At 36.4% G+C, this 288,358-nt stretch overlaps 2 protein-coding genes and 1 pseudogene across 4 annotated transcripts; 2 read left to right on the top strand and 1 right to left on the bottom strand.

Annotated features, from left to right (window-relative positions):
* Window positions 1-50,022: 50,022 nt before the first annotated feature.
* Window positions 50,023-50,173, bottom strand: LOC115930392 (uncharacterized; annotated as a pseudogene).
* Window positions 50,174-58,546: 8,373 nt separating this feature from the next.
* Window positions 58,547-250,128, top strand: SLC16A7 (solute carrier family 16 member 7). 3 transcript variants are annotated; one of them, XM_055359221.2, is made up of 7 exons: window positions 58,583-58,835; window positions 117,293-117,391; window positions 166,505-166,751; window positions 221,148-221,225; window positions 231,189-231,332; window positions 234,613-235,431; window positions 239,708-250,128. In XM_055359221.2, exons 3-7 carry the CDS (start codon window positions 166,535-166,537, stop codon window positions 239,962-239,964), a joined length of 1,515 nt encoding a protein of 504 aa, XP_055215196.1. In that variant the 5' UTR covers window positions 58,583-58,835; window positions 117,293-117,391; window positions 166,505-166,534; the 3' UTR covers window positions 239,965-250,128. The 3 variants fall into 3 exon arrangements, with proteins under 3 accessions (XP_030872401.2, XP_055215196.1, XP_055215197.1); XM_031016541.3 differs by lacking the exon at window positions 221,148-221,225 and having other exon boundaries at window positions 58,547-58,835; XM_055359222.2 differs by lacking the exons at window positions 58,583-58,835; window positions 117,293-117,391 and adding an exon at window positions 151,046-151,192.
* A 14,062-nt stretch (window positions 250,129-264,190) lies between these two features.
* Window positions 264,191-272,897, top strand: LOC101127580 (polyadenylate-binding protein 4). The gene is given in 3 exon segments (XM_055358886.2): window positions 264,191-264,256; window positions 272,319-272,390; window positions 272,392-272,897. Coding segments are annotated over 3 exon segments (555 nt in total). The 3' UTR covers window positions 272,809-272,897.
* The last annotated feature ends 15,461 nt before the right edge of the window (window positions 272,898-288,358 follow it).

Genomic DNA, 288,358 nt, shown 5'->3' with positions numbered 1-288,358 from the left:
CTTAGTAATATCCTAGTGGGATGTTACTTTTAACATCACAAGGAGTGTACGCCCTATGTGTACACCTTCTATGATGTTATTCATAATATCCTAAGGGGATGTCACTCCTAATATCATGGGGGTGTACACCATGTGTGTACACACGCTGTGATATTATTTGTAATATCCTAAGTGGATGTTACTTATAATGTCACTAGGGGTGTCACCATGTTTGTACACCCCCTGTGATATCATGCTTAATAACGTGTGGGGATTATACCTTTAATGTCACAGTGATTGTATACCATGACTGTACAACCCCTGTTGTATTGTTCCTATTATGCTAGGAGGATATTATCCCTAACATTTTAGTGGATGTTACTCCTATAAAACAGGGGTTGTACACCATGTGTGTTCTTCCCCTGTCATATTATTTGTAACACCCTAGGGGGATGTTATTCCTAATATCACAGGGAATGTCCACGACATGTGCACACCTCCTGAGATATTATTTGTAATATCCTAAAGTGACATTACTGCTAATGTCACAGGAGGTGTACTCCATGTGTGTACCACCAGTGATATTATTTGTAATATCCTAGGGAAATGTTACTGTTAATTTCACAGTGGGTTACACAATGTGTGTACACACTGTGATATAATTCATAATATCCTAGGGGGATATTACTTCTAATGTCACCGTGAGTGTATAACATGTGTATACACCCTGTAATATTATTGTAATATTCTATGGAAATGTTAGTTCTAATGTGAAAATGGGTGTACACTGTGTGTCTACAGCCTGTGATATTATTCGTATTATAATAGGGGGATGTTACTTCTAATGTCACAGTGGGTTTACACCCTGTGATATTATTTGTAATATTCTAGGGAGATATTACTCCTAATGTCACAGTGGGTGTACATGCTGTGTATACACTCTGAAATATTATTCACAATATCTTGGCAGATATTACTCCTAATATCACAGTGGATGTCAACTGTGGGATATTATTTGTAATATTCTGGGGAGGCATTACTCTTAATATTACAGTGAATGTACATCTTGGGATATTATTTGTAACATCTTGCAGAGATATTAATACTGATATCAGGATGAATGGACACCCTGAAATATTATTTGTAATATCTTGGGGAGATATTACTCCTAATATCACAGTGGGTGTACACTCTGAGATGTTATTTGTAATATCCTGGGGAGATATTACTCGTAATTTCACAGTGAGTGTATACCCAAATATATTATTGATAATATCCTGGGGAGATATTACTCCTAATACCACAGCAGGTGTACACCCTGGGATATTGTTCATAATATCCTGGGGAGTTATTACTGCTTATATCACAGTGGGTGTACACCCTGGGATATTATTAGTAATATTTTGAGGAGATATTAGTCTCCTAATATCACAATAAGTGTACATCATATGTGTACACACTGGGAAGTCGTTCATAATATCTAGGGGAGATATTATTCTCGTAATATTACATTGGGTGTACAGCATGTGCGTACACCCTGGATATTATTTGTAATATCCTGGGGAGATATTACTTTCCTAATACCACAGTGGGGGTACAACATTTGTGTACAATCTGGGATATTACTGGTAATATCTTGAAGAAATATTACTCTTCTGATATCACAGAGGATGTACACACATGGTGTGAATAATATCTGGAATATTATTCATAATATTTTGGGGACATCTTGCTCTCCTAATGTCACAGTGCATGTAAAACTTGTTTCTACATCCTGGGATATTATTCGTAATATCCTGGGGAGATATTGCTCTCCTAATATCAAAGTAGGTGTTCACCATGTTTGTACACCCTGGAATATTATTCATAATATCCTGGGGAGATATTACTTTCCTAATATCACAGCAGGCTTACATGTGTGTACACTCAGGGATATTATTCTTAAGATCATGGGAAGATATTACTCTCCTAATATAAAAGTGAGTGAACACCATTTGTGTACAACCGGGGATATTATTCAAAATATCTTGGGGAGATATTAGTCTCCTAATATCACAGTGTATGCATACCATGTGTGTACACCCTGGGATATTATTCGTAATATTCTGAAGACATATTACCCTCTTAATATCACAGTGTGCGATATTACACCCAATATCCAGAGGGTGTACACTCTTTCTTTGATATTGTCCCTGATATCCAGGGGGGAAGAAAATAATATTAATCCTAATATTGCAGGGGTTGTACACTCCCCTTGTAATATTGTTTCTAATATCTAGGGGAAGAGAGAATGATATTACACAAGATACCTCAGGGGGTGTACATCTCCCAGTGATATTGTTCCTAATATCCAGGGGCAGAGGATGACATTATTCCCAATATCACAGGTGGTGTGCACCCTTTCTGTGATATTGTTCCTAATGTCCGGGGTGGGGGGAGTGGATGATATTATTTCCTATATCGCAGAGGATATACACCCCTCTTGTGATATGGTTCCAAATATCCAGGGGGTGAGAGGATGATATTACTCCCAATATCGCAGTTGGTGTACACCCCTTCTGTGATATTGTTCCTAATATCTATGAGAGGTTAGGATAAGATTACTTTCAGTATTGCAGTGGGTTTACACCTTTCTTGTGATATTGTTTCTAATATCCAGGAGAGGAGACAATGATATTACTGTCAATATCATAGAAAATGTACACTCCCCCTGTGATATTGTTTCTAATATTTAGAGGGAGAGATAATAATATTTCTCCGAAGATCACAGAGGGTGTACAACCCTTGTGATATTGTATCTAATATCCAGGTGGGGAGAAAATGATATTACTCAAAGCATCACAGGGCGAGTACACCCCTCCTGTGATATTGTTCCTAATATCCAGGTGGAGAGATGATATTACTACCAATATCTCAGGGGGTAGACCCCCCCGTGATATTGTTTCTAAGATACAGGGGGTGAAAGTATAATATTACTCCCAATATATCAGGTAGTGTACACACACCCTTTGATATTGTTCCTAATACCCTGTAGGAAAGAAAATGATATTACTCCCAAAGTTGCATGGGGTATACCCAACCCCTGTGATATTCTTCCTAATATCCAGGTGGGGAGAAAATATTACACTCAATTTCGCAGGGGGTGTACACACCCACAGTGATATTGTTTATAATCTCCAGGGGGTAGAGCATGATCTTACTCTTAGTATCACAGGGGCTGTACACCACTCCTGTGATATTGTTCCTAATATCCTGGGTGGGAGAGGATGTTATTACTCCCAATATCACAGGGGGTGTACACCCACCCTGTGATATTGTTCCTAATATCCAGTGGAGGAGAGGAGGATGTTACTTCCAACATTACAGAAGGTACACACACGCACCCGTGATATAGTTCTTAATATCCAGTGGGGCAGAGGATGATATTACTCCCAATATTGCAGGGGGTTTACATCCCCACTGTGATATTGTCCCTAATATCCGTTGGGGAAGAAAATAATATTAGTACCAATATCGCAGGGGGTGTACACCCTTCCTTTGATATTGTTCCTAATATACAGGGAAGAACAGAATGATATTACTCCCAATATCCTATGGGGTGTACACACCCCCTGTGCTATTGTTCCTAATAGCCATGGAGAAAGTGGATGGTATTACTTCCTATATCACGGGAAGTGTACACCACCCCTATAATATTGTTCAAAATATCCAGGGAAGGAGAGTATGATGTTACTCAGAATATCGCAGGGTGTGTGCATGCCCCCTGTGATATTGCTCCTAATATTTAGGGGGAAAGAGAATGATCCCAATATCGCAGTGGGTGTACACCCCCCCGTGATATGGTTCCTAATTTCCAGGGGGAAACGCGATGATATTATTCCCAATATTGCAGAGTGTGTATACCCCCTGTGATTTTTTTTCTAATATCCAAAGGAAAAGAGAATGATATTACTTTCAATATTGCAGTGGGTGTACACCCTCTGTGATATTGTTTCTAATATCTAAGGGAGGAGAGGATAACATTATTCCCTATATCACAGGGAGTGTACACCCCCCTGTGATATAGTTCCTAGTATCCGAAGTGGGAGAGGATGATATTACTGCCACTATCACAGCGTGTGTACACCCACCCTGTGATATTGTTCCTAACATCTGGGTGGGGGGGGGGCAGAAAATGATATTACTTTCAATATCACAGGGTGTGTACAATCCCGCCCTCCAAGTGATATTGTTCCTAATATCCAGAGGGTGAGAGAATGACATTACTTCCAATATAGCAGTGAATGTACGCCTTTTCTGGGATATTGTTCCTAATATCCTGGGGTAGAGGATGATATTACTCCCAATATTGCAGGGGTTGTACACCTCCCCTGTGATATTGTTCCTAATATCTAGCGGGGGAGAGGACGATATTACATTCAATATCGCAGGCGGTGTATACCGCCCCCTCCCCATGATATTCTTCCTAATATCTATGGTAAGAGAGGATGATGTTACTTTCAATATCGCCGGTGCTGTACACTCTTTCTGTGATATTATTCCTAATATCGAAGGGGGAGACCATGACCTTATTCCCAATATCACAGGAGGTGTACACCTTCCAGTGATATTGTTCCTAATATCCACGGGGGGAGAAAATGATATTATTCAAAATATGGTAGGGGTTGTACAGCCCCCATTTCATATTGTTCCTAATATCCAGGGGTGGAAAGGATTATATTTCTGCCAATATCGCAGGGGTTGTACATCCACCTTGTGATATTGTTACTAACATCACGGGGAAAGAAAATATTACTTCCAATATAACATGAAGTGTACGACCACCCTGTTATGTGCCTCCTAATATCCAGTGGGGGAGAGGATAATATTACATCCAATATCGCCGAGGGTGTACACCCCTTCTGTGATATTGTTCCTAATATCCGGGGTGGGGGTGAGGATGATATTACCCCCAATATTACAGGGGGTGTGCAACCCCTCTGTGATATTTTTTCCTAATATCCAAGGGGAAGATTATAATATTACTTACAATATCACAGGGGGTGTACACTCCCCACTGAAATAATTCCTAATATCCGGGGGGTAAGAGAATGATATTATTCCCAATATCGCATCAAGTGTAAATCCTCCTGTTTTTTTTAATGAAACCAGGGAGAGGATGATGTTGTTCCCAATATCACTAACGATGTACACCCTCTCTTTTATATTGTTCCTAATATCCTGAATGCAAGACAGTGACATTACTCCCAATATCGCAGAAGGTGTACACCTACCCCTGTCATATTGTTTCTAATATCCAGGGGTGGATACTCCCTGGATTAGATACTCCCAAAATCGCAGGGGGTGTACTCCTCCCTGAGATATTGTCTCTAATATGTGGGGGTGGGGGGAGAGGATTTTGTTACATCCAACATCGCTGGTGGTTGACAGCCCCCTACCCCTGCAGCGATATTGTTTCTAATATCCAGGGAGTGACAGGATGACATTACTCCCAATATCGCAGAGACTGTACACTTCACCTGTAATATTGTTCCTAATATCCAGGAAGGCAGAGAATGATATTACTTCCAATATTTCATACGCTGTACACCCCTCCTGTGATATCGTTCCGAATATCCATGAGGAAGAGGATGGTATTACTCCCAATATCGCAGAAGGTGTACACATTTTCTGTGATATTGTAGTGGGGGAGAGGATAATATTACTTCTAAAATCACAGGGGGTGTACAGCACCCCTGTAATATTGTTCGTATATCCAAGTGGGTCAGTTTGATATTACTCCCAATATCGCAGAAGGTGTACACCCACCAGGTGATATAGTTTCTAAAATCCAGGGAGGGAGAGGACGTTATTACTGCCAATATCTCAGATGGTGTACAACACCACCCCCCCCCCACCCAACCCCGGTGATATTGTTCTTAACATTCAAATGTGGAGAGGCTGATATTACTCCCAATATCTCAGGGGGTGTATACCACCCCTGTGATGTTGTTCCTAATGTTCAAGGGGAAAGAGGATAATATTACTCCCAATATTGCAGGGAGTGTACACTGGCCCTGTGATATGGTTTCTAATATCCAGGGGGGAGAGGATGATATTACTCCCAATATCACAGAGGGTTTACATCCCCATGTGATTTTTAAAAAATATTCAGGGACAAAAGGATGCTATTACTTTCAATATTGAACAGAGTATACATCCTTCGTGACATTGTTCCTAATATCCAGGGAGGGAGAAAATGATATTACTCCCAATATCGCAGAGGATGGACACCCCACTTGTGGTATCATTCCTAATATTCAGGGATAAGAGGATAATATTACTTCTAATATCACAGGGAGGGTACACCCCAGCTGTGATATGGTTTCTAATATCCAGGGAGAATGAAGGTGATATTACTCCCATTATCACAGAAAGTTTACACCCTCCTGTAATACTGTTTTTAATATTTAGAAGAAGAGATGATGATATGACTCCCGATATTTCAGATGGTGTACACCTTTTCCATGATATTGTTCTTAATTTCCAGTGGGGAAGAGGGTGATATTACTCCCACTATTGCACTATTGCAGGGGTTGCACACACTTCTGTAATATTTTTCTTAATATTCAAAGATGGAGAGGATGATATTACTCCCAATGTCACAGGGGGTGTACAACCCCTGCTGGGTATTGTTTCCAATATCCAGGTGGGGAGAGAATCATATTACTCAAAATATCACAGAGGGTGTACACCAATCCTGTAATATTGTTCCTAATATCCAGGTTGAGAGAAGATGATATTACTCCCAATATCGCACTGGGTAGACACCCCCCTGTGATATTGTTTCTAACATCCAGGGAGGAGAAGATATTACTCCCAATATATCAGGGAGTGTACACCCCCCCTTTGATATTGTTCCTAATATCCTGGAGGAAGAAAATTATATTACCACCAATATCTCATGGGGTGTACACCTCCCCTGTGATATTGTTCCTAACATGCGGGGGAGGAGGGGGGAAGATGATATTACACCCAATTTCACAGGAAATGTACACCCTCACAGTAATATTGTTCCTAATCTCCAGTGGAGAGAGGATGATATTACTTTCAATATTGCATGGAGTTTACACCCACCCTGCGATATTGTTCCTAATACTCATGGGGGGAGAGAATATTACTCCCAATATCGCAATGGGTGTACACCCACCCTGTGATATTATTTCTAATATCCAGAAATAAAGAGGATAATATCACACCCAATATCGCCGGGGGTGTACAACCTCCCTCCCATGGTATTGTTCTTAATATCCAGGTGGGTGCAGGATGATATCACTCCCAATATCGCAAGAGGTGTACACCCCTGCTGCGATTCTTTTTAATTTCAAAAGGGGGAGAGAATGATATCACTCTCAATATCTCAGGGGTGTACACCCCTCAGTGATACAGTTTTTACTATCCAGAGGCTCAGAGTATGATATTACTCCCAATATCGCAGCAGGTGTACAACCCCCTGTGAGTTTTTCCTAATATCCAAGGATGAAGAGGATGATATTACTCCCAATATCGCTCAAAGTGTATATCCCCTCTGTGACATTGTTCCTAATATTGAGAGCCTGAGAGGATGATATTACCCTTAATATCGCATGAGGTGTACACCCCTTGTGGTATTGTTCCTAATATCCAAGGTGAGAGGGGATGATATTACTCCTAATTTCGCAGGGGTTGTACCTGCCCTCTGAGCTATTGTTTCTAATATGCAGGAAGGGGGTGGATTTTGCTAAATTTAATATCGCCAGGGGTGAACACCCACCGTGTGATATTATTCCTAATATGCAGTGGGGTCAGGATGCATTATTCCCAATATCGCAGGGACTGTACACCCCACCTGTGATATTGTTTCTAATATCCAAGTGAGGAGAGAATGATATTACTCCCAATATCGCAGGGGGTGTACATCCCCCTTGTGATATTGTTTCTAATATCCAGTGGGGAGGGGATGATATTACTCCAAATATCTTTGGAGTGTACACGTCCTGCGTGATATTGTTTCAAATATCCAGAAGGGGAGAGGATGATATTACTCCTAATATTGCAGGGGGTGTACACCCACCCTGTAATATTGTTTTGATATCTAGGGGCTGAAAGAATGATGTTACTTCCAATGTCTTGGGGGAGACATCCCCCCTGAAATATTGTTCCTCATATCCAACTGGGGAGAGCATAATATTGATCCCAATATCAAAAGCGGTGTACACCTTCCCTGTGATATTGTTCCTAATATCCAGGTGGGGAAAATGCTGATATTACTCCCAAATTCTCAAGGGATGTACACCTTCCCATGATATTGCTCATAATATCCTCGTAGGTAGGTATAATATTATTCCAAATATCCCAGATAGTGTACACACCCCCTGTGATATTGTTCCTAATATACAGCGGGAAAGGGGATGATATTGCTTGCAATATCTCAGGAGGTGTAAAACCTGCCTGTGATATTGTTTCTTATTTCCAGGTGGGGAGAGAATATTACTGCCAATATCACAGGAAGTGTACACACCCCCTGTGATATTTTTCCTAATATTCAGGAGGGAAGAGAATGAGATTACTCCCAATATTCCGGGGGGTGAACACTTTTTCTGTGATATTGTTCCTAATATCCAGAATGGAGAGGATGACATTACTTTCAATATCACAGTGGTATATACCCCCTCTATGATATTGTTCCTAACATCCAGGGTTGGGGAAGATAATATTACTCCCAATGTCTAAAAGGGTGTACACCAATCCCCTTTGATATTGTGCCTAATATTCAGGGTGTGAGAGGTTGATATTACTCCCCAAATCGCAGGGAGTGTACACACCCTCTGTGATATTTTCCTAATATCCAGGAGGCAAGAGGATGATATTACTCCCAATATCTCAATAGGTGTAGACCTCCCCTCTAACAATATTTCTAATATCGAATAGGAGACAGAATGATATTACTCCCAATATCCCAGGGATTGTACACCCCTCTGTAATATTGTTTTCAATATCCAGGTGAAGAGAGGATACTACTCCAATTATCTCAGGTGGTGTACACCCCCCACGTATATTGTTCCTAATATCCATAGAGAAAAGGAAGCTGTTATTTCCAATATCACAGGGGGTGTTCACCTGCTCTGTGATATTGTTTCTAATATTCAGGAAGGGAAAGTATGATAATCCTTGCAATATCGCAGGGAGTGTACATCCACCTGTGATATTGTTCCTAATATTCAGTGTGGAAGAGGATGATATTACTCCCAATATCACAGGGGATGTAGGCTCCCACTGTGATATTGTTACTAATATGCAGGAAGGGAGAGGTTGATATTACTCCTCATCTCATCAAAAGTGTACAACCCCCTGTTATCTGGTTTGTAATATGCGGAAGGGGAGGGGGTGGCGGTATTCCCCTATCACCCGTATAGCGGAGTGTGAACAACCCCCTGTGATTTGCTTTGTTATATCATGGGGGAGGGAATGATATGACACCCAATATCGCAAGGGGTGCAGACCTCTTTTGTAATATTGTTCATAAAATCTAAAAAGGAAGAGGATATTATTCCCAATGACGCAGGAAATATACACCCCTTCTGTGATATTGTTCCTGATATCAAAGGGGGGGAAGTATAATATTACTCCCAATATCACAGGAGTTGTACAGCACTGTGATATATTATTCCTAATTATCCACGTTGGGAGTTGATAATATTACGTTCAATATCTCAGTGGGTGTACACCTCCCTTGTGATATTGTTCTTAATATCTAGTGAGAAAGAGGATGATATTACTCCCAATATCGCAGGTGCTGTACACCACCCACGTGATATTTTATCTAACATCAATGGGAAAGAGGATGATATTCCTTTCAATATCACAGGAAATGTACACCTTCTCTGTGATATTGTTCCTAATAATTGGAGAGGGGAGAGTATAATTCCCATTATCACAGGGGTGTTCACCTCGCATGTGATATTGTTTCTAATATCCAGGGGGCAGGTGGAATGATATTACTCCCAATACCGCAGGGGGTGTACACGTGCCCCGTGCTACTGTTCCTAATATCCAGGTAAGAAAAGTATGATGTTACTCCTGATATTGCAGGGGGTCTACACCACTTCTGTGATATTGTTTTTAATATCCAGGAAGGAGATTATAATATTACACCCAATATCGCAGGGGGCGAACACCTCCCTTGTGATATTGTTCCTAATATCAATGAAAGGAGAGGATATTATTCCCAATATCGCAGGAAGTGTCCACTGTTCTTGTGATATTGTTCCTAATATCCAGGGAGAGAGAGGATGACATTGCTCCCTATATCTGAGGGGGTGCACACCCCTTCTATAACATTGTTTTTAATATTGAGGCAGGTAGAAGATAATATTATTTTTAATATTGCACGGGTTGTACACACCCTTATGATATGGTTCCAAATATCCAGAGTGGGAGAGGATCATATCACCCCCAATATCGCAGTGGGGGTACACCCCTTCTGTGATATTGTTTCTAATATCCAAGCGGGGAAAAGGTGATATTACTCCCAATATTGCAGGGCGTGTACAACACCCTTGTGATATTATTCCTAATATCCGGGGGTGGGGGGGGGTGGGGAGAGGATGATATTACTCCTAATATCGCAGAAGGTGTTCACTTCCCCTGTGATATTGTTCCTAATATCCAGGGGTGAGGGGATGATATTACTCTCAATATCGCAGTGGATGTACACCACCCCCATGATATTATTTCTAACATTTTGAGGTGAAAAAGATATTACTGCCAATATCCTAGGGGCTGTATACCCCTCCTGTGATATTGTTTCTAATATCTAGTGCGGACCAGGATGATATTACTTCCAATATTGCAAGGGATGTACAGACTCGCTGTGATTTTTTTGTATTATCCAGGGTAATAGAGGATAATATTACTCCCAATATCGCTGGGGGTGTACACCACCCCTGTGATATTGTTTCTAATATCCAAAGGGGGAGAGCATGATATTACTCCCAATATCGTAGCAGCTGTACAACTCCCTGTGCTATTGTTTCCAAATCCGAGGGGTGAGAAGTAATATTACTACCAATATCGCAGGGGTTGTGATATTGTTCCTAATATTTAGTGAGGGAACATATAATATTACTACCAATATCGCAGGAGATGTACACACCCACTCCGATATTGGTCCTAATATCTAGGCAGGGAGAGATAGATATTACTCTCAATATCGCAGCGGGTTTACACCCCTTCTGTGATACTGTTTCTAATATCCAGGAGGGAGGGGATGATAGTACTTCCAATATCACGGGGTGTTTAGCTTAGTTTGACTGGATATGAAATTCTGGGTTGAAAATTTTTTTCAAGAATGTTGAATATTGGCCCCCACTCTCTTCTGGCTTGTAGGATTTCTGCAGAGAGATCCACTGTTAGTCTGATGGGCTTCTCTTTGTGGGTAACTGGACCTATCTCTCTGGCTGCCCTTAACATTTTTTCCTTCATTTCAACCTTGGTGAACCTGATGATTATGTGTCTTGGGGTTGCTCTTCTTGAGGAGTATCTTTGTGGTGTTCTCTGTATTTCCTGAATTTGAATGTTGGTCTGTCTTTCTAGGTTGGAGAAGTTCTCCTGCATAATATCCTGAAGAGTGTTTTCCAACTTGGTTCCATTCTCCCTGTCACTTTCAGGTACGCCAATCAAATGTAAGTTTGGTATTTTCACATAATCCTGTGTTTCTTGGAGGCTTTGTTCATTCCTTTTCATTCTTTTTTCTCTAATCTTGTCATCATGCTTTATTTTATTAAGTTGATAATCGATCTCTGATATCCTTTCTTCTGCTTGATTGATTCAGCTATTGATACTTGTGTATGCTTCACGAAGTTCTTGTGCCGTGTTTTTCAGCTCCATCAGGTCATTTATGTTCTTCTCTAAACTGGTTATTCTAATTAGCAATCCGTCTACCCTTTTTTCAAGGTTCTTAGCTTCCTTGCATTGTGTTAGAACACGCTCCTTTAGCTTGAAGCAGTTTGTTATTACCTGCGTTCTGAAGCCTACTTCTGTCAATTTGTTAAAATCTTTTTCTGTCCAGTTTTGTTCCCTTGCTGGCAAGGAATTGTGATCCTTTGGAGGAGAGGAGGAGTTCTCGTTTTTGGAATTTTAAGCCTTTTTTGTGCTTGTTTCTTCCCATCTCTGTGGCTTTACCTACCTTTGGTCTTTGATGTTGGTGACCTTCAGATGGGGTCTCTGAGTGGAGGTGCTATTCCTTTCTGTTTGTTGGTTTTTCTTCTAACGGTCAGGCCCCTCTGCTGCAGGTCTGCTGGAGTTTGCTGGAGGTCCACTCCAGACCCTGATTGACTGGGTATTACCAATGTAGGCTGCCAAACATCAAAGATTGCTGCCTGTTCTTTTCTCTGGAAGCTTCATCCCAGAGGGGCACCCGCCAGGTGCCAGCCAGAGCTCTGCTGTATGAGGTGTCTGTCAGCCTCTTCTGGGAGGTGTCTCCCAGTCAGGATATATGGGGGTCAGGGACCCACTTGAGGAGGCAGTCTGACCCTTAGCAGAGCTCGAACGCTGTGCTAGGAGTTCAGCTGCTCTCTTCAGAGCTATCAGGCAGGGACCTTTAAGTCTGCTGAAACTGTGCCCACAGCTGCCCCTTCCCCCAGGTACTCTGTCCCAGTGAGATGAGGGGGTTTTTTATCTGTAAGTTCCTGACTGTGGCTGCTGCCTTTTCTTCAGAAATGCCCTGCCCTGTGGTGGGCTCCACCCAGTTCAAACTTCCCAGGGCGGCTTTGTTTACACTGTGAGGGCAAAACTGCCTACTCAAGCCTCAGCAGTGGCAGATGCCCCTCCCCTCACCAAGCTCAAGCATCCCAGGTCGATCTCAGACTGCTGCTGTGCTGGCAGCAAGAATTTCAAGCCAGTGGATCTTGGTTTGCTGGGCTCCTTGGGGGTGGGACCCACCGAGCCAAACAACTTGGCTCCCTGGCTTCAGCCCCCTTTCCAGTGGAGTGAACGGTTCTGTTTCACTGGTGTTTCTGGCGCCACTGGGGTATGGAAAAAAGAAAAAGAAAAAAAAAAAAAACTCCTGCAGCTAATTCAATGTCTGCCCGAATGGCCACCTAGTTTTGTGCTTGGAACCCAGAGCCCTGGTGGCGTGGGCACTGGAGGAAATCTCCTGGTCTGTGGGTTGCGAAGACCATGGGAAAAGTGCAGTATCTGGGCTGGAGTGGATGACTCCTCAGGCTCAGTCCCTCACAGCTTCCTTTGGGTAGGGGAGAAAATCCCCCAACCCCTTGTGCTTCCCGGGTGAGGTGACGCCCCACACTGCTTCAGCTCGCCCTCCATGGGCTTGAACCCACTGTCCAACTAGTCTCAAGGAGATGAACCATGTACTTCAGTTGGAAATGCAAAAATCACCTGCCTTCTGCATCGATCTCACTGGGAGCTGCAGACTGGAGCTGTTCCTATTCGGCCATCTTGCTAGCCACTGTGATATTATTTCTCACATCCTAGGAGGATGTTATTCCTGAGGTCACAGGGAGTGTACACCCTGTGATGTTATTTGTAATATTTTAGAATGATGTTACTCCTAATGTCCCAGAAGGTGTACATTCTGTGATATTATTCGTAATATCCTATGGGGATGTTACTTCTAATGTCACAGTGAAGGTACACCGTGTGTACACCCTGTGATGTTATTTGTAATATCCTAGGGAGATATTACTCCTAATGTCACTGGGTTGTACACTCTGTGATATTACTAGTAATATCCTAGGGAGATGTTACTCTTAATGTCACTGTGTGTGTGCACCCTGTGAAATTATTTGTAATATCCTAGAAGGATGTTACTACTAATGTTACAGTGGGTGTACACTCTGTGCTATTATTCATAATATTTTAAGGAGACATTACTCCTAATGTCACAGTGAATGTACATCCTGATATCCTAGGTAGATGTTACTCCTAATATCACAGTGGTTATACATCTTGTGATATTATTCATAATATCATAGGAGGATAAGACTCCTAATAGCACAGTGGGTGAACTCACTGATATTATTTATAATATCCTAGAAAGATATAAGTCCTAATATCACAGTGGGTGTACACCCTGTGATTTTATTCATAGTATGCTAGGGAGAAAGTACTCCTAATACCACAGTGAGTGACCACCCCGCATGTGATATTTTTCCTAATGTCTGCGGGGAGAGAAAAAGATATTACTCCCAATATCACAGGGGGTGTACACACCCTCTGTAATATTGTTCCTTATATCCAGGGGGAAAGAGGACAATATTACTTCCAATATCACGAGGGTGGACACCACCATGTGATACATTTTGTAATATCTAATGGGGAAGAGAATGGTATTACTCCAAATACCTCATGGGGTGTACACACTTTCTGTGTTATTGTTTGTAATATACCTGGAGGGACAGGATGATATTACTCCCAATATCACAGGAGGTGTACATCCTTCTGTGATATTCTTCATAATATCCAGAGACGGAAAAGACGATATTACTCCAAACATCACAGGGGGTATACATGCCCCTTTGATATTGTTCGTAATATCCAAAGAAAGAGAGGATTATATTATTCCCAATATCACCTTATGGTATTTTTGGTAATATCCAGGGACCGAAAGGATGATATTACTCCTAACATCGAAGAGGATGTACACCCCCCTTTGATATTTTTTGTAATATCCAGGGGGAAAGAAGACAATATTATGAACAATATCACAGGGGGTGTACATTTCCATGTGATATTGTTCGTAATATCCAGGGGGAAAGAGGATGTAATTATTCCAAATATCAAAGGAGGTGTACACCCTTCCGTGGTATTGTTTGTAATATCCAGAAGGAGAAAAAGTAATATTATTCCCAATATCGTGGGGGGTGTACACTCCAAATATCACTGGGGGTGTACACCCTTCTGTGGTGTTGTTCGTAATATCCAGAAGGAGAGAGAGTAATATTATTCCCAATATCGTGGGGGGTGTACACTCCAAATATTGCTGGGGGTGTACACCCACCTGTGATATTATTCATAATATCCGGTGGGGGGTGTGGAGAGGGTGATATTACTCCCAGTATCACAGGGAATGTACACCCCCACCTGTGATAGCCCTAATATCCCGGGGGGGAGAGAATGACACTACTCCCAATATAGCAGCAAGTATACACCTCTTCTGTGATATTGTTCCTAATATCCAGAAGGGGAGAGGATAATATTACTCCTAATATCGTGGAGGGCATATAGCCCCTGTGATATTGCTGGTAATATCTAGGGGGAAAGAGAATGATATTACTCCCAATATCACAGGAGGTGTACACGACTCTGTGATATTGTTCGTAGTATTCAGCAGGGGAGAAGATGATATTACTTCCAATATCGCAAAAGGTGTAAATTATCCCTGTAATATTGTTCATAATATCCAAGAGGAAAGAGGATAATATTACTCCCAATATCACAGGGGCTGTACACCCCCCTGTGATATTGTCCGTGATACTAAGTGGGGGAGAGGATGATATTACTCCCAATATCGCAAGGGGTATACACTCTCCCTGTAATATTGTTCGTAATATCCAGGGGGGAGAGGATGATATCACTTCCAATATCACAGAGGGTATACACCCCACTTGTAATATTATTCAAAATATCCAAGTGGGGAGAGGTTGATATTACTCCCAATATCGCAGAGGATGTACATTTCCACTGTGATATTGTTCATAATATTCAAAGGCAAAAAGGATATTACATTCAATATCGCAGGGTGTGTACACCCCCCAGGTGATCTTGTTCATAATATCTAGTGGGAGAGAGGATGCTTTTACTCCCAATATCGCAGGGGGTGTACACTTCACCAGTGATATTGTTGGTTATATCCAGGAAACCAGAAGATAATACTACTCCCAAAATCCAGGGAGTGTACACCTTCCTGTGATATTGTTGCCAATATTCAGGGGGGGACAGGATATCACTATCCTGTCACTATCACAGGGGTGTACACCTCTTCGTTGATATTGTTCCTAATACCCAGTTGGGGGAGAAGATGATATTACTCCCAATATCACAGTGTCCCCCATTATATTGGGAGTAATATCTGGGGGGGAGAGAATGATTTTACTCCCAATGTCACAGCATGTGTACACCTATTCTGTGGTATTGTTCCTAATATCCAGAAAGGGAGAGAATAATATTACTCCTAATATCACAGAAGGTGTACAGCCCTCCTGTGATATTGTTCCTAATATCCAGGGGGGAAGAAGATATTACTCCCAATATTGCAGGGGGTGTATACTCCACTTGTGATATTGTTCCTAATATCCAGGTGGGGAGAGGATGATATTCCTTCCACTATCGCAAACGGTGTACCCCACCCCCCTGATATTGTTCCTAATATTCAGGCGGGGAGAGGGTTATATTACTCTCAATATCACCGGGGCTGTATACTCTCCCTGTGTTATTGTTCCTAATATCCAGGGAGGGAGAGGATGATATCACTCCCAATATCGCAGGGGTTCTACACTCCTTCTGAGATATTGTTCCTAATATCCACTGTGGGAGAGGATGATATTACTCCTAATGTCGGAAGGGGTGTACACCCCAATGCAATACTGTTCATAATATCCACTGGGAAAGACAATGATATTACTCCCAATATCGCAGGGGGTGTACAGTCCTCCTTTGATATTGTTCCTAATATCCAGTGGGGGAAAAGGATGATATTACTCCCAATATTGCAGAGGCTGTACACAAACCCCCCCCCCCCCCGTGATATTGTTCCTAATATCCAAGGGAGGAGAAGATATTACTCCCAGTATCACAGGGGGTGTACACCGACCTTGTGATATTGTTCCTAATATCCATGGGGGAAGAGGATAATATTACTCCCAATGTCGCTGCAGGTGTACATCCCCCTTGTGATATTGTTTCTAATATCCAAAGGGGGAGAAGGTGATATTACTCCCTATATCGCACGGGGTGTGCACCCCCCTTGTGAGAGTGTCCCTAATATTTAGAGGGAGAGAGGGTGATATTACTCCCAATATTGAAGTTGGGTGATATTTCAGACTTAAAAATTATGTACAAAGAATTATACAATATTCGTCTTATATTGTTCAAGGAATAAATGAGCAATATAGTTTATTTGTCCTGTATACTTTTTTTTGATTGTCATCTTTCTATTCCATTATTCTCAAACACTGGTAACTATTATTCTAAATTTGGTGAAGGTAATTTCCATTTCTTTATACTTTCAGAGCATATTAAATGTTTATGTATATGGCATTATACTGTAAATATTTTTTGCATCATATAATAATCATCCATGTTGATATGAGTGGCTTTGGGTCGTTGTTTTTTTGCTGCTACGTATTATCCCAAGCAAAACATTTGTGTTGTTTAAGTTGCTAAATTAGCACAAGTTTAGCAATATAAGCAACACAAATGTATTATCATACAGTTCTTTAGGACAGAAGTCTGACATGGACCTCACCAGGCTAAACTCAAGGGTAGATAGCACCATGTTCCTTCGTGGGGGCCTCGGTGAGAGAATTCATTTCCTTACCCCTTTAATCTTCTTAGAGGCTGCTTATATCCCTTAGCTCATAGTCCTACTTCCTTCATCTTCAAAGCCAGCAACATCAGGCCAAGTCCTTTCCATGCTGCCATCTCTCCAGTCATCTACTTCCTACCTCTTTCTTTCACTTCTAAGCACCCTTGTGATTACACTAGGTCCAGCTGGATAATCCAGGATAATCTTCCCACCCTCCAGAACTATGAGAAATAAATGTTCGTTTTTTATTCACTGCCCATATTATGGTACAGTTCTAGCAGCCCGAAGGGATCAAGACAAATAGTATATTGAAGTAAAAACAGTTCAGGTCAGGAGATAGAGACCATCCTGGCTAACACGGTGAAACTCTGTCTCTACTAAAAATACAAAAAAATTAGCTGGGCGTGGTGGCGGGCGCCTGTAGTCCCAGCTACTGGGAAGACGGAGGCAGGAGAATGGCGTGAACCCAGGAGGCGGAGCTTGCAGTGAGCCGAGATTGCGCCACTGCACTGCAGCCTGGGTGACAGAACGAGACTCTGTTTCAAAAAAAAAAAAAAAAAAAAAAAAAAAAATTCAAAGTTTTATTGTCATGTAACACAGATGATTTAAATGGATTTCTGTTTTAAAATTTTATAATTAAAATAGAAAACATTCAGACATGCTCCAAGTCCTGTTTTATTTGTCTTATAGATTACTACTCCTTTCTTCACAAAATAAAGATATCAGTTTCCTTAAAAAAGAAAATTGACTAATATCATGGGAACATCAACTTTCCTACCTGGATCATCCACTCCTTAATTATATGTCTTTAAGACTGGAATATAACGTGAAGCATTATCAAATAACGATAAGGTGGTTTTATTTAACCTTTTAGAAAAGCTTTTGAATAAAAATAAAGTTAAAAATATTTAATGGGTGGTAATGTATATATGCATCATAGTATGAAAGAATGTTCGGGGTATATTTTTAAGTTACAAAAGCAAGGCACAGAACAGTGTATGGTTTGATACATTTTGTAAAAGAACGAAGGGAAAATGAAAATATCTCAATAGAAACACTAACAGGATACACTATAAACTAATAAAAGTGATTTTAAAGAATGAAGACAGGAGTTGGAGCAAGAGTAACTGTATACCTTTTTATAGTGTTTTAATGTTCAAATCATATGAATGTACTACCTATTCCAAAATTAAATTAAATTAAATTAAATGTGAAAGAGATACAAATAGGCACCAATTTGCCATTTTATTGTTTTCAATATAAGAGTACAGCTGTTACAGAGATGCCTGATTTTAATCATAGCAGCAATTTAGGAAAGAAATTTGCTCAAAATGTTAGGTAACAAGATAACTGGTATTTAACGCAGTGATTCTCAAATTTTATGGTGCACAAAATAACCCAGGTGATTTGCTAAAAATCTATATTCTTAGGGTCTAACCCAGATTATGGATTAAAAGGTTTGAAATGGGGTTAAAAATATGCATTTTAACAAGAACCCTTGGTAATTTTCATTCAGAAGTTTACTGACTCTACTTTCAGTAATCTTGGCTTAATTTCTGGGAACCAAATATATTAAAATTTTTGTGCTGTTGCAATATTAACAGATTCTCAAAGATAGCAAACAAATCATTCCCTTAATGCCTGAAAACATCATTTCTAACGGGAATAGTTTTCCTTGTTTTCAAATTTGACATGAATTCATTGCATTGATTAATTTAGAAAGTTAATGTTTGCAAACCCAAATCTTTATATCTAACACCAATAGGTAATGTTATATAATAAACCATAAGAAGAGAGTAAAGAACATTGCAGGTTTAATATTTCAGTAAAAAGGAAAGGCTCTGTATTACTGAGCATTCCCCAGAGAAACAGAACCAATAGGACATAAGAGATGCATTATGGGAATTGGCTCAATTGATTTTGGAGTCCAAGAAGTCCCATGGTATGCCTTCTGCAAGCTAGAGAACCAAGAATCGACTGGTGTTATTTAGTCTGTGTCCGAAGGCCTGAGAACCAAGGCGGTGAGTGAGGAATGGGAGAGTGCCAATGATGCAAGCCTTGAGGTTGGAGAACCAGGAGCACCCATGTCTGAAGGCAAGAGAAGATGCATATCCCAGCTCAAGAAGAGGGAGAGAGAGAATTCACTCTTCCTCTGCCTTTAGTTCTATTCAGGCCCTCAATGGATTAGATAACATCCACCCACCCACATAGGTGGATGGATCTGTTATACTTAGTCTACTGATTCATATGCTAATCTCTTCCAGAAACATCCTCACAGAACACCAAGAAACAATGTTTTACCAGCCATCTGGGCATCCCATAGTCCAGTCAAGTTGACATGTAAAATTAACCATCACAAGCTTTATACCAGTTACAACATAAATTTCAAACTTTTAAAGTGGAGTAGTGAGCATTGTTAATTTTTGTGCTGGCCCATCTTCTGAACCTCATTTCTATGTTAGGAAAATTCCCCACTTTATGAGTTTTCTTTAGAGGTAGGAACTATCTTTTAATACAGGAGCGAGATACTCTCTTTTTAAAACATTATCTACAGTTGCAACAAGGCTTCACTCAAATCTGGGGACACAAATATGGGAAATTGCATTCCTGCCCACATGGCCTCCAAGCTCGGTTCTTTGGCCCCATGAGACCCTTTGAACCTCCCAATAGCTTTTTAGTATATTTCGGTTTTTGCTTAATAAAACAGAAATGAGTTGGTTTTGTTTTATAGATCTAAGAACCCTTACATGGGGATTTTGGGTTTAAAAAATCAACTGAAATATCAAATAGGGGAAATAAGGCTTTATAGCAGTTAATGCAAAGAAAAATCAAATAGGCATAGTTGATTCTGGCTTAATGTAAGTCAACAATACTATGTGTTTGCCCAAATCACTCATATGCACTTGGATAGATGAGTGGTATTGATAGGATAGAGTTCAGGACATGAAAAAAAAATGATATAACTGATTCTATAACTCTCCATTGGTCCATTGACACCTGGTGTAAAGTCTTCAGCTCTAGGCCCCACATTTTAAAGAAACCTTTATAAATGAGTATTTCCAGAAGAAACCTTGAAAGTTAGATCAGAAGAAATGTGAAATCAAACAGATATTTGCCAGCTTAAAGAGGTGATTTTTTGAAGGAAATATGGACACCATCTGTTAATAAACCAAACATTTTCCTATAGAAAAATATACGTGTAACACTGGACAGAATTTTCATGGGATATTTAATTTATTGTGAGATTTACTTAACAATTAAAGCTACATAAAGAAAGAAATAGGCTGGGTGGCGTGGCTCACACCTGTAATCCCAGCACTTTGGGAGGCCAAGGATTACCTGAGGTCAGGAGTTCGAGACCAGCCTGGCCAATATGGGGAAACCCCATCTCTACTAAAAATATTTAAAAAAATTATCTGGGTGTGGTGGCATGTGACTGTAGTCCCAGCTACTCAGGAGACTGAGGCACGAGAATCACTTGAACCCAGGAGGCGGAGGTTGCAGTAAGCCAAAATTGTGTCACTGCACTCCAGCTTGGCTGACAAAGAGAGAATCTGTCTCAAAATAAATAGATAAATAGATAAATAAACAAATAATGGCATTCAATAGAGGTTAACAACTTCTCAGTATGTTCAAAGGACATTTCTAGAGTATCGGATGGGAGATCCTTGGTATAACTTTATACATATAAAATATATATTATATATTATGTAATATATGTATATATATATGCTAGGATGATCTCACATCAATTTTAGTGCACAATTCATAATTTCCTACTCAGCTTTCTAGAAAACCTTAAAGACCAAGGAAAGAAACTGAGTGACATATTCATCTAGGCATTAAAATTTCCCCTCTCAACTCCCAGTATCAAGTCAAATTCTCTCCATCAGATAAAAGCTGGAGCTGATAAAATGAGTTCGGGAATATTTCACAGTGGAATTGGAATTTCTTAAACACAACACAATGAAAGAACACCTATGTGATTTACTGAAAACAGACAAATACTGTAGTGTAGTGTGATCCTTTTGAGATGGATTGCCTAAAGCTTTCCCGAGTTGGGTATGTGTTCTACTTAGTGATGAGAAATCAGAAGCAAAGAATGGAATAAACATGCTTTATTTCACTTAGAGACTAAAAATATGAAAAGCAAGTGCTGTTTTAGTTACAACACTAAGATTTAAAAATCAAAAGCACTATTTACTTTTGATTTTGAAAATTCAGTCTATGACTCTGAGAAAGATACCTAACAAGGAACATGATCGAAATCTGGTTATAACTTCTATGGCAGTCAAGCAGAGATCGGATTTTTTTTAAACAACTAAATGAGAGGAGAAATACTCGATTAGATTTTCTAGATAAGTTAGAATTTATCAACAATGTAAAGTAAGGCACACCTACACATAATTATTAATAGTTTCAGAATAGTGACAAATGGAATTAGATTGAATGGTCAAATTGAGAGGACTTGATTTCTCTTTTGCCTGGGATTTTCCTTGCTCTTTGTTTTGTTTTGTTTGTTTGTTTTGAGATTTCACTCAGGACTAGTCTGGCTGTGAAGCTCGTATTGTATTATTTTTTTTTCAAACAACCTAAAATATGGTATAACCCTAATGTCTCCACACCCTGAAGTTTGCAAAAGATCATTCATTCCTTTATAAGGCAGAGCGTGAGTCACTTTATCAGCGACATGGTAAGTCCGGTTTTTATTGTTTATCTTTTCCAACTCTGTCTGAGAAATCTTAGGTAAGTTGTATTTTTTTTTTCTTTTTTTTGAGACGGAGTCTCGCTCTGTCGCCCAGGCTGGAGTTGCAGTGGCACGATCTCGGCTCACTGCAAGCCCCGCCCCCCGGGTTCACGCCATTCTCCTGCCTCAGCCTCCCCAGTAGCTGGGACTACAGGCGCCCGCCACCATGCCCGGCTAATTTTTTGTATTTTTAGTAGAGATGGGGTTTCACCGTGTTAGCCAGGATGGTATCGATCTCCTGACCTCGTTATCCGCCCTTCTGGGCCTCCCAAAGTGCTGGGATTACAGGCGTGAGCCACAGTGCCCGGCCAGTGAGTTGTATATTTCTAACAGATACGTTTTGGTCACTCTCAGTGACCTGATATATCCAGGTTTCTTTCTGGTCATCTCTTCCTACCCCACTATTATGTTTCTTCTACTACTAATGTCTCCACATTTTTATATTTTGAAAGACCTTTTGGTCATTTCTTAATTGCCCCAAAGCACAGTTCCACCACGCTGCAATGTTTCACAACCTTTACTGAAAGTCTGAAGATTTAAATAGAGGGTAGTGTGGATAGGAATTACAAAACAGCAAAGGAAAACACTTCAAGGACAGGAATGAAGCCAGTTCATCCTTCTAACCCTCATGTAGCTCACAGACACTTAATTCAAATATTAAATAAGTTTTTATATGAATAGATGTATTAGTGGATTGAGTGTTGTGCCTTGCCCAAGAGAGCAATGCTCAAATAGTGCTATTAATATGGATATTCTATCAGATCCAGAATATTGAATCTCTAATGATATTTAAATATAATGTTTAATAGAGAAAATGAAACTCAAAACACAATAAAAACTCCAGAATATTGAACCTCTAATGATTTTAAATATAATATTTAATAGAGAAAGTAAAACTCAAATTTTTATTGTCATAGGATTTCTTGATCTACCATATAAACCCCAAATCTAATATTGTCTATGTATTTTGTCTACTTTGTCTATTTCATCAGAAAATATTATATCATATGTTTTATAGTTAGAGGTTCTTGCCACAACACTGGAAATAAAAAATAAGTTTGTAAATTATTCCCACCATAGTAGTGCTGAAAGTAGGAGAAATGTCTCATAATCAACCATTGTCCCTGCAAAATGACAAGTTCAGTCCACATAGACCATCCTGAGGTTTCAGGAAGAGATAAAGAGTGTCTGAAATACTTATATATAGTACATTTCTGAAAGCTGTAAGTGGATGATGCATGAGATTTCATCGGAGGAGGCAGTGTCATTGTATGTAAAGTGATGGGCAGAATTCAAGAGTAATAGGGCTCCAGCCAATGGAAACAGCACCTGCAAGGGTATGGCTCAGTGGCTTGCAAAACTGAAATCTAAGAGTGGAAAGTGGGAAAAATAATGAGGGCAGTATTTCAAGGGCTAAAATGGGACACCAGCAGCCCTTGAGATACCAAATGGTCAGATCTGCTTGTCAATTAAAGGGTAACATGGGACTTCAAATGTCATCATCAGAATTCTATCATCTGGGCATGTGAAAAATCCAAACTCATGATGCTATGGTTTGAATGCTTGTCCCCTCCCCAGCTCATGTTGAAATTTGATTGCCATTTTAACAGTATTAAACAGTGGTATCTTTAAGAGGTGATTAGGCCATGAGGGCTTTGCCCTTATGAAGGGATTAATGCCATTAACTTGGTAATTTTTTCTTTTTATTGTGGGGGTGTGTTTCTTATACAAGGATTCATTCAGGTTCACTCTTGTTCCCCCTCCCCATCTCACCTTCTGCCATGAGATGACAAGCAAGAAGGCCCTCTCCAAATGCTGGCACCTTGATCTTGAACTTTCCAGCCTTCAGAACTGTGAGCCAATAAATCTCTATCCTTTATAAATTACTCAGTATTAGGGATTCTGTTATAGCAGCACAAATGGTCTGAGATACATGGGAAAATCAGAGGTTTGAAACTACGTTTAATTATTATGAACTTAAGAAAAAACGAGTGGTGATGAGATAAACCTCCAGAGCCACAGGCATTGGTACTTTCAGCAATGAGTCCAAATTTCTTCTCTGTACTCATGCACTCCCTTGATGAACTCATTCAGTTCCACGATTTAAATATGAACTCATTCAGTTCCATGATTTAAATACCATTCCTGTGGTTATGGCTATGAATGTATCTTAAAAGCTTACATGTTTTTTGTTTGTTTGTTGTTGGTTTGTTTGCTTTTGTTTTCGTTTTTTGAGACAGTCTTGCTCTGCCACCCAGGCTGAAATGCAGTGGTGCCATCTCAGCTCAATGGAATCTTTGCCTCCTGGGTTCAAGTGATTCTCATGCCTCAGCCTCCCAAGTAGCTGGGATTACAAGTGTGCACCACTATGGCTGGCTAATTTTTGTGTGTTTAGTAGAGACAGGGTTTTGCCATGTTGGCCAAGCTGGTCCTAGCCTCAAGTGATCCATCTGCCTTGGCCTCCCAAAGTGCTGGGATTACAGACATGAGCCACTGGGATTACAGGCATAACTTACATGTTATCTTAGCTTCAGAATCCCCTTAAACTCTTTCTCTCTCTCCCTCTCTGTCTAAATATACCTAGACGAGAGATATAGATAGATAGATATGATATATATATATTTATATCTTAATATGTTGAAAACTTCTGATTTCCATTCTTCAACATTTGTCCCACAGCTGTTCTCATCTCAGCAAATGACATCACTACCCACTCTTTTTCTCAATCTGGAAATCATCCTTGGTTCTTTTCTTTTCCTCATTGCCAATATCTATTTATTTTAGAAATTTCTATTATCTCTATTGCAAAATATGTCACAAATCCATCTCCTTTTCTTGTTTCTGCATTATTGGTCTTAAAGCTTCCATTTGAGCATCATCGTAACCATTATCCACAATAGTCCCAGGAAATTTACATTAATTCAAATGACAGCAATGTTTTTCCCTATAAAATGCTTTCTATGGCTTTGTATTAGTGGTAGTTTTATAATTTCTCAAGTCAGTCTTTCTTTCTTTCTTTCTTTCTTTCTTTCTTTCTTTCTTTCTTTCTTTCTTTCTTTCTTTCTTTCTTTCATTTGAGATAGTGCCTGGCTCTGCCACCCTATAATTTCTATACAAGCATACCTTGGAGCAATAATCTGCTTGTCTAGAAGGTTTGGGAGATTTTACATACACTGGCATTGCAAGCACATATTTTCACTCAGATTGTATATTTATTTGAATGAGGAGAGAGATTTGTGCATGGTGTTTAACAGTTCCCAAACTGCAGCTGCCACTTGACATGCTTAAGTTCTACTTTATTTTTGTTGTTGTTTGTTTGTTTGTTTCGAGACAGGATCTAGCTTTGCTACCCAGGCTGGATTGCAGTGCCACGATTATGGCTCACTGCAGCCTTGACCTCCCTGGCTCAAGTGATCCTCCCACCTCAGCCTTCTAAGTAGCTGGGACCACAGGCATGCGCCATCACACCTGGCTATTTTTGTATTTTTTGTAGAGATGGGGGTCTCCCTATGCTTCCCAGGCTGGTTTTGAACTCCTGAGCTCAGGTGATCCTCCTGCTTCGGCCTCCCAAAGTACTGGTACTACAGGCATGAACCACTGTGCCTAGCCTCTGCCTTCTTTTTTAATGTCTTCTCAAACCATTTCCAATCCCCACCTGCTTTGTCAGCTACATTCCAGCCACAGTATATATATTTCTCACACTGGATCTGGGCTTTTTCCAGCCTTTTTATTACTGCAAACACATCCTTAACTTGTAACATTTCCTCAGTCTGTTCTAACTGCTGGAATTACTTTTCCTTCCACTCTGAATAGTTTTCTTTGCCTTGTTATTTAATTCTACATCATATGTTACTTCTTTCTCAGAAAATGCTCTCTAGTAATCTAATCTGAGCTATCTCCTCTCTCACATTTAATACTCACCCCCTCAATTTCTATTATATTGCCTTTTTCTCATCTTAACATTGTTTATTTCTGTGTTAACTAGTGAGCTTTTGAATTCCGCTTCTAGAATGCAGACCTCAGGGGCAAGGAGACCTTCTAAATCTTGTTCTACACTAGACCCCCAAAATCTAGATCATCGGTGGTAGGTGGTCAGTAAATGTATGTGGGAAGGCTAGAAAAGGCAAAGGTAGGTTTAAAAAATACAAACAAATTGACTAAATCTAATTTTGAACATTAAGAAAGACTTATTGCAATGTTAACATTTATTTTAAAAGAAGAAGTAAGGCATATTACTAAGTGAAAGAAGCCCATTGGAAAAAGCTACATACGATAGGATTCCACCTATATGACATCTGGAAAAGTCAAAACTACAGATATAGTAAAAATATCAGTAGTTTCCAGGGGAAGGTTGAGGGTGAGAGTTGGGAGGTGGAATGAATAGGTGGAACACTAAGGATTTTTAGGGCAGTGAAAATATTCTGTATGATACTATAATGCTGGATACATGTCATTATACTTTTGTCTAAACCCATAGAATGTACAACACTAAGAGGGAGCCCTAGTGTGACCTATGGACATTGCTTGATTATGATGTGTCAATGTAGGCTCAATAGTTGTAACAAATCTATCACTATGGTGGAAGCTGTTGATAATAGGGGAGGCTAACCATGCGCCGGGGCAGGAGTATCTTGGAAATCTCTATACCTTCTTCTTCTTTTGCTATGAACCTAAACCCTCTAAAAAATTAAGCCTTTAAAAAGAGGGTAAAGCAATAATTGTAACACTGTAGTAGCAGAAACGATCATTGTTAAAGGCAATTGGTAAGGCCTAATAGTAATTTACTGTGTGATATGGTATCCATTACTTGAACACCTTTTGAATATAACATTTCACCCTATATAAAACTAAGCTATTTTATGCAAATTATTTCAGCCAAATGTTTGAAAATTGGCTTAGTTTCTCATTTGTGTATGCTATAAATTAACTTTAAGATTTATATATGTTATAAATTTGACAGCAATTTCTGATAACTAACAGATAAGGATTTTCTCCACACTATGTTAAGAAGTTAATTACATAAAAATATTTAAATGTATAATTCTATTTTAACTTACTTTAATAATTTTGTTAAGTGGAAGAAGCAATAATTTCTCAGCAGAAACTATGGTAGTATGTTTCACAAATATTTACTTAAGATTGCTTTTATATATTAAGTTTTCTCAAAAGAAGGGCAATCAATACCATATATTGCATTTTAAGAAGTGGCTATACCCATATAATCACAGAAAACATGAATTGTTATATGTATTACTAATTTAAAATTGTCCCAGGCTGACAGAAATAGAAATATTATTTCACAAGGAATTCATTTTAATAGGTTTTCAGTGTAGGGCTATATTAATGTCTTCAAATGAACTTTTATTGAGGAATACTTACTGGGAAATAAGTAGACATTAACAGAGCCTAGGCTATAAAAGATCAATTTAGACCACTTTGAATATTATGCTAGGCATTATTAGACACTTATAAAGTGATTCATATTGACACTCAGGAGTTCAGAATTATTTATTTTATGTAATAAAAATATAACTTTCCATGAAAATTTGATGCAATGTGAGAAATTGCCTTGAAAATTCAGTTTCCCTAATTCAAAAAGTTCAAATTGAATTACACTTTTCAGTAGAAACATTCATAAAGTTGTCAGTTTGTGTCAGTTGCATGAGAAGAGATATAAATTTTCAGAGAAGGCTATTTATAGAATCTTTTAATACTATATTTTTAATGTTCTACTTCTCATATTCATGTTTCCTAAAATCCAATTCTGATGAGATATGGTTTAATAAAAATTATGGCTATATATGTTAAATAACTACTAACTTAATTAAATTTTGATAAAAGCAACTAAAGTTATTTTACAAAATTTAAATGCATAAGGGGTGTTTCTTTTGCCTCCTCATCAAACAATAAAATACTGATGACTATAGACAGATAGACAATGTATTTGGGGATGCCCTGGTTTGTTCACGTACCGGAAAATAGTGGTTCTTATCTTCTTAATTGTCATTAGGGGAAAATCTCAAAATTATATATTGAGTAAACAACTAACAAAATGTTTGTTTTCTATAGTTCATTCTCTTCAAAGTATAATAAAATTCACAGACTAGAAGTTTAGAAGGTTTGAACTCTGAATCCAGAATTATCTTTTAAGAGAATACTCTGAAAAAGTAACTGTAGCTGGGCATGGTGACTCACATCTTTAATCCCAGCTCTTTGGGAGGCTGAGGCAGCCAGATCTCTTGAGCTCAGGAATTCAAGACCAGCCTGGGCAACATGGCGAAACCCTGTCTCTACCAGAAATACAAAAACTAGTCAGGCGTGGTGGCATGCACCCGTATTCCCAGCTACTATGGAGGCTGAAGCAGGAAAATCACTTGAACCCAGGAGGCATAGGTTGCAGTGAGCTGAAATGGCACCACTGCACTCCAGCATGGGCAACAGAGCCAGACCCTGTCTCAAAAAAACAAAAAGGTAACTTTAGTTGTTTTCCTCTTCTTATCTATAAAATAGTGATAGCCATATCAGTCCTTCTTAACTCATAGACACTTTTAAAAGTGATAAAATTACTGTATGTACTATCGATTCAAAGAGGCATAGGCGTATTTCATGAGAATTTGTTGCTTGTTTCAATGATTTTAAAAAAACACAATCTTGGAGATATAGTTTCATATTTTACCTGTTTATATTAAAGGAGATAAAAATGATGGCTGTGTGTATTTTCACAAGTGTGTGTGTTTTATTGGAAAAGAATAGATAGATTCCAGTTCCATTTGATGGCATACTGTGTATTTTGGACCACAACCTCCACATAAAACAATTTTTAAAACTAGACAAAATATATCAAGTATGTTTTTTAAGAGCAAGAAAGAGCCAAGAATTTGGTAACACATATCAACAGACTGACAGCTGTCTCCTCAATAGCAAAAAGGAAGTCAAATGACTGTGATTTATCAGTGTGCTAGAATCAACCATTTGCTATCTAAAAGAATCTCCTTCAAAAATATAACTGCAACAAAGGCATTTTCAAGCAAACCAAAAATGAAACAATTCACCACAAGCAGACTGCTGGTAAAGGAATTTCTACTACATGATGTTAATAATACAGGGGAAAAAAACACAACAAAAAAGAATAGAAATTAGCAAATCTGTAAAAAATCCAGATGAACATCTATAAACTAATAATAAATATAATAATACTGCTTTATGTCATTTAACAGTATATAGTGTGGTATCGTCCTAGGAATACAGAAATAAATATAGATAGAAAACCCAATAACACAGTCAGTGATGTAGAGACACTTGGCGTAAGACAGAGATGGCTTTGCATAGCAGTGCAACAATAAATGGTCTTGGGGCAATTGAGTATTCATTCATGTGGGAAACTAAAATTGGACGCTACTTCACACTACTAATATTTATAGAATTAAATGTGAAAGGGAAAATAGTAGACAGTAGAGCTTTTAGAAGATAATAAAAAATATTTTTATGATCTCAGGGCAAGGAAATGTTTAGTAAACAAGACATAAAAATAAATATTTATAATAGAAATGTGTATTAATTGAGTTACATTAAAATTAAGATCTTCCTTTTATCAAAAGCACCATTTGGGGTATAAAAATGAAAATAACATAATAGGAGACTATTATTACAGTATATGAAATTAACAAAGGGCTTATATCCAGGACATATAAAGAGTACCAGAAATCAATAGGAAAAGTCAATGCAATGAAAAAATAGAAAAAATGAGGAGCTATAACTTCACAAAAGGGAATATGTAATTGGCCAATGTGCACATGAAAAGGAACAACCTCATTTATATCAGAAAAATTTAAATTAAATCTATAATGAAATAGCACTATGAAGGTAACAAAATATATTTTTTTAAATGTCTGATAATATCAGATATTAGAAAAAATATGGAGCAACAGGAATTACTCCAATACTCCTAGGAATGCAAACTTGTACAACTACATTGGAAAAAAACCCAGAAATTATCTAATAAAGCCATCAACGTGCAAAACTTCAAACAGCAAATTTATTCCTTGTGTTTAGCCACGGAAATTGTGGGCGTATAGTGTATATGTGCACTAGGAAATAAGCTCACAAATCTAATAACAATATTGTGGAAGCAAATTTAAAGTCCATCAAGAATACAATAAATTAACACATTTTGATTCATTCTAGAATGGTATAAAATAACTTGAGAAAACTAAATGGACCTGGACCATTATTGGAGAAATGGTTAAAGCAATGCTGGGCAAGAGAAATAGAACAGAGAAGAAATACAGACTGCATGATTTAATTTATATACAATTTTTAAATAGCAATAGTTAAATTATATTGCTTAGGTATACATTTTTGGGGTGTAGAAATATAAGGCAAAACAAGGGGAAAATTACATAAAAGTTGAAAAAGGTGGGTGAAGAACGGAAAGCGGCAAATAGGAAACTCCTGTGTAGTCACAATGTTCTCCTGACCTGGGTAGTTTAATTGCTGTTCACTTTCTAATAATGTGACATTGTATACATTTATGTTGTATGTACTTTTCTGAATATGCAACTTTATCACATTTAAAGAAGTAAAAATTTTAATGTAAATGGCTAAACTCTGGAAGTCATATGGTTAAACAAGCAGTTGAAGGCTGGTATAACAATTAAGAAAATAAGAAATCAAGATATCATATGCAAAATATTTCAAACAAGAGATTGATAGATTTGAAAAGATGAATTAATATTTTATCTAAATATAACATTTAAAATATTCTTAATGTAACATAAGAAAATTTTAAAAGTCCCAACAAGGCTGGAAAATGGATTCATTGTTTTGTTTTTCAAATCTCAATCTGATTTATGCCAATATTAACCTCCCTGTAATAAGAAGCATGTGAGAAGACCCTGCAACACCTGTTTCTGAATGTACCAAAGAAAATTAATTTGTCTTCCATTATGAAAAAGAATTACTGAGAAGCAGAATGAGAGGGGAAAATATAAACAATAACTAGAAAAAAGTTTATGACACTAATTTTTTTAAAGATGAATGCAATTGAGGAGTAAGAAAGAATCATGATTTTGTGATTAAATAGCATCTGGAAGGGAAATCCTTAGATCATAACTGTGAAAAAGCTAGTCATCCAAACTGACCAGAGAAGGCAAAACACATTGGCAAAAAGATGGTGCAATAAAAGAGCAATGAATATCTGCATGTCATATCTTCAAGAGATGGAAATATGGAATTAATACAGTGTGTGGAATCTTTGTCAGTTTCTTCAAAAATGAGAAATTAACTGTAAATGTACACAATATTAAATCTTATTTTACAATGAAAAATGTGAACACTGCATGAGAATGAAAGAGATGACATAGTGGAATGAACAGTAAAAGACTAAGTTAACATTTTTCTTATCTTCCAAGGCATCAATCTCTATTTCCTCCTACTTTCATGAGAGTTACTTATTTAAGGGGTCTCTGCTCCTCTGCTACCCTTAAATGTTAATCTATTCCGTGGTTCCGTCCTCGACTCTTCTATTTTCTCTGTTTCCCTTGGTAACTTCATCCTTTCTAGTGATTAAAACCACCTACATATCACAGGTTCCCATAAGCAGTTTTTACTTTTTTCTGTTGTTTCAGTTGCCTGCTGGACATTTCCATCTAACGTCTCAACTTTACGTTTACAAAAAACAAAAAAAAGAAAAAGTGCAACATTTTTTATTAAACCAAAATTTCTTGCAAGCCTGATTTTGACAAACAGCATCATTATCCATGAAGTAATCCAAGTAGAAATCTTGAAATATCATTACTTCCTTATTTTTTAGCAACACCTTCAACCTCCCTCTTCTATATATGCATACATTATCATCATCATCATCACCATTATGATTATCATGATACGTTTTCAAATAGTTTTGTTCTTTATACAATGCTGCCAAAAATCCTGTTTTAAAAGCAATCCTGGATGTATAATATAGATGGTTATTTAACATTCTCTACTACTCCATAATTTTTCCACTTCTCATTTACAGAATTTTTTTATAATTATAGCATATAACAACCTAGTTTGAATATCTAGTTTATACTTTGTTTACATGTCATATTAGTCAGGGTTCTCTAGAAGGGCAGAACTAATGGAATACATTCATACGTATATATAGAGAGAGTTTCTTAAGTGTTAACTCACATGATCACAAGGTCCCACAGTAGGCTGTCTAAAGACTGAGGAGCAAGGAGAGACAGTCCAGGTTCCAAAACAGAAGAACTTGAAGTTCCGTGTTCGAAGGCAGGAAGTATCCAGCATGGGAGAAAGATGTAGGCTGGGCGGCTAGGTCAGTCTCTCTTTTCACATTTTTCTGCCTGCTTATATTCTAGCTGAGCTAGAAGCTGATTAGATTGTGCCCAACCAGACTAAGGGTGGATCTGCCTTTCCCAGCCCATTGACTCAAATGTTAATCTCCTTTGGCAACACCCTCACAGACACACCCAGGATCAAAACTTTGTATCCTTCAATCCAATCAAGTTGACACTCAGTATTAACCATCACAAGTCCACGCCTTGTCAACTTGAGCCCATACACATCTGGGGAGATCATATACAATATTCAAATAAAGAAAATAATAAGGTAATAGTTACACCTAACAAAATACAATTATCCTTCATACAACCAGAAATTCACCAATCCCCAACCCAAATACTATTACATAAAGTTAACAATACTTAAATGCTGATGTGAAGTCAATAAATCTTATGTCACATGATAAAGGAGAAAGGAAATAAAATGAAGATATTTTCTTAGTACAAGTGTATACCTACACAGATATGTTTTTAACAAAAGAAGGAGGAAATACTCATAGCAATTATAGTCCTCGTTTCTGCAGCCAGTCACGTGGTCATAGCTGGTACTGATGACTACCTTCTTCTACTACTCATACTGTATTCCCTTTGCCTTCAGCAAGCACCTCAGCAGGTTGTGTTTTTTTTCCTCATGGAGTGACGCAAACCTTTATTCCTGAATGGTCTGAGTCATTTGTAGTCCTGCCTGGATTGGGCTGCTGTACTTTCCCATTGACCTTAATCACAGGGCATGGTAATAGTAAGAGACACCCTCATGGATCTCCTGTATTCTATGCATACTCTTCCTTATCTCCATTGTGGAGCAGTAGACTGATTTCATCTTGATAGTCCAGGTCAATCACGCCAGCCAACACTGTAATTCCCTTAATAGCAGGTTGACTTAAAGGCAGGAGAAGCCCAAAGTATCCAGGTGGCAATCTTAACTCCAAGTTTAATGGAACCATTGTTGTCTCCCAGTGGCAGCGTTCCTCCCTCTGGAACTAAGACCTCTAGGCCAGCAGAACATAATGTTGCAGTAATAGGAAGTAAAAATTTTGCTAGTGGATCATTAGGGTTGATGGTGAGTGGTGCCACTTCCACTTCCACCCCTTGATTCCTGGACCCGTGAATTCTGGCTATGGAAGAAACAGTACTGTATATTGGATGTTGAATCAGAGCACACACGGCCATCTGGAGAACTTTGCCCCAGCCCTAGCCAAGCATTGTCACCTAGTTGGCGTTGTAATTGTGACTTCAAAAGGCCATGCCACCATTCTATCAATCCAGCTGCTTCAGGATGATGGGAACATGGTAAGACCCATGAATTCCATGAGCATGAGCCCACTGCCGCACTTCTTTAGACATAAAGTGAGTGTCTTGGTTAGAGGCAATGCTGTGTGGAATACCATGACGGTGCATAAGGCATTCCGTGAGCCCACAGATGGTAGTGTTGGCAGAAGCATTGCATGCAGGATAGGCAAGCCCATATCCGGAGTAAGTGTTTATTCCAGTGAGGACAAACCTCTGCCCTTCCCATGATGGAAGAGGTTCAATATAATCAACCTGCCACCAGGTAGCTGGCTGATCACCCTGAGGAATGGTGCCATATCAAGGGTTCAGTGTTGGTCTCTGCAAAATTAGGCAGAGCAGCAGCTGTAGCCAGGTCGGCCTTGGTGAGTGGAAGCCCATGTTGCTAAGCCCATGCATAACTTCCACCCCCACCACCATGGCCGCTTTGTTCATGGGCCCACTGGGCAATGACAGGGGTGGCTGGGGAAAGAGGCTGAGTGGTGTCCACAGAACGGGTCATCCTGTCCACTTGATTATTAAACTACTTTTCTGCTGAGGTCACCCATTGGTGAGCACTCACATGGGATACAAATTCTTCAGTTTTTGACCACTCAGAGAGGTTCTTCCACATAGCTCTTCCTCAACTTTCTTTGTCACCAATTTTCCAATCGTACTTCTTGTAAGTCCCTGACCATCCAGCCAAACCCTTGGCTACAGTCCATGAATCAGTATATAATCACACATCTGGACATTTCTCCTTCCATGCAAAGTGCACAAACAGGTGCACTGCTTGAAATTCTGCCCACTGGGAAGGATTCCCTTCACCACTGTCCTCCAGGGATGTCCTAGAAAGGGGCTGTAGTGCTGCAGCTGTCCATGTTCAGGAGGTGCCTACATGTCGTGTAGAGCCATCTATAAACCAGACCCTTGTCTTCTGTTCCTCTGTCAACTGGTCATAGGGGACTCCCCATGAGGCCATCAGTGCAGGCTAGGGGAGTGTAGGAAGGGTGGCAGGAGTGGGGAGCATGGGCATTTGAGTCACTTCCTCATGTAACTTATATGTGCCTTCAGGACCTGCTTGAGCCCGATCACGTATACACCACTTCCACTTGATGATGGAATGCTGCTGTGCATTATCCACTTTATGGCTAGATGGGTCAGAAAGCACCCAGTTCATGACAGGCAGTTCAGGTCACATGGTGACTTGATGACCTATAGTCAAACATTCAGTTTCCACCAAAGCCCAGTAACAGGCCAAGAGCTGTCTCTCAAAAGGAGGGTAGTTATCTGCAGAAGATGGCAGGGCCTTGCTCAAAATCCTAGAGTGCCCCACTATGATTCACCTATGGGGGCCTGCCAAAGGCTCCAAACAGCATCCCTATCTGCCACTGACTCCTCAAGCACCATTGGATCTTCTAGGTCACATGGCCCAAGTGGCAGAGCAGCTTGCACAGCAGCCTGGACCTGTTGCAGAGCTTCTCCTGTTCTGGGTCCCACTCAAAACTGGCAGCCTTTCAGGTCACTTGATAAATGGGCCTAGACTCATCTGCGGCAATTTCCCGAGTGCCAGAATGCATAATTGGCATAGACATACCTAGCAGCTGGCATAACCCCCACATTGCCTCCCTGACTGGTAGGGGGAGGGCTACCATATAGGGGAATCTATATTTATATATCTCATATATGTATGAGTATGGGAGTTTATATATATATATATATTAGTATGTACTCATATATACTCATATATGTACTCATATATATACTCATACATGTATTCATATATATACTCATACATGTATTCATATATATACTCATACATGTATTCATATATATACTCATACATGTATTCATATATATACTCATACATGTATTCATATATATACTCATACATGTATTCATATATATACTCATACATGTATTCATATATATACTCATACATGTATTCATATATATACTCATACATGTATTCATATATATACTCATATATGTATTCATATATATACTCATATATGTATTCATATGTACTCATATATGTATTCATATATATACTCATATATACTCATGTATATTCATATATATACTCATATATATATTCATATATATACTCATATATATTCATATATATACTCATATATATTCATATATATACTCATATATATATTCATATATATACTCATATATATATTCATATATATACTCATATATATATTCATATATATACTCATATATATATTCATATATATACTCATATATATATTCATATATATACTCATATATATATTCATATATATACTCATATATATATTCATATATATACTCATATATATATTCATATATATACTCATATATATATTCATATATATACTCATATATATATTCATATATATACTCATATATATATTCATATATATACTCATATATATTCATATATATACACTCATATATATATATATGAGTATGGGAGTTTAAGTATTAACTTTACACGATCACAATGTCCCACAATAGACTGTCTGTAGGCTGGGGAGAAAGGAGAGCCAGTTTGAATTCCAAATCTGAAGAACTTGGAGTCCGAAGCCGAAGTTTGAGGGCAGGAAGCATCCAGCACGGGAGAAAGATGTAGGCTGGGAGGCTAGGCCAGTCTCTCTTTTCACATTTTTCTGCCTGATTATATTCTAGCCACACTGGCAGCTGATTAGATTGTGCCCACCCAAATTAGGTTGGATCTGCTTTTCCCAGCCCACTGACTCAAATGTTAATCTCCTTTGGCAACACACTGACAGACACACCCAGGATCAATACTTCGTATCCTTCAATTCAATCAAGTTGACAGTCAGTATTAGCCTTCACACATGTCTATCTCCACCAGAATATAAATTCCTCAAGGACAAATTGTAGGCTTCAATCCTTAGAACAGTATCAAGTACACTAAATTTTTTATGGAATGAATGCATTCTTTGCATGGCTGTTTGCTGTAGATTGATCATGTTTAAAAGTAGGAACTATTAACCTGGGATCCGTGGATAGAATTGATAGGTCAGTAATAAAAAGAAATTATCTTACTTTTCACTAACCTCTGACTAAAGTTAGCATTGTTTTTAAGCCAACAAACGACAATAGTACCTATAACTTTGTCACTAAGATAATCACAAATTTGCTCATATTAAGTTTGAGTTATTGTAGATATATGAAATATTTTTAAGCCCATAACTGTTTGGAATATGGTAATTATTAGATACACTGCTAGACCATTCTATGCAACATGTAATTAAAGACACATTTATGGCTGGGTGCAGTGGCTTATGCCTGCAATCCCAGCACTTTGGGAGGCTGAGTTGGGTGGATCGTTTGAGGTCAGGAATTTGAGATCAGCCTGGCCAAAATAGTGAAACCTCATCTCTACTACAAATACAAAATTAGCCAGGTGTGGTGGCACATGCCTGTAATCCCAGCTACTCGGGAGGCTGAGGCAGGACAATCACTTGAACCAGGGAGGCGGAGGTTGCAATGAGTCAAGATCATGCCACTGCACTCCAGCCTGGGCAACAGAGCAAGACTCTGTCTCGAAAAAAAAAAAAGTATAAATATACACACACACACACACACATATATATATACACATACATATATATATAATTGTTTTCCTTGATAATCCTATGCCTTTCATAGTATTCATTTAAATCTGAGAAGGAAGCTTCAACAGGTGGCTAAATGATCCAAGACAAACAAATTTTAGAAGCTCCTTTCCTATGAAATGAACACAACACACCATTAAGAGAATTACTGTGATTTTTGTGTTAGATAAGCAGATCTTCCTGCTTTGCAAGAAATCAGTGAAGAAGAATCAGCTAAGAGAATATGAAAGCTGTCAGTACAATTAGAAAGGGATTTAGTATCAGTGATTGAACAAGGAGATAAACAGAGGCATAAGTAGAAATAAAGGTCAAACATAGAAGTAAAGTTAAAATATAAGAATGTACAGCAAGGGCTGAAAACCCTTGTGTAGTAGAAATGAGATAACATTGAGCCATTTGATAAGAATCTCTTAGTCTCCTCGAAAATACATAGTGAAAGACAGAAGTATCACCAAAGATAATGACTTGCTCAGATGGATAAAGAAAATTTCTGGCACTTAAGAGTACAAGCAAAGACCAAAAAACAAACAAAATTAAAAAAATAAATAAACACCTATATAACTTATAATTTAGTAAACTATTATAAATTCCTCATGGAAGATAAATTAGCTGCCAAAAACAAGTCGTAATTATACATAGTTTCCTGAAATAAAACTGTTTTAAAAAGCCCACATTTTGAAGATCTACTTGGCTTTTATTAGCAATTCATGAAATATGAAATCATTCTGTCTAAAAATAGAAGGAGCTCCATTGGGTATCGCAAAACAGTTGGTTTTGACCAGGAACAAGGAAATAGAATAACACAAAAAGCAGATTGGTTAACATTAGGTTACTTCATTTTATTTTTCTTGTAAATGTTAAAATGAAGGGGACTTCCTTATTATGCCAGCTCAGGTGGACTGAGCCCTTTCTGATCGGTTGCTGTGAATCTCCTCTTTTTAGGAAAAACCTATCTATTTGTTCCGCTTCCTTACAGTTTCAGTTGGATTATATGCTATTTGGGGTGAGTGACTCCATTTTGGTTTGGTGTGTTGGGGCCTAGTGCAGGAGCTCAGTTTAAAACAATGGACTACAAAACTGTTACTAGTTTTATACGTTTAACCAATCTGCTTAGTAAACTCAACATCAACGTTATTGTATACATGCTATAGAGTTATTTACAAATTTCCTGTTTTAATCTTTATCAGGTTCTACTTACATTTAAATGTTAGATCAATTTCACTAAGTATTTGTTATCTACCTTGTTAATCAGTGTCCAATGCTGAGATGTTTCTTGAATATTTTTACCTGCACCTGTTACTACAAAGTAGAACAGAGAATGGAGAATGGAGAAGAAAGGGAAACATGAGGCTGGGTGCAGTGGCTCACGTCTGTAATCCCAGCACTTTGGGAAGCCGAGGCGGGCAGATCACAAGGTCAAGAGTTCGAGACCAGCCTGACCAACATGGTGAAACCTCATCTCTACTAAAAATACAAAAAGTAGCCTGGCGTGGTGGCACGTGCCTGTAATCCCAGCTACTCAGGAAGCTGAGGCAGCAGAATCACTTGAACCCACGAGGCAGAGGTTGCATTGAGCAGAGATTGCACCACTGCATTGCACTCCAGCCTGGGTGACAGATAGAGACTCAATCTCAAAAAAAAAAAAAAAAAAAGGAAACATGAACTTACATAATAAAACACAGGCTATTTTCAAAAACATTGAGAAAAATTTAAGAAACTGTGCAAAGTTATTATGCAAATAGAATGATGCCACATCCAATTCTTTAAATATCATTTATTCATGCATGCAAGCTGTAAGTATTACTGTGTCAGGCCCTGTGTTAGTTACTGATGATTTTTTTTAAAAAGCAGACACCATCAGCGCCTTCATGAATGTACCGTCTAGGTAGAAGGCAGATTTTAATCAAATCAACACAAAATTATAATTAAATATAGCAAGCGTCAAACACAAAAAAGCAAAGATACTTAGCATATAACAGAGATAACTAACTTAGTCTGGATTCCTAAGGAAATGATATTTAAGCTGAGATCCAAATGATGACTTGTATAGGGGATGAGGGAAGAAAACTAGAGGAAGGGGAAACACAGGCTCCAGAAGGGAGAGAACTTGATATGGTCTAGGAAATGAAAGGTAATCAATTATGTGTACTGAGCATGAGGGAGGAGGCAAGAGGTAAAGCAGGTAGATTGCATAGGGCTTTATAGGGAGGGTGACCACACATCCCAATTCCTTAGGGCAGTTAGGGTTTAAGATAAGTAATAATCAATAATAATTAATATTGCCATTTCCACTCTCAGAAGCTTCCCAGGTTGGTGACATATTATCATTCTAATTCTATAAATAGATAAGGGGAGATCATAGTATCAATTAGGAATTGCTCTTGGCTATTAATATCATATGTCAGAAGTAAGAAGAGCTTTAAAAAGATAGAAGGTTAATTTTCTCTCAGGGAAAAAAAAAAGTTACAGAGGTAGGAAGTCCTGGCCTGATCTGACAGCTCCATAGATATAGTCTAACTTGGTTTCTCAACATTCCCAGTGTAGGGGTAAAAAGGTAGTACCCTTTCCTCACCCATCACAAGGGTAATGGCTGATGTGCCTATACAAAAAGACAGGTTAGGGAGAAAGCATTAAAAATGTGTTTAACCAAAGTTTTACTTGGCATGGAAGCCTTCAGAAGTAATGACCTAAAGACCCAGGGAAAACTGTGTGTTTTTACATAAAGTCTGATAAGACACATGGATAGTTGTGGAGATATAAGATTAGACAAAAAGGGTGTCATCTAATGGTAATAAACTGAGGCGGGAATTCGGCAAAGTCTGTTTGTTCAGACTATTCTAGGCCTCTGTGTGTAGCATTCCTTCCCCCATATGTGGTAGGACACTCTGGAAGGGGGTCTTAATATTTACTTCCAGAGAAGGTAGGTCAGAGAATAAACTTTCTAGGTTTTATAGCTTGTTTTGACGGAGAGGAATTCTGGTTTCTATGACTCACTTTGGAGGAGAAAGAGGTATGAGAAAAAGGAGGGTGGGAGAATATCAGAGAGACCTTGTTTCTGAGGCTTTCCCAGTTGTCTCCAGTTCAAAGTACTCAGCCTGCCAAGGGCATACTTTGGTGTATAATTTTCTGAGGCCCAGCACTAGGTATGGCTTATCCTCGTGGTTATCTCATGGCTCCAGAAGATTTCTGAAGCCCCAGTCATCATGTCCGCATTCTAGGCAAGAACAAGGAAGAGTGAGGAAAGAACAAAAAAGGCCTATACCTATTAAGCATCCTTCACCTAAGACTCAGTCTAAAAACCTTCCATTTACATTTCACTGGCAGAAATTTAGGCATATAGTATCACTCAGTTGCAAAAAAGTTAGATATTATAGTTTTTAGACAAGTATATTGATATTGCACCAAATAAAATAGGGGTTCTATTAACAAGAAAAACAGAATAGATATTAGGTGGGAAATTAGCAATCTGTGCAAAAGGCATTAATATGTTCTTTATTCTAAGTGAAATAGAAGCCATGAAGAGATTTATGCAGGGTAGTGCCTAATCTGATTACAGTTTGGGTGAGTGTGTTTTTTTAATTTTTTGACTGCCATATAAACAATAGATTACAGAGGGCAAGTGTAAAAGCAGAGAGATCAGTCAGGGGGCTCAAGTTGCAATAGGGCAGGAGAAATATGAAGCAGGGCAAATTCTACTGGACATTAAGAAATCGTGTAGACAAAAGAGATATTTAAGAATAAACATCCACTGGATATGATGATTTAATAAATGTGGAGGTTGAAGGAGAGGCAAATGGCAGGGAAGGCTTAAATATTGTGACTTTTAGGACTAGATGAATAAATAGCATTGTTATTTGAAGAACTGTGGAATTTTGGAAGAAATCTAGATTAGAGGCTCAGAAGCTTAGGATCAGTTCAAGACATATTGAGTTGCAAATGCATTTAAGATATTTAATGGACGTATCAAGTAGGTTGTTAAATAGGTGGTCATAAAATAAATTGGGCAATCATTAGCATATAGAAGATAACTAAAGTTGCAGACATAAGTAAGATTACTGAAGAAAAGCATATAAAATAAGATGAAAAGATAGTCTAGAACCAAGCCACAAAAAACTTCAACATTTAGTTTCCTGTAGAAGAGGATGTGGTTGCAAGAAGATTGAAAATGCCTGAGTAAAAAAGTAGGAGGGAAAACAGAAGAATGCAGCATCATGGGAGCCAAGAAAAGAGAGAGTTTCAAGAAGAGAGAGTTTTTAAGTGTCACGTACTTGTGAGATATCAAGTAAAACATAACAGAACAGTATCCATTGGATTTAGAAAATGAAGAGTTGCTTCAGTAAAGGGAAGATTGGATAAGTCGGTATGCAATAAACTGAGAAACAATGGGCAGTAAGGTGATGGAGGTAGTGGAGATGGATTGTACAAATCCTACCACTTCAAAAACTTATGCTGTAAGCTGGCATGGTGGCTCACATCTGTAATCCCAACACTTCAGGAGCCCAAGGCAGGAGGATTGCTTGAGCTCAGGAGTTTGAGACCAACCTGGGCTACATAGGGAGACCCTACTAGTACAAAAAATTAAAAAAGTATTCAGGCATGATGGCTTGTGCCTGTAATCCCAGGTGCTCAGGGCACTGAAGCTGGAGGATGCTTGAGTCTAGGAGGTTGAGGCTGCAGTAAGCAATGATTGTGCTACTGCACTCTAGTCTGGGTGACAGAGGAAGACCTTGTCTCAACAATTAAAAAAAAAAGGTATATTGCAAAGAGATAATGAAGATAGTGAAGTATGTAGAGAAAAGTGCAGGCTCTAAGGAAAATTTTCTTTTTAATTGGTTCTTTTACTTATGCTTTTTTTAAATGGTAGAGATTTAATGAAGTTTAGATACTGCAAAGAAGGATTCTATATACAAATAGTTTCTTAAATGAGAAACTGTGATGAGACGAATAAGAAATTGTTATATATGTTTTTTATTTCTGCCTTCAAATATACCATTTCAGATCTACCTTCAAAATTAAGTACCTCTCAGGAAGATCCCACAACCTCAATATCAATCTTATGAATTAAGAAGTCTGGCTCTGTCTTACATTAAACATCCATCTCATACAAGTTAAAGTGTCTTCTCCTTTTCCAATTTAGGCCTTCTTTTGTTCCTAGAAATCTGCTCTGGCAAATAAGGAATTGGTTTGATCTTCCTTCGCTTATTCCTCTCTCTGCTGTTTGCACTGGTAGAAACAGAGTAGGGACTGGAGGAAAGTAGGCAAGGGTCTTATTTTTAGTGCTATTTAATCCAGTCCTGAGTTAACTTTCTTGGATTCCTGATATGAGCAAATGTACAGGCTGACTTCTTGCTACCTTTCTTCAGCTCTTGCCTCCTGGAGGTACATCATAGATTATCTTGAGTGGGTCTCTGCGAGACAGCTCAAGCCTAGGTACATTCCCTGGTATCTGATTGCCTTGTGGGGAAATTATGCAACTTTGCTTTGCCAAGCGGTTGATGTGTGGCTTCTGAAATTAACACTCTCTCTCTTCCCTTCTGTTTTAAGTATCTTAGCCAACTCCCCCCATCAGACTCCTGAAGACAAGAAGAATGCATGTATTTCTATGTTTCCATGGTAATATATATTCCCAAATATTTGAGAACTCATGTCAAGTCCTCCCAAGGGTACTTTCAAAAATTCTTACAGTGTTTGATTGAAAAGTTAGAAAGGGGCAAACAAAGGTGTCCTTTATTTTTACAAATTCCCTTGAAGAACCTTCCTATATTAACTTTCTAGTCTTCTTTTATCTAGGTTGTGGTCACTCTGTTCTTTTGGCAATTTTGTAGTAGGTGCTGCATGAATGTATCCAGTCTTTTTGCCAGAATTCTGAGACTACTGGAAAGATCCATTACATCATATTATAAAAATAGTCAAGAGAAGAGGTTGACCAGACAACAAAGAGAAAGCACAACGAATAAATTCGGGAAGCCAAGAATGTGCAAAGTGGAAAGATCTGCTTCAGAGAGCCAGTGTCATTCTGTGAGAAATTAGAAACAGGTGTTTTTTTGTTTTTGTTTCGTCTTTTATGTAAAGGATATTCTAGTATTGTGAGGCTTTCAAATATGTTATCTGTCAAGTGACAGACTCAAATCTGTCCTTTAAAGTAAAAACAAGAGGGGAAGGCAGACAGCAAGTATGTCGGAAGGTTATGGGAATAATTTAAAGGGAGTAGAGAGTAGCATTCCTTAATAAGGAAGAAGCAGCTGAAGTGGGAGGAGAAGATAGATTCAAGAAAGATTATGGAGGTACAAATGGCAGACTATAATGACTGGTCAGATATGAAGAAATAAATAGGCTCAATCAAAGATAATGCTAGGTATGGGAAACTTCAGAGTTAGTTATGCTGATCCTATGTTGTATTTTACAACTAATTTTGTTACATATGTGCTATACATTTTGGTGCAATTATTACTTCTCAGAGTCCTAGAATCTTTACTTTACAATTTATATCATAATAACAATTCCATAGTGACTTGGAGGATCTAATATATCCCCAAGAAATGCTAACCCCTCCCTCTTCTAATTTCGTTTTTCTCCATGTAAAAAGCAATTTTTACTCTTGTCTTGTAAGATCCTGTTTTATTTATTTATTTTTATTACACTTTAAGTTCTAGGGTACATGTGCACAATGTGCAGGTTTGTTACATATGTATACATGTGCCATGTTGGTGTGCTGCATGCATTAACTCGTCATTTACTTTTTTTTTAATGGATAGATAGTCTGTAGTATGTGCCAGGCTTGAGTCTACCTACTTTTTAAATATTGGATCTTTGAATTTTCACAATAGCCCTATTAAGCAATTACTATTATTATTATCATCATCCACATTTCACAGATAAAGAAATTGAGACTCTAAAAGAGGCCCAAGGTTATGTAGCTATTAAGTAGCAGAACAGGGGTTTAAATTCAAGTAGCCCAAGCTTTTAATCATTGCACTCTGCTAGCTTTCTGTCCTATAAAAAGCCGTTCATGATCCCTTCAACTACAAGAAATTGCTCCATTCACCCTAGCTTGATCTGAATTCATATGTTGGCTATTTCTTTCCATCTTGAGTTATCATTATTTTTATATATGTTTTAACTAGATTATCTACTAGCTGGTAAAGTTCTTTCAGGCAAGGAGCATTTCTCATTCATCTTTGTGCCTATAACTAAAAAGGCATAGCCCTAAAGTGTAGCTAATATAGCAAAAACCCTGGAATCAGAGAGGCTTGAGTAGACTGGATGTTTCTGACTTGCTGTGTGACATGAGCATAGAGCTTAAGATTTATGTGCTTCAGACTCCTCACCTGCAAAATGTACTAATCTTTCTTGTGCTTGTGATGAAGTTAAAGGACATAATGCACATCAAAATTTGGACATAGATCCTAATACATCGTGAGTACTCACGAAATACCTATTGTTTCCATTTTTGCTGCACAGAATAAAAAGTCCTCAATAAACATTTGCTAACTCATTGATTCCATTTTTGAGACTACATGTAGATGTGGCTGGTATCAAGCATGAAAGAGTCCATACATAAAGTTACAGGAGAAATGTCTTCTAATGTAATTGCAATCAAATATTTCTACTTTCAGGTATATTGACTATCCATTTCAAGTTTTAACTTGTAAGAAACAGCTAATTATTAACTAGTATTTTATTCTTGTGCATATAAAATTAATATTCATTAGATAATTTTCAAATAATATCAGATATGGAAAACATGAGGACAACTTAAGTGGAAAATTCTTCCAGAATATTGCAATGTTTTCAACTGTAAAATGAATAATAAATCAGAAGTCCAGATTAAGGCTAATTATATTTATAAGGAAATTGAAATAAGAAATATTAAGAATAATCATTTTAATTACAACAATTTGGAATGGGAACTAATGGGTTTGTGAGCTGTTTGTTGTTCTAAATAGTAATAAAAATGCCCAGATTTTTTTTGTAAGAAACAGGTAGCAGATTCATTCATTCAATGTTGAATTATAGATTTTATATAGATTTACCCTTCTTGGATTCTCATAAGGAAATGTTTAATAAAGGATTTTATGACTCAATAAGGCAAATAGTATTGCAAACTTGAATCTCTTCTCAGAATACGAAAAGGTACAAGAACATAGGACTCCCCTAATCTCCAAATCGCTTTCTCCTATTACAACATGAAATTCAGGCTTGGTCAAAAAATGTTATATGAACTACACAGTGTTGCTATAGCGGAAAAGCAAATATTATATATCTATATTTCTTTCTCGAAAGTGCTTTCTAGAAGAACAGTCATTGTATTACATTGGATAGGGAACAGAGGCATTATTTTAAATATATCTGCACATCACCTTTAATGTTACATCAGCTTCTCATGTGATTTCTTTTTAGTCTTCACTTTTTAATCTTTCACTTTCATTAGAAGGGTTAGTAGGGAGAAGGATAATACAGATGTCCTTACAAAGGATAAAATGCTGAAGGTGGAATAAAATTAGCGGCAGGGAAATCATTTAGAAGAACATTTTAATAATCTATTTGAACCTTAATGAGGGCTTGAATTAAGATTCGTTTCCATTATCCAAAATAAACTTTTTTATTCTTCATAATATTTTTCCTGCAACTTCTAATAGTAAAGGTGTTTCCCATTAAATGGGCTTACAACTTAATGAAGCAGTAAGTCATTTAAACCTAAGACTGATAGGGACAAAGTAGGTGATAGAATTATAGAGTTGAAGCATACATTCATTTCATTTCATGAGTCTTGGAGGCTGTGTGTGATTACTCAGTTCAAGCAGAGAATCTTTGAGAACCTTAAAGCAATGAACTCTCAGATAGAAGGAGCTAGCTTGACTGATTAGAAAAGGCAGAAGGTAAAGCCCCAGAGCTAGGCAATGTGGAAAGTGGATTAACACATCATGTCATGCAGCAGTGGTAACTCTCCCCAGGTGGATATAAGATGTTCCAGAACATGCAGGAAAAAAAAAAACAAAGAAAAAAAGAAGGAAATTCCTGAGGGCTGTCCTGATGTCACTAAATTGGAGTCATTCTAAAATACCAGGCATGATCGTGAAGGGCGATAAACTGTCAAAAAGAAACAACATTGCAGAATTTTTTTTAAAAAAGAAAGAAAAGCATTTACAAAGTATTTACAAACCAAAACCAAAAACCTCAATCAGTGGTTTCCATGGGCTGGTGGTAGAGTTAGTGAATTGACCACTTAATTATAGTAGTGGTTACACGGATGTATACTTTTGTCAAAATTCATAAGACTATATACCTACAAAATGTGAATTTTCCTTGGAGTAAATTATACTTCATAAAGCCTGAGTAAAAAGTATTAAAAGTAAATATGATTCACTTAGAAAGGTGAGCTTGCTAATAAAATAAAAAATAAAAATACAGTTATGTGTATGATTTAATCTACATACTCAAAATTAAATTACTGCATGTGATTACCAGAGATAACCAGAGTTTAGAAAGAAGGGGCTTAAAATTGCATATTTAACTCTTTTTAAACTACTGGCTTAATGGTGATACGTATTCTTTATGTGTAGGAATTTCACATAGTTCTGTGTCTTGAATGTGAATTTCAAAGGCAAAGATGAGAGAAATTGTGCCTGATCTGCAGTTCCTTACTCACTTCTAAACTGAGGAAATATTTGTAATGTCACAGATAGGTTTCTCAAGAAGCATACAATGACACTGAATTTAGTGGGCAAGGTGTTCATTAGAGAAGAGAAGGGGGAGTAAGCAAGGTTGTGCCATCAATTTAATGCATACACTGAACTCTGGAGAATGGTACTCCATTTTTGCAGACTGGTGGCTCTGGGCTGACACTCCAGCTGTGCCCTCAGAGTCAACTGTAATGCTCTATCAGGCCAGATACCTCTGAATCCAGTTGGTGTAATGACCAGTAGATAACATGGATAAGGTCCTCTCCAGCATCTCCTTTGCTGAAAAGTGCATCCCCTGATCTGACATGATGTTATGTGAGATAACAAGACAGTGGGTCAAATAAGCTCAGAGAATAGTGCTGGCTGAGGTCCTGTATGCAGAAAAGGCAAACTCATATGTGAAATATGTCTATTCCTATGAGAATGAAATGCTGGCTCTTTCACAATTGAAGGACCCCAATGTAGACAACTTGCTACAAAGTGGTCTATTGGCCTCCTGGAGGAATGGCCCCATATCTGGCCTCGACATTGGTCTCTATTGCAGCAGATTGAATACTTGGCAGAAGGAGTGCCTAGATAAGCCTTGGTAAAAGTCAGGGTCCATGCTTTTGGGTCTATGCATAGCCTCCATTTTTTTTCCTCATAGCTGCTTTATATGTGCCCATCATAACTGCGCTGGCATGGCCAATGAGAGAAGCTGGCTGACATCAACCTAGTGGTCACTTTGAGTGCTTGCTTGTTTAGCAACTATTCTGTGGCGAATGCTCTCTGGTGGGCACCAACATGTGATATAAACATCTTCACACTTTATGACCACTCACCTACGTTCATCCATATACCTATATTCCAGACATCTTTGTCCTCATTCTCCCTATCCTTTACACTCCAGGCCTCTGACCAGCAGCCAGATCATTTGTTACTGCCTATGAGTTTGTACATATCCTAACCTGAGACCACATCTTTTTTCACGCAATGTGCATTACAAGGTACACCATCTGAAGCTCTTCCCATTAGCAAGATCTTTCTTCACCTCTGTTTTTTAAGGCTACCCGTGGAAAAGGCTGCAGTGCAGTTGTCTATGCTGAACTGATCCATACATAAAACACATTTTGTCTTTTTATCTCCTCCTTGATGGCTGTATGGGATCCCTCATATAGCTGTATATGTGGCTAGGGGAGGTGTGCTGGTGCAGTAGTTGTGGGTGCCATGGGAGTCTGAGCTAAATGCTCATGTTACTTTCTTGTACCCGCTGGTGCTACTCATGCTTGATCCCACATGCACCATTGCCATTTTATAATGGATCATTGCTGGATCTGCCTGTGATTTGGTGGGGTTGACAGGATCCAGCTGATAACTGGCAATTCCCTGGCCATGCTCATTTGATATCAGACACTCATTCTTTCCCAGGGCCCAGCAGCCAGTAGTTTTTCAAAAGGTATGAGATACTATGTTGCAAATGGCATGGTCTTGAATCCCAGGGAGGTTTTAATGTGATTGTCTCACTAGTAATCACATTAATGCTCCCTCAGGTTCAGGAATATGCCATTTAAATAATTTCCATTATCTAAAAATAAGCTTTTTTATTCTTCAGAGTATTTTTAGTTCAAGTTCTGGTAGTAAAGGTGTTTCTCGTTAAATGGGCCTCTGACCAGCAGCCTGGTCATTTGCTACTGCCTATAAGTTAGTATATATCACTGAGTATTTCCACAAAGCCCACATGATACAATTTATATATATATATATATACACACACACACACACACACACACAATCCAACAGGCCCTATGTTGTTGGTGGTAATCAGTGGTATATAAGTATAATTACCACTGCAAAATGTACTAATTATCTAATAATAAACTCTCTCTCTATATATAGTTACCACTGATTACCACCAACAACATAGGGCCTGTTGGATAGTGTTTCTCAGCAGGCAAGGGTGCTTACATTATAAGGACTTTTCTTCCTCTGAACGCCACTGAAAGATGGCAGCTTTTCACCTAACTTAGTGTATGAGCTAGGGCAGTATTTGTAGGTTTGAAATATGCTACCAATAAATGCAAAGAGGTTAATAGACAATATACTTCCTTTTACAAGGTAGGAGGTGCAAAGTGTAATAATGTATCTTTACTTTGGAAGGGCTATTCTGACACACCCTGCACTATTGAATCCCTAAAAATTGTACAGAAGTGGAAGATTTCTAAGCTTCACTATGTTTACCTCCCACCCACAGGAGTGATGTGTCTTTCTAAGAACTCCAGTGTGTTAGGCACCTCTCTCTCAAAGGGTCTGGTAAATATCGTGCTACCAGTGTAATGGGTCAGTGTGATGTTCTGTGAGAGGTCCATATAGTCAGATCTCTTCATACTATATCATGTGAGAGAAAAGGAAAATTAGGAAATCCTTGAAGAAAAACTCTAAATGTATTGTTATTATTTTTGGTCGATTCCATATGAAAGCAAACTGGCTCTCATCTTTCCTTTCTCATTGGCATAGAAAGGAGTGCATTCACCCAATTAATGACTCCATGATATGTACTTGAGGGTATATTTATATTTATCTGCTTAAACAAAGATACCATTTCTGGCATGGCAGTGGCAATCAGAGCTACTACTTGGTTGAGTTCGTGGTAGTTCACAATTGTCTTTCAGAAATTATTTATTTTCTATAGAAGCCAGTTTGTGAATTAAAATATCATCAGACTACCACTCCTGCTTCCTTTAAGGGTGGCACTAATCTCCTGAGAGTCCCCCTTTTCCCTAATATGTGACATTGTTTTTTTGTTTTGTTTTGTTTTGTTTTTGTTCTGTCTCCATAAAGACTGTTAATAATTTCCAATACTTGAAATATATGACTATATTTCAAGTCATCATGGTAGGATATTGTGAAAAGACTTCAATTAGCAATAATTGTGCCTCGGATAAACCTCATTGACTATGATACTACTACTGTGCAGGGTGACTTAGGTTCAGAGGCTTGGCTTTCCTACTATAATATCTTTTACCACAGAGACCAAGACTTCTGTATGGGGGTTGCTCCAACTTTACAGTTGCCAACAACCGAATGTTTGTGTCCCCTGAAAATTCACATGTTGAAACTCTAACTTACAATGTGATGGTATTTTGAGGTGGGGCCTTTGGATGGTAATTAGGTTTAGATGAGGTCATGAGGGTGGAATCCTCCTGATGGAATTCCTGTTATAAAAGTAAATAAGAGAGCTAGAAAGCTATCTCCCTGACGTGTGAGGACACAGCAAGATGGTCACCTGTAAATCAGGCAGAGGCTGTTGCCAAGAACCTGCTCATGCTGGCACCTTGATCTTTGACTTCCAGTTTCCAGAACTGTGAAAAATAAATGTTGTTTAAGCCACCCAGTGTATCGTATTCTGTTATGGCAGAAGAAGAGATGCAGCTGAAGAAAAAGTCAGAGAAGTTTGAAATATGAGAAGATGCCAGGCTCTGTTGCTTTTTGAAGATGAAGGGGCAATGTGACAAGGAACTCCGGTGACCTTAAGGAGCTGAAAGTTTCCCAGCTGACATCTACCAAGGACATGGGGACCTCAGCCCTACAATTGCAAGGGCCTGAGTACTGCCGGCAACCTGAAAGAACTTGGAAGATTTTCCCCCAGATTGTGAGACCCAGAGCAAAGGAACCACCAAGTCATTCAGAATTTTGACTTACAAAACAGTGAATTCATACATTTGTGTTATTTTGAGCCTCAAGTAACTTCTGAGTCTAGGTTAACTTCTACCTCGTTCTTACAAGGCTGTCTTTCAGTATGCTACATTTTGGAACACAGCCATCATGCTCTAAGAATCCCAAGCCACATAGAGAAGCCATGCTTAGGTGCCCCAATCAGGAGGCTCAAGTGAACCTGGCCTTACAGTCATTCCTGCCCAAGTATCAGACATGTGATTGAAGAAGCCTCTAGGTGACATTAGAGGCTTGTGTTTTTGTGTTCCAGTCTTGCCAGCTGGGGCTTCAGACATTGTGGAGCAAAGACAAGCAACACCCGTTCAGGAAACAAAATCTATGAGCATAACATTATTGTTGATTTATACTCCTTTTTAAAACACACAAATAGCAAGCAGAGCAGAAAGGAAGGAAAAAAGATGTCTTTCAAATAAAAATAGGGATAATCTATTTATTTTTTTAGAGACAGTATTTCACTCTGTCATCCATGCTGGGGTGCAGTGGCATAATCATAGCTCACTGCAGCTTCTAACTCCTGGGTTCCAGTGATCATCCTCCCTCAGCCTTCCAAGTAGCTGGGACTACAGGTGCACACCACCACATGAAACTAATGTTTTTTATTTTTGTAGAGATGGGGTCTTGCTAGGTTGCCCAGGCTGATTCCAAACTGCTGGGTGCAAGGGATCCACCTGCTTTAGCCTCCCAAAATATGGGATTATAGGTGTGAGCCACCACACTCAGCCAAAAGAGGATAATTTTCAAAGATCCCATATCTAGATTGGAAATAAAGATAAAATTCTCTCTAGAATAGTTATGTGGAGGAATTTCAGTCTCAGAGTATAATTGGATTGAATTGCAGAGGAAAATAAATATTTTTTTAGTGCACTACTTTATAACTGGGTCTGTAGCTGCTATGTGATAAATGCTGCTTCACATAGTTAACCAAAGATAAACATCTAATATTAACGGAATAAGGAATTTATTTAGAGTAATATACCAGTGAAGTGATTAATTTTTCTATACAAAACTATTTCTGGATTTTGCAATTGTCCAATTTTTCTTTTAAAAAACTATTGAGATGAACTTTTACTATCTTATTTCTGAAGGACTATTTATTTTAGAAATATGTGTATATGTTATATATAATAATATCATCTTTATTTCTATTAAGCTTTACAATTTACAACTCCATTTACATGGAAAATTTAAATGGAAATGTGCCCACTGTTGGGACCTACTTCTCAGAAAAAAAAGATGCCTTTCAAAATATTACTGCTTATTTACAATGCATCTGGTCACCTGAGAGCTCTGATAGAGATGTAAAGGAGATGAATGTTGTTTTCATAATTGCTAACACACTGTCCATTCTACAGACCATGGATCAAGGAGTCATTTCAACTTTCAAGTCCTATCAATTAAGACATATATTTCATAGGGCTATAGCTGTCACAGATAGTGGCTTCTCTGATGAATATGGGCTAACTAAATTGAAAACCTGGAAATAATTCACCATTCTAGGTGCCATTAAGAACATTTATGATTCATAGGTAGAGGTCAAAATAGCAACATTAACAGTAGTTTTGAAGAAGTTGATTCTTACCCTCATGGATGACGTTGAGGGGTTCAAGACTTCAGTGGAGGAAGTAACTGCACATGTAGCGGAAACAGCAAGATAACTAGAATTAAAAGTGTAGACTGAAGTTGTGACTGAATTTGCTCATTTTATCATAAGAATCTCATGATAAAACTTGCCAACAGATGAAGAGTTGCTTCTTATGGATAAGTAAAGAAAGTGGTTTCCTGAAATAGAATCTACTCCTGGTGCAGATGCTGTCATCATTGGTGAAATGACAATAAAGGATTTAGAATATTACATAATCTTGGTTGACAAAGCTGCATTAGGGTTTGAGAGGGTTGACTCCAATTTTGAAAGAAGGTCTATTGATCAAATGCCATCAAACAACATCACATGCTATAGAGAAATCTTTCTTGAAAGGAAGACTCAATCAATGAGGCAAAATTCATTTTCAGAAATTGCCACAGCCACCCAAAACTTCAGCAACCACCACCCTGATCAGTCAGCAGCTATCAACCTCAAGCAAGACCTTCCACCAGCAAAAAGATGATGACTCTCTGAAGACTTATATGATGGTTAGCATTTTTTAGAAATACGATAGTTTTAATTAAGGTACATATACTGTTTTCTCAGACATAGGCTATTCCACACTGAATAGACTATGATATAGTGTAAACATAACTATTATATACACTGGAAAATCAAAAAATTCATGTGTTTCACTTTATGGCTATATTTGCTTTATTCAGGTAGTTTGGAAATGAAAATGCATTATCTCTGAGGTATGCCTGTTAGCAAAACAGCACAAAAATTCCTGCCGGATGGAAAGCAGAAGAAAAGTTCCTGAATGGAAAACAGAATGGGAACATGGCCTTAACTTTGAGCAATGAAACAAAGCAACAGCAGCTGAAAACCCAGTTTACTGAGAAACCTTCCTGCAGTTGAGAATGTTTTGTATGAAACTCTCTTGTGACCTATGAGGTATTATGTTGATGCAAACAATGACTAACCCTTCAAGGACATTCCAGGCACATGGCAAGTAATACAAATATTAAAAATTAAGCGGGTAAATTTATGGTCACATTTTATAAAGCATCCTGATTAACACTATTCTCCAAAATCTGAGAAGTAAACATTTATTTTTAGTTTAATAGAAAAACACTACATAAATATTTTCTTCATTAGTTATGATTATGCATAAATTCTGTGGATCTTTGCACCCTTGAAGTGCTCGCAAGTATCATTGAATTGTAGAAAATGAAGCTATTAATAATTATTAAGGTCTTAAAGTAAAAACCTATGACTCAGAGAGGTTAAGGAACCCAGCAAAGATCAACTGTACAGAAAAAGGCACTAAAGCCTTAGCTTCTTGATAACACATTCAGTCATCATTGATTCATTTCATAAAATATATTAAGTATTAATACTCATTAGCCACCGTTTACAAGATTTCTGCCTGAAAAGTTTACAGTCTATGATGATAACTTTTAATTTAAGTTTCCAGTCTTATATGCATTCAAAATAATCAGAATATTTACCTGGTAAAGCATCTATAAAACACCCAGAATCCATGAAGTTTAGTTTATAGATAATAATTGATAAAATGTAAATTTAGAAAAATACCCCAACAAACAAGTTTTTAAATACATAATCCGTTGAGAGATTTTTGGAGCCAAAAAACCCATTTTGTTTTAAACCAAAGATTCTTGTGTGCTATTATTTAAAGGCATACCACACAGCAACGCCAATGCAATTGATTCCCCTTTTATATGCTTTGTTGAATTGGACTAGATTGTCATTCCCCAAAATCCTATGGGAGTTTTTCATAGAAGATATTTCCAAAGTAGCCTATATAGATATATGCAAGATTTAAATCTAGAAGTAGTGGAGATATATTTCTATAGTTTGTATAATCTGTGAAACCAGGTCACAGCAATCATATTCACAGCTGCTAGCCAGCTACAATCTCAACCATAGTATGTTGCCACTTCAAGGCAGGTGTACATTTGTTTTCACCCAAGTTGAGGGGAGCATTGGGACATCTAGTCTTTTGTACTTAGCTATAACAAATCTATTGTGTGTAGTTTATAAACACACACACCCTTAATTTAATCTCACAGTCTTACTCTGAAAAGGCTATTATATGAATTTTGGGGTCATGAGACTATATTTTTAGTTTTGACTTAAGGACACATTAGTGCACTTTCAAAAGTTCAATGTTTCATTGGGGATTTTATGCCTTTATGATTTACAATTTCTTTTTTTGAGACGGAATTTTGCTCTTGCTGCCCAGGCTGGAGTGCAGTGTTGCGATCTTGGCTCACTGCAACCTCCGCCTCCCGGATTCAAGCGATTCTTCTGCCTCAGCCTCCCTAAGTACCTGGGATTACAGGTGCCCACCACACATGGCTAATTTTTTTTTTTTTGTATTTTTAGTTGAGATGGGGTTTCACCATGTTAGCTAGGCTAGTCTTGAACTTCTGACGTCAGGTGATCTACCTGCCTTGGCCTCCCAAAGTGCTGGGATTACAAGCATGAGCCACCGCACCTGGCTGATTTATTGACTTTTTCAGTAATATCTTATATTGGTCAGAATAGGCTAGGTTTTGTTCCCATGACAAATAGAGCCTGAAATTTCCAAGGCTTAAAACAATGGTCTCTTGCTCACACAAAGTACAGTGCAATTCAAGCAGTCTTTCTTTCTTTTTCAGAGATTCCATTTTGTAGCTAGTTCATCAGAAACATGGTACTATAGCAGGGAAAGGGAGTGATGAAGGAGGCACACTGGGTCTTAACTCCCTTTACCAGAAATTACACATGTCACTTCCACTCATACTGTTTTAGAACTACATAGTTGCATGGTCCCAATATAACTGTAAGGAAAGCCAGGAAGTGTGGAGCCAGGCAGATCATAGATATTGTGAGCACCAATAGCTTCTACCACATATCTGTTGCCTACAGCCACACTGTCATCTCTTTTCTTCATTTGGCAAACATTACTATTTTCTATCTGCAAGGATTTGTGCTGCATGATAGATGATTCTGTTACCAGAAAGGGGTACTGATTCAGACCCCAAGAGAGGGTTCTTGGATTTCATGCAAGAAATAATTTGGGGTGAGTCTATAAATGAAAGCAGGAGTACTAGGAAAGTAAAGGAACAAAAAAATGGCTACACCATAGGCAGAGTAGCAGCATGGGCTGCTCCGCTGCTTATACTTATTATTACCTCTTGATTATATGTTAACAAGAGATGGATTATTCATGAGTTTTCTGGGAAAGGGGTGGGAAATTCTGGGAACTGAGGGTTTCTCCCCGTTTTTGACGGTATGGGGTAACTTCCTGACCTTACCATGGCATTTGTAAACTGTCATGGCACTGGTGGGAGTGTCTTTTAGCATGCTAATGCATTGTAATTAGCACATAATGAGGAGTGAGGAGGACCAGAGGTCACTTTCGTCTCCATTTTGGTTTTGGTAGGTTTTAGCTGGCTTCTTTACTGCCGCCTGTTTTATCAGCATGGTCTTTATGACCCGTATCTTGTGCCAACCTCCTATCTTATTCTGTGACTAAGAATACCTTAATCTCCTGGGAATGCAGCCCAATAAGTCTCAGCCTCATTTTACCCAGGCCTTACTCAAGATGGAGTCGCTCTGGTTCAAATGCCTGTGACAATCCCAGAGATGAATAAAATGTCATCTCTACTTTCAAATAGCCTAATATATTGGGGCTACAGAAACAAAAATCATATTATAATATAGTCATATGTGAAGCAGAAACAAAATGCCCCAGATAGAGGCCTAAATCATTTTCTATGGGCAGGATCACAGAGAAAGATGAACTTAACCCTTATTTGTTAACAAAGAATCCTTAAAATGCTATAGAAGTGATGATATATTTGCTGGGCATTAAAGGAGGAAAAAAGGTTTAGACAAGTTTGATATGGAAAAGAGGGCAGTGAATGAGAAAAGACAGAAAAATGTGATAAGATTGTGCATGACTGAGGAATGAAGAAGGGAGAAAGAACCTAAACCACAAGGATGTGGGTATATAGTAAAAGACATGTGGACTTCATGAGTATATATGTGATGTACATATTCACACTTTGCTCATCTGTGGAATATGAGTTGCTAGAATGTTAAGTGTATTGCTATTTGTTTTTCCCACCGTTATTTCAGCTTATGAATAGAAATCAAGGCAAACATTTTACCAGAGCATTCCAAGTTCTAATCATATGGCTTGTTTTTCCCCTAAATTGTATTTTTTTCTCAATTTCTTAACAATATTAAACTGTAAGTCATAGGATAAATTGCTGAATTTATTCTTAGCTGATTCTCCCTCCTTTCAGATTCCTTTCTAGTCCAATCAAATTTTACATAACATAGCTAGCTATCACAACAAAGCAATTTAGAAATGAGTTCCCAAATACTACCTCTTTGACAGCAGGTAAATTAGATCCAGAGTTTTAATTGTTGAAAAAACAAGACTTAAAAAGAAGGTTACGATATCATGCTATAAGTAGTGATGCTTGGCATTCAGCAATAGGTTAAACAGGTCAAGAACATGGGACTATAAGAAAAAAACAACAAAAAAGAAAAATCAAAGAGAAGGAAAAGGGAGAATAGGATCAAAATTCAGAAAGCGTATGGTCTTTCTTCTTCCTCTTCTTTGACAGGAAATAAAAGTGATGAATGAGCAGGAAAAATATCAATAGCAAACACTCAAGACTATGACCTTGAAATGTGCCTTTATGTTGTTTCTTTTAAATGTTTAACTTTTTTGTAATTAAATGAAGTGTTTATAGTCACTGCTAGACATTTCATCATTATCAAAGGCCTATTATGTCTTATACAAATGTCTATTTAAACATTTTTAGCTTAAAAATATAAAATCCTTTCTGTAATTTTCTGCCTTTTTTCATTTTCAAATATCATTCCTTCAATAAAATTATCTTCCAATAATTTTGAAGTTATTAATCACGATTATTTATTCATCTTGTATTATGCCTACCAGCCACTTCATGTATATTATTTCACTTAAATCTTATGAAATCAACACAAGATTGATATTACTTTTATTTCATAGCTACAGAAATTGAAATTCAAATTTCGTCCATTACAACAGACTAGCTGTGGCAAAGACAATGTGAATTTACCCAAATGACTTAACTCTTTTTATAAATTCGTAAAATGTGAAGAATCATAGAACACACCTTAAAATGATTGTGAAATCAAGGAGGAGAAAGCTAGCTAAACTGGTAGACAAACTGCAATAGGACTTGTCAAGCCAAAACCTACAATTATTCTTTTGGATAGTTTCTTTTTCTCTAAAGTGGCAATTTAACTTAAAGATATTAAAGAAACCCAATCTATGGGGTTACTTAAATGTTCTCTTCCAGCCCTTCCTCTTTCCAGTTTTACCAAGAAGCACATTTTAGACAGGGGAAGAGACCAAACCAATGACAGCAGAATTACCATTATCTCTAGCACTATTCGTTGTCAAATAACTAAATGCTGGTTTGAAGAACTAAGTAATTTGAGAAATTAAAAATGAAAGGAATTATAAATGTTTTGAAAAAAAATCCTTCTTATTTTTAATGTTTTTTTGGTGCTGTTTTCTATGTCCTTTCTCCTATGGTGTCAATTATATTTTTTTCCGTGAAGTGATTTGGTTGGTGAGTCTAATCTCCAACAGTGCCCTACCTCTTTCTCCCAAAAAGGCCTCAGTTGAAAAATGGCTCAACACTTTCCCTGCAAGCTCACAATGAGGATCTCCTATTCTCCCTGCATTCGGCCAGACTCTTCCTTTTTTGCATGCTTTCCTCTCCCATGCATGGGTTGCACAACTCCCTGGGATATCTAGACAGAGCTACCGCACATCTGTCTTCTAGGTCAGGCTACAGAGTACTTCGGATACAGCAAGTTACGACCCATCTGGAAAGACAGATCTACCTGCCGTTTGGATTTCTTCCTTGGTCAAAACTAAAATCCGAAGTGGAGTGCCCCGAGCGATAGAGAAAGTGCCTATAGCTCTGACAGCCGCTTGGAGCATGCTCAGTCGGTCTCCAGGCACCGGGAGGCGGCTCCCCCCCACCACCCCCCCGGCCGGCCTCCACCGCAGCCTGTCCGGCCCCCACCCCTGGCGCGCGCTCCTCCGCACCCACAAGGGCGTTCAGCAGCCGCGCCTCCCCTTCCCGCCACCGCCTCCTTCTCCGCTGGCTGTGGCGGGCGAGGACACGTCAGGGGCCATAAATAAATAAATAATTCCATTCACCCGTTGACAGCGAGGCGAATCGGCTGCGGTTTGCTGGGAACGGAGGGCTGCAGCGCCCACCCTGCGCCAGAGACCAGATAAAGTAAGTACAGCTGGGGAGGGAGGGGAGAGGAGGAGGAGGAGGCGCCGGCTAAGAGGAGGGCGAGCCTGCGTCTGCGACCCGAGCTGCCCGCGGAGCCGCACGCGTGTGTGCAAATAATGGCCAGCCTGTGACAAACGTGCCAACGCAGAGTTGGCCAGCGAGCCCTTATATAGACAAAAAAACCCCGAAGCGGCCGCGGGAGCAGAGCTCGCGTCAGCCAGTGCGCGCCGACAGCTGCCCGGGAGCTGCGGGGGCTCGCGGGGTCCTGGGCAAGGAGCGCCTCGCGTGCTTTCGGCCAGGAGGTGCTCACGCTCTCGGCTTTTACACCGAGACTCAGCGTGGCGCGGTGCACCCCAGTCTCCCTGGCTCACGGAACTCCGAGGGCTGCTTCCAGTGCGGCGTGTCTCTAGTGCGCGCCCCGCCAGCATCCGGCCCCCGAGCCCCCTAGGGTGGCGTGGCTTCATTGCCGCAGAAGGTGGAGGCGGGGGTGGTGAGAGTGTGTGGAGAGAACGTCTTCTCTTTGAGCAGATGATCAGGACAGGAAGAGGCTGTGAGGGGAAGACGAAATACCGGGGGATGGGGGGGTTGTCTTTCTTCATTTTTGGTCCCCAGGAAGGATGGCAGGGGTGGAAGCAGATGGAAAAGTATATGCGGGCGAGGCCTGAGCCCAGGCAGAAAGGGACCTCTGACTTGGCAGGGGTTCAGGAGGGCATGAGCCTTCTGGTCTTCCTGGGCCACTGCACCACATTGGGGGCGCCAGGCCCGGTCAGGTGGCGCCACAGGCTGGGAGCCGGCTCACGTGCGAACTGCCTGTTTTCTCAGCGGATGCTGCATCGCGGCGCCCTTCTCCACCCCGTTTTCTCCTCTACTTCCGCGAAAAGGATTGCAGACTGCCTTGGAAAGGGCGGTCGTGCCCAATGCCACTTTCCCGGTAGGGCTGAGGAGGGACTTCTGTAGTTCCAATTCCAGGGAAATTAAAATTTTACACACACACACACACACACACACACGAGACATAGAAGAGGAAACGAGGAATGGTTTCTCTACAATTGTTTTTTGATTTCCTTTCCTGTATTATTTCGTGTCCTCCTTCCCTCTTGGGTCCCAAAGGAGATGCAGCAGAGGAATAAAATAGCGGACAATGATGAAAGTGATGGGAAAAAGACTGGACCCAGAGGAAAGAGTGACTACTGGATGCCATTTCCTGTCACCCCATGCTTCATGGCTAACCCCAGTCTGAACTCAGAGGGTTGCAAACTTTCCACAGACATGTTAGCTTGAATGTGTTGTGTTGCTGGAACCACAAGCACTAAGTATGCATTTGGTGGAGTGTGGCTGAAAAATGAGAGTTGGGTGAGGACAGCAGAGGGCAAATGAGGGTTGAGCAAAGTGACTAATATTTAGCTCTGGTGAAGCAATCCTAACTCCAGGTTCTACTTCTGACTGAGCACATTATATTTAAAGCAATCCAAGTGAGGGACTGAATGATCTCAGTGGAAAGGAAAGATTACAACCGTAAGAAACTCAGTGTATTGTGTAACAACTTACAAACTCAGAAACTATTTTTTGCAAATACAACAACAGTTTGCAGTTACATATTACTTTTTTCCCCCCAAGGTATGTTTGAATAATAAGTGATCTGAAATTTTAACATCTGTTTCCCGATGTTCAAATTAGTGTATCCTTCTATAAATGCTCAGTTTATTTCTAGACATTCATTTGCTCTTTGATAATGTCTGGCTTATATTTTTGGCTTTGAGCTCTTTTAAAGGGAAGGAGAGCAACATTACCTAAATAAACCTCCCTTGTCTAGAGTCATATTCCTGGATCACGGATCTGAAATAAAAGGCATCTCCAGAATTTGCTTTTAATTCTGTATTCATCCACCAAACATTTTTGAGACATTCACATGGAAAAAGGGAATTAACTTTAGAACAGATTGGTTCTGCACTTTTGTAAGATTGAGTAATTGTTTAACAATCTGGGCTTTACCTTTTTCTTGTCTATAAAATGAGATTGGTGGTACCCACTCTGAAGTGATATTGGGAAGAATGAAGTGTGTGGTAAGTACCTAGAATATAGACGGGCTATATTTGAGCCCCTATAATCAGTCTAGACACCCTACCAGGGTTGCCAAGATGAATGAGGCTGTAATTCTGTTTTCAAGAAGTTCTCATATAGTCAGTCAGTCATCCAGGTTAATCTTTCTTGTATCCCATTTGCCTTTTAGTCCATTTTTTTTCTCCTCTTGATGGAAGAAACATATATCCAAGTAACTTGAAAGGAACTCCACAGTTGTAAGAAATGTTGATAAGATCTGCTAAAAGGCAAATTTGAGAAGAGTGTCTTTTCTCAGGAACCTGTATTCAGCCTGTTTTTTGTCCATTAATAGTGATCCTTAATGAATAAAAACAGGTAATGAAGGATTTTTCTTCATGTTATGAGGGGAGGATGATCCTTCTCTGAAGATTATCTTTGTCAATGAATTGATTTCCATTGTTTGAGAGAAGAGTTTGAGTTGCAGTTTCTACTACACCTTGGGCAAACCAATCCACTCACTCCTAAGAGTGTAAAGTAACTGTAGTACATAATAACTATAATGACAACTCTGTAATGCTCACCATATTCCAGGCACTGTGCTACTACTGTCTGATAGCACGTAGCAACCCTTTGAGGTGGATCTGTCCATATCCATATTTACAGAAAAAAGAATTTATGCCCAGAAAGTTTCATAGCTTATTCAGCTGGTACAGCTAGTAAGTGGTTGAGCTGGGGCAAGCACCAGTGCGATCTGTTTGGCTTTAACCACTGTGTAATATAGCTTCTGCCTTGCATGAAGCTAAATAAGAGCAAAGACCTTACCTGTTGTTTTCTCCATAGCCCAGTACAGTGTCTGGCATGTCATGGTTCAGAACAACTGATTATAGAAAGAAGGAAAGAGGGAGGGAAGCAGAACTAGAGGGAAGGAGGAAGAGGAGGAAATAAAAATGAGCAAGTCCAAGTGTCTCCTGCCTTCAACACTGAATCTGGCAGGAAATCCAGCATGAACTCTGCCCTGAGAACACAATAGTTGAGGCTCTTTTGAGGATTCCTTTTCCTTGTCTTGCATCTAATCATCTAGTTTATGATGCTCATTTATGCAAAATAGGAAAATATTCTCTTTGGTTTGACAAATTAGCAAAAGGTGCCCATGAAGTGCAAACATCAAAGAGTGACCTACTCAAGGTGGACCAGGAAAAAAAAAGAAGGAAGAAATTAAAAGGGCAGACCATAATGCAGGGGCACTGGATTTAAATTTTAGTTAAGCCACTGGCTGGCTTTGTCTTATGCAATGTTGTGGTAGTACTTGTATGGTTGTTCTGAACACCAAAGACGATAACAAATATAAGCTGTTTTATACTGTGCCTGATAAATAGAATGGCATGCAGCAAAGAGTAATTACATTCTGTTATTGCCCTTTGTTCCCCTCCTCCCTTCAACTCATCCCAAATAAAAAGTACCCTCCTGGTTTCCACATCTTGAAGTAATCTGTGTTCATCTGAACTACTTTGTAACTTGATCTGGGCTTCTCTTAGGCTGATTCTTATATTTTACCTTGAATTACAATTATTTGGGAAGGCATCCTGTCTCTCTTCCTGGGCTACATGGTCTTTGAGAGTAGGTGGTATATCTGATTCATCTGGGAACCTCTGTGGAGCTGCTACTTGGGACAGGACAGGGCAGAGGAGGGGCTCTGAAGTCCAGCCTGTCTGGGTTTTGATTTTAGCTTTGCCACTTATCAACAAAGACAAGTTGCTAAAACTCTTTAAGTCTCGGTTTCTTCATGTGTAAAAATAGAATAGTAACCAATTTTGTATATTGGTTGTAAACATTAAATGAGGTAATATCTGTGAAATAGCACTGTGCTGAGCACATGCATAGAAATAACTCAATAACTACTGTTAGGTATTAAATATTTGGCTTTATGTTTTTTAGTTTATCATAAGCATCACTGGCTTATTTTTAACAGATTTTTGGGAACTCTGAAATGCCAAACTTGCCATTAGATGGCACAACAAAGTTGAATTGCATAATAAACCATTAAGTGGACTCCCTTTGAGAAGTCATCCTGGTTTGTCACAGGCTTTCTCAAAACTGTTTGGATCAAAGTGATTAAGAAATATCTTGGGAAACATCTGCACACTAGCTCTCAGTGAATAATGGAACTTTTTTTTTTTTAACTTGTGAAAAAGCTTCATTTTCTCAGTGGCTGCTATAAATGGTGAATCCAGGGGCTGAGTCTACCTATGTGAGAGATCCAGCTGTTTAAAATCATAATATGAGAGACTAGCCTAAAATGGACCATTGTCGAGAGGAGTAAATAACACTTACCACACGTATTTGGTAATTAGTAAATAAGTGGAGGGTCTTTATATATCAACTGTAATCATTAAAAATATGGGAGAAAATTAAACAAATTGGAGTTGACTATAATAAAACTAGTCCAGCTGGAGCTGGACTAACTGGGACTTGGGTGCACCATAGACAATTTCAACATATTCACAAATATCAGTGTTGATAAATGAAGCAAGTATTTTTGGAAATAATTTTTCTGACCTAATACTAAAACTCCTGTAAATGTTTTCATTAATACTCATTGAAGTCTCAAAGGACCTCATGAAAATCCTATGGGACAATTGAACGACAGCTACAAGATACTGGCCTAAAGGTACTTTCGTTAAGTTCCACAAAAATGTCTGTATGGTTCAATTATAGAGCCTGGTGATTAGTTTTATGTAATAGTTGGTATTAAAATAGCAACTTTCAATAGAAAATATTTTGTGTAAGTGGTGAACACAAATGAAATATTTGTTTAGATAAATAAAGATCCATATACAATGTTGGTATTTTGTAAAAAGCATTTTATTACAAGCATTTGCTGTTTCTCCACCTCATAATACAATATGTATCATTATTAATTAGTCAATACCTCTAATCAGATTTCTATTGAAGCTAATATGTAAAAGAATGGTACTTTTTACAAAGCAGCTGCCCTACTAAGTAATTAACTTGAATATCTATATCTTTTTTAACTAGATTAGATAAGAATAAAAAATAAAACTACAAAGCATGCATTTGATAAGTTTCTAAGGGATATTAACATTTATCTTATTTTAAAAACGATTTTCAAAATTTCTAGGATATGAAGTTCCATCAATTCTTCTCAAATATGTGAAAGGCAAATTCAGTGATAAATGGCAGTCGGTGACAGTATTTTTCAACAGGTGGGATTATTGGCATTTGGGGTGGGACACTTTTGCATTGTGTAGGACTGTCTCTTTCACTGCAGAGCATTGGGTGTCTGTGACCTTTCTGAGTAAATTTGGGCTGCGATAGCAAACTATAGACAGATTAGGTAGCTTATGAACAACAGAAATTTATTTCTCACAGTTCTAGAGGCTGGAAATCTGAGATCAGGGTGCTGGCATGGTCCAGGTGTTGGTGAAGGCCTCTTCTGGGTTGTAGACTGCTGGTTTCTTGTATCTTCACATGGTGGGATGAGAGTGAGAGCTCTCTTTTTTAAGGGTACTAATCCCATTCATGAGAGTTCCATCCTTATGACCTACTTAACTCCCAAAGTCCCCATGTCTTAATACCACTCCTTTGGGGATTGGGATTTCAACATGAATTTTGGAGGCACACATTAAGTCCGTAACAATGATCTATCTCTGTTTTCTATAAGTCAGTGGCTTTCCCTTAGTCATTGTAACAATCAAAAATGCCTCTCTACATTTTAATATACCTGTGGTGGAATGGTGATCCATATGGTTGAAAACTGTCAGCCAATAAGATCAAATTGAGATTGTTTAAACAATTTATTTGGGATCAGAGTACTTTCAAAATTATTTTGCCTTTCATTAAAGGATGGAAATAATACTCTTGTATAAAAATATTTTGTTTTGAAACAATGAGTTCTTTATTAGTAAGGCATAACAACTGTTAACTTTAATAATCAGAGCATCATTGACCTCCTAGACTCCAAATTATTTGCTTTGGACTGTCAATAACCTTTGGCAGTATTCATGCGTAATGCTTCTTGAACTCCTGTTTTGGCTTTCATGTGCTCTTTATTTTGTTACTTCTCTCACCGCTCATTTACTGCTTCTTCTCCAGCTCGCCTTTCACCTCGTATTCAATATAAGTATGTGTTCCCCAGTTTCTGTTTTGGGCTTTTTTTTTTTTTTTTTGAGACAGGGTTTCACTGCAACACCCAGGCTTGGGTGCAATGACATGAACTTGGCTCACTGCAACCACCACCTCCTGAGTTCAAGTGATTCTCCTGCCCCAGCCTCCTGAGTAGCTGGGACTACAGGCGCCTGCCATCACGTCTGGCTAATTTTTTGTATTTTTAGTAGAAATGGGGTTTTACCATATTGGCCAGGCTGGTCTCGAACTCCTGACCTCAAGCGATCTGCCCACCTTGGCCCCCCAAAGTGCTGGGATTACAGACATGAGCCACTGAGTCTGGCCAGACTTTTCTTTAGCCTGCATTCTGTTGATTGACAAAGCTCATCTGCTCTGGACCTCCGCTTTCACCTCAGTAGGAATAACTCCCAAGCCATTTGCTGCAGTCCTGACCTTCCCTCAACTTTTAGGCATTTCCAGACATTTCTAGATGTTTGCAGGACAGCTTCTCTTTACTGTGCTTTTGATACTTCCAGTATCCTGTGGTCTCTTCCTTCCTTTTTGTCTTCTTTCTTTCTGTCACCCCCATTCTTCGTATTGCTATCAGCAGTATTCTAGCCTCGAAGCTTTTGAGACCACCCTTTCTTTGGACTTGTGTACATCCAAAATAATTTTTTAATTATTTCCTTCTATTCTGTTGTTGCCAGAAGTTTCAGGTGCTTTTGACATACTACCTACAGTCATGTAATAGTCTCTTAGTGGGTATTCCCACCTCTGGTCTCTCACCCTACCAGTTAATTCTGTACATGGTATCAGATACTCTCATGGAAGCACACCTTCGTTAAGTAACACTCCCATCACCTAGGTCCAAGGACTGACATTTCAGTCCCTGCATGATGTAAGTCCAAACAGCTGTTCCATGTTCATCTCCCACTACCATCATACTCAACTCAAATGGAACTGTCCTCATGCCTCGTTCATTCTCATTCTACTTCCTACTGCCAAATCTTTGGCCATGCTGTTCTTTTATCTTGAAATGAATCTAACTTCCTACCATTTCTAGCTCTAACCTCACCTTCTAAGAAGCTGAGCTTAAACACCACATACAATTTTCCTCTGACACCTCTGGATAGGTAGAATAATTTTTCTAAAATTTCAGGAACATGATGTTTATAATGTCTTATTTGACATTGTATAATAGAATGTCTTAACATTCTATTATAGTTGATTTTATATAATTATTCAGTTTCTTAATATACTATAAAGTTGTAGATGTCAGGAATAATAATGTATTCATATTTACATCATCTTTAGCATTTTGGTGGATTATAGCGTTGCAAGAAACTTGGAGGACATCTGTTTCCACTTTTATGTGTTGTTTTCATTATGTTCAATAAACCACCATCTATTATTTAAGTGTACACACTGAGGCAGACTGTTCTTTTAAAGGCAGTTCTACTTGTGACTCAGATTTTCTTGTTTCTACCTAGGGTCTTTGTTCAGCTTCCTGGGGCCACGTGAAATGAATCCCTTTCTCGTTTGAATGACATACTGTACCAATGTGGTGACAGCTCACATGTCTTTTTTCTCTATCAATTTAACATATTCAGTTTTTCTTCCTGTTTTTTACATGTGACCTGGTTACATTCTTTATTTAAGGCTGCTGTATTGTGGAGTAATTCAACTTTAGGAAAGTCCACAAATGCATAGAATACTTCAAAGATAACAATGGCTTTGAGTGTAAATATTGGAACTGTTGTTCATGATGTAACTTGTCAATATCTCTTCAGGTGAAGTCAGGGTGGGAAATCAAGGTATATATAGCGATCTACCTCTGGGAGAATCCCATAGTTATCTCAGGGCTGAACTTTCCTTTCTGTGCCGACAGTTTAATAAATAAATAAATGAATAAACCACTGGAGGATGATAGGAAAGCTCACTTTAACTTTTGATTGTAATTGGAAATTAGCCACTCAGTAAAATTATACTCTTTTATAGATTAATGCCCTAAGTAGTAAAACAACAAACATGTCTTTTGTGTGTGTGTGTGTGTGTGTGTATAATAAGTGAATTTAAAGACATTGGACCAAATAAGTGGCTATTAAGTAAAGTTATAAAAATAAGCTTTAAGTAAGAATAGCTTACATTTGTTTAACACTTCTATATTTAATACCTTACATGTTTTAACTAATTTAATCCTCAAAACCTTATGAGGAAGCATTGTTGTTATCCTCATTTTACAGATGGGCAGAGTAGAGCACAGAGGTGAAGTATTTTGCCCAAGGTTACACATCTTGTCATTGGAAGGGTCTGGATTTTAATCTGTTGAACACAATGTACCTATTCAATAGTATTAATTTCAAGTATTTCATGGTGCAGTAAATTTTAAGACATTCTTGGGAAAAGTCCGATAATTTTTTTTTTCTTTTTTGAGACGGAGTCTCACTCTGTCACCCAGGCTGGAGTGCAGTGGCACAATCTTGGCTCACTGCAAGCTCTGCGTCCTAGGTTCATGCCATTCTCTCGCCTCAGCCTCCCGAGTAGCTGGGACTACAGGTGCCCGCCACCACGCCCGGCTAATTTTTGTTTTTGTATTCTTAGTAGAGATGGGGTTTCACCGTGTTAGCCAGGATGGTATTGATCTCCTGACCTTTTGATCCTCCCACCTCAGCCTCCCAAAGTGCTGGGATTACAGGCAAAGTCTGATAAATATTTTTTAAAACAGAGACTAGTAGTCAGGTATAATGAGTTTGGGTCTGTTACAACATAAAGTCAACAGGAATGATAAGGCTTCCTTACTATTTGAAGGAGTTACCTGGAACCAAGCTAGAAAGCTTAGAGAAAGTAACAACCCCTTGTGGATTCAAGGAGGCTGGAGAACCAGTAGGGACCGAAGGAACAGTAAGTCCAGGATGTCATTCCTATAACTCAGTTTGCAAGATGGTAGGGATAGAATACGTGGGAGGTGGCAAGACTCCCATGGAAGCCCTGTGCTGTGGGTATCAGTGAGTGCATGAACAGAGTAGGGTCTGGAGAATTCTCATAGATGGGTATATATCAAATTTACAGTGAAGAGGGATTTTGAATAAAGCCTCTGACATATTTGAAGGCATAGAATGCAGTACTTTAACAACTATTTATTCCCCTGCTGTGTTCCAGACACTGTTTTGGATGTTAGAGAGATGGCTGTAAATAGAACAGGTAAGTCCTTTTTAGTCTTGAGTTACACAGATATCAAATATATTCTCAAAGCAAGGTTAAGCAATTTATGTCCTTGAGCCAATTTTTTTGTAGACCTCTCATGTCATCTTCTCTATGTAGTCAGTCTTATTCTGTAGTTATCTCTTTATTCTCTTTTCCTTTTTTCTCAATCTGTGTCACATGTCAGATCAGAGACTTTGAAGACAGATAGATATAGCCCAGTGAAATTTCGACTAAGCTACTTCTAAGCTGTTTGACCACAGTCAAGGTATGTAACTTTTAGAGCCCCAGTTTTCTCATTTTGGAAATAATAAAATTTATTTTATGAGTTGTTGTTGGAGAAATAATGTAGGTAGTCAATAAATGATAATCATAATAATGTCATTTTTATCTCTACCTTTATTTTTGGCATATATTGAGGCAGAACTTCTTTACTCCTGAGGCATTCTATTCTGTACAAAAGTATTTATGAGTTATAATATTGGTACTCCCAGCATGACCCAAGTAGGAAGGTCAGAAAATAAACAAATATTAAAATAATGTGGATCTTTTCAAGAGGGATAAAATTCTAGTTTCTGGCACATATATGAGGAGATTCAAGTGCTGATACTGATGCTGCAAAAATGTTTAAGTGGTGAAATTTTCACTTAGTTATAAAGTTAGTAATACCAGTTGGGAATACAACCTAAGGGAATTTTAAGAGGGAAATTCCATTTAGATGTGATAGCGCACATAAACACATGTAAAAACTACCACAAAGAGCAAGACAATAATCATTCTGTTATAATGACTTAGAGATATTTGTTCCAATTAAAACACATGCCAACATAATTATTGATGTCATTTAAGTGTCTTCTGTGTGTTTGCTGTTTTATACATATTTTGAATCCTCATATTGTCATGTAAGATAGATTATATTCATTTACAGATAGGGAGAATAGGGACTCAGCAAGGTGAGGCTGGCCGTTATAGCACCCCAAGAGTCAGTGCCTCAGCCAATGTTTCAGTGCAGGTAAGATGCTAATGACAACTAGATCTTGGCTCCCATACCTTAAATCAATTCAAATCAGTAAATAATTAAGCATTGCTATATGAAGTACTCTGCAAAAATACCTGGACAAATATGTATAAGACATCTTTTCTGTCTGTCATCCTCCAAAGGAGACTGAAATTTTAGAGATATTGTGTGTGTGTGTACGTGTGTGTATGTGTGAATATATATATATATATGTGTGTGTGTGTGATTATATATATACACACACCCACTAATTAAAGGCACAACCCAGAGTAAGATTAGTGTCAAAATTAATGATAGAGAACATGATTTTCTAGAATAGAGGTTGACAAAGTATAGCCCCTTGGGCCAAATTCAGACCACTGCCTGATTTTGTAAATAAAGTGTTTTTGGAATATATCCACACCTGTTTGTTTTCCTGTTTTCTGTGGCTGCCTTCCTGCTGCAGGGCAAAGTTGAGTAGTTGTGACTTAGCCTGCAAAACCTAACAGTTTTACTATCTGGCACTTTAGAGAAAAAAAAATTATTAAATCCTGCTCTAGAATTTCAGAAGATACTTTGCTTTCTGATGGAGGAATCAAAGAAGACATTAATGAAACAAGTGAAATTTATTTTGGAGCTGAGAGATGGATAGTCTTTAGTTAAGAGAGGAGCTAGTCGTAGTAAGTGCCACAGAACTCAAAATCAAAAGTACACCAATAGATAAATTAAAAGTCTGCTGAAGAATAAGGATCATATTACTGTATATAATTTATATAATGCTATAACCATTTGTCTATGAATATTTTTTGTAAGTATCTGGAACGCTGATTCTTAAACTTGATGAAACATTTGAATCAACTAATTAACTACTTAAAAGTTATATTTTACTCAATAATCTGTGTGGCTAAAATATAATCCATGTGGAAAATCACTGATCTAGGATATTTATTCACTGGATAAAACTGAATATTTTGCATTGATGGCAGAGACTGTTTTCTCCCCCATGTCTCTATTTTCATAACATGAGGGAATGCTGGATATAACTCTAATATTTTTTCTAATCACTGTTTATAATAAATACTAGATACTGAACATACAACTAAGTACCAAGGGTGTCCCCAGAGCTTTTCATACCTTATCTCATTAAAAACTTGCAGTAGCCAAATGAAGTAGATGTTATTATTTCCATTTTTGTAACAGAGAGCATTAGGAAACAGATGTATCAAATAATTGACATAAGTCTACAAAACTTGTAAGTAGATCCTCTTTATCCAATAACATCCAGAAATGGACTCTTAAAATGAAAAACTTTTTGAGCTAGAACATAGATAGGAATATACTTTCAGAAGTTTATTAAAGTGAACATCCCAATTTGTTCTATCATGTGGCTTAATTCTTTTCTATTCAAAGCATTGTGCCATGTTTTTAAAAAAGTTGAGTTAGCTCTTAGTACAAATGGTTCTGCAAATTTTTATTGAATATACTGATATTTTATGGAACTATAACTTTCTGCATCCTCTCTCTGTTTCTTTGTCACTTTCTGCCCACAACTCTTTTTCTCTTTACCTTGCCTCTTAATATTCAGTCATTTGTAATTTTCTCTGTTTCCTGTAGTATCAGTTCTTAATATCCATATAGGTCCTCATTACCCATTACTTGTTGCAGTGTCTTTGATGTAACAATAAAGTGCTTGAAAGCATTTTCATAAAGCAGTGACAGCTTCCAGAAGAAAAAGAACGAATCAATGCAACTTCATACCAGCTTCTTGTTCTGAACTGAAAAAGGGGCAGAAACTGCAGAATTGTTTGAGTATCACTAAGGGATATGACAAACTAATAAGTAGATAGGAAAAGGTGAATGATTCAGAGGAAGCCACAGATAATCTAAGAAAATGTAAGTCTGTGTTCCCTGTAGGCTGCATTAGCATCTGTGTGAATGTAACCTGGCCTCTTGTGCCATGGGGAGAGCATTAATCAAACAGAGTAATGTCCTGGTACAGGAGGATTTATAGACATCAGATCTAAGGCTTATATAAAATTGTTTCCTTTTTACCATTAAATTTCTAAGTAATATATGCTGTTAATTTAAGAAAAAATACTTGTATGAGGAAATGTGTATTTTTATTTGTTTTCATTTTATTTTTGTTAATAACACAAATTTGTTACTCTACCTCATTAAGATACCTGAATCCGTTATCTACATTTATTTTCAAATGTTCCAAATAAAGGTGGGGAAGAAACACTTCTAAAAAAAGTGTCACCAACAAATATTTTAAATGCCTAGAAACCTAATTATGACTGTTCATTGGGATACTTCAGTATTTATGATCAAAATTATTATGCATATTTGGTCAGTTACTTTAAGTGTGAATATTATGTAGGGGCCAAGGGAAGTTTCCCCTTTACCCTCTGAAGGTTTGCTGAAAAATCAATTCACAAAAGACAGATTAGTTGGAGAAAAGGCATACAATTTATTGTCATGCCCAGGGAAGAATCACCGAGTGAGTTCCCGGTATCCCTATGTGGTACAGATGCTTATATAACCTACTTCCTAGGGAAATGGAAGATGGCAAAGGATGGATGCTTTTAGGGAGATACTAAATGATTTTTAGGGAATTCAATAGGCTTGAAGAACATACAGCGTCCTGGGACAAAGTCCATTTGTACCAAAGAACCGATAAGGGTTGCTGACAAAAATCTGTCCTGGTTTGTTGACAGACTTCAGTCTTCCTTTCTGCAATATGAGTTCAGTTAATGAAGACTCAGGGAAGGGACCTGCAGTAGTTGTTTTATTCTTTGGCATATCTGGACTTTAGGCAGATAAGCGACTTAGAGAACAACTGCATTCTGTGCTTTGGGAGACATAGAAGATTGAGAGATGTGGGTCGGGGGGCACAGGTAGATAGGGGGTTGGAGGGTTGAGGGTGGTGGAGGGTGGAGAAAGTGAGAGAGACCTTGTGGCTCCTTCTGAATGTCAAAGTGCCATATTTAGGGTGTTGGTTTCTGAGCCAATTTTGTAACATTTCCATCCAACTTTTAAAAATCTATGAGCTATTTTAAATTGTTCTACATTTTATTAGGCCTCTTATTCTATTAGCTCTTGTCTTGAAGCAGTAATACTTAATGCTTGCTCAGTTTTGCATTCAGATAACTGCTTGTGGTCTATAAAACCTAAATTTAAATATATGATTTTTTGGTACTCTTGGTGTCTGAAGGATTTGCAAAATCCAGTTTATACACTCAGATTTTTGGAATGAGAAAGGAGAGAAGGCAGGTAACAAACTTGGTGCTAAGTGTGTGCCAAACATACAGTTACAGAGTTTTTACAGCATCACCTCATGCAATCCTTAATCATTCCCTGACAACCTCAGCATCTCTATTACCTGGGCATTGCTATCTCCAATTTAGAATGGCTCTGGCTGGTTAGGAAACAAAGGTTTATTTCAAAAATCCATATTTTCCCTTATATTACGTGTTTTCTTCCGAGGTAGAGTGGAATCCTCCCTCTTTGCACACACAATTTATAGAAGAGGGAAATTACAGGGCAGCAAGAGAAATATTTAGGATTCTGTTCTTTTAAAATGTGGTAGCTAAAAATAAAAATCATCATATTTTTAAATGTCAGAATTACACCTGGAAATCTTTTTCAAAAAACAAAAGGCAAACTTAAAAGAATGAGAAAAATGTTGGCAATACTTTACTTTTTGACTCTTCCACATGTACAATTCCTCTTTCAAAAGTGTTAACCTTATAAATTGTATGTTGGGATTGATGCTAGTATCAAGAAATCAAATAGACACAGATAATGTTATTGAATTAGGGTTACGTTTAAATAATTGGGATTTGAATATTGTTTTCTTCTTTTTTGAGTGCTTGATTATACCTTATTAAACAGGTGTATTCAGCTCCAATTATACTTTAATGAGAATGACTACTCAAAAAAACCTTAATAATTTTTTCATTAGAATACCAGAACTTCATTATAATTTGAAATTCAATGTAAGGGTTCATCTTAAACCTATTCCAGAAGAGTTAGGAAGTCCCTCATTATAGACAGTTTAGCTCTTAACTCTAGCCCTCTGATAGGAAACATAAAGATAGTGCTGTAATGATGTTCCAGCATACATGTTTAAAAATGTGTTTCTTTAATAGTAATACACTGTTCTGAAATACATAATTGAGATAATATATGTTTCTAACTGTGACGCAGTTGAGCTGAATGACAGTATGTCTTGTTTATGTTTTGTCCTAGCTTGGGCTGCTATAACAGAGTACCATAGACTGAGTGCTTATAAACAACAGAATTTTTTTTTTTCACAGTTCTGGAGGCTAGCAAGTCCAAGATCAAGATGGTGGCAGATTCAGTGTCTGGTGGCCTGCTTTCTGATTCACAGATAGCAGTGTTATACCTGTGTGCTTACATAGCAGAAGTGGTGAGAGAGCTCTCTTAGGTCTCATTTATAAGGTCACTAATTCCATTCATGAGGTATCTACCATTAAGACTCAATCATCTCCTGTATTAATCTGTTCTCATGCTGCTATAAGGACATATTTGAGACTGGGTAATTTATAAAGGAAAGATGTTTAATTGACTCACAGTTCTGCATGGCTGGAGAGGACTCAGCAAACTTAACAGTCATGGTAGAAGGTGAAGCAAACATGTCCTTCTTCACATGGCAGCAGGAGAGAGAAATGAGTGCTGAGCGAAGGGGGAAGCCCGTTATGCAATCATCAGACCTTGTGAGAACTTGATCACTATCATGAGAACAGCATGAGGGTAACTGCTTCATGATTTAATTATTTATCACTGGGTCCCTAACATGACATGTGGGGGATTCTAGGAACTACAGTTCAAGAGAAGATTTGGATGGGGACACAGACAAACCATATCATTCTGCCTCTGGCCCATCTCAAAACTTATGTCCTCACATTTTATAACAAAATCATGCCCTTCTAACAGTCCCCCAAAGTGTTAAGTCATTTCAACCTTAACTCAAAAGTCCAAGTCCAAAGTTTCATCTGAGACAAGGCAATCCTTTCTGTCTATGAGCCTGTAAAATCAAAAGCAAGTTAGTTACTTTCTATTAATAGATACAATAGGGTAAACACACCCATTCCAAATGGGAGAAATTGGCTAAAACAGAGGGGCTCTGGGCCCCATGCAAGTCTGGAATCCAATAGGGCATTCATTTAACCTTAAAGTTCCAAAATGATTTCCTTTGACTCCATGTCTCACATAGAGGTCATGCTGATGCAAAACATGGTCACATATGGCCTTGGGCAGCTCCTCACCTGTGGCTTTGCAGGGTACAGCTCCTGTCACAGGTGCTTTCACTGGCTGGCATTAAGTGTCTGCATTAAGTGTCTGCAGCTTTTCCAGGCACATGGTGCAAGCTGTCAGTGGATCTACAATTCTAGGGTCTGGAGGATGGTGGCCTTCTCCTCACAGTTCCACCAGGCGGTGCCCCGATGGGGACTCTGTGTGGAGGTTCCATCCCCACATTTCCCTTTCTCACTGTCCTAAGCAGAGTTTCTCCATGAGGGCCTTGCCCCTGCAGCAAACTTCTGCCTTGACATCTCGGCATTTCCATACATCCTTTGAAATCTAGGCAGAGGTTCCCAAACTTCAATTCTTGACTTCTGTGCAGTTACAGGTGCAAAACCACGTGTAAGACGCCAGGGCTTGGGGCTTGCCCTATCTAAAGCAGTGGCTTGAGCTGTAACTTGACCCCTTTTAGCGATGGCTGGAGCTGAAGCAACTGACACACAGGGTACCACATTCTGAGGCTGCATAGAGTGGGGGACCCTGAGCCCAGACCACAGAACCATTTTTCCCTCCTGGACCTGGCCTGTGATAGGAGGGGCAGCCATGAAAGTCTGTGGCATGCTGTGGAGACATTTTCCCCATTGTCTTGGTGATTAACATTTGGCTTCGTTACTTATGCAAATTTCTACAGCCTGCCTGAATTTCTCCCCAGAAAATGGGATTTTCTTTTCTATCACATCATCAGGCTGCAAATTTTCCAAACTTTTATTCTCTGCTTCCTCTTGAATGCTTTGCTGCTTAGACATTTCTTCCACCAGATACCCTAAATCATCTCTCTCAAGTTCAAAGTTCCACAGATCTTTAGGGCAGGGGCAAATGCTACCAGTCTGTTTGCATAGCAAGAGTGACCTTTACTCCAGTTCCCAAAAAGTTCCTCATCTCCATCTGAGACCACATCAGCCCAGACTTCATTGTACATATTACTATCAGTATTTTGGTCAAGGCCATTCAACAAGTCTTTAGGAAGTTCCAAACTTTCCTACATCTCCCTGTCTTCTGCTGAGCCCTCCAAACTGTTCCAACCTCTGCCTATTACCCAGTTCCAAAGTCGCTTCCACGTATTTGGGAATCTTTACAGCAGCACCCCACTCCTGGTACCAATTTACTGTATTAATATGTTCTCGTGCTGCTATAAGGACATATTCCGGACTGGGTAATTTATAAAGGAAAGAGGTTTAATTGACTAACAGTTCCACGTGGCTGCGAGGCCGCAGAAAACTTACAACTATGGTGGAAGGGGAAGCAAACACATCCTTCTTCACATGATGGCAGGAAGGAGAAGTGCTGAGCAAAAGGGGGAAATGCCCCTTATAAAACCATCAGATCTTGTGAGAACTCACTCACTATCATGAGAAAAGCATGAGGGAAACCACCCCATGATTAAATTGCACCCACCAGGTCCCTTCCATACATGTGAGGATTATGGTAACTACAATTCAAGATGAGATTTGGGTGGGGACACAACCAAATTATATCACCTCCCAAGGGTTCCATCTCCAAATACCATCACTTTGGGAGTTAGGTTACAATATATTAGTTTTGGGGACATATATATTCAGTGTACAGCAAAGTTTTATAGTGTCTAATAGTATTACAGTATGAGTGGAACTTTTCTTTGCAGTTGACAAGAGAATCTGATCCATGCGTTGGCAACAAAATATCTCTTTCTTGACTCTGAAAAGATACACAATCAAGGAAGTGTGGGAAGATACAAGGAAGTATGTAGAAGATACATACTACCCACTCAATGGTATTTTATAGGAGAGAGATTATGAGGAAAAAATGAAACACTTCGTTGTTAATTGAGAACTTTTATGGTCTGGTCAAGAGCATGGAACATCTGTGTTTTAGACAATCAATATTTAAGTTGTAATTTACCAAAGCTAAGAGTCTATGACCAACAATTCAAACAAAAAGTTATGTAAATGAGGTATTTCTGTATGAATATGGTTTCTTTCATAAAAGCAGAACTAGAGATACAAGATGATGAAGAACATGCTAAGATTATGAACAGTAATACTGTTAAAACCCTTATTGAATGAAACAAATATGATATACAAATGACAGGTCCATTCTGATCCTGATGCAGCATGTGCTCCCAGATAGTCTATTGGAATGAGAGCCTTTTTTTTTTTTTTTTTTTTTGACATAGTCTCACTCTGTCACCCAAGCTGGAGTGCAGTGGTGCGATCTCGACTCACTGCAGCCTTCGCCTCCTGGGTTCAAGCTATTCGTGTGCCTCAGCCTCCTGAGTAACTGCGACTACACGTGCTACTAATTTTTGTATTTTTAGTAGAGATGGAGTTTCGCCATGTTGGCCAGGCTGGTCTCTAACTCCTGACCTCAGATGATCCACCTGCCTCAGCCACCCAAAGTGCTGGGATTACACAAAAAATTAGCCAGGCGTGGTGGTGGGCACCTGTAGTCCCAGCTACTTGGGAGGCTGAGGCAGGAGAATCACTTGAGCCCGGGAGGTGGAGCTTGCAGTGAGCCAAGATTGCACCACTGCACTCCAGTCTGGTCGACAGAGCAAGGATCCATCTCAAAAAAAAAATAAATAAATAAAAATAAATAAATAAATAAATAAATAAAAGAGGCTCCGTGCAGCATTTGGGCCTCTTGCTCTTGTCTTCAGCCATTTCAGGATGCAATGTTTCCTCTCAGTAGGACGCAGCAACAAAGTACCATCCTGGAAGGAGAGACAGGACCTCTCACCAGATTCTGAACCTGCCTGCACCTTGATCTTGGACTTCCCAGCCTCTATAAATATAAGAAATAAATTTGCATTCTTTATAAATTACTCATTCTGTGGTATTGTTTTTATAGCAGCACAAACAGACTAAGAGAACAGGTCTCTCCTTTTCACATCCGTGAGAAGTCTCTCAAATTCCTAGAATTTGAAAATGAAAAAAAATAAAACCACACATCGTTCACCAATTTTTCAGTATAATTTTGTTTCAGTTATGGCAGTGATTACTATTAAAAACTTGCTCTTACTTCATTTGACATTGACTTTTACCTTTTGTTTTTTTTACAATCTCTTGTAAGAGGAATTTTCTGATAAGATTAAAAAGAGGCACATGGAGAGGCCTATGTGTCAAGACTGGCAAACACTAAGTTGCTAAGTGTTTCCTGCATCTGTGAAACTATCACACTGTATAGCAACACACCAGCAAAGTTACCAGGCATTCTTCCCTTTGGTGACTGTTCATACTCTTGGAGTATTTGGATATTGTTGCCATTGCCTCAGAAATCTGTTATTGGCCTGTTGTTGAAATAGTGTCCTAAACAGCATAAAGATGCTTGTGTAGCTGACAGTGTTTTCTGGACTTCACTTTATTCATGAGAGATGTGAATTTATCCTTACTAACTCCAAAGTGCCAGGAAATCGAAAAGAGAGTCTGCTGGAACCTGTTTGTTACCTATCTTGCACCCTGGCCTGGTTCCTGCTCCATCACTTGACTCTGTTGGATCTTGGCATCAACTCTGGCCAGGACCTGGTGACTGTTCCCTGTAATGCCCTTCAATTTCACTGGAAGGGGAAACTACAGATAATAGTCATGGGAACCTAACAGTTCCCAGAAGCCAGCCTGACAAAGAAAAGCATAAAGCACACACAAACAGCATGATGCCTGAGGTAACTGGCTTGTTGCTTTACCACCTTGGGCCTGTAACCTTTAGTTATAAATACATGGAGTAGGTATTTTATTGTACAGCATTTTGCTTGGCATATAACATAAAAATTGAAGGCATTTATTAAAGTATTTACTGAAGGTGGGAAGCACCCTGACAGTACCTAAATAACATCATTTTGTGGAAACATTTTCTTTTACTTCTTACCCAAGCATTTTGTAATTGACTTTGAGCAAAAGTAAAGAGAATTAAGCAATGATAACAATTAAAAAATCATTTGTCATGCAATATTCTGGGTAGACCATTAAACATGCCTAAATTTGCATTTATTTTCTGTAAGTTCTTATGTTTTTCTGCACTTATTTTAAATTTGATAAATATTTTAGCTTTTTTAATAAAAAAATTAGTTTTTAAAATACAAAAAAGAACTATGTGCAGTTGATTTTTAAGTTATCTTATTTGCCTTCAGTTGTGCAAAAATAGGCCCATCGCCTTAGGATTTTGCTTAACTCAATTCCTTAGTTATTCAAGTGTCTCAAGTTAGCTGTTTGTGAGGGTAAAAATAGGGAATGTTCAACAGAATGACACAAGAGAACTGGGTAACTTTTATTCTGGAAAAAAGTATAGGTCATGGAAATTAAAGGAATTTTATTTCCAAAGTGAGCCTATTATATGAGGAGAACTATGATACATGTAATTTATTTTCACATTTTTCCCAACATTCATTATTTAAAAGGTTACCAGAACTTATTTCTACTATGGCAGTTAATAGCATATTTTTTAGCATCATTACCCAGTTAAAAATCATATTCTGCCTGAGAATTTACTTAAGATAAGTGAGGTTTTATAGGTTTTGTTATATGTTATAGCATAAATGCATTATTTGGATAGGTGGCTGGCTTAACAGTATAACATAATCTAGATTTTTCCAGTGAATAATATTTTGAGTTAATATTGTGGTGTATCAATAAAATCACTTCTGTATTTTAGTATTATTTTTAGCCTCATTTCTTTGCAAAATCGGGAATAAAAAATTTAATCTGCTTGTATTCCTGCTCTATTCTGTGAGTCTTTAGTCATGGGAATATATCACCTAAATTAGAGTACATTTGTAAAAATTATAAAGGCAAAATGATTCCTTCTTATTAAATATATGCACCCTTCTCATCCATTTTATTAATATACTCATAAAATCCTACTTGATATTGGACAGGCACTAGGCTCCAATCTATATTCAGACAATTGCTAGGTTTAGAAATTTTCAAGCTTATGTGATTATTGATGCCATTTTTATAGAAGATTTTAGGACATTGGTATTTTATGGAAGACTATTTAGGAAACATTGCCTTAAGGAAAGACCTTTGTCTTTATAGACAAACTAGAATTTTGAAAATATTATTTATAATGCCCTGTACATATCTGAAGAGTACTTAAACTTGGATTTTATTTTCACAGTTCTAAACATGTGACCTGATCTCAGGTGATTTACAATGCATGTCGAAGTAGGCTCTGTGCTTGTTTTCATAATAAAAATCACAAATATAAGAATTATATGGTTTATTAAAATTTTAATATGGATATAATAATAGCAAAATAATAACTGAAATTATTGAGGTCTGAATTAATTGTTGAGACCTAAGGTCTGGCCTAATCGACTCAAATAATTTAAATTGAACATCATTAGGCAGTAAATGTGAAATCACTATTGTTGTTTTATTATTGATAGAATCACTCTTTCTTCCCAAACTTTGGAGTTTTAATAATTATAAAAAGCATTTGTTTTACTGACATCTTGATTTTCCTTATTTCTGTGCATTGCCACATCATAGAGGCAATTTAAAATTTTGAACTCATTTCCTGGTAAAAGCTTTTAATTACTGAAATATAGCTATATTTTACTATTGTTAACTGTGACTCAATTTTTTTGTATCTTTGAGATTTTTTTTTCCTCATAAGGGGCAAAGACATTTAGATTATATTGCAGGAATAGTGAATATTGAAATCATTTCCTGATATCTTTATCCCAAATTATCTTTCTTTTTAGAGCCATAGTATTATAGCTTATATTGCTACACTGCTTATCAGCACCATTTATATGATTATCAGCTACACAACTCAGCATCCCTAAATTATTTTTCTCACCTCGTTCTAAAGCTTTATCCCACATACCACGTACTTAAACATTTGTTAAACCACATGGCTAGCATAAATTGCTATACTATTATAAATGTAATACTTTTTCTATCTATGTTTCCATATAGTCTCATTTCATTCTTTCTAGCATGAGAGACCTGTGAAATTACAAATAACGTTCTATTCAATAATGGGGCAAAAAAGATGAGTAAAAGTCACCTGTATTCAAGAAGCATAGGAGTAAGTTTCCTAAATTTTGGCTAATGTTTGCCAATCTGCTAAAATAGCTGGAATTTTCCTTCCACAGTTTTTGCACTCACCACTGTAATTAAAATAAATATTATGGGAAACTAATTCTTGTAAAGTAGAATGCTCCCTTCCAAGTCCAAAATACATCATAGTTTGTAGTCTTAATTGTTCGTTAATCACACTCTTAAGGTGTGTGATCTTCCGTTTCCAATAGTTGTTCTGGTAATAAAGTACACATAGATATTATGATCAAGAACTTTCAAAGAGAAATGGTATCACTAGCACTATCATCCTCTTCTCCCTGCCTGAAAATCACTTTTTTTCTGAATTTTGTGGAAATCACCTATTTTCCGTAAAATATTGGCATAATAAATGATATCTTTGATAATAGAAATTATGTTTTACTTGGCATTTGGCTGCGTTTTCTATATAAAGTTTAATGCTGATATAATTTTGTGATTTTTCTGCTCCTGTATTTTCCCATTTGCAACACCTGATTATAAAGAAAATTTCCATGACTCTATTTTATTTCTCAACTACTTTAATAGCCCTAAATGTTAAATGTATCTAATGTGAGCATTTAACCTTTTAGAGTGACTTCACACTTTAACATGAACATTTTACCAAATAGTTTTTATTTGAATGAACATTTAGCCTTTACCTAATCTGATTTACAAGATTCCTTTTTGGATTTGTAGGAGTCAAACAAAGGGAAATTTACATTCCTGATTTGCATTAAAAACTTCATTTCAATTTAATATCATGCATTGTATTACACAATCTCTGTGTAAAATTGAATCGTGCAATCAAAGAATCTTGGAGGTTATTTAGCCCATTATTTTACCCAGTGAATTAATCTTACTGAATCCATGAAAAGTGATTATCCGGTTTCAATTAAAAGGTTTGCAGGCATACAGTGACCTCATCACCTTAGAAGCAGAACATTTTTCCTCATCTGGCTTCATTTGTTCATAATGTTATTTTAATATTATCTTGAGAGGGAAAATACATGTAATGTGAATTCTTTGTGTCATTTACATGTTTATAAATCTATAAATTAGAAACATTCACACCAGAAAGGCAGGTCTTTGACTTCCTGCTGACAGATTTTAAGATAATCTGTTCCTACCCACAGACCAGGTGAAGGTGGCCATGTGTACCTCACGTGACATGGACTGAGTATGCCAGAGGTTATGGGCACTACAGTTGTGAGATACTGTTAACTCTGAACTGGTGGCTCTGTTGGCATGTGCAAGTGGAATAAATTGCTAGGCAAGGAGAAGAATGGAGCATATGTTCCAAATAAGCAATTATAATAATGATTTACATTGATTATCTACTGTCCCAGGCACTATCTTAAACACTTTACATGTGTCACCTTTTTTAATCCATACACCTGAGATAGGGACCATTATTAACTTCAGTTTTTACAGAAAACAATCCAAGACACTGAGGCTTTAAGTGACTCACTAAAATTCACAAAGTTAGTAAATAATAGAGATGGTATTTGAGACTAGACATTCTAACCCCAGATTCCACACGTTAGCACTTAGATGATGCTAATAGCAACTGAATTGTTCCTTATAGAGACAGAGAGGGCAGCTGCCTAACAACACTCTGCAGCTGAGTTCTGTGTTGATACTGTGTGGTTTTTTTTTTTCTCCTCTTTTTCTTAAAAACTGCACTGTGTGGATTTTGCTTTTTGCAACCATTGTTCCCTGCCTATGAAAAAGGTTTGGATATTCATGTTATTCTGTTTTGCCATAGTGAAGAACTCTGAGTATTATAGATTCATTGTTGAGATTCTAGATGCAAAGCAAAACTGATTGACTTGGGAATTACCTACTGCTTCATATAAAAACCCTTTCCTCTGAAAAAAAATTTACAGTGAGGTATGTTTACAAAAGAGGAAGACAGCAAAAAATGGTCTACATTAGAATTAATTTTAAGGAAGTAGGTATCAACCAATTGACCTTGCTTGTGTGTTCAGGGCATGCAGTGGTATCTGGAAGTCATAGTATTTATTTTTGCATTTCTGTCAGCCTGGCAAGTTGATGACTAAGGCCTTTCTAGTCACTCCTGTTCTTGGTTTCGTGAAAAGAATGGTGCCTGTATTTTCATCCTCGAGACAGCAGGATAGCATAGACATTGTGTGTCTCCACTGGAAGGACCAGAAAATAGGAAATTGGCAAAAGAAATGATTGAGAGCCTGTGTAGCAGAGGAGGAAGTAGGAGGCAAGCATTTGTGAGGAAGAGAAATCAAATGTACGATAAGAACATGGCTCAAAAGGGAAGCAAATGGGAGTATTAATCAGAAACCAATAAAATTAGGCACATAAGTTCACCCACTCCAAACTGGGAGAAATATTTATAGTTTTTATTAATCACAGTAGTACTTAAAAAAATTATCCTTCAAACCAATGTCCGAGCTTATGGCCTTCTATTTTCCTTAGCTATGCAAAGTTGGCCCATCAATTGTATTTTCAAGCCCAAATATAATCTTTTTTTGAGGCAGAATATATAATTAAACAGCCCACCGGACAGTTGCGTTTTTAGCAGTGTTTTTAAATAACAAGTCTGAGGCAAGACTTGGTGCACTATGGTTTATCCATGGGTCTCCACCACTGTTCTCTAGACTGCTATTTTTTTGGTAAGTTAAATGCCTGCATTCATGAGCTTGAATTTCATGTTCCTCTGTTATTAGGGTTAACTCATGACTGCTCCTCACACTGATTATTGATTGTAGAAATCTGTCTCCCAATCCGTGTGAGTATTGTAGCACTGCCATGTTGTTTATAGTCTTCTTTCCTGGATAGAGCAGTCCTTGAACCCCATCCGAAAGCTGAAGTCTGACTACTGTAAAGTGATCATGGCTGTGATGATTTCTGGATTCCCTGGACTATAGGCTACCACCCATCATTCACTCTCCATCCATTGAGCAGGAATCCTTGTTTATGGTGTGGATTCTTCCTAATTATTAGTAGTCATTGTCATATGTTTCCTAATATTTAATCTGATTTGAATGCCTTACTTCTCTGTGCACCATTTAATGCCCTTCAATTTGTACCAGAATTGCCAGGCTACTAATTGTTTTCCTGTCATTCTTAGATTACAAGGAACTTCAGAGGCAAAACACTTAGATTATGTGGTATGAACATAGTTTTGTTTTGAATTTTAAGGCATACAAACATTATTTTTTAACATTTAACAATTATTAAAATATAAAGTCTTTATAAACACTTCAAGGACTTCAAATTTTATATGCTAAGAAAGTATGATTTTAAAAAATCATGTCTATGGTTTTATTTAGGTGGGGGGGTTGGGGTGGGGATGTGGGATGGTGCTGAGTAATACTTATTCATGAATTCCAGTGATGGAAATCTATCTTTGTTTTGAGGAAATTATGCATTTTAGTTATATTTACAGTATTTCATCATATGTTTATAATTCTGTCTACTTTTTCCATTCCACCCTCCAATCATGCACACTTTTGTGGTCTCTGATTCTTCTAATTGAAATAAATATAAAATTAATGCCTTAGTTACTGTCAACTTCTACATTCAGAGTGAAACGTGGTGTGAATGCACTGTGGGCCTCCCAAGTATTCTGCTGTGTGCTCAAAATAAGGTAAAGGTAAATTATTAAGTGAGCTAGAAAAACTATCTTTTAATGAAGGATAAGCTAACATTAGAAGTATCTATTTAATAACATGTTCAAACATTATTCTCAACCTACTTATATGTTGCTGGGCTTCTGTGTAAGCCACTGTAGTCTTTCTTCCAGGCTGAAAAAACGTAGGTTGTTGTTCCCCGAGTACTCTTGGTAATTTAAAATAGAACACAGAACTTGGTCAAACATTTCAATCCTACATATATTGATAAAATGTTTGACTTCAATTATCTTTTATTTCATCAACGAGAATGAAGCACCTCATGAATCTTTTGTCTATTTTTCTGTGATTGTTTTATCTTCTAATTGTTTTATATGTGTTATATATTCTGTATATTCTGCATGTATTTCAGAAACATTTCAGATTAAAGCCTTCGTTTTCATTTTCTACACAGTCTTTTTTGATATGTGATTATGAATTAGCTAAACTTATAAGCTATATTTCCATTGTGATTTTTTGTTTGTTTACTTTGTGGTTTTTTGTTTAGTACATGCTTCCCAACATCAAGGTCATAAAGATTCTATCCTAAATATCTCCCAGCACTGTTTGAAACATTTTTCTGCACTGATAGAAATATTTTATATTTGACAATATCCAAAACAATAACTACTAGCTATATGTAGCCATTGAACACTGGAATTATGGATAGTGTGACTGAGTAGCTGAATTTTTAAATTTAATTTTAATTAATGTAGGTTTTAATTTGCATCATGTCGCTATGGACTACTGAATTGGATAATTCAGCTCCAGCTTTGTTTTTTCACCTATGGTGATCCATCTGGTGTTCTTTTTTTGTTTTTGTTTTTTCTGCATGGTGGGAGGGGAAAGGGTAGTGTCATATTTTCCCCTATGGATGATCAGTTAGCCTAGAGCAATAAATAGCATTTCCCTACTGAATGCTGTGTGTGTGTGTGTGTGTGTGTGTGTGTGTGTGTGTGTGTGTGTGTGTGTGTCTGTATGTGCGTATGTATATATTTTGGGACTTTTTATTCTGTTCCTTGTTAAATTCATCTGTCATGGCATTAGCACCTCTCATGGTCGAAATCACCAAAGCTTTTTAATCAGCTTTCATCATTGTGCAAATCCCCCATATCCTCACCTTTATTCTACTTTAGAAATGACTTTGTCATTCTTGGCCATTTTATCTTTCATATAAATTATAGATTAGGGCTTTCAAATAGAAAATCATAATAATAGGAGTTTTCTCTGCATTTAAATCAATATATCAATTTCAAATTTGGGGAGAATTGGCATTTTTATGATATTGAAGCTTTCAATTCATGAGAATGGCCTATCTCCCTATTCTGGTCTTTTATGTCTTATGTTTTTAAAAGTTATTTTATCTATATAAATTTGATATATTTTGTTATATTTTTAAGGAAAACCTATATATCGAGATACCATATATGTTGTCTTTTAAAAATTACATGTTCTGTATTTTGTGGCTAAATGCAATTTATTTTCATGTGATGATGTTTTATCTATCAAACTTGCTAGACTATCTAATTAATTCTATGTTTTATTTGTAGATTTTCCACCCTATTCTGATAGTTTATCTGTAATGTATGCAAAGAGAATTTTGTTTCTAACCTCTTAAATTCCATTTCTATTTTTTTGTCTTACTATTTTGCGAAGGATGTTTAAGAAAATAACAGTCTTGTTTTGATCTCTTAAAGGGATAGCACTAAGTATGATGTTACAGATTTTGGTTGTTTTTTGTTTTTATTTGTGATTTATTATAGATTTCATTCATCAGATTAAGGAATTTTTCTTCTATTTTTAGGTTGGTAGGGTTTTGAGATTATTTTATAGTTTTTTTCTGTATTATATAAATGTAGTAAATTACAGTAATAGAGTTTAAAATATTTATTTATTTATTGTTTTTTGACCCTCAAGTATTCAGAACTGGATTAGACTAATCATCATCTTTAGGTTGTGATATATTCCTGTCATAGATATCTCTGTCTTAATTAATTATTAATATAATGAAAATCATTGAACCTACCAGCCAACTCAATAATTAAAATATTAACAAAACTCTAAACTTACCTACATGAATCTCCATAGTCTCATTTTTTTACTCATATCTCTTTTTTTGAGATAATCACCATTGTTAATTTTGTATTTGTCATTCATTTGCTCTCGTTTTTTTCTTTTAATAATAACTTACATATGAGCAGTTTTTAAAATAATTCTCATACAATTCTTCATGTTCTCTAATTTATGTCTTCTTTTTGATAATCTTGCTACTTAATAGTGTTATGAGCCTGATTCTGCTATCTGTTTTCTCCTGGTTTGGTCATAGTGCTATATAAATGAGCATGACTTTGATCTTTATCATGTGGGAATTATTTGAAACTTGGATTAAGCTGAATTCCTAGTTGAGAAAGTTTGCTTTTCTCTTTGCTGGGGTCTGGGGCATCACACAACATTGTAAACTCCCAAACATTTTCAACATGTTTTGAATCACCTTTGTAATATAAAATTGGTAATATGAAATTGGAATAACTATTGGTCATTAATCTGCGGGTGATATTTTTTGTTCCCCACTATTAGCACCAAATTTAGAGGCAGACTTGTTTCTTTGCATTGTTAGTTGTGTGTGTGTGTGTGTGTGTGTGTGTGTGTATCTATATGTGTGTGTACTACTGCAAGCATATTTCTGATATAGTGACAATGCCGTTTTATTGAGTGACAGCAGGGCATATGGGCATATCACCTTTTACACTTTCTACCTCCGTCTGGCCCTGGGCTTTGTGGCTTGTTGCATGTACCCTTTTGGGTTGTAAAACCCCAAGTTCAAGTCCACCAGTGCATCAAATGTCCCAAGAGGATATCCGGAGCAAGTACTAGTCTTAGCCATCTGGTTTCCCCTTTCAGTTAGTTTTATTCTCTGGATATATTGTACTTTCTTGCTATTTGTTTTTCCTACTGTATGTATACTTTTTAGTTGCTTTCAATGGAAGGATTTTTATATTACAAAGGACAGAGACTTGCACAAATTAACTCCAATAATGAACTCAGAAATTTGAAATATGGAGGAGTTTTCTGAAGCCTGATTTTATGAGGCCTTACAGGAATGATAATGCAGTGCTGATTTTCTTCATGGACTACCAATTTTCCATTCTGTTGCAATGCAAAATGACCTCACACTTCTAGTGCCCAGCACAATTCAGCTGATGCAGTCTCTCTGTGTATTAGTTCACATTCTTAAGACAGAAAATAAAATTGGCTTAGCCTCAATTATGGATGGTAACAAGGGATACTATTTAAGAATAGTATATATTACAATGGTTAAAGCTCAAGCTCTATAGCCAGACTGGCTGGGTTTGAATCTCAGATTCAAATCTTCCTAGCTCTGTAATCTTGGGAAACTTCCTTAATGATTGTGTGACTCAATTTCTTCATCTGTGAATGAGAATGCTGGGTAATACTACCTACCTCATAGTTGTAGTGAGGAATAAATGAGTTACTACATGGGAAAAGTTGAAAATAAGAGTAACAATTTGGATATGGTAGCAACTCAAGAAATATTAGTTATTTTTCCCTTTCACTTTATGTGACCTGTGTCTGGTCTACTTAGCTGTGGCCTTGGGTAAGGATTGTGTGGTATAAGCATGCCTACCTAGGTATGTGCATTCAGTACCATTGAGAAGCAAATTGAGGGAAAGGAAGACAATATCAAATATGCCTAATACACACTGAGGAAATAAAAACAGAACAACTTGTCAGTTTGGGGAAAAAATTACCATATAATTCCCTTTATATAAAAATACTTAAATGATAGAATTGTTACTTAAAGGAGCAGATTTTTTCCAAAAAGTTACATTGACTGAGTTATATTGTGTGTAATATCTAAAATTTTTGCTCTTCCAATATGTTCTATAGTTATTGCAAATTCATTGTCTATGAAACGCCATATTATGTGGGCAGAGCATAAAGGCAAAAAAGAATATATCAGTAGGTACAATTACAGATTATAAAAGTAAAATCATCATATTATAGAAAATAATCTTAATTTTTTATGTAAATAATTCTAAGAAAATGTTAAGCATTTTAAGGGATAATTTTTTATGTCCTCCTTTTAAGTCCCTGAGGTTTTTTTGTTTGCTTTTGTTTTTTAAAGAGAAGAACTTATGACTTAAAAGCAGTTATCTGGACCCACCTTAATTCTCCACAAATGAGTATATCTAGTTATGTTCTGGGTTATTTCTAGGACTTTGATAACTCAAAAATGTATAAATAAAACGACTAATTATTTACAAATTTGTATGGTCCTTTACAATGAACCAGTGCTTTCATTGATTCATCTCATTAATCCAGTGAGGTGGACTAATGCTATAATTCTCTCCATTTGACAGATGAGTACAACTGAGCCTCAGGCACTTTAAGTGACTCACTTGAAGTCACATAGCAAATACAGTAGATCCTGACTCAAACACAGGAGTACGGATCTAAGCTCAAAATTCTTCCCACATTTGCCAGCCACCCATCCTGGCACAGAAATGAACATATGACTATCATCATATTAAAATACAGCCCTGAGCTCAGAGTAACTCTAAGATGCAGATTTCTACTCATTTTTCCTTTGATTATTTAGCTTTTGGACTGTCAGGCTCACAGCAGATGACAAATTGGTCACACTGTGTAACAGGGAAAGCAAGTCTGGTAAAAACATATAGATTGTGACCAGGACAGTTTTAATTTTTTTGCCACTGAGTAAAATAGATGTAAACTTTTCAACAGAATATATTGCATGTGGGAGTTCAAAATTTAGCAACAAGAGACATTTGTAAATATTTATGAATATTATTTGACATAGTTTTTTTCCTAGTCTCGAGAACATGGAGAGAGGTTGTTAAAAGTACTCGACCTTTAAATGCAGTGTGTTTAAATTAATTCTTGTTATTACTTCAGTTTCACAGTTGAGTTGTCTTGTAAATAAAACTTTTCCCTCATTAGAAATGAAGCCAATCTTGCAGTTCCCCACAGGACTCATATCACTTACAATGTGTTATGCTTTATACGTTGACCTGGAACCCAAGAGAGTTTATGCACAATTGGTGAATTAAGCGAGAAATAATTTCCTGTGGCATTATGTCACATCCTCAATGATGAAAAAAATCCATTAATTTTTTTGCACTTATTTAGAAAAATTAAATGAATTATTTCATAAGTACATAAAGTTTGATAGACCAGTATTTACATTTCTTGTGCTGTATAAAGTACATATCAATTTCTTATGTAAATAAGGTTATCGTACGGTTATCTATATATGTGTGTGTATGTACTTGTCTTTTGATTTTTATTTATTAGTCTTTTCATGTCTGCTATTTGTTATTAATTTTGCTAAAAACAGGCTTTAGCCTGCTGAGGAAAGATTTTTTTACTGTTAAATAATGACAACCTTTTGCCCACAAAGCTTCAGAGGAAGTCAAATGAAATGTGGAAATTTTCTCTGGATAAATCCATCATATTTACTCAGTTCCCATTCTTTTTTATACATTTGACTATCTATCTTTCTCCTTACCTTTGTCTCCTTCACAGATTCATGTTTTTCTTTCTATTACCCAACACTATTGTTGAAACCCCTTCTTTTTCCCTTTCTTACTCATTTTTTTCAGTGACAAGTCTCTTCAGTTTCAGCTCAGGCCTTCTAAGCTGATAATTTCTAGGCCTACAACTTGTTGCCCTAACTCATCTCTTTACCAGCAGTCCTGTGTGACCATTATCTATACTATACTATATATAGACTATATAAATATATATATAAATATATATAAATATATATATATAAATATATATATTTATATATATATTTTATTCAGTGTACCAGTTTTACCAACGTATTAATTAATATCCACCCAATCTTCCATGTTGGAAACACTAGGGTCATTCTTGACATTTCTTACTATCACATGTAAATTTTCACTAAACCGTTAAGACTCTGGGTATCTCCTTGAATCCAACATCTTTCCACTGTTGTTGCCACTACTTTAGGTGAGATCTTTAATATTGTCCACCTGAACTATTCCATAGCTCCTCTCTTTTCTTTTTTATAATTCTTCACATTGACCTCAAAGCAGTTTTACTAAAAGACAAATTTAATCTTATTCCTCCCATGCTTAAAACCCCATATTGACCTCTATTTGTTGTTTTCATCCTTAGCTCTTTTTAAGTCTTAAATTATCTTGCATCTTACACTATCATATATTTTTAGTGTAAATTTTTGTCCCTTCTGAACACTCACTCAGTTCCTTAGGGCAATCATGTACTAGCCTCCATCAAGAATTATGTCTTTGAATACTCTCTTCTTTATATCTGAAATGATCTATCCAATCTTCTTCTCTAAGTGCTTGCCTTTCATGACTCAATTCAATTGTCCCTTTCTGTAGGAAATTACGCTGGAGTCCCATAGGAATAATTCATTGCTTTCATAGAGCCATAAACAAACCCTCTGGTAGCTTTTAGCACATTTGAATACAATTATATGCTTATATGTCTGCCTCCCCTGCTATGTGGTGAGGGAAAAAACACATCATATTCTTTGCGTGTGTGTAAGTGTGCGTGTGTGTGTGTGCATGTGCGTGTGTGTGTGCGCATATTTTGTCCAGTACCTAGTTCAGGGCCTGGCATATGAAAGGTTCTTAATTACTGACTAAATAAGTGAATCAATTAATTAATGGCCCATCTGGCCTTTGAATTGAATTTTCCAATCTTTAGGATATAGCTAGAAATAATCCCTTAAGACTACGTTATATTCTCAAAAGACTTTTTAAAATCTTCATTTACATTGCTTGGAGGTCAGTTTGTCTGTCCATTTATCTGGTCGGCATGGGCTGCTATAATGAAATAATATAAACTGGGGAGCTTACGCAAGAGACAGTTACTGCTAACAATTCTGGGATTGGAAAGTTCAAGATCAAGGTGCTGGCCAATTCAGTTCCTGGTGAAGGCCCTTTTCTTCTGACGTAGAGATGGCCATCTTCTTGCTGTCCTCACATCATAGGCCTGGGAGAAGCCAGCAAGTTCTCTGATCTCTTCTTATAAGGACATTAATCTCATTATGAAGACCCCTCTCATCACAACCTCATCTAAACCTAATCCCCTTCCAAAGGCCCCACCTTCTAATACAATCACATTGGGAATTAGGCCTTAAAAATATGAATTTTGGGGGAACACACACATTCAGTCCATAAAATTATTCATCCAACTGTATCTATCTGTCTCAATTTCTGCCATATACAGTGGTAGAACAGTACTTGGAGAATCCAGGAATCATTCAATGTTTACTCAAATAATTATAATAAAATCTTCTATTCAGAAGCTATGTGCCTATTAAAATGATATTGTCTTCTCATATTTGTTTAGCTATTATGTTATAACCAGTATCCATATATACATGTTGTACATTAAACTATTAAAATTATCTACTAATAAGTAATAAAATGAACGAAAATAAATTCTTTTTACAAGCAGCATTTAAATGGAAGTGGTAGACTCTATTATAAGCCATTGCTATAAAAGCCTTCCACTATAAAGCACTTAAGAGGATGTGCCTAATAGGAATTCTTATCCTTCAGATTTTATTGTCATTGCCACATATGCTGTTTGACTTTCTGTGTCTAAACATTTGATTTCCCAATTTAGTATACTTTTTCTTTCACTGTGGGTACCTATTCATATTTAGCCTGTCCTTGAAGAAGGACAACTCAGAGTCCACCCTTTCTAATGATGCTATCATGATGACTCCAGCTGGAAGAATCTGTTTTCTCTTTTGAATTTTTTCTCACTGATAGAAACATGCTTCTGGAACTCATTGTGTATTATCTTGCCCTTTAAATTTTGTATTCATTGCATGTAAACTTTTTGAAGAAAGACAGCATTTTTAAATCTTTGTATTCTATGCAGTAGGTACAAATTGTCTTATACATAGTAGTCACAAATCAACAATTATTGAAACGAAGAACAAAGGAGTTTGAACTGGATTGGCATTGTGGTAATTGCGATACACCCTGACTCTCCTTCTTTCTTTCTGAATACACCACTGAAAATTCGGCAGAATGATGGCTCTCTGTTGTGATCACTTTCCTTGGTGTGGTATGTTTTCTCTTTGGGAAGTTTATAGTCTCATCTTGAGCATTATTACAGCTTAACATTAAGTTGCATATATTGGTTCACTTGTGGAATACTCTTAAAATATGAACAGATTTCCTGTCTTTCATGGGACAAAATGTAATCCAGTACATTTTGCAAATGGTAGTAGTTAGACACAGTTGAAAGATCATGCTTTAGAAGCACTGGCTATTTACCAGTGGTGTGAAAATTGACAGCTTAATAAACCTCTTTGAGGCTGTTTCCTCATCAGTAAAATGTGTCTGGTGAAATATCTTTCATCAGGGTTGTTACAAGTATTGAATGAAACACATACAGAAATTACTTGGCTCATCCTCAGAGTGCTCAAAACAAGTCAGCTTTCTTCTTCCAACTAATGGCTATGAACTAAACAAGATGATTCGTATTTAGCACAGAGTCAAATTGCACTATGAGAAAACCTATCGTAGTAGCTCTGAGACTTCAAATTTTGAAAATTATTATGTCAATGGAATATATATGCATCAAATTTCTAATAGAGTTTTTTTTACACAATAACTATTTCATAATAAGTTTGTAGAGTTTAATCTTTCCAGGTGCTAAAGTGTAAGCTAATTCCTTGATAAGATTAAATGATTAAAATCAGCGGTTTCATGGTATTCACAAGGAGAAGGCCTTCAATTTGCTTTATGTCAAATTGCATATTTAGAAACATAAAATACATTAGATTTGTTTAGATTTGTTTTAAGGACAAGTAACTGAAAAATTTGCTGCATATGTATTGTATTCTTTTTCAAAGGGGATATTTATAGCTACATATTAACCTCTTAGGTAGTCTTAGCTTATTTTTGGCTAAAATTCAAAATTAGAAATGTTTTAGAATAGTTACGGTGGCAAGGGTGAGGTAGAGATTGATGGAAATGTGCTTTCAAGCTGCATCAATTTGGTATCCTGAAGAGTTTTACATATACTACAAGGTTCTTTCTCCAACTGTTACTAACAATTGGATTTATTTTCTTTCTGAATTGGAGCTCATAGCCAGGCAAAGACATTGGGTCTTCTGCTGCTAGAACAGGCCTTTGGGAAGAAAATAGTTTCCCTTCTGTACTTTCGCTTGTAGCAGAATTCAAGTCAGTTATCTACAGAAAACAAACCTCAAACATTCTGGGACATCAAACTTGGAAGAGATGGAGATATCTGCTAGGAAAAGAGCATTGGTACTGGACTCAACAAGGCCTAGTAATGCGCTATTATGTTTATATAGCCTCCAGGAAATACTATGGTTCATGTTGTCTGTTAGCTATTATTATATATACTTGCCTTATCAGTCAATTTATAACGCATTGAGTATACTACTTGGTTTTGTAAATTTTTATTTCATTTTAAGTTCCAGGGTACATGTGCAGGATGTGCAAATTTGTTACGTAGGTAAACATGTGCCATGGTGGTTTGCTGCACAGATGAACCCATTACCAATAGTCCAGCATGTATTGGATATTTTTCCTGATGTTCTTTCCCACCCTGGCCCCAGTGTGTATTGTTCCCCTCCTTATGTCCATGTGTTCTCATTGTTCAGCTCCCACTTGTAAGTGAGAACATGCAGTGTTTGGTTTTCTGTTCCTGTGTTAGTTTGAGTGCCCTACTTTTTAAAGCACCGTTCCATGTAGAGATGGTTGGGAAAGTAAATATAAAAGCATGGTTCATGCCCATAATAGCTTAAATTAGTGTGTGTGTATTTGTGTGTATGTTTGTTTCTGTGTGGGAAGTGGGGTGGGGAGAAATAAATAAGCAAATAAATTACTATAAGACAGAGTATAAAAACCCTAAGACAGTAGAATCAAATATGATAATTTGTTTGTCCTGAGAAGTGAGAGGTCACATTTTTATGGGAAGATGTCAATTAGAAGACATCTTTACATCTATAGCTTAAAAGTAGATGGAATGAGTAAAAGACATGCTAGCAGAGGGAAGATGGAACAGAAAGGAAAGGGTAGAATTAATTTAACTTCATTGTATACAATGTAAATAGGAATAAAGAAGATTAAACTTAAATGCTAGAATTTCATCTGCTTTGACTTTTATGCACTTTTAACAAAGCATGATTTTAGATTTGTTACTTAAAGTGGTGGAAAAGAAAGGGAATTGAAAGTTTCTAACCTTGATTTTCTTTAGATTTTTAAAACTTGTCTGTGTTTCTCAACCTCAGCACTATTAATATTTCAGATGGGATAATTCCTTTTATGGGGGAGGTTTAGCCCCATCCCTGGCATCTACCCAGTTCTGGGACTAGGGTTGGGTAAGGGAGGCAGCTGGGGCACAATATTTAAGGAGGCATTCATTCTTTGGGGCTCATAAATTTTAATACTGTACTTGCACAACCCTGAATGCCTCCTTAAATCTTGAGCCCTAGGCACCTTCTATGCCTTGCCCTAGTCCTGACACTACCTCTGTCCTCTAGAAGCCAGTGGCACGCTCCCAGTTGTGAAAGCCACATGTTTCCAAGCATTGCCAAATATCCTCTGAGGAACAGTATCACCCCCGGTTAAGGTGAAACGCAACCCAACTGGAATAACTTAGCATATTTTTTTATTTGTAAAATGCCAAAAGGAGCAGCCAGCAGTGTGGCCTTTTTTGTATTCAAAGTAGCAATTAAATACAAGTGTACTTTGGGCAGTGTATGAGTGGCTGAGACACACTTGGGGAAGAAGGGATTGAAGAGAGCTGTGGAAAGAAACTGTTGTGAATTAATGGGCTGATGAGTGTTGCGTTAGGGAGAATTGAGGATTGTGTGAAAGTTACCAAAAGGTGAGGTATCTATCTATTCTGCTCTTAATAATATACCCGACTTCCAGGCCTTGGTTGCATTGAAGAATAATAATTCTGATGTCCATCTGGGGGTGGATATGACAAGATTTCGAGTTACATTTTTCTGATCCTTGTAAAAATTCTTCAAAAATCTGCCATGTGCTTGTACTTTATTTTCTTTACATTATACAAAGTTAGGCAGTCTTTTTGGTTAAGGTTCCTTTGTACTATTTGTATTTGCTAATATCAGTTCTACCCCACCCTACTCTATTCTATTTTCTTGGGTTTTGAGGGAAGCGATGATACTTCAGAAACTTCAATTTGTGCATTATGGGTGCCAAAGTGACAGATACATCAGACACTAATGGACTACTAATCATATCAGTTCATATGAGATCACAAAGCCACATTGTATTGTATGTAGTCTACAGTTTAAATATGAGAGATATTGTTACTTAACATTTAGCAGTAGAGTTCAATCCCTACAGTTCCAGGTGTTTCACATTCGGTGATGTGACACCTAGTGTGGTGCTTCATTTTTTTGCCACACTTACTACAAAAGTTGATAAATAATAATAACAACAAATTAAATCATTCAGCTTAATAGCTCACTGTATTAGTCCATTTTTACACTGCTATAAGTAACTACCAGAGACTGGGGTAATTTGTGAAAAAAAAAAAGAGATTTAATTGACTCACAGTTTTGCATGGATGGGGAGGCCCCAGGAAACTTACAGTCATGGTGGAAGGTGAAGGGGAAGCAAAGCACATATTCCATGTCAACAGGAGAGAGAATCAGGGGAGGTGCCACACTTTAAAACCATCAGATGTCCTGAAAAGTCACTTACTATCACGAGAATGGCATGGGGCCAACCACCCCATGATCCATCAAATCACCTCCCACCAGCTCCCTCCTTCAACACAAGGATTACAACTGGAGATGAGATTTGGGTGGGGACACAGAGCCAAACCATATCACTCACTAACTTCTGCCAGGCATTGTGCTGTATATTGTATTTGCATTTAATGCTTAGTAACCCTTAGTGATGATTACTAACATTATCCCTATTTTATGGATATGGAAACTAAAACAGCCGGGTTCATTATCTTGTCCGTAGTCACATGGTTAGGATCACTTGATTCCAAGTCTCCCAACTCTGGAATCCTTTCTTACATACTACATCAGGTCTGCCTGTAGATGGCCTTGTAGATTGTGCAGAGTACCTCCAGGTGGTAGCAGCATGCACACTGTGTGCATTATGAGCACACTGAGATTATACTGGGAGGTACATGATAAGTGCCAGATGAATTCCAGTGCTTTTAAGTGTTGTTTATTTTGTTAAAGAAAAAAAATTATTCAATATTACCTGTTAAAGCTTGGTAAGAAAGACTTTATTTAATATCATCACCATAGGTATGGGAAACCATTGCAACTGCATGTTATAGTTGGTGAGAGAGATTGGGCAAGTGAGAATTCATAGCCAAGGAGCAGGGTAGGGGTTAGTAGGTGGAAAATTATTAAGAGGAAACTTTGGGGATAAGGGGGATTCCAGCCAAACCAACCTTAACGAGATTCTTACTGAAGATAGGCCAGGGTGGTCAGATATCACCTGAGGGATGGTGGAGGATGAAGAGCCTGAGTAGATATCCAGGGCAATGCTATATCAAAGGTGTAAGGTTTTTGCGAAAGCGACTTAGCAGGGCTCTTTGCTAAAACTGGATTTTATAAGAAAGTGCACAGATGGGCCTTGGAGAAGGCTTAAGAGTCTGAATAAAGTTTGGCCAAGTAGAGAATTTTTGTAAATTAAAACAATTTTATCTTGAATGCTCTACGGTGGGTGATAGGAAAGAGGGAAATGATTTATTTCTTTTGTTTTCCCTGCAAGGATATTCCTAGATATAAATTATATTGAAAAAAGGATGGAAGGGTAGAATGCAAGGAAATGTTGTTTCTTGCCTATTATGGTTTCCGCATTCTAGTTCAGCTGATGCACTTGAGAATGCAACTACCCCTTTAGAACTATTCTTTCATCTAGTGTTAGTGAAAATTGTATAATGCCACCACAGTTCTTTTTCTGAGGCCTAAGGCTAGAATATTCTCTCCCCATTATTTATTATTGTCATGCAGCCATTAGCTTCTGCCATTAGAAACTATGCTTATACTAAAGGTGTTACAGCTGGATGTATGTGCTCCAAATTCTCATTACATGCTGCTAACCTCTCCCTATAAATCTCAGCTTGGAGTTATCAGCTTTCTACTTGTTGGCCCTAATTGGAAAGTTCTCTGCTATATACAGGTACAAAATGTACTATCGGAGCTTGAATTTCTGCCCCTTATTAACATTGATTGCCTTGTTGACTTATTTCCTCAATTCTCTTTCCATTGGAAATCTGGCTGAAACAAATTCCTCAGTTTTATATACAAAGTGAGCTTATGATAGAACACATTACAAATCATGCAATGCAATAAATGAGGACACAATCCAATGCTTTTGCCATTAAAGAATATTAAAATATCCTTTACTTTACTAATTAATTACTTGAACACCATTTCTTCCACTTAATAATCTAGAAAGAAATTCATGAATTTTCCAGCAGTTCGAAACTTATTTTTATCTGTTTGAAAATCCATGTATCAGTTATATAATAGTATTTTCCATGAAGGTTTTGTAAGGAGTTATGTTATAATTTCCTAAAACCTATCTATACTTCAGATGGATTCTATTTTGACAAGACTCCTGTGTAGCCCAGAGGTGGCAGAGGGGATATTTCTGACTTGATTTATCTGTCCATCAGAAAAAAATATTCCTTCTTCTTCAGAGGAAGGTAGACTGTATACTGCACTTAAAACTCTTAAACACTCAAAAATCCCTGTTCTCGGTTCTTTATGTATGTTAATAATGACATGCTAGAAATCAGTAGTATTCAGAAAGATTCATCTTAAGTGCATACTTAGAAGTATTAACGTTTTAGTACATATTTAAATATTTAAACAGCTATTTCACCCATTTCTATTAAATGCACTTCTGTAAAAAAAAAAAAAACTGTGTAGGGTATGCTGAATGTGAATTTTGTTTTCCTTGCATTTTTATTTACTTTTTTCTATTAGAAACTGACTAACCAATCTTCAAATAAAGCAAACTTAGGCTTCATGAACTCGTGAGATAAAATGATCAAAACTGTGTAGGTTCTAAATTAATACCTGTTTACACTTATGATATTTGAAGAAATTAAATAAGAACATTTTCTGTTTCCCTCAGATGAACTTATTTTTCCCAGCATTAATGTCAAGAAACAATCAAAGAGGAAAACATTAATGTAGAAAATTTTCATCATTGAAAATTGAAGTTAAATTATTATTCTCTTTTTTTCTAATGTATGGAACAAAAGTATTTTAGGCCTTTTCTGATTAAGTTATTCTACAGAATGCTCAGGCAACATAGTTTTTTTTACATCTGGTGACAAAAATAGATGCACAAAATAGGAATTTATTTATTTATTTATTTTGGGACAAATTCTCAGTGTGTTGCCCAGGTTGTAGTGCAATGGCACAATCACAGCTCACTGCAACCTTGACTATTCAGGCTTAAGCAGTCCTCTGCCTCTGTCTCCCAAGTAGCTGGGACTACAGGTGTGCACCACCACACCTAGCTAATATGTTTTAAAGTAGGAATTTATTATCAGATATTGCAATTTGCAGAATTATAAGGGTGGTGGACAAATTCAGCTGGAGAGACAATAAGTAGTACATACATTTGGAGATATATGATGAATTTGATTACATGAATTTAAGATTAGAAATTCCAATGTTATACTAGTTTTATGTAGTGCTGGGCACACTACGATAATCCAGATGCTAATCCTTAAGCACATCTACTTGATATGTTGTTACTTTTCATGTAGTAAGTAGATTATGAGAAAATAATTCCTGATTTCCCATAACTTAGAAAATTTTGTTTTTATTTCCATTATGGGCCTGTAGAAGTCAAGTACCTCTGACCTTTCAGCTCATTTCTTTGAACAGAAAATAGTTAAGAATAATCAGCTTCTACCCTTTGAGTATTAAAAAAGAAACTGTCACCATGTCACATGATTCAAATGTAAATCTAGCTTCCTGCTCTGGCTTAGTAGAAAGATTATCTTTGCTTTAGCCTCTGACTGCTTTTAGTAAAAGAAGCAGTCCCTTCACTGCTCCTTTTGTGTGCACATTGAAAGGGAAAGAAACAAACATGTCACACATATTTAAATTTTTAAAAAGTACCTAAATTTAAGATACCACAAAGTGTTATTCTCAAATCTGTCATGTGCTGCCTACATGCCCAGAGCTCAAAAGAAACTGGTAAAATGCATTTTGGGACAAAAGGATTTTTTCTGCTAAATATTTTAAATCTAATAATCTGATATTTTAGAGTGACTAGTTATTTTCACCTCGGTCTCGTTGAGGCTTTCCTGCTCTTTTATCATTCTCTTTCTGTTTTTTTTTTCTCTTCTTTCTGTTTTAGCATTCACCTTTGTAGGGTTAGAAAGGTGTGAGACCTTTTCTCATACATCAGTCAGAGGCTTTAGACTTACATAATAGGTTGACACTCCTATAGCAAAAGACAGGTTAATGAAAAAAGCATGGCAAATTTATTTAATCAAAGTTTTATGTGATATGGGAGCCTTCAGAAATGAAGACCCAAAGACCCAGGGAAAACCGTCTGTTTTATGTTTACGTTCTCCTGTGATTTGACTGTGTTCTCCAAAGTTCATGTGTTGGAAAGTTAGTTCCCAGTGCAACACTGTTAAGAGGTGGGGCCTAATGAGATGATTAGGTCATAAGGGCTCTGCCTTCATGAGTGGATTAATGCCCTTATCATGTGAATTGATAAGTTACTGTGAAAGTTGGCTTGCTATAAAAGCAAGTTTGGTTCCCTCTTGCTCTTTCATGCTCTTTTGCTTTTCTGCCTTCTGCCATGAAATGATGCAGCAGGAAGGCCTTGTCCAGATGCCAGCACCATGCTCTTGGGCTTCCCATTTCCAGAACTGTGAGCCAGATAAACTTCTATTGCTTAGAAATTACCCACCCTGTGGTTTTCTGTTATAGCAGTACAAAATGAGCTAAGATTCATTTTGTAAGCTGTCTATTCGATAAAGAATAGACAGCTGTGTTGAAATGTAACTGGATAAAAGTATGGGTAAAATGAAATGGTAATAGGCTGAAGGAGGAAAACCCAGCAAAACCTGTCTGTTCAGATGCTTCTTGGACTCTTTGTGTAGCATTCTTTTCTCCCAGGAAGGGGCAAGATCGTTCTGGAATGAGAATCTTCAAGAAAGAAGGAAGAGGGGAGGGAGTGACTTTCTAGATTTTATGGCTTGCTTTAGAGAAGAGGGGTTCTAGATTCTATGATTCACTTTGGGAAAGTAGTATATCATTTTCATTCTTTCACTGACCTATGAGATATTCCTATTTTAGAAATGAAGAAAATTTGATTTTTAGAGCTTAACTAAATTTTCCCAGTTCACTCAGTTCATTAGTGGTTGACCCAAGAAGACAGACCTGACTTTCAACATCTTAAATATTCTACAAGTAATTCTTATATCTCTGAACATTTAAACAGTTTCAAAATACTTTCTCCAGTCTATTTGGTGTAATTTTTAAAATGTCTTTCATGATAATTTTCTAGAAAAAGGTTTGTATAAGTTTCTATCAGAGGAGACTAGAATCTCTGTTAGCTGTTTTGGCCTACAATTAACACAGGAAACATGATACTAAGTACTTATATGAATATCAAATTATGAGAAGAGTTTATGTACTTTTATGTATCCTGATGGGTTATTACATCTTTACTATTAACATGTGAGTTGCATTGTATGTTGGTAGTTGAAACTGATTTGAGCCAGAATAGTTAATTCTTAAACATTAAGTTTTAATTTAATATCTTACAATCCTATTCAGTTTTAATCTTTCATTGGGAAATATAAACTGAGTAATACATACATGAGCAAACTGTATAATACTTTTGGGTGATGGACTTTAGACTTGAATAATTCTTTAAAACTGCATTGATTATATTTTTTCAAAGTTTTTTCAGCAATTTTCAACACCTGTTTCAGGAGTTGAGAGCTAATTTTTCATAACACTCTTGTAATTGTTACCATCATTCTTTGGCTTTATCCTTCTGTATTCTGAAAATCATTTTTTAGTTTACTCCATCAATTTTGTTTGAGACAAAACAGCGCATTGTTTGGCTCCTTTCTTATTTCTCTCCTTACAATGTTTTTACAGATATTACTGTTTATAAGCAATAAAACAAACACAAAAGCAACCTAAAACTACGATATAAAACTCTTTGTAACAGTGAGGGGGTTGAAGTCATGCTGTATAACCAAAGTGATTAAAAGGAAAAAAGAAAACTACTGCTTCTTTTTTGTCATTCTGGTTTTTGAGACCAGATCTCACTCAGTTGCCCAGGTTAGAGTAGAGTGGTACAATCAAAGCTCACTGCAGCCCCTGACTCCGGGCTCAAGCTATCCTCCTGCCTCAGCCTCCCAAGTAGCTGGGACAAGAGATGCAAGCCACCATGCCTGGCTAATTTTTTTGTATCTTTTGTAGGGACAGGGGTCTCCCGATATTGCCCAAGTTAGTCTCAACTCCTGGGCTCAAGAGATTCTCCCATCTTGGCCTCCCGAAGTGCCAGGATTATAGGCATGAGCCAGCATACCTGGCCAACTACTGTTTATCTACACATGCACACAACCCTTCCGACACCAAATATGTGATAATTTTTCCCTTGCCAACCATTCTCCAATTTTGTCTCATACTAAATGAGTGTCTTACAATTTAACTCAATTCTTACGCTAATGGCCCAGAGTTAGTGCAGACTCCACAGGTTAAGGGCTCAATCTCACAATATGTTTCCATACTTCAGATGCCAATCACATGTAGTATGTCCCCAGATCTCCCACAACTTCTGTCCAACATGGCCACAAATTGGGGATTCCAGCTCCTTACTCAGGTTCAATAATTTGTTAGAACAGCTCTCAGAACTCAAGGGAACATTTTCTTATAGTCACCAGTTTATTATAAAGGATATAACTCAGAAATAGTCACATGGAAGAGATGCACAGGACATGGTGTCGGTGGGGGTACACAACTTTCATGTTCCCTCTAGGCATGCCACCTTCCCAGTACTTGGAGCAGCATTAACAGTTGTAACTATTTCTCAGCCACATGCCAAATTTAAATGGTTGTAAGGAAACTCAGGAATGTTGCTAGAAACAAAGAAGACATTAGGCTCAACACAATTAGTAAGCAGAACAAAAGGGAATTTGCAATTTACTCTAATGTTTTTAATATTTGACTTTTGGGGGACATTTCATGATTAGAACTTATGTGTCCTATTTAAATTTTGGTGAATGTCCCTGTTTTATAATTTGAAATTAAATCTTGGGTTAACTTGAACTTTATGCCCCCCCAGAGAAAAAATAATTTAGAATTTCACTTTTCCAAGCATTAGGATTGTTATTTTTGCTTGTTACGAGAAATTAAATATGTGACATTCTGAAAAAAAAGTAGTGCTTTTCCTAAAATAGTCTCGAATTCTGTCTATCCAGATAACAAGAGGATCCATGCCACCGTTTACTACTAAAACTGTTTATCATCCCATGTGTTTGCAATTGTGTAGGATTTTTTTTCAATGATTTTTTCCTTTTTTACCATTTGATTGACAGATACAATGAAAGTTTTTCACAGCCCCTATCCAAAACAAGTGCTGCCATGTATTAAAAACTGAAAATACCCATCCTTCATCTTGGAAGCCTCATAAAGAGTCCGATATTCTAAATGTATTTTCTAAAACATTAAAAAAAGAAAATATTTTGGTGTTTTGCCAAAGTTCCCTTAAGAATTTTAAAACTAATATTGTATAGGTTTTTTAAAGAGGAACTGCATGTATGAAAAAATGACTTATGTGGTCAAATTGCATGCTTAAAAAGGTTTCTAGTTGAACAAAACACTGAAGGCAACATTTGTATAGAAAATTAAAAATATATATATTTATATGTCTATACATACATATTGTTTGAAAAATCTTATTTAACTCTTTAAGCTTTATCTATAAATTGGAGATGTGATAGCTGCCAGGAAATGATGTAGTGAGAAATGGATGAAATAGCACATACAAAGTAGTTACCTAGGTAAATCTCTATCTTATCACTAACTCTTCCATCCCAGAGGCCTCCTTTATCACACAAGCTAAAGAACCAATTTCTACCATGTCTTATTCTTATAATCCTTTTCAAATTTAATTGATACAAAGCAGTCTTTTTAATGTATTTGTATTCCCTACTAGGGCAGAGACATTGTGTGTTCATTTGCTGCCAAATTCTCCAGAGTGTATTCTTATACATGGTATGCATTCATTTATTCATTCATTCAAAAACAATTCTTACAGCCTACTTTGCTTTTGATGGGGTTACCGTGCTGAATGAAAAATGAAGTTTCTGCTTTGATAGGATATAAAAATAGTTTATTTATAAGCCAATACTTTTTTGATGAGTCCAAATATATATGATAATTGTGCAATAGTTTCTAGGGCTATTTTTTTTAGCATGTATCAGCATAGGAAACAAAATTAGTCCGTTGTACAAAATATTGCCTTTGTAACTTTTCTAATATTTACATTGAAGGGAGCCATTTTACATGGATATTTCTAATTTGAGGAGAGTTGCTTAACATTATTGGATGTCACTGTTTCTTACATTTTCCGTTAGTGAAAGAAGGGAGCCAATTCTGATGCTCTTCTACAATCCAGGGCTTAAAGAACCATTATTCATTGTACTTTTCAATGTATGTCACTTTCTTTTTGTAGAATGTCTTTGTGGCCCTTTCCTAGATGTCATTAATAAGGCAGTGTAGAGTTTGTCCTTGGTGGGAAGATGTATAATAGTGGTAATACTTCACCATTTTGGATTATCAAAACTGTATCTATGTGCCCTAAAACACTGAGTAGCATCTGGCAAACCATATGTTTTCTAATATTGCTTTATATAGTGTTACAAAAAAAGTATCAATTTAAAAAATTATAATGCTAATTCATTTCAATTTAAACACAATCTAAATTAAGTCCTTTCTTATACATTTACATTCTGGAGACAAAGTTTGTGAACTGCATAGATGATCTAACAAGTATTTCAAAATGAATTTGCTCTGTTAGCATTTCCTGTACAGATTCATTATCCTTTGTTTTCGTGCTTCATTTTGACCCTCAGGCTTGGAATTCCTTACCTATAGTCCTGTTAGCCCATTGATTCCTCCTTATCCTTTAAGAATTATTCTAACCATTCTTTTTTTCTGGAACCTATTTCTGCCCTTCATTCACCCCAGGGTGGTTAGATATCCGTTGTTAGTGTTCCCATAAAATCATGCACATATTTATTTCGCTTACCATATTTTTCATAATTATGTTTCTTCATTTGCATCTCCTACTAGATTGTGACCTTTTTGATACTCAGGATTTTATGTGTTAATCTTTGTAACTCTAAAGCTTAATGCAGTACCTGTCTTATAGATGGTGCACAGTAAATGTACATTGCATTAGTGGATGAATAAAAGTTAAGAATGAAGATGGATCTGATTCTTCATGCAGAAGATAGAGCCTCAAGGAACGTATAGTCCAGAAGAGAAAGCACAATTCAGTGATGATGACTTTTCCCACTGTGATAGTAGTCAAAGTTATAGAATGAATGGGCAATAATGAAATAAAAATTGATTGAGGAAGAACATGCAATCTAGACTGGAGAACTGACTAACCATCAATTAAGATTGTCTTTATAGAGTTCAGTTGAGATAGATTCCATAATTGTTGTGAAGAATTTGGAAATTGTGCACAGAGTAAAGAATTCTGAAACTTAGTTGAAAGTAACTTGTTGAAAAACCTTATAATAATTGGGAATACAGGCACAAAGGATGTTGGAAAGTTTATTGTAGAGCCATAGATTATTGATGAGTTATCACTGCCAGCATATCCTCAGAATACATTTATGTTGTCAATTTTTAAAAGCACTTGGATAATTAATTTAGATTAATATAATTCACTTAGATTCTGTATAAAATATTAATAAATGATGTTACTTCCTTGATTTAGACTTTACTTTCTGCCACAGACTATGCTGCATACTTTCATATGCATTAACTTTAATATTTACTCCAATGTAATTATTCACATTTTACAGATGAGGAAACAGAGGGTAAGAAAGCTCAATCCAGTTGTCTTTGGTCATAGAACTAATAACATTTCTGACATTAAATCCATTCCATTTGAATTGAAAGTCTGTACTTACACTACTCTGCACTATGACCCCAAGAGTCTCTAATATACATATAAGTTTTCGGCACAAGTTGAAAGTGGTAAGCATATATGTCTATAAATCTAGTTGTCTCTTACATAGTTATTCATTTGTTCATTTAGTCATCAAACATTTATTGGCCCTCTAGGCACTGCTAGGTACTGCATATGTAACATATCCATATATCTTCATGGAAGTTACAGTGGAAGAGACTGGCATTAGAAATATAAACAACTGTATAATGACAATTTTTGATAAATGCTATGAAGAAAACTGGAGTGCCTTTTATTAAGCAGATTACAGAGCAGGCTTCTTATGTACTTACTTCCCTGTGGGCAAATATAATTAGATTTACAATATAGCTTACTGTAATTCAAGAAGATGCTTAAAATAGCTTTAAATAAATGGGACCACACCAGTGTAATCAAGCTGAACAGTCTGAAAACGTTGGTCTTCTAGCAGTCTTTTCACAGCACAGAGGGAATTCTGGCAAACTATGTGGTATTCTTGAAGAAAATCGTGGTGTTGCACTTCAATAGGTTCTGAAAATTTACCAAATGTCACATCGGTATTTCAGTTTTGGAGAGTGACTTTGAAACTATTTCATCAATGACCTACATCAGTTCACAAAAGAACATAATTATCCATGGAGATAACTCTTAGGTTGCCCTTTAAAAAAGCAGTATCTGTCCTGCTGCAACTCTGAGCATATGGCAGATTTTGAATCGGAAATATGGATACAGCATTTGATAAGTTTGAATATTTGGCTTAAAATATTGATAATATTTGGCATAAAATCAAAATAGTAATATAACAGGAGAATTTATTTCATTTAGAACTTAGTAAACGTGGGTGGTCAAAATAAATAAAAAAAACAAAAAAATACAAACAAAGCAAAGCAAAACTATGTGAAACTTTGCCGGATGTTAACGACAACCTAGACCCTGGCTTTAGTGCGCATCAAAAGTTATAAAGTCTTGGCCGGGCACGGTAGCTCATGACTGTAATCCCAGCACTTTGGGAGGCTGAGGTGGGTGGATTACTTGATGTCAGGAGTTTGAGACCAGCCTTGTCAACATGATGAAATCCCATCTCTACTAAAAATACAAAAATGAGCCAAACATGTTGGTGCATGCCTGTAATCCCAGCTACTTGGGAGGCTGAGGCACGAGAATTGCTTGAGCCTGGGAGGTGGAAACTGCAGTAAGCCAAGAAAATGCACTCCAGCCTGGGCAACAGAGTGAGACTCTTTCTCAAAAACAAAAACAAAAATGAAAACAGTTATAAAGTCTTACATTTTAGTTTTAGAAGTTACCTTGGACCTGTAATATAATATCATAAATAACTGGTACTTAACTAATTTCTGATTGCAAAAAAATTTCTAAGTTAATGATCTGTTTATTTGATTTTTATTTTCTCATCAACAAATGTGTGTTGTAACTTTACTTCTCGTTCCTCCCTCCCCTTTCAAAATTTCTTTATAACGGATAGAAAACATAATTTCCTGACAGTTAGAGACATTTTTGTAATTATCTGCAAACCTGAGAGGTTTAAGACTCTTATTTGTTAATGCCATTAGAAAGTGGTTGAAATGATTTTCATGAAGTAAGTAAAAATGTATGTGAAAGATAGAAGTTAAGCATGAAATCCAATATCATAATTGAAACCCGTTATCATTTGTCAACTTTAAACATTATGAGCCTTCCCTATTATTGTTTTTCCTGGAGTTTCCTTATCCTGTTAGTACTCTTCATTATCTCTTATGTCTTTCTTGCGTACCACTCTCACAGGGGAGAAACCTTTAAATTGGGTCTTGAGGAATAAATAGGAGCTTGCTCAACAGAAAGGTGACTAAGAGGATTTCTTAATAGGCACTGACATCTATTCAGGCTAGAAAGTTAAATTAGTTCAGTTTTATTATTGGATGTAGTGCAAGAGAAGACATGATGCTAAAAGAGAATAAAGCAGTGGTATAGGGTCAGATCAGATAGCAAAACCATTTGATATGGTTGGGCTGTGTCCCCACCCAAATCTCATCTTGAATTGTAGTTCCCATAATCACCACATGCTGTGGGAGAGACCCACATGCTGCTCTTATGATAGTAAATGAGTTCTCGCAAGATTTGATGGTTTTATAAGGGGCTTTCCCCTTTGCTTGTGTCACATTATTCTTCTTCCTGCTGCCAAGTGAAGAAGGATGTGTTTGCTTCCCCTTCTACCATGATTGTAAGCTTCCTGAGGCCCTCACCTGTGCAATGGTGAGTCAATTAAGCCTCTTTCCTTTATATATTACCGAGTCTTGGGTGTGTCCTCATACCAGCATGAGAACAGATTAATACAGTAAATTAGAACCACAGAGAGTGGGGTGCTGCTATAAGGATACCCAAAAATGTGGAAGCAACTTTGGAACTGGGTAACAGGCTGAGGTTGGAACAGTTTGGTGGGCTCAGAAAAAGACAGGAAAATGTGGGGAAGTTTGGAACTTCATAGAGACTTGTTGAATGGCTTTGACCAAAATGCTGATAGTAATATGGACAATGAAGTCCAGGCTTAGGTGGTCTCAGATGGAGATGAGGAACTTGTTGGGAACTGCAGTAAAAGTCACTCTTGCTATGCAAAGAGACCAGCAGCATTTTGCCCCTGCTGTAGAGATTTGTGGAATTTGACCTTGAGGGAGAGGATTTAGGGTATCTGGTGGTAGTAATTTCTAAGCGGCAAAATGTTCAAAAGTAAGTAGAGCATAAAAGTTTGGAAAATTTGCAGGCTAACAATACGATAGAAAAGAAAAACCCATTTTCTGGGGAGAAATTCAAGCTTGCTACAGAAATTTGCATAGATAATGAGGAACCAAATGTTAATCACCAAGACTGTGGGGAAAATGTCTCCAGGGCATGTCAGAAACCTTCACAGCAGCCCCTTCCATCACAGGCTTGGAGGCCTAGGAGGGAAAAATCATTTCCTGGGCTGGGCCCAGGGCCCCCCTGCTGTGTGCAGCCTCAAGACTGGATGCTTTGTGTCTCAGCCACTCTAGCCATGGCTAAAACGGGCCAAGGTACAGCTCAAGCCATTGCTTCAGAGGGTGCAAGCCCTTAGGCTTGGAAGCTTCCACATGGTGTTGGTCCTGGAGGTGCATAGAAGATAAGATTTCAGGTTTGGAGACCTCCACCTAGATTTCAGAGGATGTATGGAAATGCCTTGATGTCCAGGCACAAGTCTGCTGCAGGATGGAGCTCTTATGGAGAATCTCCTAGGGCTAGGGCAGTGCAGAAGGTGAAAGTGTGGTTGGAAGCTCCACACAGAGACCCCACAGGGGCATTGCCTAGTGAAGTTGTAAGAGGAGGGCCACCATCCCCTGGAACCCAGAATGGTAGATCCACCAACAGCTTGCATTGTGCACCTGGAAAAGCTGCAGGCACTCAATTCCAGCCCATGAAAGCAGCCAGGAGGGGGGCTGTACCATGCAAAGTCACAGGGGCAGAGCTGTGTAAGGCCATGGGAGCTCACTTCTTGCATCATTGTGACCCAAATGTGAGACATGGAGTGAGTCAGCTTTTGGAACTTTAAAGTTTAATGACTGTCCCACTGGATTTCAGACTTGCATGGGCCTGTAGCCCCTTTGTTTTGGCCAATTTCTTCCATTTGGAATGGGTGTATATACCCAATGCCTGTACCCCCATTGTATCTAGGAAGTAATTAACATGATTTTGATTTTACAGGTTCATAGACAGAAGGGACTTGCCTTGTCTCAGATAAGACTATGGACTTGGACTTTTAGGTTAATGCTGAAATGAGTTAAGACTTTGGAGAATCGTTGGGAAGGGCATGATTGTATTTTGAAATGTGAGGACATAAGATTTGGGAGGGGCTGGGGGTGGAATGATATGGTTGGTTGTGTCCCTACCCAAATCTCACCTTGAATTTTAGTTCCCATAATCCCCACGTATCATGGGAGGGGACCTGATGGGAGGTAATGTAATCATGGAGGCTCTTACCCCTGTGCTGTTCCTGTGATAGTAAGTTCTTATGAGATCTGATGGTTTTATAAGGGACTTCCCTCTTCGTTCAGCTCTCATTCTTCTCCTTTCTGCTGCCATGTGAAGAAGGATGTGTTTGCTTCCCCTTCCACCATGATGGTAAGTTTCCCAAGGCCTCCCCAGCCCTGTGGAACTGTGAGTCAATTAAACCTCTTTCCTTTATAAATTATCCTGTCTCGGGTATGTCCTTATAGCAACTTGAGAATGTACTAATACACTGTAAGTTTCATGAAGAAATGATCACATCAGGTAAAGTTGTGTTTGGTGACCAGAAAGGGGCCCACCTTCACTGCAGAAGCAGAAGAAAATGAATGAAGGACTAATAGAGATACAGAAATGTGCACAGGTAACCAAGATGTTGTGGGAGTTCATGCCTGATCTGATGGCATTAATTTTTAATTTAAATAAGCGAGGTCAGTTGGGTGTGTGGCTCATTCCTGTAAGCCCAGCACTTGGGGAGGTCTAGTTGGGAGGATCGCTTGATGCCAGGAGTTTCAGATTAGCCTGGGCAACATGGTGACCACAAAACATGGTCACTACAAAAAAAAAATACAAAAATTAGCCAGATGTGGTGGAACATGCCTGTAGTACCTGCTATTTGGGAGGCTGAGGTGGGAGGATCACCTGAACTTGGCGAGGTAAAAGCTGCAGTGAGCCATTATTGTGCCACTGCACTCCAACCTGGGTGACAGAGTGAGACCTTGTCTCAACAACAACAAGAACAACAACAATAAGAAGCCAGGTCAACTGCAGGGGGTGATTGAGGATATTTAGGGAACTTAAGGTTAAGGGATGATGTTAGAACTGTAATGGAGGAGAGGAAGATACCAAGATATGTGTGAAGAGCTTACTGGACAGGCCTTGGGGTCCTGCTGAAATTGAAACATATAAATATGTAGTGGTATCAATCTGTGCAATTAATCCATATCCCTTAGCTCTATTTAATGCAATAATTGCATAGTCCATTCCAAGTGTGGAATTTTCAGACTTCTTGTTGCAAGAAGACATAGGCATGAGGGACTTGAGATTGTTAGTGATTGATTATAGATGATATTAATATTTATTGAGTACATATGATGTGTTAGTAATTGTACTTAGTACGTTATATACGTTGCCACATTTAGACCTTTTTTTTCTATGAGGAATAAATATTGTTCCCACTTTCTAAAAACCAACTGAAGATTCAGGTATGTAATTTTCTCAAGATAGATTTACCATGATGTAGTGTAACTGGGATTTGAGTGAAGAAACATTGCAGCTGAACAGAGAAAAAAAGTGAGGCTAAAAAAGGGCTCATAGTTTAGGAGAAGATGTATCAAGAGACTAACCAGTCTCAAGAGGATTCCAGGACAGGATTGATAGAAATAAAATATTTTAGATTGCGTGAAATACAGGGAACTAATTGGTAAGTAGAACATCAATGTTTAAGCCTCTAGTGATAGAGGCATTCAGAGTGGCCATGAGATCCAAGTTGGAAATGGTTTTCTGAAATGAGAGTTGAAGTAGAGATCATGAATTCTATGGATAGATTATTGATTGTAGTGCATAGGTATTGATTATCAATATTGATTTTGGTGGGATTTTGGAATCAGGAGAAATGGATTTTGAAGGAATAACCTAAAAGTTGATGAGTCCTAGTATTCAGAGTGATACAGATTGGTGAAGTGAATGTAAGTGAAAAAGAATTTTTTGCATGAAAGTGGAAAAGTAATGATACAAAAGCCACAAAATGGAAGTAGGATTATTCTGAGCCTCTATCTTGATCTGAATGCATGAAGACGATGACTTATATAAATCAGGCTTTCAAGGAGAAAACAATTTGGAGACAAACTAATGTCTTAGTTAGGAATAAGGAGGTTTACTTATTAAAAAATGGGAGTCATAGAGTGTACAATGGACAAGGTTGAGAAGGACATCAAAAGGAGTGTGGTAGGGTGGAGAGCATGAACCAAAAGGGAAAAAGGGCATAGCTGTGTAAGTGAGAGATTGCGAAAGAGGATTAGTGATTAGAGGAAACAGTTTATTTGGGGCTTGAGAGTGAGAGACAAGAGGCATCAGTGGAATTTAGTGGCTTTAAATTTGTAAACAGAGCTTTGGTTTAAAGGTGTTCTGCTATTTCATTTCCAAATACTGCCATGACCTGACTTTCAACCACATTATTATTTGAGCTAAGTGAGGATGACAATGTTCAAAGTTCAGTGGTGCTTGGGGCTGATACAGGAGTCTTGTTGGTCAGATCAGTGGAAGATTTGGATGGTATTAACTGGATCTATACCTCTGGTTTTGTGGCCTTACTTAATAGTATTTTACTTTAAAAGTTCTAGGCCAGACAAGGTGGCTCACACCTGTAATACCAGCACTTGGGGATGCTGAGGCAGGTGGATCACCTGAGGTGAGGAGTTCAAGACGAGCCTGGCCAACATGGCGAAACCTCGTCTCTACTAAAAATACAAAAATTAGCCAGGCGTGGTGGCGGGCACCTGTAATCCCAGCAACTTGGGAAGCTGAGACTGGAGAATCACTTGAACCTTGGAGGTGGAGGTTGCAGTGAGCCGAGATCGTGCCATTGCACTCCAGCCTGGGCTATAAGAGTGGAACTCCATCCCCCCTCCCCACCAAAAAAAAAGTTCTAAAAATATTAGTAAAAATTTTATAGATATTTGTCTGATATTTCACTTTTTCAAGGCATTGCATTGTATTAATTTAATATTTAGTGTTTAGGATTTATATATATCATCTTTTTTTTTGCTTATTAGAACAGATACCCCCTTGATGATATTAATTTCCATTGTTAAATTTTAAAAGGGCATAGTCTTACCTGAGCACTTAAATAACTGTAACGAAAATTTAAATTGGGTCTGTAGATTTACTTGTTTCACAAGACATGAAAAAGAGTGTGTGTCTTATTCAAAATAAAGGAGATATGGTATTATGAAGTGAATTCTAAGCATACAGTTCATCAAAGTTTAGCACTAGAAGTGTTTTTATACACCACATAGTCCAGCCACCTATTTATGGCTGATGCATATCCATTTGGTGTCTTTTCATGAAAGATATTTCTTCTAACTGGTATTGTGGAAACAGTGAGCAAGATCAAAGTTGGAATATTGTCTCTACCCTTAAAGCTGTATACACCTGAGAACTTGACTTCTCCAGGCCGAGTATTTCCTCTTTTGTAAAATGGAGATGTTACCATTATCAAAGAGTGATTGAGAGGACTAGAGTGCCCATTTTACTTTTAGATATCTTTGACTATGAGGTCATACTTATACTGAACAAAAATCTCTCTCTCTGTAGTTCAGTGAATATATCTATTCACATATAGTTATGTCCCAGGAATGGATCTGCTTTGGTATCCCTGCTGTGCTCAGGCGTGGGTTGGGAGGTGCCTGTGGGAAGGTGGACTCCATGCAAATTCAGCAATGGATTTCAGAGCTCAGCAGATTGAGACCTTGGTCAGTTATACTCCCTCTAGTTGTAGGTCTTTGAGGCACATGCTTAAAAGCACCACATCATATTTGTCCATCTTAATTGTATGTAAAAATAAAATTGCTAAAAGCTCTAGTGTACTATTTGCTTTATAGAGTGAAAGATAAATGTAAATTTTGCTATGGGGAGATGGTAGCTAAAAGAAACTACTATTTTTTGCTTCTTTCTTACTCCCATGCAGAGCCCTTCTCAAAACCACCCATGCTTCCCTCAAAGTAAGGTGATAAACTGAGCATGGCAACATTCCAAGACAAGCTCGGTACAATTTGCCTTTGTAGTGTGTCTTGGCTTTGCTCCTCTTCATGGTTAATTTTCAATACACCACTAAACAAATTATATTTTTTCAATGTTTATTGATTTTTCTTTCATCTTTGACTTCCTCAATTAGGAAAAGGGTAGGGTATGAATGTCTCTATAACAAAGAAGTGAGAACAAGATTAGTGAACTCAATAATTTTGTTAAAGTTTTGAGATCAAAGCTTATTGTCCTAGTGTTTTTCTTACTCATTTTCAGTATATGATGATGTAGGCCATTTCCTTAGATTCCATTCATGTAACTGTATTACCCTTGCTTAGAGATTTTAAGTTATGCTACTTATTAAGGAGTACCATAGAATTTCTTATGTCAACCATGAAAACAGCCATATACTGTAGCTGTAAATAGTGTTTACAGTTATATACATGTAGCTGTTTGTAACATGGCTTTTTAGAATCTGTCTCCAGTGACTTTCAAACATCACCTTTGCTGGTTATGTAAACTTAAAACAATGGATTTGCTTTTGGACATCTGAGAGTATGATGTGGTGTCTCATGCCTGTCATTTACCAGCAAAAGAAATGTTACTCTTCAGCTTTGCCACAATGCTCTCACATTCTTCAACCTTGAGTTAGTCAGCCACTTATCAGCTGATGTGATTTTACATTTTTGCCTTGATCATTAATCATTCACTCTAAGTTCTCCATTTATAGTGTTTGCCAGTTGCTTCCAAACAAACATGCTTTCTGGGCTTGAGGAAGGGAAAAGCAAAAAAGATTTAAAAGAAGATAGTAGATGGTTTCACAGTTATTTTGGCTTTATTACTAATGCTAACTACTGTCATAAGGTATAGAACTAAGCTTGAGGTATTAATAAATATTTTATTCAAGGAACTTTTTTTTCAGCCCTAATGAGAATTTATAAACATGATTGGATTGTGCTGTTGAGTTAAAGGGAGAAACTCTCTCTCCTTATAGAGTAGATTGTTTGCTGATTTTCTGAAAATTTGACCTTGGATTTACATAGTTTTAAATATTGCTTTTAGATTTACTGTGGTTTCTAAAACAGTCTCTTATTTTTGGAGGACATTTATTTATTTTGTGAAATAAGTTAATAAAATTACATATGTCAGCTGACATAATTTTTCACTTTCATTATTCTGTAGATAATAATCAACCAGGTGTAAACATGAGTAACATATTTCCCCTATTATATCATACATTCCTAGCCCTTTGAATGAGCACCTTTGCAAAAATATATTTCATTTCTCTCTTGATTAAAATTTGTTTCATGAGTTGAAAGAGATCATGAACCCTGGGTAATGCATTTCGTTGTAACTAAAATTCTTAAGTCAATTAATTATGAGTTACACCAGATGTGGAACTTTATGACACCCAGAGTATTCTATTAAAATAGCAGTATTGAAATAACTGCTGGCCCTTTCTAAAAAGTATGACCATTTAAATCACCTAAATAATGATCTCTGAAATTACAGAATTAAAAATACCATACTATTTCCTACCTGATAATTGGATGAGAAATTAGACATTAACCTAGCCTTCCAAAGGCCTAGAGATTCCTTTTTTTTTCTTTCCTGTTCCTTCTTATTTGTGTTAATTTTATTTTCAGTAAAACAGATCAAGGAATTTCTCTTAGTTTATGAACCTTTCTAGAAAAGTAAATATAGCATATACTTTTGCTGTTGGTTTTATATTAAAGAAATTATGAAAAAGTTGCTTTTTAATATAAATAAAAGTCTTTGTAGAACTTATCTGTGATTTACACATGCATGCTTCAGAAGGTCAGGTATTCTAACTTTTGTACAAGGTGAAGGTTACTTGGAAGATGAAAAGGCATGCTGAAACAAATAGAAAACATTTTACTTCATTTTAACTACTTTTCTTTTTAAAAAATCTTTATTTGGTAGACATGATTATGTAACTGTCAAATTACTCTTTATTGTTTTACATATCAGCCCACAAACATATAACTTTTAAGGTTTGCTCCTGTTTAAATGAAATAAAATCACTCTTAGACAAATGAAACTTTTACTGCCCTATTTTTGCAGAACAAAATACTGTAAACTAAAATTAACTGTAATATTCTAATGTTGTAGAGAAAAACCAGGGAATTTCTAAAGTCACGTTGTTAAAACAAATTTTTAGTTGAGGAATAAAAAAGAAAAGAGAAAACTTCCTTAACTAATGATTCTCAAATATTAGTAATATTATTTTATTTCACATGAGAATCAAAATGTGGGAGATCTCGCTTTTTAGGTATGAGGTAAGAAATATAATTATGCAGACAAAAATGGATTACAGCAAAAATACCAATTTGTCACCATACCTATACATGAAATAAATTCAAAGTTATATAATTTTAGTGGTAGCTACTGAATCAGAAAGTTAGAGTAAGATGTTATATTTTTAAAATATTTAGTATATAAATTTTAATTATTGTGGTATAATAATACCAGTAATTTTGTGAAGTATATCTTAATGTTAATTCTAAATTCAAGTGAATTTAATTATTGTTTTAAGGAGGTATTTTCATGTAAAATTCACAAGTTTTTGTGCAATTTTTACTAAATTACAATGTATATACATGGTCTACTTATTATAGTTTTGGAATTTACAAAGTAAACAATTGATTATCAACCTAAAATTCCTTCCATTTTAGATTACAATGTCAAGGTTCTCTGGTTAAATCACGTAACATTACAAGTGCTATCGAAATGACCTCAGACTATTTCTGTTCTGTTTTCTTTGGCCTTACTCATGTGATTTTTTTATACTTTAAAAACCTTTGCACTGCACTGTACTACTGTAGAACAATCTAATTTTTCTTGATTACATCTCAAAGTTGATTATATTGGTTTAATAATAAGATAAATATCAGAATTTGTATACTTAAACTTATTTTTTAAATAAAGAATCAGCAGGGATCTAATGTTTACTCATCTGTATATTCCGATTTTTTTTAACTGTCTTAAGTAGCAATATTAATGTTAATTAATGTTATTATTAATAATTAATTATATTTTAATCAACTATTATGTGGTGCCATAGTTATAACATAGGGTTAGTGGTGATGTGAACAAATTTAACTAAATAATCTGTATCTAAAGGAGTCTTTAAGTAGAACCTTGGAGCTTTAAGAGAAGAGTTAATAGTTAATAGTTATTAATAATTAATAATATTAACTATTAATAACAATTATTATAATCAATAACAATTATTCAGTCAACAATTTATTATTCATGTTGTTATCATTTCATTGCCAAACACTATATGTATTGATATTTTACAAATGTTAACTAGCTTAATTCAATAGTCACAATTTTGGGGTAAATACTAGTATATCCTTTGTTTTCAAGTAAAGAAGTTGGACAGAGAAATGAAAAACTTGTTTCAAGGTTCATATCGTCAAAGAACATACAAGAACTGAATATTAAACATTGGTTATATTTTTATAATATTTCTGATGTATTGTTAAACCTTATTTGTCTCACTGAAATGTTGCTTCAATTTTTAATTAAGACATTTAATGTAAATAGTTTTAATGTATTTATGTAAAAAATTTCAAGATATTACTTTATAAACACACACATAGGCATGCACACACACACACACACACATACACACTCACATATATTTTTGTACCAAAAATGGAGAGAAACATCACTCAAAAGTTAAAAACAAGCTATTGGTTTGAAATCCCAAAGATGGTGGACTGAAATGAGTTTCTCTGATGTTTTGGCAGGAAATCCTCTGCACCTTGAGAAATTGTACTTGGGACAGAAAATATAAAGGCAGGCACAAATAAAGGAAGGCAGGTGCCATAATTATAACATGCGGCTAGTGGTGATGTGAACACATTTAACTAAATGATCTGTTTATATCTAAATGGTCCTTTAAATAAAAGCTTGGAGCTTTAAGAGACGGTAAATAGCATTTTCAGCCAGCAATAGAAAGCTACATGTTATTAAGTCTTTCAGATATGGAGTTGGATATATTTTTCATTTTTCTAAACATGCATTGAAATATTTAGATGGTTACTATATTCTTTGATTCTTCTAGGAGTCAATCTTAAGATGTCATACTTTCCTGTGAAACCTGAAACAAGGTGATCTGGGGAACCAAAGACTCTAAGACTCTTGGTGCCAACAGAGTTACTCTGTGAGTATCCTTGGTGTGTAATGATGTTTTCTTCCATCTAGCTCTTGTAAGTCATGCTGTTTATGCAATTGGTAAATCTTAATGTGAATGGTAATATTGGCATGACTACTGTTTTAATCCATTTTCTAAAATAGGACATATCTTAAAGTTGGTACTTTTAGCTTCTAGTGTTTCCATGATCCAACATACTGTGTGATCTTGGTCAAGAGACTAAGTCTCAGTTTCTCTGTGTATAAAAAGAAGCTAAATATAAACTTCCTTCATTTAAATGATTATAAAGTAATAAATGATAAAGTTTCAATAATAATAATAGAATTATATTCTATTTTTATTACTAGCATGAATTCTGGTTTTAAAATAAACGAGAAAGCTAGAGGTATATACTTTTAGTTATTTACCTTTATCATTGGCACTTTTTTTAAAAAACTACATTTTGAACAAAAATGATCATATTGGGGTTTTTTTACGTTCATATTTTGTTTGCAAAGGGCTTTATCACTGTGTTTCCACACTCATGATTCAATCTGATTTAATCCTTCATACAATCTTGGTGTAAAGCAGGTCAGGGATTTTAATCCTCGCTGTGCAGATGAGAAAACTGATGCTCAGCATTGTGTCTTGCTGAAGACTGCATAACTTATAAGGGAGATAATTTAAAATCCAACGTTCTTATAAACAGTCTATACTCTTTTCTGTAGACTGTTCTTATAACTAGTCTATACTCTTTCAAATGAATGTAACCAACTGTATTCAATTGGTCAAATTTGTATTTTTGCATTAGATTGCTACATATTTTAACTAGTTTATAAGAGTAGTATGGTAAATTTACAAAGTTATATTACCTGTTTGTTGTGAACAATTCCTAGACCAACTGTATGGTTGTATTCTGTCTTCTACCTCTGTTGTATCATGTACTCTGTCTTCTACCTCAAGTTCATGAACAAATCTTGGTATATCTATGTAGTAAACAGAATAATGGACCCCCACATTTTAATCTCTGCCACTTCTGAATATGTTATGTTACATGGTAAGGGGAGAATTAAGGTTGCAGATGGAATTAAGGTTGCTAATGAGGTGACTTTGAAATTATCCTTGATTATGTGCATGGGCCCAGCGTAATCACTAGGATCCTTATAAATGAAAGAGAGAAGGCAGCAGGAAAGATGCTCAGTCCAACCTTCACAGTTTGTTGATGTAGGAATGCAGCCAGAAGCCAAAGAATGCCAGTGGTGGCTTTCAGAGTATGGAAAAGCAAGGAAACAGATTCTCTCCTAAACCTTCCACTCATACCTTGATTTTAGTTCAGTGAGACCCATTTCAGACTTCTGACCTCTGAAATTGTAAGATAATAAATTTGTGCTGCTTTAAGCCATTGTATTTGTGGTCGTTTGTTACAGCAGCAACAGAAAACAAATACAGCTCAACACTGTGAAATTACAGACAGCCTCAGAGTAGAAACAGTGGTTTATGCCAAGAGGTTATTAGGTCAGTCATAGGGTTATTTGCTGCTTTGATTGAATTTTTTGTTCCATGGTAAGTATGCTCGTAGGGCTAGGTTGTAATATGTCATATGGTTCCTTTTAGATACATAGTTTACTAAGGGAACCAGCTTAACCCTGCCTGTTCTTATTAAGAGTACAGAATAGGGATCTTGGAGTGTTAGGTTCAAATGCTGCCTCTGATGCTACTAATTATAATGTTTGAGCATCAGTTTTTTCATCTGTAAAATGAGGACAATACAAGCTCTTTATAGGGCTGTTGTGAGAATTAACTATTAATTTGTGTTAAGTACTTAGAATATTATTAATACTTGGCATATTGTAGGGACTAATTAAGTGGTAGCTATTATTATTACTAAATTATTCCTCAAATACTGGATTTTCTAGATTCATTTTCTTTATTCAGTTATAGATAGGAAAGTATCCAAAACTTTGGGATGAGCGCCTTTGTGGTAGAGGCATTTTAATATAATTACGTGAATTTTGTAATTTGTAATTTTACTTAATTTTTAAAAACCTTTCATGCTTTGAAATACCTCTTCTTTGTCCGTTTTCATCATCATATGTAGATGAAGCAATTTTGTATATTCTATAATAATTCATTTCATTGACTTTACTTATTGTTCTGTCTTAGCTGTTTTATATTGTGAGTCTTCAGGTTTGTTTTGATGTCACTACTTAAGCATGTGAATATCTTGCTAGTAGGGAAAGTATGCAGCACCCTGTAATAAGAGATCCTAGATTAAAGATACTTCACAAGTGAGAAAAACCTAGTCTGAATGGCGTTTTCAAAGACATTGTTGAGAGAGGAGTCTCTTAAATGGATACATAGAAATGACTACTTTGGTCAGTGCCCCATTCTCTGTGTTTGACAGTGGTGGTGGGTCTGCTTTAGACCTGGTGGTAGCATATATTTGATCAGTCTTTTAGGCCTTCACCACAGTGGCTATATCCCAAGGGACAATATATTAATTAATTCGACCAACATGTGTTACATACCTCCTAATGCCAATAAACAAATGATGTCTGTTCAAAATGTTCACAGCATAGAGGGGAAGAACCAATGATCCCTGAAGTAGCATAGATTCTAGCATTATAGTTAGGCAGGGAGGTAAGACATATTTACTCTTTCTAGCTACCCACACACAAAGGCCAGTTGCAGCATGCCATGATTTCTTATGCAGTTTTAAAATGTGCATAAGAGCAAACTGTTTTGCTCTTACAAAAGAGTTTGTCTGTGCCTGTCTTTTGACACCCTAGGTTTTCTCTAGTATGAGGAAAAACAAAACAAAATACATTCCTTACACAGACACCTGAAATACAAGGGATACCATCCCTTTAAATTGGATACTTAAAAACTATAATCACAGGCCTATTGAGTCTGTGGTTAAGAAACAGATATCAATAATCACATGGTGTGTTTTAGTAAAATGAGATTTCTCTTTTTCCTCAAATACGTGTGGTATCTTTGTGGTGCTTTTCAGTCAATTCCTTTGATTTTCATTTTACAGTCTTACTTCTCCCACACTTCACTAATTGGCATCTCATTTACCTGGACAAAGCTAAAAATCACAGAAAATGAGAAGGGGCTTCCCCAAGGCACTTAACTATGTGGAAATAGATGGATCTTTGGGTTGCCTTGGAGAACTGTTTGAACATGGAACCTACAAAGGATATCACTGTTTCTTGCCTATGTTTTCACTTGAATCCAGCAGTTAACAGAAGAGTAGCAGAGAAAAATAGGAACTATTTGACCAAAAAAATCACTGCTGTGAGTTAGTGGAAGGTTTCAAGTGAATTATGTACCAAATACCTTGCTGTGCCTTCTTTGCCTTTCCATGCCTTTCTACCTTGAAACTGCATCAAGAAATCAGTATAGAGGGAAGCTGAGCATGCCCAGCTGTTAATATATTCTCCCTAATATTCCACTAAGCCACTCACTGTGTCCTCATTTCTTTTACATAGACTATGGATTGTGTGGGTTGATATAAATGCTAACAATCAAATAATTAGGCTTTTTCTTTCATGTTGATAACTCCAGATTTACGTATTTTGGCAGTATATTAAACCTAGGAAAGTTTTTAAATGTTAAGTCTTGTCCATTTATAACATGGTTCAGAAATAATGAATTGAGAGTTTCTGATATGAAATAATCAGTCAAATTTGCTAATGTGTCTATAAAAATATGGTTAAAATGAGTATAATGATTTTAGATACAGGGGAACATTTCTGTGATACTGTCCTGATAATTAAAATCCTAACATTACTTAACAGCTTTATGATGTGACAGCAGATGCCTAGAGTAGGTAGTTTTATTATTTTAGCTCGTACCTTTAGCCTATGTGAATGTATGTGGCGATCAATTAAATTATGCAAGGTTCTATAATATATGACATTGCTAATACTACTTTATAACACTATTTTAGCTTTGACAATTCTGGTTTTAAAATGCACGTGCACGCACACACACACACACATATAGCCTCCCACCATGGGAAAGTGAATATTTAAAAATTTTTCTTAATCTATTTAGCAGGTATGAGTACATATTTCTTACATGCATATATTGTGCAGTGGTAAAATCTGGGCTTTTAATGTGCCCATAACTGAAGAGGTGAACATTGTATCCAAAAGGTAATTTCTCAACCCTCATCCTCCTCCTAGCTTCCCACCTTTGGTACGCTCCAATGTCTATTATTCCAGCGAGTGACTATTTGAGGAAAGAGAAGCTGCCTTATTTATCCCGGCATCCCTCCTGTACATAATATAATGGGTTTTGTAGCTAGCTACTCACTATATGTTGCTTAAATTAATTAATTAAAAACAAGGAAAAATATATTCAGCTAGCCCCTTTGATTCATCTATTTAATTCTTAAAATTGATGCTGAACTGGAGAATATTGCTTGGATATATGGTCAAATGGAGTTTCTCATTTGAACTTATCATCAGAACTTAGGCTTTCCCTTGTATGGGAAGAACCTGCTCTAGTAAAATTATCATACTGTGTAGACCAGCTCAGAATCTGTCTCCTCTGTAGGAAGGCATATCTGGAAAAGGGAGAGCCCAGAATATTTCTGCATCAAGCTTGCTTAATTTTTTTCTTGAAAATTCAGCAATCAGATGTGGAATGGATCGAAGTGTTATTTTAACAGCAGTGTCTGCATTAGGAAATACTAGGCCAATATATAGTTGAGAAGCCTGGGGGTAAGAGAGGTTAGATAATTTGTTCAAGATGAGAAGTAAAATATAGGTCTTACCCAACTCTTCTAATACTAAATCAAGGTGTTTTGTTGTCATTGTTGTTTTATTTTGTGGTTTTTGTTTTTGCTTTTGCTTCTTCTTCTTCTTTTAAAGAGCCCTTTAAATAATCCTTTTTTAAAAAGAATCCTTTAGATTTTTTTAAAAAAAGTCTTTTTTTAAAAGAATTTTATGCTACATCATAATAGTAATAACTGGTGCTCCCAGGGGAATGAAGCCTAGTGAACAGGCTGAGGCCTTTCACAGTGCCAGTCCAGGGCAAAAGAGGTCCACGTCTTCCATCTGCTGCTGAGGAGAACACCAAGAAAGTCTAGTCCCCATGGGGAACCCAGAGGGTAATAAAAGCATTGAAGCCATGGGACTTTAACTTCTAGGGCGTGGTTATGGCTTCTATAAACTGTCTTTGCCATATAATTTTACATTGCTTTTTAAATTGTTATATCCTGACATCATCATATGGAGGTTTTATACTTTTGTTTAAAATAACTTAAAATCCCAGCCTGGACAACATAGCCAGACCTTGTCTCTACAAAAAAAATTTAAAAATTATCCAGGGATAGTGGCATGTATCTGTAGTCCCACCTACTGAGGAGGCTGAAGCAGGATAGTTTGATCCCAGGAGTTCAAGGCTGCAGTGAGCTTTGATTGCCACTGCACTCCACCCTGGGTGAAAGAGTGAGACCCTGTCACAAAATTGAAAAATACAATAAAATAAACTATGATAAAAATCCTAAAATAACAACAAAAGGTTACCTTAAGTTTTATTTAAGATGTAAATTTGTTGTGAGGTGTGGAAGGATCTCATACCCTGTGAGATGTGACCGAGACAGTAGATTTAATGTTGCCTCAAACTTCATTTATTTATATCTGGTTAATGACTAATGCCTTTGTAGTGTTTTTAAAACCAGGAGAAATAATGACCTCTTATTTTACAAATGGCAGTAAAAAGCCAAAACACATTAAAATACCTATTCTACTATAATTGGCAATAGCAATAGATGGAAACTACATACCCGATCATATTATGTTTTATAACATATTCTCTGTTATTCCTATGTGGAGGAAAAGTGGTTGTGTGGTTGGGTGGGTGGAAGATGCTTGTGGTATGTGAATGTTGGGAAGGGGAGGGGATATTGACCAGTTTTGAGTAGGAGCATGCCATTGTCTGCATTTGTATTAGATGTACAATATAGGCAAAGATTTGGGATTTTGAGTAGAGAGACTGGAGGCTGGGATAACAATTGGAGGCTACTAAATTTATTGGTGCTTGTGGGAATTAGGGAAAGAAGATAGATTTAACTTCTTCTGCAAGTGGAATTTACAAGGATTGGCAACTTGGGTTTCATTTTAGAGAAGAGGAGACATTTTTGCTGACTCTGAGACTTTGAGCTGAGTGGCAGAATGTTAGTGCATTTAATAGAAAGCTGTGGGACCACAGTGCACGCTGAGAGTGATGGCGGGGAGCTAAGTGGAACCCAAGGTCTGGAGCTAGAAGGATATTTTTAAAGCACTCTCTCTCTGAACATGTTTCCTCTATTGGCTAAATACAGTAGTATCTTCTATTGAATGGATAATAGCTAAGAAGGTAAGGGTCTTAAATGTACCATGTACTCAAATCACCTTTCCAATAATTCTTTTCCATTAGTGAGCCACTGTTGTCAGCAAGAAGGGGGAATCCATTAAGATGGTAGAATACTTGCATATTTGTGTTTAGGACCACCCTCCTGCAATTAGGTTTTTCTAGGATGTATTAAAACTTTAAAGGAATTATTCTATGAAAGCAAATTTGACTGATGCCATCTTTCTCTTATGCTTATCAAGGTTAAAAGTGTTGCCTTTTTACATTATAACTCTAAGAGATAATTAACGTGGATTGTTTTCTTCTGCTGTAAGCTAAATTTTAGCTCCATTGTAATTCTAGATTTAGAAAATAGAATCACTGTTAGTACTACTCAGTGAATGTTAGGATTATGGTACTCTTTCCAGGAAAAGAATAGAAAAAAATATTGTATCCAGATGAGAAAAGAAATGTGTTATATTATTTCCATTATGTTGTGAGACCTTTGTTTTTTGTGTTTTCTGATTAATTTACTGCTGTTTTCCATTCAAAATATATACCTGAGCCTTCTGTTCTTTAGAATTTCTTGCACTTTTTATTCAGATGAAAAACTTGGATTTTGCACATTAATTCAGTTTTACTCCTTAGTTACAATGCGAAAAACATCATAATCTCACAAGGGAAATGTGTAAAATGCTTAGTGAAACTTGAAAATAATATTATAAATAAATCTGTTGCCAAGAACTTATTGTCATGTTTTAAACACAGAATTAATAACCTATTCCAAGGGCACACAGGCTATTTATGAAGGTTTTCTCCTAAGACTATCTGCATTTCCTCTCTCCTGTCCTCATATTATTGAAGAATTTTGGAAACCAGAAATTTAAAAAAAATCTCGCATGATCCTATTTTTGGAGTTACTTTTGAGAATTTATAACCTTGGCAAAAGTTAGTCACGTTTAGCCATTCTCTCCCCAGGGCTCCTGGTGAACAGGTCTGTTTTGCATTTGGCTTTTCTTTTTCTCAAAAGTGCATGTAGAAACCTCACTGTCTGTGTTTATCTCACATCTCACAGAACTTAGTTGCTCAACTTTAGTAACGTGATTTCTCTGTGCTTTAAGTTATATTCTTATAAAAAAAGATGAGTCAAATTGTTAAAGGTGTTACTGTGATTACAAAGGTGACTAAAGTTAATGTTAAAGTCAGTTCATTCTATTTGCTATGTGTTTTACACCAGCAAACATTAGTCCATAATTGGCTGCTTTGGGTGAATTTTAATTTTTTGTATATTTGCTTAAAATGTTTAAGATGTTAAAGTAATGTAGTAGAAGAAATATCTTATGTGAAGAAAGATGAATTCTACATTTAGAAAGAAAATATGTGATTTATAATTTGAACTCTTTAAACTTTTCGAACATGCACACTAGACTTAACAGACCATGGTTTCTGTCAGTGGATAGTATTTTTTGAGGATTTTATATGGTAATGACAGTAAGCAAAATAATACAAAATAAGTACAAAATACACTATTCAAATTCCTGTCAATTTTGTTCTTTATAGATCTTATCAAGCTATTTTCTTGATAATATAATTTTTACATATCAAATGTATGTCTTTGTATTTCTCTTCTTATTTAACTTTAGAATATTTTGTAATAATACTAACTAAATTAACTATACATATGGGAGCCTTTTAAAATTATTATTGTTGATGTAATAAATAACATTAACTGAATAAAGTTAATAATAATTTCTTTACATAAAATTGAGTCTTATTTTCATATTATCAATATAAAAAAGTAGTTGATAAAGCAAACAATATTGAAATTTTATTCTTTTACCCTTTTTAAAAAAGAAACTACTTTGAGGTATATGTACAGGGTACAAAATGAAGTTATTCATTGGTTAATCACTTATATTACATTTTAGTAATTTTACCCCAAATAAATGTATTGAACACTTACTAGCCACAAAGCACCTTGTTTCATTGGGACAAAGAAGCATTTGAAGAGTTCTCAGTAAATATATAGACTGCTTTGGTTGTCAGATGTACTATATAATTGTGAAATCCATAGTATAATTTTTTCACTGTATTAAAACCTCAGTTTATGTCTAATTTTGTACTAGGTAAAATTTCTTTATGCTTTTATTTCATTTTAGTTTTTAAGCTTAAGTTTTCAGTAGAAATGAAAGAAACATACCACATATTTTGTAAAAGCATTTGGTTTATTTGGTTAAGTAAATTAGATAAAATTTCTAGAGGTTATTTATGTTATTACCTGGTTGTTATTATTTCATTATTATACACATTTAGAAATGCAGCCTTCCCAAATCTTTGGGAAGCATATTTTACAAGTGGCTACTGCTTAGTGCTTAGATCTAAATAATTGTATCTTTCACATAGGAAATCAGATATTTCTCATCCACTGATAGAGGAGTCTGGCATGCTGTTTGATAGAGAGGAACATGGGCCTCGAATCTAGACAATCTAGAGTTGGAATCCAGGACCCCATATTTCACAGCTATATGGCCTTACATAAGTAATCAAAACTCTGAGCTTCAGTGTCCCCATACGAAAATATTTATCATAATGTCTATCATGTATCATTTAGAGAATGGGGTAATGGGTATAAATTATTTGGCAAAATGCTTACCTAGAACATGAGAAGCATTTAATAAATTACACCACTGCATTTTTCCAAAGGTTATAGTAATTTCTTCTAAAACGAAGATGGTACTAATGATCTATCACCAGATTCACCCTCACACAGGGTTGGGGACTCTTTGGGACAGAGAGCATGCATTTACAGAATGGCTGACCATGTAGGGAGTGTTATGTGTGATCAGGAAATAGATTAAACTGGCCCACAAGAGATTCAACACTTTGACCCTGGCCTCTTTGTTATTGTTCATAACTTACAAATTACCTAGTCTCAGACTCAGTGAAGAGTCACTAAACTATTCATGTATATAGTACAGTATTTTTGCAATATGTTTTATGCATATTAAATCACGCAATGGAAAATGTGCTTGAAAATGTGGCTACATCAACACAACACATGAGAAGGTTAAATTTAGCAGTTCAGATTGCCAGACTTGGCCACCTTCTTTGACCCATGATATAATTTAAGCCAAGCTTACTTTAGACTCTGAAAAGTATGAACTAATAGTGCATGTCAAAGCAGGTTCTTGAAAAAGAGAAATAACTAACTTTGCCCTATTTGAGAGAAGAGAGAGGGAAGGGCAAAGCAGAGTCTCTGGAGATATGTATGTAAGTTTGCTTGTGGCTAAAAGTTAATGTTCAGTTGCCTCTGTTCTTAGCCCTGAGCCTGGAGAAAAGTGTCAAACGCAGGTTCTCTCTCTATTCAGGTAACTTTAAAAATTATACAAACCGTATTCGTGTTCATTGTAGTTTAGATTATAGAGATATGATTTTTTTTCCCTTAGTGTCATGTGATTTCATACTCTAAGCATATTGGAATAACAATGAGAAACTTTATATATGCTGGCTAATGTAAAAATATTTTACTTTTGAAGTATACCAAGTTAAGGCTACGGAGAGATTCTGTATTGTATTAGATGGGAAGAGAATTTTTACATGTTTTTATGAAACTATCAATTGTAGTTCTTAATCCTACCAGCTGAAAGATGTATTAATCATAATTATTTAAAATAATGTACATTATATAGTGTGCCAAGTCTTGTCTAGTAAGGAAAATTAAAAACTTTTTTAACATTGACATTCTGAAAATAAGACTAAATCTTTAATCACTAAAATTATTTGTATTTCGTATTATAATGCCAAAAGTAACCTATTTTTCCTATTCTAAATCATTATATTTATAACTATGTATGTGTACTTTGTTGAAAAAAATAGTAAAAATTAATTGATTTTTATTATAGGACTTAGGTAATTTCATTCCAAAACATTTAGGATAGTATAATATTATGGTATGATATGAAGTTATTGTACAGTTATATTTCAGGGATGCTATATGTATAATTATATGTAATTAAAGACGTTGCTCACTAAGTTTTAAAGTCTTCACAGCTGCTGTCTAAAAATAAAAATATTGTATACATTTACAGAGTAATCATTTTTCATTGAGCTCTCAACATAAAGAGATGCATTGCTTGAGTTACTGGCATCATGAATTACAGGAATTTATATATATACACACACACATATATGTAACTTTTATATACATATAACTTTTATATATATAACATGTGTGTGTGTGTGTGTCTATGTGTGTGTGTCTTGGTTCTTTCTAAAGTGTCTGACCTTTGTTATCTTTGTTCAGCAAGTATCCAAAGCCAAAAAGCTTGCTTTGGCTGGATTTAGATTCAAGTAAACATCAAAAGCTAAATGTTCTTATGGTACTACATATGCAGTTTTCCATTTGTATTCTTTTCAAACTGAAATTAAATGTCAGGCAATGATTGATGATTTTACAATTGGAGTTTGGAGTTGGTAGGAATTTGGAAGAACATAACATTTCATGTATGAGGAACTAGGTCTAGAGAGGGAAATAACAGTTATTGGGAGTGCTAAGACTAAAATCAAACTCTCTGTTTACTTGCTGAAAAGTCGAGTTGATGGTTATTAGTCAATATTCATGTTGTTTTTGAGAGAAATCATATTTTATTCCTTAATTCATTTCCATTTTGAAGTATATCTAGATAAGGGCTGGCAGTTAAGGTATAGTTGTTTAGTGATATTTTCCCAATTTATGCTCGGCATTGCTAAATTTATATATCAGTTCAGTTTACATAATCCCATTAGGATTTCCTTAGGTATTTAAGTTCTGTTTACAAAAGGAGATTCTCAAGGTTAGAGAAGAGAGAGTAATATGGTTTAGTTGTGTTCCCACCCAAATCTCATCTTGAATTTTCATTTCCATAATCTCCACGTGTTGTGGGAGGGACCTGGTGGGAGGTAATTGAATCATGAGGGTGAGTTTTTCCCATGCCATTCTTGTGATAGTGAATAAGTCCTGAGATCTGATCGTCTTATAAAGGGCAGTTCCCCTGCACATACTCTCTTGCCTGCCACCATGTATGATGTGCCTTTACTTCTCCTTTGCCTTCCACCATGATTGTGAGGTCTCTCCGGCCATGTGGAACAGTGAGTCCATTAAACCTTTTTCCTTTATAAGTTACCCAGTCTTGGATATGTCTTCATTAGCAGCATAAGAACAGACTAATATAGCAAATTGGTGCTGAAAGAGTGGGGTGCTGCTCTAAAGATAACTGAAAATGTGGAAGTGACATTAGAACTGGGTAACAGGCAGAGGTTGAAAGAGTTTGGAGGTGTATTCGTCTGTTTCCCACTGCTGATAAAGACATTCCGGAGACTGGGAAGAAAAAGAGGTTTAATTGGACTTATAGTTCCACGTGGCTGGGGAGGCCTCAGAATCATGGTGGAAGGTGAAAGGCACTTCTTACATGGTGGAGGCAAGAGAAGATGAGAAAGAAGCAAAAGTGGAATCCCCTGATAAACCCATCAGATCTTGTGGAAGTTATTAACTATCATGAGAATAGCATGGGACAGAACAGCCTCCATGATTCCATTACCTTCCCCTTAGTCCCTCCCACAACACGTGGGAATTCTGGGAGATGTAATTCAAGTTGAGATTTGGGTGGGGACACAGGCAACCCATATCAGGAGGGCTTGGAAAAAGATAGGAAAATGCAGGAAAATTTGGAACTTCCTAGAGACTTGGAGGGCTCAGAAGACAGTAAGATGTGGAAAAGTTTGGAACTTCCTAGACACTTGTTGAATGGCTTTGTCCAAAATGCTGACAGTGATACAGATAATAAAGTCCAGGCTGAGGTGGTCTCAGATGGAGATGAGGAACTTGTTGGGAATTGGAGTAAAGATTACTCTTGTTATGCAAAGAGTTTGGCAGCATTTTTCCTCTGCCTTAGAGACCTGTGGAACTTTGATCTTGAGAGAGATTAGGATATCTGGTGGGAGAAAGTTCTAAGTGCCAAAGTGTTCAAGAGGAAGCAGAGCATAAAAGTTTGAAAAATCTGCAGCCTGATGATGCAGTAGAAAAGAAAAACCCATTTTCTGGGGAGAAGTTCAAGCTAGCAGCAGACATTTGCCTAAGTAACAAGGAGCCAAATGCTAATCACCAAGACAATGAAGAAAACGTCTCCAGGGTATATCAGAGGCCTTCGTGGCAGCCCCTCCCATCACAGGCCTGGAGGCCTAGGAGGGAAAAATGGTTTCCTGGACTGGGTCCATGCCCCCTCCTGCTGTGTACAGCCTAGGGACTTGGTGCCCTGCATCCCAGCCATGGCTAAAACGGGCCAAGGTATAGCTATATAGCTAGGGTCATGGCTTCAGAGAGGACAAGCCCCAAGCCTTGGCAGCTTCCACGTGGTGTTGAGCCTGTGGATACACAGAAGTCAAGAATTGAGGTTTGAAAACCTCCACCTAGATTTCAGAGGATGTATGGAAATGCCTAGATGCACAGGCACAAGTTTGCTGCAGGGGAGGGGCCCTCATGGAGAATCTCTGCTAGGGCAGTGCAGCAGGGAAATGTGGGGTCAGAGCTCCACACAGAGTCCCCACTGGGGCACCATCTAGTGGAGCTATGAGAAGAGGGCCACCATCCTTCAGACTGCAGAATGGTAGATCCACCAACAGCTTGCACTGTGAACCTGGAAAAGCCACAGGCACTCACCTCCAGCCTGTGAAAGCAGCTGGGAGGAGGTTTGTACCCTGTAAAGCCACAGGGATAGAGCTGCCCAAGGCCACAGGAACCCACCTCTTGCATCAGCATGTCCTGGATTTGGGACACGGAATCAAAGGAGATCATTTTGGAACTTTAAGATTTAATGACTGCCCTATTGGATTTAGGATGTGTGTGGAGCCTGTAGTCCCTTTATTTTTTGCCAATTTCTACATTTAGAATGGGCATATTTACCCAATTTCTGCACCCCAGTTGTATCTAGGAAGGAACTAACTTGCTTTTGATTTTACAGGCTTATAGCTGGAAGAGATTTGCCTTGTCTCAGATGAGACTTTGGATGTAGACTTTTGGGTTAATGCTGGAATGAATTAAGACTTTGAGGGATTGTTGGGAAGGCATGATGGGTTTTAAAATGTGAAAAGGACATGAAATTTGGAAGGGGCTAGGAGTGAAATGATATAGTTAGCCTTTGGTCCCCATTCAAATCTCAAATTGTAGTTCCCATAACATGTGTCGTGGGAGGGAACTGGTGGGAGGTAATTGAATCATGGCGGGTATTCTTGTGATAGTGAATAAGTCTCACAAGGTCTGATGGTTTTATAAAGGGGAGTTCCCCTTCACATGCTCTCTTGCCTGTTACCATGTTAGACATGCCTTTGGTCCTCCTTTGCCTTCTGCCATGATTTTGAGGCCTCTCCAGCCATGTGGAACTGTGATTCCATTAAATCTCTTTCTTTTATAAATGACCCAGTCTTGAATGTGTCTTTATGTGAAGTGTGAGAATGGACTAATACAGAGAGTATTACCAGTTCTCATTTAGATACATGCCAAAGCCATGCTGACAGGTTCATAATTTATAAGTTAAACATTCAGATGGCTGAAGTTTTACTATTCAAGAAAATTTAAAGTATGAATAATATCAAAATATATAAATATATGTGAATCATATTCATTTCAAGGTTGAAACAATCCACATACAATTTAAAGATAAAACAATTATTTTCCATGATGTTAAAAAGTACAAGTTTGTTATTGGGTCTCTAACAATTAAGATTGTGGTTTTTTAAAGTGGAGTATATATAGATTTCTTTTGTTTTTAGTAGACTCTTCAATTTATCTTTTAGTATTAGATATTTATATTCAGAGCCTGGCTTTCACATATTAATAACTAAGTGCTGGTCTAATTCACTGTGGCCATTGAATATTCACATGCTTCTCAGTTTCCATTTCAGAGTACACAAATACATTTAACCATCAGAAAGTTTGTCTCTGTTCCTTTAGCCCAGTATTAGGTATGCCTCATGAATTCCTGAAGTTTACTGAGGCTCTTTAGCAGTTACCCATAGATAGTCACACACACGCGTGCATGCACACACACACACACACACACGATTTATCTAAACGGGAGAGAAACAAAGGCTATCAATACTTTCAATGCTGTAAAGGGTGAAGGTGTCAGAAAACCAAGCTTAAAGTCTCAGCAGCACAGTTAACTTGCTTTGCAAATCATGGATAAGTCACATAACCTGTAAGAACTTCTGTTAAGTGAACTATAATTGGGGGTTATAAGAATAATAATAATGCTTACCTTCCTTGTCTAGTGTGAGAATAATGTGAATTTATATAAAACTGTACCTGGTAGATTACAAGTTCTTATTAAGCACTTCCTAGGGCTGCCATAACAAAGTACCATAAACTGGGTAATTGAAAACAACAGAAATTTATTCTCTCTCCTTTGGAAACAAAATATCTGAAATCAAGGTGTCAGCTGGGCTGTGCTTTCTTGAAAGCTTCTAGGGGAATATCCTCCCTTGCCTCTTCCAGCTTCTGGTAAACCCAGGCTTTTCTTGATTGTGGCAGTAAAATTTCAATTTATGCCTGTATCTTCAAATGACATTTTCCCTGTGTTTGTGTCTTCACATGGCTGTCTTCTTATAAGATCATCTGTCATACAGGATAAAAGCTCACCCTACTCCATTGTGACCTCATCTTAACTAACTGCATCTGCATTGGCCTTATTTACAAATAAGGTCACATTCTGAGATACTGGAGGTTACAGCTTCAAGGGATCTTTTTTGAGGGACACAATTGAAGTAATCACAGCCTGCCTTCCAATCCACTCCCCCACCAACTTTAAGTCCTTCCCACATGTAAAATACATACATATGATTCCAACATTCCCAAATGTCTTAACCATTCCAACATCAATTCTTAAGTGCAAATTCTCTCTAAATCAATTATGGGTGAGATTTGGGGTACAGCCCATCCCAGAGCAAAATTCCTCTCCATCTGTGAATCTGTGAAACATAGAAAATAGGTCATCTATTCCCAAGATACAATGGTGGGCTGGATAGGGAATAGACATACTCATTCCGAAAAGGAGAAATTGGAAGGAAAAACAAATGGTGTCACTGGTCTAAATTCACTGGTCTAAAACAAGTTCAACCTAGTGGGACAAATTCCATTAGGTTGCAAGGCTTGGGAATCATGATCTGTGGCTCAGTACCTTGTCTTCTGGGCTCATCGTGGTGGTCCAGACAGTAACTCTGCCCCCTCCACCCTGGTTGGTAGCCCTGACTGCTGGAGCCCAGGAGGTGGGCCTGCCCTCTAGACATAAGAAATTCCCTTAACCAAGACCTCTGCATCCATGAGTCTCCTCTCTCTTCATGTCATCCTGTCTCTGTTTCTTTCTATGCATTTCTGCTGATAAAATAATTTCAAAAACACTTGTCAGCCTCTTGTGCAATTCATGAAGGTCCAAGCCATCAGACAAGAGGGTCCTCTATGGTCATTTCTGTAAATCTGAATCTCTATTCCTGAATTCGAGGTTCTTTATTCTTCTCTTATGGTTTATTACATATGTATGCTTCCCTATACAATATTTTATTGATATCATTTTACAAGTTACCAAATCTCACATATGGCATCTGAATTAGTCCTTTTAGAAAACCACATGCTTTATTTGTTTAATAATATGTTTGAAATGATATGGTTCAAACATAGAGCTTTAGCTCATTTATTTTAATTTCTGTGAATTCCATTCTATGAATATGTATACTTTAGTTACCGATTCCCCTATTGATATACATTCTTCTATTGATCTAATTTTTGACTCTTATGTACCATGCTGCTATAAACATTCCTTTGTATTCCTTCTCATGCACAACTGTGCACACCTAGGATTAAAATAGATGATTGTAAGATATGCACAATTTTCCCAAGCAGTTTTTGAAGCATAAATGCATTCTCACATCCTGTACTTGTTTGGAAGCTATTAGAATTTAGGCTTTAAGCCCATGGAGTAGCTTCAATCAGTTTTTGTTGTAAAGTTCTGCCTGTGTCCCTTCAACTACAGTGCTCTCTCTCTCTCTCTCTCTCTCTCTATATATATATATACACGTATATATATACGTATATATGTATATATATGTGTATATATGTATATATGTATATATGTGTATATATGTATATATGTGTATATATGTATATATGTATATATATGTACATATATATGTGTATATATGTGTGTATATGTATATATATATATTCTCAGGTGTTGATGAGCAACGGTTTTAGTTTTGAATAAGTTTTATATTTTGAATACAGTTTGAAGGTATGGAAAGCAGGCCGGACCAGCGCTAGGCCTGTATCAGTGAGACAGACTTTCTTATCTCCCATCTTGCGTGGAGTACTTAGAGCCCCCTCTACCATGTAGAGCATGAACTTCTGCTTCATTGACTACTTCCAGTCCCACATTCCAGCAGGCTCATTGTTTCACCATGCTGTGTTTTCCTTCTGTTTCTGGGCAATGGAGATGCTTCTTCTTCTTGTTGATATTGTTATTATTATTATCATCATTTAGGTTAGATATTGAATTTGTTTTTGCTTTTCAGATGTTTCTATCACCATGTGCTTGCAGAAGAGAGTTTACATTCACATGTAAATTTACAGCAACATGTTGATTCTTTGGCTGACTTTGGACTAAGGGTGGATAGCAAATAATCAAGTCTAAAGTGCATCGCAGTTCTGTATTGCCTATTGCAGTTAGATATGCATTGAATTCTAATTGTGTGGGTTGCAAGAATGACATTCTTATATAATAATCTAAGAGCTTTATTTGTATTCTTACCTGGATGGAAGGCTGTGCCATCTCTCTATCAAGATAGTTCTGCAAGTGTACTTTATAGTAGTCCAAGGACTTTACTTCAAATGCAGTTTTGGATCTAGTCAGCTATTTGACCCGAGCTTTAACAAAGCCGTAGAATTAATTCTGCACTCTAAAGCATAAAAGAGTTGACTTTGACTCAGGATATTTCGTAGGCTAATGTCTCATTTCCATCGCCTCTATAATAAAATAACTTACAAGGTTCTTATGAAATTTATAATTTTGAGCAGTATATTAAGCATGTCAGAACGATTTTGCTACATAATATTTCCACGTATAATGAAGCTAACCTCTTGAACAAAACTTTTAGCATTTTATATCTGAGTGTAGAACATTTGCTGAAACTGATGAATTGGTTTTGGCATAATAAATATTGAGCTGTTATTTTTGACAATAATTGGCAAATAGATTCAGTTATTTCTTGAAGTTGATTCTAAAATATACTAGTCAGAATGTGCCATAACATAGAATAAGTGCTGAAATTGAGACTCCCATGATGTTGAACAAAATTAAGCCCTAACTCAGTAAGGTAGGACCCTGTGTTACTTATAGACTAGACAAGTTGTCAGCAAACATGTTTTTTTTTTTTTTGGCCACAAGTAATCTCTAGTAATTTTTTGTTAGCAATAAAATATTTTACATGAGCACTTAATTAGTATATTTTCTTCTCTTTTGTGCAGCCTAACATCATAGGAGTGAAAAAAACTGTCTCGTATAACCCAAAAGGACATTAACAAAGATGAATAAAATATTGCAATATTCATTTCTTACCCATACACTGAACTTAATATTGGAACAGGTTTATAAAGATGACACTGCATGTTCAATTCTGTGTATCAGTTCTTCAAATGACTTAAGTCTCTATTGGTCTTTGCTGTGATACTCGTTGGGACATCATTGGTTATCTAACTGGAAGAGGGCATTTATTTATCTGTTAGTTCTCCAAGGATATCATCATCTCTCTTGAGAGGAATTTTTGCAAATATTCTTGTTGGATTTTTTTACTCTTTCCTTGTCACTTGATGAAATCATGCTCATCATTCAAGCCTCAACCAAAATATTTTTATGATCTCAGTCTGGTTTAGTTATACTGCCTTATACAATAGTTATTACTATAGAGCAGCTTTTCCCAACTAGATTTTGATGAGAAAATTATTCCCTAATAACCTAAACCTTACATCTGATTTATCTATTTTATGTTGAATTAACATTTCTCTTTTGCATTATGTTGCATAATATTTATGTAATATTAGAAGAACTAAGAAAATAGCCACTAAAACAATTTTCCATTTTTAGGGATTCAGGTAATTCTAGCAGGGAAAAGCTGCCATAGAGTGTTACGTTCTTTTTTCCTTGTTATTATCTCTAAAAGGATTATATACTCCATGAAGGCATAGACTATATCTTGTTTCATCTTTGTACCCCTAGTGCTAGCACACTGGACTTCTGCCACATAGGAGCCGTTTGATAAATATTTGTGAATTAAATGATAGAAAGAGGCTTTCTTCTTCTCACAAAACTTTGTTGATAGAACTATTTAAGGTGACAGGTAATCCATATCACTGGGTCCAAGGAGCTTAGATTACACATGAACTAGTGTTGATATTTGAAAGGGCCAGTCAGGTGGGGAAAGCAGAGAAAATCTGAACTGCGCTAATATTTTTTGTCAGCGCACCAATGTTATATGTGTAGGTAGTAGGTCTGTTTAGGTTAAGTCAAAAATCTCTACAGCGTTATCAGCTCTCTAAAGTAAGAGGTGCTGGGATGAAGGTGCAAAAAAGAGGAGCAGCATGGCAGAAATAAGGCAGGAGATCTATGTTCCAATAAAAAGGGCTAAAATTTAGGCAAGGATTTCAGTCCTTTGGGAACTGGAGTGAAAACCAACAGTCAAGATAGAAGTCATGCTACAGAGATAGGAGTACATTTGGGAAGGCTGTTACTCACATGATATTCTTGTATCCCAGATTACAGTGGATACAGTGGGACAGAAGATAGATCAAATTCAAACATGCTAGAGGGTTTAGGACTTCTAAAATACTAAGACTCAGTTACAGTTGTCTCATAAAGTGGTAGGTCTGATCCTCAGCTCTCAGGTCATCTTACCCATAACTAAGCGAGTCTGAGTCAGCAAGGGCAATGATAGAACAAGGCCGTATGCCTGTCATTATCCAGCAGGCTAGTTTGTTTCTTCATAGCATGTTGATGACAAGGGTCCCAAGACATCCTTAAGACCTGACAAGAGAGGACAGGCTCAAATGCACAAATGGTTTCAAATATCTACTTATTTCATATTTTCATATTTCTTATTGTCTTATTCACTGATCATAGTGTTATGGGCTGAATCTTTGTGTACCCCCAAAATACCCAGTGTGATGGAATTTGGAGATGGTGCCTTTGGGAGGTAATTAAGTCGTGATGGTAGCATCTTGTTCTGATGAAATCAGTGCCCTTATGAGACAACAGAGAACTTGATATCTCTCTCTCTTTTCTTGGACAGAGGAAGGCTAAGTGAACACACAGCAAAAGAGTCCTCAACCTCACCTGACCATGTGGCACTCAGATATCAGACTTGCAGCCTCCGGAACTGTGAAAAAACAAATTTCCATTGTTGAAGCCACCACTGTATTTTGTTATGGCAGCCAGTGCAGACTAGCATACACAGCAAATCACATGTTCAAGGCTCAAAGTAAAGGTAAAAGGAAAATGTTAAAAGAGGAAGATACAGAGAGGGGAACCATTTGTGGCCTATTTGTAATCAACCATAATTGTGCCACAGTCTGAATAAATATAATGCATGATGTAATAAAATCTGTGTAGGGATTATATATTAATGAACTATGCTTCTGATATAAAAAAATTTTTAAATGAACACTTTAGAAAAAAAATGACCTGGATCAGATGTCCTGATGTTATTTATCACTTCCACTTTCCACATCATGCACTTACATATTAAGTATACTTCAGGACTATTATGCGTTTACTAGTTTTGCAGCTATTGCAAATTCCCCAGATATATATATATATATATATATATATATATATATATATATATATATATGTAGCCAAATGACTAAATATTTCTTTAAATCTTCCTTCACATAATCTGTTCAAAAATTAAATTTTTTATTATTTCATTGCCAATTGACCTTCAGGCAAATTGTCAAGAAATTTATGAGGGTAACAGCTTGAATATGTCTACCCAAGTGTCTCTTGGGTAAAATATGACTTATAGCTTTCTTGCTCCTGAAATGATTAAGTCTCAAAACCTGAAGTTGACAGCAGAGTCATTGTACAGATTGATGTTCTCAATGACTAACATTTGACAGAATTTGCTTCTGATTTATTATGCTTCTAGGTAAAAACAATTTACTTCATTTTTTAGTATTTTTACTGTGTTCTTTCACTAATTGGATAAAAAATAAAATTTTATATTGAATATATGTGCATTTTGAGTAAACTAATATTTTAAATTGAACTTTTATTTTTTAAAGTACAATTATTTTTAGGATGCTGACATGGTTTCTGCTCTTTTCTCTTTTGATGTTAAGTAGCTCCTGATTTTTTTTTAATTGTAGCTAACAGCAAACTATTACTCATATAAAATCTATTCAGTAATAATGGATTTTTTTTTTACCATTTTTTCATTCAAGCATACCAAATGGATGTGAAGAACAATTATAAACAATTAGGTATAGCCCCCACTAACAAAGTTTAATTTCTGGAAAATAGAGAACAATAAATCGCTTTTCTTTACTCCTCAATTACTCAAAATTATTATAATGTTTAATTTTTTAAGAATTAAAGTATGCGACATTAAAGAAGGGAACAAAATGCAAAAAATGGAGGGAGTACAGATAATACATAATTCCTTCCTAGAGTATTTGTATCTACTAAGTAGGTAAAGGGACATATTTTTATTTTAAGTTTCCTATATAATTTATACTTTCTACCTATGCAAACGTTACTTAAAATCTTTCATTAAATGCAAAAGATTTTAAGTAACATTTGCATAAGGTAGAAAGCATATTAACATAATTAATATCCAGAGGACTACCATTCAACTGAAGAATTTACTAGAATGTCACTTGAAATGAGTTTATTCCTTTCCTGTTTCATCTGCACTCTATTCCATACAGAGACAGCTTATTTTAAACTTTATTATATGTTTTAGCCCATTGCTCGTGTGTGTGTGTGTGTGTTTTCTTATAATAGAAATATTTAATGAATCATGAATTTTTGATACTTTGAATTTATAATGGAATCTAGGATGAGATCTTGGGAGTGCAGTCTTTTTGTGAACTGCATTTTCCTTTCTAGCAAAAAGACAAAATCAGGGTTTGTGTGTGAAGAGGTTGGTCCAATGCATCATTATTGGGTAGGCCAGAGGCATATTGGAAGGGGTAACACTTAAACTGGAAAAATTTGAAAATTGAACATTAAAATATTAAAGAGATTTTTTTAAGGAGCTCTGAAACCTTGCATGCAAATGTTTATTAACAAAGCTAGTGGTATTTATAGCTTACTCCAAATTGGAACTTATTCCAAACTAAACATGTTATCTTCTTTTACCTAAAACTTGTCTCAATAAGTAAATGGTTTCAGTGAGTCTTTCAGGTCAAATATCTGTCTCATTCTCAATCCCTCTCTTTTCTTCCACTAGTTTTAGCATCCACCTTCCAAGTACAGCAAGGTTCTAGTTCCTTAATTGCTCTCAAATCTTCCCTCTTGTCTTTCCACAAGGCTACTGTTTTGTCATGGCTTTTCTAGATTACTTGCAGTAGAATCTAATAGTTTGTTGCTATAACTTCTGTCTTCAACTCTCTTCTTTACCCTATCTCTTAAATGCAAACTAGCCAAATCATTCCCTTACTCAAAAACCAGTAAGTAATTTTGAAAGGTTTAAGAAAAATGTGCTGTGTGCTTTTCTACCCTCATTTACGTCCAACTACATAGGTCATGGTGCCATGGTGTCTCTTACTTCCAGGACGTACAAATATTACAGGATCCTTGGGTGTCACTTCACAAGCCAGAAACCTCTGTGGCTGGTGGCGCCTTTGCCCAAGTTTTCCCTTGAGCCTGGTGGACTCGTTCCACCCACTTGCCCTGGCAGGCTGCACTTGGCTTGCTCTGCTGGCCTGAATATCACACCTGCCAAGGGTGAGCCAGGTGTGGAGCAGCGAGGGACATGTGAGTGAGCAAGTGTGGGGCTCAGCCACTGTGCAGAGCCAGGCATGCTGGCTGAGGTCACAGCCCTGGCTCAGGGAACTCCTAGGTCTGGGCTCCCTGAAGGGCCACAGCTCTTCTCTCCCTCTCTCTTCTCTCCTTATTGCCTGCAGCATGGCGAGGAAGGGGTGTGTTTTAGCCCTGTTTGTGTTACAGTTCTTTTAGCCCCACCATTCAGCAGGTCTGAGTTTTTGTCCTGTGTCCAGGAAGAATGAGGTATGTGGACAAATGGAAGGTGAGCAAGGTGAAGAGGAGTTTTATTGAGTGATAGAACAGCTCAGAGGAGACCTGCAGTAGGTAGCTCCTCTCTGCAGCCAGCTTGTCCCGATGAGTGTTCAGCTCTTAGCAGAGAGGATACCCTGAAATGGGTAACTTTTCTCTGCGGCTGGTAGTTCCGATGTCTGCTCAGCTCTTTTCAGAGAGGAGACTCTGGAGTGAGTAACTCTTCTACGCAGGCAGGTTGTCCCATCATCTCTTTGAGTCTAACTGAGTCCAGGGTTTTTATGGGCTTCAGATGGGAGGAAGTGCCTCCTGATTGGCTCATGGGCAGCCACGGGTAGGCATGGGAAAAGCACCATAATTTCCCATTCTGGTCCTTGGGGCTGGCAGCTTGGCCCCCAAGCTTTAGGCCTTCCCCAGCTTGAAGGTGGGGTTTCACCTGGAACCCATCCCTTTCTGCCCAGGAGTCTGTCTTCTGAAGCTGTTCATGATGCACAGGCTGCTTGTGCCAAGGGGCGACTGCAAGCCAGTGCTGAGCTGCCCTCAGCCCCCACTTTGCCTCGCTCCTGTGCTTGTTGATGCCCAAAGTCCAGAGGGGCTGAGGTGACAGGTGGCTGGCATGTCAGTGCTGCCCTGAGCGAACACACACCCAGCTGGGTTGCAACAGTGCCCAGCCTTGGCCTCGACTTTGCTCCAAGATCAGAACAGGCAGCAGGAGCAGAGAGAAGCCAGGCTGTGGGAGCAGGCATTTCTGAGCCTGAAGGGGCAGAGGGGCCTTCCTAGGCCCCCAAGAGTGCAGAGATGCCAGCGTCCACAGTGTGGCTTGGATGGTTGCAGCTGCACCCAGGAAGGCAGGGCTCCTGCCTGCCTCCAGCTCCCAAGAGCACAGGGATGGCCGGGTCCCCAGCCATGGCTCAGTGGCCACAGCTGCTCCCAGGGAGTGCAAGACTTCTGCCTTGCCAAGTCAGAAGGGAGTGGGACTTCCGCCTATTCCCGGCTATTTGGAGCCCCAGCCGTACCCCTCCCACTGCAGCTGGCATCATGTCAGTGGCCACTATAGAAGGGCCACCACTGCCATCATCAACTGGCATTTTTTGTTACCTATTACTACTCCCAATTTCACCCTACCTGAACTTATCCCAGGAGTTAATCTCATTCTTCAAGGCAGTTCAAACAGTTCAGTGCAACCTTAAATCTTCTTGTTATAATTTCTTGACTATCATTATCTAGGTTAGGTTATTCTCCTCTTAGCCCCTTAGAAATCTGAACTTACCTGTCTCATGAAGTTTATCATATGATGTAATTATCTACTTTATAATTACCTCCTACATTTTGTCCTTTTATAGATCAGAAACTATATCTTATGTCTTAGTCATCTTTGTATTTCCAATGTCTGGCACAGTCTTTGGCATAAAATGAAATACCAAATAAATATTTGATGAATGAATTAATGAATGCTGGAGACAACAAGACATTAAATGCAATGTTTTACCTTGATTTCATCATAAGGGCAAAATTAGAATTAAGAAAGAAGCATAGTAGGGGTTACTTCTAAGTGTAAAAACCCAAGGTAGAAAGTTATTGCCACTGAAATGATCATTTCAGAGACAGGCAGGATCTGTAATTGAAGACCAGCACAGTTAATATTCCATAACTCCAAGCTGTGGAACTTATTCATGTTAATCATTTTTACAATGCTCATGTGTTTTTCCACAGTAATGATTAGTAATAACCTGAAAAATAAAGGCGTTTTCTGCCTAACTTTACTGGCATCAAGGAAAAGCAAGTTAGGGAGGCTATCCCACTTTGCAGTCAAAACGTCCAAGAATAGAACTTTTACAGAGAATAGAGAGGCAAAGGACAGGAAAAGTGGAAACCAGTCCAAGTCTGTGGGATTCATAGCCAAGAAAGAATAAAACAGGGCATCAGTGAGGTGGTCCTGAGAGCTTCCAAGAGTCCTGGGGCCGAACATCACAGAAGATAGAGGACTTTTTCCAATGTAGAGTTTTCAAGATATTATTTAACCAGATTTGAAAAATAACCTTGGAATTTATAGGAATTATGTCTAGTCTTATTTCTTTTAGACTGAAAATGAGTTATCTTGATTGCTATTGTGTTCTGGATTGAGAAGGAGGCAGATAGGAGAGAAGGAGGTTCTTTAGCCTCTACTCTTCAGAATAACTAAAATGAAAATTTCTCCACCTCTTACAATCTTGGCCACTCTCTACTTGCAAACTTTTTTCTTTTTACCTCTATCCCTGAATGATTAATGTCTATTATAATACCGTATTTATTTTCTTTATATAGAATGCAATCTATAATTATCTTATTTACACTTTTAACTTTCTCATTGCCTCTCTCCTCTACTAAAATATGTATTCATGTTTTTTTTTAGCCTTGTAGCCACTGTGCTTGACAAATAGTAGGATTTCAATTGATATTTGTTGAACAAATGAATAGACGAACTGATGACTAAAAATGGAGTTAGGTTGATAGTAATAATTGTAGTTCTTCTGGCTGTTCACCCTTCATTTGCCTTTTCTATCACCCTGAATTCTCTGTAAATTCCTCCACCAAATATTTCTGGGAAGCACATGAGCTGAAAGAGAAGTCAAATGAGTTTTTGCACTACTGCTTTCTCACCATTGATAATGCCCTCAATGGAAAAAACTAGAGCAGCAACAAAAACACTGCCTATGTAAAGTTCTTGTCCTCTAGTGCTTCCAAAGTAACTGATTCCCAAAGACCCAAAGCTGAGGTACAGGCAGCAATGGAAAAAATGACCCCTGTTCAAATCCATGCCACACCTGACCATCCGAATCTTAAAACATCATTGTGTTTAGAGTCTCAAAGTATTTTGTGAAAACAGCTTCTGTAGCATCAGTTCTTAATCACCTATCCCCTGGAACCTCAAATTTTCCTGCAGGCGAGACAAGTGAATGTACCATGTCATCCATCTTGTTTATTGTTTTACTCCCTCCTGGGCATCCATGCACTGTCCTGTCTGTCTTTAGCCACATTGCAAAGCAAACAAAATTGTCATTTCATGCAAATAAGCTCCTAGGATGTTTGTCAGTACACTAGCTCTGTAAGCATACAGTTGGGAGTCCCAGCTTTACCTGTGCCAGCAAATTTTTTTTTTATCTAGATACTTCTGTGGCTCATTGCAAATATGTTTTTATAGAACTGCTTCAAAAAATTGTAGAACAATTGTTAATATTTTTTCCTAACCAAATTATTTCCTGTAATAATCTTCCTGTTCTTCAGGAGATCCCTACAAGTTAGAGAGATTTAAGCATGGGGAAGAGGATGGAAGGAAACGGAATGAAGAGTAGTTCTCACCTTGCAGCTCCTTTCAAGTTTAAATGTTACTGAACATAGCATTTCAAACAGTGATTCAATGTATACTATTTATTAATTTCTTATATTTGGATAGGGATCTCTCTGTCACTGGTTTCTTTGAGAGGGTCAGCTGTGGGCATATAGGGAATCAACAGCATTCAGGTCATTTTTTCTTAGGCCCCTGAGGAACATGGCTCAGTTCAGTCTGAACTCCTCTCAGAATAGGTCTATTTCTATCACCTATAGGGACCAGCTTAGAGCCAATTAGAGTCCTGAGACCCCGAGAATCTCATAACACAGCTTCATTCCCCAAGGTCTTTGAAAATGAATTTTACATGCTGATCCCAAAGGAACTGGGTTAAACTCACCCTAGAAATTCCAAGTAGAATTCTACTGGTCATTAGAAAAACTTTTGATAAGACTAAAATTTCTTTAACTAGCTGTACTTAGTACTTTGTGAATCCTGTACCTCATTTATGGAAACACATTCAGCTTTTAAACTAAATCCATTGAGTAGATCTAAACTTAATCATTATCTGCAGATAATGATTCTAGCAGCAATGTCTGTTTTAGGATTGCATGAATAACAAACTACATGTTAGGGTTGTCATTTTATTTTTAAGTGCTAGTTTATATAATTAAACGTACATAAATTTTAACATCTTAGGGGACAGAAGACTATTATAAAAATAATTTTATGAATAGTTATGAAAAAGTAAAGTTCAGCATATCCTGACATGAGGTTATTTCCTTTGGCTGAGGTCACTGTATTAGACGCTATAGTGAATATAAATGATTTATTCACTGTTCATGGTCTCAAGATGCTTACAGTTTAGATTTGGAAAGAGACATGAATAATTTCAAAAATGAAATGTAGTATGGTATAATCAAATATTAATTGAGAATTTAGAGAAGGGAGATTTTCCTTTCTTAGAAATGATTATAAATAATTCAGTTTTATTTTAAATGGTGCCACCTATTTGTGTGGAAGGATAGGTGTGATTTCATCATGTGACAATGCAAATAGGTCAGGTAAATGGAGGGAAAATGGATTTTCTTGAGAAAAAAAAAACTTTGTACATGAAAGCAAGTCTAGGAGTTCTATATTGTCTAAGTAAAACAAATTGCGGCCAGTCATGGTAGCTCACGCCTGTAATCCCACACTTTGGGAGGCCAAGGTGGGATCACCTGAGGTCGAGAGTTCGAGACCAGCCTAACCAACATGGAGAAATCCTGTCTCTACTAAAAATACAAAATTAGCCAGGCGTGGTGGTGGGCGCCTGTAATCCCAGCTACTCAGGAGGCTGAGGCAGGAGAATCACTTGAACCTGGGAGGCGGAGGATGCGGTGAGCTGAGATCATGACATTGCACTCTAGCCTGGGCAACAAGAGCGAAACTCTGTCTTGAAAAAATAATTGCATATTGACATAATGAAGATGTTGAGAAATTGTGAAATAAATATAACATTTAACAGAAAATTTCTCAAATCTACCAATCATTTCCATGTAATACCTGTCAACATCCTGTGAGACAGGTGTCTTCTGATAGAGTGTTATGCAATTTGAATAAAATGTATGAAATTATGAAAAATGGGCAAGAAAGATTTAAGGTAGTCAAATTTTGGTATGTCTTCTATTGACGATGGAGGAGTGACCCAATCTGAGAAGTACTGTTGAGAGATTAATCATGCTAGGATGTGTTGGAGAGAGGCCAGAAGTGTGGAGAGATATGGGAGGCAAGGTTGGGAAACTGAAAGTGAGACAGTCCTTTAGGGGACTATTACAGTTGTCCATGTGTGAGGTGAAAAGCACATGAACCATGATGATCAAGAGAGAAATGAAAAAAAGAAGATGCATTCAAGAGCTATTAAAGGGAATTACTTATTAAAGAAAGGACTTGGGGTTTTTCAGCTTAGGAACTGTTCCTACAATGTACAAACTCAAAAATGTAACATTTCAGTGGGGTGCCCATTTGAAAATATCTAGGAAGTAGCAATAAATGAAGAATTTAAATTTAGGAAAAAGATTACTGCAAGAGGTAGAGAATTGGAACACACCATGAATAAAAGTGGTAACTGAATCTATAGAGATAGATAATATAATGGGGGGTATGTAAAGAGAAAAGAGCCAACAATTTAACCTTTATGAGAACCCACATATGTTGGACCTAATGAGGAAAAGTAGCCATTGAAGAAAGAATAGTGATATAGTAAGAGAGAAGCCAAGGACTGCAAAATCTCAAGTACAAGGTACAACTGAATAGTATTACATACCATTAAAAATTGTAATTAGATGAGGTTCAGTGGCTTTGGAGATTAGAAAGCTATAGCTCATCTTTAGGAAAGAATTTATTCAGTCAGAATTTATTAAGAGAAAGGCCCAGTGCAAGAAATTCACAATGCCAATGTGGTGAGATAGTAGAGTTTACAAGGAAACGTGACTCTTGCATGAAACTTTGAAGTAAACAAGATGAAAGAAATTTAGTGGTGGCTCAAGATAAAGGCAACTCTAAAAGAGGACATTTTTCCTACTTTTTCTAGGCTCAGAGAAATATACACATTTTGTAGGCTAAGAAAATAACTAGAAAAGATTGATAAAAATAAAGTGTGAAAATTACTGACACCAAATCCTTTAGAAAGACAAAAGACTTCATTAAAAATCATAAGTAAATGGATTAGCATGAGAGGGACTCCTTTTCCCCTAGGACAGAAAAGAAAGGGAAGGTTTTCTGATAGAAGGTAGAAATCTCCTTCCTGCTGTTCCCAGGTTTGAAATGTTGTCCTTCTAGTGAGCAGGGTAGGAAGGACAGCAACCTGGTGCTCCCCACTCAGCTGCTGGTGGGCTGTCCCTCAGGCTGGAGTGAATGGGGTTGGTAAACCAAAGGTCAGAAAAACATAGTGTCTCTGGTGGAGAGTGAAGGTGTATCGAAGAAGTGTTAGGACAAGGAACACAGAGCTACTTTTCCACACTGCAGCAAAATCAGAGCAAACATGAGTGTGTAGACTGGGGCAGAGTGGAACCCAGTCAGGCAGGGAAATCTCTAGTCTAGGATGATGGGCAGATACCCAGATATAGGAGGAAAGGTCAAGGTGGAAACAAAATTAAACAATAAAATAATTTAAAATTTGAGAAATTAAATTAGTATCAAGTTGATGCCTGGCATTATTGATATATTTTATTCCCTATTGTCACCAAACCTGGAAGAGGCCAGCCTACAGGTCTTTAGGGGGAGGCAAAGGGGGAAGAAAAATGGACACAATGAGTAAAGACAAAATGTTCCTAATAATTTTGTTACTTCTAATTTGGTGTGGTACAGGTATGCCATCAATCCCCAGAGGACTGTGTGTGCTTGTTGATGTGTTTTAGGGAAGACTCACAATCTTGACTAGTACAGGAAGGTATGGGGAAAAGAAAAAGAGAAGTTTTTCTTTTCTCTGTATTTAGGATGATGGTTCTTTCCGGTCATCTTCCATAAGTGACAAGCAGGATCCAACAAACTGATTTTAGCAGCTCCTATAGCTTTCATTTAGGTTATATTTAACTATGGGATCATTTTTATTCCATTCAGCACCAACTTCATTATCAGTATTTAGTGTTTATTATGTAACAATAACAAATTCTAAATATAAGGACTTGAAGTTGTGAATTCTGTGATTTAATGTGACATTTCCTTGGAGAGGATTTTCATAGTGAATCTTGATGTTTAAAGAATGCGATGGAAATGATCTATTTCAGCTTTGCCTCTTACATTAATGGGTTTTTTTGATCCTTTATAGGAAATGCTGGTGGTGAATAGACCTCACTGATGCCAGTGTTATAAAATGTGTATAGAAGCTCAAAAAAGGAAATACATTTTGGACTGTCTGTAAATAGTCAACTATTATGCATTATTTATGACATATTTTGTGGCTATATAAATGCTATTGATCATGATATTTTTATCCAACAACATATGGTTGACATGATTCCCACCTGCTAGTCGTATAGTATAAATGTTTGCTTTAAGAGTATATGAACTGGGCAAATACAGGGAACTAAATAACATACATAGTTTATGAATTGAAATATTAGTTCTTTTATATTTGAATATACAATATACAAGGTTCTATTTTCATTCTGTCTGTGAAAAAAATCTTCATGTGATTTATTTGCAATATTGAGCTAAATTGTACCAGTTTTATAGGAACGTATTTTGTTAAATGGCATAAAAAATTTTAATAATTTAATCTTCATGAATGAAAAACTATTTAAACATATACCAGATTCTCTGAGGATCTCATATCATAACTTTTATGGAAACTAAGTTGTGATTTGAGAATATAATAAAATTCTAAGCAGTCTTAAGGAACTAAGACTTGGCCTTTGGGAGCCTCTACTATTTAATTGTTAAGCACAGGCCCTGTCTGCTTATATAATGTAATTTCTTCAAATGATTCTTTCAAAAAGAACTTTTCTTTTTTTTTTTTTTTTGCCGGGGAGGGTCCCTGTTCTGTCGCCATAGTTTTTAGGAGCTTGGAAAAGTTGTTAAAACACTGTCCATATGTTTTTACTTATTTTGAATGGCAGTAGCATTTTCTTAGAGCAGGGAAGAAATTTGTGTTTTACATGCTAAGACAGCCGATAAGAGAACTATTTTAGTGTCATAGAATCAAAGTATGGGAGCTCAGAGGGACTCAGAATACTAAGTTCTGCACTGTGTTTTTTACAAATAAAGAAACTAAGATCCAGTATTATTGTCACTTGGCCAAAACGTTACAACACTTTAGTGACATTTACTGTGATATATGTTTTTAAATACCACATAGGGTTATATTTTTGCACATCACATAAAGCAAGTTACTGGATATTGAGTCATCTTAATCACTTGGTCATTTTACATTTCCAACAGTCGCTTTTCCTTTCCATATCCAGGTTAGTAGCATGTTTTGCAATATAATACTCTTAAAAACATTAAAAAGATCATTTAGTTCCAGTTAATACAAATAATAGTACCATCGGTTCTTTATAAAAGACATGCCTCTCTCTGTATACTTCATTATAGAAAATTCAAGTTTATCAGACCTGCATGAGACCACACCATTGATCTCTTTTCCCTGCTACATTCCCAACTATTTTTTTAAACTGAAAAGACTTACTGGTGTCTGACTTAATCCTTTAAAAAGATTTTAAGAGATGCTAAGCAAAATTTCTGTTAGGAGGAATAAGTTCAAGAAATTTATTATACATCATGGTGACTGCAGTTAATAACAATATATTATATATTTGAAAATTGCTGAGAGTAGATTTTAAGTGTTCTCATCACAGAAAATAAGTATGTGAGGTGCTATGTATGTTAAATACCTTGATGTAGTCATTTCAGAATGTATACATATAGCAAAACATTTTACATCATAAATATATGTAATTTTTACTTGTTAATTTAAGAAATATATTAATAAAATGATATAAACTAAAAAAAAATGCTAAAGTCATACTCTTGGTTTGATCTTTTCCTTGGCTTAGTGACCTTGTTTTTACTTGTCCTGAGTGTCTTAACTTGAGAATCTTTTACCAGGCTAAAGCTAAGTAGGGGGTGGGGGCAGAAAATATCTTTCAATCCTGCAAGTCCTGTAACACCTACCCCTTTTCCTATTTTTGTCCCTGCTATCCTGCTATTATGGCCTTATTGCTTCCATAGTAACCTTCTAAATGTAGCTAATTACCACCAACTCATGCAAGCAGCAACATCTCCAAACCTCTTTTCCCAGAGCCCCAAATACATTGTGTACATTTTCTGCATTTGATGATATCAGGGAAAAGTTTTACCAAATATTTTGTTACTGTTTAACATAACTTGCCATTTTTCTAACTTCTTCTAACAGATTCCTCACTATTGGCTGCCCATCCTTGAAGCCAATGTGTTTCTCAGGATTTTGTTTTATGCACCCTAGCTCAGATTTTGCTATTCTGTCAAACAACTGCAATCTCTTAGGGCTTACAATAACAGATATTTATTTCTTGCCCATGCTGCTTAGGCACTATGGGTCAGCTGTGGCTCTGGTTGGTTCTGAGGGGCTCAGCTAACCGTCAAACATTTTCTTATTTTCTGGGATCCAGGCTAAAGGGACATGTTCTTATTTTGGAAAGCAAGGACTGCTGTAAAGGCAAAACATGCAAACACATTTTAAACATACTCTTGGACATGGCCTACACTGCATTGACTTACATTCCATTGGCAAAAGGAAGTCACATGTCCAAACCTAAAGTCAATGGATGGGGGCTATACTTTGCCTACAGAGAAATATGACAAGTATGAGTAGGGGACAAATAAGTATTAACAAAAATAAAATCTACCAATTCAATTCACTCATAAGTGTATGGTAGAAGAAAGACCTGGTAACTTTATTAAGTTCCTATGAATTCTACAGTCCTTTCCTTCAACATGGCTCTTCCATAATCCTGATTATTGGTATTATTTTCTGACTTCAGTGGATAGTTAATATTCTGTGGGTTCCAGCTTTCATTTCCTCTTCTTGTTTTGACAATTACCAACTAATTGAGTGTCTCCTGAAGTCATTGGGGAAGCACATAGCTGGAATGGTGGAGGCAGAAAACCCAGGCAAGTGACCACGAGGAAAGCCATTATTAGAACAAGCAAAATACAAGAGGGTGGAGAAGGAGTGGCAATATGACCACTTTAAGGAGTTCGTGAATGAAAGATAGTAAGTTGGTAGGAAGTGTGTGGCTTTTAATTCATTAAAAACATAGTTCTAGAGTAGGACGAATACTGCGGTAGACTTTAAGACTTTGAACAAGATATTTGACATCTTCGAACTTTATTTTCATTGCCTGCCAAATGAAGACAATAGCTAAAAGATAGTATTATGTGAAAATGCATATTAAATTGTTAAGTGTCTTGCTTATTGATACTTACCTGTACCATAACAGGTGGCAGCAATGTTCTATATATATATATATGCAATTGGTAATCAGCAAATGTTATTTATATCTAAATTTTTGTGTGGTGACTGTGAGTATCCTCTTTACAATTATGCAGGAGTCTCATAATTTCATTTAGGTATGACTAAAGACAAATCAATATAAAACAAAAAAGGAGAAACTTAAAACAATGTAGGTAAGATCTGTAAATAAAATACAGCTTCCAGTTTCATTGTATTTCCTTACAAAAACTATATTTGAATCAGTTGTGGACTAGTTAAAAGCAACCTATTTTTCAAAGCAGACATAAAAATCAAAATTAGGGCAAATAAGTAAATGTGTAATATTAATTTAAGTACTTTATATATTATGCCATTATAGTGGCATTATACCAACTTAATATAATTAAGGAATTATAATTTTTTCTGCAATCCTTATCCTAATTCTATAGCCTATGTTTATGTATTTTTGACATGTGTCTTTTATCACATATTTGGAATTATGCTATCATACAGGTTTATATCACTATTTTTAAACTAAAAATTATATAATAAATACTTCCCTTTGTATTATGTAGCTTTCCTAATCATTATTTAATGTATATATAATAGTTTATCAAGTGAATGACAGTAATATATGCAACCGCTTCTCAGAGTTGGCATTTAGATTAGCTTTCCCATATTATGATTACTCAAGTGAGCTAGGGGAAGGGGTCATAGAATCCTGAGACTATAGCTGACAAAGTGTTGAGTGACAAAGAGATATGTCATAGATGGAACTAAGTATGTTCAGGATTCTAAAAAGAGCAATGGTTCACAAGGAAACTTCTGCCTCAGGTGGGGAGAGGAGTCCATAGATCAGGGAAACTTATGTCTTGGTGAAATGGAAGACCATGTTTCTCAACACCTGTCGCCAGGTTGGTTCACCTTGCTGTGGTACTGTTCTTAATCCTGCCTCAGTGATACTGTATTTTTTAGAAACTTTAGGGATTCTAACATCTTTCTGAATCTCATCATTGATATCAGGAGATCCTGTGGGGTTTTTTTTATTTGATTTTTTAAAATGGGCATTTTAATATAAAAGTCAGAAAGGTATTCTTTGGCCATGTAATCTTCCTAGAAGTATCCAGGAATTTTTCTTTAACTCCTCTTCTGTAGTGCCAGTTAATGATCTAATGCTTTCAAATTGAGAAAATAACCAAAACACCAGAGAATCTTTGGAGACTAATGCAAAATGGAGGATCCAAAATCTCTTAAATATAATTCTGTTTTTTTCCCTAAGTTGAAAGGTGAGAAAAGTATTATAAGTGGCTTCCCAGCTATGCTCTAAGGAATTCTAAACTTTCTAGGAAGAACCAGGGACCATTTCAGGAGTCAGGGGATGCTGATAAGTGGAATTCCAGGCTCTCTATGACGCTTCCAACCCCATAAACCAGAGTAGCTGGTTTGCATAGCAGGATTCTGAGTAAGATTTCATTCCTAGAAAGGATTCTGTGGCTTTAAAACTTTAGAAGGAGAAAAACAAAAACAAAACGGGATATACACACAATGATTGTTATCATCCTCTTTCACTGTAGAGCCATATACGTAATTTCCCTAAGCCATGACTCTGAGAGAGAAGAAAAGACTGCATACATGGTAACATGTAAAACTCTCAGATAAATTTTTCCCTAAAGGACATGAAAATCATATTTAAAAGTTTGGGCTGACTCCCCTTTTCAGGAGGGGAGCACTGTTCAGCACTGTTCAGGCTTCCCATGTAAGGGAAGAAAAAAATAATTTTCTTTCTATATTTTCTGAGTTCTTAGCTGTGACCCCAGTAACTAAGTGCAGATTAACAAGAGGAAAACAAAAAGAAGTTTATTAAAGTATGTACATCATTATACTTGTGAGATACCCAGAAAAATGAGTAAATCTCAAGGAGGTGGATTTGAATTCAGGCTTTAATACCATTGTCCACTGATAAAAAGAAAGAAGAGTGTGGGAAGGGCCAGTTATGTGGAGATGCCTAGAAAAAGCAGATAAACAATGATAAGGTTTGTTACACAGATTAAGTCCATGCCTTCTCTTTTGGTAAGTCTCTAGTTATTTAGTTGTTCTTCTGTTCCTGGTGCAGAGAGGGAGACACCACTAAAAATAGAAATTTCCTTTATAGATATAAATTTCCCTTACAAAAAGGGTGACTTAACTTTCAGAGCTTCTTGTGTGTCTGCTGGTTCTCAAAATAATCAGCTCAAAGTAATCCTTACGCTAAAGAGGCATATTTTGGGGTGGCATATTCCGGTCTTCTGTAAACACTAGATAATATCTATAAGCACGGATCGATTTCTCTTTCCTCAAGTATGATAGAAATTTAGCTACAAGGAGAAAATCATTAGAAAAAAGGATAAGACAATTTTATATTTAATATGAACAGAAGTACAACTCACAACCAAGTAAACATGTAAGGAAATATATTTATATTTGCATACTAAAGTTCTGTATTTCAACATTTTTGTATTTGCAAGTTTTTAATAGAAACATAAGATTTACTCATTATATATAAAGATTTCAAAATATATAAATCATACATGGTCACTTTCCAAAGGCATAATTTGTATAGATATGTAAATATATGTACATTATCTCACTAAAGGAAAAAGCTGAGGAAAAATTAATATACATAGAAAGTTTATTTGGACCAAGCTTGCGGATTACAGCTCTGGAGCATCGATTCAGTTGCCCCGAATATACACTCCAATTAGTGGCAGTCTACAAGTGGATTTTTAAAAGAAGAGGGGGTTCTTGAGTTGTTTACAAAAAAATTTACATTAAAATAACATCAGCTATTGATTATATATTGTTTTTGTTTGTTTGTTTTGTGTGACAAACTCCAGAACATGAAGATAATGAATGAAGCAGCTAGTCAAGAACAAAATTACTTTGAACAATTGCCTCCACCATGGGTGGGGAAGAGGGGCTGGGCTGACTGAAGTCTCATACTCATGTCTCTCTGGGCCTGATAAATTTTGGATACCTCATGTTGCTCAGATTGCTCTGAGCTAGTTTTCTTTTCTCAACCTAAGTAGTCTTTCTGTGTATACAATTTAAAATAATTATATTCTGTTCTACATCTTACTTTTTTTCATTTATTACACTTTTAACAACATTTTAGCTGTATAAGTGCATGTAAATCTGCCTATTCATTTTATAGTTATATGATATTAACACTTTTTATGAATGTACAATTTATACATTTTCTAATGACTTTCAGTTTGCCACAGTGATAAATGATGTTGCCCTGGACATCATGTGTCTTTGCATACCTGTGCAATTGTGCCTACAAGAAAAACATCTTTGTAGTGCAGTTGCTTGGTTAATGGCTTTTATAAATGAGTCACCACTACTACTATACTAGTTTCCTGGGGCAGTCGTAGCAAACTACTACAAACTTGGTGGCTTAAAACAATAGAACTATATTCTTACATTTCTAGACATCAAGGTGAAGAAGCACATTCCTTAAAAAGGTTCTATGGGAGACTCTGTTCCATGCCTCTTCTAGCTTCTGGTGGCAGTTGGCATTCCTTGGCTTGTGGTCACATCACTTTCTGCTGGGCCTCCATCTTCACATCACATGTCTCTCTGCGTCTTCCTTTCTGTGTGTGTGTCTCTGAAATCCCTCTGGCTCTTTTTGTTATAAGGATACATGTGATTGCATTTAGGGCCCACCTGGGTAATCCAGGATAAGATTCTCTCTCAACAGCCTTAATTTATACACTCTTTTGCCATATAAGGTAATATTACAAGTTCTGGGGATCCAGACATGGACATAGCTGGCATTCACCCTGTTATAACTTTTTACACACAATTCTGCAGTTTGAGTATATCTTGTCTGAAATGCTTGAAACCAGGTCAGCTGTGGAATTTTTCACTTGTGATGTCAAATAGGCACTCAAAAAGTTTTGGATTTTGAAGCATAATTTTTCTGATTTTTGGATTTGGGGATGTTCAACCTGTATTAGAAATCAGGGGAATTGTTTTGTATGGGAGGTGCACTTCCAATTCTTCATAGATAATTACATACTGGTTTATATTATTTTTTTCTAACTTGCTCATTATAAAGCATTTTTAGTTAGTTTGACCCTTATTGCCAGTTAGCATTCTCAGAGTCATTTAACCACCGCAATAGTGTAGTCTAAAAACAGGTTTTGTGTTACTGACATTTTGTGGTCTATGAACTATTGATATCTCTCTTGTCTAGATGTCAAAGTAAATTAGTCAATAGGATTTAAGAGATGGTCCACTTTGAAGAATAACATAGCCTCTCGGGATTAGAGTCCAATTTTAATTTAATTACATGTTGGGAAAGAAAAGATTTGGTTCAATTTAATTTCTGTTGTAAAATTGGGTGAGTTGTCACCTAAACTTAAACACTGTACGTTAATTTGATGTTGCTATATCCTTTTGTATAAAAAAAGAAAATAGCTAAAAAACCAGACAATTATTCTTTGAGAACAAATTAATTCATTTAGGTGAAAACATAATATAACTTACTACTTATAAACATTTTATAAGTAGAATGTAGAGAAAAACTCATGCTTTAACTGTAGGGCTTCTAGAGGAATTTGTAGTGAAACCAGTAGTCTAAGAACTATTGATTATTTTGGGACTTAGTTTGCTGAGTACATTATTTCTAAACTGTATTTTGAAATATAAACTTCTGGATAGCATGGAATATTGGTAAGACTTCATAGAATGGAGGCATGCTTGTTTAGGTTTCAAAAGCTGAAGAAAGATTATTCACAAAATAAAGGAATATTCTAATATTTTATGTGACTGAAAGAGTCTTGAATAAAATATTATAGTCTAGCCATGGATCATCACTAATAGTTTCATTACTCCTATGTCTTACATATTTTTCTCCATAGTTTAATCAACCCGTATTGATTCTAAAAGAAAAGGCAAGGTTATTGGGCTTCAGTCCATCCCACCACATAAATTGTTGAAAAACACTTGCAGGTCACTCTTGTAAACAGTGATATTATACTGGAGCCTATACACTCAAAAACATTATGGACAGCACAGGTGTAGATAAGCTGGAAAGATGATGAATTTCAAAAGACTTTGAAGGATAGTTGTAGTTTTTGAATTCCAAAGATAAGAATATAAATTCTGATGAACAAGACCATGAGAATGGACATGCGCAAGAACTGAAATCTGGAAATTCCCAGAGGAATAAAATCGAAGGAGTATAATTTTATGCAGAAAAAGTTAGCTTTCATGTTGTGTTATAGTGGAATCAGCAACAAAGGCCCTAATGAAAAAAAATACTAGTTGTGGTAGCAATTTGGTCACCTACTAGACATTATACTTAAAAAAGTCACTTTGCAATTCTGATCCTTTATGCCCTCATCTATGAAACGTGATTCAAAATACCAGTTCCTTGGAGTTCATGGGATTATGAAAATAAATTATTTGTATTTTTAGAAAAATAAAAAGCTCTAAAACATTGTTTATTTTTATGCACCCTGTTACAGGTAAAGCCAATCATAAATCATATGGCATGTGTGTGATTACTAAGGATCAAAATTAGCAGATGACAAAGCCCAACTTCTGGCTATAATAATTAAAGCTACTTTTGTAGGGGGAATAAGCTTTATGCCTACTTGGACTTCAGGAAGCAGTCCTCTAAATAATGGTTTTTCCAAATTGAAGGAAAGCCTTCTCACTGGCTTAAGGATTGTTGGTTTTCTACAGGCTTTGTAGTCAGACACACAAACTCTAAAACACTACCTTTTTAAAAAAACTTTAAAACCACTTTAATGGGGTATGATTTACATACAAAAAGCTGTCTATAATGTGTACAGCCTGGTTAGTTTGGAGATAAGTGTACACCCATGAAACCATCACTGCAATATATGCCTTAAATATATCCACACCCAAAAGTTTGCTCCTGCCTTCTTTATTATTGTTACATTTTGAAAAGAACACAGCATAAGATCTACCCTCATACCACATGGTTTAAGTGTACAATAGAGTATTGTTAACTACAGGTACTATGCTGTACAGTAGATCTCTAAGATCTATTCATCTTGCATAATTTTATCTTTGTTTCTTTGACTAATTCCTCTCCATTTTCCTCTTCTAGTCACCTGGAAACAACTATACTATTCTCTGCTTCTATGTTTCCTCATCTTTAATGTTTCCACTAAAACACTACCTTTCATTTTTAAAACTAAAGATTAGTAAATGCATTGTATAAATATATCTGCATAAATATATATGAAATATATGATGATAGTTTAATATATGTAAAGAAAAGGATGTAACATAGATTAATATAGATATAACTGTCAAACAGAGTCTTCCTGGATTATTTACCCATTTGTTGAAAGGAACTCTGGATGTGAGTTAGTCTTTCTGGAAGAAAATGGGTCAATTATGTTAAGGTGCTGTGAAATTTCACAGAAATGTTGGTGAGCATATATAATTTGGACTTGTCAAGATCTCTTTTATCTGGTCCCTAAGCTGGCCTGTATAAATTATATTAATTTTTTTTTATTTTCTTGGAGGGCTGCCACATGGAGCCTGTATAAATTATGAGTGTAATTAAGCACATAGACTGAAAGATCAAAACCTAGTTTTTAGATATGCCTTAGGCTGTCTTCTGAGGCTTTGCCTTGAAGCCAGGGAAGTTCTCCCTGCCAGAGGAAATAGATAGAAAATACATTTCCTCAAAATATAAAGGTTTTCTACCTTTGGATGAGCTGGTTACTTGTGGTGGGATGGAGCTGCTGTTCTCGAATTACCCAGCTTTAAAAAGCCACCGATGGGTCCGAAGCCTCCTGGTAGGACCAGAACTGATGTATGAGCCTCTTCTCACTGCTCTAATCGCAGGCCCAGGAGACCCATTTAGTGTGAACTCTTCATTCCTACCACAAGTTAGACCTTTAGTTCCATCCTTATGAATTTCTCAGTGTTTATCCCTGACTTTTAAGCCTCTTTACTCATCGTCTTCCTAGTCCCCACCCTCCATTTCTCATGGACTTGGCGTGCAGATCACACTTTCTTCATCCTCTCATAGAAACGTCATTTGACCTGGTGGCTGTGTTGCCTTTGTTCAGCAGTTTAGAATAGGTGGCCCTGGATATAAGGCAGACACTGGTTATTTAATTGGAAGTATTGACATTTTCTTAGTTTTGATCTAGGCAAAGAAAGCCTTGGTCCAAACAAAACAAACTCTTAGGTACTAAATTTTATATATTCAGCACCATATTTAAATTGAAACAAAGATATTGGATGGATTAGAGATTTAGCATATTTTTCTGTCGCCCCGATTTGATTAGGAAGTGTGAATTCTAAATCAGAAGATCTCTAAAATAATTTTTGTTTCCTTCCTAAAACCCAGTCTGTCTTATTATAAGCCATGTATATTATTGACAGTATTTCTAATACTTATATTTTAATTTTTTATTTTCATTGTCAGTGGATATTTAATTTATTTAATTGAATTTTAGAGAAAATTATTTAAATGAGTATAGGTAATTATTTAAGTGACAGATAGTGAATGCCAATAAGAATTTTCTTTCTTATAATCATAGGCTTGTAATCTACTGTTTTTTTTAACAAAACCTAATTTTTTTAATCTTATACTTTTTATTTTAATTTTTTCTCATGCGCATGTTTGGTCATTTTAGTCATATCTTAGTTCTATTATTATATTGACAAAGATATATTCAATTTTGCTAATTATTAAAAGATGTTCAAAATTTATTGAGGTGATTTAAAGGCAGTGGCTCTAATTAGGCTTATTGAATTCAAATATGCATGTAACAATTTGTTTTCTGTTTCTTTAGATAATCCAAAATCTACTCTACCTCTTTTCCTTTGTATTGCCTTCAAATATCACTCTTCAAAGTATAGTGACTAGGCTTAAAGATTCCACATATAATACAAAGAAATCTGTTCAAGTGGACATCTATCAACACGTAAAACTATACTTTTAACTCTGTTTTTCTTGGCTGTGCTTACAAGCTGTGCTTATTAAAATAAATAAGACACAACAGATATAAATTGTATTAAAATATTACAGAATTGGGCATAGGAAAAAAAGGCATGAAGCCAGAGTGTGTATGACTTGAATCTTGACAATTGGTCAACTCAAGAGTCACTAATGAGGAAGAGATGACAGTGTTGGAATTGGAATTTTTGGAATTGATTGGTTCTGGGTCTGTTTTCTGATGGATCAGTTAAGAGATCATAAGATGTCATTTTATATGAAGAAAAACAAAATAAGTAGTAGATAAGAAAATGAAGAAGTATGTGAGTGGTGCCTTGCACCCTGGAACCCATAGTTATCATTCAAATCAAGGAAATATGCTGAAAACAGAGAGTAAAATATCATATAAATGAGAAATAAATTGATGAACTATGGAAAAAAAGTAATACAAAACAGAAAAGATTAAGGAGGAAAAACGCTTAATCATATATTTTCTATTTAAAGGCAAAGAAACTTTTGAAAGGAATGATTTGTGTAGCATCTGAGAAAATAGCTTCACTTTTATAACAAAGCAGGAACAATTTAAGTAGTTGACAATTCAGAAAATGAACATACAGTACATTAGAAAAACATGAATTTAATAGGGAATATAAATCAGAATTCCTAGGTGATATTCCTTCAGGCCAGAATGTAGAGAAATGTGAAACAGTTTATTATCTATGGAAGGCTGATGTGCAGGTCACCTATTGTCATTCAGAATCATTAACGAAAGAACATTTGTGCATTAAAATATGTCTGGGGATATGATTGATACTTAGAGGAGGATATGTAGTTGTGTGTATGCATGTGCACACGCACGTGGGTGCACATGTGTATGTGAGTTTGAGATAGAAAAATGGGAAGAGTTGAAGGAAAGGGCTGGTAGTATATGCTATTACTATCCATTTTTACTTCTTTCAGTTTTTCTGATGCTTCCTTTTTTTAGTCCTTTTCTGAATTTGGATGGTGGCCTCATCATTTACTTGTATATACTGTAGTCAAGATATATTTAGCAAATATTCCTTTCCTTTACTTTTCATTTAGGATGTTATCTAAAGCCAACCTCGTCTCAGGCACTTATACCATAATTGCTACCAGCATTTGCCTTGATATTGCTGCCCCTGTCTAGAAAAGACTGTTGAAAAAAAAAAAAAAGTCTGCCTCAAACAAACATATATGGGCCTAACATTTTATTTTGGTTTATTTCTCTTTATCTTTGTTGTAAAACAAAACCTGAAACTTCATACTTACAGAGATAAAATGACAGCGGATGGCATAATGGGTGAAATGTTTTCTTTTTCCAATTTCAAATATTTATAGCTATTTATTGATCAATTTATCTTTTATTTACCCTATTATATGCTAATAACTATACTGAGAACTTGGGATACAATAATTGACTTGTTATCTTAGACTCTGATGGGAAAGATGGGTAGTAAATAAATCAGTAGAAATGTTATTTGAAGGCAACAATATTGTAGATGTTTCCAAATTATTCATTGGGAGAATCAGGAATTTGGAGGAAAAATCTATGTTTTCCTACGATTCAAATTGAAATCAGAACTATAAGAAAAGTACTTATTACAATAGCTTATAATATTGAGATAAGAATCTAAACAGTCCTGAATTTTTATGAAATAATTTGTAGAATATTAACTAGGGAAATATTGTTAAAACTGATTATGCAACTATTTATGATTTTAAAGAAATCCAAATAAATGAGATATTCAAATCTTAGAACTGTACTTCTATATAGCACATTTTTATTAAATTTATATACATAAATATATACACACATTGAATATACATAGATACAGGTAAATATTTACTGCATTTGTTGTTTCTTCAATTCTAAGAAGCACGTATTTCACATTTTAACATCTTTGAAGTGAAGATGTCTTACACTGGATGGAATCTTATGATCATTGTTGCTAAGGTGGCAGGAATGGCAGAGTCATGGCCTAGGCCTATTAATTCTGATCATGATTGTACAGTTTCAGTCTTTTGATATTTCAGTCAATAAACCGTTTGTGGACCATTAGAGGAAGGAATATAAGTTCTGTTGTTCACTGAATATCTTCTGTTGATATTTTCTGGTAAGATGAAGAACATCAGTGTCAAAATTTAAAATGGCATAAGCAGCTTGAAAGAAATTCCTAGAGACGGTAATGGAGTACTCTGTAGAAATGCCAAACCATGGATGCTCTTTATAGGCCAGAGGAGGATATTGTGTAAGAAGACACAGCTATTGCAAACTGTGATTCAAAAAGTGATTCAGAAGAATCATAATCCGATTGTGAAAATATTTAGCAATACTTAATGAGTTAGAAGTTGTTTTCTTTTAGTATATATTTATACACATAATTTTGATATAACTTAAAATTGTTGTCATTTTCAATTGGATAAAATGTATTATGTAAACATGTATAACTGAAGCTATAGCAGAGTATTCACCAGTATGTTTACATAGTTTACTCTAGTGTTAGGATTGTGGGTGATTTGCATGTTTTTCTTTACGTATTTTTTTATTTTTTAATTTTAAATTACTAATTAGTATTTATATCTTTGGCAAATGATAAATAGTTACTGATTTTAATCTTTAAGTGAAAATTTATTTTAAATATGTAGGGTAATTACTGAAGTATAAATATGATGCCTAAACTTCCAAATTTTAGAAGGACAAGTTGGAAGCTTTTTTCCTTTGGTGTAAGCATAACTAGTAAAATAAAAGAACTGATATTTAAAGAACAGAATGGCTCTAACTACATGAAAAGATACTCAAAATTATTAGTAATCACAGAATGCAAATAAAACCACAATGAATTTTTTCATGTCTACTGCATTAGAAAAAATTTTAAAATTATGCATTGGTCAGGATATGTGACAAGGAGAACTCTTATGCACTGCTGGTTTCAGTGTAAATTTCTACAATAAATCTTCTGTAATTCCTGTCCAGTATCTCTGAAGAATTATTTGCACAAATGCCCCAAGAGAGGAAAGTACAGGAATGTTCATAGGAGTATAATGACATCTAACTGGAGACAGTCCAAATCTCTATACATAGTTATGGGTTACATATAGATATAGATACATACACATGTATATTCAGAAATGACATATGGTCAATCCTTATTATGAGTGGTTCCATATTTGTAAATTTGCATATCCACAGAAATTTGTGATTCACAGCACTTTTGAAGTCATTTGCTGACATGCACAGAACAGCAAAAAAATTTGTTATGCAACACTTACATTCCCAGCTGAAGTCAAACAAGGCAAGACCCTGCCTTCTGGTTTTAGTTTTCTCTCATACTGTAAACCAGTATTCTTTTTATAGTCTAATACCATGTTTTTCACATTTTGTGCTTTTTGCTGGTGATCTTGCTGTTTAAAATGGTCCCTAAGAGTAATGCTGAAGTGCTTTCTAGCATTCCTCAGTACAAGAAAACTGTGAAGTGTTTTATAGAAAAAATACTTGTGTTAGATAAGCTTCATCCAGACATGAGTTACAGCGCTATTCGCTGTAAGTTCAATGTCAGTGAATCAGCAATATGTATTAAGTAAGGTGTCTTTAAACAGAAACACACGTAAAACAAGGTTTTGTATTGATTGGTTGATGAAAATGTGATCAGAGTCTCACAGAAACCTATCCTTGTTTTTCTGCTATGTGCAGCGGTTCAGCATTTGGTAATTCAGTGTTCATGGTGACTTTACAGAACACAGCTTCCATGAATAATGAGAATCAACTGTACTCTGTGACATCAGATTTATAAGTCTATGTGCATCATGTCTGAATCTAAAATTATAATATTAAATTTAAAAACTGTTTCCAAGATTATATATGTCATATGCATATTATTACATGCATATAACATATACAATTTAATATATATTTGAAATATTAATAATTGTATTAAATAATTATTTAATTATTAATTATTAAGAATTTAATTTTGACTCTGATCTATATATATTTTAGGTAATACAAATTTTATATAAAATACAATATATTTAGTTTATGTATTACATATAAATTTAGGAACACATACACATATACATATACACACGTACATATATGGTAAAAGTATAAATAAAATTAAGTTAAAAGCCATCATACAATTCGGGATAGTTGTTGCCTTTTGGTAGAGAAAGAGTGATGTGGTCAGAGAGGAACACACAGAGGTGTTTAGATTAAAAATGGCTATTGCTATTTTCTGAAGATCCTAAAATTATTTCATATTTTTAGAGAAACTCTGGAGGATTTCACATTCAGCCCCAACTATGATTTATTGAACACTTAACTATGTACAGATGACTAATCTGAGGCAAGCATACATTATTTCATTTAATTCTTATATTACTCTTGTGAGGTAGGTACTCCATGCAATTTTTTTTGACACTCAAGATGAGATCGTCATGCAAATTTCACTTTAAGATTTGGCTTTTAAAAGTTATAGCTTCTACATTAAATGTAATAAAAGACATGTAATTTGGAAAGCCACATATATATTTTTCTCTTCCAAAATGTAATTTTAAGATCTTCACTCATCTTCATTTTATGTATAATTTTAAGAAAAATTAGGATAATGATAGGTAAATTTGTCTAGTACGTATTAGTCATGCCATTTACATGTAGTCTTCTGTCAATGCTCTTAATTACCTTGTAAACTAAATATAGTTATTATCCTGTTTTTACAGATGAAACCACAGACTCGGTTTTATTACTTTACTAAGTGTTACAGAGTAAATGATGGAGCCAGTATTCGTAGCATTTGAAGCTCTTATGCTTAATTTTCATGCCACAAGATGAAACCATGTAAAGGAAAATAGGCTTAAATTTACAATTTCATAATAAACTAGAACTTTAGAAAATAGAATTGTATATATGTGTGTGTGTGTGTGTGTGTGTGTGTATGTGTGTACATTCTGTCTTCTATTTTATTCTTTGTATAGGAGCAAACCAAGTAGAATGCTTTTAAAGGGTCTATAAGTTCAAATTATTTTAATATAAGAGTGATACATTTCTTAAGGGGGGCATATTTAAATGCTGGGAAAATTCTAATTCATAGAATTTATATTAGTGTTGACACCTATTTATTGTGTGAGTCTGCAGACACCTCTTTACTTTCCTATGGGCATAGTTTCCTGTCTGTAAAATGGAAATCCCATATTTATAACATGATTTGAATATTAACAAATTATAATATTTGTATTGATATTATTATTTTAAAATATGGGTTTAAGATTACTTAGAAATGTTATTTATGATCTTTGAAGTGAGTGAAAAATAAATCATCCAGTTGTATTTCTGAATGTTTACTATAGCAGATATGATAAAAACTACAATAGTTTAAACTCAAGAATTAGTAATAAAAGATGGTTTAGTTTTCTTTATGCAAGCAGGAAAACTGCAGAGTGAGGACTTTAAGCCCCATAACTGTTTTTACACGCTGATTATACAACAAAGAGTAGTTTACCACATAAATGTCCTTCAGTATTTCCTCAGTATTCTTCTAGGGTTTCTTTTTTTAATTTTCAAGCAATAAAATAGGTACTTTAAAATATAGTAATAAAATTTAGTAATATATAGATTCAGATTCTTTAGACAACTTTCAAAGATCATTTGCTATTTTCAACTGGTTTCACTAATACCTACAATATTTATTTCCTTTTCTTTTTTCCTTAAATATTATACATCTTCAAAGATACTATTTCCAATGCACATGTGCTGTAAACTCATCATGTTAGGTTAACTGATGACCAAGGAGAAATAAACCTATCTTCCAATTAATAGATGAATAGATAGATAGAAGACAGAAAACTTTTATGTTTCTAAGAAAGCAAAAATGATTACAGAAGCAAGCTGTACACATGCTGAAGACATACAAACCATCTCAAAATAATTGTTGAGAGGTGTGGTATTTGGTGTTGATTTTAGCAATTTTAGCATCTGCACAACATTAACTTATAGAAGTGGCTTTGCCCCAATTACTGTGATTGACTAGGATCTACATTATGTGCATTAATTGTTTGTGGTTAAAGCCTTTCATTTGACCTTGTCACTATAGTTTCCATGACATTTTTTGGTAGGCTTCTGACATACAAATGTATACCTATAAAAAAATCTTTCAAGTTATTTTATTCATTTTTTGAAAAGCAGATGCCTATGACCATTTTGATCAATAAAAAGAATGCTACGGATATGCAGAGAGGATGTAATAAAAATGCCGAGGATTTTTTTGCTTGCTTTTTTTTCTCCCTAAATTACATCACTCAGTAGTCTTATTTCTAATTCTATTTATATTATCTGTAGAGTCAGCAGTGATTAGTGAAATCGTCACTGCTATTCCTATTTTACTTAGGTCAGGCTTCTTAATATCTCTGAAATTTGTCACATTTAAAAAACAGAAAAAATACCTTAAAAGGCTTTTATTGAAACTAAACTGAATAAATACTTACTGAAAATAAAAAGCATTTATTTAGCATAATAAGTACACAGTATTTATTGAGTGAGATCCCCTTATCCATTTTTGTATACCTATAAGATTACATTATAGGTTACTTTGAGTATCGTGCATTAATTCAATAAGATAAGTAATTTGAACTCTTGAAACTATTCCATCAAATTAATGCCACTGTATCCAAAGCCATATTTTATATGTGTGTATTTAGTCAGGAATAACTTTAAATTTTACTTTATTGTAATTTCTTGGAAAAATCAAAAGGATTTGCCTTTTTCATACCATTTAACAATTTTTAAAATTTGTTTTACCTACGTTGTCTAATAGAATGGTAGGTGCATTTATCATTTATACCTCTACTTCCTATAAAAGAGTAATTTGAGACTGCTTTTTAAAAAATAAACATAAAACATCACATTGTACCCCATAAATATATAATAGATACAAGCAAATATATAAAAAAGCTAATTTTTTGATGTATGAGTATGTGAAGAAGACATGTAAAATATATTTATAAAAAAAGTTTAAAAAGGAGATATTTTCTGTACAAATCATTGTGGCAATTAAAAGTCTTATTTAGCTATTTTACTTTAATTAAAAAACATTTTAGGGATAGGGCCTGTCTCTGTCACCCAGGATGGAGTGCAGTGGCTCCATCAGAGCTCACTGCAGCCTTGAACTACTGGGTGAGTATAGTTAGTAATACTGTATAGTATACTGGTAATTTGCCAACAGAATAGATTTCAGGTGTTCTGAGCACAAAAAAGAAAAGTGGTAACTCTATGAGGCCAGTGTTATGTTAATTAGGTTGACTGTAGTAATCATTTTGCTATGAATATGTATAGCAAAACATGTTTCATACCTTAAATATGTAATTTTTATTTTTTAAAAATAGTAGGGGCTGGATGCGGTGGCTCACACCCATAATCCCAACACTTTGGGAGGCTGAGGTGGGTGGATCATCTGAGGTCAGGAGTTCGAGACCAGCTTGGCCAACATGACGAAACCCCATCTCTACTAAAAATACAAAAATTAGCCGGGCATGGTGGCGCCTGCCTGTAATCCCAGTTACTAGGGGCTGAGGCAAGAGGATCGCTTGAACCTGGGAGGCACAGGTTCCAGTGAGCCAATATCATGCCACTGCACTCCAACCTGGGCCACAGAGTGAGACTCTGTCTCAAAAAAAAAAAAAAAAAGAAAAAAGAAAAAAAAAAGAAAAAGAAAAAAGTGAGTTAGAATTATCTCTACAGTCATCAAAAAGCGTAGACAACAGAAAGCAATAAAAAAAGCCAGTAGATCATGTCAAAAGGCTTTGCATCCATCATTTCGTTCCTTGGCTTAGCCTTAAACAGGAAGGAAAAATGAGACCAAAAGTATCAATTAATGAGGTTAAAACAACTGGTGATTGAAGTAGAATATGTATGAGATCTATCTTAGAGCTATGACTGATGTATAATGTAAAATGGTACTTCAGTTCAGATCTAAATTCTTAACTTCACTTTGAGTAATTTTTGTTTCAATAATCAAATTAAATTATTTAAATATTTAGCCCACAATAATCAAAGGTATATAACTTGCATCGATTGTTTTTGTACATTTTCTGGTAATTTTCTGAGTACAAGAGTGTGAAAAATATTCATGAAAAATCATATTATAGTTTTAACTAGAAAGTACTATTTTAGTGACTATCAAGAGTGGTAAACAAAAGGGGAAATAAAATTTAAACTGTTATTTCATTTTTTTTAATATAGGTTACTTGAATTTCCATTAGAGGAGCAGAAATGCCACCAACGCCAAGTGCCCCACCTGTGCATCCACCTCCAGATGGAGGATGGGGTTGGATTGTGGTTGCAGCAGCTTTTATCTCCATTGGATTTTCCTATGCATTCCCCAAAGCTGTCACCGTATTCTTCAAAGAAATTCAGCAAATATTCCACACTACCTACAGTGAAATAGCATGGATTTCATCCATTATGCTGGCTGTTATGTACGCAGGAGGTAAGCTTCTTGCAATAAATAGAATCCTGAATTAAGAAAATAATTTCTCCATGTCACAATGTTTTACATGGAGTGTCTTGGTATATTAAAACCCTGTTTTTATGTTATAGTCACTTAAAACCAATCAAAAGTATAATTAGAACTGAAATTTCAATGATTTTAGTGATTCAGCATCTTAAGCTATTTGCTTTGAATTGGGTCTTAATGGAGGATTTGTTTGAATAAGAATTTGTAAGCACAAAGCAAGATTTACTAAATTATGGAATTTCTAAGTGAGGCTACTTCATTTAGTTTGAAATAAAGTCCACAACATATTGCTGATGTCATTTTTCACAATCGCTACCTCTGGTAGAAATGCTTTCTTCTGAATGAGAAGAAAATTTAAGTTGCTGACAGTTTATAAGCCCAGAAAGTACATCACTTTAAGCTGCAAAAATGAAGGGTTAACATGTACACTCTAGACCCATTCAAATTTGTGTGACTGAAATAATTATTTATCTCTATAAGGCTCATTAAATAGGACATCTTTTTAACTTAAATTGTTGCTTGGAAATTATCTTATTGCATTCTATGTTCAAATGAGGGTATTAGTCATGAAAGATAATGAATAAATCAAAGTACCATCCCACTTCTAAATGTTACAAATTTGGAATTATTGGTGCCTTATTATGTTACCTATTTTCTGTAAATCAATCTCAATAGCAGACCAGACTCTCTTGTAGAATTTTTTGAAAGTCATTACTTAAAATATGTCTTTTAGCGTTTTTATTTTTCAAGTGGATATTTGACTTTAAGGGATAGATATAGACTCAGACTATAGTCATTTAAAGAAATTATATCAATTATCTTCTGTGATTTCTTATTTTTCAAGTAAGGATAATATGGCTCTTAGTCATGAAGATATAACATTACTATAATATCCAGTATTTAGTAATATTTACTTTCACCCAAGGCCCAAGTACTTAATATGTGTGATATGACTTAATCCTCATAATGATCCGTGAAATAAGTATTATCTTCTCTTTATTCTATAGCTGAGAAATATATACAATAGCTCTCCCAAGTCAAACAACTTGTTAGTAGTAAACAGAGACTGTAACTCCTAGCATTTAACACCTGTGGTCTCTGACTTTCTCATAACTTTCTCTTTACATCTAGAGAGTGACAAAGCCAGATCTGGCCCAGGCCTTCTATAAACCTGATTCAATTCTTTCTACTTCAGCTCAGTGGCTTGTGTACCACCTCCACCAATGTCATTTGTTCAGTGACATAATAATTATTCTTTAGGACATTATCTTTTTGTTGTACTACGAAGGTAAACAATTGATCCTGAAATAATTCCCTGTGTGTGTGTGTGTGTTTATGTGTGTTGGTGTTGGAATGTGTTTTCTACTTTTTATATATAGTGACTTTATATTAATACAGCATATGTTTCCCTTATTCATTTGGTTAGGTTAAACATGCATTTTTCTTCCAGTATCAAAAGGTATCCTTTAAATACTATTTGGGCATGTCAATGGAAAATTCTACTTCTAACACACATTCTGTGAATCTCCTTTGGACAGTTGCTTTATAGATTGTAAGAATGTTATTTCTTGTGACCATAGAAACAGTAGGTATTGTAGAGTAGATATTCCTGTATCCTGTGGGACAGGTGTTGTTTAATAATGTTTTGCTAGAGCAGCACACAGTCGTCTTGATTTCAGCTCCAAAACGTGCTAATATTAAGATATGTAGAGGGTTTTCTTGCCTCTTAAATACAATTGAAACAGTCTCTTCTAGTGAATTAATATAAGTCCATTGAATTTGAACTTCAGGTCTTACATAGTCATAATTCCTTATTGAGCAGATAGTTGACTAACTCATCAGTAGGACAAAATTTTATATACTGTTTTAATTAAGCCAAATCTTAATTTACATTCTCTGTTAGTTTTCAGACCTCAGAGTCTCGATGACTTAAAACAATACAGGTTATTTCTTTCTGAAGCAATGTTTCAAAAGGTGGCTATTCCATCACCTAAGGCTTTGTATGTTGTTCCCTAAATCTGCTCCATCTGCTGGACAAATAGTAAAGGCAGACAGCATGGAAGATCATATGGACTATTTTAGGGGGTATGCCTGGGAGGAATAAACATTATTTCTGTACATATTCTATTGATCAGAACTCTTATACTGCCCTACCCAGAGTTAGGGGCCATGGATGCTGGGAAATACAGCCTTCCCAAAGGAAGAAACAGAACTACATAACATCTAGCCAGTCCTAGTCAGAGCCTGGTATCTCAATATTCTCCATTGAACAAAAGAAGCATGTGTTTATAGACTTGCCTATGACAGCCCTCCACCATCTGGCTGGATCTAAAAGGAACATTAGAATGAACAATGGCATAATTAACTTTCTCAAACCACTAAATCTCAATACGAAATTATAAAAAGTAAATATACTGTATTTACTACAATAAATGTTTTTATTTTATTCATACTTATTTTTCTATTTTAATATATATGGTATAATTTTTTAAAAGCACAAAAGAACTCTTCTGAAATTCATGAAGAAAATGGTAGTTTGTTAAAATAGTTATAAATTTGGAAAAAGCTGCCTCAAAATTTTTAGGGTGATAGATGAATAAAATATGTCTAAGTTAAATATTAACAGGGATTTTATAGATGCTTGTTTTGTGAAAGCAGTGCTAGATACATACAGATTCTTGGTATTTAGTAATTGATGAAGGCAATATCTAGGTGAGATCCAAGTAAGTACCTGGAATATTGCCTAAAGTCCTCCATTATCGGGGCTAAAACATGCAAATGTTTCATCTCTGGCCATAGAGAAAAGTCAGGAATTGCAGAAATTCTGCTCACCTTTGGTCCTTCTTTTAAAACTGGAAACACAATTCTAGGCACGTTGTCTAGTGGATGAAAATGCTTTTACCTGTCATGTTCACTGTTGAATATAGATCTTACACGTTTACATAGTTTGTTGGAAATAACATCTATGTCTTATCCTGATAATTAGTTTCTAATCTTTTAACCAAAAATAATTGGCACATTTAAAATTATAATCTAATGTGGAAATAATTTTCTTAATGTGGATGCAGATAATTTTTTTTCAGAAACATAGTAACTATTTAGAACAAAAAGTCTGATATAGTCAGTTAATCTAAGACACAGGTATTAGTCCTGTTACTCACATTGCAGTCTTTCTTCAAGTGTGGTCTACAGAATGCTTTGCTTCTGAGTCGTGAGTCTTGTTAAAAATGAAGTCCTAGGCCTTATCCCAAATCCCCTTTTATCAGGATTTCTGTTGTTAGAGTTCAGAAACTTGCATTTTAACAAGCATCTCTGAAAACAACTTCACTTTATATACAACACAGGGGTTCACTGTTGTAGAAGAAAATCACTATTTGATTTTAAAATACTTAAATTTTCTTACACTATGTGAAATATATTTATAGGAGCCTTTTAGGTTGATGATTATAAAAAAAATTTGGAGAGCAAAGGTGAAAAGACATAGTTTACTATGAAGTATAATGAGTCTCTCTAGCAAGTAGCTGAAATCTTCTGTTCAACACAATGCTAATTGCGTTAGCCTAGAGAACACCTAAGATCTGACACATTCGTTAGGGCTTAGCAGTCAACCTATTAATCACTACTGTGGGGTCACTGAGTAAGATGGAGCATGTTCAGAGGCCTGGCCTGTGATGTCAGGACTGGAGTCTCTTGTAGTAATTAGTTGGCATCTGGGCTTTGGTAGCAAGGTATTATCTTCCCTTCTGATGTCTGAATTAAAAATGAAACTAATGAAAGGTTCGCAGGAAGGATGGAAAAGAATGCAAATTGTGTTTATACCTTACTTCATCCTTAGAATAATGGCATCACATTACAGCAACCCATCTGGATGTCCATATGTTCTCCTGGAGGTCTAGCAAATTTTAGCAAATAGGTCAAACAGTGTGGTCACCCCATTAATAAAGCACTAAGTAGAGGTAGAAAACATAATTTAAACTTTCTACACTGTTTAGAAGGACATAGGGTTTTATTTTGTAAATAGTGATTACATAGGATTATCTTTTAGTGCAATATTTGTTTTTGTATTCTATTGAATGATAATCTATACATGGTTACCTCTACAGTTACTGGTGACAGATTTGGACTGCCAGTTTCTGTGAGTACTTTATATGACTTTTCTGGTAAAAATCTATTCTGACTTGGAAGAATCAGCCATTCTGGGGAGAAGAATTGGCTTTGTCTCCATGGTAACTTATTTTTCTGTTTTATGTGAATAGTGATGGCCAATTGTGCTAAAGGAAGGGTGATAGTTTTGTGATGAACTACTTTACATGGGGATTGAACATTAGAACACTGAGCTTATTTTACTGGAGGCCGAGAAGCAAAAGGCTTTAACATAGCAGGTTGGTGGTCATAATATACAATATGTATTTTTCTATTCTCTTAAAATTTTAAATAAGCTCATTATATTATTCTACATTGTGCCCTAATATTTTGCAGAATGAGGGAGGCTATTAAAATAATTCATACTGTGCAATATCTTAGCAGCAATAAAAAAAGAAAGTCATTCCATTCCTGTGTTTGAGATAGGTAGAGCTTTCATCTTAGATTTATAAAAAGCAAAAAGTACCAGGTACACTTTGACAGCCCTGTGCAAGTAGGCTGTGGACTTTTTATATCTATGCCATGTTAGACTCTTTTTTTCATCCGTAGGCATAAATATTACTAAAGCTTTCTATGAAATATGGCACAGTGTGGCAGAAACTATTATGCTCACCATGCATCCATGCACTCCTCTATATTTCCCAGCTTTCCTCCCCTTAGGCTGAGGCCAAGTGACTAGTTCTGACCAATTAAATATAAGCGGAAGGACATCTGTCCCTCTAGACACCTCCTGGACAAGGTGGTTTGATCAGGCATGCATCTTCCCTTTCTCTACAGTTATATAGACTATACTGATCATTACAAACATGAGGGCTTGGTTTATTGTGTAACAACAATATAAGTTATATAAATTATTACATGGGATGAGAACACACTATGAGATAGCCTTAGTCAATTTAGCTTATATTATATCATGAAATGTACAAGTGCTACTCTATCGGATCTCTGTTAGAGAAGAGGTATCCTTTGGTAGCCTAGAGAACACCTAAGATCTGACACATTCATTAGGGCTTAGCAGTCAACCTATTAATCACTACTGTGGGGTCACTGAGTAAGACGGAGCGTGTTCAGAGCATGTTCATTTTTCTCAAATGAAAAAGAAGTTGTGAGTGGATATTATCATTGCCAGTCTTCATGGAATAAAAGTGAGAGGCAAGGACTTCAAAACACAAAGTAGGAATGGAATCATGGCCCTGGAGCTTTCTATGATGAAATCTGTGTGTCTCTTCCAAAACAGGGATGAAAGGGGACAGGGGTCAACAACAGATTGGAAGTGTGCTTAGAGCCTTTGAAATTATTCCAGGACACACTTTCCCTACAGAGGGCTGATAATCTAGTACAAATAATATCAGATAGTTACTAAATGTTATTTTCAACAGAAATTCTAAGAACCTTTATTGAAATATTTTCTGACTGATATATGTGCCTCAGACAGTGAACCTTTCACTTACTGATGTATAAAAAGAACCTATTTATTAATTTATGACCTGACAAGAATAAGACTATCTTTCCTGATTTTTGGCTTAAAAAATTTCAAAAATATGTTATTATATCATTACTCACTTTATGCAGACGTGTTTTTGTTGCAAATGACAGAAACCTGATACAGATACCCTAAAGCCTAAAGAGAAATATTCATTATACAAATCAGAGGAGAAGCAGAGACACCAATGTCTTCCAGCTCAACTAGCACCAGTAATTCTGTTTGTCCAGCGTGTTACACTCTCTCTTCTCTCTTCTGTTTCTTCCAGAGGGCAGCTTTGTTTATTTATGTTGATATTCTTCCCCTGGCACAAGGAAGATGTCTACCAACACTTCAGCCTCATATTTCAGCTCAAATTTGACACTAGGAAGACTGCCACTATTCCCTAAGTTATACTTTGACAAATTCTAAGGAAGATTGCTAGGACATGGCCTACTTTGCATTTGCCCTGCAGGCAGTGGGTGAATGAGGGACTAACATTGGCAGCCTGAGTGGAACTATGTATCTGAGACAGGAAAGGAGCAGTTCCGTAATGGAAGGGCACTACTGTTCCTAGAAGAAGGAAGGATTCTGAAGAGACAAAGTATTAACAATAAGCACTTACTACTTTAGTCTTTTTAAAGAGATTAATATGTTATGTTTCAAGAATAAAAATGTGTTGGGTTTTACTAGTCACTCATGGGGAATTTTGCATGTAGATACTTTATAGCTAGCTAGCAAGCTGCATAGATAGGTTACATGTCAAAATGCATATATCATATTTGGAAACTATTGCCTAATGAAATATAATGCTTAGTAGCCATGAAATATAATGCTTAGTAGCCACCCAGAGGACTCAATTGCATTTTGTTAAGATTTGAAACAGGGTCACTCTGTTGCCCAAGCTGAGTGTAGTGGTGTGATCATGGCTCACTGCAGCCTTGACTTCCTGGGCTCAAGCAATTCTCCTGCCTCAGCCTCCTGAATATTCTGGGACTACAGAGGTGTACCACCATGCCCAGCTAATTTCTGGTTTTTTGTACAGACGAGGTTTTACTAGTCTCAAACATCTGGACTCAAGCCATACTCCCACCTTGGCTTCCAAAAGGGCTGGACTTACAGATGTGAGCCACCACACCCACCCAGCCCTAATTGCATCTTATGTGAGTTGGTGCCTAGAGTGGAACATAGATATGGAAGGTACTGGGATCTCAAAATGGATTATTAATTATGTAATTGTGCAATGAGAAGCAGAAGAGCATTATAGTTGGAGAGTGAGCTCCAAAATATTAATAGCAGATATGAAATTGAGACTTTGCTACTTGGTCATTCAGCCTATTTGCCATTTTACCTTGGACACAGCTTCCTTATCTGTAAAAATCACACAAGAATATATACATTTATGTGTGCATATGTGAGTGTGTGTGTATGTATAATGTACACTCTCCTGCTCAGAGTCATTATTAGTAATAAACACCAAATACGATACTTAGGAAATTGTAGTTTTTGATTCATTGCAGTTGTTGCTGCTGTTGTTCTTGATATTCTCCATTATGCAGTGAAACTGCAGATAAGGAACAAAGAAGATAGTAAGTCTGACTCAAGCAGTCTGTGCCAATAACGTTTAAAAATGACTGGGAATGCAAGAAATAAATAGGTCAATAATCATTTCTAAAAGAAATCTATGCCCTTTACCCATATTTTCCGTGGCATTTCTCTTGTGCCTCCTATGATTTGAATAGTGGACAAGACATTGGTCATTCTTTTTGGGCCATCCTATATTGAAAAATCCTTCTATGTTTAGGGAATTCCCAACATCACCATTTTCTGCCTCCCCAAGGGAAAAGACAGAAATATACTTTCTCAGAGTTTATTACACTTAAGGGCACAGGCATGTGACCCAGGCTCCGTCAACCCGGTGTAGAAAGGCCCGTTTTCATTCAGAAACTACTGATGTGAAGAAGCAGATTCCTCAAGAAAAACATTCAGATGAGGTGGTTATAGGTAATTAATAATCCATTCATGCAAAACTAGTGTCAGTGTTTAGGGTCAATGGGACTTGCAATGTAAACTATGTGGTCATTGGTGGCAGCTGTGATGTCCCCACTGGAGCAATCAGTTTTGTCATGTGATTTGGTCAGCATCATAGCTTGGTTTTTTTAATCCCCCCTCATATTCTCTGACATTCTTGCATGTCCTTATTGAATGCTTTCTTCTTTAACTAGGATATATGATAGATACATGTGGTGTTAAGTTCCCCAAAGGTCCTAGTGAGGTCTAGCATGAAATGCTCTCGTGAACTAACTGGTTATTCTGAAAACTTTCTATGGATGTTTTCTTTTCTTTTCTTTTCTTTTTTTTTCTTTTCTTTTCTTTTTTGAGATGTAGTCTCGCTCTGTTGCCCAGGTTGGAGTGCACTGGCACAGTATTGGCTCACTTCAACCTCTGCCTCCAGAGTTCAAGTAATTCTCCCTCCTCAGCCTCTTGAGTAGCTGGGATTACAGGCACCCACGACCACACCCAGCTAATTTTTGTATTTTTAATAGAGACAGGGTTTCACCATGTTGGCCAGTCTGGTCTCAAGCTCCCAACCTCAGGTGATCCACCCATCTAGGCCTCCCAAAGTGCTGAGATTACAGGCATGAGCCACCACACCCAGCTGAATGTTTCCTTTAAAAGAAGGACCTTTCCTACTCTTTCCCAGCTCTTCCTCAACAACATATTAGGATTGAAGAATTTACCGCAGTTCTTTTTAATTAACTATTTTAAAGGGCTCTGTAAAAATTGAAATTAAATTTTATATTTTCATATGCTGTGGGTGACTTAAGTTTGATGGATTATGTCACAAAATGCAAAGCAAATACACATTGAATACTTTTTCATTATAATAGTAGTGACTTTGGCAGAGTAAATGCATTGTTCCAAAGGGATTTTTAAATGGTTAATCTAGATGGCTCTCCTTGAGTTAGAATTTGCTCAGCTGGCTGGAAGTATATGCTTCAGGAGTGTAGTTCATAGATTTGACCCTAAGGGGACGCCCTGGCAATGGCAGACACTAGCCTTGCACAATCATTGCCTGAGGATTCATTTGTAGTCACCAGAGGTAGGGATGTCCAGGTAATCCAGCATCACAATTAAGAAGAAAACTATACGTAATTTCACTCATTCATTTATTCCATAGATACACACTGAGCATCTTAAATGTGCAAAACACTGGTGTGGCATTGGAAAAACCACAGCGAGCCAACAGACACAGGCTATGCTTTCAGAATATTAAATAGCCATTTACACTTTTCCTTATTTCATTACAGTTATGATAAATGTTAGTAAAGAGGCACAGTGGGTGCCATGCAACAGCAGAAAATGGAAATCGATCTCATAATTGAGTGATCAGGCAATATTTCTTGGAGCTGAATTTGAAGGATAAGGAGGCAGCGTTAGTCAAGGGAGAGGAAGTGTTTGAGGCAGAGGAAACAGTATTTGTGAAAGTTGTGGAAGAGTCATGGAGAGTTCTAGTAGCCCAGAGGAGGTGAATGTGATTGATCTATGGTGAAAAGATGGAGAAAGTTGTGTTTGACGGTCTAAAACCTACTGGAAATGATCCTGGGCCACATATTGTATCCACATAAACAAAAGAGAAGAGGATCAGAGGATAGGCATCTTAGTCTGCTCTAGCTGCCATAAAATAATATCACAGACTGAGTGGATTAAACAATGGAAATTTATTTCTCACAGCTGTGGAGGCAGGAAGTTCAAAATCAAGGTGCCAGTAGGGCTGGTTTCTGGTGGGGCCTCTCTCTTCGGCTTGTTAGATGGCTGCCTCCTAGTTGTGTCCTCACATGGTCTTTTCTTTGCATGTGCACCCACCCCTGGTGTCTTTCTCTCTCTCTCTCTCTTTTTTTTTTTCCTTTTGAGATGGAGTCTTGCTCTGCTGCCCAGGTTGGAGTGCAGTGGCATGATCTAGGCTCACTGCAACCTCCGCCTCCCAGGTCCAAGTGATTCTCCTGTCTCAGCCTCTCGAGTAGCTGGGATTACAGGTGCCCACCGCCATGCCCAGCAAATTTTTGTATTTTTAGTAGATATGGGGTTTCGCCACATTGGCAAGGCTGGTCTTGAACTCCTGACCTCAGGTGATCCACCCGCCTCGGCCTCCCAAAGTGCTGGGATTACAGGCATGAGCCAACATGCCCGGCCTCTCTCTCTTCTTATAAGGAAACTAGTCATAGTGGATTATGGCCCAACTTAATATTTCTTATGACCTTATTTAACCTTAATTACCTCCTCAATGGTCTTAACTCCACAGACAGATACATTAAGTGTTAGGGCTTCAACATGAATTTTGGAGGGATATAATTTAGTTCGTAACAGGTACTAGGATCATAACTCTAAGTACTCTTCTCCCTTTTAATCAATTTTAGGAGCAGATGCATAATCCAGAATGTGTTAAAATACAGGTGGTTGTCATTATTTGTGGCAGTTATGCTCTATAAAGTTGCCACAAACACTGAATGAAAAAATACCAAATTGCTGCTTCTAGGGGAGATTTAGAGTTACAGGCCCCTGAACCTCTGATCATAAAATTTTAATTCACCAAGCAATCCATGACTTTGTTTTCTATATGTTTCCATTTAAAGACATTGTATTCAATATATTTCACTGACTGGCATTGAATTTTGGCCAAAGGTGCTATAATTTATTCCTGAATTAAGCTTATTAAACACATACCTTTCCTCCATAAGTCATATCACAGCCGTCTTGTGCCTAGGAACACCAAACAGCACTTCAGCATTATGCTTTGAGGCCATTTTAAACAGAAGAATTACCAACTAAAAGCACAAAAATGCAGAAAATGTGGTATTATATAGACCCTGAAAAGGACAGTTGTTTACACTCTGGGAGCTGGACCAAGAAAGCAGTTCATCATCTTGTTTGACCTCCGCTGCGAAGGTGAGGTCACACAATGCATGTCAGGTGATCCAAATTTTTCACCACTCTGCACATAGCCACCAGGGACTGCGAAAGAACTGAGAGTATTGATTTTAAGGTTACAAATCAATTTTAGTAAGTAGATAAATATGTAAATATAGAATCTGCAAATAATGAAGGTTGAATATACCTATTCCCTTTCTCTGGTGAAATTACTGCATTTCTTATACTTTATAAAGGTGTTTGTAATTACCCAATGTTTTTATTACAGTTTGTTTATCTGTTGTTTATAAGAATTGGATAAGCCTGCACAACCACAAAGCTAATTTACATTAGCGTTTTTGTAGGTAGGCATTGGTTATCATCCTGGAGTTTACTGAAGTTCTTTTTAAAGGAACACAACTTTCTTAAGCTATAAAAGCAATAATAATTACACTTAGAATAGTACTAATCACTAGAAGGGTGTTAAGTGTAAAGCTTTGGAAAGCTTCTGTGGAAGCTTTGATGGATTTTTGAAAACTGATGAACAACTGATGATCCACAGCCTTGAATTATTCTGATTAGAATGTGCTGTGCATGACTGTAGCATTCTGTTGGGTGGTGGTTTCCTGCTTTGGCTTTGCATCTCATGCAATCAATGATTGGATTAGCGGCAGCCCGTGGAAGCAACCTGTATATATTCTCAGCACCCCAGGAAATGAGTGTGCATTCTTGGAAGGCTGAAATGGAATAAAACCGTTAAATAGAACTCCGATCTACTTCAGATTCATCTCTTCTCCTTATATGATGAGTAAAGAGCATCTGTAAATAGGACTATGAGAGAAATCTGGGTAGTGAACAAAGGGGAGCAAAAGGAGAAATATGATGTGTGTGCAGGCGATTTGGAATTTCTTTTAAATTTTCCAGTCTTCTCCCAGATAATCCTGAGTTCATGTATATGACTTACATTGATACAGAAATACAAGAATCAGCTGGGTGCAGTGGCTCATGCCTGTAATCCTAGAACTTTGAGAGGCCAAGGCAGGGGGATCACTTGAGTACAGGAGTTCAAGACCAGCCTGGACAACATGGTGAAACCCTGCCTCTACCCAAAATACAAAAAATTACTGGGGTATGGTGGTGTGTGCTGTGTCCCAGCTACTCAGGAGGCTGAAGTGGGAGGATAACTTGAGCCGAGGAGGGGAAGTTGCTGTGAGCTGAGATGGCACCACTTCACTCCAGCCTGGACAACAGAGCAAGACTCTGTCTCACAATAAATAAAAATAAATAAATAAAAGAATTATCTATAAATCAAAAGCATTTAAAGTATCTTTTTGGTTCTATTAGGAAAAAATCGTATAGTAAGTTCAAAACATTTAGGCTTTTATCTCAGCTGGTGTAAGCGGCTGTGATATTGGTGCAAAGATGAAATGATAGGTGTTTTGGCAATGGCAGTTGTAAAATCTATGTAGCAAACAACAGATGGTTGCTTATTTGACTTTTGGGCAAGAACTGGGATATAGAAATTGCTGTTGAAATAGGTCTTTCTCAATGTTTCAGATTTCTATCATCTTCCAAAGAGTGAGCACGGATCTAGAGACTGAGAAAATTTTTAAAGCCTCCCTTTGTATTCTTAGTCTCCTGTTATGTGGGACAAACTTTTCCCCACTTCCATCAGAAATATGCAAAGGGTTGAATTTTAATAACCTTTGTTACAATGTCCTTGAATACACAGAGGTTGTCATTAACTTTCCAAATGCCTCTTGGGCGCCAGGAGTATTTCATGATTAGTTTAAAGTGTATGTGAAATATCTACAGAGTTAGTTTGGCACTTGCAGATAAAGAAAAACAAGTTTAATCAGATGACTCTGATAAAATGAACTATAAGTCCTTCTCATGAACACTGCTTCTCACGAGAAATATGAAGTACCTCTGTTGTGGCAAAAATATTACTTAATGGTATTCCTTAAATCGAACATGATATGTTTTAGAAGCTAGATACAACTTTTCAAAGGCAACATAACCTCTGCCCCTTAGAGTTGGCTCCCAAATTAGATCAAACACAACTGAACTAGAAACCTGAGGCAATTCATGCATGCTTCTGAAACTGTTTCCCTAATAAAATAGTCTCACCTCTGTGCCCTGTAAACACTCCAAAATACAAATGTGGGAGAAAAAAAGGAAAGGTTTTTATTCACTTCATATTTTAAGTTTATATTTGTAATCTCTTGTTTATTTGAGTGATTTTATTCTCTTTGGCTTATTAAATGAAACAGCAGTGAATGTTGAACAATTATATTTAGATTTTTTTTCTACCTATTTGTGAAGAAACAAAATTGGACACAGAAATGCCTTTTAAAAGATATATTTTCTGCAGACATTCATGCTCCCTTAGGAGGGTCAGTAATAGTGTCAGAAAAATACGTCTCACAAAGTATCTAAATTTCTGTTTGGTTCCAGACAGTTCTCTTTTTATTGCTTTAGCTAAGTCATAAATATTTATTAACCATAGAATAAATTTAATAAGGTCCAAATTAAATTAGCTATATATACAAGTACTAGTTATAGCTTCAATGGTACTTATGTAATATTCCAAATATAACTCTTTATTTGTTGTGGTGATTTTTTTCTAAGAGGTCTTCCTTTTTCCACTGGCAATCTTGTTTATTTATTCCTTTGGAGTGCTTAGTCATTGATTTTAAGTAAAGAGCCTGCATACAATCTTGTTTCAAAGCATACCAAAAGCTTTCAGAGATGAATAACTCATCGTTTTTACTGAATACCTAAACAATTTTTTGCCTTTTTTGTTTTTAAGAGGCATTGACATAGTGGAATAGTGGTAGGGCATGGAGGATTTGGCTGTGTTCAGATTCCAGTGCTGCTTCCTACTAATTGGAATTTTGGGAAGATACTCGATACCTCTCTGCTTCAATTCCTTATGTATAAAATGCCCATGGTTTATTTGTATGAACTAATATTTCTGAACTCTACTGATTAGCTCATATCTTATAATTAAATACAATAAGAAAGAATAATGTGGCTATCTGGGTGAAGATGTCTTACCTTCTCAACATGTTTATGTTAAGGTTGTGTTCTAACATTGAGCTTATTTAAGCTGTTTTGAAAATTCAAAATTATCCAAAGATGTGGACAGCTTCTGCAGCATGGGAACTAGGGAAAATGGATAAGAAGGAAATAAGTATCACATGATAATGCCTGCTTTGCCTTATATTTCAACCTAAAAGAATTATAGACATAAGGAGAAAAAGTGATTCATCTTTCTGTTACTCTGGCCATCTTTAGCCTATGGTACTTCTAGACACTATCTAGATTAGATGTTTTAACATTTAGTCCAGGCTTTATGTTCTATCATCTAGGACCCGGTTCCCCCACTTTTTTTTGTCTTTTTCAATGCACTAGAGTAAGAAAACTTGTCACATGTGAGAATGTATAAATTGTAAAATCCATTTTAATTACAGAGGTCATTGTGCTTTCCCTTTGCTGTGAATAGCTGTGTATTGTGTTCAAACAGACTTTAACACAATAGGTGCACAAAATGAGCACCATTCTTCATAACATGGCATCCACAGAAAATTAAAAACAGAGAAGCTAAAATCATCAAAAGCACATATTTGTGAATTCATGTTTGTTTTTGAAACAGACAATACCTGTTCTAGTAAGAAAGACAAATCAGATTTCATCTTTACAAGGTAAAAATATCAAGTCTAAGAAGAGATATAATAAAACAATATGAAATCCTGAAGAGTATGCATTATATGAAGAGATGTGTTAATTAAATTCCACAATATTGGAATTGCAGTGGGAAATAAGACAGAAAAATGGGGCCCAAGAGAAGCTTGAAAAAGATCCATTTTATAACATAAGGGAAAAATATACAAAATGTATGATCCCAAAAAAACGAGTTAAACCAAATTTTATAACAGTTTGTAATAAATAAACTTTAGATAAATTCATTAGTGATAGCTGTAGGTTTAAAGGGAAACAAAAGTATTAAATATATATTTTATATCAATCTGCACTTATTGAGGATTGCTGTATTTTGAATTTACTAAGAATAAACATGTTAATCTTCTTTTTTTCTTGGCAGCATCATAAGCCTTTTATTTTTGTGATCTGATTTCAAATATTCATTGAGAGATTTTTTACCCCATCCCCACCTCCACCATCCAAAAACAGAGAACTGGTTGCAAATTGGAGCAAATGCTGCCCTAGATTTGCACTTTCCAGGATTCTTCACAGCATGAATAAAAGCTCCATGGCCTCCCACAGAGTGGCCCAAAATAGACAATTTTCCGTGGTCCACTGGAAAGTTGGCATTTATCAGTGGTGGAACCTTAGCTATTATAAACATGTTAATCTTCTAAGTAAATATTGGAAACAGGATGCATACCTGGGTCTACCTGACTTTGAATCTCATGTTTTTGTAAACTTTTCTGGAATAGGAATGCCTCATGACTATACCTTTCTTTTCTAATTCTTCAGGTTGGTGTCATATGCAATAGCTGTATATTCCATCAGTTGATTGACGTGTTATTATGGGATCGCTGTCTAAAGAACACAGAATTGGAAAGATAATAAATTTGTTCCAGTTTGGAATCTTCCTAAGTTATTGTTAATTGTTACTTATGTATTTATAGTTGACTAAAATTTATTAGGTCTTTTTCTTTTTTTAAGCACCCTTTCATAAATTTGGTCTATGTTTTCTTGAAATAGGTTTTTAGTCTTGTGAGACCATAATTAGTACCCATAACAACAGAAATGTATATCTTTTTGTTATTGAAAAGGACCAGTCATAGTAGGGTAAACTTCTTGTATCACTAAAATGAAATAGCGAACAAAAGCATATATTTGATGTCAGACCGAGGAATGTCCTGTTTCCAGTATCTCCTTAAGTGTGTTATCCATCCCTTCTAAATTTTAGTGATTTTTCTACAATATAGGGGAAAATTATATATCCAATCCAGACACTTTGTCGTAATTGAGAAAAGGGAATGAATTAAACAATAGCTATCATCACCATTATCATCATCCAATCTCCTCCCCACTCCTTGTCTTCCAGAAGCTCCCCAACTCCCACGTTCACACCCTTAAACTTGTCATTATCAATAGCTTTCAAATAATCTCAATTTTTAAATAACTTACTCCTCAATCACCATGTCGTATCTTCCACCGCATTGTTTTCTAGTACTGCAACTATAATAATCCTTTAACTCCATCAGTACTGTTAAGCTATTGATATACTACCTCATCCATCACTGCTTTCCATACCATTTTCACCTTCCTTACCTAGCTAAACTTCGGATTCAATTAATTTAAGTTTCTTGCATACATTCTTAACTCATCTACCTACCATTAATTTTTTTGTATCTCTTGATGAAACCAGAACTCTGGCTAAAGCCATCAGCTTAGTTCCTTTGAGTCTTCATAGCAGAATGTAAACCACACTCTAGGATTTACTAATCTCTTTAATTGATGATCGATAATCTTAGGTGGGCCCGAAATGCTGCTTGGTAACCATATTTTATATTCTATTACTCTAGTCCAGTCTCTCTCTCTCACTATATGAGATGATTATTTGTCATTTAATCCATATTCCCCAAAGCCACTGTCTTCCCTCCTTTCTTCATCCCAGAAGGTAACTTCAATTCCTACTTCATTCAGAAAGTTTACGTTATCAGTAGAACTTCCACATACTTCTACTACCACATTCTCCTGCCTGTTTACATCCAGATCTGACATACTTTACCTTCTTTCCTGTATCAGTATCTATCCTAACTAAGGCCAACTATACACTTCCTTTCTCACCCCCTCAACTATTAATGGGTATTACTGTGGACAAAATTCTTTCTTCTCTCTCCATTAGCAATATTCCCTCTCACAACTGGGTCATTCCTGTAGCTTATAACCATGATATTCTAACCTCCAACTTGGGAAAAAAACAAAATAAATGGAAAATGTTATTTAGACCAATGTTACCTGTCAGCCACAACCATACTTATGTCCTTCCCTTTAAGCAAAACTTCTTGAAAGTGTTGCTCCAGTTTCTCTCTTCCCCTTATTTTTGCCCCCACTCCAATCAGAATTTTTCTTGTACCCCTCATCTGAAATTGCTCTTTCCAAGTTTCTCAGGACTTCAATTCTACCAATGTAGTGGTCATTTCTTAGTCCCCATTGTAATTGACCTTTCTGGAGCATTTGATACAGTACTTAATCACTCTCGGTCTTCCATAAAACACATTCTTGATTTTACTTATAAAATATTACACTTAAATTTTTTCTTTTGATGCCATTAGCCACATCTTTTCAGTATCTATTTTTGGTTCTTCCTTTCCCCTTAAATTCTCAATGTTCAAAAGCTTGGCTCTTGGATCTCCTTTCCATATATACTTGCTCCATAAATGACCTTGCACCTTCTCATGACTGTAGCTCATATTTATAGGCTGATGCCTCCTAAATTTATATCTTCAGTTTCAACTTCTCCTGAACTCTAGACCTATATATAAACCCTCTTTTCAGTATTTCCACTCAAATGCTTAACAGGCATCTCTGACTTCGCATATCTAAAATTCATCTTCTGAAATTCTCCTCCAAACCTGTTGATCAGGTCAAAAACATTGGAGCCATGCTTTGACTTTTCCTCTCTCTTCTTTCAGCTGCATAACTTTCTATTAGCAAATTTATTGGTTCTGCCTTCTAAATAAATCCAACACTTAATCACTTCTCATCACCTCTGCTGCTGTTACCTGGCCCAAGGTATTATTATTTATAGTCTAGATTATCTTTGTAGTCTATGATTTGGTGTTCATGTTTCTGAATATACCTACCAATGAAATCCTGTCATAACCTAAGTTCAGTCGTGTCCAAGCCTACCTAAGACTTCCCAACTCACTCTAATTATCTACTCTCCCTGTTATCTCCCTGAACCTGTCTTCTGTTATCCTCCCTTTTGCTCACTGTGCTTTAGCTATACTATCTACCTACTCTTCCTAGAATATACCAGCCATGCTCTCACCTCAGGGAATTGCACCCATTCTTCCCTTTACCTGGAATGATTTTCCCTTGGATTTAAAAATGTCCTCGTTTCTTTCAGGCCTTTACTCAAAAATCACCTCTCATAGAGGTCTTCTAGGTGTACTCTGTCTAAAATTTCAACAACACGTCACACGGTTCTATCCATCTTCATTGGTTATGTTTTTTTCTCCATAACACTTATCACTATTATTTGCTTTTCATTTGAATAGTAGTGTCCTATAGAACTTTCTGTGGTGATAGAAATGTTCTATAAATCTGATTGTCTAATATATGTTATCCACTAGTCACATGTAGCTATTAAACACTTGAAGCTAGTCTGAGAAAGGAACTGAATTTTTATTGTATTTTACTTTAATTAATTTAAATTTTAAAAACCTCCCTTGGCAAATGGTTACCATACTGGACAATGTGTGTTTAGAATGTAAACTTTCAGTCCCCCACTGGAATATAAATATCATGAGAGCAGAGATTTTTTTTCCTTCTGCTTTGTTCATTGCTGTATTCCTAGACATACCCTGGCATATAGTAGACAATATTTTTGAAGGAATGAACAAACTGATCATTATAAAATTATTATAATAATGATCAAATAAGACATTGAAAGACAATCCTAGTCCTTGCCCTGCCACTCAATAATGTGGTGATTTTTCAGAAGTTACTTACTTTCTTGGAACCCAAGTTCCTTCATTCATATTTTTCTCTTTCATTTAATAAACATGTATTGAGATCCTCCTGTGTGCCAGGAATTATGGTAGATATTGATGTACAAAGGTGACAAAGATGTAGTGCTAACAAAGATTTAATTAGGAATAAAGAGAAGTAAAATTTATTAAAGCTTCATGATACTCTTAAAGACGGAGATGTGATTTGCTATGGGAGAAGACAGAAGAAATAAAAGACAGCCTTAATGGTCAAGGGAATAATTGATGAAAGGGAAAATGCAAGACTTTCTTGAAGATAAAAAAGGTTTGAAATGTTTAGAAAGAAACAGCATTTTAGTATAAAGGCAACATACAGTATATTCAAAATTCACTCCTTCCTATAACATGAAATGTGGAAATGTGAGATATTTAGGCATAAGGCATTGCACAATGACTCTGTGTGCTATTATTAGGTCACAGTGTAAATATGCACAAATACTCTTATAAGATCTGAAAATCCTTCAGCTATTTTCTATTACAAAATTCTAAAACAATACGTATTTGTTTTCTACTGTTGTTCCCCTGTTTATATTGCTTTTTTTGTTTCCATTGCCTTTTTTTCTTCCATGTGAGAAGTATATTCCCACTTACAGTTAGTGAATATTTTACAAATTTTCATCTTTTCATTCTTAAACAGGCATGCAAGTTATAAAAACTCAAAATGAAAAATGTAATTGTGGCAATTAAAAAATATGTATAATGTCGTTGGCCTACCGATTTATATATGTATAGTATATGATTTTAATATTTTAGATACCTCACCAGCTCCATAAGCAGTCAGATACACTTTCCAAGAAACTTTAAAGCAGAAAAGCCTGAAGGCTGTGCAAGTGCAGAGCAGCTTCTGCTAGATCCTCAGCAGAATACAGGTTTTGTGTGTGTGTGTCTCATTCTACTGCTGAGGATTAAGTGACAGTGGAATAAAAAGTACTGGTAATGTGATAAAGCAGGGCAACTTTTCACTTTTCACACCAGCCAAAGGACATATTGGGTATCTCCCCTGAAAGCTAAGCTTGTTGTCATAGTTTAATACAACTTTTCAGGTGTATATTAAAGAAAGAAGAAAATAAATTAGTCTGTAGGTTTTTATGTCAATATAGATAATAAAAAAGAATGATAATTGAACTTGCTAATCTGCTGTATTACTTCGAAGTAAAAACATGTCGCAACATATATTTCTAAGTAAATACATGTTGCAAAGTGCAAAGTGCAGCATGTATTTACTTGGAAGTAATACCACAGATTAGCAAATTCAATTATAATTCTAAGTAACTATTACTACAGGACTTGCTGGAACCAGTTGGGTGCTTATATATGAGATATTTGCCAAGCTGCATAAAAGAAAAGGGCTAGAGTTTAAAACATAAATGTGACTTTGTATTTAATTTTACAGAGCATGATTAACTAGTTTATGATGTCACTCGGAATATTATCATTAAAATTATATTTAAAGAAATGGAGGGTTTTTATGTATTTTAAGAACAACTTTTTAAAAATTAGGATGTATATGGAATTTCTGCATTTAAGAGGATGACATTAAAAGCAAGTCTCATATAAATTCTTTATCCTTGAAATGAAGGTAATAATAGAAAATTTTTGGTTTGTGAAAATACCAATAAATTAGATGAATTATGCAAAGTGTAGTGTATTTCCTGCCACGTAATGCATGCTCAAAAATGATACCTATTGATATTCTTTACCAAGGAATAGTAGTATAATTCCAAAAATATTGTTGCATGAATGCTTTCCCTCAAGAACACATCCAAATTTAATCACAGAGATACTGGGAATCATTCATTGCTATGTTCATAACTAAAAGTATAGAATACTATTTTTGATGCATTCTTAATGCCATTCTACAGGTATGGTTTGTCGTTAAACAGCTAGATTCCACTTTCAACTCCATAGAACTTAATATTATCTAAAGAAATATTTACCACTTTGAATCACTATTATATGAATTCATAGATCTTTACAAAGTGAGGGAAACTTTTCTCTACTGCTTTACTTTACAGATTAAGAAAGTTAGGAGTTTTCTGAATGCCATTCAGGGAGTGTCAGTGCGAGGTAGGATGAGGGTGTCTGCTTCCAACTTCCAGGATTTTGTGGCACCTTCTATCATTCTTTTATAATTATTTATCCTTGTTAGGTCAGTCTCCATTTCCCTATTAAAAATGGTTCATCAGTTTCTTTCATTAGAAATAACTTTTCTCTGCCAAATTATTTCATCACAAAAATAGTATTTTATAGATTTTAAATGACTTCTTTACTGCTTAATAACACTCTAAGATAGATGAGATGTATTTTGAAAACTATGCTAAAGAAAATGTTGTATAGTGTTATCATTATTATCCTACCTGGTGAATAATAAATGCTTTTACTTTTCAATATGTTTAAGCCTTTCAAAAAATATGAAGTTATTCCATCACTGTCCTTAGTATTCTTTGGCCATGCTACTCATTTTTGTTCTCTTAATCACCCCTCATAAATTAGTTCCTTAGGCTTCAGACATTTCACTTGTCTTTTCTTGAACAGCCTCCTACATGTTCTTATTATTGTAATTTAGTTTTTGAGTGTTGACAGTTTACTTGGCACTGTTCACAGCATAACATCTTTTTTTCAGAGGTGACTAAAATTGCCACATTGTGTTTAGTGTGTTCTCAGGAAGTCACAGACTGAACTTTAAGTGGACTAAGCCATTCTAATCTTGTATGGAATATGAAGAAGCAATCAAAATTCAGTCAGTGGTTAGATTTCAGAAGCATTTTTTAGTCTCAATCTCGTTTCTCCTCCAACCACGTTTAAAGCTATTTTAGTTAAAGTTATCAATGAGTACACATCTAATTTAATTTGTCTTAAATTATCAGAATGCTACTCTGAATTCCAGTGGCGTTCACACTGAAATTAAAAGTGACGTGAGACTCTTTTGAGAAGGGTCTTGGGAATATAAAGAATGGCTATTTTTAGGTAGCCAAAATGTATGTTTTTAAAGAATCAATATTTTTAAATCTGTTGAAAGCACAGAATAAAGTTTTTATTTGTAGATTAGTAGAAATATTAAGTGTATGGCTTTCAAGTAGATCTTCCACTTTAAAAATAGAGAAAAAATGAAGGATAGGGTAAAAGAGAAAAAAGGGGAAGATTGGATTGATTTCAGGTACTATGACAGACAGCTTTGTTTGTTTCATACAATCTTCCTTTCCTTACTGCTCTTGGATATTGAATTATGTGGTCTAAAGTCTTATTAACCAGTTTCTGATCCACTAGATTATAATGATTGTGTTAGTTGTGAGCAAGTTAGTAAATAACATTAAAAATTAACAGGGTACAGAACCAAGGACCAGGAGATCTGATTTCTAGTCTTGGATTCTCCGTCTGGGGCTGTCAGAGATGCTGGCTGTGGTGTTTCAGGTCACATTTTTCCTTACCTTCCTGTCCTGAGACATTGCAACCTCAACTAAGCCCCTCCAGAAACTCACCACCCAGTAATCATTATATACATAATCTGAAAAAAATTAGGAATTGTATGGGAAACAATACTTGAAAATCAGATTGTCTAGAGATTTATGCTTTATGATCAATACATAATAGATCAGAATAGAGATATGCAAAGTCACCTCAGAAAATTTTAAAAGCATCTAGATTACAATAGTAATTATACTAAATTCATTTACTTATCTAAAGAAGGATGACAATCAAAAGGAGTGATCATGAGGCAAAACTTGTCAGTATCTATCCAAACACTGACCGGTGTTGGAGGAACTTTAGCCAACTGATATTGAGTATTACAATTCTGTCAGCAAGATCATTAAAAATATGAGATGGATATATATATATATATAATATATATATGTTGTATTTAGAAGGAGTAAAACTACATACTCAGATAGAGTGAGGTATTTAGTCATGAAAAGATGAGTTAGTCCCCGGTGATGACGTTAACAGTTTCATCATAGGCTGACAATGGAGCAGTGGCTACTTGTGAACAGAGGATAGAGGAAAAGGTGTACAAAATCTCAGATACTGTGGAAAGCCAAATTACTAGAAAATTATTTTGCAGCATTGGGACACTGTTGAGATTACATTTGGAGTTTGATATCATGAAATTTAAAGGCACCAGTTAGTATGGTTTTGTGATCTAATCCAGCAATTTTCAGGTCTTTAGTAGAGATGCACTTGAGTTCATCCTGGGTTAGGTATTTTCCAGATAAACATCATGAAGAGAGGAGTAAATAATTCAGAAATGCTTTCAAAGGAGTTGCTGTAAGAATTAGCCATCTAATTTAAGTTCTATAACAAAGGAACAAAAAGTAGGGTAACTTGATAAATACCGGAGGTTTGAGTGAAGTAATAGCATTTGCATATTGGGAATCTTGGAGAGGCTAAAAAACTGTTAATAGTGAGAGTATTTGAGCAAGTGAAATGAACTGACAGTAGTTTAAGTTGGTGAGGGCGATGTTTACATTTTAATTGTGTCGGGGGGAGGTAGTGTCATATTGGTTAATGACAAATTTTAGTTTATGACCATGCAGTATATGATAAGGTGGAATATGACAAAAAAGAGAAGGACAAAAGGTCAGGGGAAATTTAAAAATGTTGAGAAACTTAAGAAGCCACATGTATACTGATGTCACTACGCAAGATGATTGGAAATGGAACAGAGATAGAGTCTTAGCCATAAGCCAGTATGAAAAGGTGAGTAGAGACCCAGGTTCCAATAGATAATAACAACAAGAAGGTTGGAGAGGGTGCTATGAGTTGATGGAAATAGCTTCAAAGCATACAGTAAAAAGGTAGAAATTATAAAGCAGAATATTACATGGTGGGTTTAATACAGCAACCTGAATGTTTAAAAAAATCACTTCTGGGGGTGATTAGGATGACCATGGATTTGGGACATAATGGGTCTGGGCCAGGTGGAAGAGCATGGGCACTCACTCACTCACTGCTAATTCTCTGAGTTCAAACACTTCCTTTAGTGACATCCTGGCATCCAGTGCATATTCTCTTAGCTACACACTGGAGTGAGGCCCTATTGGCTGTGAGCAGCTCTTTAAGCAAGTAACAATTTGCAGATAAATGATAATGTCTTGAACTAAGATGGCAAATGATCAATATGAGTTTGCCCCTGGGAGATGGATATGCTTTCAGATTACTGACAAAAATAGTATTGGAGCTTTCAAGTACAAGAACCTATCGTCATCCAGGTGTGGTGGCTCATGCTTGTAATCCCAGCACTTTGGAAGCCAATTAGCTGAGCGTGGTGGAGCATGGCTATAGTCCTAGCTACTCAGGAGGCTGAAGTGGGAGGATCACTTGAGCCCAGGAGTTTGAGGCTGCAGTAAGCTAAGATTGTGCCACTGCACTCCAGCCTGGATGACAGAACAAGATCTTTTCTCTTAAAAAATAAATAAGAAACTATCATCAAGCAATGTTTAGATAATGAATGCCATTATGTGACACCTATGGGATGACAATCAGCTGTATTTCCCCATGAAAAGACATACACTTTTATACTTTGTAGCATACTTTTTTTCCTAGTAGAGGAAAATAGGAACCTAGAAATTCTGAAAGTTTATTAACTTAAGTGGGAAATATCAAATAATTAGGTGTCCTACCTAGATACTTGTCTGAGTTGATTTTTCCAATTTATCTCAACTTTCATGTTATAATTCACTTTTATCAATGAAAAATTGCAAAATACTTTTTCACTTCAGATTATTAGTGGTGCCATTAAGTTGGGTGAAAGTTATGTCATCTATATGATGTCACTGGATACTCAACACATTCTTATAAATCATATTTATGTGTGGTTTGCATAATTGAGTTAATAAATATGCACTTTTCCTTTTAGTCATTTATTCTTTGTATTAAGGTTACTGTTAAGGCCTATACAGTTTACACAATTTCACAGAATCCATAAACATCGAAGGAATCTATTGGTATTATAACTCATCATGCGGATTACCATGCTGCCCAGGTGGGCATTGTCTTTGCCTTTCCTATCATCTCCTTTTGACTTCATGCTTCATGTAAATCTTCCAGGACAAAAGTAAAAAGTAGCATGTCTCTCTGTTTCGGTTTCCCTGCCTCTCTCTCTTTGTTATGTCTTTATTAAATGCCTTATTCTAATTCCCAAATCATTATTTTTTGACATTTTCATACCTATCATTTGGTTATAATTTTATAGCTTTTAATCCTTTCATTGCACCTGTGTAAACTAAAGCCTTTTATGGTTCATCTTTCTCTACAAGAAGCCCAACCCTTTCCCTCCCCACCCCTTAATTCTAGTATAAGTTGCGTAGATAGATGATTTTGTGGTTCTTAAAAAGATTATATAGCAAAGGGATGGATCCTCATCATGTAAACATAATAGTTTCATTAATTTTTGGCTTAAAATAGGTCTCCATTTGTCACTTAAAATTGACCTATCAAAAGTAAGCATCTGAATGTAGAATGACAAGTTCAGGAAAAGCTAAACACAGTGTTCAATAGCACAGTGTGGCTTGCTGACAATTTAGCTGACCCTGCACCTGGTAAGTGCTATCCAGTCATGTGCCTTTGTGGAAAAGCTAAAAGTAAGTTTAGGAAGGGATTCATTCTTTCAAATAATTAAAACTTAATGAGCATCTCTTATTCTTCTACTGAGTAGTCTGCAAGCTTTCACATTTGCAAGATTGTTCTGTGTCTACAAAGAGGTCAGTTATGGCCATACCACTTGCGGAAATCTAGATTTGAAATTTCAGGACTCAGGTTCTTCCCAAAAATTAGTTCAGGATCTACCAGGAATTATTGGAGCCTTAGCTTGCAGGTGTCCACATCAGTTATTGCTAACATATTTCCTAACTGTTTGCAGGGTTCTTTAGGATTCCCAATACAAAAGAAAAAGAAAACACTTCTGACTCATATTTAGGCACCTCTCCTTTAGCACTGTCTACCAAAAATAACTTAATTTTCTACTCCCGTCCACATGGATAGTCTTATGTCCGCTCTAAAAGGGTATGCTTCCTAAAATTAAAAAAAAAACAAACAGACAACACACCTCCTAAAATGATGACCTACTGGAATTTCCAAAATGCCACCTATTTCCTATGTTAGTATATTAATATAACTGTGGGATATATGTTAGCATATGAGTATTAAGGTTATTGTTACATAGTATAGTTGCAGCTGAGTACAAATATTGGTAAAGCAAAAAATAATAATAATAATAACGCTATGTAATGAACAAAGGAAATCACCAAAAGACATTGGGATTGACTTAGCTAAGGAGGACAAGGTAGGTGACCATATGACAGAGGACATTTTATCTCAGTATCTATGCAAAGTTCATATATTTTTCTTTTTATTTTCCTGGTTTATTTTGAGAGGCATTCAGATGCCAAATAGCATTTGTATGCTCAGAAACTTTCTTGAAATACTTGCATTTCAGAATGGAATGGCCCAGTACTATTTTCCTCCACTAAAGTATTACTTTGTTATTAGATTTAAGAAAGTTTCATGCTCTCTGAGAGACTTGCTCTCAAGTCTCTTCACCACTTGTGATTATGTATAGCAGTGTTTATCCCGAGACCCATCAAGATCTTTGCACTACCGAGTCAATTGGAAACAAAATGGGGGAGGTTGTCACTCTATAAAATAAATTATATGAAAATCTAAAGCATACATGTTTGTTTATTAAATTTCTGCCAAGACAGGTCCTCAATGTGTTTATGCCAAGTATCTTTTTTTTGGTCTGGTATAATTCCTTTTACCTAATAAATGGTAAATATTGTATACTGCTAATAAAATTGAATGTAAAATATTCAAGCTTAAATATGTATATATTTTTTAACTTTATTCAAATGTTTGTTCAAAATTTATGAATCAAATAAGAAACTGCTCTTAAGACCTTTTAAGAAAATCATGAGTTAAGTGGTAGAAAACAGTGACATTTTACATTTGTATGGCATTGTAAAGTTTATAGCATCCTTTTACATGTGTTAACTCATTTGAATTTCAAACAATTTATGAGTTAGAGAAGGATATGATCATCATTTTCCAAATTATAGAAATTAAGTACAAAAAGGTTAAATATGTGAAAGATCACAGGACTAGTTCCTAGGAAAGCAAGCCTGGTAGCCCCAAGCTCAGTGCTTTGAAGTGCTTGATAGTAGGATAAGAATCCCAGATAGCCCTCCCATTAACTTTTCTCTGTATAGCTTCAATTAATTGAGTTTGCTGGCTAAGAACTTTGAATTTAAAATAAAAAGACCAAATTCCAGTCTTCGTTATTTTCTAGCCATGTGATTCTTATTGAAATGATGTAAACTCTCTGAGCCTGACTTCTGTATCTGCAACATGGTTATAGTGCAGCTCCTGGATCTTCCACATAGAGCTCATTTGGCCCACACCAACAAGGAAAAATGCTCTGAAAATGACTGAATGCCTTTTAAAAACATAAACAAATATTGTTTCATACCATCATGGCATTTTGTAATGAGGATTTAACCCAGAGGCAAAAGATATAGGGTCAAACCTCAACTCTACCACTAGAAGCTGTGTGACTCCAGACAAGTCCTTGAACCTATGTGATAATTTGTTTTGTTCACTGTAAAATAAGGATTTTTGAGTGATATTTAAGTCATTTAAATAGTGATATTTATCAATGACAAATTGCTGTGAGTGGTTGAATGGGATAAAGAAAAGTGTGAAGGTCTTTATACAATGAAAAGGAGCTATGCAAATATGTATATTACATATATTTTCCATATATATGGAGAAAAGCATTATTTGCATATAGTATACTTAAAAATGCTAATTTTTGGCTGGGCACAGTGGCTCATGCCTGTAATCTCAGCACTTTGGGAGGCCGAGGTGGGCAGATCACCTGAGGTCAGAGTTTGAGACCAGCCTGACCAACATGAAGAAACCCCGTCTCTACTAAAAAAAACACAAAATTAGCCTGGCATGGTGGCACATGCCTGAAATCCCAGCTACTCGGGAGGCTGAGGCAGAAGAATTGCTTGAACCTGGGAGGTGGAGGTTGAAGTGAGCCGAGATCGCGCCATTGCACTCCAGCCTGGGCGACAAGAGCGAAACTCCGTCTCAAGGGGAAAAAAATGCTATAGTTTTAGTACTATGTCAGAAAACATAATGGCTCCTGAATCTTTTTGGCTTCTAAAGGAAATATGCCAAAGTAGGTATATGAGAGGGTGCTGTGCACAGAAGATCATATGTGACTGAAGCCTAATTTGTGACTTGTAACTCACTCATCTTCACACTTTTGCCTTTCTCAGGGAGTTTCAAACTCCTTTCTTCCTGTATTACTTAAATTTCTCAAATACCCAATGTTCTTAATTTTTGTACCACATTCTGAGGGACTTCATAAGAGTTGAACTGACATTCCATATAGACTCTTCCTTTCATGCGTAGTTATTCACCCCACTCATTTATTAAATTGACAGCTTTCTTGAGTTAGATATAGCTAGAGGCCTCCTTATCCTCTCACTGCCAACACTAATTTTGCAAAAGAGAAGGTGTTATATGAAGCGCTGATTGCTATGAATTGACAGACAAGATCACTTTTAAATGTCTTTATGGAAAGAGTATGTAATTCATTCTCATTGATATGTGGGGGTAAAAAAAATCCCTGAAGTTGCAAACACACCCAAAAGGGCTCTTGGGAGGTGAGCAAACACATTTAAGTGGTAACTTTACACTCTCAATGTGCAACTCAACAAATGTGAGTTGTCTTAATACACACTGGATCTTCTGACCTATAGAGGGAATCAACAGGAAGATTTGGGTTAGGGTCATGGCATCCTTAGGGGTGTCGTTTCACCAGCCCCAAACCTCTGTGACCAGTGGCGCCTTTGTCCAAGTTTTGTTCGAGCCTGCTGGGCTCATTCAGACTACTTGGCCCAGTAGGTTGTGCTCGGCTTGTGGGATCTGCCCAGATCCCATACCTGCCAAGGGTGAGCAAAGTGCAAAGCGGCGAGGGGTGTGTGAGTGAGCACTGGGGTCTGGCCACTGCACACAGCCAGGCATGCCGGCTGCAGCAGGGTGGGCAGCTCCAGGTGCTGGCAAAGGCACTGGCTTTTTGTGGGGTGGGCAGCTCCAGGCGCTGGCAAAGGCACCGGCTTTGTGTGAGGCTGCTGGCTGGACCGGGCATACCACAAACGGCTTCTACTGTGGGCACTGGGGAATGCAGTGGTGCCTGGAAGCTTGGCGATGCCAGGAGCCACAGAGCCTCAAAGGATGTCACAGCCCTGGCTCAGGGATCCTAGACCTAAGGGCTTCCCAAAGGGCCACAGCTCCTCTCTCCTTCTCATCACCTGAACATGGCAATCCCGGGGTGTTTCAGCCCTGGTTATGTTACAACTGTTTCAGTCCCGCCATTCAGCAGGTCCCAAGCTCCCATCTCACCTCCAGGAAGAATGAAGCACATGGACAACTGGAGAGCGAGCAAGGCAGAGAGGAGCTTCACTGAGCAACATAACAACTCTTAGGAGAGCCACAGTGGGCACCTTCTTTCTGCAGGCAGGTCGTGCTGACTAGTTGAGGAGACCCAAAGTGGGTATCTCCTTCCCACAGCTGGTAATCCTGACGTCTGTGTGAGTCTGGCAGAGTCTGGGGTTTTTAAGGGGTCAGAAGGGAGGAAGTGCATGCTGATTGGTCTGTGGGCAGCCATGGGTGGGCCTGGAAAAAGCTCCATAAGTTCTCACTTTGGTCTACAGACTACCCAGAACTGACAGTCTGACCCCCAGGCCTCAGGCTGTCTCTGGATTAAAGGTGGGGTTTCACCAAGGATCCACCCCTTTCTGCCCAGGAATCTGTCTGCCTCCCACCATCAACATGCCCTCCATGGCACCCAGGTAGGGGCACCTGCAGACTCACACCGAGCTGCCTTCAGCTCCCCTACCCCAGCCTCCCTCCCAGAGCTCATCGATGCACAAAGTTTCAGAGGGGTTCCAGGCAGGATTGGCATGTCAACACTGCCCCAAGCAGGTGCATATGGCCAGATCACAACAGCACCCAGGCTCGGCTTCAACTTTGACCTGAAATCTGGGCAGGCACCAGGAGTGGGGAAAGGCCAGGGAGCAGGAGCAGGCACTTCTGAGCCTGCAGGGGCAGGGGGGGCTTCCTGGGCCCCAGAGAGTGCAGGGATGTCCAGGTCTGGAGCCATGGCTAGGCAGCAGCAGCAGCAGCTGCACCTGCACTGGGAAGTGTGGGTCTGCAACCCCTTTAACTTGGTAGGGGGCGGGGCTGCCACCTGTTCCTGGCCCCTGCCGGCTTTGCACAGTGTGGGGCCCCGGCCACACCTGCCCCACTGCAGCATCTGCCTTTGCAGAGGCCACTTCAGGCACCTTCTGCTGCCATTAGGACCAAAAATAGTAAAATTCCTTTGAGATTATAGTTGAGTGGATTTGGGGACTTTGATGATATACATCATTGTCATTCTCTATTTCATTTGTAACTAGATATTATTCAGATGTTAAATTAAAAAAATATATAAATAACACATTAAAAGAGTAGTTTCATTACGTATATAGCTATATTTTTAAAAATCTCATCCATTGCTATAAATTCATGCATTTATGCATTACTCTCTAGTTTCTTAACATTCAGCTTGACATTTCCTTTTCTATGACACCAATAAAGCCCAATGCATTTTCTGTATAACTAAATCATCTTGAAAAGAGTTTAAAACATGATACAAAAATGAAATTGAAATTGTCTTTTATAGCTTATGAATAAATTTTGAACATTCCCTTTGTGCTTTGTGATTTAGGTGGTGAATGGCTAAGGTATAAATAGTACACCACTACTAGGTTCCTAAAAAGCCGCTTTGATTTGAGATATATTTAACTTCTACCTCGAAGACATAGTTTTTATATTGGAAGAAAATGTTTTTTGCTCCTAGGAAACTTCAGTATTATTCTCATCACAAGCTTAACATGCTATATCTTTCCCAAAGTTGGTGTATTTCATTGAATCATTTTAATGTGCTCTGACTGAAGAATATCAATATCACTCTTCAGATGAAAGGTGGTTCCAGTAATGCCTGATGTCTCAGCATCATTTGTAATACAAATGATGGGGAGCCTGTGGCTTAATGGCCACTAATTTATTTTGAATTTATGATGCATTGCAGCCATTAGTAGTAAGCTGCTTTACATCAGTTCATGGCGAATAAGAGTTCTGTTTGTGGTAGGTTTTATTTCTTGATGTCAGATGAGAAAATATGGCTATTTCAAAAGGAAAATAAACCCAGTCCTAAAGTGGAATCAGGTCAGAAGTCTACCAGTTCTGTGTAACAATATATCATGCACTTCACTGTGCCTTATCATAGGTAACTGTGGGGTATTTTTAAATGAAAAACTGTAGCCCTGCTGCTTTTGCATTATATTAAAACATAAATTTAATATGCAATTTCCACTGGGGTTTTTTGAACACTTTATTAATATATATTTATCATGAAATTTTGCAGAGTAAGTAATATATTATAAATTTTGTGTTATGAAGATTGCCATATATTTAAAAACATACCAACATTAGAATAAAACTGACCTTTCAAATGGCCCCTATCAGATATAAATTCTCTATGACTTTGATAGGAAAAAAGGAGAAGCAGAATGCATCATTCACCCTTTAAAGAGATCACCATCTACTTGAGGTAACAAGATTTTGGTAGAAACATTATTTTAATGCATGGTTTTAATAAGAACTCAGGGATATAGTTGGTGAGACACCATACAACTGTGAGAGATTTATTCCCATATCTGAGAATAAAAGGTATCAGTGGTTGGAAATATGAAAGCAAGGCTCCAGGGACAGAAGCATCATGGACATGGCTGAGTTTGAGCTGGATCTTAAAGAAAGAGCAAAATATTAGCAGAAACAACATGCACACAAAGCACAATGGAAGCAAAATAATAAGAATTGCTAGAGAATGGGTGTTAAATCAAATGGTTTATCTGAGAGAAGAGATTTCATAAATATGAAATAATAGAAAATAGGGAGGGCTTGAGTGAAATGCTTTAAATGCACACCAAAAACAAACAAAAACAAAGTTTTTCTAAAACTAATTTTAAACACCATATCCAAATTACTTTCAGCAGCCACTAAGGTCCATTGTAGGGTGAGTTCTTGTCTTGAACTAATTTTCACTTTGGTCAGGCATCACTCCAAGGCTGGATTGGTTCAGGAGGCTACACTTGGTGACTTTCCCCACTATCAGCTGCTGCAGATGCTGTATTTCCCACCACTGCAGTTAAATCATTCCTTCTAAACAACAGACTGGGCAGATGCCACTTTAGGACCCTATCAAAATAACTTGACCACAGATGACCAGCCTCGTTAGAACTCACTGCCTAATTCTGCCTAGAAATTAAGACCTCATCTTAATTATTTAGTTCTTCATCTCTTTCTAGCCTTTGTTACTAAACAAGTCCTGATCATCTGGCCTCCTTATGCATAACTTCCTCCACATGCTGACCAATGATTCTCCAATGATTTCTAGTCTTGCATTAGCATGCCTTCCAATCCCTCCCACTGAGCCCTCTGAAACTGCTTTTCCAAGATATTTCCTGTCATCTGTTCTCTACACCCTTAGCCTCCATTTCACTGAACAATTCCTCTGTTTGCTTATCCTAAGCAAGCCCTGAGGTCTTCTCTGACTGACTTCCAATATGCATATTGGAGATTGCATGTTGTTCCACAGCTTTTCAATGGTGAGTCACAGACACCGGCTCTCAAGACTCAGATAACATCTGTGCTTGTGCTGTGAGGCACAGTTGCAGATGGGGAAGGGATCTGCAAATGAGGTACAAAGGACATTTAGGGTCAGCATCAAACAGGACATACAACTCACCTAATCCTCTCCATGAGGTTATCTTCTTTGAGAGAATTTTGGCACACACCTAAAAGCCTAGATAATAATAATAAAGAGGCTACTCATTATCTTATGAAATCATTGACGAATTAAAATTGAAGATTTATAATAAGTTAAAAATGCCAGTGTTTGGGTTGATTGCATTGTTGAGAAAGAGGAATTTCAGACCAGTTTATTAGAATTCTAAGGAGTGATTTTTGCTTAGTAATGGACCTTTTAAAATAGTCAATCCAATCTCTAAAACCTCTTTCCTCTTGAAACATCATTAAATAATTTTACTTTAAACTATGTCCTCTTAGGCATTTGATTACTAACAAAATGTTTATGCTCCTTAACTGCTTTGACTGCAGTAAAAAGGGAGTTGACTTCCTGTGTAACTGGGTAAATTGATAGGACTTTTTCTAGATTTTCTAATGTTTAATACCATTGCTTTTATTTGAAAAGACTGGACTTTTGGGGGGATGACTTGGACTCCCTGTCTTTAGATTGTCCTGATTCTAGCCTGTCCCTGTTACAAAATTTTCCCTAGCTCTGAACCAGTGTTCCTGGCCCTAGAAGCACAGTTAAATTAACTGATACTTGGGGTATGGTCCTGTTTTTATCCTGTCAACTCTTATACCAACCCAACAAATGGAATAGTTCCTTTCTTCTCCAGTGGTTTAGCATGTCAGCTTGTGCCTGTAGGTCACTGGTCTAAACTAGAGTACACCACACAAAGAGCTTGTGGATTGCAGAGACTGATACTGCTTTGCCTATACAGTATGAGATAATGATCCATTCTCCTGTTTTATTTCATTATTTGGTTGTTTATAAGATTTATATTAAATTATATCCTTAAAGATCTCTAGGCTATGCATTCTCATGGTGCTTTATCACAGAGATATTGTACTTATAAAAAATGTATTCACATCAACTGCACAGCAGATGTCTGGTCTAAACTATTTTGCCCAGCACGTGTACCACATTGGATTTGGGTGGTTTTGGTTTTGATATGGAGAATTGCTTTAGCAGTCTATGTCACACCATCACAAGAATGAAATCTTTCTGCCAAGGAATTATTTTATCCATAAAATATGCAACTATACTATAAGATTTCCAAGATAGAATACCTCCTAACAAAAACATAATTCTTCAAAGCGTATGTGTGAATGATTGTGAAATACAAGTACAAATCTAAACTTGTTTCCGTATCAAACTGAGGGCTGGGCTGCTATTTCTCGTGGACCAATAACAAGATGCAGATGAACTAGGGAGGAAGAGAGTTTTTATTTTCTGCAACTGGTTATGGGAGAAGTCCTGTCTATTCTGACATAGACCAAGTCTCTGTCCTTGTTTCCAAAATATAAAGTATTTTTCATTCATCCTACCCTTTGCTGGCATTTCAACATTTTGCTTGTCACTAATTTTGACTCTTTATCTTAACAAGGGTTTATGGCAGGGAATAGTATTGACCCACAGATGAGCTTTGCCTCAGAGAAAGAAAATGCTAATGACTGCTCATAGGTGAAAGACTATGAGCACACAGATTAGCTCTCAGGAAATTTAACACTTAGGTACAAAAGAATCTCTTGAGGATACTGATCCTTATTAAGAGCAGATTTTTGTTTTCTATCCTCAAAGATTCTTTTTTTTTTTTTTTTAGTTTACATTTTTATTAAGGTCTTCATGTTTATAAACTATTGCCATTTTTAAATTTATATCACTTACCCATTTATCTATGGAGAACTTACAGTTCTCCAAATCAATTTGTGCATGGAATATTATATATTAGGATGCAAACTATTTCACTATGGAGCTGGGTGTAAAATTTTTTTTCATTTATTTATTTATTTATTTATTTTATTATTATTATACTTCTTTAAGTTTTAGGGTACATGTGCACAATGTGCAGGTTTAGTTACATGTGTATACCTGTGCCATGCTGGTGTGCTGCACCCATTAACTCGTCATTTAACATTAGGTATGTCTCCTAAAGCTATCCCTCCCCCCTCCCCCCACCCCACAATAGTCCCCAGAGTGTGATGTTCCCCTTCCTGTGTCCATGTGTTCTCATTGTTCAATTCCCACCTATGAGTGAGAATATGCGGTGTTTGGTTTTTTGTTCTTGCGATAGTTTACTGAGAAGGATGATTTCCAATTTCATCCATGTCCATACAAAGAACATGAACTTATCATTTTTTATGGCTGCATAGTATTCTATGGTGTATATGTGCCCCATTTTCTTAATCCAGTCTATCATTGTTGGACATTTGGGTTGGTTCCAAGTCTTTGCTATTGTGAATAGTGCCGCAATAAACATACGTGTGCATGTGTCTTTATAGCAGCATGATTTATAGTCCTTTGGGTATATACCCAGTAATGGGATGGCTGGGTCAAATGGTATTTCTAGTTCTAGATCCCTGAGGAATCGCCACACTGACTTCCACAATGGCTGAAGTAGTTTACAGTCCCACCAACAGTGTCAAAGTGTTCCTATTTCTCCACATCCTCTCCAGCACCTGTTGTTTCCTGACTTTTTAATGATTGCCATTCTAACTGGTGTGAGATGGTATCTCATTGTGGTTTTGATTTGCATTTCTCTGATGACCAGGGATGGTGAGCATTTTTTCATGTGTTTTTTGGCTACATAAATGTCTTCTTTTGAGAAGTGTCTGTTCATGTCCTTTGCCCACTTTTTGATGGGTTTGTTTGTTTTTCTCTTGTATATTTGTTTGAGTTCATTGTAGATTCTGGATATTAGCACTTTGTCAGATGAGTAGGTTGGGAAAATTTTCTCCCATTTTGTAGGTTGCCTGTTCACTCTGATGGTAGTTTCTTTTGCTGTGCAGAAGCTCTTGAGTTTAATTAGATCCCATTTGTCAATTTTGTCTTTTGTTGCCATTGCTTTTGGTGTTTTAGACATGAAGTCCTTGCCCATGACTATGTCCTGAATGGTAATGCCTAGGTTTTCTTCTAGGGTTTTTATGGTTTTAGGTCTAATGTTTAAGTCTTTAATCCATCTTGAATTAATTTTTGTATAAGGTGTAAGGAAGGGATCCAGTTTCAGCTTTCTACATATGGCTAGCCAGTTTTCCCAGCACCATTTATTAAATAGCGAATCCTTTCCCCATTTCTTGTTTTTCTCAGGTTTGTCCAAGATCAGATAGTTGTAGATATGCGGCGTTATTTCTGAGGGCTCTGTTCTGTTCCATTGATCTATATCTCTGTTTTGGTACCAGTACCATGCTGTTTTGGTGACTGTAGCCTTGTAGTATAGTTTGAAGTCAGGTAGCGGATGCAGAAAAGGCCTTTGACAAAATTCAACAATGCTGCATGATAAAAACTCTCAATAAATTAGGTATTGATGGGACATATCTCAAAATAATAAGAGCTATCTATGACAAACCCACAGCCAATATCATACTGAATGGGCAAAAACTGGAAGCATTCCCTTTGAAAACTGGCACAAGACAGGGATGCCCTCTCTCACCACTCCTATTCAACATAGTGTTGGAAGTTCTGGCCAGGGCAATCAGGCAGGAGAAGGAAATAAAGGGTATTCAGTTAGGAAAAGAGGAAATCAAATTGTCCCTGTTTGCAGATGACATGATTGTATATCTAGAAAACCCCATTGTCTCAGCCCAAAATCTCCTTAAGCTGATAAGCAACTTCAGCAAAGTCTCAGGATACAAAATCAATGTACAAAAATCACAAGCATTCTTATACACCAATAACAGACAAACAGAGAGCCAAATCATGAGTGAACTCCCATTCACAATTGCTTCAAAGAGAATAAAATACCTAGGAATCCAACTTACAAGGGACGTGAAGGACCTCTTCAAGGAGAACTACAAACCACTGCTCAATGAAATAAAAGAGGATACAAAGAAATGGAAGAACATTCCATGCTCATGGGTAGGAAGAATCAATATCATGAAAATGGCCATACTGCCCAAGGTAATTTATAGATTCAATGCCATCCCCATCAAGCTACCAATGACTTTCTTCACAGAATTGGAAAAAGCTACTTTAAAGTTCATATGGAACCCAAAAAGAGCCCGCATCGCCAAGTCAATCCTAAGCCTATCCTCAAAGATTCTTATGCAGTTGGTATCAAAGTCCCCTTTATACCTCGGAGCACTTTGAGAAACCTTACCCAGTGTGTTTGTAAATGTGGTGTCAGGAGGAACAAACTTTTCACAGCTGTCCTGGACAGATGCCAGAAATTTCCCCTTCTTTGCTCTTAGTGCTGGTTAGTCTTAGGAATAACAGGCTTCCTAGGGTTTCTTGTAGATGCCCATTAAAAATAGGGCAAAAAATCCAGAGATACAGTGACGGGTTCTGCGCCTTTCTTTCAGAAGGAAATGAAAAGCAAGTTATCGTAGGGATAGCATGCTAATACAGTCACCGTTTTCAGTTACCACCATTCTTTTCACTCAATTTTAGAGTTCTTTCAAGAAGCAAGGAAACATCGATTTGAATCTGAAGAAAATTCACGGGAATCTCTGAAGCCAGCCAGTAGTTAAAAGCAAGAACTTTATGCTATTAGTTAGTTGATTTACAGCTTATTTTAGGACAGAGAGGAGAGAAGTGTGTGTTCAATGTTCACTTTGTTGCCTGCCAGTCCTCCTGTTATGGTAGAAGGTATCTGAGTTACTGGTGGTGAATCTATCTGGGTCTGCAGCAACCTCAATTCCTGCCTCACCGGAAGAAATAATTTGACTGAGGGGCATAAAGCAGAAAGAGACTGAGGCAAGTTTCAGAGCAGGAGTGGACGTTTATTAAAAAGTTTTACAGCAGGAAAGAAAGGAAAGAACACTTAAAAGAGATCCTAGCGGTTGACTTGGGGTGTTTAACTGTGATCCTAGGACTTTATAGGCTGGCATCCTGCAGCCCTTTCCCATGATTCTTCCCTTAGGGTGGGCTGCTCTGATGCACAGTGCCCTCCTTGCTCTTGGGAAGTGAGCATGAGCAGTCTGTTTAGGAAGTTGCACACATGTGCATCTGAGGCTTTCTTCCCTTTTCTGGTAGAGTGCCCCTGGAAAGTCATATTCCAACATTTTGTCTCTTAATGCTCATGTCCAGGAACTTGCTTCTCCCTGGCACTTGCATTCTATTAACACTTTAATGTTAACAGCTCTGGATCATCAGGAAATTGTCTCTCCCTGGTGGCCTAGGTGGGGCTGCTGAATTATCATTTTTAAAGAGGCAGTGTGATAATTGTCAAACCACCACCTAATATTCCTAGTGGATGTGGGAGAAAAGCCCGCTCTTGCCCTGTTCCTGCCTAACAACCTGTAACACTCCACAGTGTCCCTAAATGTCAACCTAGGAGGAAAGTGAGAAATCACAGTGGAGATGGGAAAATCAAGTGTTCTGCAGTTTAAAGAGAAATTAAAGGCAAGGAAAAATATCCTAATGAAAGTTGATGAAAATATATAGAGAGGTTTGAAACAATCAGGCATCTGTAGATAATGGTCCTGATCTAAAAGATAAACCCAAAGAAGAGAAACACTTATCAAAATGAATTTCTCTAGAGATATTTTAGGCTCTGCTGAAAGTAAGGATGGGGAATTAATGATATTCTTGGGCTACATCTTTATCAATATCTTTATCAGTCAATATATTTTGAAGATTCTCTTTCCTTCAGCATGTTTTTCCTCTCTGTATAAATCCATGCACAGTTAATTTTCTTCATAATTTCACGTTTTAGTTTTGTTTTATTACTAGAGCTACATTATTGGAAGTTTAAGAAAGGATCTTCCCACCCACAAGAAATTGCATGCATCTGTAAATTGTCAAAAAAAAGTAGATGACTCAGTGCACAGAAATTATTCTGACAAAGAAGAAACCACTCTTTCAGAACTTAATATGTATAATGCCAGGCTGCAGAAGAAGCAATGCTTGAGGTACCAGAGGGAAAATGCATATGAATATCAGTTACTCAAGGGACTCATCATGCTGTTTCGCTGATAATTAGTCATACTGTGTAAAAAGAGAAATTTAGGATGCCGGCACTAAAGAAAGAGGCTAGAGTAATTACTGAGGAGTCAGAACAAAAGGCAAACTTTGTAAATTATTTACCTATAAATCAAAACATCGTTTTTCTACATTAATATTGTTGGACTTAAGAAAAAATACTTGTAAAAGTTGTATTGACAAAAGATCATTTAAATGCCTTTGCATTTAAAATTCATTCTGATAATTTGCCATCTCTAAATTAGAGAAAAGGATACAACATCATAATCTTACATGACATGCTTTGCATTTTTAACATTTATATAAATCCTTTAAAATATAAACTCCTTAAAGGCAGGCATCATAACTATCTTGCTGTCTTTTTCATATCTGAAGAAAACAGAAACAAAATTTGTCTTCCTTACCCTCAAAGCCCTAACCAAGTCTATTCTCGCATTTTATTCACTCAAATGAGTTTAGGTCTAACCATTCCCATAAAGCATTAGCAAAAGAATGAGGTCATTGTCACTGGCATAGAGTCCTATTGGGTTGGGAATGGATGTTGGAGAATCAAGCATAGTATCCACTACAATGATGATAATGACAATGGGGATGATGGATAATTGCCCTATGAATTGATACAAAAGTAGTAAAATTTCAAGTTAAGATTTAAATCAACAAATAATAGAAGAAACTCTGTACATAGGCACTGAAGTAGAAATTCAATGGGTTGGTCACCAAACACACAATGAATGACAAAAAATAATTCACATTCTACTTCAGGAGACAGAAGTATCAGAATCAAAGTATCATGCCATAATATAGAACTGTGGCAATTATGATACACGCACACATAAAAAAACAGATATTCTTCCTGGAAGGTTTAGAAGGTGTACATGGAGGTTATATTTAAGATGAATTTTGAAATTCTTATAGACATTTCTTATGTCTGCAAAGAGGCATATTCGTCAGAATTACACTGAAACACTAGAAGACTAGGAAGTTTAATTATCTTTTGTTCATTCTGTATCATCAATGCCTAGAGCTATGTTTAAAACATAGTGGGTACTCAATATTTATAAGAATATGAACAAATTCACAAAGGTAATCATGAAAGAATGGAAAACGTAAAGTGAAAAATTGTGAAGTTGAAGACAGGTCACATGATGAATGGGACATGTCTTATTTTAAAGTATTTAGTCTTTATTCTGGAGCTAATGGTCAATTACAGGTTTTAAAAAGGAGAACCATAATCAATAATATGCTTTTTGAAAGATCACTCTTGGTTACTTCTTTGTGTCCAGTAAAAGGTCGGATGAACTTCAAGTAAGGAAACAGCAACAAGGAGAAAAGAAATAACTGTCTTCGAAGTATATTTAGAAAATAGACTTATCAGTACTTTGTAATTAATTTGATGTCAAACGTGAAGCACAATGAGTAATCTAAGATGATGTCTGGCTTTCAGGCTTTATTGAATGGATAGTGATGTCTACCAATGAAATCAGCAATACAAGAGCCAAAGCAAATTTTATTTCAGGGCATGAATTAAACAATATATATGACTCAGTTTATTTTGAGGCACCAGTGACATGAAAATGCTAGAAAGGTCTTGTTTGTCTTGTCCTACAATCAGAAAAGAGTTTTAATCTACAATTTTTAATTTGGTACCCACCAGGTAGTTAAAGTCTAAAGAAAACTTAGAAAGTGAGATGAGAAGATGGCTTCACATTTAACGTTGTGCTGAGCAAAAGTAGACTCTGAGTTAATGTTAACTCCCTCAAGAACATCTTTAATAGTACCCCAGTTTGGTTCAAGCTATGTTAGCATTCCAAATAGGCTGTCCTCTCATGCATCTGAACCTAGCAGAAAATTATTTTATCTTTTCCTTCAAAGAATATTGACAAAGTAACAGCAACATAATTAAGAAATTTATGGATGAGGATGTCCTTGCAATATGATCCCTACCCCCTCAAAGTCAGAAAGGCAATAGTGTGTTTTTTTACTGTTGTTTGTATGTATGTGTTTTTGCTTTTGTGACAGGAACTCACTCTGTCACGCAGGCTGGAATGCAGTGACGATCATAGCTTGCTGCAGTCTCAAACTCTTGAGCTCAGGCAATCCTCCTGCCCCAGCCTAACGGGTAGCTGGGACTACAGGTGTGCACCCCCATGCCTGTCTAATTATTTTATTTTAGTAGTGACAGTGTCTCACCGTATTGCCTAGGCTAGTCTCTAAATCCTGCGCTCAAGAGATCCTCCTGCCTCAGACTCCCAAAGAGCTGGAATTACAAGTGTGAGCCAGTGCACCTGGCCTATTGTGTTCTAAAACAAATGACATTTTACTACCAAGAACTGCACATGCATACATATATGTGTTTACATCTAATGATATAGTTATATGAAAGAAAGGCATTAAAAATTAAGTTACTATTTAGGCAGAAAGTTTTACAATTATTAGACTATTATAATAAAGTTATTATGTTGTACATTTCAATAAAATCATTAAATAACTCTAGACAACAATGAAATTGTTATTTAATGCAAAATTCAAAATATATTGTACAGAAAATAGTATAATGTATTAAGTGTTTCAAATTAAAAAATTATAAAATATTTTTCTAATTAATTGTTTTTAACTCTTTTCTAATAAATAAACATTTGATTGTATCATTCTTTTCCTGATCCCCACCATATATCTAGAACTTGTGATCTTAACTTCTTCTTTCAGGCCAAATGGAGGGAAACAATCCAGGAAGAGGAGCACATAGGAGGCACCATAAGTGAAAGGGTGCAATTGTCTAGCTCACACTATTTAAAGCAAACAATACTGTCAAACAGGTTGAATCCATTTGCAGACTCTAACCAATTATTGGAGCAGTTCTTTCTCTCTAGCCCTAGACTAGGTAATGGGTAGGGTAGGGTTGTATAACCGGAAGCTGTGTAAGCAGAGGCAACCTTAGTGTAAGAAGAAAAAGTGGATCTTATTTGTTTAATAATTGCAAATCTCTTTCCCATATATTACTTCACTTGATCCTCCAACACGGATCCTACAACAATCTGTGAAGTAGTCTAGATACCATTAATCATAAAAACAGAATCATAGGCCAGGCGCTGTGGCACACACCTGTAATTCCAATACTTTGGGAGGCCGAGGAGGGCAGATCACCTGAGGTCAGGAGTTTGAGACCAGCCTGGCCAATATGGTGAAACCCCATCTCTACTAAAAATACAAAAATTAGCTGGGCATGGTGGTGGGTGCCTGTAATCCCAGCTACTCGGAAGGCTGAGGCAGGAGAATCGCAAGGGTTAATCGAGGGATTGGTAGAAGTGGAGATGCGTGGGTCAAAGGATACAAAATTTTAGCTAGATAGGATAGGATTTTAGCTACAAATCTATTATAAAAAGTTAAATTTTATCAGAACTTATGCACAGGAACCCTTACAGACGCTACAGGCCACCATCCACAGTGCAGAAAAATGTAAACAAACATAAGGACACGGTATAAAATCAAGCTGCCTGCAATTAACTGTAATACATACTGTACTACTGTAATAATTTTGTAGCCATCTCCTGTTGCTACTGTGCTGGGCTAAAGTGTGTCATGCCTAAAACATGTGTGACACTTATCTCTATGTGAGCAGTTCTTTCCTCTAGTAAATTATCACAATAAAAAATGGGCTCTCAGAGTTCTTGCATATTTTGTATCATGTTTAATGCAATACCATAAACCTTGAATACCACCACGGGACCCATACAAAGTTGAATTGCTTGATATGTACTGTAGACTGAAGTCGGCTACTGTAGCTGCCTACCATTTCAAGATAATTGAATACAGCAAAAATACTACTGTAAGAAAATAAAAGGAAATTTATGAATTTTTTGTTGCAGACTCTGCCAACAGGTGTGAAAACCTTACACTTTTTGCAAACTACCTTTTTATCTTGTACTGAAAATGCAGCTTTTATGTAGGTTCGGGATTGCTATAAGACATACCTATAGATATGCACTTTAATATGATTTGAGAACAAGCAAATGACAACTTAAAGTAAAAGCTAAATGAAATATCTAAATCCAGAGTATTTAATACCAGCAAACTGTGGTTTGATAATTTTAAGAAGAGATTTGGCTTTAAAAAATGTCACAATAACAGGAGAAGCAGCTTCTACTGACCAAAAAGCAGCAGATGACTTCCAAGACACCACTGAAAAAATCATTGAGAAGAAATGACATCTGCCTGAACAGGTTTTTAATGCAGACAAAAGTACACTAGTCTGGGGAAAAAATGCCACAAAGGAAATTTATTAGTAAGGAAGAGAAATTAGCATTGAGAATTTAAGGTAGGAAGGGACAGGCTAACTGTACTGTTTTAAGCAAATGCAATTTATGATCAGGACTGCCCTTATCTACAAAGCCGATAACTCCTGAGTTTTGAAGGGACAAGATCAACACCAGCTGCCAGTCTTTTTGCTGTACAACAAGAAGGCCTGGACAATGAGAACCCTTTTTCTGTATTGGTTTCATTGATGCTTTGTCCCTCAATTCAGGAAGTACCTTGCCAGTAAGGGCTGCCATACTGGCAGTTTTTTTGATATTGGATAATGACCTTGACCACCCAAAACCCCACGAATTCAGTGCCAAAGGTGTCGAAGTGGTCTACTTGCCCCCCATACACAAAATATCTCATTCAGCCTCTAGATCAGGAGGTCATAGCACCTTTAAGGCTCATTACACATGGTACTCCATGGAAAAAATTGTCAACGCTGTGGAAGAGAACCTCTATATAGAGAGTATCATGGATGTTTGGAAGAATTACACCCTTGAAGATGTCGTTATTGTTATAGAAAAAGCCATGAAAGTCACCAAGCTTGAAGCAATAAATTTCTGCTAGAGAAAAGATGTTTTGCAAGACTTCACAAGATTTATGATAGAGCCAATCAAAGAAAACATGAAAGAGATTATGGATGTGGCAGAAAAGGTTGGAAGGTAAAGGACTTCAAGATATGGATCTTGGAGAAATTCAAGAGATAATAAAAATCACACCAGAGTAATTAGTAGAAGCTGACTTGATGGAGATGAAAGTTTCCAAACCAGCTCCAGACAATGAGGAAGAAGACACAGAAGAAGCAGGGCAATGGGGAAAGCATTCCCTATTTAACAAATGGTGTTGGGAAAACTGGCAGGCCATATACAGAAAACTGAAACTGGACCTCTTCTTTACACCTTATACAAAAATTAACTCAAGGTGCATTAAAGACTTAAATATAAGACTTTAAACCATAAAAACCCTAGAAGAAAACCTGGACAGTACCATTCAGGACATAGGCATAGGCAAAGACTTCATGACTAAAACACCAAAAGCAATGGAAACAAAAGTCAAAATTGACAAATGAGATCTAATTAAACTAAAGAGCTTCTGCACAGCAAAAGAAACTATCATCAGAGTGAACAGGCCACCTACAGAATGGGAGAAAGATTTTGCAATCTATCCATCTGACAAAGGGCTAGTTTCCAGAATCTACAAAGAATGTAAACGAATTTACAAGAAAAAAACAACCCCATCAAAAAGTGAGCAAAGGACATGAACAGACACTTCTCAAAAGAAGACATTTATGCAGCCAAGAAACATATGAAAAAAAGCTCATTATCACTGTCATTAGAGAAATGCAAATCAAAACCACAATGAGATACCATCTCATGCCAGTTAGAATGATGATCATTAAAAAGTCAGGAAACAACGGATGCTGGAGAGGATGTGGAGAAATAGGAACGCTTTTACACTGTTGGTGGAAGTGTAAATTAGTTCAACTGTTGTGGAAGATGGTGTGGCGATTCCTCAAGGATCTAGAACTAGAAATACAATTTGACCCAGCAATCCCATTACTGGGTATATACCCAAAGGATTATAAATCATTCTACTCTAAAGACACATGCACTTGTATGTTTACTGCAGCACTGTTCACAATAGCAAAGACTTGCAACCAACCCAAATGCCCATCAATGATAGACTGGATAAAGAAAATGTGGCGCATATACACCATGGAATACTATGTAGCCATAAAAAAAGGATGAGTTCATGTCCTTTGCAGGGACATGGATGAAGCTGGAAACCATCAATCTCAGCAAACTAACACAGGAACAGAAAACCAAACACCACATGTTATCACTCACAAGTGGGAGTTGAACAATAAGAAAACATGGACACAGGGAGGGGAACATCACACACCGAGGCCTGTCAGGGGGCGGGGGCTAGGGGAGGGACAGCATTAGAAGAAATACCTGGATCGCTGGAGCCAAAATTTGCTGGAGCCAAATAGGAACAGCTCCGGTCTACAGCTCCCATTGTGAGCGACGCAGAAGATGGGTGATTTCTGCATTTCCATCTGAGGTACTGGGTTCATCTCACTAGGGAGTGCCAGACAGTGGGCGCAGGACAGTGGGTGCAGTGCACCGTGTGCGAGCCGAAGCAGGGCGAGGCATTGCCTCACTCAGGAAGCGCAAGGGGTCAGGGAGTTCCCTTTCCGAGTCAAAGAAAGGGGTGACAGAGGCACCTGGAAAATAGGGTCACTCCCACCCCAATACTGCGCTTTTCCGACGAGCTTAAAAAACAGTGCACCAGGAGATTATATCCTGCACCTGGCTCGTAGGGTCCTACGCCCATGGAGCCTCGCTGATTGCTAGCACGGCAGTCTGAGATCAAACTGCAAGGCGGCAGCGAGGCTGGGGGAGGTGCGCCTGCCATTGCCCAGGCTTGCTTAGGTAAACAAAGCAGCCAGGAAGCTCCAACTGGGTGGAGCCCACCACAGTTCAAGGAAGCCTGCCTGCCTCTGTAGGCTCCACCTCTGGGAGCAGGGCACAAACAAACAAAAAGACAGCAGTAACCTCTGCAGACTTAAATGTCCCCGTCTGACAGCTTTGAAGAGAGCAGTGGTTCTCCCAGCATGCAGCTGGAGATCTGAGAATGGGCAGACTGCCTCCTCAAGTGGGTCCCTGACCCCTGACCCCCGAGCAGCCTAACTGGGAGGCACCCCCCAGTTGGGGCAGACTGACACCTCACACGGCCAGGTACTCCTCTTAGACAAAACTTCCAGAGGAACGATCAGACAGCAGCATTAGCGGTTCACGAAAATCTGCTGTTCTGCAGCCACCGCTGCTGGTACCCAGGCAAACAGGGTCTGGAGTGGACCTCTAGCAAACTCCAACAGACCTGCAGCTGAGGGTCCTGTCTGTTAGAAGGAAAACTAACAAACAGAAAGGACATCCACACCAAAAACCCATCTGTACATCACCATCATCAAAGACCAAAAGTAGATAAAACAATAAAGATGGGGAAAAAACAGAGCAGAAAAACTGGAAACTCTAAAAAGCAGAGCACCTCTCCTCCTCCAAAAGAACGCAGCTCCTCACCAGCAACGGAACAAAGCTGGACGGAGAATGACTTTGACGAGTTGAGAGAAGAAGGCTTCAGACGATCAAACTACTCCAAGCTACAGGAGGAAATTGAAACCAAAGGCAAAGAAGTTGAAAACTTTGAAAAAAATTTAGACGAATGTATAACTAGAATAAGCAATACAGAGAAGTGCTTAAAGGAGCTGATGGAGCTGAAAGCCAAGGCTCGAGAACTACGTGAAAAATGCAGAAGCCTCAGGAGCTGATGTGATCAACTGGAAGAAAGGGTATCAGTGATGGAAGATGAAATGAATGAAATGAAGCAAGAAGGGAAGTTTAGAGAAAAAAGAATAAAAAGAAACGAACAAAGCCTCCAAGAAATATGGGACTATGTGAAAAGACCAAATCTATGTCTGATTGGTGTACCTGAAAGTGACAGAGAGAATGGAACCAAGTTGGAAAACACTCTGCAGGATATTATCCAGGAGAACTTCCCCAGTCTAGCAAGGCAGGCCAACATTCAGATTCAGGAAACACAGAGAACGCCACAAAGATACTCCTCGAGAAGAGCAACTCCAAGACACATAATTGTCAGATTCACCAAAGTTGAAATGAAGGAAAAAATGTTAAGGGCAGCCAGAGAGAAAGGTCGGGTTACCCACAAAGGGAAGCCCATCAGACTAACAGCAGATCTCTCGGCAGAAACTCTACAAGCCAGAAGAGAGTGGGGGCCAATATTCAACATTCTTAAAGAAAAGAATTTTCAACCCAGAATTTCATATCCAGCCAAACTAAGCTTCATAAGTGAAGGAGAAATAAAATACCCTACAGACAACCAAATGCTGAGAGATTTTGTCACCACAAGGCCTGCCCTAAAAGACCTCCTGAAGGAAGCACTAAACATGGAAAGGAACAACCGGTACCAGCCACTGCAAAATCATGCCAAATTGTAAAGACCATCGAGGCTAGGAAGAAACTGCATCAACTAACGAGCAAAATAACCAGCTAACATCATAGTGACAGGATCAAATTCCCACATAACAGTATTAACTGTAAATGTAAATGGACTAAATTCTCCAATTAAAAGACACAGACTGGCAAATTGGATAAAGAGTCAAGACCCATCAGTGTGCTGTATTCAGGAAACCCATTTCATGTGCAGAGACACACATAGGCTCAAAATAAAAGGATGGAGGAAGATCTACCAAGCAAATGGAAAACAAAAAAAAGGCAGGGGTTGCAATCCTAGTCTCTGATAAAACAGACTTTAAACCAACAAAGATCAAAAGAGACAAAGAAGACCATTACAGAATGGTAAAGGGATCAATTCAACAAGAAGAGCTAACTATCCTAAATATATATGCACCCAATACAGGAGCACCCAGATTCATAAAGCAAGTCCTGAGTGACCTACAAAGAGACTTAGACTCCCACACAATAATAATGGGAGACTTTAACACCCCACTGTCAACATTAGACAGATCAACGAGACAGAAAGTTAACAAGGATACCCAGGAATTGAACTCAACTCTGCACCAAGCGGACCTGATAGACATCTGCAGAACTCTCCACCCCAAATCAACAGAATATACATTTTTTTCAGCACCACACCACACCTATTCCAAAATTGACCACATAGTTGGAAGTAAAGCTCTCCTTAGCAAATGTAAAAGATCAGAAATTATAACAACCTGTCTCTCAGACCACAGTGCAATCAAACTAGAACTCAGGATTAAGAAACTAACTCAAAACCACTCAACTACATGGAAACTGAACAACCTGCTCCTGAATGACAACTGGGTACATAACGAAATGACGGCAGAAATAAAGATGTTCTTTGAAACCAACGAGAACAAAGACACAACGTACCAGAATCTCTGGGACACATCCAAAGCAGTGTGTAGAGGGAAATTTATAGCACTAAATGCCCACAAGAGAAAGCAGGAAAAATCCAAAATTGACACCCTAACATCTCAATTAAAAGAACTAGAAAAGCAAGAGCAAATACATTCAAAAGCTATGAGAAGGCAAGAAATAACTGAAATCAGAGCAGAAATGAAGGAAATAGAGACCAAAAAAACCCTTCAAAAAATTAATGAATCCAGGAGCTGGTTTTTTGGAAGGATCAACAAAATTGATAGACTGCTATCAAGACTAATAAAGAAGAAAAGAGAGAAGAATCAAATAGACGCAATAAAAAATGATAAAGGGCATATCACCACCAATCCCACAGAAATACAAACTACCATCAGAGAATACTACAAACACCTCTACGCAAATAAACTAGAAAATCTAGAAGAAATGTATAAATTCCTCGACACATACACCCTCCCAAGACTAAACCAGGAAGAAGTTGAGTCTCTGAATAAACCAATAACAGGCTCTGAAATTGTGGCAATAATCAATAGCTTACCAACCAAAAAGAGTCCAGGACCAGATGGATTCACAGTCGAATTCTACCAGAGGTACAAGGAGGAACTGGTACCATTCCTTCTGAAAGTATTCCAATCAATAGAAAAAGAGGGAATCCTCCCTAACTCATTTTATGAGGCCAGCATTATCCTGATACCAAAGCTGGGCAGAGACACAACCAAAAAAGAGAATTTTAGACCAATATCCTTGATGAACATTGATGCAAAAATCCTCAATAAAATACTGGCAAACAGAATCCACCAGCACATCAAAAAGCTTATCCACCATGATCAAGTGGGCCTCATCCCTGGGATGCAAGGCTGGTTCAATATATGCAAACCAATAAATGTAATCCAGCATATAAACAGAACCAAAGACAAAAACCACATGATTATCTCAATAGATGCAGAAAAGGCCTTTGACAAAATTCAACAACCCTTCATGCTAAAATCTCTCAGTAAATTAGGTATTGATGGGACATATCTCAAAATAATAAGAGCTATCTATGACAAACCCACAGCCAATATCATACTGAATGGGCAAAAACTGGAAGCATTCCCTTTGAAAACTGGCACAAGACAGGGATGCCCTCTCTCACCACTCCTATTCAACATAGTGTTGGAAGTTCTGGCCAGGGCAATCAGGCAGGAGAAGGAAATAAAGGGTATTCAATTAGGAAAAGAGGAAGTTAAATTGTCTGTTTGCAGATGACATGATTGTATACCTAGAAAACCCCATTGTCTCAGCCCAAAATCTCCTTAAGCTGATAAGCAACTTCAGCAAAATCTCAGGATAGAAAATCAATGTACAAAAATCACAAGCATTCTTATACACCAATAACAGACAAACAGAGAGCCAAATCATGAGTGAACTCCCTTTCACAATTGCTTCAAAGAGGAATAAAATACCTAGGAATCCAACTTACAAGGGATGAGACGGACCTCTTCAAGGAGAACTACAAACCACTGCTCAATGAAATAAAAGAGGATACAAAGAAATGGAAGAACATTCCATGCTCATGGGTAGGAAGAATCAATATGGTGAAAATGGCCATACTGCCCAAGGTAATTTATAGTTTCAATGCCATCCCCATCAAGCTACCAATGACTTTCTTCACAGAATTGGAAAAAGCTACTTTAAAGTTCATATGGAACCAAAAAGGAGCCCGCATCGCCAAGTCAATCCTAAGCCAAAAGAACAAAGCTGGAGGCATCACGCTACCTGACTTCAAACTATCCTACAAGGCTACAGTCACCAAAACAGCGTGGTACTGGTACCAAAACAGAGATATAGATCAATGCAACAGAACAGAGCCCTCAGAAATAACGCTGCATATCTACAACTATCTGATCTTGGACAAACCTGACAAAAACAAGCAATGGGGGAAGGATTCCCTATTTAATAAATGGTGCTGGGAAAACTGGCTAGCCATATGTAGAAAGCTGAAACTGGATCCCTTCCTTACACCTTATACAAAAATTAATTCAAGATGGATTAAAGTCTTAAACGTTAGACCTAAAACCATAAAAACCCTACACGAAAATCTAGGCATTACCATTCAGGACATAGTCATGGGCAAGGACTTCATGTCTAAAACACCAATAGCAATGGCAACAGAAGCCAAAATTGACAAATGGGATCTAATTAAACTAAAGAGCTTCTGCACAGCAAAAGAAACTACCATCAGAGTGAACAGGCAACCTACAGAATGGGAGAAAATTTTCCCAACCTACTCATCTGACAAAGGGCTAATATCCAGAATCTACAATGAACTCAAACAAATATACAAGAGAAAAACAAACAACCCCATCAAAAAGTGGGCAAAGGACATGAACAGACATTCTCAAAAGAAGACATTTATGCAGCCAAAAACCACATGAAAAAATGCTCACCATCACTGGTCATCAGAGAAATGCAAATCAAAACCACAATGAGATACCATCTCGCACCAGTTACAATGGCAATCATTAAAAGTCAGGAAACAACAGGTGCTGGAGAGGATGTGGAGAAAGAGGAACACTTTTACACTGTTGGTGGGACTGTAAACTAGTTCAACCATTGTGGAATTCAGTGTGGCGATTCCTCAGGGATCTAGAACTGGAAATACCATTTGACCCAGCCATCCCATTACTGGGTATATACCCAAAGGACTATAAATCATGCTGCTATAAAGACACATGCACACGTATGTTTATTGCGGCACTATTCACAATAGCAAAGACTTGGAACCAACCCAAATGTCCAACCATGATAGACTGGATTAAGAAAATGGGGCACATATACACCATGGAATACTATGCAGCCATAAAAAAATGATGAGTTCATGTCCTTTGTAAGGACATGGATGAAATTGGAAATCATCCTTCTCAGTAAACTATTGCAAGAACAAAAAACCAAACACCGCATATTCTCACTCATAGGTGGGAATTGAACAATGAGAGCACATGGACACAGGAAGGGGAACATCACACTCTGGGGACTGTTGTGGGATGGGGGGAGGGGGGAGGGATAGCTTTAGGAGATATACCTAATGCTAAATGACGAGTTAATGAGTGCAGCACACCAGCATGGCACATGTATACATATGTAACTAACCTGCACATTGTGCACACGTACCCTAAAACTTAAAGTATAATAATAATAATAAAATAAAAAAAGAAGAAATACCTAATGTAGGTGACGTTTTGATAGGTGCAGCAAACTACCATGGCACGTGTATACCTATGTAACAAACCTGCACATTCTGCACATGTATCCCAGAACTTTAATAATAATAAAAAAAGAAGACAAAGTAGTTCCAGAAAACAAATTGACATTAGATAATCTGACAGAGGGTTCTAATTATTCAAGACTGCTTTTGATTTTTTTAATGACTTGCACTCTTCTATGATACAGGCACTGGAACTAAAGCGAAATGGTGGAAGAAGATTAGTACTGTATAGAAACATTTTTAGAGAAATGAAAGTTCAAAAATGTCAGACAGAAATTTCTGTGTATTTTCACAAAGTTACACCGTGTGCCTGCCTCTCCTGCCTCTCCTGCCTCCCCTTCCACCTCCTCCACCTCTTCCATCTCTGGCACCCCTGAGTCAGCCAGACCAACTTCTCCTCTTCCTCCTCCTCCTCAGCCTACTTAACATGAAGATAATGAGGATTAAGACCTTTTTGATAACCCACTTCCACTCAATTAATAGTAAATATACTTTCTCTTCCTTATGATTTTCTTAATTGCATTTTCTTTTTGCTAGCTTCAGTTATAAGAAGACAGTATATAATACATATACAAAATATGTGTTAATCTATTATTTATGTTATCAGTAAAGCTTCCAGAGTCAGCAGAAGGCTATTAGTTTTTTATCCATTTAGGTATTAGTTATTTTTTGTTAATTGACAAATAAGTATTACATACAATTGACCCTTGAACAACACAGGGTCCAACACAGGGGTTAGGGGGACCAATCCTCCATGCATTCAAAACTGCATACACAGAGTGTGTTGTTCAAGGGTCAATTGTATGTAATTTTTATTTGCCAATTAACAAAAAAAAATTAGAAAAAAACTATACCATGCTTTACTGTACACTTAAAAATTTGTTGAGACTAGATCTCATGTTAAGTGTTCTTACCACAATAAAATAAATTTTTCAAAAAGATTTTAGAAAACTTAGGAATAATTATTAGATTTTAATTTATTAAAGGATATTCTATATTTTCCAGCAGATACTGTATTTTCTCATATGCTACTTCCTCTACAAAGGAAGATGGGAATAATTTACATTTAAATGTTAAAACTTTGTTTTTAATGAAACTAGCATGAGGTATCCTCAAAAAGGGGAGTAGAATCTCTACAACAGATAGCATAATTATTATAGGGTATTTATTCAATCATAATAATTCATAACACAAATAGAATAAAATGATAATATTGATGTAAAAAAATAAAGCAGGGAGAAACAAAAAAAAAGAGATAGACCCAGCAGAATGTGAACGGAATCATAATGATTACCAGTTTATATGTACATAATATGTATTTGAGAAGAGTGTGTAAACCACTGTCTCATATGATTGGCATTTCTATAAATTTAACAAATTTCTTAAGTATGATAATTATTTATTGTTGCTACAGTACCACATGCACATTTCTGTGCCACTTTGTTTTAAGATAAGTCTGTAATTCACAGTGAACTGGTTCTTGGGCATCAATTTATGACAAATTCATTTTCATTTGTCAGATAGCTTTAGGATAACATTATTTTAATGCATGTATGTATTGTTTCATCTCCAAGTCTTGTTGCCATTTTTAAGGGCTGTCAGCTGTATTACATAATTTGATATGGAAAATATTTTGGGTCAATCATTAGTCTTTTTTATGAGTCTTCTGTATGGACTTTTTTTTCTATTTAAGGAAAGACATGTACATTCCGAAACTGGACATATATTATTAATCTACTACTACATATACTAATCTAATCTGATGACTACTGAGTATTTTAATAATAACCATGTAACTTGGAACTTTTATCCTTCAGAATTATGAAAGTAAGCAAATATTTTATAGTATTTAGGGTAGAGTGTAAAGAAGTATCTAGCATAGTAGTTAAGTTAAAATCAATCCATCTTTCTATGTGCCTATCTACATAGCTGCACTTTTATCTGTCTGTTAAAGTCTGTTCTTTATATACCATTGGAAACATTCGAGGGTCATTAAAATAGGACCCCATTTTCTTGTTCACTGAATAAGATTTACTTCATATTTATGGGCATTTTTCTTAAAACCTCTTGACAATAGTTAGGGATGCAAAGAAACATGGTAAATTATATCCTCGAAGTTCTTATTTTGTCGGTTATTTGCCAGATACTTTTAATTTTATCATTTGCCTTTAGAATACAGTTTTTTATTTACATCCCAATGTTTCTTTACAGATTACTGAACTATGAAAAGCAATATTTATATTTTCAGAAAAGTAACAGTTTTATTAATGAATGTAAATAGACATCTTTCTTGTGATTTATGTTATTAAGGCACAATAGTAAATATTTTATAAAATATTTGTAGGCTGTATTTGAGATAAATTCAGGGGAAAATATTTTATTTCAGAATGCTCTGATGCTCTGCCTCTGAGATATAGAACAATGCAGTGGTGTGTTTAGGATAACTTATGCAATATTAAAGGCTATCTTTTCTGTAGAATTATTTTTGGTCAGTTCCTATAAACAATCTTTTTTCTTCCTTAAATTGCACAAGTAACTAATATTAGCATGACATTTTAAACCTAGCAATTATGTTTTTCTAATGAGATTTATGTGTAGATCAAAAATAGATGGCCTCTGATCTTCATGGCCATAGAGAAAATAAATATGTTTCTTGTGAACACCCTGGACTTTTCCCAGTTTTATGGATCACATTAATTTAAAAATCTATCATAGATCTTAGTGTCTGAGAAATACACAGAAACTATACCCGTTATTACAAGAACAAAACAATTCAAACTTGGCCTTGTGAAACTAAAATAAATCTAAACTTGAGAGTTTTATGTAGAGTGCAGACAAAAAGCATTGGCATTTCCAGGAATAAATCTAGATTTTATTCCCTCTAAAGATTATACCATTTGGGAAAAACTGTTTGAGGAAAAAAAAATATGAATGTTGTCTTACCTTTCAAATTTTATTAAGCTTATGACCATGTGAATACATCTCTAGGTCCTCCCAGGTCCTTGGAAGTGACCTATAAAAGTGCAGGGCTCTGGAGATTAAGCTGCATTTCATAGTAAACTCACAATCGCGTATTCAGTAATCTCTCCTTATCTGTGGGAGATATGTTCTAAGACCCTCAGTGATGACCTGAAATCACAGATAGTACTCAACACTATATGCCCGTAAAATAGGCACAAGAAGAGATTAACAACAATTCATAAAAAAGAACAATAATATACTTTAGTAAAAGTTACGTGAATGTGTCTCTTATTCTCAAAAGATCTTACTGTACTATACTTGCCTTTTTTCTTCTTGCAATCTGTTAACCTGATAACCAAGAGGGCTGCTAAGTAATGGGCAGGTAATCTATACAGCGTGAATACACAGGGCAAAGGAAGGATTCACATCCCAAGCAGGTTGAAGCAGGACAACACGAGGTTTTATCATGCTACTCAGAACAGTGCACAATTTAAAACTTATGAATTATTTATTTCTGGAATTTTCCATTTAACATTTTTGGACCTTTGTTGACCACAGGTAACTGAAACGCTGAAAGTGAAACCTTGGGTAAGGGGGACTACTGAAATAAAAAGACATGAAGCAAGGAGCAGATTGGTTAATCGTTTCATTGTTGTTAGTGAAATATATCGTAACATTGTGCATGGATTCTTCTGTTAAATATTAAACCACGTGTATTTTTTAAACAACTAGTCTTCAAATACTTTAAATATTAAAAAAAATCACATCTTGACAATATGATATTTAATTGAAGAAGTTACTGCAAAATGTACTTGTGTTTACAGGTAGAATATTTGAAAGCTTTTTGATCTTCACATCCTTGAGGATTCAGTGCAGCTTTACTCAATCAGGATCATTCCTAGGTACATGAAACTATGTATTGTTAAATACTTGGTTGATAAGATTTAGATTTCTTTTTTCATCTTCTGTTTTAGAAGCATTTATGTTCTCTTAAAGTCTGATGGTTAGGTTTCTAACTTTTCCAATATTTGGATTGGTAAATATACTACTTAAGTTACATAAATGCTTTATTATTGGTAATGGCACATATAAAATCTCAATGCATTTATATGACTCTCTAGTAATTGGTTATACAAAGAGTACAGAAAACAGTGATTTACCATAGACTATTGTTTACATCTGAATCTATTTGTTCAACTCTTTTATTACCATTGCCTTGTTTGGCTCATATAAATTTTATTTAATTTTTCTTTCTAACTAATCACAATGATACCAAATTGTAGTATATAGTTTTATTTGTAGCATAGATTGCTCTCTAAAAATATGTACTATTAGTACATGTGTAAATCAATGAACATCAACTTAAACAGTAGCTATTTCATGTGAACTATACACATTCTTGTCAAGAAACAGAAGTAAATGGCTGAGGCCCAGGCATAATTCCTTGGAAATGACAATGCCAAAATGCCCAAGGAAGCTCTTGGCAGGGCTACTCATTTGTTTTCACATATTTATCTATTTGTTCCCTTGGTTTCAAGGCTCTAAACAGAAATTCAGAGCATTTTCATGGTATCTGGGCATCATTACAATATTTACTAAAAGAGAAGTCCTAAACATGGTCATTTTATGGGAGAAATCAGTAGCACATGGTGTTTATGCAATGTTATATATGATTTTACTCATTATGCCAGCTGTATTAAGGGGATTCCATCTTTCTTTGGGCCCTCATCAGGCTACCACGATATACAGTGAGTGGTATACTTAAGCTCTGGCTGAACTGTTCTGTAATGTAATCTGACTCAAGGAGAACAAATGGAGAGGGTCTTTGTCATTCTACTGTGTCATGTGAATTTTCTCTGTTTCTGGAGTCTAAGTTGTTCTGTTTTTCACCTGCTATTTGAGAAATTTTTTACAATTTTCGTGTCATAAGCCAGAATGCAATGGGATGAATATGGAGCCTTTCTTTTTATACACTCTCTTGAAACTCTTCATGAAAAGCTTTCTTATTGAATTGTTTCATTCTAGCTTGAATATCCAAATGGAATGTGTTAAGATAAATTCATAAGTACGTTTCTATTATTATACTATTTATATAGTTATGACACATTGTGAATTGAACGAAAAGTCTTATAAAATTCTGAAAAGCTGTGCTGTTGCTTATGTATTATTTATTTATATCTCTAAAATTATCCACTGACTGCAAATTGTCCATAAGGGACATATTCAATGTAAAACAATCATTCCCAGAACTAAAAAAGGTCTAAAAATTTCTTTTGAATTTTCTTTCTACTACAGATTTTTGCATAAGAACAGAAACAGTAACTTCTTTCTAAAACAACAATGGAATCTCAATATCAAAATTAGTCTGGTTAAGTACAGCATGACTGTAGGCCTAGCTGCTTGGGAGGCTGAGGTGGGAGGATCACTTGAGGCTCAGAGTTTGAGGCTGCAGTGTACTATAATAGTGCCTAGGAATAGCCACTGTACTTGAAGCTGGGCAGCATAATGAGACCACATCTTTCTCAAAAAAAAAATCTGATGCTCAGTATCAATCATTTAAAAATAAATGAATGAATGATCATGGGACAGAAAAATGATAAATTCTGTATCCAATCTATATTTGAACTTATATTTTTGTTACATCTCTGCAAATTATTTTCATGGGTTTAAGTATTTTTAATTCATTTTATTTTTATTTGCAAAAACATTGCACATACATCTAATTTTTAAAAATTTTCTGGGATCATAAGACTACATGGTTAAAATATTCTATTATACTTTTATAGCAGATTCAATCAAAATAAGATCCCTTTTAATGAAATCAATAGGCATCCTGTATATCTATAGATGAGTAATTTTTAGTGCTAGTTAAGCAGATACAAGTTTTTGTCTCAATTATATTTCTTTCTTGGTTTTTCTTGGTTTTTAATTGAGGTACGTGCTGAGTAACTTGTTCACATAATAAAGTAGATGACAGTGGAAAGTATTTTATTTTCAGTATTAGTCAATTATTTGAACTTGCCAAAAATCACATAATGATTTATTATCAAAAATTATTTGTAATGATCTGTGGACTGACAATTCACTTGAATCTTCCCTCAATATTGTGAAGAGCAGAAAATTGGAAACCATCTGATTAACAAAAAGATTATTTCTAGTCAATAAACTTAGCATTTCTGAGAAGTGTATCAAAAACATTTACCAAAACTTAAAAAATGAAAATAACTATACTGCCTTTTTATCATTTAGAGGCAAAAAATCGAAAAATTAAAATACAGGTATACTTCTACTTATTGCATTTCACTTTATTGCACTTTGAAAATACTGCATTAATTACAAATTGAAGGTTTGTGGCAACCCTGCCTTCAGAAACTCTGTTGGCACCATTTTTCATGACAGCATGTGCTGACTTTGTGTCTTGTGTCACATTTGGTAATTCTCACAGTATTTCAAACTCTTATTGTTATTATATCTGTTATGGTTATCTTTGATGTTGCTATTGTAATTGTTTTTGGGTGCCATGAACTGTGCCCATATAAGAGGGTAAGTTTAATGTTGTGTGCATTCTCACTGCTCCATAGACCAGCTGTTCTGCTATCTCTCCCCCTCTCCTAGGGCCTCTCTACTGTCTGAGATACAACAGTATTGAAATTAGGCCACTTAATAAACCTACAGTGGCTTCTAAGTGTTCAAGTGAAAGGAAGAGTTGCAAGTCTCTCATTTGAAATCAAAAGCTAGAAATGATTCACCTTAATGAGAAAGGTGCTGAAAGCACAGGCAGGCTGAAAGCTAGGTGTCTAGCACTAAGGTTAGCCAAGTTGTGAATGCAAAGGAAAAGTGAAGAAAGTTTTAGAAGTTTGGATACAAGATCAAACCACCCACAACATTCCCTAAGCCAGAGCCTAATCCAGAGCAGGGCCCTAACTGTCTTCAATTCTATTGAAGGTAAGGAATCTGCAGAAGAGAAGTTTGAAGCTAGTACATTTTTTTGTTTTTGTTTTTGTTTTTTATTATTATTATACTTTAAGTTTTAGGGTACATGTGCACAACGTGCAGGTTTGTTACATATGTATACATGTGCCATGTTGGTGTGCTGCACCCATTAACTCGTCATTTAGCATTAGGTATATCTCCTAATGCTATCCCTCCCCCCTCCCCCTCCACCACAACAGTTCCCAGAGTGTGATGTTCCCCTTCCTGTGTCCATGTGTTCTCATTGTTCAATTCCCACCTATGAGTGAGAACACGTGGTGTTTGGTTTTTTGTCCTTGCGATAGTTTGCTGAGAACGATGGTTTCCAGCTTCATCCATGTCCCTACAAAATACATGAACTCATCATTTTTTATGGCTGCATAATATCCCATGGTGTATATGTGCCCCATTTTCTTAATCCAGTCTATCATTGTTGGACATTTGGGTTGGTTCCAAGTCTTTGCTATTGTGAATAGTGCCGCAGTAAACATACGTGTGCATGTGTCTTTATAGCAGCATGATTTACAATCCTTTGGGTATATACCCAGTAATGGGATTGCTGGGTCAAATGGTATTTCTAGTTCTAGATCCCTGAGGAATCGCCACGCTGTCTTCCACAATGGTTGAACTAGTTTACAGTCCCACCAACAGTGTGAAAGTGTTCCTGTTTCTCCACATCCTCTCCAGCACCTGTTGTTTCCTGACTTTTAATGATTGCCATTCTAACTGGTGTGAGATGGTATCTCATTGTGGTTTTGATTTGCATTTCTCTGATGGCCAGTGATGATGAGCATTTTTTTCATGTGTTTTTTGGCTGCATAAATGTCTTCTTTTGAGAATGTCTGTTCATATCTTTTGCCCACTTTTTGATGGGGTTGTTTGTTTTTTTCTTGTATATTTGTTTGAGTTCATTGTAGATTCTGGATATTAGCCCTTTGTCAGATGAGTAGGTTGCAAAAATTTTCTCCCATTCTGTAGGTTGCCTGTTCACTCTGATGGTAGTTTCTTTTGCTGTGCAGAAGCTCTTTAGTTTAATTAGATCCCATTTGTCAATTTTGGCTTTTGTTGCCATTGCTTTTGGTGTTTTAGACATGAAGTCCTTGCCCATGCCTATGTCCTGAATGGTATTGCCTAGGTTTTCTTCTAGGGTTTTTATGGTTTTAGGTCTAACATGTAAGTCTTTAATCCATCGTGAATTAATTTTTGTATAAGGTGTAAGGAAGGGATCCAGTTTCAGCTTTCTACATATGGCTAGCCAGTTTTCCCAGCACCATTTATTAAATAGGGAATCCTTTCCCCATTTCTTGATTTTGTCAGTTTTGTCAAAGATCAGATAGTTGTAGATATGTGGCATTATTTCTGAGGGCTCTGTTCTGTTCCGTTGGTCTATATCTCTGTTTTGGTACCAGTATCATGCTGTTTTGGTTACTGTAGCCTTGTAGTATAGTTTGAAGTCAGGTAGCGTGATGCCTCCAGTTTTGTTCTTTTGACTTAAGATTCACTTGGCAATGTGGGCTCTTTTTTGGTTCCATATGAACTTTAAAGTAGTTTTTTCCAATTCTGTGGAGAAAGTCATTGGTAGCTTGATGGGGATTGCATTGAATCTATAAATTACCTTGGGCAGTATGGCCATTTTCACGATATTGATTCTTCCTACCCATGAGCATGGACTGTTCTTCCATTTGTTTGTATCCTCTTTTATTTCATTGAGCAGTGGTTTGTAGTTCTCCTTGAAGAGGTCCTTCTCATCCCTTGTAAGTTGGATTCCTAGGTATTTTATTCTCTTTGAAGCAATTGTGAAAGGGAGTTCACTCATGATTTAGCTGTTTGTTATTGGTGTATAGGAATGCTTGTGATTTTTGCACATTGATTTTGTATACTGAGACTTTGCTGAAGTTGCTTATCAGCTTAAGGAGATTTTGGGCTGAGACACTGGGGTTTTCTAGATATACAATCATGTCATCTGCAAACAGAGACAATTTGACTTCCTCTTTTCCTAATTGAATGCCCTTTATTTCCTTCTCCTGCCTGATTGCCCTGGCCAGAACTTCCAACACTATGTTGAATAGGAGTGGTGAGAGAGGGCATCCCTGTCTTGTGCCAGTTTTCAAAGGGAATGCTTCCAGTTTTTGCCCGTTCAGTATGATATTGGCTGTGGGTTTGTCATAGATAGCTCTTATTATTTTGAGATATGTCTCACCAATACCTAATTTATTGAGAGATTTTAGCATGAAGGGTTGTTGAATTTTGTCAAAGGCCTTTTCTGCATCTATTGAGATAATCATGTGGTTTTTGTCTTTGGTTCTGTTTAGATGCTGGATTACGTTTATTGGTTTTTGTATGTTGAACCAGCCTCGCATCCCAGGCATGAAGCCCACTTGATCATGGTGGATAAGCTTTTTGATGTGCTGCTGGATTCGTTTTGCCAGTATTTTATTGAGGATTTTTGCATCTATGTTCATCAAAGATATTGGTCTAAAATTCTCTTTTTTGGTTGTGTCTCTGCCAGGCTTTGGTATCAGGATGATGCTGGCCTCATAAAATGAGTTAGGGAGGATTCCCTCTTTTTCTATTGATTGGAATAGCTTTAGAAGGAATGGTACCAGTTCCTCCTTGTACCTCTGGTAGAATTCAGCTGTGAATCCATCTGGTCCTGGGCTTTTTTTGGTTGGTAAGCTATTAATTATTGCCTCAAATTCAGAGCCTGTGATTGATCTATTCAGAGATTCAACTTCTTCCTGGTTTAGTCTTGGGAGGGTGTATGTGTTGAGGAATTTATCCATTTCTTCTAAATTTTCTAGTTTATTAGCGAGATTGCTTCTTTCCTTAAACCTCATGAATCAACATTTACTAGCTTCTAGTATGCAAATAAACTAGAAGCTAGTAAATGTTGATTCATGAGGTTTAAGGAAAGAAGCCATCTTGCTAACATAAAAGTGAAAGGTGAAGCAACAAATGCTGATTAGAAACTGCAGCAAGTTATCCTGAAGATCTAGCTAAGATCATTGATAAAGGTGACTACACTGAACAACAGATTGTCAGTGTTGATGAAATAGCCTTCTATTGGAAGTAGATGCTGTCTAGGACTTTCATCAGTAGAGAGCAGAAGCCAATGCTTGTCTTCAAAGCTTCAAAGGACAAGCTGACTCTCTTGTTAGGGCCCAATGAAGCTGGTGACTTTAAGTTGAAGCAAAGCTCATTTACTATTCTGCAAAATCTGTGTCCCTTAATAATTATGCCAAATCTGTTCTGCCTGTGTTTTATAAATGGAATAGCAAAGTCTGTATAATAGTACATTTGTTTACAGCATAGTTTGCTGAATATTTTAAGCCCACTGTTGAGACCTGCTGCTAAGAAAAAAAGTTCCTTTCAAAATATTACTGCTTATTGACAATGCACCTGGGTCACCCAGGAGCTCTGATAGAGATGTACAAGGAGGTTAATGTTGTTTTCATGCCGGCTAATACAACATTCATTCTGCAGCTCATGGATCAAGGAGTCATTTCAAGTTTCAATTTCAGCAAACTATCGCAAGGACAAAAAACCAAACACCTCATGTTCTCACTCATAGGTAGGAATTGAACAATGAGAACACTTGGAAGGGGAACATCACACACTGGGGCCTGTCGTGGGGTGGGGGGAGGGGGGAGGGATAGCATTAGGAGATATACCTAATGTAAATGAGGAGTTAATGGATGCAGCACACCAACATGGCCCATGTATACATATGTAACAAACCTGCACGTTGTGCACATGTACCCTAGAACTTAAAGCATAATAAAAAAATTTAAATACATTTTGTAAGCTTACAGCTGCTGTACATAATGATTCCTCTGATGAATCTGGGAAAAGGAGATGGAAAATCTTCTGGAAACGATTTGCTATTCTAGATAACATCACGATCATTCACTGTTATGGGAGGAGGTCAAAATACCAACATTAACAGAAGTTTGGAAGAAGTTTATTTCAATCCTCATGGGTGACTTTAAGAGGCTCAGGACTTCAGTGAAGTAAGTAACTGCAGATGTGGTAGAAATAGCAAGAGAACTAGAATTAGAAGTGGAGCCTGAAGGTGTGACTAGATTGCTGCAATCTTATAAAACTTGAATCAAGGAGAGTTGCTTCTTATGGATGAGCCAAGAAAGTGGTTTCTTGAAATATAATTTACTCCTGATGAAAATGCTGTATATATTGTTGATATAACTACAAAAGGTTTAGAATAGTACATAAACTTAGTTGATAAAGCAGTGGAAAGGTTTGAGAGAATTGACTCCAGTTTAGAAAGAAGTTCTACTGTGGGTAAAATGCTGTCAAATGACATCGCATGCTACAAAGAAATCTAGCATGAAAGGAAGAATCAACTGATGCAACAAACTTGTTTGTCTTATTTTAAGCAATTGCCAGCCAGGTGCAATGGCTCACACTTATAATCCCAGCATTTAGGGAGGCTGAGGTGGTAGTATCACTTGAGCCCAGGAATTCAAGACCAGCCTGGGCAACATAGCAAGGCCCCGTCTCTACGAAAAAAATTAAAAAGAATAGCCAGGCATGGTGGCACACACCTGTGGTCTCAGCTACTAGGGAGACTTAGTTGGGAGGATCTCGAGTCTAGGGGGGTCAAGGCTTCAGTGAGCTATGATCGATCCACTGCACTCCAGCCTGGGTGACAGAGCAAGACTCTCTCAACAACAACAACAAAAGATTGCCACAGCTACCCCAGCCTTTAGCAACTGCCAACCCTGATCAGTCAGCAGCCATCAACATCAAAATAGGACCCTCCACCAGCAAAAAGACTGAAAATCACTGAAGGCTGAGATGATCATTAACATTTTTTAGCAATAAAATATTTTTAATTAAGTTATGCACACTTTTTAGATATAATTCTATGCACACTTAATATAGTGTGTAAAGTGTAAACATAACTTTTATATGCACTGAGAAATCAAAAAATTTGTGACTCACTTTATTGCAATATTCACTTTATCAAGGTTCTCTGGAACCTCACCTGCAGTGTCTCTGAGGTATGTCTTATATAATATGTGTTATATATATTCTCTATGTGTATAATTTATTTTCTTCAGCTCTTCAGGTGAACATTACCATGTCAGGGACAGAATTATATTCTTTTTATGCAACTTGTACAATTTTCTTTTAGTTCTTCCCTCCAAACCCTGTTGTTTTTATAGAGCATTCTTTCATGTGGCCTTTTTAAAGTTTTATGTTGCTTACTATTATAAATGCAAACTTTTGTATTCTGTGTTTGAGTTATCTCTTTCTGAAATTGTGTGTTATTACCAATATTCTTTCAAAAGATATTGTGGAGTTAATAATATTAGGCACTGAAGTTTAATTTTAAATTTTTTTGCAGAATAAAAATAATAATTATATTTGTATAAAAGGATATGAGTGCATTGATAAGTGAATCTCAATGTGTTTTATATATGATCCATGTAAAAATTCTCAAATACAATATACTTGGAAATTCTTAATACCATAGTATTAGCTGAAAAATTATGTTTTTTAGGCCAAATATTGGATTGAAAATTCTGACCTAACCTAGTATTTATTTCCTCCAAATAGTGTCCCTAGTTTCAGATGAAATACAATTTTAATTTAAGAATGAAATGTGAAAGCAAGCCATTTATACGTTGACAAGTCCCATAAAGTACTATGGAATTTAATCAAGTCTAAGATAGTCTCAATTGTTAAGTTACACTGTTATTTTATAGTACACCAAGAAAGAAAATAATGCTGTCACTGAAGTAAAACACAGTTTCTTAACATTTAGAATTTTTATAACTACTAAAAGAACTTTTTTAGACTTAAATGCAGATTATTTTAATAATTTTAATCACTTGTGAATATTTTATGTATATACACACACAGACATACATTGGAAATATTGGTAAGGCATTCCTAAACCTTCTTCCCTTTCACTACCGGACTCTTCTAAATTACTTTGGAGTCTGAGTTTTCAACATTCACATCTCACACCTAAGCTTATTCTGTCAGTGTGCAATATATTTTAACAGAGAGATCCACCATTTTTCCAGTGATTTCATCTAAAGAGCAACACCCAATCTTTAAGTTTTGATGTTGCTATTTACTCTACCTTACTAGAACGTGTCAACAGGAGATTTTCCTGTCAAAAATCAGGATTTATATTTATATTCATTTTTCAAATGCTCCTTAAAAGGTTCTACTGAAATGTGATTAAGCATTGTCCAATCAAGCCACAGGAAATAATAACCAAATTCAGACATGCATAGTCCATGATAACATTACTACCTATGACTGCCTCTTGATGAACCTAGATTGGAAAAAGTCATTAGGTGTAAGACATCCTTATTGCTAATATGATAGGATGTGAAAACAATAGGTGTCTTAGAATCAACAAATTATAGTATTAAAGAAAAATCACTGTTGAAGATAATTTTAAAAAACAATTTCAGCTCTAATTAATGGCATATGTATGTGTATACAGACACATTATTCTAGAAAATAAAATTTTAACAGACAAGTCATTTATGTAATTCCTAGATTTTTTTGTTACATAAATTTACTTGCATCTTTTAAGATGTTTTGGATATTTTAGCTATGTTCTATTGAAAAACTTTTCCATCAAGAGTTGAATGATTATGGTTACAACAAAATATATGTTCAACACTTCTAATTTATTATTTCATGTGCTTTTATACATATGACTGAAAATAACCTGTCAAACTGATCGTTTGTGAAGTATTGAAAAGTTCTCATTATGTTTCATGTGAACTAGTATTTCTCCTCTGACCATTAAAATGTGCTTTCTTGCCTTTCCAAATGATTGGATGTTAAAGATAAACAAATAAATGACAAGAGCAACTGAGTATTTCTTTATCTCCTCTCTGCTGTAGGTCCTGTAAGTAGTGTTTTGGTGAATAAATATGGCAGCCGGCCAGTGGTGATAGCAGGAGGCTTATTATGCTGTCTTGGAATGGTGTTGGCCTCCTTTAGTAGCAGCGTGGTACAGCTGTACCTCACTATGGGATTCATTACAGGTAAGCCATTTAGTCTTCAGCTTATTCTTAACTCTTCTGTTATTTTCAAAGCTCTATGAGAAGAATGAACAACAGAAAATTCTTATTTTCTTTGAATTTATTTTTTTATAAACAATGCAGTTTTAAAGTATTTTCATCTAGTACATTGAAATTCAAGCTATATAATGGGCAAACATTTCATTTTTAAAAAAATAAAAAATTATCAGACAAGTTACATGTTATCATATAAATTTAAAAAGAAAACAGCTTTAGTTTGCTTTTTTTCCTTTTTTGCTTTTTACTCTTCAGCCAATGGAGATGGTGTTGTTGGACACAGACTTTCTGATGTAAATAAATACCTTCATTATTATAAAACTTATTTTCATGACTTATCTCCATTTGCAGTATCTGACTTTCCACTCATAATATGTTAAAACGATGCCAGAGAGATATTTTCTGGATGCACTGATTTAGCTTTAACAATAAAATTCTTGTTACTTGTTCTGATTAGTGGTAGAGCTCATTAACCCTGTTCCTTCTTTTTCTTACTGAAATGATCCTGTTTAAAAGCTCAGTGAGCCACACTTTCTTCAAACACAAATATTAAAAATGACCTACTGTCACTTGATGATAGTTGTTTCTCATGCACATATCTATTGACTCAAAATGACCACAATATGTACACCTGGAAAGCACTATTTTTATTAGTCTAAATAAAAAATTGCATTACAAATTTATATTCAACATATTAGGAAAAATCGGACTTCAATATATAAAGAGACTGAATCTTTTCTTTCTGCCCAGAGATAAAAAGGCAAACATATTTACACTCATGTAATCTTACACTCATGCATCATTTGATGAAAAAAATGTATTGAAGCTTACAGTAATAGTGATGTTAAAATCTTTCTCTTTACAATCTATCCACATCTCTCTCCTTTTTTGATATAACGAAATGCATTTAATATTGTAAATGAAAACCGTCTTGTATGTAAGCATTATCATAGTGAAGAGAGTGCCTTTTCTTTTGTGTAGAGAAATTGACTACTGCATTTGACTGTAGAAGTCAGGATGCACCTACAAGTAGGGAAAAGATGATTTTGTTATTTCCTCACTACAGATATCAATGGCATTATTGGTGTTTCAACTTAGAATTGTATTCCTTTGGCTCTTAAATACTTTGATGCCCCCAAATGCAATTATTAAGTCCATCTATGAGGGATTTACTTTAAATCATTATCAGCAAATACTTTGACTTTGGTTTCCAAAAGTAGACAGATCTAGCATTTAAACTTGACTTGACACATATGATCTGTGTGATCATGGGTACGTTAACCTCCTTATACTTTCTTTGTCTATAAAATTAGATAAATAATAGCTCTTCTTAAAGGGGTTATTAGAAAAATGTAAAAAATGAATACATAGTACTTTACAGAGTACCCAGAATTTTGATGATCATAAATATTTGCAAATAATCATAATACCATTTATATAATACTTACAGTTCTAAAACTTACTTTATTTTGGCAAAATCTTTTTGTGTTGTTAGGTGAAGTCAAGCTCAGGAAGTCTAAGTGTTTTGCCCAGTAATATAAAATAGGTACCTATTTGGAGTAGATCAGTTCTATTGATTTCAAGCCTATGTTTGTTTTACCATGCCAGAATGAGAAAGAGATGGCACCTATTTCCAGATGAAAATATGGATTAAGATTTGAAGGCAAAAGTTCCAGGCGACAGAATGGAGAAAATGATATAAGATAAAAAAAAAAAAAAAACACCTTAAGCTCTGAAACATAATACCTGGATTTTAATTTGGGTTCTTCTACTTACAAGCTACTTGACCATAGGCTGGTCAGTTTTGTTATTTATAAATCGGATTTAATTACACTCATTCTGCATATCTCACAGGTATGGCTGAGGTATAGCGTTAGAGAACATGCTGTCCTGTTACTCTCCAAAGCATGTTCTTGTTCCTTCTTGTCAGCTTTTAGGGGTCTTCTTACTTATAGAAAATGTCTGTATTAAAGGGTTGGAGTATTTGTACACAGACCTGTGTATTTCACGACTGGAATACTTAACCACTTTACAGAACTGTTTCAATCTAGGTAAATTAGTTAATGTAGAAGAACTCTTACCTCTCTAGCCCCTAAAATATAGAGTAATTCCTAGTTTAAGGGAAAACAAGAGATAGTTTATATAAGCCGAATTTTCATAAACCAATGTACTTTTTTTTTTGAGACAGAATCTTGCTCTGTCGCCAGGCTGGAGTGCAGTGGCATGATCTCGGCTCACTGCAATCTCCACCTCCTCAGTCCAAGTGATTCTCTTGCCTCAGCCTCCCAAGTAGCTGGGATTACAGGCATGTGCCACCACACCCGGCTAATTTTTGTATTTTTAATAGAGACGGGGTTTCACCATGTTGGCCAGGATGGTCTCGATCTCCTGACCTCATGATCCATCTGCCCTGGCCTCCCAAAGTGCTGGGATTACAGGCATGAACCACCACTCCCGGCCTAAATCAATGTACTTTTTAAAGGATCTTATTTATTACAATTGCTCAGTAGTGCCTTAGTGAGCTACAAGAGGTAATTTATTTTCCAAAGGTGATACTCAACACTGCCAAGGAACTCCCTAGACAGTGGGACTTTGGCTCATATAAACAATCAGTGTTAATCCCTGAATTAAAACTATGTTTCAAGCAAAAAATTCCTTTTTACTTAGCACACAAGTGCATCTATATACATTAAATGTGGAATGTGAGGGATGTACAGCATGAAATTTTTGTTATTTGCATAGTATTGAAACAAATGTTTGTGGGGAGACATAAGATTGTTACAAATTACGACCTTTTTAGTCTGTTTATAATTCTTCAATGCCGAAAGGAAAGTATTCATTTTTATATTGCCCTCTTGCTCACAAGGAAGAAATCTATTCTATATATGTGTATATATGTCAAGAGGAAAGGATCTGAGGAATTAAATGATTTTAATTGAGAACTAATAATTTTGTCCTAGTTTCAACCTATTGTACAACTGTTGATATATCAGTGGAAATTCTCAATTTTATTTTTGTGCTTTAAAATTAAAGGAATTAAACTTGAAATGAAACTGTCGTTTCAAGTGTTCAGTTATGAAAACCTTATTGTTTTTATGCAATTACATTTATAATAATCAAAATGTACTATCTGATATTGTTTTTAATTCTGCCTTTCCCACTTGAATGTACATTTTGAGGAGTAATTTCTTTTGTGAGTGCCATAATGTGTTTGTGTTTTCCCCCACTTTTGTTTTGTTCTTTTTAGGTTTAGGTTTAGCCTTCAACCTGCAACCCGCCTTAACCATAATTGGCAAATACTTCTATAGGAAGCGACCCATGGCAAATGGATTGGCCATGGCAGGAAGTCCTGTTTTCTTAAGTTCATTGGCTCCTTTCAATCAGTACCTTTTTAATACTTTTGGCTGGAAAGGAAGCTTCCTGATTTTGGGAAGTCTACTTTTGAATGCCTGTGTGGCTGGTTCCCTCATGAGACCCCTTGGACCCAATCAAACCACTTCTAAGTCTAAAAGTAAGACTGGCAAAACAGAAGATGATTCAAGCCCGAAGAAAATCAAAACGAAGAAATCAGCTTGGGAAAAAGTTAATAAGTATTTAGATTTCTCCCTTTTTAAGCATAGAGGATTTCTGATATATCTGTCTGGAAATGTCATTATGTTCCTAGGTTTTTTTGCCCCCATTATATTCTTGGCTCCATATGCTAAAGACCAAGGAATTGATGAGTACTCGGCAGCTTTTCTGCTATCTGTTATGGCTTTCGTTGATATGTTTGCTAGGCCTTCTGTAGGATTAATTGCAAACTCCAAATATATTCGACCTCGAATTCAGTACTTCTTCAGTTTTGCAATCATGTTCAATGGAGTGTGTCACCTCTTGTGCCCACTGGCACAGGACTACACAAGCCTGGTATTATATGCTGTATTTTTTGGCCTTGGATTTGGGAGTGTTAGCAGTGTTCTCTTTGAAACTCTCATGGACCTCGTGGGTGCACCAAGATTTTCCAGTGCCGTTGGACTTGTCACAATTGTGGAGTGTGGCCCAGTTCTTCTTGGCCCTCCTCTTGCAGGTAAGAACATTTTTCATCAAGGAATATGTAAAGCATAAAATTAATATCCATTAACTGAGACTTTATATACAGATGTTTAAATGTGTTTTATAATAATACTAATAGCCTGAAGGAATATGGGCAGGTTAATTTTAGGTTTTATTATAAACTTTAAAATTTCATAATTAGTCAATTTTAGACCTAAACTTGTTTCAGAACCTGGACCTGTGAACTTAAGAACTTATGTTAGACTGATAATTAGTAGCATAATCTTCAGGATTTTTATCTACTTCAGTTGTTTTGGTCTCTTAAAAATATATCAGAAAAAAATGCTATTTTATCTTTATCATTGGTGAACAGATCTCTCGTCTGTTTATATTGAAATGAGCCAAAATTGTAAAATATTCTCTCAAAAGGTCAGAATCTATTTTTTAGTTGAGTACATTGGATATATTAATTTGAAATTTGTTACATGCTGAGAAAATACATTTATAATATCACTGATAAGAATATATTCATGTGTCTATTCCATATAGAGAAAGACAGGGATGACCGAAAATTTATTCACAGTTTTTTTGAGGGCCATTCATGTTCCATGTTTATAAATTGGAAAGATTACCTTCAGATTTTAAGATCTGAAATATTTTCAAAGATGCCAATAAAAGTGTCTGTGCTAAATTATTCAGTAAAAAGATGCAGTACATGTTTAGAGCATGACCAAAGAATACCCTCACAAATTGAGAAGCTGGTCTGATACTTAAGAGAGAGAGAGAGAGAGAGAAATAGATAAAATGTACATTACAGAAGCATTGGATTTTTGTTGGAATTGCTTGTGGTTATTTTATAGTTCCCTTCTGAATTACAGTGGTGAATGCTTTTAGAAGTAAATTATGCCTTCTGAACTTATGGTTTAAAGACATGTATCAGAGCATTTTGAAGTTAAAACTTTGTTTAGTCTTAGACTTTAAATGTTATAAATATTACATTCTGTTTGTGCACCAGCCTTTGCCAGCAACCAATGTATATTGTTTTGGTTAATACCGGACTTAAGTATTCACTTAGACTCTTGGCCTGCTCTCTCATGGTCAGAGTCATTGCCAGGCTAAATGTAAATTTTTCCATTATTTAGTCAGTTTTTAAACTGTTTTCTACATGACATCAAGGAACCATTCTGAAAGTGTGAAAAGTTATGTTTAATTTGTTAATTTTAATGACATCATTGACCTTTTGTCTCTTCATTTTTTTTTCACTTGGTTAGGAATGTATCAAAGTCGGCTCTAAGACCTAGGTGGTGTGGTTGTTGTCTTTCTCTGTCCACCAGGGCTATCCTATGGTATCTAGCACAGGTGTTTTAGGTGGTATATCTCTCAATATAAATATACCATGACATCAAAACAATTGTCAAAAGAGAGTGGGCCGGGCGCAGTGGCTCACGCCTGTAATCCCAGCACTTTGGGAGGCCGAGGAGGGCGGATCACGAGGTCAGGAGATCGAGACCATCCTGGCTAACACAGTGAAACCCCGTCTCTACTAAAAAATACAAAAAATTAGCCGGGCGTGGTGGCGGGCGCCTGTAGTCCCAGCTACGCGGGAGGCTGAGGCAGGAGAATGGTGTGAACCTGGGAGGCGGAGCTTGCAGTGAGCCGAGATCGCGCCACTGCACTCCAGCCTGGGCGACAGAGCGAGACTCCGTCTCAAAAAAAAAAAAAAAAAAAAAAAAGAGAGTGAAAGCCAGTAGGTCTTGTTATTTATCAGGCAGTTGATTTTGTTACATAAGATAAGCACAATTGGTCCTTCTTTTTTTTTCATACGGAATTAGTTTGATCAACTGAGTTTTAGAGCCTATTCTTATCCACACAATTCTTAGTGTCAACAGAGAAGTTACCATGCATGAGGGGATGAAAAAAGAATCAAGTCCAAATACATAGTGGGGATAGACTCTAAGAATTAAAATAAAGGAATCTTATTTGGCCACTCCCACCTGAGCAGATAATGTGCATTAATATTTTTAAAAAACAGTTTCAATATTTTTGAATGCTTATTGTGTTAACATTGCCAAACCATGTGCCACTGGTAGCAAATGGCAATAATTGATTTTAGACCTATTGTTGAAACTCTCAGACTGTAGCCATTATATATCCATTTTTTTCATTCCATGTCTGCCATCCGCTACCCCTAATATTTCTTGACTTTTAGATTGGCTTCTTCTCTATAGTATTTGATTATCGCTAGAACTGCTGGCCCATAGTAGGCACTGAGTTAATATTTTTGAATGATTGAATATTATTGCTGTTACGTCTTACATAGTTGCAGCACAGCAGTGAAAAGTAGGGAGTGTGTGGTTTCTATTTCATATTTGTTTTTTTCAGACTGAACTTTCACTGCTCCTCTCAGAAAGAATTGAAGCTTTAGTTCTGGAAAGCATATCTGGTTTCTTGATGATGCTAAAAAATTCTTTTTTTTTTCTTATTAGAGGTATTATGCTAATTATTATTTAATCCTTAAAATATTTCTATTTTTATTATTTTTTATTTTATTATTATTATACTTTAAGTTTTAGGGTACATGTGCACAATGTGCAGGTTAGTTACATATGTATGCATGTGCCATGCTGGTGTGCCGCACCCATTAACTCGTCATTTAGCATTAGGTATATCTCCTAAAGCTATTCCTCCCCCCTCACCCCACCCCACAACAGTCCCCAGAGTGTGATGTTCCCCTTCCTGGTTCCATGTGTTCTCATTGTTCAATTCCCACCTATGAGTGAGAATATGCAGTGTTTGGTTTTTTGTTCTTGCGATAGTTTACTGAGAATGATGATTTCCAGCTTCATCCATGTCCCTACAAAGGACATGAACTCATCATTTTTTATGGCTGCATAGTATTCCATGGTGTATATGTGCCCCATTTTCTTAATCCAATCTATCATTGTTGGACATCTGGGTTGGTTCCAAGTCTTTGCTATTGTGAATACTGCCGCAATAAAAAAATTCTTAAAACATTTAGAAAGTATGCTGATGTGGCAGCCCAAAGTGGTATTAACTCTGATGGGCCATGGACCTAATGCTTTTATATTTAGAAGTATAATAATCATTGTAGAAACAGAAATATTTGACTCAAGTTAAGAAGGCAAATTAAAATTATGCAATTTTTGTTATGTTTATGACTATATCATGCTTACTTAAATAAACCCATTATACCATCTACCTGATTAAAACAGAAAATTTTGTTTAAATAGGTAATATATTACAAGTAGCCAAATTTAATGTTGAGCCACTGACTAGATTCTAGGGAGAATGCTATGGATTCTGACTAAACAGACTGGTTTGAAAGTTGTGTATCAGAATCACTTGGAATGCATATGCTAATTTATATAGATTTGTATACACTAAATTTTGCTGTTAATAATTACTAAGAATTAGATGCCTGCATAAGCAAGAGACAAAACTAAATATAAGCTGACAAAATTGTAAAAGTCAATTAACCTTCATATTAAATGGCACCAGGCTAGATTTTAAATGGTCTCAATAATCAAGTGGAATAGTTTTTTTACTGATTAGTTTCCCCTTAATAATTTAGACTCAGATAAAGTGAAAAACTAGGATTAGCTCAAATAGTGACATGGCACTTAAACAACAGGTTAGGTGAAGCCATTCTGCAGAGTAGTTAAGAATGAGTACAGACAGACCTCAGTTAAGAGTCTAGATTCTACCACTAACTAGCTACATAACCATGCCCAGATTACTTCACAGTACTCCTTGTAAGGATCAAGTGAGATATTACAGATAAAATTCTTAGGCTAGTATGGGGCATAGAGAAAGCACTTAGTAAATATTAGACACTGTTAGGAACCATGTAAAAGCCTTTGGGTTTCTCCTAAAGAAAGTAATTTTTCTCTATTGAAGAGAAAAGGAAGCATGGAAAGGGTGAAGCAATCCTAACATGTGCTGTAAATAGAGATATCTATATTCACATGTATAGATATAAAAATATACCTCACTCGTGTATGTATTAATATATACACACAAAAAATGCCTAGTTTGTCTTGTTTGTATATTTTACCGAGAGAAATAATTTTTAGTAAATTTAATGTACTAGTAATATAATACTGTAAGTGTCTCTGCATACCTTTACTAAGCATATGTAGAAGTCATAATCTAGATTTTTTTATTTTTAAAGTCTTATTTGACATTAATTTAAATAAGAGGAATATACTTTGAAGAATAATTTATTTGAATTTTTATCATTATATGACTGTTTTATTATGCCAACTTAAAAGATGTTCTTTGTCTTCTAGGTAAATTGGTGGATTTAACTGGAGAATATAAATACATGTACATGTCCTGTGGGGCTATTGTGGTAGCAGCAAGCGTGTGGCTGCTCATTGGCAATGCTATCAACTATAGATTGCTTGCAAAGGAAAGGAAGGAGGAAAATGCAAGGCAGAAGACCAGAGAATCTGAACCCTTGAGCAAATCTAAATATTCGGAAGATGTTAACGTCAAAGTTTCAAATGCACAGAGTGTAACCTCAGAAAGAGAAACTAACATTTAACAAGAATCACATCTCTGATTTCAGTGTTTATGACTTTATCTAGGAGTTTGTTTTTCATTTTGTTTTTTTAAATTATTAGAAAAGGTTTTAGCTGAAATGAGGAGTCACAATTAAGGATGGAGATGATATTTTCCTCAATGGCAAATTTTAAATTAGTTTTTAAAAACTTATTTGGATAGTTAAATTTTGAGATTATGCAATAGAAAGAATCCATGCTATAGGTTTATTTCCATACCTGACTCTGGGTGTGGTGGTTAAAATACTAATTTTAAAGTCTTCCAGTGACTTTCGGTCTTGGTTATATGGAGAATTCTGAATCCCAAACCCTGGTTTAGGTAGGTAAGGAGGATGCCTAATCCTACAAAGTGACCCTTTATACATTTCATTTTTTATTTGATATTAAAGTATGAGATAGAGTTGAGAGACAATTAATTATCCCCTCTTACACACAAACACACATACTCCCACATACTTACCCACATGTACACAGAGTATCTGGAGAATAAAACCCAAATTCAAAAAAAAAATGTTAATTTATTTTTAAGGTAAAAATAATCCATGAAGATAAAAGAAACATATGTCTGCATGCTACTTTACAATGTTGGTTTTAAAGATAAGCACATGGGTAAAAATGAGGGTGATCCTTATTCAAAAATAACATCTGACTACTATAAAAATATTTGCATATATAAGTTTGACAAAAGAAAATCAATGTTAAACCATTAAATCTGAGCACAGTTAGACTTGATTAATCCATGCACATGATTTTTTTTGAGTAGGGAGCATTAGTACCTGGTGCTAGAGAATAGAACCCTCAAATAATTTTTAGAATTCTTACCTAATATGTAAAAGTCTGCATGACTCTTAACAATGAGCCACATCCATTGATTTTACAGGGATTTTAGTTCGTAATCCAGAAAGTAATAATCAGGGATTTTATTTTAATCAGGCATCAATCCAGATTCACTGTTATACTGAAATATCAAAGTAAAATCCTAGTTGGCAGGATTGTAAGTAGACCGAATTCTAATTTTTCCCAACACATAGTGGTAATTGGAGGTTACTGTTATGAATACTCCATCTGACTACGACTAAGAGAGTGAGGGGTGTAATGAACCCTCTAAGCTCTCTCAGTTCCTTCCCTTCCACAAAATGCAAGAGCAAAAGCAAACTACAAACAGGCCTTGTGCTCAACCACTGGAAATGCCTCCTAGGATAAGAATGGCAGCACTTGAAAATTCTGCCCTCTACTGATGAGACTTCCTGCTGCCTTTGGACATAACTAAGCCAGGAAACTTAAAAAGCCTTCTAGAAATAGAGACACTGTATGACTTGCAATTGTAGGTATAGTTTATAATCTGATAGCAAAAAACTTGAAATATTGCAGCCCAGTTTAATTCAGCACTTTCCCATTTTCATAACTATGTGAAAACATCTGGGAATTTGAAACACTCCTGAATACAGAGGCATATTCTTTTTAAACTATAAATACCATTTTGAGTGAGAAAGTACTTTTAAACAAGAAAGAAATTGTACATTATGACTAAAGTTATAAATATAATATTTATATCTATAAATCTGAAGTTTAACATTATGATTAATTTAAAAAGTATTTAGTGCTTGACAATTAAAGTAGTGTCACTCTTAAGATGTCAAAGGGAATTAGCCATTTTTTTATTGTAATAAAGGCAGGTGCTATTTTTTTCTGGTGAGATTGCACTGGATACCAGGCTTTCGTAATAGTTAACATTAAGTATTTGATTCATAAAGTTAATTCACTGCTTAAGCATGTGGCTCATATTTAGGAAGCTATATAAAATTCAGTTTTTCATTTAACATTTGCTCTTTTGCATATGAAGAGATATTTGTATTTTTCAAATGTTAAGTAAAACAAGATGTGCCAATATCATAGGTAAATAAATTAGGGAAAATGTGGGACTTTACGGCTGTTTTTAATTTAGTTTCACCCGATCTTGATTCTTGAATTAGCTATGTTTATATTTTTAGTTCTTTTTTATTCAACTCAGATTTGTCAAGAAATGTAACCTCTAAATTGTGTAGTACCTCTCCAATCATAAATTTTCAAAAAAAATTCTACTTTCCAAAAAGTGTCTTGAATTCTCTGAAAAGGCACATTAAACTAATATGAACATCAGATACCAGGGGGAAATAAATGGCAAAGTAATAATCATGAGGTTTTAGGTCAAAGACTACATTATATATATTTTTTATTACCTTCTAGTAGAGACATCCTCCTGGGTGCATTTCAGTGGCCTTCTCCAGGGAGGAGGTTTATTTACTTACTGATGAGTTTCTCGTCATGTCAAAACCAGTTCACATTTGTCTGGCTGCTCTTTGGTTGTCTTCATTCGTTATTTATTTCTAACACTGTATTAAATTGTTAGAAAAGAAAGTAAAACTTGCACATTCAAAGCACATGGTTTGTACAGTCACACCTGGCAGTAGCACTGCACAGTTGTTACAAATATGCACACACGTTAACTGCTATGCATAAATATTGACAGTTAAACCAGAACACAATTGAAACAGTGACATAAATACCTACAGGATTCAGAATTGTTCCAGGGTAATATAAATTATTCTACTTGTTCACTCTCCCCACCCTCTTGAACTTGTTAGATTTGCTGCTTTAGCAGAATCTTTCCAAGATTGAGAAAAGTGTATCAACCTAGGATTTTCATTATTATATAGTCACATAAATGGAGGAGGAGATATATTTGGCTTCTGCCTCTGCAACAATTAGTATGAACATATTTCTTTCTCTAGGGAATAATAGGTTTTAAACATTTGTGATATCATGAAGCAAAGTCAGGGTATACCACTACAATCCCCACTAATCTCTATTCCCACATTATGAAATTGTACAGAAGAAAGGGTGTCATTAAATCAAGGTATCCAAATAATTCATGGCTACTTTAACTATTTTTTCATTCGTGTTAACTGAGCCCCCCATATTTTTTACTACTTAACCTTAAATATGCCATCACTAATTTATGAATAGAACATTGGGTTTGCACTTTTCCTGACCTATCCTCACCCCCTTTCCTGATCCTTTTTGCATTCACCTAGCACACCTTAAGAGACAACAAATCTGGTTTTAGTGTATTTCATATTGGAAGACATGATGTTTTCTCAGTATAAATCTACATGTCTCATAAATAATCACTTTTTTGGTGCCAAGTTTCAACCCTTTAGCTCATGGACTCATTGGCCTCAGCCTAGTACTAAGAAACAAGTAAAATAATTAGATTTTCTATGTTTGAATGTGCACTTTAAAAAATCTAGATAATTTATACTCATTCTTTTCTGGCTGTACAACATGACAATCAAGAATATAGAAAAGAAGACTAAAAGATATATGATATAAATGTAAGTTTTTATGTAGATGACATAAATATGAAGAGATATTCTTGGTCAGTTAGTTGAAACATTTTTTATCTAAAACACCTTTAAAAAATCCCTTTCATATGTAGAATGTGGAAGACTTTTAATAAAACAAAATAAAAATTGTTATTTTTAGGCTTAATTTAATAGGGAGATTGGATGCATAGTGGAAAGGGAACTAATATTTATGTATTATGCATTTTGCTTATGTAATGCCTTTCAATATGAAAACCAAAACCATGGCAGAATTATTACTAGCTTGATATGACAGATGAGTGAAAACAAAAAACAAAGAAGCTCAGCAGACTACCCAAAGTTAAAAGGCAGTATGAACCAAAATTAAAACTCAGGTTTACCTAACCAGAAAGATCCCCGAGGTGTTCACTACCGTGCTGCCTCCCAATAGAGGCCAGAGAAGCAAAGGAAGATAAAATATAGGTACAAAAAAGATACATCCTATATAGTAAAACAATTAGGTTTAACTGTAACTTGTATTATGATTTATTTAGTGTTTATCAGAGAACTGCATTCGCTAGAACCTGAATATGTAATTTCTTTCTTTCTTTTTTTTTTTTTTTTGAGACTGAGTCTTGTTCTTGTCGCCCAGGCTGGAGTGCAGTGGCGCAATCTCAGCTCACTACAACCTCCGCCTCCCGGGTTCAAGCAATTCTCCTGCCTCAGCCTCCCGAGTAACTGGAATTACAGGCATGTGCCACCATGCCCGGCTAATTTTGTGGCTTTTTTTGTTGTGTTTTGTTTTGTTTTAGTAGAGATGGGGTTTCTCCTTGTTGGTCAGGCTGGTCTTGAACTCTGACTTCAGGTGATTCACTCGCCTCTACCTCCCAAAGTGCTGGGATTACAGGCGTGAGCCACTGCGCCCAGCCTTGAATATGTAATTTCTGATTGCCTGCTTTTCTCCCCAATGCAAATTATCTCAAATAATGATAATTATTACATATAGACATAATTACTTCAATATGACTCTTTTTCTCATAAAAATAATGACATATTTGAGTCAGGCATAATACATTTTTTCTGAGGTTGGAGTTAGCAGGAAAATGTTATCTTTTATGAATAAATAATTCCCAGATTGGTTGCTACATATCATGATTCAAAAAGTAAAATAATTACCTGGATGTGGTGGTGTGCACCTGTAGTCCCAGCTACTCAGGAGGCTGAGACGAGAGGGTCATTTGAGCCCAGGAAGTTGAGGCTTCAGTGAGCTATAATGGCCCCACTTGCAGTCCAGCCTAGGCAATAGAGTGAGACTCTGTCTCTATTAAAAAAAAAAAGTAAAATGTTCTTACTAGAAAACATTATATTTAGAATTTTAGTGATTATTCCATTTATAATATTATCCCTAGCTACCAAAAAAAAGATTATAAGATACAAATGATTTGGTTTACCCATACAGTTACATATTAATTTTCATCATTTAATACAACTTACCCTACACCGTAGCTTATTTTTCAAGTTTCTTTCAACATCTTTGTTGTCATTCACCTCTTTGTCTATTTGTTCTGTAGAGAAAACAAGTGTCATTGCTTTTGTCTTCTCCATCTAGACTTTTGCAGTCCTTAGACTATAATTCTCCTTAGCTCTATTCAAATAGTGCACTTGCAAGGCGCTGCATTCTTCTCAAAGTCAGCCATGATGCACATGTTTATAATTACATACACATATAATTGAATATGATTTTAGAGTCTTGAAAAACTGATCTTCCTTGGCACTATCCTGAATGTTTTTGATTTTCTTAAAGTGCCTGACAATATTGAGTAACAAAGCTTACCATCACCACATTGCACCATTATGTATTATTCTGTAGTCTCCATCAATGCAGTGACATCACTGATACATCATACAAGAAACAAGATTTCTAACCACAACTATTCAGAGCAGTAATTAGCATCTATATTGAGAATATAAGACTAATATTACAAACTTGACTTTACTCATCTCTCTCTAAGATTTTGATTTCTGCACAACCATATGCAGAGCTCATGTTTGAGAAGGCACTTAAAAGCTGAGAGGCCCAATGATCAGTAATTATAATGCTTGCATGATCAAAATTATAAATTCTCTTTGTTGATACAATTAAAAATGAGTAATTTTCTGAGCTTATGTCATTTTTTTATAGTTCTGATTTTCTCTTCTTTCCTATCAGTTGTTTGTACACTGGAGATTTTAGCTCTTTACAGGGTGCTACAATCTGGTTTATTTTAGTCTTCTCTACTGCTTTTTCTTCACTTTAATTCATTTATGTGCAAATCAGGGAAGAATTGCTGTAGTATTGAGAATGGTCATTTTAAAAGTCTCTACCTTAAGAGCAAAATTAATACTGCAAAATGAATTTTTGATTTTACAGGAGCATATGGGAATTTAGATCAAATTACATCTCCCATCCCAATCTCCTGCTTCTTCATCATCTCCCCCCTTTTCTTTATATAATTATTTTTTAAATGTTTTCCTTTCTATATTTTTATAATATCTAGGTAAAACTTGTTTAGCATTTTTTATTTAATTATGGACATATTTAGTATGGACTTTTGTTTCTTTGGTGTATTTAGTTACACTTGTTTGCATGATCTACATGTTTTTCAGTCTTCATATATACTTGTTAATAAGGTGAGCAATATTCAGGAATATTTCAGTAGGCAATTAATGATCATAAATTTATTCACATTTCAGTAAATATTTTTCACATGATCAAACAGGATTTTTTGTTTCTTTTTAATTTAAATATGGCAAAATAAGCTAGAGAATCTCAGTGTGAAAACACTGATACTGAACATTCTATTAAAATAGAATAAGTTCGTGTAGGGACATGGATGAAATTGGAAATCATCATTCTCAGTAAACTACCGCAAGAACAAAAAACCAAACACCGCATATTCTCACTCATAGGTGGGAACTGAACAATGAGAACACATGGACACAGGAAGGGGAACATCACACTCTGGGGACTGTTGTGGGGTGGGGGGAGGGGGGAGGGATAGCATTAGGAGATACACCTAATGCTAGGTGACGAGTTAGTGGGTGCAGCGCACCAGCATGGCACATGTATACGTATGTAACTAACCTGCACATTGTGCACATGTACCCTAAAACTTAAAGTATAACAATAATAAATAAAATAATAAAAATAAAAATAAAATAGAATAAGTTGATAAAAAGCTCCTCTGTTCAGAAAAACAAAAGAATGGCATTTTATCTCACATAAATTTAGGATGAAATTTTAAAACATTCTTTTGACTAAGACTTTAATTCTTACATGCATCTAAAATAAATGTTTTGAGTTAGACTCAGTTTATATAGCTTCCTCGTTAGAGTACACATTTTTTTTCTCATCCTCCTAATCTCAAGAGTACATATTTCTGACAAGCTTTTCAATGGTACGATGGCTTTTATTTTTCTATCATCAACTTTCTATATTTAACTAAAGCATTAGTATTTCTAGATTTAGTGAAATAGCAAATATGAATTAAAATATTTATCTCTAGACATTAGATCTATTGTATTTTGATTTGTTTTGATATATTTATGTCTCAGAAGATATGTTTAATGAATTCATTTCATCCTCTCAACCCTCAGTTTTGTTAGGTATCCACATTTTTACCATATAAAACTAGACTGGATTAAGGATTTTGCCTAAACCTATACCAATACTCTGAATAAATGCAGGGTTGGAGATAGAATTCAGGTCTTTTAACTTCTAACACACTTTTTTCTCCATTGCACTACAGAAGCCGTAAGGTCATAATGATGATCTTTGTAGAGTAAATAAAATATTTTCCTAGAAATATATATAACAACCGTACTTGATAGTTTATATCCCAAATGAATATATTTTTCCAATCATGGTTTGCAAAATCATGTTTGCAAACTTACTTTGAAGACTATTTCCTGATTGCCACAGCAGATAATTCGTGGCAAATCGGAAATAATATTTAGTGAGATTATTTTGCACAATATATGTTGTTATAGCAATATCAAAATCATTTAAAACATATCAACATTGTATTAATAAAAAACGTCAATATCTCATTAATTCCTTTTTTATTTTATGTTCCTTTTTATTTTAGAAGCAGTGTTCATTTTTTTCTAAAGTAGAACGCCAGAGCACAGAACACACAGTTCAAGTTTAAATTATTAAATTGTATGCAAGAAATTATTGCCATAGCATAGTCTTGAGGAGAACACTTCTACAGTATTTCTTGATCTAAGAACCTGAACATGTGTTAATGAAATTATTAGAATAAGTTCTATCTCAAAAATTTCTTATTTTATGAATGTTTTCTTCACCTAATAAACAATACTAAAATTCATAACAGCTGTCTGGCAACAGTGTAATTAGAGCTTCTTTTATATTAGAGATTCCATCTACCTCTGCATCTTATCTAGCTAGATACAGTCTTTCTAGACTTTCTCCTTTATTCCCGTGTAGAGAACAAACAAAAATCACACCTAAATTAAAGATCTGTGGTGAAGGGGAAGAGGGGTTGCTATTAGGAGTTTTCCCGGTAAAACTGTAAAAACAGTAATCTGCATTCAGTATTTGTTTGCCTAGTTCATCAAGATATTTACCCTAAAAACACATTTTAATAAAAATTTGGGTAAACTCATGTATCGCAGTAAAATCTTTTATGAATTGAGTGGGCCCTAAAAACATCTGTAGTACGTGATGTGTTTGGTTAGATTCAGCCAAACCGACACCCGTATGCTAAGACTGCATTGTCATTCTGACAGGAGGCAGGCCTCAGTAGTTGCAGTGAGTGCATTTACTAATATAAAGATCCTTCTTTGTAGTGACAACAAAAATGAGATTGTAACTTAATCAAATATGAGTCAGATATAGTAATTCCTGATATTGCAGATGAAAGAGCAGGGTCTTTTCAAGTGCTTGCTACAACTGACTAAATTTGAAGCTTTTTATGTAAAAGTTCTTCTCCCAGATATTTTAAACCAGTATGTTAATTATTTCCTAGAATGAATAATTCTCCTTTTTTGATAGATTTTTGAAATTATTTTACTTACTACTTACATACTTTGAACAAATACGTTTTTCTTATCCCAGTATTAAATTGAAACAAATATTTAAAATAAGATTGTTGGAATAAAAGTTATAGATAGTCACTTGTTGCTAATAAAAGACATTCCTTGGCAACAGCCACATCCAGCTAACTTTTGCAAGAATTTTTTAAGGGATTAGATTTAGGGGTTAATGTTTAGAATTATTTTTAAAATATAAATTATATTTTAGGCTGTATTTTTGTGATTTTTAAGTGAAAAAAATAAAATGTAGTTGTCTTCTTTATTCTATAGATATCTTAATGACCACTGAACAAATGATCATATTGCCACATGGTCTATCAACTATGGTTACTATGATAGTGAAATAAAGAGGATAGTTTTGCTTGACACCTAAATGATCCAAAGAGTTGTTTTTACATGACTTAAATCATGGCTGTATTATGTCATTTTTAAAGAAAATAAAGTATAAAATAATACATTTAAATACCTGTCAAAATTTTAAAATATAAGATAGAACCTTCTTTTTTTGCCTTCTTACACATGAATGTACTTAAAGTATTGTTATGTGATCTTGGGATACTTATTTATTTTTGAAATTTGTGTATATATAGCACTTCTGAACTTAGCAAATAATATGTGTAAAGGAATTAACCAAAAATGAAAGAACTGGCATTTTCATATGGATACATATTTTGCTTAAACTAAATAAAATAACTTAGATTTATTTAAATCAGGAATATTTTATGTTGTTGATCATTTTTAAAGTATATTTTATTCAAATATTCCTACTTTGTTTTTCAGCACACTTGTTTAAGTTCTTGCCTTTCAGGTATACTACAGTGTTATATGAACATAATGTTTTAAAAAAATCTCAGTTGTAGTTTCTAATTTTCACTGCATAACAAATTTGAAACCAAATGTTGAATTTCTCTGTGAGGGTACTTATTTTGCCTACAGTTTCAAATATATTTTCAAATTCATCTCTTTCTTACTAGACTGTGAGCTCCTTGTGGACAAGGACGTTATTTTAGTTATAATGACAACTTTAATATCTAGCAAAGTGCCAGGCATAGAGTATTCCTTTATCGAAATGAATTGATAGATATTGATTATTAAAATGCTACTACAGTATTCTACGATGCAGGCTGAATGTATATTACAGTAATTCTCTGGCTAATTTTAAAAGTAAGACATAGAAAACAAAACACCTGTAGCATTTTCTTTATTTAAAATTGAAACTCTTTTGAATCCTTTTTATTTTGTCAAACATTCTATGCAAATATTGAAATATGCAACAGCTAAACTTTATGGTACATATTAATTAGTTTTATTTTCTTTTCAAAATCAGAAATGCTGTATTTAAGCTTCCTGGAAATGTCGACAATCATTTTAATGACCAAAGGTGCTACTTATTTTTCAACATTGACCTTGATCATAAGTGCTTCTATCTGCTGAGCTTTATTTATTGTTTTTGGACAGAAAGTTTGGTGGGAAGGTTGCAATAAAATCAGAATCTCTCTTGTCTGAATTATGCAGTTTAACCCTGTCCATGTTCCTCTGTACTCTATTCTTACTGTATTTTAGTTATTGTTTCTTACTTATCACTAATTTTTACTGCAGGTCTGTGCTGTTTCTTAGAAAGTACGTGCATATATATTTCTATAATATGTAAGAAAAAACCTGTATTGCTTATTAAATTAAAATTAAAATAAAAAAATTCATGTTAAATTTTTGAAATGAAATCTATACTACATATTTTTAAGGGCCATTAAATGCTGTTACTCTCTGCTAATCAAAACATAATTTTCCACACCAGACCAAATTAAGGGCATTTCTTTTGTCTGAATGGACATAATTGACAATGTCAATAGAAGTCAGACACGGCCAAAAATACAATGAATTCCTAAGGGCTGAAATGAATTTTTACTGTTGTTTTTCGTGAGTATACATTTTAATAGATTTATACAGAGTAAACAAACAGAGTTCAAAAAGAGAACATTACTGGCATCACGGAAGATCCCCTCAAACCCCTTCCCAGCCTATTCTTGTTCTCTGGACTTTTTGTAAAAATAGACCATTTTTTTTAGAGCAGGTTTATGTTTACAGCAAAATTGAAAGTCCACGGATTTTCCATACACCCCTTGCCCCAACACATGCATAGCCTCCCTAATTATCAACATGACTCCCCACCCCGGCCCCTCGAGTGGTAAATTTGTCACAATTGATGAACCTGTATTGACACATCATTATTACTCAAAGTTCATAGTTTTTACATTAGGATTCACTTTTGGCATGGTGCAGTAGTTTCAGTGCACTGGAACTCTGTACTCAAAATAGTCATCCCAATCCCTTAAACCCTGGTGACCACTGATTACTATCTCCATAGTTTCGACTCTTTTCAATGTTATTTAGTTAGAATCATACTGAATGTAGTCCTTTCACCTGGCTTCTTTCACTTAGGAATATGCATTTAAGTCTCCTCCATGTATTTTCATGGCTTCAAAGCTTACTCTTTTCTAAAGTTGAGTAATATTCCATTGTCTAGATGTTCCAATCTAGATGTCCTACTTCAGTAGGACATCTCAGTTGTTTCCAACTTTTGGCAATTACTAATAAAGCTGCTTATAAACATCCTTGTGCAGGTTTTGTTTGGACATAAGTTTTTAACTCCTTTGCATAAATACCAAGGAGTATGATTGCTGGATTGTATGGTGAGAGTATGTTTGGTTTTATAAAAAGCCATCAAGCTGTCTTTTGAAGTGGCTGTACCATTTTGCATTCCCACCAGCTTTGAATGAGACTTTCTGTTACACCCTCTCCAGCATTTGGTATCATCAGTGTTCTGGGTTTTGGCCATTCTAATATGTGTGTAGTATCTCATTGCTGTTTACTTCCCTGCTGATATATGACGTAAAACATCTTTTCATATGTGAATTTGCCATCTGTATATATTCTGGGTTGAGGTGTTAGTCTAGAGTTTTGGTCAATTTATAAATTGGGTTGTTAGTTTTCTTACTGTTTTAAGAGTTCTTTGTATATTTTGGATAACAGTCTTTTATCAGATATGTCCTTTGCGAATATTTTCTTCCAGTGTGTGGCTTTTCTTCTTATTCTCTTGACAGTGGTTTTGGGGAGGCAGAATATTTTAATTCTAATGAAGTCCAGCTTGTCAATTCTTTCTTTCTTGGATTGTGCCCTTGGGTTGGCATCTAAAAAGGCATTGCCAAACCCTTAATCATCTCAATTTTCTCTTCTGTTATCTTCCAGGAGTTTTATATGTTTTTGTTTTTTACATTTAGATCTGTGATCCACTTTCAGTTAATTTTTGTGAAAGATTTAAGGTCTGTGTCTACTTTCATTTTTTTTTGTTTTTGTTTTTACATGTGAGTGTTCAGTTGTTTCAGCACCATTTGTTGAAAAAGTTTTCCTCCATAGCATTCTGTTGCCTCTATTGCTCCCATTGTCAAAGATCAGTTGACTATATTTATGTAGGTCTATTTCTGTACTCTCTATTCTGTTTCCTTGATCTGTTTGTTCATCCTTTTGCCAATACCACACTGTTTGCTTTACAGTGGCTTTATAGTGATTCTTGATGTCAGGTAGTGTTAGTCCTTCAACTTTATTCTTCTTCAATATTGTGTTGGCTATTCTGGGGTTTGCCTCTTCATTTAAACTTTAGAAATAGTTTATTTATATCCACAAAATTACTGGCTAGGATTTTGCATTGAGTTACAACATTCTCCTTTAGCTCAGCAAGTTCATTAATATCCACCTTCTGAAGCCTACTTCTGTCAGTTCAGCCATCTCAGCTCTAGCGCAGTTTTGTGCCTTTGCTGGAGAGGTGTTACAGTCATTTGAGGGAGAGAAGGCATTCTAGCTTTTTGAGTTTTCAATGTTTTTACATTGATTCTTTCTCATCTTTGTGGGCTTATCTACCTTGTATCTTTGTGATTGCTGACCTTTGAATGGAGTTTTTGTGGGATCTTTTTTGTTGATGTTGCTGTTGTTTTCTGTTTGTTCATTTGTTTTTTTAACAGGCAGGCCACTCTGCCTTAGAGCTGCTGCAATTTGCTGGGGGTTCGCTCCAGACCTCAGTCGACTTGCTTTCTCCCATACCTGGAGGTTTCTCCACTGAAGGATGTGAGACAGCAAAGATGGCAGCCAGCTTCTTCCTCTGGAAGCTTTGTCCCAGGTGGGTAGTGACCCATTGCCAGCCTGCCCTACCTGTAGGAAGTGGGTTGGAGACCCACATTGGGTGGTCTCACACAATCAGGAGGAATGGGATCAGGGACCCAACTAAAGAAGCAGTCTGGTTGTTTTTTGGTAGAGCAGTTGTGTTACATTAGGGGTGGGAGGGTCCCTTCCTCATCTGGGCCACCTTTATTCTCCAAACCTGGCAGGCTGGAGTGGCTGAGTCAACTGAACCACAGAGATGGCAGCCACCCCTCTCCCCAGGAGCTCCATCTCAGGGAGAGATTGCTTTGTCCGTGGAACCCTTGCTGGAGTAGCCAAAGCCTCGCAGGCAGGTCCCACCCAGTGAGGAGGGATGAATCAGGGTCCCACTTAAAGAAGCAGTCTGGTCACAATCTGGCAAGGCAGCTGTGCTGCATTGTGGGGGATCCTTTCTCATCTGAGCCATCTGTATTCTCCACAATCGGCAAGCTGGAGTGGCCGAGTCTACCAAACCACAGAGATGGCAGCCACCCCTCCCCCAGGGAACTTGGACCTGTCTCAGGCAGACTTCAACCCACTGCCATTGACTGGCTGGGATCCAAGCCAGTGAGTCTTAACTTGTGAGGTACCATGGAAGTGGGGCCCACAGAACCAAGTTACCTGGCTCCTTGGATTCAGCCCCCTTCCTGGGGATATGTACAGATGGATTTCCCACTTTGCCAAGGATCCCAGGGCTGGACTATGTAAAACTCCTGGGTCTCTGTGAGTGCGTGAGCAGCTGCTCTGCCGAGACTCCACACACCTCTGTGTATCAGACCCAAGACCCTGGTGGTGTGGGCTCACTAGGGGATCTCCTGTTCCGTGGGTTGCAAAGATCTGTGGGAGAAGCCTGGTTTCCCAGCAGGCTCACACAATCACTCACCACTTCCCTTGGCTGGGGTGGGGATTCCTTTGGCCCTGCCCACTGTTCTTAGCTATCTGTGGGTTGAGATGTTCTTCCAGTCAGTCCTAATGCAAGAACCTGGATATCTCATTTGAAGGTGCTGAATTCATTTGCAACTTTTCATTCCTCTCCATGCATGCCACAGACGATCGTTGTTTCTAATCAGCCATCATGGATCCACCCCCCTGGCTGGGATTTTGATTGGGATTAAATTGAATCTGTAGATCAACTTGGAAAAAACTGATATCTTGATAATATTGTCTTCATATCAATGAGCATGGACTATATCTCCATTTATTTAGTTATTCTTTGGTTGCTTTTATCAGATGTTTGTAGTTTTCCTTACGTAGATCTTGTATGTGGTTTGTTAGATTTATGCTTGAGTATTTAATTTGGGGGATTCTAATGTAAATGGTATTGTGTGTTTAATATCAAATGTCATTTGTTCATTGCTGGTATATAGGAAAGTGATGAACTTTGTATTTTGCCCTTATATTCTACAACCTTGCTATAATTGATTATTAGTTCCAGGAGTTTTTTGTCAATTAGTTCAGATTTTCTACATAAATGATTATGTCATGTGTGAACAAAGACAGTACTGGGCCTTATACTTTCTGTTTGGGGATATTATTAATTACTGATTTTATTAATTTAATCGGTACAGGCCTATTCATATTGTCTATTTGTTCTCATGTGAGTTTTGGCAGATTATATCTTTCAGAGAATTGGCCCATCTAGGTTATTAAATTTGTGACCATAGAGATGTTCATCATGTTGCTTTATTATCCTTTTAATGTCCATAGGAACTATACTGATGTCTTCTCTTTCATTCTAACATTGGTAATATGTGTTTTCTCTCTCTATTTTTCTTACATGGCCTGACTAGAGACCTAACAATTTTACTGATCTTTTTAATGAGCCAGTTTCTGGTTTTATTAATTTTCTTCATTAATTTCCTGTTTTGAAATCCATTGATTTCTGCTCTTTTATTATTTTTTCTTTCACTTACTTGGATTTAATTTTCTCTTTTTTTTTCTATTTTCTAAGGTTGGAATATTAGATGGAAGATTTCACATGTTTTTTCTTTTCTTTTTTTTTCTTTTCTAATATATAAATTTGGGTATGAATTTCCCTCTAAGCACTGCTTTAGCTATATTCCACAAATTTTGATTTTTTTATGTTAGTATAGTTCAAAATATTTTAAAATTTTTCTTAAGGTTTCTTCTTCCATCTAGTTTTATTTAGAAGTGTGTGGTTTAATATCCAAATATTTAGGGATTTTCCAGCTATCTTTCTGTTATCAATTTCTAGTTTAATTCCATTGTGGCCTGAGAGCAGGCATTATATGATTTCTATTCCTTGACATTTGTTAAGATGTGTTTTATAACCCGGCATGTGGTCTGTCTTGGTAAAGGTTCCATGTGACTTCGAGAAGAATGTATATTCTGTTATTGTTGGTTGAAGTAGTCTATAGATGCAGGTTATGTCCAGTTGATTGATAGTGTTGTTCAACTATGTCCTTATTGATTTTCTGCCTGCTGGATCTGTTCATTTTTAATAGAAGTGGGTTGATGTCTCCAACTATAATAGTGGATTCATCTATTTCTCCAAATTGTTCTATCAGCTTGTGCCTTATGTATTTTGACAACCTGTTGTTAGGTGCATGCATTAAAGATTGTTAGGTCTTATTAGAAAATTGATTCTTTAATCATTATGCAATGCCCCTCTTTTCACTTGACAACTTTCCTTCCTGTGAATTTTGCTCTGTCTGAAATTAATATAGCTCCCTCTGTTCTCTTGATTAGTGTTAGTATGGTATATCTTTCTCCATCTGTTTACTTGTAATCTATATGCATCTTTATATTTAAAGTGGGTTTTTTTTTGTAGACGATATATAGTTGGGTCTTGTTTTTTGATCCAGTGTAACAGTCTCTTTTAACTGGACCTTTTAAACCATTGACTTACTATTGATATATGTGGATTAATATCTACCCAATTTCTTACTATTTTCTATTTGCTGCCCTTGTTCTTTGTTCCTATGTTTGTCTTTCACTCTTTTTCTGCTTTTTGTGGTTTTAATTTAGCATTTTATTCTATTTTCTCCTCTTTCTAAGTATACCAGTTATTTACTTTTTTGAGTGGTTACCCTAGAATTTACAATACTCATTTACAACTAATTCAAGTACACCTTCAAAAACACTGTGTCACTTCATGGGTAGTGTGAGTACCTTATAATGACAAAATCATCCTAATTATTCCATCCCTTGTATCATTACTGTTGTTCCTTTCACTTATACATAAGCATGCATAAGAATATATACGTGCGGGAGGGCAGGGCCAAGATAGCCAACTAGAAGCAACTGCAGTCGAAGGCTCCCATGGAAAAGAATGAAAACAGCATGCAAATCCTGCACTGGTAACCAAGGTATCCAGGTTCTATCATCAGGACTGACTAGGTGGTTGACGTGACCCACAGAGGGAAAGGAAAAGCAGGGTGGTATGTCAGCCCACCTGAGAGCCACACAGGGCAAGGGGAGCCCCCACTCTTAGCCAAGGGAGGTGGTGAGTGATTGTGCTACCCAGACTGGGAAACCATGCTTTTTCCACAGATCCGTGCAACCCATGGATTAGGAGATCCCACCTGTGAGCCCATGCGACCAGGGCCTTGGGTCCCAACCACAGAGCTGTTTTATTCTCAGCAGCCATTCAGCTGGAGTCTGCCTAAGACTACCAAGTTCCCTGGGGGAGGGGCAGCCATCATCACTGTGGTTGCCTGCTGCCTAAGTCATCTGAGCTCCCTGAGAGAGGGGTGGTAGCCATCACTGCAGCTACCTGCTGCCTAAGAAAACTGAGCTCCCCAGGGGAGAGATGGCAGCCATCACTGTCACTGCCAGCTGCCTAAAATGCTGAACTCCCAGTGGGGAAGGGCAGCAGCCATTACTATAGCTCCAGGCCATCATTGCTCCCCGCTGGTGCTGGGAAACTGGACGGCTTGGACCCAAGAGGTATTCCCCACAGCACAGCACACCTGCTGTGGCAGCTGGTGTCCAGACTGCCTCTTTAGGCCAGACCCTGACCCATCCCTCCTCAGTGGGCAGGGCCTCCCTGCAGGAACTTCAGCAACACCAGCCAGGGGTTTAGGAAGAGAACTCTGATCTCTCAGGGCCTGAGCCCCTAGGGGAAAAGGTGGTTTGGTCTCCCAGACTTAGTCTTTCTCATTGCTAGCTGTGAGGAATCCGAGCAGCCCAAACAGTGGGTTTCTCCTCAGCACAGCACACCCCTTCCACCAAGGGACAGCCAGAGTGCTTCGTTAAGCAGGTCCCAGACCCCTGCTCCCTGACTGGTTGAGACCCCCCCTGCCAAACAGGGGTCACCAGACAACTTATACAGGAGCATTCCAACTGGCATCAGGTCAGTGCCCCTCGAGGACAGGGATCACAGAGGAAGGAGCAAGCACCCAACTTTGCTGTTCTCCAGCCTCCTTGGGTGACATCTCTAGGTGCAGGAGGAACCCAGGTGAATACGGCCCGAAGTGAACCCCCAGCAAACTGCAACAGCCCTACAGAAGAGGGGCCTGACTGGAAAAACAAACAAACAACAACAAAAAACTGAAAGCAACAATACAGCATCAACAAAAAAGTCCCGACAAAAACTCCATCCAAAGGTCAGCAGCCTCAAAGATCAAAACTAAACAAATCATGAAGATGAGAAGCAACAAAAAAATGTTGAAAACTCAAAAGGCCAGAGTGTCTCTTCTCTAAATGACTGCAACACCTCTCCAGCAAGGGCAAAGAACTGGGCAGAGGCTGAGATGGATGAATTAACAGAAATAGGCTTCAAAAGGTGGGTAATAACAAACTTCACTGAGCTAAAGGAGCATGTTCTAACCGAATGAAAAGAAACTAAAAACCATGATAAAAGGTTACAGGAGCTGCTAACTAGAACAACCAGTTTAGAGAGGAACATAAATGACCTGACTGAGCTGAAAAACACAGCACAAGAGCTTTGTGATGCAAACACAAGTATCAATAGCCAAAAATCAAGCTGAAGACAGAATATCAGAGCTTGAAGACTATCTTGCTGAAATGAGGCAAGCAGACAAGATTAAAGAAAAAAGAAATAAAAAGGGATGAACAAAACCTCCAAGAACTATGGGACTATGTGAAAAGACCAAAGCTATGACTAATTGGAGTACCTGAAAGAGATGGGAGAATGAAACCAAGTTGGAAAAAAACTTCAGGATATCATCCTGGAGAACTTCCCCAACCTGTCAAGATAGGCCAACATTCAAATTCAGGAAACCCAGAGAACCCCAGTAAGATACTCCACAAGAAGATTAACCCTAAGACATATAATCATCAGATTCTTCAAGTTCAAAATGAAGGAAAAGATGTTAAGGGCAGCCAGAGAGAAAGGCCAGGCTGCCTACAAAGGGAAGCCCATTGGACTAACATTGGATCTCTCAGCAGAAACCCTACAAACTAAAAGAGAGTGGGGGCCAATATTCAACATTTTTAAAGAGAAGAATTTCCAACCCAAAATTTCCTATCTGCCCAAACTAAGCTTCATAAGTGAAGGAGAAATAAAATCTTTTTCAGACAAGCAAATGCTGAGGGATTTCATCACCACCAGGCCTGCCTTGCAAGAGCTCCTGAAGGAAGCATTAAATGTAGAGAAAAAAAAAATGGTACCAGCCACTGCAAAAACACACTGAAATACAGAGACCAATGACTATGAAGAAAGTGCATCAACTAGTCTGCAAAATAACTCACTAGCATTATGATGACAGAATCAAATTCACACATAACAATATTAACCTTAAATGTGAATAGGCTAAATGCCCCAATTAAAAGACACAGACTGGCAAATTGGATAAAGAGTCAAGACCCATTGGTGTGCTGTATTTAAGAGACCCATCTCCTGTCAAAGATACACATAGGTTCAAAATAAAGGGATGGAGGAAAACTTACCAAGCAAATGGAAAGCAGAAAAAAGCAGGGGTTGCAATTCTAATTTCTGACAAAACAGACTTTAAACCAACAAACATCAAAAAAGATGAAGAAAGGCAATACATAATGGTAAAGTGATCAATTCAATAAGAACAGCTAACAATCCTAAATATATATGCACCCAATACAAGAGCACCCACATTCATAAAGCAAGTTCTTAGGGGCCTACAAAGAGACTTAGATGCCCACACAATAATAGTGGAAGAATTTAACACCCCACTGTGAATATTAGACAGATCATTGAGACAGAAAATTAACAAGAATATTCAGGACTTGAACTCAGCCCTGGATCAAGTGGACCTGATAGATATCTAGAGAACTCTGCACATCAAAACTACAGCATATACATTCTTCTCAGTGCAACATGGCACTTACTCTAAAATTGATCACGTGGGTGGAGTCAAAACACTCCTCAGCAAATTCAAAGGGACTGAAATCATAACAGTCTCTCAGATCATAGTGCAATAAAACTAGAACTCAAGATTAAGAAACTCACTCAAAACCACAAAACTACATGGCAATTGAACAATCTGCTCCTGAATGACTCCTGGGTAAATAATGAAATTAAGGCAGAAATCAAGAAGTTCTTTGAAATCAATGAGAACAAAAAGGCAACATATCAGAATCTCTGGGTCCCAGCTAAAAGAGTGTTAACAGAGACATTTATAGCACTAAATTCCCACATCAGAAAGCTAAAACAACTAGAGAAACAAGAGCAAAGAAATCCAACAGCTAGCAGAAGACAGTAATTACAATCAGAGCTGAACTGAAGGAGATAGAGACACATACAAAAATCCCTTTGAAAAATCAATGAATCTAGGAGCTATTTTTTTCAAATATTAATAAAATAGACTGCTAGCAAGGTTAATAAAGAAGAAAATAAAGAAGACTGAAATAGACAAAATAAAAATGATAAAGGGAATACCACAAATGACCCCACAGAAATACAAACAACCATCAGAAAATACTATAAACACCTCTATGCAGGTAAACTAGAAAATCTAGAAGATATGGATAAATTCCTTGACACATACACCCTCCCAAGATTAAACCAAGAAGAAGCCGAATCCCTGAATAGACCAATAACAAATTCTGAAATTGAGGCAGTAATAAATAGCCTATCAACCAAAAAAAGCCCAGGACCAGATAGATTCTACCAGAGGTACAAAAAGGAGCTGGTACCATTTCTTCTGAAACCATTCCAAACAATTGAAAAGGAAAGACTCGTCTCTAACTAAATTTTATGAGGCCAGCATCATCATCATAGCAAAACCTGGCAGAGATACTACAACAACAAGAAATTTCAGGCCAATATCCCTGATGAACATCGATGCAAAAATCCTTAATAAAATACTGGCAGCGCATCAAAAATCCTTAATAATCTTAAATACTGGCAGCACATCAAAAATCCTTAATAAATCTAGCAGCACATCAAAACACTTATCCACCACAATAAAGTTGGCTTCATCCTTGAGATGCAAGGCTGGCTCAACATACACAAATTAATAAACATATTTCATCATACAGACCTAAAGACAAAAACCACACTATTATCTCAATAGACGTGGAAAAGGCCTTTGATTAAATTTAACATCCCTTCATGTTAAAAACTCTCAATAAACTAGGTATTGTTGGAACATATTTCAAAATAATAAGAGATATCTATGACAGACCCATACCCAACATCATACTGAATGGGCCAAAGCTGGAATCATTCCCTTTGAAATCCAGCATAAGACAAGGATGCCCTCTCTCCCCACTCCTATTCAATGTAGTATTGAAATTCTGGCCAGGGCAATCAGGCAAGAGAAATAAATAAAGCATATTAAAATAGAGAGAGAGAAAGTCAAATTGTCTCTGTATGCAGACGACATGAACCTATACCTAGAAAACCTCATCATCTTAGCCCCAAAACTCCTTAAGCTGATGAGCAACTTCAGCAAGGTCTCAGGATACAAAATCAATGTGCAAAAATCACAAGCATTCCTATACACCAACAACAGATAAGCAGAGAGCCAAGTCATGAATGAACTCTCATTCACAATTTCTACAAAGAGAATAAAATACCTAGGAATACAGCTAACAAGCAATGTGAAGGACCTCTTGAAGGATAACTACAAACCACTGCTCAAGGAAATAATGGAGATCACAAACAAGTGGAAAAACATTCCATGTTTCTGGTTAGGAAGAATCAATATCATGAAAATGGCCATATTGCCCAAAGTAATTTACAGATTCAATGCAATTCCTATTAAACTACCCTTGACATTCTTCACAGAATTAGAAAAAACTACTTTAAAATGTATACAGAGTCAAAAAAAGAGCCTGTATATCCAAGACAATCCTAAGCCAAAAAAAAAAAACAAAGCTGGAGGCATCACACTATCTGACTTCAAACTATACTACAAGACTGCAGTAACCAAACCAGAATGGTGCTGGTACCAAAACAGACACACAGACAAATGGAACAGAATAGAGATCTCAGAAAGAAGACTACACATCTACAACTATCTGATCTTCAACAAACTTGACAAAAAACCAGCAATGGAAAAATGATTCCCTATTTAATAAATGGTGCTGGGAAAACTAGCCATATACAGAAAATGGAAACTGGACCCCTTCTTCATAACTTATACAAAAATTAACTCAAGAATGATTAAAGACTTAAATGTAAAACCCAAATCTATAAAAACCCTTGAAGAAAATCTAGGCAATACCATTCAGGACATAGGTACAGGAAAAAATTTAATGACAAAAATATCAAAAGCAATGGCAACAAAAAGAAAAAATTGATAAATGGGATCTAATTAAACTAAAGAGCTTCTGTATAGCAAAATAAACTATCATCAGAGTGAAGGGACAACCTGCGGAATGGGAGAAAAACTTTGCAATCTATCCATCTGACAAAGGTCTAAAATCCAGAATCCACAAGGAATGTAAACAAATTTGCAAGAAAAGAAACAACCCCATTAAAACGTGGGCGAAGGACATGAACAGACACTTCTCAAAAGAAGAGATTTATGTGGCCAACAAACATATGTAAAACCTCAACATCACTGATCATTGGAGAAATGCAAATCCAAGCCTCAATGAGATACCATCTCATACCAGTCAAAATTATGATTATTAAAGGGCCAAGAAATAACAGATGCTGACAAGGCTGTGGAGAAATAGAAATGCTTTTACACTGGTGGTGGGAAAGTAAATTAGTTTGACCATTGTGGAAGACATTTTGACGACTCCTCAAGGATCTAGAACAAGAAATACCATTTTACCCAGCAATCCCATTACTGGATATATACTCAAATGAATAGAAATTATTCTATTTTAAAGATACATGCACATATATGTTTATTTCAGCACTATTCATAACAGCAAAGACATGGAATCAACCCAAATACCCATCAATGATAGACTGGATAAAGAAAAGTTGGTACACCATGGAATACTTTGTAGACACAAAAGGGAACAAGATTATGTTCTTTATAGGGACATGTCTGTAGCTAGGAGCCATTATCTTCAATAAGCTAACACAGGAACAGAAAACCAAACACTGCATGTTCTCATTCCTATGCAGGATCTGAACAGTGAGAACACATGAACACAGGCAGGGGACCAACACACACTGGGGGCTGTTGGGTGGGTAGTGGGAGGGTGAGCAGAAGGTAAGTAGCTAATGCATGTGGGGCTTAATACCTAGGTGACGGATTGATGGGTGTAGCAAACCACCATGGCACACGTTTACCTGTGTAACAAACCTGCACATCCTGCATATGTATTCCAGAACTTAAAATAAAATTAAAAGAAAAAATATACATCTATCTATATATATACATGCATACATAATCAAATACATTGTTGCCATTATTATTTTGAACAAACTGTTATCTTTTAGGCAAATTAAGAATAAGAAAACTAGGCCGGGCGCGGTGGCTCACGCCTGTAATCCCAGCACTTTGGGAGGCCGAGGCGGGCGGATCACGAGGTCAGGAGATCCAGACCATCCTGGCTAACACGGTGAAACCCCGTCTCTACTAAAAATAGAAAAAATTAGCCGGGTGTGGTGGCGGGCGCCTGTAGTCCCAGCTACTCGGAGGCTGAGGCAGGAGAATGGCGTGAACCCGGGAGGCGGAGCTTGCAGTGAGCCGAGATAGTGCCACTGCAGTCCAGCCTGGGCGGAAGAGCGAGACTCTGTCTCAAAAAAAAAAAAAAAAGAAAAAAAAAAAGAATAAGAAAACTAAAAGTTTTTACATTTACCTTCACCTATTTCTTCTCAGATGTTCTTCCTTTCTTTCTGTAGATCCAAATTTCTGATCTATATAATTTTTCTTATCTTTAAAGAACTTCTTTTAACATTTCTTACAAGGGAGTTCTACTGGTAACAACACCCCTCAATTTTTGTTTTTCTGAGAAACTCTGTATTTCTCCTTAACATTTGAAAGTTAATTTCATAGGATACAGAATAAAAAATTAGTCAGTTTTTTTTCTCTCAACACATTAAATATTTCACTGTGTTGTCTTGGTTACATGGTTTCTGAGACATTAGATTCAATTCTTATCTTTGCTTTTCTAATAAGTAAGGTGTTTTCCCCCTCTGGCCTCTTTCGGGATTTTTTTTTAATCTTTAATTTTCTGTACTTTGAAAATTATATGCCTAGATGTAGCTTTTCTGATGTTTATCCTGCTTGGTGTCCTTTGAAATTCCTCCATCTGTGGTTTGGTGTCTGACATCAAATAGGAGAAATTTTTAGTGATTATTTTCAAATATGAGTTTCAAATATTGTTTCTGTTCCTTTCTCTCTTCTCCTCCTGGTATTCCCATTACACATATGTTATACCTTTTATAGTTGTCCCACAGTTGATTGATATTCTGGGGTATTCTCAGTCTCTGTCTCTGTCTCTCTCTCTCTCTGTCTCTCTCTTTTGGGGGTCTTTGCTTTTTAGTTTTTAAAGTTTCTATTGAGATATCCTCAAGCTCAGAGAATCTATTCTCAGTCATTTCTAACCTACTAAGAAGCCTGCCAAAGGCATTCTTCATTTCTGTTAAAGTGTTCTTGACCTCTTACATTTCTTTTTGATTCTTTCTTAGAATTTTCATCACCCTGCTTACATTGCCCCCTTGATTCTTGCAGATTGTTACTTTATCCATTAAAGCCCATTACATATTAATAATAGTTGCTTTAAATTTGTAGTCCTATAATTCCAACATCCTTCCCTTATCTGAGTCTGGCTCTGATGCTTGCTGTTTCTTTGAAATGTGCTTTTGGTTTTGTTTCTTATCTTTTATTATGTCTTATAATTTTTTCCTGATATCCAGACATAAATAACTGGGTAAAATAAATGGATGTAAATAGGGCTTTAGTAATGTGGTGGTAAGGTGTGGGGGAGGGGAGCATTCTATAGTCCTCTACTTATGTTTCAGTCTTTAGTGAGCCTGTGTGTCTGCATTGTGAACTTCATCTGCTTCTCAATCTCCTTTCCTCCCCTTCTGTGGAATAGGATGGCTAGAGCTGGATGGAGCTGGTTATTTCCCTTCTCTAGGGTCACTTAGACTTGGATACAACTCCAGAAGGTTAGGCTTTGGTTAACTAGTTTCTTCTTGTTAAGAATTGAATGCTCTGAGGTATTTCTAAATGGTTCATTTTCCCCTCACCCTGCCAGAAGCATGAGGTGTTTCTCTGATATTTACTGTGAAGACCTGGCAGAGCTCCGTGAGGCAAGTCTTATGAAAGTATGTGGTAGCCTCTGATGGCTGGGTCCCCCTAGAGTACTTATCTCTCAGATTTGTCCTCATTGAGCCTCTAGTAATTCAAGTACAATTCAGCTTTGCTACCTGGGCAGTGGTGTTACAGGACAGGGGTTCTGATCCAGACCTTAAGAAAGGGTTTTTGGATCTTACACGAGAAAGAATTTAGGATGAGTTCGCAGTCCAAAGTGAAAGTAAGTTTATTAAGAAAGTAAAGGAATAAATGAATGGCTATTTCATAGACAGAGTGGCCCCGAGGGCTGCTGGTTGCCCATGTTTATGGTTATTTCTTGGTGATATGCTAAATAAGGGATGGATTACTTATGCCTCCCATTTTTAGACCATATAGGGTAACTTCCTGACATGGCCATGGCATTTGTAAACTGTCATGCAGCTGGTGGGAGTGCAGCAGTGAGGACGACCAGAGGTCACTCTTATGGCCATTTTGCTTTTGGTGGGTTTTGGCCAGCTTCTCCACTGCAGACTGTTTTATTAGCAAGGTCATTATGACCTGTATTTTGTGCTGACCTTCTATCTTATTCTGTGACTTAGAATGCCTTAACTGTCTGGGAATTCAGCCCAGTAGGTTTCAACCTTATTTTACCCAGCTCCTATTTAAGACGGAGTTGCTCTGGTTTACATGCCTTTGACAGTGGTTCCTGCAGAGGTTATTACTCATGGTTTCTGCTTCCATAAATTGGATTATCTGTATTTACCTGTTGGTGTTTCCATTTGAGCAGGAGGGTAGCAACTTGCTCCCTGATCTTCACTCTTATGGAGCTAAGAAGAGTTGCTGATTTTTGGTTTGTTCAGTTTTTTACTTGTGGTTAGAACACAAGTGACTTCCAAGTTTTTAGATGCTGGGCTAGAAAGTAGATTCACCCCATCCTTTTTTAAAAATTGCTTCTAAATTGGATCTCATCTTCTAATCATTATTTTTAATGCAAGTATATTATTCAATGTTTTCATTTTTGTCCTGAACTTTTATCACACAGTTTATTTCAAGATAGTAATTAAAACTACATTTTTTGAATAATAAGAAAAGGTAACAGTTCTGAAATTTATCAACCTGAAAATTGTTGGTCATCATAAGGGGAAGACTTATGGGCTTGCATTTAAAGTACATATTAATGGAGCATTGACAATCAATCTGTGCCAGTCTCACCTATTAACCAAACTATCTTGATGCAGTTCTATTTTGGGTGATATTAATTATGTAACATTCTGTTAATAGATACAGAACATTTTACAATGTGGAAATTAGAGAAACTTTTGTGGGAAAATGATATATATGCAACAAAGAGAGCTTGAGAAATATTAAGTAACAGATTTACATTTGATTTGATACAAATTAATAGAATTATCTTAAAAATTGGATGGAAAATTAAATGTGAAACACTTAAAACTCTATTTCACTTATAATAAGCAATATATATTAGCCATTATTATCTATTATAAGATCCTACCTCTCAAATATAATTTTACCTCATGAAGCCATTAACCCGTGTCAGTAAGTTAAAATTACATATGAAGTTCCCTAATATTCCATTTTTACTTCAATATAACTCATTGCTATCAAATAAAGGATTTCACAAGGAATGTAGTATTGCAAATAAGTAAGTTATGTATTATAGTACTCTTAATTAAAACAAACTATCTAATCAACATATTTGAACCACTAACTTACTACTGCAGTCATTAGGAATGCATTTAGAAATACAAAACCAAATTGCAGTGGCCTATGCAAATAAGTTTTATCCCCCTCATGTAACAAGAAATGCAGAGATGGCTGCCTAAGAGCTGTTTCAAGTCTGAGTGATGCCATCAGAGACTAAGAGTCTTTCTGACTTTCTGCTTTGTCAGTTTTAGTACTGACAAATGGTTTTCACTGTGTTTATCACCTCATGACTGCTGCACCTTTCACCATCACTTCCACCAATCATTCCAGGTAGGATGATTGGGAAAGTGCAAACGATGCAGTGCAGAGGGGCAAAGAGCTGTGCCAATTGAACGTGACCCTTCAATCATTAAATAAGGGGCCTTTTCTGAAGTCCATTTTGAGGAGCCCCCCACTGCCATCTCACTAGCCAGAACTGACTGGGTGACCATATGACCACTCCTTAACAGTCCAGTGGTGATTCTTCCCTGAAGCTTCAGTAGACTCTGTCTTGCCTGAGCTCAAGGGCCTTTCATCTATTTCTAACAAGTTAGTAACAATAAGAGAAGGTCAGATAGGCTGGGCGCAATGGCTCATGCCTGTAATCCCAGCACTTTGGGAGGCCAAGGCGGGCAGATCACTTGAGGTCCAGAGTTCGAGACCAGCATGACCAACATGGTGAAACCCTGTCCCTACTAAAAATATAAAAATTAGCCAGATGTGGTTGTGGGTGCCTGTAATCCCAGCCACTTGGGAGACTGAGGCAGGAGAATCACTTGAACTCAGGAGGCGGAGGTTGCAGTGAGCTGAGATTGTGCCATTGCCCTCCAGCCTGGATGACAAGAGTGAAACTCTGTCTCAAAAAAAAAAAAAAAAAAAAAACTGAAAAACAAAAAACAAAAAGAAAAATAGAGAGAAGGTCAGATAAATATTAGGTGCCTGTCATGGTGTGGAACTTGACATAATAAGCTACATATATTAGCTTAATATACACAAATGAATTTCACCTAATAGATAAAATTAGGTAAAAAACATTATGTAATATAGCTTTCATCCACAAGGCTATTAAGTCAAAATAGAAAATATTTTTCTCATATATTTTCTCCTAGACAGAAACGGAGAAAGAAAGTATGTTTGTATGTTTGTGCATGTGTTTTTAGGGACAGGGCCTGCTGGGCATGGGGGAGTTGCATCTTGTGTTCAGAGGTTTTCTGCACACCAATTTGGCCAAATTCACAAGTGGTAGTAGTAGGGTGGTATATATGACAAATGAATAAAAACATTAAAAGCACATAAACAGCTACATAAACCGTAAAACATATTACTTTATGCATTTGACAAATATATTTGAGTACTTATAATTGTAGAGATGTTCTAAATGCTAAGTTTACAGCAGTAAACAAAATAGTAAAACATTTAGAATACATAATTTTCTAGTGGAGAAAACAATAAACAAAAAAATAAATCATTAAATATGTTAGATAATAAGTGCTAAGAAAGTAACAGTGCAGGGAAGGGGGATAAAGAGGTTGCAATTTTAGATAGAATGGAAAATGCAAATTAGGTGATATTTGCATATAAAGATGAAGGAGGTGAAGAAACAAGCCATGAAGATTTCTGAAGAAGGAACATCCTGAGCAAAGAAAACACTAAGTGCAAAAGCTCTAAGTTAGGAGTATATCTGGCATGTTCAAGAAAGGGCAAGGTGTTCAGCAGTGTTCAGAGATAGAAAGGGAGAAAGCAGCAGATGAGATCTTAGAGGGAAATAGGGACCAATCTTAGAAACTTACTGATCAGATAAAGGACTTTGACTTGTACACTAAGAGAAAGTAGCATTGGTTACAATTATTTTTCCTAAAGCTAGAAAACAAAAACAATACAAATGTCACAAATCAATCAACAGGGCTCTACCATCTCCATGTACATTACCACACCCCACCTGTAGTCCCTGTTCTAATTCACAGAGGTCTTCAGTCTATTTTTTATATCTAATCCCCTAGTTCTTTATATCCCATAAATATGCCATATCTAATCTTTCACTCAAATTTTCCTCATGACTATTTAACCTTCATGTTCTACCTAGATTCTTATCAAATTACCACCACTGTTCCAAATATTCAATGAATTTTTTGTTTTGTAAAGTAAAAAGATCAATATCAAGAGCATGGTATGAAAATTCCTCATTAGGTATCACTACTTAGCTTTCCAGACCTATTTCTTAATAAGTCATTTTATAATTTCTAAAATATAGACATATGTGTCTCCTTATTTTCATAAGTCTGCCTTTTGCCTCATGCTGTTTCATAAGCCTATAATGCTCTTTCCCATTTCTTGACCTGATGAACTCCTACTTACTAAGATTTGGTCCATGATTTTCAGTTATTGATTTTTGCAATAAGATTTAAGATGGAAGTTTGACATTTAATTCTTCTAATAAATCTAATTGCACACATTCTAAATTTTGAATAAAATTATCATAGGCTCAGAAAGATAACTACATTTGTATTTGAAATAGGGAAAAATTACGTAAACACATCAGAAAACAAAATTTCTTCTTTATAAAGTATAGAATGGCTATATGCAAAATGCCTAGGGACTATTTGCTGTTTGCTCCTCATGAAATGTCCCCTGCTCCTCCTGCAAATTCCTATCTTATCATCCATTAACGTAGAAATCAAGCTCAAGTATTTTCATCCTCTGTTAGCAAATAATCTTCCTTTTCTTGCTAATAATCTCCCTAGGTTTTGTCCTTTGTCTAATCACTAAATTCTAAATTTACAATGCTACTCTGACCAAAGAGTTGCTTGCTATTCGGCCCTCTAGTGGATGAGACGTGTAATTTTTATGGTAAGGTGCAGAGACCCAGTGGGGAAGTGCTTAATCAGAGCACTTAATTGTAAGACACAGGGAGCAGCTCTTGCTTAATGTATCTTTATTTCCTTCGAAAATATACTATAACTTTCTTAACAGCAAGCATCATACTTTCATCCTTAAAAAAATTATCAATAAAGTGCTGAGCATGCACTAGATGACTGTGCATCCATACTGATTATCTTTGAGAATTTACTGAAGTCTCAACTTAGGTTACAGTGTGGAATATTGACAGTAAAATTATATAGGATTATGCTTCATTTAACTAGTAATATGAATTAGATAAGCATCTAGAAAACATTAAAAAATCAACTCCAGGTGTAGTTTATAAGTACACACTCTTCCATTTTTGACAAAAAATGCACCCAAGTTAGATAAGTAAAAGAAATTTCTTCCTCAGAAGTGACTTGACGTGCCACTTGATTCAAGGATCTCAACTTAAGTCTTTAGGACTGAGTCTATGTCCATTGCTCAGTATCAATTTCCTCTATACAGGTTACATTCTAAGACTTCTTATAGTTTCAAAATGTTTGTCAGTTGTTCCAGGCTTACATACATGATCATAGCTTCAAGTCTAGCAAAACAGAGAACATTTTGTCCTAGTGGCTCCTCACAAGCCCCAGAATTCTGCTTCAATATAGTTGTCCAAATACTCATCATTCAACCAATCCCTGTGTCTAAGGAAGTTCCGGGCTTTCCTTGGCCAGGTTAAATCTCAAATGCAGAGATTTAGCCTGTGACAAAGACCCTCCTGAACCTTGTGGTATGAGTGTAGATGGAGGATATTTTCCTGAAGGAAATTTCAGATTTTATGCCAGAGAGGAAGAGCTGCTAGGTTGAGAGGCAAAATGGCTGCTATATATTGAAAAAAAAAAATGACATTAAGTTACTATGTTTCTATTGATTATATTTCTTCATTTCCAATTTGCTTTAATTGAGATAACTTATGTCTCATAGATTCAAATTAAAAATATAATTGTCATTATCATCATATCAAGCTTCTTGACTTCTATGTGAAAGGCACTATATTAAAATTATGTTTGCTCATTACCCTAAGTTGAGATGAATATAATCATTTCCTATTTTAAAGAATAAATATAAAGAACAACTAAATAAATATAAAGCATAATTATATTCACTATCACCAAGTTAAACTTTTGTTATTATATTTTACTTTTCAAGTTAATTATAAGAAAATCTATTTAAAGCAGTTTTTTCCCATTTTCCACTTCACAGAATTTTCCTTATAAATTTTGTTTACATAACTTTTATGTTAAAATTAAAAAGCCAATCCTAAGCTTGGTGTTGTTAATTTGATATAATATTAGCTTGAAGTTCTAGCAAATGAAAATTAAACTGAAAACTTGATTATATGATACTAATCATTTGAATACTATTTTAAGAAAAATATATGTCAAGTTGTATATTTATATTAGGAAAACAGCGTAATCACACAGATTTCTCCAAAGTTCTATTATCTCACAGGTTTTTTATATAACATATTAGCTAAAGAATACTTTTTAAAAAACTAATATGAGAAAAAAGAAGTCCAAATATATCACTAATAAAAGCATAATAGATGCAGTCATCCTCACACTGACACACACACAGTCATGAACCACATGATGACATTTTGGTTAACAACGGATTGCATATATGATGGTGGTCCTATAAGATTATAATGGAACTGGTCTATATAGGAATACCATTTTTTAAAATCTTTCATGCCATATTTTTACTGTACCTTTTCTATGTTTAGATATGTTTAGATACACAAAATCCATTGTGTTATAATTGCCTATAGTGTTCAATACAGTAACATTCTGTACAATTTTGTAGCCTAGGAGCAATAGGCTATCCGTATAGCCTAGATGTGTAGTAGGCTACACTATCAAGGTATGTGTAAGTACACTCTATGATGTTCATACAGTGACGAAGTTGCCTAATGACACATTTCTCAGAACATATTTCCATTGCTAAGTGACACATAACTGTATTATAATAAGCTGGGATTCTTAGCAATTGTATTGACCATTACAATTGCAAATGGTTGGGACTCAATTCAATCCATCTTAAGCAAATACACAAACACACACACACACACACACACACGTATATATACAAGATATTAGCATACTTCACAGAATTGAAGGAAGAATTTTAAGCCTCAGGGCATCTCTGGCATATTGAAACTTGGCACTCTCAGGATAGTCTGCTGTCTGTTATCTCTGCTTTTCTCTGTATGCAGGCTTATTCTTTCTGTCTGTGTGACAGGTAAATATATTCTGGGCCTATATTCCTGCAACTCTATATCCATAGAAGAAAGAGATATTCACCATCCTCTAAACATGCACGTGTACATAGTAACTCCAACTCTAACACATACACATGTTCTAGTTAAAAAGCCAGGGGAGTGATTCTTATTGTCCCTTCTTGTATTATTATGCCTACCCCTGGACCAATACCTTGAAGCCAGTTTATAGATTATGAATCTCTCAACTTGGGTCACATGTCACCCCCGGGGTCAGGGGCCAGGTTAGGTTATCAGAAATGAGGAGGAGATCTACTGAATGAAGATGTTAAGTACCACAATAACCAAAGAAAAAGTTTGGTTAGAATAATTTGAACAGTTACTCTAATTCTTTATTTATTTTTGCTTCCCTCTGGGTCTGAGATATAAAAACATTAGGTAAGTACATGCAAGCTCTGGAGTTAACGAGGGCAATATATGAGGGGAATGAGCACGGAGAGAGGTATATTGGAATCCTCAGGAGCCAATTAATTGGAAAAAGTTTTCAAAATTGTCAATCTATTCAAATATTTAGTTGCAATTCCAAATAACATTAAATGAGATTTTAATATTTTTATGCTTAGCAAAAGTGACCATGGGTTTATAAAGATTTAGAAAATTAGTGTAACACAACTTACTTTGTTCTATTGACAAAACCCAAGCCCTGAAATTGATCCCAAAGTAATGCTTGGAAACGAAATGCTAAATGTCAGCAAATAAATAATAATTAACTTTCTACATATGTGCCGTGCCATCCCATACCTAGGGAATATTTAGTAAATCTTTAGAATATTTCTTGATGAACTCTAATTTCTAATTGAACTTGAGATAACATATTCAATCTCTTCTCTATTATCTTTATCACATTGTCACCTAGAGAGATAGAAAGCACAATATTAGCATTCCTGACATAGATGATTTTTGAATACTGTCTTTTATTCAACAGAAGAGCATTCCTCACCCTTCCTTGTAAAATTTCTAATTTTACCAATTTGATTTAATTTTTACCTATTGAAGACAAAAACTAAGGGAAGAATGTTAATGAGCCAATTTATCTCCAGAAACATTTAACAAAATTGTATGCATATGATTGTGTTTATTTACGCAGGAACATATGTGGAGAGGGGACTCATATCTTTTATCAGAATTTCCAAGGCATCTGTAAACTAAAATATGCTTAAAAACCATTTAAAATTGGGGAAACACAAAGTTATTGCTTATTTGAATAGAAATATGTCAGCAGCTGCCAGTCTGGAGGCGTTCCCACAGCTGTGCAGAACTCAGCGCAGCGCGCTGCTGTTCGCGGCTGTTGCCGCTGCTGCTCCCCGGGCTGGGGCTGTTGCCCGCTACAAATACGCCTCCAGTGTTCGCAGCTGTCATCTTGCCGTACAGCGCCTGCAGGCACCCCAGCCTGAGGTCCAAGTGTAGGGACAGGAGCCACTGACTGCCTCCACGCTGGCCGCAGCACACCCCCAGGAACAGAAGCAGATGCTGGGAGAACGCTTGTTCCCACTCATCCAAACAATGCATTCAAACCTGGCTGGGAAGATCACGGGAATGCTGCTGGAGATCCACAACTCTGAGCTGCTGCACATGTTAGAGTTCCCCGAGTCTCTCCACTCCAAGGTGGATGAAGCTGTAAAAGCAGTTCTACAGGCTCATCATGCCAAGAAAGAAGCTGCCCAGAAAGTGGGCGCTGTTGCTGCTGCTACCTCTTAGACAAGGAAAAACCGATTCAAAAGCCAAATAACCCCTCATGGAGTTCAGCTCAAGGTTTGTAGACTTCCTAGCTTGTCCTGTGGACCTCAAAACCAAGAACTACAAATTGCAAATTTAATAGGTCATTTTGTATCAAAAGGTCGAATATGAAGCGCCTAGAATTTTTCAATTATACTAATATGTTCTCGGGGTTCTGCTGTGGCCCAGTGTGAACTTTTTTTTTCTATTGTGGGTTTTGATTTGTCCCCCAAGAAACTGGTTTTATTTCATGTACCCAAGTATTACGTTTCTCAATAAAGAAAAAAAATCTCCGTTAAAAAAAAGAAATACGTCAGCAATTTTTACCCTTTGGTCCTAGTTCATTCCACTAAGGATCTGCTAAATACGTTGACTACTAATACAAAACGAACAATACTTAGAAATACATAGCTGGACCTTGTTATGAGCTGGACTCTGTTACATTCCATACATTACCTAATTTAATACTTGGCACCACCCTTTGAAATAGGTATTATCATGCCCATATTACAGCTGAGAATACTGCAGCTCAGAAACATGAAATACAAAAAAGTAAAATACTTTCCCAGGGTCATATAACAGCAAATGAAAAGAGCCAAAACTGGGATCCGTTTCTAGTTCTCAATCCCATCTTGTTGCCAGGAATAGGGTAGACACTCAATAAACACGAATTGAACTTAATTAACATGTCGGCATGAGGAGTGCTTGATAGCAAGATAAGAATAACTTCTCATTAAATTTTCCTTCAAGTAAATAAACCATAATATTCTTTGTATCCCATCCCATCTCATAAATATTATTTTTCATATTTTAAATTTTTAAAAAATATTTATTATTTTATTTAAAGTCCTCTTAATGGGAACGAGAGACACTGGAGACTGCTTGAGTGGGGGAAGGTGAGATGGGTGTGTGGGCTGGAATGCCACCTACTGGGTATGCCCACCTACCTATGCTCACCTACCTTGGTGACGGAATCATTAATACACCAAACCTCAATAACACGCAATTTACCCACGTAACAAACCAGCACATATACCTTCTGAACCTAAAATAAAAGTAGAAAAAAAAAGTAATCTCAACATTATAATCAGTTGGAAAGAACATGTCTCCAGAATGGGGCAGAATTCCTTAAAAGTGCAAAGCTGTTGAACTATCACATCATTTCTTCTGGGCACTCTACTGCCATTAATGGTAGCATAAGGTCACATTAGCCTCTTAGATGTACATATCACATTGTTAATTACAATCAAGGAAACCTAACTCATCTTCATGTTGGATTCTATTAAACCACATCTTCTTCATTTATACAGATGCTGCAGGTTTTGGGACACAATTATAGTATTTTACTTTTATTTCCATGACAAATATGAAATATTAAGTTCAATTTATTCCAATTGTAACCAATTAAAAACTTTAGGATGCTGAGTGCTACCTGATATTAGCATTCCTTCCTTTTTTAAAACAAAATGATTGAATTTACAGATTAATCCAAAGGAAATATAAATGTAACTTGAAAAGGGGGAAATTATTATCATTATCTTATCTTTCATCTTCTTATCTCTAATGATGAAATTGATAAGTGGTTATTTAAATAACACCTTTTAATTTGCCCTCAGAGGAGAGAGAGTGATTGTATCTTTTTACCTAGTAGAATTAGCCATAAAACACTTCTTCCTGCTAAGGACCTCCTCCCCTTCCAAAAAAAAAAAAAAAAAAAAAAAAAAGTAGAAGAAGAAGAAGGGAACACACTGTGGGAGAAAATCCTTATTACTCTAAATCGACAGGATATAGGCGGGAGGTGGCTGAGGTGAGAGAGAGCAGTAGAGGAGGACATCACCTGTGACTATTTCCCTTTAATCCCTGCTGCACTCCCTGAGGCAGCACAGACAATTGGGAGTGATTAGACTTTGTCACATTTTAAAGCTATGTGAGAAATTAATTAAACTGTAGAGTTGCTGGAAAGCAACTAAAACAAAATGGAAGATTATTTTCTGTGTGTCCTGAGAAAGAAATGAAGTCACATCATTTAGAAAGCTAAAGGAGTTTCTCTGAAATCTGTCCTGTGCCTTGCAGTCATACGGTTGGGCACTGAAGCATGTCTTATGAAAATCATCAGTCTGGCTTGTTATAAGTAAAAATTTATAAAAGTCTGACTGGCAATATTCTAACCTAACTTAAATCACCAAAGTCTACTGCAGGCCATGATAGAAATAGAGATAAGATCTGAATCTCTCATAGACCCAAGGGCTGTCCCAGCCTAAGACACAAGAAACACAGGTGGAAAAATAATCCATGGAATTAATTTGATAATTATACTTTAACCTGATGAATATGTGACAGCTGTCAAGAGGAAAGAGCCAAGAAGGAATAAAGTAGGGTAGGGGGATGTTGCTCATCAACTTTCAAGGTGCCTGGTTTTAAGCTTGGCTAGGGAAAATTATTATGGTTTTTGAAATGCACCCTGAAAAGATAAGATATGATGTTGGAGAGACACAATCTCAGGGCATAGATAGTGAGGTATTGTCAGTATTTAAAATGAGAGATTTAAAATTCCCAAAGTTAGGGATAAATTTTATTAAACATCTCTTTAATCTTCTTAATATTGTGTCTTTTTAAGATTATCTGAAGAACTGTTTTAGAACTGATAAATGAAAAGGCATATGTTTAAGCCTTATTTTAGTTTGAAGATGAAGGTAGATCATCTTATTTAAAATTAAAATGAGAGAACAACTAACCACTGAGGTAGCCCTATAATATGATGTTTGTATTTGATATTAATATTTTATTTATTGTATGTATATATGTATTTTTTTTTGAGACAAAGTGTTGCTCTGTTGCCCAGACTAGAATGTAACCTCTGCCTCCTGGGCTCAAGCCATTCTCCTGCCTCAGCCACCTGAGTAGCTGGGATTACAGGTGTGCACCACTACATCCAGCTAATTTTTGTATTTTTAGTAGAGACAGTGTTTCACCATGTTGGCCAGGCTGGTCTTGAACTCCTGACCTCAGGTGATCCGCCTGCCTCATGCTCCAAAAGTGCTGGGATTACAGGTGTGAGCCACCACACCCAGCCTACAATTAGTATTTTTAATTTGTGTTTTATTAAAGCTGAATATTAGAGAGGAAAATTAAATATAGAATTACACATGTACAAAATAGGTAGCAAGTCCACATCCGTGACCTATTGTGATCAGTTACAAATGGTCAGTGGTCTATTTAATAAAATCGCAGCTTTTACTCCTGTGTCTTTGGTAAGTGTTAAAAAGATGTAATGGCATATATCTCCTTATTTTTAGGTGAGATATATAAAAATATTTTCTTCTGAATGAAATAAATGCAACAGAGGGAAGTTACATGGCATGCCCAAATTTGCAAATCATGGAAGAGGCAGACTTTGAATACCTAGCTTCCTTCCAGTACATAAAATATCCTCGATTTCTCCACTTTTTTGCATATTAGAAAAGAATAACAGAGAAACAACATAATATCTAAGCCTAATTAATAATCCATAGTTGGTAGAAATTCACTATTTGATTTGCTGCCTAAAATAAAATATTTATGTTCTTTAATGACAAAGAAAATTAGTAGAAAGAAATCAGGATGATCAAGAAGAAAAATATTGGGAAACTATGAGAAAGAATCCACAACAGGAAAATTTTTACATCAATTAACTGTTTCGATCCAACAAGAGATATTTGTATAGACAGACCAGAAGAAATTTACCTGTAAGTTTTAGCTTTTAACATATTTTTAAGGACTCAAGCATTAATAAGTTAATATGGAATATTAATTTCCTGTGATAGTATCCAGGTAATCATTTTCAGAATAATCATCTACTTCTTTAAATATCAAAATGTCATTAAAGTGACAATTTTTAGAGCTTCCTCTGCTGTATAAAACTGGCAATTAAAAATTTGTTTTATCCTCCAAATTTCTCCCCATATGCTACAGATTAAATATACATGATTTGGATTAAATATAGTAGTTGTGAAAAAAAACTCTATCTAATAAGTATATAAGAATTGTCTGAGGCCAGGCACGGTGGCTCATGCCTGTAATCCCAGCACTTTGGGAGGCTGAGGCAGGTGGATCACGAGGTCAGGAGATCGAGACCATCCTGGCTAACACAGTGAAACCCCATCTCTACCAAAAATACAAAAAAATTAGCCAGGTGCAGTGGCGGGCGCCTGTAATCCCAGCTACTCGGGAGGCTGAGGCAGGAGAATGGTGTAAATCCTGGAGGCGGAGCTTGCAGTGAGCCGAGATCACACCACTGTACTTCAGCCTGGGTGACACAGCAAGACTCCATCTCAAAAAAAAAAAAAAAAAAAGAATTGTCTGAGACATAATCATTAATAATAATGTTCTATTATTACATTTGTACATGTATGGAAAGGACAAAAGAATTTTTTTGCTCTATCCTCCTATATTCAACAGATGGGGCCTGCAAATTAGACTGACAAAAGACAGATTAGCAGAAGGAAGAAGACAGAGTTTATTTATGCACACAACATGCATATGCACGAGAGAACTCAGTGATGAGTAACTTGAAGAAGTGGTTTGATTTGGGAGCTTATATACCATCTTAACAAAGAGTGACAAATTTCTGGAGAAGTGGCAAGACAAAAGAAAAGGAGTTTGGGCTTCTAGGGGCAGCAAATTGTGGGAAGAGAAATACATGAGAGAAAATAATGGAAGATGCCACAATCTAAATGTCTGTGTGTCCCCAAATGTTATAAGTTGAAATCCTAACTCCCAAGACAGTGGTATCAGCAAGTATGGCTGTTGTGGAGGCGATTAGGTCTTAAGGGTACAGCCCTTGTGAATGGGGGATTAGTGACCTTAGAAAGGAGGCACAGGGGAGCTCATTTGCACCTACTGCCATATGAATACACAGTGAAAAGACAGTGATCCTCCCACCCAGCCTCTGGAGTAGCTGGAAACACAGACACATGCTACCATACCTGACTAATTATATCTTCTGAGAGTAGTGCATGTGGAGAGGTAATAAACATGTTATCTAAAGTATGTGATACTGAAAGTAGCATACCATCAATGAATTCTTCTAAGTGGTTTATGTTTCTATAGAATTCAATTTATTTTCCTGCTAGCCTAAATCAGAAAATGTTGAAATGTTTTGTCTTCAGTGCCAATGTTGCCAAGTGAAGAAACAACCATGGGAATTACAATGAGTTAGATAGTCAGATACTGATACATTGGAAACTGAAAGAATTTGGAGAGGGTAGATCTATTAACCTTCCAAATTTTTCTTGGACCCATGCATTAACTAACAGAAACAGAAAAACAAGTTGTAGACACAATTTAAAGTGACAAAATGCTTAAAATGTATTGAGTTTTGAATAGTTGCACATCGTTTTAGTCACTAATTATGTCACAGTAACAAACAAATCTCAAATCTTGGTGACTTATTTCCCATTCACATGACATATCAGTTGCAGGTCAGCTGTGGCTCTGCTCCACAAGTCTTTATTTCAGGATCCAGAAAAGAAGAGAGCCCCTTTTCAGGATATATTTTTCTTCTGGCAGAGCAATGGTTCGAGCTATAAAATGGCTCTTTAAGTTCTGCTCAGAAGCAGCATATATCACTTCCCTTCACATTTCAATATTCAAAGCAAGTGATATGATCAATACTGATGTTAATGGAGTGAGGACTTTAAATCCTCTAAAGGATATCATTTTGAACAATAATACAATCTCTTGCATAAACACAAAATAATTTCCTATAACAAGTCAAAATTTCTTTGTTCCTAATTCCTACACGGTATAGTCTATTGTTTCTCCTTACAAATAGGTTCTAGAGTTCTCCTACTTCTGCTTCCACTGCCACCATCCTTATCCAGGGCACTTTTATTTCTTTTTCAACCATGATAACAGATTCCTAGCTGGTTTCTTCTCTTTATTCCTGGCCTCTACCTTCAATACACTCTCTAAAACAAGGGCCATCTCCTTTATATGTAAATAGATTCATGCTAGTGTTTAAAACCTTATCATCATTTTTCTTTCACTCATAACAAAACCTAAACTCTCCCCCATGGTGAACAAGGCCCTGCCTCACTGCTTTTGTTTTCCTCTCTTAGCTCCTCCTTTGCTTTTCCACTTTCTTCAGACACTCAACATAAAATGTTTTCCTTAAACTCTTCAAATGTCTCATCCCTTTCTTATATTTTGGTTTTAGTTTAAATGTCACCTTATCAGACAAGTCTTCCTCAACTACCCTATCTAAAGTGAAACCCCTCCCCAATGTCACCCCACTTCCTGTCATTTTCTATTTCAGCTAGTATTTACAGCATGAAGCACAATTTATAATTATTTCATGTGCTTGTCTTCTTGTTTTGTTTTCTCTCCCCTATGTAAGCTTCATATTGGAAAAGACCATAGCTATATTATTATTGTATCTAAGCCCTAAGTACTGTGTCTAGAATATACCATAGTAGTTATTTTAGAAACATGTGCTAGTTTAATTCATAAACAAAGTAAGTCTAGGATTTAGCACTGTCTTACAATAAATAAGAGTATTATACTTTCTCTGAATAGCATGGGACACGAGTGTATTAATAAATGATATACAGTACCAAATTTAGCATGTACTAAAAAAAATCTTTCTAGCTGAAGCCAATTTTGCACAATTACACTAGGAGAGAAGGTCTGCTAATGTTCTAAAGGACCCCCCCGCAGCCTCTAGAATAGAATTCAACCAAAAGGAAGAAATAAATGGTTACACACATTATATTCTGCCCCTCTACATGTGACCCAGCAACCCTGAAGATGTGAAGTGATAAACCATGACCCTGAGGCTAAACAGATAATGAATAATCCAACAATGCAACTCAACCTGGAATAAATGTAGAAGGACCCCAGATACACAGCAACTATGTGAATCCTTTAATAGCTCAGAAGATCCAGAAGTCAGTTTGTCTGAGTCTGTTGAATTTTAGAGATGACTTACTGAAATCTCATCTATTTGCCTTCATTATTGGATGATAGAAGCAAGCAGAATAGAGCAGAAAGTCTAGAAAGAGTACAAAAAGGTTAATAACAAATATCTATATTTATATACACCTTTATGAAAGAGAGACATATGCTTGCATGCTTTGTGTAGCCACTGCCTCATGGCCACCCAGCACACACATGGCCTCTTTACCACTTTGGTCTTACGTTGATGTCTGCTTCCTCTTGCCCTCTGTAACCATGGGGGTTTTAAAAAATATTTTCTTAAATTTTTCAGAAGACAGATGTGCATAAAGGGGGATGTTCTTTCTAACTCCAGGTCTCAGTAATCTTGCTCACATTGTTTACTATACATACCCCTCTTCTTCAATAAAATAAGCCAGATGGTCATGGTAAATAATAATAATAGTAATAAGGATAATACTTTATAGTACATATTTTTAAGTAAGTTCTTTACTCTTTTATTCTCTCAACACCACTGTGAGATAAATATTGCATACTCAGTTATTTATTGAGTCCCTAATATGTGTCAGTCACTATTCTGAGGGGAATAGTGTTATCAGACATAGTTCCTGCCTTCAAGGAATTAAGCTCCTATTAGGGAAGATAGAAACAGGACATTATGATAACATTTAAGCAGTTGGCATTTGTTCCTCCAGAAACTACATTCCCCTGTTAGGAGATATTTGCTGTTCTTTGGGTGTTTGCTGTACAAAACCAGGGGGAAAGGGGAGGCATAAGAGGGATGCTTTTTTAAGCACAACAATGCTCAAAGACTGAACCCCAGGGCCACAGTTTTAACTTGGACACAGAAATAACAGTAATAGCAGTAATAGGAGGTGGTATGGCAGAGATATAGATGAGAGATTATGGATTTTTCCGAGAAGGAGAAAAATATTGCAACTTTGTGGTGGTGCAGAAAGTTTTGTAATGGAACAAAGAGAGATGGTGTGGAAAAGGGGGAATAGCAAAAGCTTGGTAATTGAGACTGCATTGCACCAGTCCTTGAAAGATGTATTTTATCATGCGGAGTTGAAGGCAAAGTCATTCCAAATAGAAGAAACAGCATGAGCAAAGAACCCCAGAATCTTTAAATAATTGGAGGTATATCTCCAAAAGAACGTTTTGTGGTTTGGCTGAAAAAAATTAATCAGTGGGTAAATCAGAGTAGAAGGAATTCGGTTTGGAAAGTTAAGTTGGAATTGATCATAAAAATTGTTTATGTGGTGTCCAGAGATTTTTGAATGACTTACTAATGGGATTGTGGACATGTGCTGCTTCAATTTTCCTTCTAGGAAGGATTTGGTGCCCAGCTCCTGGGAGTGCTATCAGTAATCTTCCCATTTTGTGGCAAAGGATGTACAACGAGTGCATCACCAAGGGCTCCATTTGTAGTACAATGCATTGCATCACCTGGCAGTAGCCATAATGTTATAATGATCCTTACACAGCTCACCCAAGGTTCCAGCTTAGGGATGAAAGCTGGTGGAGTTGGAGTGCTATTCTCTAAAATGTTGTAAAGCACTGACTCAATACTATTGTGTCTCAAGTACTCATAATATGTAGGCCTTGCAATCAAGGGATATATGTAGAATTAGACCTTCTTACTATTATGCCCAGAGATCTACCTACAGACTATATCTTTCTTATCCCTACAACTTTAGACTCTGTTGACTTAAAAGTCCTTGTTTTCTAGGAGAGGAATACTTTCACCAATGAACAGAGTGACACTTTCACTGAAACTAAAGCTATGATAGCTGCATGGTCATATGGAGCATCATATGTGAGAAGACCAGCAAAGAAAATGCTTACTATGCTGGTGGGGGAAAATGAATTCTGATTATGATGAGGAGCTAGGTTCACAGCTACAAAACCAAAATAGGGAGTACATCTGGAACTCGGAGATTGACTGAAGCATTTCTTGGAGCTCCCATGCCTGATAAGACTGAATGGAAAATTGCATTTTCCATAGCTTGACAAAAGCAAAACAACCAAATGCTCAGACTCCTCAGGAATATAGTCTTGAATCATACCACCTAGCATATGGAAGTTTAATAGTGTATTTCTCAGTAATCAGTCATTGAAAAGAAAAAGGCATCCAAAGTCTCAGACTTCTCAGGGAATAACTCCATCATCTGACTGGACAAACACTTAATCAGCTACCATGCTGGTTGGACAAAGGTAAATGGGTGGTAGAGATTGGAGACACGGAACATTGTTTATCACCTCAGGAAAAGCTGCAGGAGTGGGCACTGTGTTTTTCTCATTAACTTTAATTATTGACTCTTATTAAGAAAATGTGGCTAACTCATGAAGAGTTAATCGACATAGTATAATTGATGTGGGTTACAAATAGATCTGGGTGATGTATGGGTGGGTCGGATAAGATGCTTTTACTGGCCTGCAGCACATCCTTTCATTTCACTCCTAATTTTAGTTGCAGTGATGGTAGATACTTCTCTGCATGCTGACAGTACCCCTTCTTGAATGTGAGTCAAGAATCTTGCTGCATTTCTGTCTCACAATTTTCACTGAAGAGGCAGAAGTCCAGTCAGCTCACAAGGGCAGGCATTGCCTGGCAGCGCAGGGCTGTTAATGCTTTAGGGGTTGCGATCTGATAAAAACCTCAGCCATCTTCCACGTGGATGCTGTTTGGAGGCCTTCTACATAGTTGTCAGAAGACATGGCTGAGTTGAAACCCTGTTGCCTACAAATGTGACCTCAATAATTCATCTTTCATTAGCTTTCCTGCTTTCTGTCACATTTTCTCTGTTTCTTCTCTTCAGCTTTCTGGAATGAACTCCCAAGTAAAATACCTGTACCTAAATTTGTGTCTCAGGTTCTGTTTATGGGATAATTCAAACTAAACAATTATGATGGTACTTTGGAAAACAAGGATACATATATATGAGAATTGCATATAACAACTAACTCATGTGTCTAGGAAGCCAAATAGGGCAAAGAATAACCAAGTACAGTAATTCGCAAGCAATAAAAAGAGTTTTACATTATATAAGTCGGACAGCCAGGAATAATGCTAGTGTTGGGGAAAAGTCCATCTGTCATTTGTGTTAAGATGCTTATTATTAGACATCCTGCATTGCTGTGCTCTGTGTACCAAATTAAAATGAATTGAGCAAAACAATTATACAAGTCGCTCATCTCCTCAGTGTTTTCTTTAATGCAGCATTTATTGCTTGTTTTTCTATATATAAAGAAATATATGTTCATAATAGAACATTTAGATATTACAAAAGTCTATAGAAATATTGCTTATAGGCCTGCCATCCAAGAGTTTTCATCAGTTAGTGTGATACAAGTTTAAAGCTGTAAAATAAATAAATGAACATGTGTATGTATAACTGAAATATATATATATTTCAATTCTGTTAATATAAATGTATGACTATATTTATGCTGTATGGATACAACGTGAAAAGTCTAAATTTCAGTCTCTGTGAATGTAAAGCTCAAATAAACTGGTCCTCTGCCTCTTCACCTACTCATTGTCCAAGGATAGCCCCAACCCCCCCAACTGTCATAAGCATGATAATACTTCAGTCTGCAAAAATACTATAGTTTATTGACCTACTCTTAGACAATCAGGTTGTTTTAAATTTTGTTAATTATTATTATTTGAGCAAATCTATGATGGGACAAATAGGTTAAAAGTTGGAAAGACCTTTTTTTTTTAAAACAAAATTGCCAAATCGCTTTTCTGAAAGACTGAACAAATCACTCTTCCACCAGTTGGCAGTGAATAAACCCTCAAACCCTCTCACCGTCTCCCATATAAGGTTTTGTTTTTATTTTGTTTTTCTTTAACAGTGATAGGCCTGGATCATCAGGGGAGCCAGGTCAAGAGGACGCTGCAGACAAGTAATTTGAATAGTGCATTGTAGCCTGAACAGGTACTGCATGGTAGAGAGTGAATATGAACAACAGTGAGAACTTCACAGGGTACCATCTACACTTGAACAAAATAATGGGGTCTACATCTAATTAACAACTACTTGTCCATTTTTGCATGCATATTTTTGGTTTTACAACACAGAGATCTATTTTCAAATGTGACCCTTAGAGGCATGATATTTTAATAAGAACTGAAACTTTTAGCTTGAAAAAATATATAATCAGATCATCCTCAGTGCTGTTTAGCCCTCTGAGTCAAACTCAAGCCCTCCCTCATGAGTAATGCTGTCCTCATTATTTTTTTTTCTGCCAGATGGCTTGCTAATTTAAAGTCCCTGAAGTGATAGGTGTTTTATTATAGACAATCCACTTGGCTGGGAAAAGTAAGACTGCAGCCTTTCACACCTTCACTGATGAAGTTAATGAGTTCATATCAACTTTATGAAACTCATTTCACTTATTCAGACTTGCAGAATTGGATACAGGAGAATAAACATAGATTTCAAGTTCCAGGAATATTTTGATGAAGTTCATCCAGAAAAAGTTATGAAAATGCAAGAAAAAATATGATGTTCTTTTCCATGAACACTACCAATGCCTCTAGTCAAGGACTTTATTAATTTATGACAGTTTATTGTTAGAGATTATTAATTGGTTTTCTGCTTCTAATCTCTCACTTCTCTAAATCACACTTCATATGATGATCAGGATAAAATCCCTCCAAATGCCTCGAATATCATCCAACTAATGATTATTTGAGGTCTAACTTTCTTGGCCCGTCATTCAAATTCATTCAAACCATCCATTCCTTGCTTACCTTGCTCATATTCTTCAGCACAATCCCTGCACTTCTCCCAAGACAAGTCCACTCAAAGTCCAGTTATGTTATTTCTGGTCAGTTCACCCTTTTGCTTCTATTTCTGGTCTTGGTTTATCTACTTCTATTTTTATTATTTTTTTTAACTATCCAAAGCTTGGCTCATGGGCTGCCTTTCCTATGAAGTCTTCTTTGACTTCTCTTCTAAAGTTATTTATGCCTCTCATGAATTCTTGAAAAAATTGTTTTCTGTACCACTCATGGGCAACAATTTACATACTGTCTTTTATTGCAGTTAAATTTACATATCATCTCTACAGATTACAAATTATGGAGATGCAGGAAACATGGCTTGGGCACTGTTTACATTCCTTACTTCATTTAGCAGAGAACTTTGCAAAAAGCAGATGAAAAATTAATAATTATTAATTTCAATTCTGTATACATTTTCTAGGTAATATTGATGAATATTAAATGACTCATAATAATAAGTACAATGAATCACTTACCAAAAAACATCCCAATAAATATTAAATAATGTACCTTCTTGTTGACACTGCTAAGATGCCTAAAATAGAGTTTTCTAATATAAACCTAACTCAGGCACATGGATAATTTTTAAATAAGAGCTGAAATATATACTTAGAATAATTGAGAACAAGATATAACACATAAATGTGAATAAGATACTATGAAATTAAAGTATCATACGTGATTGTGTAACTGCAGTTGTGGATAGAAAAGGTCATGATTAAGGAAATTACATAATTTTATTTTAGTAAAATAGTGTTTTTCCTTCTTTAGCTGACTACTTTGGAGAGATTCAGAGGTTTTTTTTTTGGAACTATTTGGAGTGTTTATATCTCTTCAAACGCACTTTGGGATAAATTCTAAATTCTAATAATTTAAGTACTACTAATAAGTTTAAATACAAAAGTTTCTGCCTCTGTTTTCTATTTTTTTTTTTTTTTTGAGACGGAGTCTCGCTCTGTCGCCCAGGTTGGAGTGCAGTGGCGTGATCTGGGCTGACTGCAAGCACTGCCTCCTGGGTTCACACCACTCTCCTGCCTCAGCCTCCCATGTAGGTGGGAGTACAGGAGCCCGCCACCACTGTTTTCTACATTATTTAAATCTTTATGCAAAAATTGTGAAAAATGTTAACTATGCATTTTTGCTGACATATTAGGGTTCCTATAATTGAACCATGATTCTAAAAAACTTTGAAATATACTCCTTGATTATCAAAAATTAGAAAATTATGATGGTCAAATATTTATTTATCAACAAATACTTATTGGGTAACTACTATGTACCAGAAAGTATTCAAGTGGCAAAGTATTTGGTACTATGTGTGTTACCTGGGTAGCAAAATAATGTGTAAATCAAATCCCCATGAGATGCAATTTACCTATATAACAAATATGCAATTATACCTCCAAGCCTAAAATAAAAGTTAAAAAAAAAAAACAAACTAAAAATGAATTTTAGAGTCTAATTTTCTCGGGGGAAATAAATCGAAACTTAGCTTACTATTCATGAAATTATCTTATTTTTTCTTTTCATAAAGAACATATATCATAATGAATTTCTATTAAACTACTGGCTTAAATCAAAAGTTTTTTATTTCTAAAGGTTGATTCAAATTTAAGGTTGTAAATTGATTTTAACTTGCGTTATTTACTACATGAAATTTTTTTGGCAATGTTTTAAGTGACTCTACTAAAACCTTTTTTTCCAAAGCAATATGAAGACCAAACTTGTAATAACACTTAGAAAAAAAAATTTTTTTTTTTCAATGAGTGACATGATTAGACTCAAATATAGGTCTAGCAGTTCCAAAATTACTATACATGTGTTTAAAAAAAATCTTCTAGGAACACACAAACACACACACACATATACATGCACACAGATATATAGTTATTTTTGAAAGCAAATATAATGAATTTACCTGTTTACTAAAAACCATCTGCTTGTTTTATGCTTTAGAGTCAAACTTGAAATGAGTGCACATGGATCTCATTTTCAACTGAAATGAGACATTTTCTATCCTTACTCTTGATGCTTGTCTTGTTAAGAATAAACTTGCTCACACATGGGAGAGTTGCAAACTGCAGAAATTCTTCAGTATTTTCCTATGAATGGCAAGTTACTATCTTTCACAGAAATAGATAACTTGTCTTGGGACAGATTGGAAAATCTTATCTCGTACATACGATTAGACAGTTCACAGCATTCTTCTTCTTTTCTCCAAGTCAAGTTCTCAGTCTGAGAAGATTCAAAGAAAGGATTGTTACTCTATTATACACTTATTGTGAAATGGGGTCATTGGGAAGATGCTGTTCAACTTTGTACTGTTTCGTTTAGGTAGTTTCAATTACAACTTACGATTTAGAAATATATTTCCTCATTATCAAGACCAAGAGGCAGTAAGAACACTTCAAGATTTCCTTTTGGAGTCATGATTTTTTAGAATATTTTGTTTGCTTTTAAATCTAATACTCATCATTTGAAGTCAAGGCATTTTCTGAAGAGCCTCATGGAGACTTGTTCAACTGGTTCATGAAGTCAAAAATACGTATTAAGCAGACTGGTTTTCTGCAGCCATTCTTCATCTTCAAACACTCAGCAAAATCTGTAATTTAGCTTTCAACTCACTCTACTAAGAATTCTTTCCCTGTTAAACCCTCAGATATCTGTATGCAGAAGGAGAGTTATGAGTTATTTTCCAGGTTTTTACAAAGTTTCAAAGCATTCTCAAGTGAACAATCATTGTTTAATAAAGTTAAATAAAATGGTCATCCAGGATTCTCTTAAAAATTTCATTTCCAAGAAGTTTTTTGACACAGTATATCTCTGTAAAAAAAGCAGTGTATGGTGACATTATTTTACAAGTGAAGTGAAACCTCTCATAAAGCCAACTGTTGAAGGTGCACCATCTATCCATCTATGCAGATACCAACCCAGTTCTCCAAGACAAATCTTTTGTTTACAAAATTCTTAAATATATCATGGCTTTTGCTTGTTTCCTGTAGTCCCTTATAGCAGAAAAAGTTTTCTTAAATCTCAATGTTATTTACAAACCTTACATATGCTACAGCATGACATTTATTGGTGAAATCTGTTGACTCAACAACCTGGAGAGAGAAGTTGTTTTCAGTTCATTACATACAACCTTCTCAGCATGATGTGAAGCACCATCAATACGTCACCTTATTTACTACTGGAAAGTGGGATCATTTCATTTTATTATACTGCATCTTGTGGCATTTTCCTCACTCCAGTTTTACATGTTGGCATTATTAGTTTCCTTTTTCTGGGCAAGAAGTTTGCTGCTCAGTAAATTGCTTCTCAGGCTGTTCAAAACTGACTGTTTTGAATTTCCAATTGTTGTTTTAAAAAATCAATGCTTTTACTTATAAAATGGCTGTGAGTTTGGTGGAGCCATTGGTGCATTTGAAAGTTGTTTTCCATAGGCCATGCACAACAGCATAGAAGATGTGAATTATCAACCCATATAAAACACATTGATAAGTAACCTTCCTTGCAAAAACAGGTGATCTTGTGTCCCTTGCTCCACTACTGCAGTGAAGTAACATATATAAGATTTTAGTTTCGCATCAATAACCACATTAAACTTTCCCAGAGGCACAGGCCTAGAATTTTCCTATCTCACCTCTCATCTTCAAAAATTGCCCTATTGGACTTCAAATATGTTTGTAAAACACAAATGCTAATTAAACATAAAATAAAAGGGTGTAACAAGTAACTAAACAAAAAAATTGCAAAAAATACAAAATCTTCACAACACAATTTACTTCTTTCACCATTGAC

This window comes from Gorilla gorilla, chromosome 10 (assembly GCF_029281585.2).
Source record: "Gorilla gorilla gorilla isolate KB3781 chromosome 10, NHGRI_mGorGor1-v2.1_pri, whole genome shotgun sequence".
In the NCBI taxonomy this organism is placed as follows: Eukaryota; Metazoa; Chordata; class Mammalia; order Primates; family Hominidae; genus Gorilla; species Gorilla gorilla.
Note: the sequence above shows the minus strand (reverse complement) of the source record. Positions and strands in the feature narration are given on the sequence as shown.

What these genes read in the sequence shown, in the direction of transcription:
- SLC16A7 (XM_055359221.2), top strand. Translation starts at nt 166,535, where the DNA reads ATGCCACCAACGCCAAGTGCCCCACCTGTGCATCCACCTCCAGATGGA. An exon ending in GGCTGTTATGTACGCAGGAG is followed by an intron (nt 166,752 to 221,147) that starts GTAAGCTTCTTG and finishes TTGTGTTTACAG; the next exon opens with GTAGAATATTTGAAAGCTTT. An exon ending in TCTTGGCCCTCCTCTTGCAG is followed by an intron (nt 235,432 to 239,707) that starts GTAAGAACATTT and finishes TTTGTCTTCTAG; the next exon opens with GTAAATTGGTGGATTTAACT.